This window comes from Scyliorhinus torazame, chromosome 14, assembly GCF_047496885.1.
Source record: "Scyliorhinus torazame isolate Kashiwa2021f chromosome 14, sScyTor2.1, whole genome shotgun sequence".
Lineage (NCBI taxonomy): Eukaryota > Metazoa > Chordata > Chondrichthyes > Carcharhiniformes > Scyliorhinidae > Scyliorhinus > Scyliorhinus torazame.
The window spans coordinates 181677463-181965820 of NC_092720.1; the positions used below are offsets into that span (position 1 = coordinate 181677463).

At 43.9% G+C, this 288358-nt stretch overlaps 3 protein-coding genes and 55 non-coding genes across 58 annotated transcripts; 1 reads left to right on the top strand and 57 right to left on the bottom strand.

The window, feature by feature from the left end:
• Window positions 1–10587: 10587 nt before the first annotated feature.
• On the bottom strand, window positions 10588–10661 carry trnaq-uug (transfer RNA glutamine (anticodon UUG)). The gene has a single exon. It is a non-coding gene; the product is annotated as a tRNA-Gln (tRNA).
• A 1800-nt stretch (window positions 10662–12461) lies between these two features.
• trnah-gug (transfer RNA histidin (anticodon GUG)) lies at window positions 12462–12533 on the bottom strand. The gene has a single exon. It is a non-coding gene; the product is annotated as a tRNA-His (tRNA).
• A 1426-nt stretch (window positions 12534–13959) lies between these two features.
• trnah-aug (transfer RNA histidin (anticodon AUG)) lies at window positions 13960–14033 on the bottom strand. Its single transcript has one exon. It is a non-coding gene; the product is annotated as a tRNA-His (tRNA).
• Window positions 14034–15834: 1801 nt separating this feature from the next.
• On the bottom strand, window positions 15835–15906 carry trnah-gug (transfer RNA histidin (anticodon GUG)). The gene has a single exon. It is a non-coding gene; the product is annotated as a tRNA-His (tRNA).
• An 880-nt stretch (window positions 15907–16786) lies between these two features.
• Window positions 16787–16860, bottom strand: trnah-aug (transfer RNA histidin (anticodon AUG)). The gene has a single exon. It is a non-coding gene; the product is annotated as a tRNA-His (tRNA).
• Window positions 16861–18660: 1800 nt separating this feature from the next.
• trnah-gug (transfer RNA histidin (anticodon GUG)) lies at window positions 18661–18732 on the bottom strand. Its single transcript has one exon. It is a non-coding gene; the product is annotated as a tRNA-His (tRNA).
• An 880-nt stretch (window positions 18733–19612) lies between these two features.
• Window positions 19613–19686, bottom strand: trnah-aug (transfer RNA histidin (anticodon AUG)). The gene has a single exon. It is a non-coding gene; the product is annotated as a tRNA-His (tRNA).
• Window positions 19687–21486: 1800 nt separating this feature from the next.
• On the bottom strand, window positions 21487–21558 carry trnah-gug (transfer RNA histidin (anticodon GUG)). The gene has a single exon. It is a non-coding gene; the product is annotated as a tRNA-His (tRNA).
• A 6680-nt stretch (window positions 21559–28238) lies between these two features.
• trnah-gug (transfer RNA histidin (anticodon GUG)) lies at window positions 28239–28310 on the bottom strand. The gene has a single exon. It is a non-coding gene; the product is annotated as a tRNA-His (tRNA).
• Window positions 28311–30692: 2382 nt separating this feature from the next.
• trnah-aug (transfer RNA histidin (anticodon AUG)) lies at window positions 30693–30766 on the bottom strand. The gene has a single exon. It is a non-coding gene; the product is annotated as a tRNA-His (tRNA).
• Window positions 30767–36492: 5726 nt separating this feature from the next.
• On the bottom strand, window positions 36493–36564 carry trnah-gug (transfer RNA histidin (anticodon GUG)). The gene has a single exon. It is a non-coding gene; the product is annotated as a tRNA-His (tRNA).
• Window positions 36565–38945: 2381 nt separating this feature from the next.
• On the bottom strand, window positions 38946–39019 carry trnah-aug (transfer RNA histidin (anticodon AUG)). The gene has a single exon. It is a non-coding gene; the product is annotated as a tRNA-His (tRNA).
• Window positions 39020–44746: 5727 nt separating this feature from the next.
• trnah-gug (transfer RNA histidin (anticodon GUG)) lies at window positions 44747–44818 on the bottom strand. Its single transcript has one exon. It is a non-coding gene; the product is annotated as a tRNA-His (tRNA).
• Window positions 44819–47200: 2382 nt separating this feature from the next.
• Window positions 47201–47274, bottom strand: trnah-aug (transfer RNA histidin (anticodon AUG)). The gene has a single exon. It is a non-coding gene; the product is annotated as a tRNA-His (tRNA).
• A 5726-nt stretch (window positions 47275–53000) lies between these two features.
• On the bottom strand, window positions 53001–53072 carry trnah-gug (transfer RNA histidin (anticodon GUG)). The gene has a single exon. It is a non-coding gene; the product is annotated as a tRNA-His (tRNA).
• Window positions 53073–55455: 2383 nt separating this feature from the next.
• Window positions 55456–55529, bottom strand: trnah-aug (transfer RNA histidin (anticodon AUG)). Its single transcript has one exon. It is a non-coding gene; the product is annotated as a tRNA-His (tRNA).
• Window positions 55530–61233: 5704 nt separating this feature from the next.
• Window positions 61234–61305, bottom strand: trnah-gug (transfer RNA histidin (anticodon GUG)). The gene has a single exon. It is a non-coding gene; the product is annotated as a tRNA-His (tRNA).
• A 2382-nt stretch (window positions 61306–63687) lies between these two features.
• Window positions 63688–63761, bottom strand: trnah-aug (transfer RNA histidin (anticodon AUG)). Its single transcript has one exon. It is a non-coding gene; the product is annotated as a tRNA-His (tRNA).
• Window positions 63762–65561: 1800 nt separating this feature from the next.
• Window positions 65562–65633, bottom strand: trnah-gug (transfer RNA histidin (anticodon GUG)). The gene has a single exon. It is a non-coding gene; the product is annotated as a tRNA-His (tRNA).
• Window positions 65634–69488: 3855 nt separating this feature from the next.
• On the bottom strand, window positions 69489–69560 carry trnah-gug (transfer RNA histidin (anticodon GUG)). Its single transcript has one exon. It is a non-coding gene; the product is annotated as a tRNA-His (tRNA).
• Window positions 69561–77628: 8068 nt separating this feature from the next.
• On the bottom strand, window positions 77629–77700 carry trnah-gug (transfer RNA histidin (anticodon GUG)). The gene has a single exon. It is a non-coding gene; the product is annotated as a tRNA-His (tRNA).
• A 1422-nt stretch (window positions 77701–79122) lies between these two features.
• Window positions 79123–79196, bottom strand: trnah-aug (transfer RNA histidin (anticodon AUG)). The gene has a single exon. It is a non-coding gene; the product is annotated as a tRNA-His (tRNA).
• Window positions 79197–80998: 1802 nt separating this feature from the next.
• Window positions 80999–81070, bottom strand: trnah-gug (transfer RNA histidin (anticodon GUG)). The gene has a single exon. It is a non-coding gene; the product is annotated as a tRNA-His (tRNA).
• Window positions 81071–81950: 880 nt separating this feature from the next.
• On the bottom strand, window positions 81951–82024 carry trnah-aug (transfer RNA histidin (anticodon AUG)). Its single transcript has one exon. It is a non-coding gene; the product is annotated as a tRNA-His (tRNA).
• A 1791-nt stretch (window positions 82025–83815) lies between these two features.
• Window positions 83816–83887, bottom strand: trnah-gug (transfer RNA histidin (anticodon GUG)). Its single transcript has one exon. It is a non-coding gene; the product is annotated as a tRNA-His (tRNA).
• An 880-nt stretch (window positions 83888–84767) lies between these two features.
• On the bottom strand, window positions 84768–84841 carry trnah-aug (transfer RNA histidin (anticodon AUG)). The gene has a single exon. It is a non-coding gene; the product is annotated as a tRNA-His (tRNA).
• A 1800-nt stretch (window positions 84842–86641) lies between these two features.
• Window positions 86642–86713, bottom strand: trnah-gug (transfer RNA histidin (anticodon GUG)). The gene has a single exon. It is a non-coding gene; the product is annotated as a tRNA-His (tRNA).
• Window positions 86714–87593: 880 nt separating this feature from the next.
• trnaq-uug (transfer RNA glutamine (anticodon UUG)) lies at window positions 87594–87667 on the bottom strand. Its single transcript has one exon. It is a non-coding gene; the product is annotated as a tRNA-Gln (tRNA).
• Window positions 87668–89467: 1800 nt separating this feature from the next.
• Window positions 89468–89539, bottom strand: trnah-gug (transfer RNA histidin (anticodon GUG)). Its single transcript has one exon. It is a non-coding gene; the product is annotated as a tRNA-His (tRNA).
• A 3855-nt stretch (window positions 89540–93394) lies between these two features.
• Window positions 93395–93466, bottom strand: trnah-gug (transfer RNA histidin (anticodon GUG)). The gene has a single exon. It is a non-coding gene; the product is annotated as a tRNA-His (tRNA).
• Window positions 93467–95848: 2382 nt separating this feature from the next.
• Window positions 95849–95922, bottom strand: trnah-aug (transfer RNA histidin (anticodon AUG)). Its single transcript has one exon. It is a non-coding gene; the product is annotated as a tRNA-His (tRNA).
• A 5726-nt stretch (window positions 95923–101648) lies between these two features.
• trnah-gug (transfer RNA histidin (anticodon GUG)) lies at window positions 101649–101720 on the bottom strand. Its single transcript has one exon. It is a non-coding gene; the product is annotated as a tRNA-His (tRNA).
• A 2485-nt stretch (window positions 101721–104205) lies between these two features.
• Window positions 104206–104279, bottom strand: trnah-aug (transfer RNA histidin (anticodon AUG)). The gene has a single exon. It is a non-coding gene; the product is annotated as a tRNA-His (tRNA).
• An 8182-nt stretch (window positions 104280–112461) lies between these two features.
• On the bottom strand, window positions 112462–112535 carry trnah-aug (transfer RNA histidin (anticodon AUG)). The gene has a single exon. It is a non-coding gene; the product is annotated as a tRNA-His (tRNA).
• A 2752-nt stretch (window positions 112536–115287) lies between these two features.
• trnah-aug (transfer RNA histidin (anticodon AUG)) lies at window positions 115288–115361 on the bottom strand. The gene has a single exon. It is a non-coding gene; the product is annotated as a tRNA-His (tRNA).
• A 1789-nt stretch (window positions 115362–117150) lies between these two features.
• On the bottom strand, window positions 117151–117222 carry trnah-gug (transfer RNA histidin (anticodon GUG)). The gene has a single exon. It is a non-coding gene; the product is annotated as a tRNA-His (tRNA).
• Window positions 117223–119978: 2756 nt separating this feature from the next.
• trnah-gug (transfer RNA histidin (anticodon GUG)) lies at window positions 119979–120050 on the bottom strand. The gene has a single exon. It is a non-coding gene; the product is annotated as a tRNA-His (tRNA).
• Window positions 120051–123896: 3846 nt separating this feature from the next.
• trnah-gug (transfer RNA histidin (anticodon GUG)) lies at window positions 123897–123968 on the bottom strand. Its single transcript has one exon. It is a non-coding gene; the product is annotated as a tRNA-His (tRNA).
• Window positions 123969–126348: 2380 nt separating this feature from the next.
• Window positions 126349–126422, bottom strand: trnah-aug (transfer RNA histidin (anticodon AUG)). Its single transcript has one exon. It is a non-coding gene; the product is annotated as a tRNA-His (tRNA).
• Window positions 126423–128221: 1799 nt separating this feature from the next.
• Window positions 128222–128293, bottom strand: trnah-gug (transfer RNA histidin (anticodon GUG)). The gene has a single exon. It is a non-coding gene; the product is annotated as a tRNA-His (tRNA).
• Window positions 128294–132148: 3855 nt separating this feature from the next.
• On the bottom strand, window positions 132149–132220 carry trnah-gug (transfer RNA histidin (anticodon GUG)). Its single transcript has one exon. It is a non-coding gene; the product is annotated as a tRNA-His (tRNA).
• A 2382-nt stretch (window positions 132221–134602) lies between these two features.
• On the bottom strand, window positions 134603–134676 carry trnah-aug (transfer RNA histidin (anticodon AUG)). Its single transcript has one exon. It is a non-coding gene; the product is annotated as a tRNA-His (tRNA).
• A 1800-nt stretch (window positions 134677–136476) lies between these two features.
• Window positions 136477–136548, bottom strand: trnan-guu (transfer RNA asparagine (anticodon GUU)). Its single transcript has one exon. It is a non-coding gene; the product is annotated as a tRNA-Asn (tRNA).
• Window positions 136549–138409: 1861 nt separating this feature from the next.
• trnah-gug (transfer RNA histidin (anticodon GUG)) lies at window positions 138410–138481 on the bottom strand. The gene has a single exon. It is a non-coding gene; the product is annotated as a tRNA-His (tRNA).
• A 2485-nt stretch (window positions 138482–140966) lies between these two features.
• Window positions 140967–141040, bottom strand: trnah-aug (transfer RNA histidin (anticodon AUG)). The gene has a single exon. It is a non-coding gene; the product is annotated as a tRNA-His (tRNA).
• A 5722-nt stretch (window positions 141041–146762) lies between these two features.
• Window positions 146763–146834, bottom strand: trnah-gug (transfer RNA histidin (anticodon GUG)). Its single transcript has one exon. It is a non-coding gene; the product is annotated as a tRNA-His (tRNA).
• A 2485-nt stretch (window positions 146835–149319) lies between these two features.
• Window positions 149320–149393, bottom strand: trnah-aug (transfer RNA histidin (anticodon AUG)). The gene has a single exon. It is a non-coding gene; the product is annotated as a tRNA-His (tRNA).
• A 1799-nt stretch (window positions 149394–151192) lies between these two features.
• Window positions 151193–151264, bottom strand: trnah-gug (transfer RNA histidin (anticodon GUG)). The gene has a single exon. It is a non-coding gene; the product is annotated as a tRNA-His (tRNA).
• A 3855-nt stretch (window positions 151265–155119) lies between these two features.
• On the bottom strand, window positions 155120–155191 carry trnah-gug (transfer RNA histidin (anticodon GUG)). Its single transcript has one exon. It is a non-coding gene; the product is annotated as a tRNA-His (tRNA).
• A 2381-nt stretch (window positions 155192–157572) lies between these two features.
• Window positions 157573–157646, bottom strand: trnah-aug (transfer RNA histidin (anticodon AUG)). The gene has a single exon. It is a non-coding gene; the product is annotated as a tRNA-His (tRNA).
• A 1799-nt stretch (window positions 157647–159445) lies between these two features.
• trnah-gug (transfer RNA histidin (anticodon GUG)) lies at window positions 159446–159517 on the bottom strand. The gene has a single exon. It is a non-coding gene; the product is annotated as a tRNA-His (tRNA).
• Window positions 159518–163372: 3855 nt separating this feature from the next.
• trnah-gug (transfer RNA histidin (anticodon GUG)) lies at window positions 163373–163444 on the bottom strand. Its single transcript has one exon. It is a non-coding gene; the product is annotated as a tRNA-His (tRNA).
• A 2381-nt stretch (window positions 163445–165825) lies between these two features.
• Window positions 165826–165899, bottom strand: trnah-aug (transfer RNA histidin (anticodon AUG)). The gene has a single exon. It is a non-coding gene; the product is annotated as a tRNA-His (tRNA).
• Window positions 165900–171621: 5722 nt separating this feature from the next.
• Window positions 171622–171693, bottom strand: trnah-gug (transfer RNA histidin (anticodon GUG)). The gene has a single exon. It is a non-coding gene; the product is annotated as a tRNA-His (tRNA).
• Window positions 171694–174075: 2382 nt separating this feature from the next.
• trnah-aug (transfer RNA histidin (anticodon AUG)) lies at window positions 174076–174149 on the bottom strand. The gene has a single exon. It is a non-coding gene; the product is annotated as a tRNA-His (tRNA).
• A 15264-nt stretch (window positions 174150–189413) lies between these two features.
• Window positions 189414–190808, bottom strand: LOC140389087 (muscarinic acetylcholine receptor M2-like). Its single transcript, XM_072473245.1, has one exon. It carries the CDS (start codon window positions 190806–190808, stop codon window positions 189414–189416), a length of 1395 nt encoding a protein of 464 aa, XP_072329346.1.
• A 21172-nt stretch (window positions 190809–211980) lies between these two features.
• LOC140389088 (muscarinic acetylcholine receptor M2-like) lies at window positions 211981–213333 on the bottom strand. Its single transcript, XM_072473247.1, has one exon. It carries the CDS (start codon window positions 213331–213333, stop codon window positions 211981–211983), a length of 1353 nt encoding a protein of 450 aa, XP_072329348.1.
• Window positions 213334–251102: 37769 nt separating this feature from the next.
• On the top strand, window positions 251103–252527 carry LOC140389089 (muscarinic acetylcholine receptor M2-like). The gene has a single exon (XM_072473248.1). The coding sequence runs from the start codon at window positions 251103–251105 to the stop codon at window positions 252525–252527; it is 1425 nt and encodes a 474-aa protein (XP_072329349.1).
• Window positions 252528–288358: the final 35831 nt, after the last annotated feature.

Sequence of the window (288358 nt, forward strand, 5' to 3'; positions counted from 1 at the left end):
GATCCACCAATCTGGAACAAAAATTACAAAACGCAGGGCAATCTGAGCAGGCCTGACAGCATCTGTGGCGAGAGAACGAAGTCTGTGTGTCAACCCAGGGTTACGTTGTGTCACAGAACAAAGACTACACCATTATCCGGCGCCCTGTCAATAACGCGCCTCTATCTTTCAACATTCGAGCATTGTTGTATTTTCTGCCTCCCGATATTCGCAATAAAACTAAAATTAACTGGATTTTCTGGTGTGCAGTAAGGACAGTTTTCTTAGTTTCTAAATGTCACTTAATTTCTCGAATCATTCTAAACAAGGGAAATGTGTCTTGACTGTCGCTGATCAGTCGGGCAGAGCCCTTCGTTCTCCACGGATACTGTTTGTCGAAATGTTACCCAACATTCACAAAATAGTGCTTGATTTTCGTGTGTCGCTTCATTTCAGTTTTCTACACTGCCAACTGGCACTATTTCCCAAAATTCGGCCCAGTCCTTCTCATTGCATCATGACCAGATGTTGGGAAATTCATTTATATGGAGAGATATCGAGACCAAGATTATTCTCCGCGTTCCAGACTATTCCGTTGGTATTTAATTGACACACTTGAAAATTTTGGGTGAATCACCGAAGAAGCTGATGCAGCAAATTGAGAGAGACTGTTTTCACTTCGAAAAAGACAAGAACCGGAGGAGTATGCTTGATGATAATATTTAAAATATAAAACCGGGAACTGAGGTGATTCTCCAATTCACAACCGTTTGAATTCTGGAGCATCAAACAGGAGCAGAAGCATGTACTCAGCGATTAACCTGTTGTAAAGAGTCCTGTGCACAGAGAATTCCTCATCCGTTCATTTGGGAAAACATAGCAGTTTATAGCTGCCGTGACACAGATCCGAACCGTGGTTGCTGCGGCCACAACGCAGAGCACTAACCACTATACGATCACGGTGTTACGGCCGACGTAACCTGTAACTGCTGATGTACTTGCTCATCAACAGTTTGGAATCTATCATGGCCCACACTTTATGACTCTCTAATTACAACTTTAGTAGATACACATTTTGGATGCCTTAACGTTTATTCCATAATAATGTTCCTGCAAAAAGATATATACGCGTTAACCCAGGCTCTTAAAAATAACTATGCACCCGCTATAATATATAATACATAACAATTTCGATAATCGTCCCAAACATATGGTATTTGGACGTTCTCCCGGTGTCTGCATCAGATTTCTGCGCCTACTCGAGGTCCCTCCCACAGTCCAAAGATGTGAAGGTTCGGTGGATTGGCCACGATCAAATGTGCCAGATTGTCAATAGATTAACAGCTTCGCTGGATCGCCCATGATCAACGTGCCGGCTGACTGGTATTCTACTGAAGACATTGGTCACGTCGTCCCCTGCTGATTATTTGAAACCATTTCACCCTGTATCCCTTTCCTCTCATTACTGAATATTGTCAGTGCAAACAATGTCTCTCTCTTTTTCCAGGATGGAACTTCTCCGCCCACATAACAGTTGCACTTTGGAGCGCCTCTCATTGGCCGTCTCATCCTCTTTCATCCGAAGAGAAAAATCTAGACCCCTTTCGTCCCACTGTTGCTTTTGGGGTGAATGTCTCTCTCTGGTAGTTCAAATTAATATTCGTTATCTCATTGGGTGTCAACTGACTGTTTAAACTCCGGATGTCAGCATTTGGCGTGCTTAATGTTGGAGCCGGGAGAAAGAAATCAAATCAATGCGGCATGAAATATAAAAAGCACCAAGTTGGGTGATTCGATCCCACAGAGGAACGAAGTACAAAAAACACCATTATCCCTCGGCCTGTCAATCATGCGCCTCCAGCCTGATACATTCGAGCCATTTTTATTTCTGCTTCCAGATATTCGCAATTAAACTAAAATGAAACTGTATTTTCTGATGTGCAGTAAGGACAGTTTTCTTGGGTACTAAACATCCGTTAATGTATCGAATTATCCTAACCAAATGAAATGTTTCTTGACTGTCGCTAATCAGTCGGACAGCGCTCTTCGTTCTCCCCGGATTCTGTTTCTCGGTGTTTCCCAACATTCACAAAACAGGTCCTTGAGTTTCGTGTGTCGCTTCCATTCCATTTTCTCCACTGCCAACTGGCTCCATTTCCCAAAATTCTATCCCCTTCTCCTCATTGCATCATGATGAGATGTCCGGAAATTCATTCATATCGAGAGACTATCGAGACGAAGCTTATTGCCCGCGTCTACAGAATGGTCTGTGGGTATTTGGTTGAGACACTTGAACATTTTGGGTGAATGACCGAAAAAGCTGATGCAGCAAATTGAGTGAGACGGTTTTCACTTCCAAAAAGATAAGAACCGGAGGAGTATGCTTGATGATAATAGTTAAAATATAAAACCGGGAGCTGAGGAGTTTCTACTATTCACAACCATTTGAATTCTGTGGCATCAAACAGGAGCAGACGCATGCACTCAGCTATTAACCCGTTGTAAAGAGTCCTTTACACAGATAATTCCTCATCCGTTCATTTGGGAAAACATATCAATTTATCGCTGCCGTGACTCGGATTCGAATCGTGGTTGTTGCGGCCACAAAGCAGAGTACTAACCACTATACGATCACGGCACCACAGATTACCGCCGACGCAACCTGTAACTGCTGATGTACTTGGTCATCAACTGTTTGGAATCTATCAGAGCTCACACTTTATGACTCTCTAATTACAACTTTAGTAAATACACAATTTGGATACCATAACCTTGGTTCCGTAATAATGTTCCTGCAACAAGGATATATACACTTTATCCCCACGCTTATAGAAACAACAATGCAACCGCTATAACATATAATACATAACAATTTCTTGATTCATCGCAAACATATGGTATTTGGACGTTGTCCCGGTGTCTGCATCGCTTTTCCCCGCCTGATTGAGGTCCCTCCCACAGTCCAAATATGTGACGGTTCGGTGGATTGGTCATGCTAACGTGTGCCAGATTGACAATAGATTACCAGTTTCGCTGGATTGGCCATGATAAACGTGTCGCGTTACTGGTATTCTACGGAGGAACTTGATTGCCTCGTCCCTTGCTGTTTTTTTGAAACCATTTCACCCTGTGTCCCTTTCCTCTCATTCCTGAATATTGTCAGTGCAAACAAACTCTCTTTTTCCACGATTGAACTTCTTCTCCCACGTACAAGTTGCACTTTGGAGCGCCTCTCTTTCGCCGTCTCACACTCTTCGTTCCAAAGAGGAAAATCTAGTCCTCTTTCGTCCCACTGTTGCTATTGGGGTGATTCTCTCTCTATGGAACTTCAAATTAATATTGATTAACTCTTTGGATGTCAATTGGCGGTTTAAAATCAGAAATACAACATTTGGCGTGTTTAATATTGCAACCGGAGGAAAGAAATCAAGTCAATGTGGCACGAAATATAAAAAACACCATGGTGGGTGATTCGATCCCACAGAGGGATGAGATATTGAAAACACGATCCGAAGGTGGGATAATATTTAGTCTCTGGGTGGGATCGAAACACCAACTTTTCAGCTCATAGCCGAGAGCGCTAACCGATGGCGCCACAAAAACGACACATGCTGCTTTTGCTTGACTAAACATGACAAATTATCATGGAAACAGTCTCATCTTGTCCACATCGGAGCAGCAAATGATTGCCGATCCACCAATCTGGAACAAAAATAACAAAACGCAGGGCAATCTCAGCAGGTCTGACAGCATCTGTGGAGAGAGAACGGAGTCTGCTTTTCAAGCCAGGGTGACTTTGTATCACAGAGCAAAGACTACACCATTAACCGTAGCCCTGTCAATAAAGCGCCTCTATCCTTTTACATTCGAGCGTTGTTGTATTTTCTCCCTCCCGATAATCGCAATAAAACTAAAATTAAACTGGATTTTCTGGTGTGCAGTAAGGACAGTTTTCTTAGTTTCAAAATGACAGTTAATTTCTCGAATTATTCTAAACAAGGGAAATGTGTATTGACTGTCGCTGGTCAGTCGGGCAGAGCCCTTCGTTCTCCCCGGATACTGTTTGTCGAAGTGTTACCCAACATTCACAAAATAGGGCTTGATTTTCGTGTGTCGCTTCATTTCACTTTTCTCCACTGCCGACTTGCTCTATTTTCGAAAATTCGACCCAGACCTTCTCATTGCATCATGACCAGATGTTGGGAAATTCATTTATATGGAGAAATATCGAGACCAAGATTATTCTCCGCGTTACAGACTATTCCATCGGTATTTAGTTGACAGACTTATCGCTGCCGTGACTCGGATTCGAACAGAGGTTGCTGCGGCCACAACGCAGAAAACTAACCACTACACAATCACGGTGCTACGGCCGATGCAATCTGAAACTGATGAGGTACTTGCTCATCAATTGTTTGGAATCTACCATGGCCCACACTTTATGAATCTCTAATTACAACTTTAGCAGATACACATCTTGGTTGCCTTAACGTTTATTCCATAATAATGTTCCTGCAACAAGGATATAAACACGTTAACCCAGGCTCTTAAACATAACTATGCACCCGCTATAATATATAATACATAACAATTTCGATATTCGTCCCAAACATATGGTGTTTGGTCTTCTCCCGGTGTCTGCATCAGTTTTCAGCGCCTGCTCGAGGTCCCTCCCACAGTCCAAAGATGTGAAGGTTCTGTGGATTGGCCATGATCAAGTGTGCCAGATTGTCCGTAGATTAACAGTTTGGCTGGATCAGCCATGATCAACGTGCCGGCTGACGGGTATTCTCCGGAAGACATTGGTCACGCCGTCCCCTGCTGATTTTTTGAAACCATTTCACCCTGTATCCCTTTCCGTTCGTTCCTGAATATTGTCAGAGCAAACAAACTCTCTCCCTATTTGCACGATTGAACTTCTCCGCCCACATACCAGTTGCACTTTGGAGCGCCTCTCATTGGCCGTCTCATCCTCTTTCATCCAAAGAGAAAAATCGAGACGCCTTTCGTCCCACTGTTGCTTTTGAGGTGAATGTCTCTCTCTGGTAGTACAAAATTAATATTCATTATCTCTTTGGGTGTGATCTGACTGTTTAAAATCCGAATGTCAGCATTTGGCGTGCTTAATGTTGGAGCCGGGAGAAAGAAATCAAATCAACGCGGCATGAAATATAAAACGCACCAAGGAGGGTGATTCCATCCCACAGAGGGACAAAGTACAAAAAACACCATTATCCGCAGGCCTGCCTATAATGCTCCTCCAGCCTAATACATTGGAGCCATTGTTTTATTTTCTGCTTCCAGATATTCGCAATTAAACTAATATGAAACTGTATTTTCTGATGTGCAGTCAGGAGAGTTTTCTTGGGTACTGATATATCCGTTAATGTATCGAATAATCCAATCCAAAGGAAAGGTGTCTTGACTGTCGCTAATCAGTCGAGCAGCGGTCTTCGTTCTCCAGGGATTCTGTTTCTCGAAGTGTTTCCCAACATTCACAAAACAGGTGCTTGATTTTTGTGTGTCGCTTCCTTTCCATTTTCTCCACTGCCAACTGGCTCTATTTCCCAAAATTCTGCCCACTTCTCCTGATTGCATCATGACCAGATGTCCGGACATTCATTTACATCGAGAGACTATCGAGACGAAAATTATTGTCCGCGTCTACAGAATGGTCCGTTGGTATTTGGTTGAGACACTTGAACATTTTGGGTGAATGCCCGAAGAAGCTGATGCAGCAAATTGAGTGAGACGGTTTTCACTTCCAAAAAGACAAGAACCGGAGGAGTATGCTTGATGATAATAGGTAAAATATAAAACCGGGAGCTGAGGAGATTCTACTCTTCACAACCATTTGAATTCTGGGGCATCAAACAGGAGCAGAAGCATGCACTCAGCTATTAACCCGTTGTCAAGAGTCCTTTCCACAGATTATTCCTCATCCGTTCATTTGGGAAAACATATCAATTTATCGGTGCCATGACTCGGATTCGAACCGAAGTTGCTGCGGCCACAACGCAGAGTATTAACAGCTACACGATCACGGCGCTACATGTTACGGCAGACGCTGATGCACTTGGTCACCAACTGTTTGGAATATATCATGGCCCACACTTTCTGACTCTCTAATTACAACTTTAGTAGATACACATTTTGGATGCCTTAACGTTTATTCCATAATAATGTTCCTGCAACAAGGATATATACACGTTAACCCAGGCTCTTAAAAATAACTATGCACTCGCTATGATATATAATAGATAACAATTTCGATAATCGTCCCAAACATATGGTATTTGGACGATCTCCCAGTGTCTGCATCAGTTTTCTGCGCCTGCTCGAGGTCGCTCCCACAGTCCAAAGATGTGAAGGCTCGGTGGATTGGCCATGATCAAGTGTGCCAGATTGTCCATAGATTAACAGTTTCGCTGGATCGCCCATGATCAACGTGCCGGCTGACGGGTATTCTACGGAAGACATTGGTCACGTCGTCCCCTGCTGATTATTTGAAACCATTTCACCCTGTATCCCTTTCCTGTCATTCGTGAATATTGTCAGCGCAAACAAAGTCTCTCTCTATTTCCATGATGGAACTTCTCCGCACACATACCAGTTGCACTTTGGAGCGCCTCTCATTGGACGTCTCATCCTCTTTCATCCAAAGAGAAAAATCTAGACGCCTTTCGTCCCACTGTTGCTTTTGGGGTGAATGTCTCTCTCTGGTAGTTCAAATTAATATTCGTTATCTCATTGGGTGTGAACTGACTGTTTAAAATCCGGATGTCAGCATTCGGCATGCTTAATGTTGGAGCCGTGAGAAATGATTTAAATCAATGCGGCATGAAATATAAAAAGCACCAAGGTGGATGATTCGATCCCACGGAGGGACGTCGTACAAAATACACCATTATCCCTAGGCCTGTCTGTCGTGCGCCTCCAGCCTGATACATTCGAGCCATTTTTATTTCTGCTTCCAGATATTCGCAATTAAACTAAAATGAAACTGTATTTTCTGATGTGCAGTAAGGAGAGTTTGCTTGGGTACTAAATATCCGTTAATGTATCGAATTATCCTAACCAAAGGCATTGTTTTTTTACTGTCGCTAATCAGTCGGACAGCGCTCTTCGTTCTCCCCGGATTCTGTTTCTCGAACTGTTTCCCAACATTCACAAAACAGGTCCATGGGTTTCTTGTGTCGCTTCCATTCCATTTTCTCCACTGCCAACTGGCTCTATTTCCCACAATTCTGCCCACTTCTCCTCATTGCATCATGACCAGATGTCCGGAAATTCATTTATATCGAGAGACTATCGAGACGAAGCTTATTGTCCGCGTCTCCAGAATGGTCTGTGGGTATTTGGTTGAGACAGTTGAACATTTTGGGTGAATGACCGAAGAAGCTGATGCAGCAAATTGAGTTAGACGGTTTTCACTTCCAAAAAGACAAGAACCGGAGGAGTATGCTTGATGATAATAGTTAAAATATAAAACCGGGAGCTGAGGAGTTTCTACTCTTCACAACCACTTGAATTCTGTAGCATCAAACAGGAGCAGACGCATGCACTCAGCTATTAACCCGTTGTAAAGAGTCCTTTACACAGATAATTCCTCATCCGTTCATTTGGGAAAACGTATCAATTTATCGCTGCCGTGGCTCGGATTCGAACCGAGGTTGCTGCGGCCACAACGCCAAGTACTAACCACTATACGATTATGGCGCCACATGTTATGGCGACGCAACCCGTAACTGCTGATGTACTTGGTCATCAACTGTTTGGAATCTATCATAGCTCACACTTTATGACTCTCTAATTACAACTTTAGTAAATACACAATTTGGATACCTTAACCTTGGTTCCGTAATAATGCTCCTGCAACAAGGATATATACACTTTATCCCCAGGCTTATAGAAACAACAATGCAACCGCTATAATATATAATACATAACAATTTCTTGATTCATCGCAAACATACGGTATTTGGACGTTGTCCCGGTGTCTGCATCGGTTTTCTCCGCCTGATCGAGGTCCCTCCCACAGTCCAAATATGTGAAGGTTCGGTGGATTGGCCATGCTAACGTGTGCTAGATTGACCATCGATTACCAATTTCGCTGGATTGGCCATGATCAACGTGCCGCGTTACGGGTATTCTACGGAGGAACTTGGTTGCATCGTCCCTTGCTGGGTTTTTTAAACCATTTCACCCTGTGTCCCTTTCCTCTCATTCCTGAATATTGTCAGTGCAAACAAACTCTCTCTCTATTTCCACGATTGAACTTCTCCGTCCATGTACCAGTTGCACTTTGGAGCGCCTCTCATTCGCCGTCTCACACTCTTTGTTCCAAAGAGGAAAATCCAATCCTCTTTCGTTCCACTGTTGCTATTGGGGTGATTCTCTCTCTTAGGAACTTCAAATTAATATAGATTAACTCTTTGGATGTCAACTGACGGTTTAAAATCAGAAATACAACATTTGGCGTGTTTAATATTGGAACCGGAGGAAAGAAATCAAGTCAATGTGGCACGAAATATAAAAAGCAACATGGTGGGTGATTCGATCCCACAGGGGGATGAGATATAGAAAACACGATCCGAGGGTGGGATAATACTTAATCTGTAGGTGGGATCGAACCACCAACTTTTCAGTTCATAGCCGAGAGCGCTAACGGATTGCGCCAGAGAAACGACAAACGCTGCTTTTGCTTGACGAAACATGCCAAATTATCATGGAAACAGTCTCATCTTGTCCACATCGGAGCAGCAAATGATTGCCGATGCACCAATCTGGAACAAAAATAACAAAACGCAGGGCAATCTCAGCAGGTCTGACAGCATCTGTGGAGAGAGAACGGAGTCTGTGTTTCAAGCCTTTGTGCCACTGAACAATGACTACACCATTAACCGTAGCCCTGTCAATAACGCGCCTCTATCCTTTTACATTCGAGCATTGTTGTATTTTCTCCCTCCCGATAATCGCAATGAGACTAACATTATACTGGATTTTCTGGTGTGCAGTAAGGACAGATTTCTTAGTTTCTAAATTTCAGTTGCTTTCTCGAATCATTCTAACCAAAAAAAATGTGTCGTCAATATCGCTGATCATTCGGGCGGCCCCCTTCGTTCTCCCAGATTCTGTTTCTCGAAGTATTTCCCAACATTCACACAACTGGTGCTTGATGTTCGTCTGTCACTTCGTTTCCGATTTGTCCAATGCCAACTGGCATTATTTCCCAAAATTCTGCCCTCTCGTCCTCATTGCATCATGACCAGATGTCAGGAAATTCATTTATATGGAGGAACTATCGAGACCAAGATTATTCTCCGAGTATACAGAAGGTTCAGTGGGTATTTGGTTGGGGCACTTGAAAATTTGGGGTGAATGGCCAAAGAAGCTGATGCAGCAAATTGAGAGCGACTGTTTTCACTTCCAAACAGACAATAACCTGAGGAGTGTTTTTGATGATAATAGTTAAAATAAAAGACCGGGAGCTGAAGAGATTATCGTATTCGCAACCGTTTGAATTCCGGAGCATCAAACAGGAGCAGAAGCATGCATTCAGCTGTGAACCCGTTTTAAAGAGTCCTTTGCACAGAGATTCCTCATCAGTTCATTTGAGAAAAACCCATCAACTTATCGCTGCCGTGACTCGGATTCGAAACGAGGTTGCTGCGGCCACAACGCAGAATACGAAACAGTAGACGATCACGGCGCAACACGTTACCGCCTAGGAGTTTTCCCAACTGTCGATGTACGTGGTCATCAACTGTTTGGAATCTTTCATGACCCACAGTTTATTACTCTCTAATTACATCTTTAGTAGATACACAAGTTTGGATGACTTAACCTTGGTTCCATAATAATGTTCCTGCAACAAGGATAGATACACTTTAACGGAGGCTCATAAAAATAACAATGCAATGGCTATAATATATGATAGAAAACAATTTCGATATTCATCCCAAACATATGGTATTTGGACGTTCTCCCGGTGTCTGCATCGGTTTTCTCCGCCTGCACGAGGTCCCTCACACTGTCTAAAGATGTGAAGGTTCGGTGGATTGGCCATGCTAAAGTGTGCCAGATTGTCCATAGATCAGCAATTTCGCAGGATTGGCCATGACCAACGTGCCGGTTACGGGTATTCTACTGAGGAACTTGGTCACTTTGTCTCATGCTGATTTTTTGAAATCATTTCTCCCTGTATTCCTTTCCTCTCATTCCTGAATATTATCAGTGCAAACAAACTCTCTCTATATTTCCACGATTGCACTTCTCCGCCCACATACAAGTTGCACTTTGGAGCGCCTCTCATCTGCCGTCTCATCCTCTTTCATCCAAAGAGAAAAATCGAGACCCCTTTCGTCCCACTGTTGCTTTTGGGGTGAATGTCTCTCTCTGGCAGTTCAAATTCATATTGATTATGTCTTTGGATGTGAACTGACGGTTTAAAATCAGAATGTCAACATTTGGCGTGTTTAATATTGGAACCGGAGGAAGGAAATCAAGTCAAATGTGGAATGAAATATAAAAAGCACCATGGTGGGTGATTCGATCCCACAGAGCGATGAGATATAAAAAACACCATCCGAGGGTGGGATAATATTTAATCTCTGGGTGGGATCGAACCACCAACTTTTCAGTTCAAAGCCGAGCGCGCTAACCGATTGCGCCACAGAGACGGCAAACGCTGCTTTTGCTTGAATAAACATTGCAAATTATCATGGAAACAGTCTCATCTTCTCCGCATCGGAGCCGCAAATTATTGCCGATGCACCAATCTGGAACAAAAATAACAAAACTCAGGGCAATCTCAGCAGGCCTGACAGCATCTGTGGAGAGAAAACGGAGTCTGTGTTTCAACCCAGCGTTACGTTGTGTCACAGAACAGAGACTCCACCATTATCCGTAGCCCTGTCAATAACGCGCCTCTATCCTTCTACATTCCAGCATTGTTGTATTTTCTGCCTCCCGATAATCGCAATGAAACTAAAATGAAACTGTATTTTCCGGAGTCCAGTAAGGACAGTTTTCTTAGTTTCTAAATGTCAGTTAATTTCTCGAATCATTTTAAACAAGGGAAATGTGTCTTGACTGTCGCTGATCAGTCAGGCAGAGCCCTTCGTTCTCCCCGGATACTGTTTGTCGAAGTGTTACCCAACATTCACAAAATAGTGCTTGATTTTCGTGTGTCGCTTCATTTCACTTTTCTCCACTGCCAACTGGCTCTATTTCCCAAAATTCGGCCCAGTCCTTCTCATTTGACACTTGAACATTTTGTGTGAATGACCGAAGGAGCTGATGCAGCAAATTGAGTGAGACGGTTTTTACTTCCAAAAAGGCAAGAACCGGAGGAGTATGTTTGATGATAATAGTTCAAATATAAAACGGGGAGCTGAGCAGATTCTCCTATTCACAACCGTTTGAATTCTGGAGCATCAAACAGGAGCAGCAGCATGCACTCAGCCATTAACCCGTTGTAAAGAGTCCTTACATACCAGTTGCTCTATGGAGCGCTTCTCATTGGCGGTCTCATCCTCTTTGATCCAAAGAGAAACATCTAGACGCCTTTCGTCCCACTGTTGCTATTCGGTTGTATGTCTCTCTATGGTAGTCCAAATTAATATTCATTATCTCTGTGGCTGTGAGCTGACTGTTTGAAATCTGGATGTCTGCATTTGGCTGACACCAAGGTGTGTGATTCGATCCCACAGAGGGACGTAGTACAAAAAACACCATTATCCCTAGGCCTGTCTATCATGCGCCTCCAGCCTGATACATTCGAGTCATTGTTTTATTTTCTGCTTCCAGATATTCGCAATTAAACTAAAATGAAACTGTATTTTCTGATGTGCAGTGAGGAGAGTTTTCGTGGGTACTAATATATCCGTTAATGTATCGAATAATCCTATCCAAAGGAAATGTGTCTTGACTGTCGCTGATCAGTCGGGCAGCGCACTTCGTTCTCCCCGGATTCTGTTTCTCGGAGTATTTCCCAACATTCACAAAACAGGTGCTCGATTTTCGTGTGTCGCTTCCTTTCCATGTTCTCCACTGCCAACAGGCTCTATTTCCCAAAATTCTACCCACTTCTCCTCATTGCTCCATGACCAGATGTCCGGATATTCATTGATATGGAGAGACAATCGAGACCAAGATTATTGTCCTCGTCTACAGAATGGTCGGTGGGTATTTGGTTGAGACACTTGAAAATTTTGGGTGAATTACCGAAGATGCTGATGCAGCAAATTGAGTGAGACGTGTTTCACTTCCAAAAAGACAAGAACCGGAGGAGTATTCTTGATGATAATCGTTAAAATATAAAACTGGGAGCTGAGGAGGTTTTCCTATTCACAACCGTTTGAATTCTGGAGCATCAAACAGGAGCAGAAGCATGCACTCAATTATTAACCCGTTTTAAAGAGTCCTTTACACAGAGACTTCCTCACCCGTTCATTTGGGAAAACTTATCAATTTATCGATGCCGTGACTCGGATTCGAACCGAGGTTGCTGCGGCCACAACGCAAAGTACTAACCACTATACGATCACGGCGCCATATGTTGCCGGCGCTTCAACGTGTAACTGCTGATGTACTTGGTCATCAACTGTTTGGAATCTCGCATAGCTGACACTTTATAACTCTCTAATTACAACTTTAGTAAATACACAATTCGGATACCTTAACCTTGGTTCTGTAATAATGTTCCTGCAACAAGGATATATACACTTTATCCCCAGGCTTATAAAAAAACAGTGCAATCGCTATAATATATAATACATAACAATGTCTTGATTCATCGCAAACATATGGTATTTGGACGTTGTCCCGGTGTCTGCATCGGTTTTCTCCGTGTGATCGAGGTCAATCCCTCAGTCCAAAGATGTGAAGGTTCGTTGGATTGGTCATGCTAACGTGTGCCAGATTGACCATCATGTTGCAGCTGTACAGAACTCTGGTACGGCCGCATTTGGAGTATTGCGTACAGTTCTGGTCACCGCATTATAGGAAGGACGTGGAGGCTTTGGAGCGGGTGCAGAGGAGATTTACCAGGATGTTGCCTGGTATGGAGGGAAAATCTTATGAGGAAAGGCTGATGGACGTGAGGTTGTTTTCGTTGGAGAGAAGAAGGTTAAGAGGAGACTTAATAGAGGCATACAAAATGATCAGGGTGTTGGATAGGGTGGACAGTGGGAGCCTTCTCCCGTGGATGGAAATGGCTGGCACGAGGGGACATAGCTTTAAACTGAGGGGTACTAGATATAGGACAGAGGTCAGAGGTAGGTTCTTTACTCAAAGAGTAGTGAGGCCGTGGAATGCCCTAACTGCTACAGTAGTGAACTCGCCAACATTGAGGGCATTTAAAAGTTTATTTGATAAACATATGGTTGATAATGGCATAGTGTAGGTTAGATGGCATTTGTTTCGGTGCAACATCGTGGGCCGAAGGGCCTGTACTGCGCTGTATTGTTCTATGTTCTATGACCATCGATTACCATTTTAGCTGGATACGTGTATTCTACGGAGCACCTTGGTTGCATCGTCCCTTGCTGATCTTTTTGAAACCATTTCACCCTGTATCCCTTTCCTCTCATTCCTGAATATTGTCAGTGCTAACAAACTCTCTCTTTTTCCGCGATTGAACTTCTCCGCACACAGACCAGTTGCACTTTGGAGAGCCTCTCAGTCGCCGTCTCACACTCTTTGTTCCAATGTGGAAAACCAAAGCCCCTTTCGTCCCACTGTTGCTATTGGGGTGATTGTCTCTCTCTGGAACTTCGAATTAATATTGATTATGTCTTTGGATGTGAACTGACGGTTTAAAATCAGAATGTCAACATTTGGCGTGTTTAATATTGGAACCGGAGGAAAGAAATCAAGTCAAATGTGGCATGAAATATAAAAAGCACCATGGTGGGTGATTCGATCCCACAGAGCGATGAGATATAAAAAACACCATCCGAGGGTGGGATAATATTTAATCTCTGGGTGGGATCGAACCACCAAATTTTCAGTTCATAGCCGAGCGCGCTAACCGATTGCGCCACAGAGACGACAAACGCTGCTTTTGCTTGAATAAACATGCCAAATTATCATGGAAACAGTCTCATCTTGTCCACATCGGAGCCGCAAATTATTGCCGATGCACCAATCTGGAACAAAAATAACAACACTCAGGGCAATATCAGCAGGCCTGACAGCATCTGTGGAGAGAGAACGGAGTCTGTGTTTCAACCCAGCGTTACGTTGTGTCACAGAACAGAGACTACACCATTATCCGTAGCCCTGTCAATAACGCGCCTCTATCCTTCTACATTCGAGCATTGTTGTATTTTCTGCCTCCCGATAATCGCAATGAAACTAAAATGAAACTGTATTTTCCGGAGTCCAGTAAGGACAGTTTTCTTAGTTTCTAAATGTCAGTTAATTTCTCGAATCATTTTAAACAAGGGAAATGTGTCTTGACTGTCGCTGATCAGTCGGGCAGAGCCCTTCGTTCTCCCCGGATACTGTTTGTCGAAGTGTTACCCAACATTCACAAAATAGTGCTTGATTTTCGTGTGTCGCTTCATTTCACTTTTCTCCACTGCCAACTGGCTCTATTTCCCAAAATTCGGCCCAGTCCTTCTCATTTGACACTTGAACATTTTGTGTGAATGACCGAAGGAGCTGATGCAGCAAATTGAGTGAGACGGTTTTTACTTCCAAAAAGGCAAGAACCGGAGGAGTATGTTTGATGATAATAGTTCAAATATAAAACGGGGAGCTGAGGAGATTCTCCTATTCACAACCGTTTGAATTCTGGAGCATCAAACAGGAGCAGAAGCATGCACTCAGCCATTAACCCGTTGTAAAGAGTCCTTACATACCAGTTGCTCTATGGAGCGCTTCTCATTGGCGGTCTCATCCTCTTTGATCCAAAGAGAAACATCTAGACGCCTTTCGTCCCACTGTTGCTATTCGGTTGTATGTCTCTCTATGGTAGTCCAAATTAATATTCATTATCTCTGTGGATGTGAGCTGACTGTTTGAAATCTGGATGTCTGCATTTGGCAGACACCAAGGTGCGTGATTCGATCCCACAGAGGGACGTAGTACAAAAAACACCATTATCCCTAGGCCTGTCTATCATGCGCCTCCAGCCTGATACATTCGAGTCATTGTTTTATTTTCTGCTTCCAGATATTCGCAATTAAACTAAAATGAAACTGTATTTTCTGATGTGCAGTAAGGAGAGTTTTCGTGGGTACTAATATATCCGTTAATGTATCGAATAATCCTATCCAAAGGAAATGTGTCTTGACTGTCGCTAATCAGTCGGGCAGCGGTCTTCGTTCTCCCCGGATTCTGTTTCTCGAAGAGTTTCCCAACATTCACAAAACAGGTGCTTGATTTTCTGGTGTGCCTTCCTTTCCATTTACTCCGCTGCCAGCTGGCTCTATTTCCCAAAATTCTGCCCACTTCTCCTCATTGCATCATGACCAGATGTCCGGAAATTCATTTACATCGAGAGACTATCGAGACGAAAATTATTGTCCGCGTCTACAGAATGGTCCGTGGGTATTTGATTGAGACGCTTGAACATTTTGGGTGAATTACCGAATAAGCTGATGCAGCAAATTGAGTGAGACGGTTTTCACTTCCAAAAAGACAAGAATCGGAGGAGTATGCTTGATGATAATAGTTTAAATATAAAACCGGGAGCTGAGGAGTTTCTACTCTTCACAACCATTTGAATTCTGGGGCATCAAACAGGAGCAGAAGCATGCACTCAGCTATTAACCCGTTGTAAAGAGTCCTTTACACAGAGAATTCCTCATCCGTTCATTTTGGTAAAACATACCAGTTTATCGATGCCGTGACTCGGATTCGAACCGAGGTTGCTGCGGCCACAACGCAGAGTACTAACCACTATACGATCACGGCGCCACATGTTACGGCCGACGCTGATTTATTTGGTCATTACCTGTTTGGAATCTATCATGGCCCACACTTTCTGACTCTCTAATTACAACTTTAGTAGATACACATTTTGGATGCCTTAACGTTTATTCCATAATAATGTTCCTGCATCAAGGATATATACACGTTAACCCAGGCTCCTAAAAATAACTTTGCACCCGCTATAATATATAATAGATAACAATTTCGATAATCGTCCACAACATATGGTATTTGGACGTTCTCCCGGTGTCTGCATCAGTTTTCTGCGCCTGCTCAAGGTTCCTCCCACAGTCCAAAGATGTGAAGGTTCGGTGGATTGGCCATTATCAAGTGTGCCAGATTGTCCATAGATTAACAGTTTCGCTGGATCGCTGATGATCAACGTGCCGGCTGACGGGTATTCTACGGAAGACATTGGTCACGTCGTGCCCTGCTGATTATTTGAAACCGTTTCACCCTGTATCCCTTTCTTCTCATTCCTGAATATTGTCAGTGCAAACAAACTCTCTCTCTATTTCCACGATGGAACTTCTCCGCCCACATACAAGTTGCACTTTGGAGCGCCTCTCATTTGCCGTCTCATCCTCTTTCATCCAAAGATAAAAATAGAGACCCCTTTCGTCCCACTGTTGCTTTTGGGGTGAATGTCTCTCTGGTAGTTCAAATTAATATTGATTATGTCTTTGGATGTGAACTGACGGTTTAAAATCAGAATGTCAACATTTGGCGTGTTTAATATTGGAAACGGAGGAAAGAAATCAAGTCAAATGTGGCATGAAATATAAAAAGCACCATGGTGGGTGATTCGATCCCACAGAGCGATGAGATATAAAAAACACCATCCGAGGGTGGGATAATATTTAATCTCTGGGTGGGATCGAACCACCAAATTTTCAGTTCATAGCCGAGCGCGCTAACCGATTGCGCCACAGAGACGACAAACGCTGCTTTTGCTTGAATAAACATGCCAAATTATCATGGAAACAGTCTCATCTTGTCCACATCGGAGCCGCAAATTATTGCCGATGCACCAATCTGGAACAAAAATAACAAAACTCAGGGCAATCTCAGCAGGCCTGACAGCATCCGTGGAGAGAGAACGGAGTCTGTGTTTCAACCCAGCGTTACGTTGTGTCACAGAACAGAGACTACACCATTATCCGTAGCCCTGTCAATAACGCGCCTCTATCCTTCTACATTCGAGCATTGTTGTATTTTCTGCCTCCCGATAATCGCAATGAAACTAAAATGAAACTGTATTTTCCGGAGTCCAGTAAGGACAGTTTTCTTAGTTTCTAAATGTCAGTTAATTTCTCGAATCATTTTAAACTAGGGAAATGTGTCTTGACTGTCGCTGATCAGTCAGGCAGAGCCCTTCGTTCTCCCCGGATACTGTTTGTCGAAGTGTTACCCAACATTCACAAAATAGTGCTTGATTTTCGTGTGTCGCTTCATTTCACTTTTCTCCACTGCCAACTGGCTCTATTTCCCAAAATTCGGCCCAGTCCTTCTCATTTGACACTTGAACATTTTGTGTGAATGACCGAAGGAGCTGATGCAGCAAATTGAGTGAGACGGTTTTTACTTCCAAAAAGGCAAGAACCGGAGGAGTATGTTTGATGATAATAGTTCAAATATAAAACGGGGAGCTGAGGAGATTCTCCTATTCACAACCGTTTGAATTCTGGAGCATCAAACAGGAGCAGAAGCATGCACTCAGCCATTAACCCGTTGTAAAGAGTCCTTACATACCAGTTGCTCTATGGAGCGCTTCTCATTGGCGGTCTCATCCTCTTTGATCCAAAGAGAAACATCTAGACGCCTTTCGTCCCACTGTTGCTATTCGGTTGTATGTCTCTCTATGGTAGTCCAAATTAATATTCATTATCTCTGTGGCTGTGAGCTGACTGTTTGAAATCTGGATGTCTGCATTTGGCAGACACCAAGGTGCGTGATTCGATCCCACAGAGGGACGTAGTACAAAAAACACCATTATCCCTAGGCCTGTCTATCATGCGCCTCCAGCCTGATACATTCGAGTCATTGTTTTATTTTCTGCTTCCAGATATTCGCAATTAAACTAAAATGAAACTGTATTTTCTGATGTGCAGTAAGGAGAGTTTTCGTGGGTACTAATATATCCGTTAATGTATCGAATAATCCTATCCAAAGGAAATGTGTCTTGACTGTCGCTAATCAGTCGGGCAGCGGTCTTCGTTCTCCCCGGATTCTGTTTCTCGAAGAGTTTCCCAACATTCACAAAACAGGTGCTTGATTTTCTGGTGTGCCTTCCTTTCCATTTTCTCCACTGCCAGCTGGCTCTATTTCCCAAAATTCTGCCCACTTCTCCTCATTGCATCATGACCAGATGTCCGGAAATTCATTTACATCGAGAGACTATCGAGACGAAAATTATTGTCCGCGTCTACAGAATGGTCCGTGGGTATTTGATTGAGACGCTTGAACATTTTGGGTGAATTACCGAATAAGCTGATGCAGCAAATTGAGTGAGACGGTTTTCACTTCCAAAAAGACAAGAATCGGAGGAGTATGCTTGATGATAATAGTTTAAATATAAAACCGGGAGCTGAGGAGTTTCTACTCTTCACAACCATTTGAATTCTGGGGCATCAAACAGGAGCAGAAGCATGCACTCAGCTATTAACCCGTTGTAAAGAGTCCTTTACACAGAGAATTCCTCATCCGTTCATTTTGGAAAACATACCAGTTTATCGATGCCGTGACTCGGATTCGAACCGAGGTTGCTGCGGCCACAACGCAGAGTACTAACCACTATACGATCACGGCGCCACATGTTACGGCCGACGCTGATTTACTTGGTCATTACCTGTTTGGAATATATCATGGCCCACACTTTCTGACTCTCTAATTACAACTTTAGTAGATACACATTTTGGATGCCTTAACGTTTATTCCATAATAATGTTCCTGCAACAAGGATATATACACGTTAACCCAGGCTCCTAAAAATAACTTTGCACCCGCTATAATATATAATAGATAACAATTTCGATAATCGTCCACAACATATGGTATTTGGACGTTCTCCCGGTGTCTGCATCAGTTTTCTGCGCCTGCTCAAGGTTCCTCCCACAGTCCAAAGATGTGAAGGTTCGTTGGATTGGCCATGATCAAGTGTGCCAGATTGTCCATAGATTAACAGTTTCGCTGGATCGCTGATGATCAACGTGCCGGCTGACGGGTATTCTACGGAAGACATTGGTCACGTCGTGCCCTGCTGATTATTTGAAACCGTTTCACCCTGTATCCCTTTCTTCTCATTCCTGAATATTGTCAGTGCAAACAAACTCTCTCTCTATTTCCACGATGGAACTTCTCCGCCCACATACAAGTTGCACTTTGGAGCGCCTCTCATTTGCCGTCTCATCCTCTTTCATCCAAAGATAAAAATAGAGACCCCTTTCGTCCCACTGTTGCTTTTGGGGTGAATGTCTCTCTGGTAGTTCAAATTAATATTGATTATGTCTTTGGATGTGAACTGACGGTTTAAAATCAGAATGTCAACATTTGGCGTGTTTAATATTGGAAACGGAGGAAAGAAATCAAGTCAAATGTGGCATGAAATATAAAAAGCACCATGGTGGGTGATTCGATCCCACAGAGCGATGAGATATAAAAAACACCATCCGAGGGTGGGATAATATTTAATCTCTGGGTGGGATCGAACCACCAAATTTTCAGTTCATAGCCGAGCGCGCTAACCAATTGCGCCACAGAGACGACAAACGCTGCTTTTGCTTGAATAAACATGCCAAATTATCATGGAAACAGTCTCATCTTGTCCACATCGGAGCCGCAAATTATTGCCGATGCACCAATCTGGAACAAAAATAACAAAACTCAGGGCAATCTCAGCAGGCCTGACAGCATCTGTGGAGAGAGAACGGAGTCTGTGTTTCAACCCAGCGTTACGTTGTGTCACACAACAGAGACTACACCATTATCCGTAGCCCTGTCAATAACGCGCCTCTCTCCTTCTACATTCGAGCATTGTTGTATTTTCTGCCTCCCGATAATCGCAATGAAACTAAAATGAAACTGTATTTTCCGGAGTCCAGTCAGGACAGTTTTCTTAGTTTCTAAATGTCAGTTAATTTCTCGAATCATTTTAAACAAGGGAAATGTGTCTTGACTGTCGCTGATCAGTCAGGCAGAGCCCTTCGTTCTCCCCGGATACTGTTTGTCGAAGTGTTACCCAACATTCACAAAATAGTGCTTGATTTTCGTGTGTCGCTTCATTTCACTTTTCTCCACTGCCAACTGGCTCTATTTCCCAAAATTCGGCCCAGTCCTTCTCATTTGACACTTGAACATTTTGTGTGAATGACCGAAGGAGCTGATGCAGCAAATTGAGTGAGACGGTTTTTACTTCCAAAAAGGCAAGAACCGGAGGAGTATGTTTGATGATAATAGTTCAAATATAAAACGGGGAGCTGAGGAGATTCTCCTATTCACAACCGTTTGAATTCTGGAGCATCAAACAGGAGCAGAAGCATGCACTCAGCCATTAACCCGTTGTAAAGAGTCCTTACATACCAGTTGCTCTATGGAGCGCTTCTCATTGGCGGTCTCATCCTCTTTGATCCAAAGAGAAACATCTAGACGCCTTTCGTCCCACTGTTGCTATTCGGTTGTATGTCTCTCTATGGTAGTCCAAATTAATATTCATTATCTCTGTGGCTGTGAGCTGACTGTTTGAAATCTGGATGTCTGCATTTGGCAGACACCAAGGTGCGTGATTCGATCCCACAGAGGGACGTAGTACAAAAAACACCATTATCCCTAGGCCTGTCTATCATGCGCCTCCAGCCTGATACATTCGAGTCATTGTTTTATTTTCTGCTTCCAGATATTCGCAATTAAACTAAAATGAAACTGTATTTTCTGATGTGCAGTAAGGAGAGTTTTCGTGGGTACTAATATATCCGTTAATGTATCGAATAATCCTATCCAAAGGAAATGTGTCTTGACTGTCGCTAATCAGTCGGGCAGCGGTCTTCGTTCTCCCCGGATTCTGTTTCTCGAAGAGTTTCCCAACATTCACAAAACAGGTGCTTGATTTTCTGGTGTGCCTTCCTTTCCATTTCCTCCACTGCCAGCTGGCTCCATTTCCCAAAATTCTGCCCACTTCTCCTCATTGCATCATGACCAGATGTCCGGAAATTCATTTACATCGAGAGACTATCGAGACGAAAATTATTGTCCGCGTCTACAGAATGGTCCGTGGGTATTTGATTGAGACGCTTGAACATTTTGGGTGAATTACCGAATAAGCTGATGCAGCAAATTGAGTGAGACGGTTTTCACTTCCAAAAAGACAAGAATCGGAGGAGTATGCTTGATGATAATAGTTTAAATATAAAACCGGGAGCTGAGGAGTTTCTACTCTTCACAACCATTTGAATTCTGGGGCATCAAACAGGAGCAGAAGCATGCACTCAGCTATTAACCCGTTGTAAAGAGTCTTTTACACAGAGAATTCCTCATCCGTTCATTTTGGAAAACATACCAGTTTATCGATGCCGTGACTCGGATTCGAACCGAGGTTGCTGCGGCCACAACGCAGAGTACTAACCACTATACGATCACGGCGCCACATGTTACGGCCGACGCTGATTTACTTCGTCATTACCTGTTTGGAATCTATCATCGCCCACACTTTCTGACTCTCTAATTACAACTTTAGTAGATACACATTTTGGATGCCTCAACGTTTATTCCATAATAATGTTCCTGCAACAAGGATATATACACGTTAACCCAGGCTCCTAAAAATAACTTTGCCCCCGCTATAATATATAATAGATAACAATTTCGATAATCGTCCACAACATATGGTATTTGGACGTTCTCCCGTTGTCTGCATCAGTTTTCTGCGCCTGCTCAAGGTTCCTCCCACAGTCCAAAGATGTGAAGGTTGGTGGATTGGCCATGATCAAGTGTGCCAGATTGTCCATAGATTAACAGTTTCGCTGGATCGCTGATGATCAACGTGCCGGCTGACGGGTATTCTACGGAAGACATTGGTCACGTCGTGCCCTGCTGATTATTTGAAACCGTTTCACCCTGTATCCCTTTCTTCTCATTCCTGAATATTGTCAGTGCAAACAAACTCTCTCTCTATTTCCACGATGGAACTTCTCCGCCCACATACAAGTTGCACTTTGGAGCGCCTCTCATTTGCCGTCTCATCCTCTTTCATCCAAAGTGAAAAATCGAGACCCCTTTCGTCCCACTGTTGCTTTTGGGGTGAATGCCTCTCTGGTAGTTCAAATTAATATTGATTATGTCTTTGGATGTGAACTGACGGTTTAAAATCAGAATGTCAACATTTGGCGTGTTTAATATTGGAACCGGAGGAAAGAAATCAAGTCAAATGTGGCATGAAATATAAAAAGCACCATGGTGGGTGATTCGATCCCACAGAGCGATGAGATATAAAAAACACCATCCGAGGGTGGGATAATATTTAATCTCTGGGTGGGATCGAACCACCAAATTTTCAGTTCATAGCCGAGCGCGCTAACCGATGGCGCCACAGAGACGACAAACGCTGCTTTTGCTTGAATAAACATGCCAAATTATCATGGAAACAGTCTCAGCTTGTCCACATCGGAGCCGCAAATTATTGCCGATGCACCAATCTGGAACAAAAATAACAAAACTCAGGGCAATCTCAGCAGGCCTGACAGCATCTGTGGAGAGAAAACGGAGTCTGTGTTTCAGCCCAGCGTTACGTTGTGTCACAGAACAGAGACTACACCATTATCCGTAGCCCTGTCAATAACGCGCCTCTATCCTTCTACATTCGAGCATTGTTGTATTTTCTGCCTCCCGATAATCGCAATGAAACTAAAATGAAACTGTATTTTCCGGAGTCCAGTAAGGACAGTTTTCTTAGTTTCTAAATGTCAGTTAATTTCTCGAATCATTTTAAACAAGGGAAATGTGTCTTGACTGTCGCTGATCAGTCAGGCAGAGCCCTTCGTTCTCCCTGGATACTGTTTGTCGAAGTGTTACCCAACATTCACAAAATAGTGCTTGATTTTCGTGTGTCGCTTCATTTCACTTTTCTCCACTGCCAACTGGCTCTATTTCCCAAAATTCGGCCCAGTCCTTCTCATTTGACACTTGAACATTTTGTGTGAATGACCGAAGGAGCTGATGCAGCAAATTGAGTGAGACGGTTTTTACTTCCAAAAAGGCAAGAACCGGAGGAGTATGTTTGATGATAATAGTTCAAATATAAAACGGGGAGCTGAGGAGATTCTCCTATTCACAACCGTTTGAATTCTGGAGCATCAAACAGGAGCAGAAGCATGCACTCAGCCATTAACCCGTTGTAAAGAATCCTTACATACCAGTTGCTCTATGGAGCGCCTCTCATTGGCGGTCTCATCCTCTTTGATCCAAAGAGAAACATCTAGACACCTTTCGTCCCACTGTTGCTTTTCGGTTGTATGTCTCTCTATGGTAGTCCAAAATAATATTCATTATCTCTGTGGCTGTGAGCTGACTGTTTGAAATCTGGATGTCTGCATTTGGCTGACACCAAGGTGCGTGATTCGATCCCACAGAGGGACGTAGTACAAAAAACACCATTATCCCTAGGCCTGTCTATCATGCGCCTCCAGCCTGATACATTCGAGTCATTGTTTTATTTTCTGCTTGCAGATATTCGCAATTAAACTAAAATGAAACTGTATTTTCTGATGTGCAGTAAGGAGAGTTTTAGTGGGTACTAATATATCCGTTAATGTATCGAATAATCCTATCCAAAGGAAATGTGTCTTGACTGTCGCTAATCAGTCGGACAGCGGTCTTCGTTCTCCCCGGATTCTGTTTCTCGAAGAGTTTCCCAACATTCACAAAACAGGTGCTTGATTTTCTGGTGTGCCTTCCTTTCCATTTTCTCCACTGCCAGCTGGCTCTATTTCCCAAAATTCTGCCCACTTCTCCTCATTGCATCATGACCAGATGTCCGGAAATTCATTTACATCGAGAGACTATCGAGACGAAAATTATTGTCCGCGTCTACAGAATGGTCCGTGGGTATTTGATTGAGACGCTTGAACATTTTGGGTGAATTGCCGAATAAACTGATGCAGCAAATTGAGTGAGACGGTTTTCACTTCCAAAAAGACAAGAATCGGAGGAGTATGCTTGATGATAATAGTTTAAATATAAAACCGGGAGCTGAGGAGTTTCTACTCTTCACAACCATTTGAATTCTGGGGCATCAAACAGGAGCAGAAGCATGCACTCAGCTATTAACCCGTTGTAAAAAATCCTTTATACAGAGAATTCCTTATCCGTTCATTTTGGAAAACATACCAGTTTATCGATGCCGCGACTCGGATTCGAACCGAGGTTGCTGCGGCCACAACGCAGAGTACTAAGCACTATACGATCACGGCGCCACATGTTACGGCCGACGCTGGTTTACTTGGTCATTACCTGTTTGGAATCTATCATGGCCCACACTTTCTGACTCTCTAATTACAACTTTAGTAGATACACATTTTGGATGCCTTAACGTTGATTCCATAATAATGTTCCTGCAACAAGGATATATACACGTTGACCCAGACTCCTAAAAATAACTTTGCACCCGCTATAATATATAATAGATAACAATTTCGAGAATCGTCCCAAACATATGGTATTTGGACGTTCTCCCAGTGTCTGTAACTGCTGATGTACTTGGTCATCAACTGTTTGGAATCTATCATAGCTCACACTTTATGACTCTCTAATTACAACTTTAGTAAATACACAATTTGGATACCTTAACCTTGGTTCCGTAATAATGTTCCTGCAACAAGGATATATACACTTTATCCCCAGGCTTATAGAAACAACAATGCAACCGCTATAATATATAATACATAACAATTTATTGATTCATCGCAAACATACGGTATTTGGACGTTGTCCCGGTGTCTGCATCGGTTTTCTCCGCCTGATCGAGGTCCCTCCCACAGTCCAAATATGTGAAGGTTCGGTGGATTGGCCATGCTAACGTGTGCTAGATTGACCATCGATTACCAGTTTCGCTGGAATGGCCATGATCAACGTGCCGCGTTACGGGTATTCTACGGAGGAACTTGGTTGCATCGTCCCTTGCTGGGTTTTTGAAACCATTTCACCCTGTGTCCCTTTCCTCTCATTCCTGAATATTGTCAGTGCAAACAAACTCTCGCTCTATTTCCACGATTGAACTTCTCCGTTCATGTACCAGTTGCACTTTGGAGCGCCTCTCATTCGCCGTCTCACACTCTTTGTTCCAAAGAGGAAAATCCAATCCTCTTTCGTTCCACTGTTGCTGTTGGGGTGATTCTCTCTCTCTGGAACTTCAAATTAATATTGATTAACTCTTTGGATGTCAACTGACGGTTTAAAATCAGAAATACAACATTTGGCGTGTTTAATATTGGAACCGGAGGAAAGAAATCTAGTCAATGTGGCACGAAATATAAAAATCAACATGGTGGGTGATTCGATCCCACAGAGGGATGAGATACAGAAAACACTATCCGAGGGTGGGATAATACTTAATCTCTAGGTGGGATCGCACCACCAACTTTTCAGTTCCTAGCCGAGAGCGCTAACCGATTGCGCCACAGAGACGACAAATGCTGCTTTTGCTTGACTAAACATGCCAAATTATCATGGAAACAGTCTCATCTTGTCCACATCGGAGCAGCAAATGATTGCCGATGCACCAATCTGGAACAAAAATAACAAAACGCAGGGCAATCTCAGCAGGTCTGACAGCATCTGTGGCGAGAGAACGGAGTCTGTGTTTCAAGCCTTTGTGCCACTGAACAATGACTACACCATTAACCGTAGCCCTTTCAATAACGCGCCTCTAACCTTTTACATTCGAGCATTGTTGTATTTTCTCCCTCCCGATAATCGCAATGAGACTAACATTATACTGGATTTTCTGGTGTGCAGTAAGGACAGATTTCTTAGTTTCTAAATTTCAGTTGCTTTCTCGAATCATTCTAACCAAAAAAAATGTGTCGTCACTATCGCTGATCATTCGGGCGGCCCCCTTCGTTCTCCCAGATTCTGTTTCTCGAAGTATTTCCCAACATTCACAAAACTGGTGCTTGATGTTCGTCTGTCACTTCGTTTCCGATTTGTCCATTGCCAACTGGCATTATTTCCCAAAATTCTGCCCTCTCGTCCTCATTGCATCATGACCAGATGTCAGGAAATTCATTTATATGGAGGAACTATCGAGACCAAGATTATTCTCCGAGTATACAGAAGGTTCAGTGGGTATTTGGTTGGGGCACTTGAAAATTTGGGGTGAATGGCCAAAGAAGCTGATGCAGCAAATTGAGAGCGACTGTTTTCACTTCCAAACAGACAAGAACCTGAGGAGTGTTTTTGATGATAATAGTTAAAATAAAAGACCGGGAGCTTTAGAGACTATCGTATTCGCAACCGTTTGAATTCCGGAGCATCAAACAGGAGCAGAAGCATGCATTCATCTGTGAACCCGTTTTAAAGAGTCCTTTGCACAGAGATTCCTCATCAGTTCATTTGAGAACAACCCATCAACTTATCGCTGCCGTGACTCGGATTCGAAACGAAGTTGCTGCGGCCACAACGCAGAATACGAAACAGTAGACGATCACGGCGCAACACGTTAGCGCCTAGGAGCTTTTCCAACTGTCGATGTACGTGGTCATCAACTGTTTGGAATCTTTCATGACCCACAGTTTATTACTCTCTAATTACATCTTTAGTAGATACACAAGTTTGGATGACTTAACCTTGGTTCCATAATAATGTTCCTGCAACAAGGATAGATACACTTTAACGGAGGCTCATAAAAATAACAATGCAATGGCTATAACATATAATAGAAAACAATTTCGATATTCATCCCAAACATATGGTATTTGGACGTTCTCCCGGTGTCTGCATCGGTTTTCTCCGCCTGCACGAGGTCCCTCACACTGTCTAAAGATGTGAAGGTTCGGTGGATTGGCCATGCTAAAGTGTGCCAGATTGTCCATAGATCAGCAATTTCGCAGGATTGGCCATGCCCAACGTGCCGGTTACGTGTATTCTACTGAGGAACTTGGTCACTTTGTCTCATGCTGATTTTTTGAAATCATTTCTCCCTGTATTCCTTTCCTCTCATTCCTGAATATTATCAGTGCAAACAAACTCTCTCTATATTTCCACGATTGAACTTCTCCGCCCACATACCAGTTGCACGATGGAGCTCCCTCTCATTGGCGGTCTCATCCTCTTTGATCCAAAGAGAAAAATCTAGACATCTTTCGTCCCACTGTTGCTTTTGGGATGTATGTCTCTCTATGGTAGCTCAAAATAATATTCATTATCTCTTTGGGTGTGAACTGACTGTTTAAAATCCGGATGTCAGCATTTGACGTGCTTAATGTTGGAGCCGGGAGAAAGAAATCAAATCACGGTAGCATGAACTACAAAAACACCAAGGTGCGTGATTCGATCCCACAGAGGGACGAGGTACAAAAAACACCATTATCCGTAGGTCTGTCGAGAATGCGCCTCCAGCCTTATACATACGAGCCATTGATTTATTTTCTGCTTCCAGATATTCGCAGATAAACTAAAATGAAACTGTATTTTCTGATGTGCAGCAAGAACAGTTTTCTTGGGTTCTAAATATCCGTAAATGTATCGAAGAATCCTAACCGAAGGAAATGTGTATTGACTGTCGCTGATCAGTCGGGCAGCGCTCTTCGTTCTCCCCGGATTCTGTTTCTCGAAGTGTTTCCCAACATTCACAAAACAGGGGCTTGATTTTCGTGCGTCGCTTCCTTTCCATTTTCTCCACTGCCAACTGGCTCTATTTCCCACAATTCTGCCCACTTCTCCTCATTGCTCCATGACCAGATGTCCGGAAATTCATTGATATGGAGAGACTATCGAGACCAAGATTATTGTCCTCGTCTACAGAATGGTCGGTGGGTATTTGGTTGAGACACTTGAACATTTTGGGTGAATTACCGAAGAAGCTGATGCAGCAAATTGACTGAGACGGGTTTCACTTCCAAAAAGTCAAGAACCGGTGGAGTATTCTTGATGATAATCGTTAAAATATAAAACTCGGAGCTCAGGATATTCTCCTATTCACAACCGTTTGAATTCTGGAGCATCAAACAGGAGCAGAAGCATGCACTCAATTATTAACCCGTTGTAAAGAGTCCTTTACACAGAGAATTCCTCATCTGTTCATTTGGGAAAACATATCAATGTATCGCTGCCGTGACTCGGATTCGAACCAAGGTTGCTGCGGCCACAACGCAGAGTACTAACCACTATACGATCACGGCGCTTATGTTACCGCCGACGCAACCTGTAGCTGCTGATGTATTTGATCACCAACTGTTTGGAATCTATCATAGCTCACAGTTTATGACTCTCTAAGTACAACTTTAGTAAATACACAATTTGGATACCTTAACCTTGGTTCCGTAATAACGTTCCTGCAACAAGGATATATACACTTTATCCCCATGCTTATAAAAATAATAATGCAACCGCTATAATATATAATACATAACAATTTCTTGATTCATCTCAAACATACGGTATTTGGACGTTGTCCCGGTGTCTGCATCGGTTTTCTCCGCCTGATTGAGGTCCCTTCCACAGTCCAAATATGTGAAGGTTCGGTGGATTGGTTATGCTGACGTGTGCCAGATTGAACATCGATTACCAGTTTCGCTGGGTTGGCCATGATAAACGTGCCGCGTTACGGGTATTCTACGGAGGAACTTGGTTGCATCGTCCCTTGTTGGTTTTTCTGAAACCATTTCACCCTGTATCCCTTTCCTCTCATTCCTGAATATTGTCAGTGCAAACAAACTCTCTCTCTATTTCCACGATTGAACTTCTCCGCCCACATACCAGTTGCACGTTGGAGCGCCTCTCATTCGCCGTCTCACACTCTATGTTCCAAAGAGGAAAATCTAGGCCCCTTTCGTCCCACTGTTGCTATTGGGGTGAATATCTCTCTCTAGAACATCAAATTCATACTGATTAACTCTTTGGATGTGAACTGACGGTTTAAAATCAGAATGACAACATTTGGCGTGTTTAATAGTGGAACCGGAGGAAATAAATCATGTCAATGTGGCATGAAATATAAAAAGCACCATGGTGGGTACTTCTATCCCACAGAGGGATGAGATATAAAAGACATCATCCGAGGGCGGGATAATACTTGATCTCTGGGTGGGATGGAGTCACCAACTTTTCGGTTCACAGCCGAGCGCGATAACCGATTGCGCCACAGAGACGGCTAATCAACGTGTAACTGCTGATGTACTTGGTCATCAACTGTTTGGAATCTCGCATAGCTGACACTTTATAACTCTCTAATTACAACTTTAGTAAATACACAATTCGGATACCTTAACCTTGGTTCTGTAATAATGTTCCTGCAACAAGGATATATACACTTTATCCCCAGGCTTATAAAAAAACAGTGCAATCGCTATAATATATAATACATAACAATTTCTTGATTCATCGCAAACATATGGTATTTGGACGTTGTCCCGGTGTCTGCATCGGTTTTCTCCGTCTGATCGAGGTCAATCCCTCAGTCCAAAGATGTGAAGGTTCGTTGGATTGGTCATGCTAACGTGTGCCAGATTGACCATCATGTTGCAGCTGTACAGAACTCTGGTACGGCCGCATTTGGAGTATTGCGCACAGTTCTGGTCACCGCATTATAGGAAGGACGTGGAGGCTTTGGAGCGGGTGCAGAGGAGATTTACCAGGATGTTGCCTGGTATGGAGGGAAAATCTTATGAGGAAAGGCTGATGGACTTGAGGTTGTTTTCGTTGGAGAGAAGAAGGTTAAGAGGAGACTTAATAGAGGCATACAAAATGATCAGGGTGTTGGATAGGGTGGACAGTGGGAGCCTTCTCCCGTGGATGGAAATGGCTGGCACGAGGGGACATAGCTTTAAACTGAGGGGTACTAGATATAGGACAGAGGTCAGAGGTATGTTCTTTACTCAAAGAGTAGTGAGGCCGTGGAATGCCCAACCTGCTACAGTAGTGAACTCGCCAACATTGAGGGCATTTAAAAGTTTATTTGATAAACATATGGATGATAATGGCATAGTGTAGGTTAGATGGCATTTGTTTCGGTGCAACATCGTGGGCCGAAGGGCCTGTACTGCGCTGTATTGTTCTATGTTCTATGACCATCGATTACCATTTTAGCTGGATACGTGTATTCTACGGAGCACCTTGGTTGCATCGTCCCTTGCTGATCTTTTTGAAACCATTTCACCCTGTATCCCTTTCCTCTCATTCCTGAATATTGTCAGTGCTAACAAAGTCTCTCTTTTTCCACGATTGAACTTCTCCGCACACAGACCAGTTGCACTTTGGAGAGCCTCTCAGTCGCCGTCTCACACTCTTTGTTCCAATGTGGAAAACCAAAGCCCCTTTCGTCCCACTGTTGCTATTGGGGTGATTGTCTCTCTCTGGAACTTCGAATTAATATTGATTATGTCTTTGGATGTGAACTGACGGTTTAAAATCAGAATATCAACATTTGGCGTGTTTAATATTGGAACCGGAGGAAAGAAATCAAGTCAAATGTGGCATGAAATATAAAAAGCACCATGGTGGGTGATTCGATCCCACAGAGCGATGAGATATAAAAAACACCATCCGAGGGTGGGATAATATTTAATCTCTGGGTGGGATCGAACCACCAAATTTTCAGTTCATAGCCGAGCGCGCTAACCGATTGCGCCACAGAGACGACAAACGCTGCTTTTGCTTGAATAAACATGCCAAATTATCATGGAAACAGTCTCATCTTGTCCACATCGGAGCCGCAAATTATTGCCGATGCACCAATCTGGAACAAAAATAACAAAACTCAGGGCAATCTCAGCAGGCCTGACAGCATCTGTGGAGAGAGAACGGAGTCTGTGTTTCAACCCAGCGTTACGTTGTGTCACAGAACAGAGACTACACCATTATCCGTAGCCCTGTCAATAACGCGCCTCTATCCTTCTACATTCGAGCATTGTTGTATTTTCTGCCTCCCGATAATCGCAATGAAACTAAAATGAAACTGTATTTTCCGGAGTCCAGTAAGGACAGTTTTCTTAGTTTTTAAATGTCAGTTAATTTCTCGAATCATTTTAAACAAGGGAAATGTGTCTTGACTGTCGCTGATCAGTCAGGCAGAGCCCTTCGTTCTCCCCGGATACTGTTTGTCGAAGTGTTACCCAACATTCACAAAATAGTGCTTGATTTTCGTGTGTCGCTTCATTTCACTTTTCTCCACTGCCAACTGGCTCTATTTCCCAAAATTCGGCCCAGTCCTTCTCATTTGACACTTGAACATTTTGTGTGAATGACCGAAGGAGCTGATGCAGCAAATTGAGTGAGACGGTTTTTACTTCCAAAAAGGCAAGAACCGGAGGAGTATGTTTGATGATAATAGTTCAAATATAAAACGGGGAGCTGAGGAGATTCTCCTATTCACAACCGTTTGAATTCTGGAGCATCAAACAGGAGCAGAAGCATGCACTCAGCCATTAACCCGTTGTAAAGAGTCCTTACATACCAGTTGCTCTATGGAGCGCTTCTCATTGGCGGTCTCATCCTCTTTGATCCAAAGAGAAACATCTAGACGCCTTTCGTCCCACTGTTGCTATTCGGTTGTATGTCTCTCTATGGTAGTCCAAATTAATATTCATTATCTCTGTGGCTGTGAGCTGACTGTTTGAAATCTGGATGTCTGCATTTGGCAGACACCAAGGTGCGTGATTCGATCCCACAGAGGGACGTAGTACAAAAAACACCATTATCCCTAGGCCTGTCTATCATGCGCCTCCAGCCTGATACATTCGAGTCATTGTTTTATTTTCTGCTTCCAGATATTCGCAATTAAACTAAAATGAAACTGTATTTTCTGATGTGCAGTAAGGAGAGTTTTCGTGGGTACTAATATATCCGTTAATGTATCGAATAATCCTATCCAAAGGAAATGTGTCTTCACTGTCGCTAATCAGTCGGGCAGCGGTCTTCGTTCTCCCCGGATTCTGTTTCTCGAAGAGTTTCCCAACATTCACAAAACAGGTGCTTGATTTTCTGGTGTGCCTTCCTTTCCATTTTCTCCACTGCCAGCTGGCTCTATTTCCCAAAATTCTGCCCACTTCTCCTCATTGCATCATGACCAGATGTCCGGAAATTCATTTACATCGAGAGACTATCGAGACGAAAATTATTGTCCGCGTCTACAGAATGGTCCGTGGGTATTTGATTGAGACGCTTGAACATTTTGGGTGAATTACCGAATAAGCTGATGCAGCAAATTGAGTGAGACGGTTTTCACTTCCAAAAAGACAAGAATCGGAGGAGTATGCTTGATGATAATAGTTTAAATATAAAACGGGGAGCTGAGGAGTTTCTACTCTTCACAACCATTTGAATTCTGGGGCATCAAACAGGAGCAGAAGCATGCACTCAGCTATTAGCCCGTTGGAAAGAGTCCTTTACACAGAGAATTCCTCATCCGTTCATTTTGGAAAACATACCAGTTTATCGATGCCGTGACTCGGATTCGAATCGAGGTTGCTGCGGCCATAACGCAGAGTACTAACCACTATACGATCACGGCGCCACATGTTACGGTCGACGCTGGTTTACTTGGTCATTACCTGATTGGAATCTATCATGGCCCACACTTTCTGACTCTCTAATTACAACTTTAGTAGATACACATTTTGGATGCCTTAACGTTTATTCCATAATAATGTTCCTGCAACAAGGATATATACACGTTGACCCAGGCTCCTAAAAATAACTTTGCACCGCTATAATATATAATAGATAACAATTTCGAGAATCGTCCCAAACATATGGTATTTGGACGTTCTCCCGGTGTCTGTAACTGCTGATGTACTTGGTCATCAACTGTTTGGAATCTATCATAGCTCACACTTTATGACTCTCTAATTACAACTTTAGTAAATACACAATTTGGATACCTTAACCTTGGTTCCGTAATAATGTTCCTGCAACAAGGATATATACACTTTATCCCCAGGCTTATAGAAACAACAATGCAACCGCTATAATATATTATACATAACAATTTATTGATTCATCGCAAACATACGGTATTTGGACGTTGTCCCGGTGTCTGCATCGGTTTTCTCCGCCTGATCGAGGTCCCGCCCACAGTCCAAATATGTGAAGGTTCGGTGGATTGGCCATGCTAACGTGTGCTAGATTGACCATCGATTACCAGTTTCGCTGGAATGGCCATGATCAACGTGCCGCGTTACGGGTATTCTACGGAGGAACTTGGTTGCATCGTCCCTTGCTGGGTTTTTGAAACCATTTCACCCTGTGTCCCTTTCCTCTCATTCCTGAATATTGTCAGTGCAAACAAACTCTCTCTCTATTTCCACGATTGAACTTCTCCGTCCATGTACCAGTTGCACTTTGGAGCGCCTCTCATTCGCCGTCTCACACTCTTTGTTCCAAAGAGGAAAATCCAATCCTCTTTCGTTCCACTGTTGCTATTGGGGTGATTCTCTCTCTCTGGAACTTCAAATTAATATTGATTAACTCTTTGGATGTCAACTGACGGTTTAAAATCAGAAATACAACATTTGGCGTGTTTAATATTGGAACCGGAGGAAAGAAATCTAGTCAATGTGGCACGAAATATAAAAATCAACATGGTGGGTGATTCGATCCCACAGAGGGATGAGATATAGAAAACACTATCCGAGGGTGGGATAATACTTAATCTCTAGGTGGGATCGCACCACCAACTTTTCAGTTCCTAGCCGAGAGCGCTAACCGATTGCGCCACAGAGACGACAAATGCTGCTTTTGCTTGACTAAACATGCCAAATTATCATGGAAACAGTCTCATCTTGTCCACATCGGAGCAGCAAATGATTGCCGATGCACCAATCTGGAACAAAAATAACAAAACGGAGGGCAATCTCAGCAGGTCTGACAGCATCTGTGGCGAGAGAACGGAGTCTGTGTTTCAAGCCTTTGTGCCACTGAACAATGACTACACCATTAACCGTAGCCCTGTCAATAACGCGCCTCTATCCTTTTACATTCGAGCATTGTTGTATTTTCTCCCTCCCGATAATCGCAATGAGACTAACATTATACTGGATTTTCTGGTGTGCAGTAAGGACAGATTTCTTAGTTTCTAAATTTCAGTTGCTTTCTCGAATCATTCTAACCAAAAAAAATGTGTCGTCACTATCGCTGATCATTCGGGCGGCCCCCTTCGTTCTCCCAGATTCTGTTTCTCGAAGTATTTCCCAACATTCACAAAACTGGTGCTTGATGTTCGTCTGTCACTTCGTTTCCGATTTGTCCATTGCCAACTGGCATTATTTCCCCAAATTCTGCCCTCTCGTCCTCATTGCATCATGACCAGATGTCAGGAAATTCATTTATATGGAGGAACTATCGAGACCAAGATTATTCTCCGAGTATACAGAAGGTTCAGTGGGTATTTGGTTGGGGCACTTGAAAATTTGGGGTGAATGGCCAAAGAAGCTGATGCAGCAAATTGAGAGCGACTGTTTTCACTTCCAAACAGACAAGAACCTGAGGAGTGTTTTTGATGATAATAGTTAAAATAAAAGACCGGGAGCTTAAGAGATTATCGTATTCGCAACCGTTTGAATTCCGGAGCATCAAACAGGAGCAGAAGCATGCATTCATCTGTGAACCCGTTTTAAAGAGTCCTTTGCACAGAGATTCCTCATCAGTTCATTTGAGAAAAACCCATCAACTTACTGCTGCCGTGACTCGGATTCGAAACGAGGTTGCTGCGGCCACAACGCAGAATACGAAACAGCAGACGATCACGGCGCAACACGTTACCGCCTAGGAGCTTTTCCAACTGTCGATGTACGTGGTCATCAACTGTTTGGAATCTTTCATGACCCACAGTTTATTACTCTCTAATTACATCTTTAGTAGATACACAAGTTTGGATGACATAACCTTGGTTCCATAATAATGTTCCTGCAACAAGGATAGATACACTTTAACGGAGGCTCATAAAAATAACAATGCAATGGCTATAATATATAATAGAAAACAATTTCGATATTCATCCCAAACATATGGTATTTGGACGTTCTCCCGGTGTCTGCATCGGTTTTCTCCGCCTGCACGAGGTCCCTCACACTGTCTAAAGATGTGAAGGTTCGGTGGATTGGCCATGCTAAAGTGTGCCAGATTGTCCATAGATCAGCAATTTCGCAGGATTGGCCATGCCCAACGTGCCGGTTACGGGTATTCTACTGAGGAACTTGGTCACTTTGTCTCATGCTGATTTTTTGAAATCATTTCTCCCTGTATTCCTTTTCTCTCATTCCTGAATATTATCAGTGCAAACAAACTCTCTCTATATTTCCACGATTGAACTTCTCCGCCCACATACCAGTTGCACGATGGAGCTCCCTCTCATTGGCGGTCTCATCCTCTTTGATCCAAAGAGAAAAATCTAGACATCTTTCGTCCCACTGTTGCTTTTGGGATGTATGTCTCTCTATGGTAGCTCAAAATAATATTCATTATCTCTTTGGGTGTGAACTGACTGTTTAAAATCCGGATGTCAGCATTTGACGTGCTTAATGTTGGAGCCGGGAGAAAGAAATCAAATCACGGTAGCATGAACTACAAAAACACCAAGGTGCGTGATTCGATCCCACAGAGGGACGAGGTACAAAAAACACCATTATCCGTAGGTCTGTCGAGAATGCGCCTCCAGCCTTATACATACGAGCCATTGATTTATTTTCTGCTTCCAGATATTCGCAGATAAACTAAAATGAAACTGTATTTTCTGATGTGCAGCAAGAACAGTTTTCTTGGGTTCTAAATATCCGTAAATGTATCGAAGAATCCTAACCGAAGGAAATGTGTATTGACTGTCGCTGATCAGTCGGGCAGCGCTCTTCGTTCTCCCCGGATTCTGTTTATCGAAGTGTTTCCCAACATTCACAAAACAGGGGCTTGATTTTCGTGCGTCGCTTCCTTTCCATTTTCTTCACTGCCAACTGGCTCTATTTCCCACAATTCTGCCCACTTCTCCTCATTGCTCCATGACCAGATGTCCGGAAATTCATTGATATGGAGAGACTATCGAGACCAAGATTATTGTCCTCGTCTACAGAATGGTCGGTGGGTATTTGGTTGAGACACTTGAACATTTTGGGTGAATTACCGAAGAAGCTGATGCAGCAAATTGACTGAGACGGGTTTCACTTCCAAAAAGACAAGAACCGGTGGAGTATTCTTGATGATAATCGTTAAAATATAAAACTCGGAGCTCAGGATATTCTCCTATTCACAACCGTTTGAATTCTGGAGCATCAAACAGGAGCAGAAGCATGCACTCAATTATTAACCCGTTGTAAAGAGTCCTTTACACAGAGAATTCCTCATCTGTTCATTTGGGAAAACATATCAATATATCGCTGCCGTGACTCGGATTCGAACCAAGGTTGCTGCGGCCACAACGCAGAGTACTAACCACTATACGATCACGGCGCTTATGTTACTGCCGACGCAACCTGTAGCTGCTGATGTATTTGATCATCAACTGTTTGGAATCTATCATAGCTCACAGTTTATGATTCTCTAAGTACAACTTTAGTAAATACACAATTTGGATACCTTAACCTTGGTTCCGTAATAACGTTCCTGCAACAAGGATATGTACACTTTATCCCCATGCTTATAAAAATAATAATGCAATAGCTATAATATATAATACATAACAATTTCTTGATTCATCTCAAACATACGGTATTTGGACGTTGTCCCGGTGTCTGCATCGGTTTTCTCCGCCTGATTGAGGTCCCTTCCACAGTCCAAATATGTGAAGGTTCGGTGGATTGGTTATGCTGACGTGTGCCAGATTGAACATCGATTACCAGTTTCGCTGGGTTGGCCATGATAAACGTGCCGCGTTACGGGTATTCTACGGAGGAACTTGGTTGCATCGTCCCTTGTTGGTTTTTCCGAAACCATTTCACCCTGTATCCCTTTCCTCTCATTCCTGAATATTGTCAGTGCAAACAAACTCTCTCTCTATTTCCACGATTGAACTTCTCCGCCCACATACCAGTTGCACGTTGGAGCGCCTCTCATTCGCCGTCTCACACTCTATGTTCCAAAGAGGAAAATCTAGGCCCCTTTCGTCCCACTGTTGCTATTGGGGTGAATATCTCTCTCTAGAACATCAAATTCATACTGATTAACTCTTTGGATGTGAACTGACGGTTTAAAATCAGAATGACAACATTTGGCGTGTTTAATAGTGGAACCGGAGGAAAGAAATCATGTCAATGTGGCATGAAATATAAAAAGCACCATGGTGGGTGCTTCTATCCCACAGAGGGATGAGATATAAAAGACATCATCCGAGGGTGGGATAATACTTGATCTCTGGGTGGGATGGAACCACCATCTTTTCGGTTCACAGCCGAGCGCGATAACCGATTGCGCCACAGAGACGGCAAATCAACGTGTAACTGCTGATGTACTTGGTCATCAACTGTTTGGAATCTCGCATAGCTGACACTTTATAACTCTCTAATTACAACTTTAGTAAATACACAATTCGGATACCTTAACCTTGGTTCTGTAATAATGTTCCTGTAACAAGGATATATACACTTTATCCCCAGGCTTATAAAAAAACAGTGCAATCGCTATAATATATAATACATAACAATTTCTTGATTCATCGCAAACATATGGTATTTGGACGTTGTCCCGGTGTCTGCATCGGTTTTCTCCGTCTGATCGAGGTCAATCCCTCAGTCCAAAGATGTGAAGGTTCGTTGGATTGGTCATGCTAACGTGTGCCAGATTGACCATCATGTTGCAGCTGTACAGAACTCTGGTACGGCCGCATTTGGAGTATTGCGTACAGTTCTGGTCACCGCATTATAGGAAGGACGTGGAGGCTTTGGAGCGGGTGCAGAGGAGATTTACCAGGATGTTGCCTGGTATGGAGGGAAAATCTTATGAGGAAAGGCTGATGGACTTGAGGTTGTTTTCGTTGGAGAGAAGAAGGTTAAGAGGAGACTTAATAGAGGCATACAAAATGATCAGGGTGTTGGATAGGGTGGACAGTGGGAGCCTTCTCCCGTGGATGGAAATGGCTGGCACGAGGGGACATAGCTTTAAACTGAGGGGTACTAGATATAGGACAGAGGTCAGAGGTAGGTTCTTTACTCAAAGAGTAGTGAGGCCGTGGAATGCCCTACCTGCTACAGTAGTGAACTCGCCAACATTGAGGGCATTTAAAAGTTTATTTGATAAACATATGGATGATAATGGCATAGTGTAGGTTAGATGGCATTTGTTTCGGTGCAACATCGTGGGCCGAAGGGCCTGTACTGCGCTGTATGTTCTATGTTCTATGACCATCGATTACCATTTTAGCTGGATACGTGTATTCTACGGAGCACCTTGGTTGCATCGTCCCTTGCTGATCTTTTTGAAACCATTTCACCCTGTATCCCTTTCCTCTCATTCCTGAATATTGTCAGTGCTAACAAACTCTCTCTTTTTCCACGATTGAACTTCTCCGCACACAGACCAGTTGCACTTTGGAGAGCCTCTCAGTCGCCGTCTCACACTCTTTGTTCCAATGTGGAAAACCAAAGCCCCTTTCGTCCCACTGTTGCTATTGGGGTGATTGTCTCTCTCTGGAACTTCGAATTAATATTGATTATGTCTTTGGATGTGAACTGACGGTTTAAAATCAGAATGTCAACATTTGGCGTGTTTAATATTGGAAACGGAGGAAAGAAATCAAGTCAAATGTGGCATGAAATATAAAAAGCACCATGGTGGGTGATTCGATCCCACAGAGCGATGAGATATAAAAAACACCATCCGAGGGTGGGATAATATTTAATCTCTGGGTGGGATCGAACCACCAAATTTTCAGTTCATAGCCGAGCGCGCTAACCGATTGCGCCACAGAGACGACAAACGCTGCTTTTGCTTGAATAAACATGCCAAATTATCATGGAAACAGTCTCATCTTGTCCACATCGGAGCCGCAAATTATTGCCGATGCACCAATCTGGAACAAAAATAACAAAACTCAGGGCAATCTCAGCAGGCCTGACAGCATCTGTGGAGAGAGAACGGAGTCTGTGTTTCAACCCAGCGTTACGTTGTGTCACAGAACAGAGACTACACCATTATCCGTAGCCCTGTCAATAACGCGCCTCTATCCTTCTACATTCGAGCATTGTTGTATTTTCTGCCTCCCGATAATCGCAATGAAACTAAAATGAAACTGTATTTTCCGGAGTCCAGTAAGGACAGTTTTCTTAGTTTCTAAATGTCAGTTAATTTCTCGAATCATTTTAAACAAGGGAAATGTGTCTTGACTGTCGCTGATCAGTCAGGCAGAGCCCTTCGTTCTCCCCGGATACTGTTTGTCGAAGTGTTACCCAACATTCACAAAATAGTGCTTGATTTTCGTGTGTCGCTTCATTTCACTTTTCTCCACTGCCAACTGGCTCTATTTCCCAAAATTCGGCCCAGTCCTTCTCATTTGACACTTGAACATTTTGTGTGAATGACCGAAGGAGCTGATGCAGCAAATTGAGTGAGACGGTTTTTACTTCCAAAAAGGCAAGAACCGGAGGAGTATGTTTGATGATAATAGTTCAAATATAAAACGGGGAGCTGAGGAGATTCTCCTATTCACAACCGTTTGAATTCTGGAGCATCAAACAGGAGCAGAAGCATGCACTCAGCCATTAACCCGTTGTAAAGAGTCCTTACATACCAGTTGCTCTATGGAGCGCTTCTCATTGGCGGTCTCATCCTCTTTGATCCAAAGAGAAACATCTAGACGCCTTTCGTCCCACTGTTGCTATTCGGTTGTATGTCTCTCTATGGTAGTCCAAATTAATATTCATTATCTCTGTGGCTGTGAGCTGACTGTTTGAAATCTGGATGTCTGCATTTGGCAGACACCAAGGTGCGTGATTCGATCCCACAGAGGGACGTAGTACAAAAAACACCATTATCCCTAGGCCTGTCTATCATGCGCCTCCAGCCTGATACATTCGAGTCATTGTTTTATTTTCTGCTTCCAGATATTCGCAATTAAACTAAAATGAAACTGTATTTTCTGATGTGCAGTAAGGAGAGTTTTCGTGGGTACTAATATATCCGTTAATGTATCGAATAATCCTATCCAAAGGAAATGTGTCTTGACTGTCGCTAATCAGTCGGGCAGCGGTCTTCGTTCTCCCCGGATTCTGTTTCTCGAAGAGTTTCCCAACATTCACAAAACAGGTGCTTGATTTTCTGGTGTGCCTTCCTTTCCATTTTCTCCACTGCCAGCTGGCTCTATTTCCCAAAATTCTGCCCACTTCTCCTCATTGCATCATGACCAGATGTCCGGAAATTCATTTACATCGAGAGACTATCGAGACGAAAATTATTGTCCGCGTCTACAGAATGGTCCGTGGGTATTTGATTGAGACGCTTGAACATTTTGGGTGAATTACCGAATAAGCTGATGCAGGAAATTGAGTGAGACGGTTTTCACTTCCAAAAAGACAAGAATCGGAGCAGTATGCTTGATGATAATAGTTTAAATATAAAACCGGGAGCTGAGGAGTTTCTACTCTTCACAACCATTTGAATTCTGGGGCATCAAACAGGAGCAGAAGCATGCACTCAGCTATTAGCCCGTTGGAAAGAGTCCTTTACACAGAGAATTCCTCATCCGTTCATTTTGGAAAACATACCAGTTTATCGATGCCGTGATTCGGATTCGAATCGAGGTTGCTGCGGCCACAACGCAGAGTACTAACCACTATACGATCACGGCGCCACATGTTACGGTCGACGCTGGTTTACTTGGTCATTACCTGTTTGGAATCTATCATGGCCCACACTTTCTGACTCTCTAATTACAACTTTAGTAGATACACATTTTGGATGCCTTAACGTTTATTCCATAATAATGTTCCTGCAACAAGGATATATACACGTTGACCCAGGCTCCTAAAAATAACTTTGCACCCGCTATAATATATAATAGATAACAATTTCGAGAATCGTCCCAAACATATGGTATTTGGACGTTCTCCCGGTGTCTGTAACTGCTGATGTACTTGGTCATCAACTGTTTGGAATCTATCATAGCTCACACTTTATGACTCTCTAATTACAACTTTAGTAAATACACAATTTGGATACCTTAACCTTGGTTCCGTAATAATGTTCCTGCAACAAGGATATATACACTTTATCCCCAGGCTTATAGAAACAACAATGCAACCGCTATAATATATTATACATAACAATTTATTGATTCATCGCAAACATACGGTATTTGGACGTTGTCCCGTTGTCTGCATCGGTTTTCTCCGCCTGATCGAGGTCCCTCCCACAGTCCAAATATGTGAAGGTTCGGTGGATTGGCCATGCTAACGTGTGCTAGATTGACCATCGATTACCAGTTTCGCTGGAATGGCCATGATCAACGTGCCGCGTTACGGGTATTCTACGGAGGAACTTGGTTGCATCGTCCCTTGCTGGGTTTTTGAAACCATTTCACCCTGTGTCCCTTTCCTCTCATTCCTGAATATTGTCAGTGCAAACAAACTCTCTCTCTATTTCCACGATTGAACTTCTCCGTCCATGTACCAGTTGCACTTTGGAGCGCCTCTCATTCGCCGTCTCACACTCTTTGTTCCAAAGAGGAAAATCCAATCCTCTTTCGTTCCACTGTTGCTATTGGGGTGATTCTCTCTCTCTGGAACTTCAAATTAATATTGATTAACTCTTTGGATGTCAACTGACGGTTTAAAATCAGAAATACAACATTTGGCGTGTTTAATATTGGAACCGGAGGAAAGAAATCTAGTCACTGTGGCACGAAATATAAAAATCAACATGGTGGGTGATTCGATCCCACAGAGGGATGAGATATAGAAAACACTATCCGAGGGTGGGATAATACTTAATCTCTAGGTAGGATCGCACCACCAACTTTTCAGTTCCTAGCCGAGAGCGCTAACCGATTGCGCCACAGAGACGACAAATGCTGCTTTTGCTTGACTAAACATGCCAAATTATCATGGAAACAGTCTCATCTTGTCCACATCGGAGCAGCAAATGATTGCCGATGCACCAATCTGGAACAAAAATAACAAAACGCAGGGCAATCTCAGCAGGTCTGACAGCATCTGTGGCGAGAGAACGGAGTCTGTGTTTCAAGCCTTTGTGCCACTGAACAATGACTACACCATTAACCGTAGCCCGGTCAATAACGCGCCTCTATCCTTTTACATTCGAGCATTGTTGTATTTTCTCCCTCCCGATAATCGCAATGAGACTAACATTATACTGGATTTTCTGGTGTGCAGTAAGGACAGATTTCTTAGTTTCTAAATTTCAGTTGCTTTCTCGAATCATTCTAACCAAAAAAAATGTGTCGTCACTATCGCTGATCATTCGGGCGGCCCCCTTCGTTCTCCCAGATTCTGTTTCTCGAAGTATTTCCCAACATTCACAAAACTGGTGCTTGATGTTCGTCTGTCACTTCGTTTCCGATTTGTCCATTGCCAACTGGCATTATTTCCCCAAATTCTGCCCTCTCGTCCTCATTGCATCATGACCAGATGTCAGGAAATTCATTTATATGGAGGAACTATCGAGACCAAGATTATTCTCCGAGTATACAGAAGGTTCAGTGGGTATTTGGTTGGGGCACTTGAAAATTTGGGGTGAATGGCCAAAGAAGCTGATGCAGCAAATTGAGAGCGACTGTTTTCACTTCCAAACAGACAAGAACCTGAGGAGTGTTTTTGATGATAATAGTTAAAATAAAAGACCGGGAGCTTAAGAGATTATCGTATTCGCAACCGTTTGAATTCCGGAGCATCAAACAGGAGCAGAAGCATGCATTCATCTGTGAACCCGTTTTAAAGAGTCCTTTGCACAGAGATTCCTCATCAGTTCATTTGAGAAAAACCCATCAACTTATCGCTGCCGTGACTCGGATTCGAAACGAGGTTGCTGCGGCCACAACGCAGAATGCGAAACAGTAGACGATCACGGCGCAACACGTTACCGCCTAGGAGCTTTTCCAACTGACGATGTACGTGGTCATCAACTGTTTGGAATCTTTCATGACCCACAGTTTATTACTCTCTAATTACATCTTTAGTAGATACACAAGTTTGGATGACTTAACCTTGGTTCCATAATAATGTTCCTGCAACAAGGATAGATACACTTTAACGGAGGCTCATAAAAATAACAATGCAATGGCTATAATATATAATAGAAAACAATTTCGATATTCATCCCAAACATATGGTATTTGGACGTTCTCCCGGTGTCTGCATCGGTTTTCTCCGCCTGCACGAGGTCCCTCACACTGTCTAAAGATGTGAAGGTTCGGTGGATTGGCCATGCTAAAGTGTGCCAGATTGTCCATAGATCAGCAATTTCGCAGGATTGGCCATGCCCAACGTGCCGGTTACGGGTATTCTACTGAGGAACTTGGTCACTTTGTCTCATGCTGATTTTTTGAAATCATTTCTCCCTGTATTCCTTTCCTCTCATTCCTGAATATTATCAGTGCAAACAAACTCTCTCTATATTTCCACGATTGAACTTCTCCGCCCACATACCAGTTGCACGATGGAGCTCCCTCTCATTGGCGGTCTCATCCTCTTTGATCCAAAGAGAAAAATCTAGACATCTTTCGTCCCACTGTTGCTTTTGGGATGTATGTCTCTCTATGGTAGCTCAAAATAATATTCATTATCTCTTTGGGTGTGAACTGACTGTTTAAAATCCGGATGTCAGCATTTGACGTGCTTAATGTTGGAGCCGGGAGAAATAAATCAAATCACGGTAGCATGAACTACAAAAACACCAAGGTGCGTGATTCGATCCCACAGAGGGACGAGGTACAAAAAACACGATTATCCGTAGGTCTGTCGAGAATGCGCCTCCAGCCTTATACATACGAGCCATTGATTTATTTTCTGCTTCCAGATATTCGCAGATAAACTAAAATGAAACTGTATTTTCTGATGTGCAGCAAGAACAGTTTTCTTGGGTTCTAAATATCCGTAAATGTATCGAAGAATCCTAACCGAAGGAAATGTGTATTGACTGTCGCTGATCAGTCGGGCAGCGCTCTTCGTTCTCCCCGGATTCTGTTTCTCGAAGTGTTTCCCAACATTCACAAAACAGGGGCTTGATTTTCGTGCGTCGCTTCCTTTCCATTTTCTCCACTGCCAACTGGCTCTATTTCCCACAATTCTGCCCACTTCTCCTCATTGCTCCATGACCAGATGTCCGGAAATTCATTGATATGGAGAGACTATCGAGACCAAGATTATTGTCCTCGTCTACAGAATGGTCGGTGGGTATTTGGTTGAGACACTTGAACATTTTGGGTGAATTACCGAAGAAGCTGATGCAGCAAATTGACTGAGACGGGTTTCACTTCCAAAAAGACAAGAACCGGTGGAGTATTCTTGATGATAATCGTTAAAATATAAAACTCGGAGCTCAGGATATTCTCCTATTCACAACCGTTTGAATTCTGGAGCATCAAACAGGAGCAGAAGCATGCACTCAATTATTAACCCGTTGTAAAGAGTCCTTTACACAGAGAATTCCTCATCTGTTCATTTGGGAAAACATATCAACGTATCGCTGCCGTGACTCGGATTCGAACCAAGGTTGCTGCGGCCACAACGCAGAGTACTAACCACTATACGATCACGGCGCTTATGTTACCGCCGACGCAACCTGTAGCTGCTGATGTATTTGATCATCAACTGTTCGGAATCTATCATAGCTCACAGTTTATGACTCTCTAAGTACAACTTTAGTAAATACACAATTTGGATACCTTAACCTTGGTTCCGTAATAACGTTCCTGCAACAAGGATATATACACTTTATCCCCATGCTTATAAAAATAATAATGCAACCGCTATAATATATAATACATAACAATTTCTTGATTCATCTCAAACATACGGTATTTGGACGTTGTCCCGGTGTCTGCATCGGTTTTCTCCGCCTGATTGAGGTCCCTTCCACAGTCCAAATATGTGAAGGTTCGGTGGATTGGTTATGCTGACGTGTGCCAGATTGAACATCGATTACCAGTTTCGCTGGGTTGGCCATGATAAACGTGCCGCGTTACAGGTATTCTACGGAGGAACTTGGTTGCATCGTCCCTTGTTGGTTTTTCTGAAACCATTTCACCCTGTATCCCTTTCCTCTCATTCCTGAATATTGTCAGTGCAAACAAACTCTCTCTCTATTTCCACGATTGAACTTCTCCGCCCACATACCAGTTGCACGTTGGAGCGCCTCTCATTCGCCGTCTCACACTCTATGTTCCAAAGAGGAAAATCTAGGCCCCTTTCGTCCCACTGTTGCTATTGGGGTGAATATCTCTCTCTAGAACATCAAATTCATACTGATTAACTCTTTGGATGTGAACTGACGGTTTAAAATCAGAATGACAACATTTGGCGTGTTTAATAGTGGAACCGGAGGAAAGAAATCATGTCAATGTGGCATGAAATATAAAAAGCACCATGGTGGGTGCTTCTATCCCACAGAGGGATGAGATATAAAAGACATCATCCGAGGGTGGGATTATACTTGATCTCTGGGTGGGATGGAACCACCAACTGTTCGGTTTGTAGCCGAGCGCGATAACCGATTGCGCCACAGAGACGGCAAATCAACGTGTAACTGCTGATGTACTTGGTCATCAACTGTTTGGAATCTCGCACAGCTGACACTTTATAACTCTCTAATTACAACTTTAGTAAATACACAATTCGGATACCTTAACCTTGGTTCTGTAATAATGTTCCTGCAACAAGGATATATACACTTTATCCCCAGGCTTATAAAAAAACAGTGCAATCGCTATAATATATAATACATAACAATTTCTTGATTCATCGCAAACATATGGTATTTGGACGTTGTCCCGGTGTCTGCATCGGTTTTCTCCGTCTGATCGAGGTCAATCCCTCAGTCCAAAGATGTGAAGGTTCGTTGGATTGGTCATGCTAACGTGTGCCAGATTGACCATCATGTTGCAGCTGTACAGAACTCTGGTACGGCCGCATTTGGAGTATTGCGTACAGTTCTGGTCACCGCATTATAGGAAGGACGTGGAGGCTTTGGAGCGGGTGCAGAGGAGATTAACCAGGATGTTGCCTGGTATGGAGGGAAAATCTTATGAGGAAAGGCTGATGGACTTGAGGTTGTTTTCGTTGGAGAGAAGAAGGTTAAGAGGAGACTTAATAGAGGCATACAAAATGATCAGGGTGTTGGATAGGGTGGACAGTGGGAGCCTTCTCCCGTGGATGGAAATGGCTGGCACGAGGGGACATAGCTTTAAACTGAGGGGTACTAGATATAGGACAGAGTTCAGAGGTAGGTTCTTTACTCAAAGAGTAGTGAGGCCGTGGAATGCCCTACCTGCTACAGTAGTGAACTCGCCAACATTGAGGGCATTTAAAAGTTTATTTGATAAACATATGGATGATAATGGCATAGTGTAGGTTAGATGGCATTTGTTTCGGTGCAACATCGTGGGCCGAAGGGCCTGTACTGCGCTGTATTGTTCTATGTTCTATGACCATCGATTACCATTTTAGCTGGATACGTGTATTCTACGGAGCACCTTGGTTGCATCGTCCCTTGCTGATCTTTTTGAAACCATTTCACCCTGTATCCCTTTCCTCTCATTCCTGAATATTGTCAGTGCTAACAAACTCTCTCTTTTTCCACGATTGAACTTCTCCGCACACAGACCAGTTGCACTTTGGAGAGCCTCTCAGTCGCCGTCTCACACTCTTTGTTCCAATGTGGAAAACCAAAGCCCCTTTCGTCCCACTGTTGCTATTGGGGTGATTGTCTCTCTCTGGAACTTCGAATTAATATTGATTATGTCTTTGGATGTGAACTGACGGTTTAAAATCAGAATGTCAACATTTGGCGTGTTTAATATTGGAACCGGAGGAAAGAAATCAAGTCAAATGTGGCATGAAATATAAAAAGCACCATGGTGGGTGATTCGATCCCACAGAGCGATGAGATATAAAAAACACCATCCGAGGGTGGGATAATATTTAATCTCTGGGTGGGATCGAACCACCAAATTTTCAGTTCATAGCCGAGCGCGCTAACCGATTGCGCCACAGAGACGACAAACGGTGCTTTTGCTTGAATAAACATGCCAAATTATCATGGAAACAGTCTCATCTTGTCCACATCGGAGCCGCAAATTATTGCCGATGCACCAATCTGGAACAAAAATAACAAAACTCAGGGCAATCTCAGCAGGCCTGACAGCATCTGTGGAGAGAGAACGGAGTCTGTGTTTCAACCCAGCGTTACGTTGTGTCACAGAACAGAGACTACACCATTATCCGTAGCCCTGTCAATAACGCGCCTCTATCCTTCTACATTCGAGCATTGTTGTATTTTCTGCCTCCCGATAATCGCAATGAAACTAAAATGAAACTGTATTTTCCGGAGTCCAGTAAGGACAGTTTTCTTAGTTTCTAAATGTCAGTTAATTTCTCGAATCATTTTAAACAAGGGAAATGTGTCTTGACTGTCGCTGATCAGTCAGGCAGAGCCCTTCGTTCTCCCCGGATACTGTTTGTCGAAGTGTTACCCAACATTCACAAAATAGTGCTTGATTTTCGTGTGTCGCTTCATTTCACTTTTCTCCACTGCCAACTGGCTCTATTTCCCAAAATTCGGCCCAGTCCTTCTCATTTGACACTTGAACATTTTGTGTGAATGACCGAAGGAGCTGATGCAGCAAATTGAGTGAGACGGTTTTTACTTCCAAAAAGGCAAGAACCGGAGGAGTATGTTTGATGATAATAGTTCAAATATAAAACGGGGAGCTGAGGAGATTCTCCTATTCACAACCGTTTGAATTCTGGAGCATCAAACAGGAGCAGAAGCATGCACTCAGCCATTAACCCGTTGTAAAGAGTCCTTACATACCAGTTGCTCTATGGAGCGCTTCTCATTGGCGGTCTCATCCTCTTTGATCCAAAGAGAAACATCTAGACGCCTTTCGTCCCACTGTTGCTATTCGGTTGTATGTCTCTCTATGGTAGTCCAAATTAATATTCATTATCTCTGTGGCTGTGAGCTGACTGTTTGAAATCTGGATGTCTGCATTTGGAAGACACCAAGGTGCGTGATTCGATCCCACAGAGGGACGTAGTACAAAAAACACCATTATCCCTAGGCCTGTCTATCATGCGCCTCCAGCCTGATACATTCGAGTCATTGTTTTATTTTCTGCTTCCAGATATTCGCAATTAAACTAAAATGAAACTGTATTTTCTGATGTGCAGTAAGGAGAGTTTTCGTGGGTACTAATATATCCGTTAATGTATCGAATAATCCTATCCAAAGGAAATGTGTCTTGACTGTCGCTAATCAGTCGGGCAGCGGTCTTCGTTCTCCCCGGATTCTGTTTCTCGAAGAGTTTCCCAACATTCACAAAACAGGTGCTTGATTTTCTGGTGTGCCTTCCTTTCCATTTTCTCCACTGCCAGCTGGCTCTATTTCCCAAAATTCTGCCCACTTCTCCTCATTGCATCATGACCAGATGTCCGGAAATTCATTTACATCGAGAGACTATCGAGACGAAAATTATTGTCCGCGTCTACAGAATGGTCCGTGGGTATTTGATTGAGACGCTTGAACATTTTGGGTGAATTACCGAATAAGCTGATGCAGCAAATTGAGTGAGACGGTTTTCACTTCCAAAAAGACAAGAATCGGAGGAGTATGCTTGATGATAATAGTTTAAATATAAAACCGGGAGCTGAGGAGTTTCTACTCTTCACAACCATTTGAATTCTGGGGCATCAAACAGGAGCAGAAGCATGCACTCAGCTATTAGCCCGTTGGAAAGAGTCCTTTACACAGAGAATTCCTCATCCGTTCATTTTGGAAAACATACCAGTTTATCGATGCCGTGACTCAGATTCGAACCGAGGTTGCTGCGGCCACAACGCAGAGTACTAACCACTATACGATCACGGCGCCACATGTTACGGTCGACGCTGGTTTACTTGGTCATTACCTGTTTGGAATCTATCATGGCCCACACTTTCTGACTCTCTAATTACAACTTTAGTAGATACACATTTTGGATGCCTTAACGTTTATTCCATAATAATGTTCCTGCAACAAGGATATATACACGTTGACCCAGGCTCCTAAAAATAACTTTGCACCCGCTATAATATATAATAGATAACAATTTCGAGAATCGTCCCAAACATATGGTATTTGGACGTTCTCCCGGTGTCTGTAACTGCTGATGTACTTGGTCATCAACTGTTTGGAATCTATCATAGCTCACACTTTATGACTCTCTAATTACAACTTTAGTAAATACACAATTTGGATACCTTAACCTTGGTTCCGTATTAATGTTCCTGCAACAAGGATATATACACTTTATCCCCAGGCTTATAGAAACAACAATGCAACCGCTATAATATATAATACATAACAATTTATTGATTCATCGCAAACATACGGTATTTGGACGTTGTCCCGGTGTCTGCATCGGTTTTCTCCGCCTGATCGAGGTCCCTCCCACAGTCCAAATATGTGAAGGTTCGGTGGATTGGCCATGCTAACGTGTGCTAGATTGACCATCGATTACCAGTTTCGCTGGAATGGCCATGATCAACGTGCCGCGTTACGGGTATTCTACGGAGGAACTTGGTTGCATCGTCCCTTGCTGGGTTTTTGAAACCATTTCACCCTGTGTCCCTTTCCTCTCATTCCTGAATATTGTCAGTGCAAACAAACTCTCTCTCTATTTACACGATTGAACTTCTCCGTCCATGTACCAGTTGCACTTTGGAGCGCCTCTCATTCGCCGTCTCACACTCTTTGTTCCAAAGAGGAAAATCCAATCCTATTTCGTTCCACTGTTGCTATTGGGGTGATTCTCTCTCTCTGGAACTTCAAATTAATATTGATTAACTCTTTGGATGTCAACTGACGGTTTAAAATCAGAAATACAACATTTGGCGTGTTTAGTATTGGAACCGGAGGAAAGAAATCTAGTCAATGTGGCACGAAATATAAAAATCAACATGGTGGGTGATTCGATCCCACAGAGGGATGAGATATAGAAAACACTATCCGAGGGTGGGATAATACTTAATCTCTAGGTGGGATCGCACCACCAACTTTTCAGTTCCTAGCCGAGAGCGCTAACCGATTGCGCCACAGAGACGACAAATGCTGCTTTTGCTTGACTAAACATGCCAAATTATCATGGAAACAGTCTCATCTTGTCCACATCGGAGCAGCAAATGATTGCCGATGCACCAATCTGGAACAAAAATAACAAAACGCAGGGCAATCTCAGCAGGTCTGACAGCATCTGTGGCGAGAGAACGGAGTCTGTGTTTCAAGCCTTTGTGCCACTGAACAATGACTACACCATTAACCGTAGCCCTGTCAATAACGCGCCTCTATCCTTTTACATTCGAGCATGGTTGTATTTTCTCCCTCCCGATAATCGCAATGAGACTAACATTATACTGGATTTTCTGGTGTGCAGTAAGGACAGATTTCTTAGTTTCTAAATTTCAGTTGCTTTCTCGAATCATTCTAACCAAAAAAAATGTGTCGTCACTATCGCTGATCATTACAGGCGGCCCCCTTCGTTCTCCCAGATTCTGTTTCTCGAAGTATTTCCCAACATTCACAAAACTGGTGCTTGATGTTCGTCTCACTTCGTTTCCGATTTGTCCATTGCCAACTGGCATTATTTCCCCAAATTCTGCCCTCTCGTCCTCATTGCATCATGACCAGATGTCAGGAAATTAATTTATATGGAGGAACTATCGAGACCAAGATTATTCTCCGAGTATACAGAAGGTTCAGTGGGTATTTGGTTGGGGCACTTGAAAATTTGGGGTGAATGGCCAAAGAAGCTGATGCAGCAAATTGAGAGCGACTGTTTTCACTTCCAAACAGACAAGAACCTGAGGAGTGTTTTTGATGATAATAGTTAAAATAAAAGACCGGGAGCTTAAGAGATTATCGTATTCGCAACCGTTTGAATTCCGGAGCATCAAACAGGAGCAGAAGCATGCATTCATCTGTGAACCCGTTTTAAAGAGTCCTTTGCACAGAGATTCCTCATCAGTTCATTTGAGAAAAACCCATCAACTTATCGCTGCCGTGACTCGGATTCGAAACGAGGTTGCTGCGGCCACAACGCAGAATACGAAACAGTAGACGATCACGGCGCAACACGTTACCGCCTAGGAGCTTTCCCAACTGTCGATGTACGTGGTCATCAACTGTTTGGAATCTTTCATGACCCACAGTTTATTACTCTCTAATTACATCTTTAGTAGATACACAAGTTTGGATGACTTAACCTTGGTTCCATAATAATGTTCCTGCAACAAGGATAGATACACTTTAACGGAGGCTCATAAAAATAACAATGCAATGGCTATAATATATAATAGAAAACAATTTCGATATTCATCCCAAACATATGGTATTTGGACGTTCTCCCGGTGTCTGCATCGGTTTTCTCCGCCTGCACGAGGTCCCTCACACTGTCTAAAGATGTGAAGGTTCGGTGGATTGGCCATGCTAAAGTGTGCCAGATTGTCCATAGATCAGCAATTTCGCAGGATTGGCCATGCCCAACGTGCCGGTTACGGGTATTCTACTGAGGAACTTGGTCACTTTGTCTCATGCTGATTTTTTGAAATCATTTCTCCCTGTATTCCTTTCCTCTCATTCCTGAATATTATCAGTGCAAACAAACTCTCTCTATATTTCCACGATTGAACTTCTCCGCCCACATACCAGTTGCACGATGGAGCTCCCTCTCATTGGCGGTCTCATCCTCTTTGATCCAAAGAGAAAAATCTAGACATCTTTCGTCCCACTGTTGCTTTTGGGATGTATGTCTCTCTATGGTAGCTCAAAATAATATTCATTATCTCTTTGGGTGTGAACTGACTGTTTAAAATCCGGATGTCAGCATTTGACGTGCTTAATGTTGGAGCCGGGAGAAAGAAATCAAATCACGGTAGCATGAACTACAAAAACACCAAGGTGCGTGATTCGATCCCACAGAGGGACGAGGTACAAAAAACACGATTATCCGTAGGTCTGTCGAGAATGCGCCTCCAGCCTTATACATACGAGCCATTGATTTATTTTCTGCTTCCAGATATTCGCAGATAAACTAAAATGAAACTGTATTTTCTGATGTGCAGCAAGAACAGTTTTCTTGGGTTCTAAATATCCGTAAATGTATCGAAGAATCGTAACCGAAGGAAATGTGTATCGACTGTCGCTGATCAGTCGGGCAGCGCTCTTCGTTCTCCCCGGATTCTGTTTCTCGAAGTGTTTCCCAACATTCACAAAACAGGGGCTTGATTTTCGTGCGTCGCTTCCTTTCCATTTTCTCCACTGCCAACTGGCTCTATTTCCCACAATTCTGCCCACTTCTCCTCATTGCTCCATGACCAGATGTCCGGAAATTCATTGATATGGAGAGACTATCGAGACCAAGATTATTGTCCTCGTCTACAGAATGGTCGGTGGGTATTTGGTTGAGACACTTGAACATTTTGGGTGAATTACCGAAGAAGCTGATGCAGCAAATTGACTGAGACGGGTTTCACTTCCAAAAAGACAAGAACCGGTGGAGTATTCTTGATGATAATCGTTAAAATATAAAACTCGGAGCTCAGGATATTCTCCTATTCACAACCGTTTGAATTCTGGAGCATCAAACAGGAGCAGAAGCATGCACTCAATTATTAACCCGTTGTAAAGAGTCCTTTACACAGAGAATTCCTCATCTGTTCATTTGGGAAAACATATCAATGTATCGCTGCCGTGACTCGGATTCGAACCAAGGTTGCTGCGGCCACAACGCAGAGTACTAACCACTATACGATCACGGCGCTTATGTTACCGCCGACGCAACCTGTAGCTGCTGATGTATTTGATCATCAACTGTTTGGAATCTATCATAGCTCACAGTTTATGACTCTCTAAGTACAACTTTAGTAAATACACAATTTGGATACCTTAACCTTGGTTCCGTAATAACGTTCCTGCAACAAGGATATATACACTTTATCCCCATGCTTATAAAAATAATAATGCAACCGCTATAATATATAATACATAACAATTTCTTGATTCATCTCAAACATACGGTATTTGGACGTTGTCCCGGTGTCTGCATCGGTTTTCTCCGCCTGATTGAGGTCCCTTCCACAGTCCAAATATGTGAAGGTTCGGTGGATTGGTTATGCTGACGTGTGCCAGATTGAACATCGATTACCAGTTTCGCTGGGTTGGCCATGATAAACGTGCCGCGTTACGGGTATTCTACGGAGGAACTTGGTTGCATCGTCCCTTGTTGGTTTTTCTGAAACCATTTCACCCTGTCTCCCTTTCCTCTCATTCCTGAATATTGTCAGTGCAAACAAACTCTCTCTCTATTTCCACGATTGAACTTCTCCGCCCACATACCAGTTGCACGTTGGAGCGCCTCTCATTCGCCGTCTCACACTCTATGTTCCAAAGAGGAAAATCTAGGCCCCTTTCGTACCACTGTTGCTATTGGGGTGAATATCTCTCTCTAGAACATCAAATTCATACTGATTAACTCTTTGGATGTGAACTGACGGTTTAAAATCAGAATGACAACATTTGGCGTGTTTAATAGTGGAACCGGAGGAAAGAAATCATGTCAATGTGGCATGAAATATAAAAAGCACCATGGTGGGTGCTTCTATCCCACAGAGGGATGAGATATAAAAGATATCATCCGAGGGTGGGATAATACTTGATCTCAGAGTGGGATGGAACGACCAACTTTTCAGTTCACAGCCGAGCGCGATAACCGATTGCGCCACAGAGACGGCAAATCAACGTGTAACTGCTGATGTACTTGGTCATCAACTGTTTGGAATCTCGCATAGCTGACACTTTATAACTCTCTAATTACAACTTTAGTAAATACACAATTCGGATACCTTAACCTTGGTTCTGTAATAATGTTCCTGCAACAAGGATATATACACTTTATCCCCAGGCTTATAAAAAAAACAGTGCAATCGCTATAATATATAATACATAACAATTTCTTGATTCATCGCAAACATATGGTATTTGGACGTTGTCCCGGTGTCTGCATCGGTTTTCTCCGTCTGATCGAGGTCAATCCCTCAGTCCAAAGATGTGAAGGTTCGTTGGATTGGTCATGCTAACGTGTGCCAGATTGACCATCATGTTGCAGCTGTACAGAACTCTGGTACGGCCGCATTTGGAGTATTGCGTACAGTTCTGGTCACCGCATTATAGGAAGGACGTGGAGGCTTTGGAGCGGGTGCAGAGGAGATTTACCAGGATGTTGCCTGGTATGGAGGGAAAATCTTATGAGGAAAGGCTGATGGACTTGAGGTTGTTTTCGTTGGAGAGAAGAAGGTTAAGAGGAGACTTAATAGAGGCATACAAAATGATCAGGGTGTTGGATAGGGTGGACAGTGGGAGCCTTCTCCCGTGGATGGAAATGGCTGGCACGAGGGGACATAGCTTTAAACTGAGGGGTACTAGATATAGGACAGAGGTCAGAGGTAGGTTCTTTACTCAAAGAGTAGTGAGGCCGTGGAATGCCCTACCTGCTACAGTAGTGAACTCGCCAACATTGACGGCATTTAAAAGTTTATTTGATAAACATATGGATGATAATGGCATAGTGTAGGTTAGATGGCATTTGTTTCGGTGCAACATCGTGGGCCGAAGGGCCTGTACTGCGCTGTATTGTTCTATGTTCTATGACCATCGATTACCATTTTAGCTGGATACGTGTATTCTACGGAGCACCTTGGTTGCATCGTCCCTTGCTGATCTTTTTGAAACCATTTCACCCTGTATCCCTTTCCTCTCATTCCTGAATATTGTCAGTGCTAACAAACTCTCTCTTTTTCCACGATTGAACTTCTCCGCACACAGACCAGTTGCACTTTGGAGAGCCTCTCAGTCGCCGTCTCACACTCTTTGTTCCAATGTGGAAAACCAAAGCCCCTTTCGTCCCACTGTTGCTATTGGGGTGATTGTCTCTCTCTGGAACTTCGAATTAATATTGATTATGTCTTTGGATGTGAACTGACGGTTTAAAATCGGAATGTCAACATTTGGCGTGTTTAATATTGGAACCGGAGGAAAGAAATCAAGTCAAATGTGGCATGAAATATAAAAAGCACCATGGTGGGTGATTCGATCCCACAGAGCGATGAGATATAAAAAACACCATCCGAGGGTGGGATAATATTTAATCTCTGGGTGGGATCGAACCACCAAATTTTCAGTTCATAGCCGAGCGCGCTAACCGATTGCGCCACAGAGACGACAAACGCTGCTTTTGCTTGAATAAACATGCCAAATTATCATGGAAACAGTCTCATCTTGTCCACATCGGAGCCGCAAATTATTGCCGATGCACCAATCTGGAACAAAAATAACAAAACTCAGGGCAATCTCAGCAGGCCTGACAGCATCTGTGGAGAGAGAACGGAGTCTGTGTTTCAACCCAGCGTTACGTTGTGTCACAGAACAGAGACTACACCATTATCCGTAGCCCTGTCAATAACGCGCCTCTATCCTTCTACATTCGAGCATTGTTGTATTTTCTGGCTCCCGATAATCGCAATGAAACTAAAATGAAACTGTATTTTCCGGAGTCCAGTAAGGACAGTTTTCTTAGTTTCTAAATGTCAGTTAATTTCTCGAATCATTTTAAACAAGGGAAATGTGTCTTGACTGTCGCTGATCAGTCAGGCAGAGCCCTTCGTTCTCCCCGGATACTGTTTGTCGAAGTGTTACCCAACATTCACAAAATAGTGCTTGATTTTCGTGTGTCGCTTCATTTCACTTTTCTCCACTGCCAACTGGCTCTATTTCCCAAAATTCGGCCCAGTCCTTCTCATTTGACACTTGAACATTTTGTGTGAATGACCGAAGGAGCTGATGCAGCAAATTGAGTGAGACGGTTTTTACTTCCAAAAAGGCAAGAACCGGAGGAGTATGTTTGATGATAATAGTTCAAATATAAAACGGGGAGCTGAGGAGATTCTCCTATTCACAACCGTTTGAATTCTGGAGCATCAAACAGGAGCAGAAGCATGCACTCAGCCATTAACCCGTTGTAAAGAGTCCTTACATACCAGTTGCTCTATGGAGCGCTTCTCATTGGCGGTCTCATCCTCTTTGATCCAAAGAGAAACATCTAGACGCCTTTCGTCCCACTGTTGCTATTCGGTTGTATGTCTCTCTATGGTAGTCCAAATTAATATTCATTATCTCTGTGGCTGTGAGCTGACTGTTTGAAATCTGGATGTCTGCATTTGGCAGACACCAAGGTGCGTGATTCGATCCCACAGAGGGACGTAGTACAAAAAACACCATTATCCCTAGGCCTGTCTATCATGCGCCTCCAGCCTGATACATTCGAGTCATTGTTTTATTTTCTGCTTCCAGATATTCGCAATTAAACTAAAATGAAACTGTATTTTCTGATGTGCAGTAAGGAGAGTTTTCGTGGGTACTAATATATCCGTTAATGTATCGAATAATCCTATCCAAAGGAAATGTGTCTTGACTGTCGCTAATCAGTCGGGCAGCGGTCTTCGTTCTCCCCGGATTCTGTTTCTCGAAGAGTTTCCCAACATTCACAAAACAGGTGCTTGATTTTCTGGTGTGCCTTCCTTTCCATTTTCTCCACTGCCAGCTGGCTCTATTTCCCAAAATTCTGCCCACTTCTCCTCATTGCATCATGACCAGATGTCCGGAAATTCATTTACATCGAGAGACTATCGAGACGAAAATTATTGTCCGCGTCTACAGAATGGTCCGTGGGTATTTGATTGAGACGTTTGAACATTTTGGGTGAATTACCGAATAAGCTGATGCAGCAAATTGAGTGAGACGGTTTTCACTTCCAAAAAGACAAGAATCGGAGGAGTGTGCTTGATGATAATAGTTTAAATATAAAACCGGGAGCTGAGGAGTTTCTACTCTTCACAACCATTTGAATTCTGGGGCATCAAACAGGAGCAGAAGCATGCACTCAGCTATTAGCCCGTTGGAAAGAGTCCTTTACACAGAGAATTCCTCATCCGTTCATTTTGGAAAACATACCAGTTTATCGATGCCGTGACTCGGATTCGAATCGAGGTTGCTGCGGCCACAACGCAGAGTACTAACCACTATACGATCACGGCGCCACATGTTACGGTCGACGCTGGTTTACTTGGTCATTACCTGTTTGGAATCTATCATGGCCCACACTTTCTGACTCTCTAATTACAACTTTAGTAGATACACATTTTGGATGCCTTAACGTTTATTCCATAATAATGTTCCTGCAACAAGGATATATACACGTTGACCCAGGCTCCTAAAAATAACTTTGCACCCGCTATAATATATAATAGATAACAATTTCGAGAATCGTCCCAAACATATGGTATTTGGACGTTCTCCCGGTGTCTGTAACTGCTGATGTACTTGGTCATCAACTGTTTGGAATCTATCATAGCTCACACTTTATGACTCTCTAATTACAACTTTAGTAAATACACAATTTGGATACCTTAACCTTGGTTCCGTAATAATGTTCCTGCAACAAGGATATATACACTTTATCCCCAGGCTTATAGAAACAACAATGCAACCGCTATAATATATAATACATAACAATTTATTGATTCATCGCAAACATACGGTATTTGGACGTTGTCCCGGTGTCTGCATCGGTTTTCTCCGCCTGATCGAGGTCCCTCCCACAGTCCAAATATGTGAAGGTTCGGTGGATTGGCCATGCTAACGTGTGCTAGATTGACCATCGATTACCAGTTTCGCTGGAATGGCCATGATCAACGTGCCGCGTTACGGGTATTCTACGGAGGAACTTGGTTGCATCGTCCCTTGCTGGGTTTTTGAAACCATTTCACCCTGTGTCCCTTTCCTCTCATTCCTGAATATTGTCAGTGCAAACAAACTCTCTCTCTATTTCCACGATTGAACTTCTCCGTCCATGTACCAGTTGCACTTTGGAGCGCCTCTCATTCGCCGTCTCACACTCTTTGTTCCAAAGAGGAAAATCCAATCCTCTTTCGTTCCACTGTTGCTATTGGGGTGATTCTCTCTCTCTGGAACTTCAAATTAATATTGATTAACTCTTTGGATGTCAACTGACGGTTTAAAATCAGAAATACAACATTTGGCGTGTTTAATATTGGAACCGGAGGAAAGAAATCTAGTCAATGTGGCACGAAATATAAAAATCAACATGGTGGGTGATTCGATCCCACAGAGGGATGAGATATAGAAAACACTATCCGAGGGTGGGATAATACTTAATCTCTAGGTGGGATCGCACCACCAACTTTTCAGTTCCTAGCCGAGAGCGCTAACAGAGACGACAAATGCTGCTTTTGCTTGAATAAACATGCCAAATTATCATGGAAACAGTCTCATCTTGTCCACATCGGAGCAGCAAATGATTGCCGATGCACCAATCTGGAACAAAAATATCAAAACGCAGGGCAATCTCAGCAGGTCTGACAGCATCTGTGGCGAGAGAACGGAGTCTGTGTTTCAAGCCTTTGTGCCACTGAACAATGACTACACCATTAACCGTAGCCCTGTCAATAACGCGCCTCTATCCTTTTACATTCGAGCATTGTTGTATTTTCTCCCTCCCGATAATCGCAATGAGACTAACATTATACTGGATTTTCTGGTGTGCAGTAAGGACAGATTTCTTAGTTTCTAAATTTCAGTTGCTTTCTCGAATCATTCTAACCAAAAAAAATGTGTCGTCACTATCGCTGATCATTCGGGCGGCCCCCTTCGTTCTCCCAGATTCTGTTTCTCGAAGTATTTCCCAACATTCACAAAACTGGTGCTTGATGTTCGTCTGTCACTTCGTTTCCGATTTGTCCATTGCCAACTGGCATTATTTCCCCCAATTCTGCCCTCTCGTCCTCATTGCATCATGACCAGATGTCAGGAAATTAATTTATATGGAGGAACTATCGAGACCAAGATTATTCTCCGAGTATACAGAAGGTTCAGTGGGTATTTGGTTGGGGCACTTGAAAATTTGGGGTGAATGGCCAAAGAAGCTGATGCAGCAAATTGAGAGCGACTGTTTTCACTTCCAAACAGACAAGAACCTGAGGAGTGTTTTTGATGATAATAGTTAAAATAAAAGACAGGGAGCTTAAGAGATTATCGTATTCGCAACCGTTTGAATTCCGGAGCATCAAACAGGAGCAGAAGCATGCATTCATCTGTGAACCCGTTTTAAAGAGTCCTTTGCACAGAGATTCCTCATCAGTTCATTTGAGAAAAACCCATCAACTTATCGCTGCCGTGACTCGGATTCGAAACGAGGTTGCTGCGGCCACAACGCAGAATACGAAACAGTAGACGATCACGGCGCAACACGTTACCGCCTAGGAGCTTTTCCAACTGTCGATGTACGTGGTCATCAACTGTTTGTAATCTTTCATGACCCACAGTTTATTACTCTCTAATTACATCTTTAGTAGATACACAAGTTTGGATGACTTAACCTTGGTTCCATAATAATGTTCCTGCAACAAGGATAGATACACTTTAACGGAGGCTCATAAAAATAACAATGCAATGGCTATAATATATAATAGAAAACAATTTCGATATTCATCCCAAACATATGGTATTTGGACGTTCTCCCGGTGTCTGCATCGGTTTTCTCCGCCTGCACGAGGTCCCTCACACTGTCTAAAGATGTGAAGGTTCGGTGGATTGGCCATGCTAAAGTGTGCCAGATTGTCCATAGATCAGCAATTTCGCAAGATTGGCCATGCCCAACGTGCCGGTTACGGGTATTCTACTGAGGAACTTGGTCACTTTGTCTCACGCTGATTTTTTGAAATCATTTCTCCCTGTATTCCTTTCCTCTCATTCCTGAATATTATCAGTGCAAACAAACTCTCTCTATATTTCCACGATTGAACTTCTCCGCCCACATACCAGTTGCACGATGGAGCTCCCTCTCATTGGCGGTCTCATCCTCTTTGATCCAAAGAGAAAAATCTAGACATCTTTCGTCCCACTGTTGCTTTTGGGATGTATGTCTCTCTATGGTAGCTCAAAATAATATTCATTATCTCTTTGGGTGTGAACTGACTGTTTAAAATCCGGATGTCAGCATTTGACGTGCTTAATGTTGGAGCCGGGAGAAAGAAATCAAATCACGGTAGCATGAACTACAAAAACACCAAGGTGCGTGATTCGATCCCACAGAGGGACGAGGTACAAAAAACACGATTATCCGTAGGTCTGTCGAGAATGCGCCTCCAGCCTTATACATACGAGCCATTGATTTATTTTCTGCTGCCAGATATTCGCAGATAAACTAAAATGAAACTGTATTTTCTGATGTGCAGCAAGAACAGTTTTCTTGGGTTCTAAATATCCGTAAATGTATCGAAGAATCCTAACCGAAGGAAATGTGTATCGACTGTCGCTGATCAGTCGGGCAGCGCTCTTCGTTCTCCCCGGATTCTGTTTCTCGAAGTGTTTCCCAACATTCACAAAACAGGGGCTTGATTTTCGTGCGTCGCTTCCTTTCCATTTTCTCCACTGCCAACTGGCTCTATTTCCCACAATTCTGCCCACTTCTCCTCATTGCTCCATGACCAGATGTCCGGAAATTCATTGATATGGAGAGACTATCGAGACCAAGATTATTGTCCTCGTCTACAGAATGGTCGGTTGAGACACTTGAACATTTTGGGTGAATTACCGAAGAAGCTGATGCAGCAAATTGACTGAGACGGGTTTCACTTCCAAAAAGACAAGAACCGGTGGAGTATTCTTGATGATAATCGTTAAAATATAAAACTCGGAGCTCAGGATATTCTCCTATTCACAACCGTTTGAATTCTGGAGCATCAAACAGGAGCAGAAGCATGCACTCAATTATTAACCCGTTGTAAAGAGTCCTTTACACAGAGAATTCCTCATCTGTTCATTTGGGAAAACATATCAATGTATCGCTGCCGTGACTCGGATTCGAACCAAGGTTGCTGCGGCCACAACGCAGAGTACTAACCACTACACGATCACGGCGCTTATGTTACCGCCGACGCAACCTGCAGCTGCTGATGTATTTGATCATCAACTGTTTGGAATCTATCATAGCTCACAGTTTATGACTCTCTAAGTACAACTTTAGTAAATACACAATTTGGATACCTTAACCTTGGTTCCGTAATAACGTTCCTGCAACAAGGATATATACACTTTATCCCCATGCTTATAAAAATAATAATGCAACCGCTATAATATATAATACATAACAATTTCTTGATTCATCTCAAACATACGGTATTTGGACGTTGTCCCGGTGTCTGCATCGGTTTTCTCCGCCTGATTGAGGTCCCTTCCACAGTCCAAATATGTGAAGGTTCGGTGGATTGGTTATGCTGACGTGTGCCAGATTGAACATCGATTACCAGTTTCGCTGGGTTGGCCATGATAAACGTGCCGCGTTACGGGTATTCTACGGAGGAACTTGGTTGCATCGTCCCTTGTTGGTTTTTCTGAAACCATTTCACCCTGTATCCCTTTCCTCTCATTCCTGAATATTGTCAGTGCAAACAAACTCTCTCTCTATTTCCACGATTGAACTTCTCCGCCCGCATACCAGTTGCACGTTGGAGCGCCTCTCATTCGCCGTCTCACACTCTATGTTCCAAAGAGGAAAATCTAGGCCCCTTTCGTCCCACTGTTGCTATTGGGGTGAATATCTCTCTCTAGAACATCAAATTCATACTGATTAACTCTTTGGATGTGAACTGACGGTTTAAAATCAGAATGACAACATTTGGCGTGTTTAATAGTGGAACCGGAGGAAAGAAATCATGTCAATGTGGCATGAAATATAAAAAGCACCATGGTGGGTGCTTCTATCCCACAGAGGGATGAGATATAAAAGACATCATCCGAGGGTGGGATAATACTTGATCTCTGGGTGGGATGGAACCACCAACTTTTCGGTTTACAGCCGAGCGCGATAACCGATTGCGCCACAGAGACGGCAAATCAACGTGTAACTGCTGATGTACTTGGTCATCAACTGTTTGGAATCTCGCACAGCTGACACTTTATAACTCTCTAATTACAACTTTAGTAAATACACAATTCGGATACCTTAACCTTGGTTCTGTAATAATGTTCCTGCAACAAGGATATATACACTTTATCCCCAGGCTTATAAAAAAACAGTGCAATCGCTATAATATATAATACATAACAATTTCTTGATTCATCGCAAACATATGGTATTTGGACGTTGTCCCGGTGTCTGCATCGGTTTTCACCGTCTGATCGAGGTCAATCCCTCAGTCCAAAGATGTGAAGGTTCGTTGGATTGGTCATGCTAACGTGTGCCAGATTGACCATCATGTTGCAGCTGTACAGAACTCTGGTACGGCCGCATTTGGAGTATTGCGTACAGTTCTGGTCACCGCATTATAGGAAGGACGTGGAGGCTTTGGAGCGGGTGCAGAGGAGATTTACCAGGATGTTGCCTGGTATGGAGGGAAAATCTTATGAGGAAAGGCTGATGGACTTGAGGTTGTTTTCGTTGGAGAGAAGAAGGTTAAGAGGAGACTTAATAGAGGCATACAAAATGATCAGGGTGTTGGATAGGGTGGACAGTGGGAGCCTTCTCCCGTGGATGGAAATGGCTGGCACGAGGGGACATAGCTTTAAACTGAGGGGTACTAGATATAGGACAGAGGTCAGAGGTAGGTTCTTTACTCAAAGAGTAGTGAGGCCGTGGAATGCCCTACCTGCTACAGTAGTGAATTCGCCAACATTGAGGGCATTTAAAAGTTTATTTGATAAACATATGGATGATAATGGCATAGTGTAGGTTAGATGGCATTTGTTTCGGTGCAACATCGTGGGCCGAAGGGCCTGTACTGCGCTGTATTGTTCTATGTTCTATGACCATCGATTACCATTTTAGCTGGATACGTGTATTCTACGGAGCACCTTGGTTGCATCGTCCCTTGCTGATCTTTTTGAAACCATTTCACCCTGTATCCCTTTCCTCTCATTCCTGAATATTGTCAGTGCTAACAAACTCTCTCTTTTTCCACGATTGAACTTCTCCGCACACAGACCAGTTGCACTTTGGAGAGCCTCTCAGTCGCCGTCTCACACTCTTTGTTCCAATGTGGAAAACCAAAGCCCCTTTCGTCCCACTGTTGCTATTGGGGTGATTGTCTCTCTCTGGAACTTCGAATTAATATTGATTATGTCTTTGGATGTGAACTGACGGTTTAAAATCAGAATGTCAACATTTGGCGTGTTTAATATTGGAACCGGAGGAAAGAAATCAAGTCAAATGTGGCATGAAATATAAAAAGCACCATGGTGGGTGATTCGATCCCACAGAGCGATGAGATATAAAAAACACCATCCGAGGGTGGGATAATATTTAATCTCTGGGTGGGATCGAACCACCAAATTTTCAGTTCATAGCCGAGCGCGCTAACCGATTGCGCCACAGAGACGACAAACGCTGCTTTTGCTTGAATAAACATGCCAAATTATCATGGAAACAGTCTCATCTTGTCCACATCGGAGCCGCAAATTATTGCCGATGCACCAATCTGGAACAAAAATAACAAAACTCAGGGCAATCTCAGCAGGCCTGACAGCATCTGTGGAGAGAGAACGGAGTCTGTGTTTCAACCCAGCGTTACGTTGTGTCACAGAACAGAGACTACACCATTATCCGTAGCCCTGTCAATAACGCGCCTCTATCCTTCTACATTCGAGCATTGTTGTATTTTCTGCCTCCCGATAATCGCAATGAAACTAAAATGAAACTGTATTTTCCGGAGTCCAGTAAGGACAGTTTTCTTAGTTTCTAAATGTCAGTTAATTTCTCGAATCATTTTAAACAAGGGAAATGTGTCTTGACTGTCGCTGATCAGTCAGGCAGAGCCCTTCGTTCTCCCCGGATACTGTTTGTCGAAGTGTTACCCAACATTCACAAAATAGTGCTTGATTTTCGTGTGTCGCTTCATTTCACTTTTCTCCACTGCCAACTGGCTCTATTTCCCAAAATTCGGCCCAGTCCTTCTCATTTGACACTTGAACATTTTGTGTGAATGACCGAAGGAGCTGATGCAGCAAATTGAGTGAGACGGTTTTTACTTCCAAAAAGGCAAGAACCGGAGGAGTATGTTTGATGATAATAGTTCAAATATAAAACGGGGAGCTGAGGAGATTCTCCTATTCACAACCGTTTGAATTCTGGAGCATCAAACAGGAGCAGAAGCATGCACTCAGCCATTAACCCGTTGTAAAGAGTCCTTACATACCAGTTGCTCTATGGAGCGCTTCTCATTGGCGGTCTCATCCACTTTGATCCAAAGAGAAACATCTAGACGCCTTTCGTCCCACTGTTGCTATTCGGTTGTATGTCTCTCTATGGTAGTCCAAATTAATATTCATTAGCTCTGTGGCTGTGAGCTGACTGTTTGAAATCTGGATGTCTGCATTTGGCAGACACCAAGGTGCGTGATTCGATCCCACAGAGGGACGTAGTACAAAAAACACCATTATCCCGAGGCCTGTCTATCATGCGCCTCCAGCCTGATACATTCGAGTCATTGTTTTATTTTCTGCTTCCAGATATTCGCAATTAAACTAAAATGAAACTGTATTTTCTGATGTGCAGTAAGGAGAGTTTTCGTGGGTACTAATATATCCGTTAATGTATCGAATAATCCTATCCAAAGGAAATGTGTCTTGACTGTCGCTAATCAGTCGGGCAGCGGTCTTCGTTCTCCCCGGATTCTGTTTCTCGAAGAGTTTCCCAACATTCACAAAACAGGTGCTTGATTTTCTGGTGTGCCTTCCTTTCCATTTTCTCCACTGCCAGCTGGCTCTATTTCCCAAAATGCTGCCCACTTCTCCTCATTGCATCATGACCAGATGTCCGGAAATTCATTTACATCGAGAGACTATCGAGACGAAAATTATTGTCCGCGTCTACAGAATGGTCCGTGGGTATTTGATTGAGACGCTTGAACATTTTGGGTGAATTACCGAATAAGCTGATGCAGCAAATTGAGTGAGACGGTTTTCACTTCCAAAAAGACAAGAATCGGAGGAGTATGCTTGATGATAATAGTTTAAATATAAAACCGGGAGCTGAGGAGTTTCTACTTTTCACAACCATTTGAATTCTGGGGCATCAAACAGGAGCAGAAGCATGCACTCAGCTATTAGCCCGTTGGAAAGAGTCCTTTACACAGAGAATTCCTCATCCGTTCATTTTGGAAAACATACCAGTTTATCGATGCCGTGACTCGGATTCGAACCGAGGTTGCTGCGGCCACAACGCAGAGTACTAACCACTATACGATCACGGCGCCACATGTTAAGGTCGACGCTGGTTTACTTGGTCATTACCTGTTTGGAATCTATCATGGCCCACACTTTCTGACTCTCTAATTACAACTTTAGTAGATACACATTTTGGATGCCTTAACGTTTATTCCATAATAATGTTCCTGCAACAAGGATATATACACGTTGACCCAGGCTCCTAAAAATAACTTTGCACCCGCTATAATATATAATAGATAACAATTTCGAGAATCGTCCCAAACATATGGTATTTGGACGTTCTCCCGGTGTCTGTAACTGCTGATGTACTTGGTCATCAACTGTTTGGAATCTATCATAGCTCACACTTTATGACTCTCTAATTACAACTTTAGTAAATACACAATTTGGATACCTTAACCTTGGTTCCGTAATAATGTTCCTGCAACAAGGATATATACACTTTATCCCCAGGCTTATAGAAACAACAATGCAACCGCTATAATATATAATACATAACAATTTATTGATTCATCGCAAACATACGGTATTTGGACGTTGTCCCGGTGTCTGCATCGGTTTTCTCCGCCTGATCGAGGTCCGTCCCACAGTCCAAATATGTGAAGGTTCGGTGGATTGGCCATGCTAACGTGTGCTAGATTGACCATCGATTACCAGTTTCGCTGGAATGGCCATGATCAACGTGCCGCGTTACGGGTATTCTACGGAGGAACTTGGTTGCATCGTCCCTTGCTGGGTTTTTGAAACCATTTCACCCTGTGTCCCTTTCCTCTCATTCCTGAATATTGTCAGTGCAAACAAACTCTCTCTCTATTTCCACGATTGAACTTCTCCGTCCATGTACCAGTTGCACTTTGGAGCGCCTCTCATTCGCCGTCTCACACTCTTTGTTCCAAAGAGGAAAATCCAATCCTCTTTCGTTCCACTGTTGCTATTGGGGTGATTCTCTCTCTCTGGAACTTCAAATTAATATTGATTAACTCTTTGGATGTCAACTGACGGTTTAAAATCAGAAATACAACATTTGGCGTGTTTAATATTGGAACCGGAGGAAAGAAATCTAGTCAATGTGGCACGAAATATAAAAATCAACATGGTGGGTGATTCGATCCCACAGAGGGATGAGATATAGAAAACACTATCCGAGGGTGGGATAATACTTAATCTCTAGGTGGGATCGCACCACCAACTTTTCAGTTCCTAGCCGAGAGCGCTAACCGATTGCGCCACAGAGACGACAAATGCTGCTTTTGCTTGACTAAACATGCCAAATTATCATGGAAACAGTCTCATCTTGTCCACATCGGAGCAGCAAATGATTGCCGATGCACCAATCTGGAACAAAAATAACAAAACGCAGGGCAATCTCAGCAGGTCTGACAGCATCTGTGGCGAGAGAACGGAGTCTGTGTTTCAAGCCTTTGTGCCACTGAACAATGACTACACCATTAACCGTAGCCCTGTCAATAACGCGCCTCTATCCTTTTACATTCGAGCATTGTTGTATTTTCTCCCTCCCGATAATCGCAATGAGACTAACATTATACTGGATTTTCTGGTGTGCAGGAAGGACAGATTTCTTAGTTTCTAAATTTCAGTTGCTTTCTCGAATCATTCTAACCAAAAAAAATGTGTCGTCACTATCGCTGATCATTCGGGCGGCCCCCTTCGTTCTCCCAGATTCTGTTTCTCGAAGTATTTCCCAACATTCACAAAACTGGTGCTTGATGTTCGTCTGTCACTTCGTTTCCGATTTGTCCATTGCCAACTGGCATTATTTCCCCAAATTCTGCCCTCTCGTCCTCATTGCATCATGACCAGATGTCAGGAAATTCATTTATATGGAGGAACTATCGAGACCAAGATTATTCTCCGAGTATACAGAAGGTTCAGTGGGTATTTGGTTGGGGCACTTGAAAATTTGGGGTGAATGGCCAAAGAAGCTGATGCAGCAAATTGAGAGCGACTGTTTTCACTTCCAAACAGACAAGAACCTGAGGAGTGTTTTTGATGATAATAGTTAAAATAAAAGACCGGGAGCTTAAGAGATTATCGTATTCGCAACCGTTTGAATTCCGGAGCATCAAACAGGAGCAGAAGCATGCATTCATCTGTGAACCCGTTTTAAAGAGTCCTTTGCACAGAGATTCCTCATCAGTTCATTTGAGAAAAACCCATCAACTTATCGCTGCCGTGACTCGGATTCGAAACGAGGTTGCTGTGGCCACAACGCAGAATACGAAACAGTAGACGATCACGGCGCAACACGTTACCGCCTAGGAGCTTTTCTAACTGTCGATGTACGTGGTCATCAACTGTTTGGAATCTTTCATGACCCACAGTTTATTACTCTCTAATTACATCTTTAGTAGATACACAAGTTTGGATGACTTAACCTTGGTTCCATAATAATGTTCCTGCAACAAGGATAGATACACTTTAACGGAGGCTCATAAAAATAACAATGCAATGGCTATAATATATAATAGAAAACAATTTCGATATTCATCCCAAACATATGGTATTTGGACGTTCTCCCGGTGTCTGCATCGGTTTTCTCCGCCTGCACGAGGTCCCTCACACTGTCTAAAGATGTGAAGGTTCGGTGGATTGGCCATGCTAAAGTGTGCCAGATTGTCCATAGATCAGCAATTTCGCAGGATTGGCCATGCCCAACGTGCCGGTTACGGGTATTCTACTGAGGAACTTGGTCACATTGTCTCACGCTGATTTTTTGAAATCATTTCTCCCTGTATTCCTTTCCTCTCATTCCTGAATATTATCAGTGCAAACAAACTCTCTCTATATTTCCACGATTGAACTTCTCCGCCCACATACCAGTTGCACGATGGAGCTCCCTCTCATTGGCGGTCTCATCCTCTTTGATCCAAAGAGAAAAATCTAGACATCTTTCGTCCCACTGTTGCTTTTGGGATGTATGTCTCTCTATGGTAGCTCAAAATAATATTCATTATCTCTTTGGGTGTGAACTGACTGTTTAAAATCCGGATGTCAGCATTTGACGTGCTTAATGTTGGAGCCGGGAGAAAGAAATCAAATCACGGTAGCATGAACTACAAAAACACCAAGGTGCGTGATTCGATCCCACAGAGGGACGAGGTACAAAAAACACGATTATCCGTAGGTCTGTCGAGAATGCGCCTCCAGCCTTATACATACGAGCCATTGATTTATTTTCTGCTTCCAGATATTCGCAGATAAACTAAAATGAAACTGTATTTTCTGATGTGCAGCAAGAACAGTTTTCTTGGGTTCTAAATATCCGTAAATGTATCGAAGAATCCTAACCGAAGGAAATGTGTATTGACTGTCGCTGATCAGTCGGGCAGCGCTCTTCGTTCTCCCCGGATTCTGTTTCTCGAAGTGTTTCCCAACATTCACAAAACAGGGGCTTGATTTTCGTGCGTCGCTTCCTTTCCATTTTCTCCACTGCCAACTGGCTCTATTTCCCACAATTCTGCCCACTTCTCCTCATTGCTCCATGACCAGATGTCCGGAAATTCATTGATATGGAGAGACTATCGAGACCAAGATTATTGTCCTCGTCTACAGAATGGTCGGTGGGTATTTGCTTGAGACACTTGAACATTTTGGGTGAATTACCGAAGAAGCTGATGCAGCAAATTGACTGAGACGGGTTTCACTTCCAAAAAGACAAGAACCGGTGGAGTATTCTTGATGATAATCGTTAAAATATAAAACTCGGAGCTCAGGATATTCTCCTATTCACAACCGTTTGAATTCTGGAGCATCAAACAGGAGCAGAAGCATGCACTCAATTATTAACCCGTTGTAAAGAGTCCTTTACACAGAGAATTCCTCATCTGTTCATTTGGGAAAACATATCAATGTATCGCTGCCGTGACTCGGATTCGAACCAAGGTTGCTGCGGCCACAACGCAGAGTACTAACCACTATACGATCACGGCGCTTATGTTACCGCCGACGCAACCTGTAGCTGCTGATGTATTTGATCATCAACTGTTTGGAATCTATCATAGCTCACAGTTTATGACTCTCTAAATACAACTTTTGTAAATACACAATTTGGATACCTTAACCTTGGTTCCGTAATAACGTTCCTGCAACAAGGATATATACACTTTATCCCCATGCTTATAAAAATAATAATGCAACCGCTATAATATATAATACATAACAATTTCTTGATTCATCTCAAACATACGGTATTTGGACGTTGTCCCGGTGTCTGCATCGGTTTTCTCCGCCTGATTGAGGTCCCTTCCACAGTCCAAATATGTGAAGGTTCGGTGGATTGGTTATGCTGACGTGTGCCAGATTGAACATCGATTACCAGTTTCGCTGGGTTGGCCATGATAAACGTGCCGCGTTACGGGTATTCTACGGAGGAACTTGGTTGCATCGTCCCTTGTTGGTTTTTCTGAAACCATTTCACCCTGTATCCCTTTCCTCTCATTCCTGAATATTGTCAGTCCAAACAAACTCTCTCTCTATTTCCACGATTGAACTTCTCCGCCCACATACCAGTTGCACGTTGGAGCGCCTCTCATTCGCCGTCTCACACTCTATGTTCCAAAGAGGAAAATCTAGGCCCCTTTCGTCCCACTGTTGCTATTGGGGTGAATATCTCTCTCTAGAACATCAAATTCATATTGATTAACTCTTTGGATGTGAACTGACGGTTTAAAATCAGAATGACGACATTTGGCGTGTTTAATAGTGGAACCGGAGGAAAGAAATCATGTCAATGTGGCATGAAATATAAAAAGCACCATGGTGGGTGCTTCTATCCCACAGAGGGATGAGATATAAAAGACATCATCCGAGGGTGGGATAATACTTGATCTCTGGGTGGGATGGAACCACCAACTTTTCGGTTCACAGCCGAGCGCGATAACCGATTGCGCCACAGAGACGGCAAATGCGGCTCTTGCTTGAATAAACATGCCACATTATCATGGAAACAGTCTCATCTTGTCCATATCGGAACAACAAATTATTGCCGATGCACCAATCTGGAACAAAAATAACAAAACTCTGGGCAATCTCAGCAGGTCTGACAGCATCTGTGGAGAGAGAACCCTGTGTTTCAAGCCAGGGTGACTTTGTGTCACAGAACAAAGACTACACCATTAACCGTAGCCCTGTCAATAACGCGCCTCTATCCTTTTACATTCGAGCATTGTTGTATTTACTCCCTCCCGATAATCGCAATGAAACTAACATTATACTGGATTTTCTGGTGTGCAGTAAGGACAGTTTTCTTATTTTCTAAATTTCAGTTGATTTCTCGAATCATTCTAACCAAAAAAAATGTGTCGTCACTATCGCTGATCATTCGGGCGGCCCCCTTCGTTCTCCCAGATTCTGTTTCTCGAAGTGTTTCCCAACATTCACAAAACTTGTGCTTGATGTTCGTCTGTCGCTTCGTTTCCGATTTCTCCATTGCCAACTGGCATTATTTCCCAGAATTCTGCCCTCTCCTCCTCATTGCATCATGACCAGATGTCAGGAAATTCATTTATATCGAGGAACTAACGAGACCAAGATTATTCTCTAGTACACAGAAGGTTTACATAGATTACATAGAACATACAGTGCAGAAGGAGGCCATTCGGCCCATCGAGTCTGCACCGACCACTTAAGCCCTCACTTCCACCCTATCCCCGTAACCCAATAACTCCTCCTAACCTTTATGGACACTACGGGTAATTTAGCATGGCCAATCCACCTAACCTGCACGTCTTTGGACTGTGGGAGGAAACCGGAGCACCCGGAGGAAACCCACGCGGACACGGGGAGAACGTGCAAACTCCGCACAGACAGTGACCCAGCGGGGAATCGAACCTGGGACCCTGGCGCTGTGAAGCCACAGTGATAATCACTTGTGCTACCGTGCTGCCCATGTTCAGTGTGTATTTTGTTGAAGCACTTGAAAATTTGGGGTGAATGGCCAAAGAAGCTGATGCAGCAAATTGAGAGCGACTGTTTTCACTTCCAAACAGACAAGAACCTGAGGAGTATTTTTGATGATAATAGTTGAAATAGCTGAAGAGATTATCGTATTCGCAACCGCTGGAATTCCGGAGCATCAAACAGGAGCAGAAGCATACACTCAGCTGTGTTCCCGTTTTAAAGAGTCCTTTGCACAGAGGTTCCTCATCAGTTCATTTGAGAAAAACGAACCAACTTTTCGCCGCCGTGACTCGGATTCGAACGACTGTTGCTGCGGCCACAATCCAGAGTACGAACCGCGGGACGACCACGGCGCCACAGGTTACCGCCGAGGCACATACGTAACTGTCGATGTACGTGGTCATCAACTGTTTGGAATCTTTCGTGACCCACAGTTTATTACTCTCTAATTACATCTTTAGTAGATACACAAGTTTGGATGACTTAACCTTGGTTCCATAATAATGTTCCTGCAACAAGGATATATACACTTTAACGAAGGCTCATAAAAATAACAATGCAACGGCTATAATATATAATACATAACTATTTCGATATTCATCCCAAACAAATGGTACCTGGACGTTCTCCCGGTGTCTGCATCGGTTTTCTCCCCCTGCACGAGGTCCCTCACACTGTCCAAAGATGTGAAGGTTCGGTGGATTGGCCATGCTAAAGTGTGTCAAATTGTCCATAGATTGGCAGCTTCGCTGGATTGGCCATGATCAACGTGCCGGATTACGGCTATTCTACGGAGGAACCTGGTCACTTTGTCTCCTGCTGATTTTTTGAAACCATTTCTCCCTGTATCCCTTTCCTCTCATTCCTGAATATTATCAGTGCAAACAAACTCTCTCTCTTTTTCCACGATTGAACTTCTCCGCCCACATACCAGTTGCTCTATGGAGCGCCTCTCATTGGCGGTCTCATCCTCTTTGATCCAAAGACAAACATCTAGATACCTTTCGTCCCACTGTTGCTTTTGGGATGTATGTCTCTCTATGGTAGTTCAAATTAATATTCATTACCTCTGTGGGTGTGAACTGATTGTTTAAAATCTGGATGTCAGCATTTGGTTTGCTTAATGTTGGAGCCGGGAGAAATAAATCAAATCAAGGTGGCATGAACTACAAAAACACCAAGGTGCGTGATTCGATCCCACAGAGGGACGCAGTACAAAAAACACCATTATCCGTAGGCCTGTCTATAATGCGCCTCCAGCCTTATACATTCGAGCCATTGATTTATTTTCTGCTTCCTAGATATTCGCAGTTAAACTAAAATGAATTTGTATTTTCTGATGTGCAGCAAGGACAGTTTACTTGGGTTCTAAATATCCGTTAATGTATCGAAGAATACTAACCAAAGGAAATGTGTCTTGACTGTCGCTGATCAGTCGGGCAGCGCACTTCGTTCTCCCCGGATTCTGTTTCTCGGAGTATTTCCCAACATTCACAAAACAGGTGCTCGATTTTCGTGCGTCGCTTCCTTTCCATTTTCTCCACTGCCAACTGGCTCTATTTCCCACAATTCTGCCCACTTCTCCTCATTGCTCCATGACCAGATGTCCGGATATTCATTGATATGGAGTGACTATCGAGACCAAGATTGTTGTCCTCGTCTACAGAATGGTCGGTGGGTATTTGGTTGAGACACTTGAACATTTTGGGTGAATTACCGAAGAAGCTGATGCAGCAAATTGAGCGGGACGGGTTTCACTTCCAAAAAGACAAGAACCGGAGGAGTATTCTTGATGATAATCGTTAGAATATAAAAGTGGGAGCTGAGGAGATTTTCTTATTCACAACCGTTTGAATTCTGGAGCATCAAACAGGAGCAGAAGCATGCACTCAGTTATTAACCCGTTGTCAAGAGTCCTTTACACACAGACTTCCTCACCCGTTCATTTGGGAAAACAGATCAATTGATCACTGCCGTGACTCGGATTCGAAACGAGATTACTGCGGCCACAACGCTGAGTATTAACCACGATACGATCACGGCGCCATTTGGTATCGGCGCCGCAACGTGTAACTACTGATGTACTTGGTCATCAACTGCTTGGAATCTATCATAGCTGACACTTTATAACTCTCTAATTACAACTTTAGTAAATACACAATTCGGATACCTTAACCTTGGTTCTGTAATAATGTTCCTGCAACAAGGATATATGCACTTTATCCCCAGGCTTACAAAAAAACAGTGCAATCGCTATAATATTTAATACATAACAATTTCTTGATTCATCGCAAACATATGGTATTTGGACGTTGTCCCGGTGTCTGCATCGGTTTTCTCCGTCTGATCGAGGTCAATCCCTCAGTCCAAAGATGTGAATGTTCGGTGGATTGGTCATGCTAACGTGTGCCAGATTGACCATCATGTTGCAGCTGTACAGAACTCTGGTACGGCCGCATTTGGAGTATTGCGTACAGTTCTGGTCACCGCTTTATAGGAAGGACGTGGAGGCTTTGGAGCGGGTGCAGAGGAGATTTACCAGGATGTTGCCTGGTATGGAGGGAAAATCTTATGAGGAAAGGCTGATGGACTTGAGGTTGTTTTCGGTGGAGAGAAGAAGGTTAAGAGGAGACTTAATAGAGGCATACAAAATGATCAGGGTGTTGGATAGGGTGGACAGTGGGAGCCTTCTCCCGTGGATGGAAATGGCTGGCACGAGGGGACATCACTTTTAACTGAGGGGTAATAGATATAGGACAGAGGTCAGAGGTAGGTTCATTACTCAAAGAGTAGTGAGGCCGTGGAATGCCCTACCTGCTACAGTAGTGAACTCGCCAACATTGAGGGCATTTAAAAGTTTATTGGATAAACATATGGATGATAATGGCATAGTGTAGGTTAGATGGCTTTTGTTTCGGTGCAACATCGTGGGCCGAAAGGCCTGTACTGCGCTGTATTGTTCTATGTTCTATGACCATCGATTACCATTTTAGCTGGATACGTGTATTCTACGGAGGACCTTGGTTGCATCGTCCCTTGCTGATCTTTTTGAAACCATTTCACCCTGTATCTCTTTCCTCTCATTCCTGAATATTGTCAGTGCTAACAAACTCTCTATCTCTTTTTCGACGATTGAACTTCTCCGCACACATACCAGTTGCACTTTGGAGAGCCTCTCAGTCGCCGTCTCACACTCTTTGTTCCAATGTGGAAAACCAAAGCCCCTTTCGTCCCACTGTTGCTATTGGGGTGATTGTCTCTCTCTGGAACTTCAAATTAATATTGATTATCTCTTTGGATGTGAACTGACGGTTTAAAATCAGGGATGTCAACATTTGGCGTGTTTAATATCGGAACCGGAGGAAAGAAATCAAGTCAAATGTGGCATGAAATATAAAAAGCACCATGGTGGGTGATTCGATCCCACAGAGCGATGAGATATAAAAAACATCATCCGAGGGTGGGATAATATTTAATCTCTGGGTGGGATCGAACCACCAACTTTTCAAGTTCATAGCCGAGCGCGCTAACCGATTGCGCCACAGAGACGACAAACGCTGCTTTTGCTTGAATAAACATGCCAAATTATCATGGAAACAGTCTCATCTTGTCCACATCTGAGCCGCAAATTATTGCCGATGCACCAATCTGGAACAAAAATAACAAAACTCAGGGCAATCTCAGCAGGCCTGACAGCATCTGTGGAGAGAGAACGGAGTCTGTGTTTCAACCCAGCGTTACGTTGTGTCACAGAACAGAGACTACACCATTATCCGTAGCCCTGTCAATAACGCGCCTCTATCCTTCTACATTCGAGCATTGTTGTATTTTCTGCCTCCCGATAATCGCAATGAAACTAAAATGAAACTGTATTTTCCGGTGTCCAGTAAGGACAGTTTTCTTAGTTTCTAAATCTCAGTTAATTTCTCGAATCATTCTAAACAAGGGAAATGTGTCTTGACTGTCGCTGATCAGTCAGGCAGAGCCCTTCGTTCTCCCCGGATACTGTTTGTCGAAGTGTTACCCAACATTCACAAAATAGTGCTTGATTTTCGTGTGTCGCTTCATTTCACTTTTCTCCACTGCCAACTGGCTCTATTTCCCAAAATTCGGCCCAGTCCTTCTCATTTGACACTTGAACATTTTGTGTGAATGACCGAAGGAGCTGATGCAGCAAATTGAGTGAGACGGTTTTTACTTCCAAAAAGGCAAGAACCGGAGGAGTATCTTTGATGATAATAGTTAAAATAAAAGACGGGGAGCTGAAGAGATTTTCGAATTCGCAACCGTTTGAATTCCGGAGCATCAAACAGGAGCAGCAGCATGCTCTCAGCTGTGATTCCGTTTTAAAAAGTCCTTTGCACAGAGATTCCTCATCAGTTCATTTGAGAAAAACCCATCAACTTTTCGCCGCCGTGACTCGGATTCGAACCGATGTTGCTGCGGCCAGAACCCAGAGTACGAACCACGGGACGATCACGGCGCCACAGGTTACCGCCGAGGCGCATACGTAACTGTCAATGTACGTGGTCATCGACTGTTTGGAATCTTTCATGACCCACAGTTTATTACTCTCTAATTACATCTTTAGTAGATACACAAGTTTGGATGACTTAACCTTGGTTCCATAATAATGTTCCTGCAACAAGGATATATACACTTTAACGAAGGCTCATAAAAATAACAATGCAACGGCTATAATATATAATACATAACTATTTCGATATTCATCCCAAACAAATGGCACTTGGACGTTCTCCCGGTGTCTGCATCGGTTTTCTCCGCCTGCACGAGGTCCCTCACAGTGTCCAAAGATGTGAAGGTTCGGTGGATTGGCCTTGCCAAAGTGTGTCAGATTGTCCATAGATTAGCAGTTTCGCTGGATTGACGATGATCAACGTGCCGGATTACAGGTATTCTACGGAGGAACTTGGTCACTTTGTCTACTGCTGATTTTTTGAAGCCATTTCTCCCTGTATCCCTTTCCTCTCATTCCTGAATATTATCAGTGCAAACAAACTCTCTCTCTATTTCCACGATTGAACTTCTTCGCCCACATACCAGTTGTCTATGGAGCGCCTCTTATAGGCGGTCTCATCCTCTTTGATCCAAAGAGAAACATCTAGACACCTTTCGTCCCACTGTTGCTTTTGGGATGTATGTCTCTCTATGGTAGTTCAAATTAATATTCATTATCTCTGCGGCTGTGAGCTGACTGTTTGAAATCTGGATGTCAGCATTTGGCATGCTTAATGTTGGAGCCGGGAGAAATAAATCAAATCAAGGTAGCATGAACTACAAAAACACCAAGGTGCGTGATTCGATCCCACAGAGGGACGAAGTACAAAAAACACCATTATCAGTAGGCCTGTCTATAATGCGCCTCCAGCCTTATACATTCGAGCCATTGATTTATTTTCTGCTTCCAGATATTCGCAGTTAAACTAAAATGAATTTGTATTTTCTGATGTGCAGCAAGGACAGTTTTCTTGGGTTCTAAATATCCGTTAATGTATCGAAGAATCCTAACCAAAGGAAATGTGTCTTGACTGTCGCTGATCAGTCGGGCAGCGCACTTCGTTCTCCCCGGATTCTGTTTCTCGGAGTATTTCCCAACATTCACAAAACAGGTGCTCGATTTTCGTGTGTCGCTTCCTTTCCATGTTCTCCACTGCCAACAGGCTCTATTTCCCAAAATTCTACCCACTTCTCCTCATTGCTCCATGACCAGATGTCCGGATATTCATTGATATGGAGAGACAATCGAGACCAAGATTATTGTCCTCGTCTACAGAATGGTCGGTGGGTATTTGGTTGAGACACTTGAACATTTTGGGTGAATTACCGAAGAAGCTGATGCAGCAAATTGAGTGAGACGTGTTTCACTTCCAAAAAGACAAGAACCGGAGGAGTATTCTTGATGATAATCGTTAAAATATAAAAGTGGGAGCTGAGGAGGTTTTCCTATTCACAACCGTTTGAATTCTGGAGCATCAAACAGGAGCAGAAGCATGCACTCAATTATTAACCCGTTTTAAAGAGTCCTTTACACAGAGACTTCCTCACCCGTTCATTTGGGAAAACTTATCAATTTATCGATGCCGTGACTCGGATTCGAACCGAGATTGCTGCGGCCACAACGCAAAGTACTAACCACTATACGATCACGGCGCCATATGTTGCCGGCGCTTCAACGTGTAACTGCTGATGTACTTGGTCATCAACTGTTTGGACTCTCGCATAGCTGACACTTTATAACTCTCTAATTACAACTTTAGTAAATACACAATTCGGATACCTTAACCTTGGTTCTGTAATAATGTTCCTGCAACAAGGATATATACACTTTATCCCCAGGCTTATAAAAAAAACAGTGCAATCGCTATAATATATAATACATAACAATTTCTTGATTCATCGCAAACATATGGTATTTGGACGTTGTCCCGGTGTCTGCATCGGTTTTCTCCGTCTGATCGAGGTCAATCCCTCAGTCCAAAGATGTGAAGGTTCGTTGGATTGGTCATGCTAACGTGTGCCAGATTGACCATCATGTTGCAGCTGTACAGAACTCTGGTACGGCCGCATTTGGAGTATTGCGTACAGTTCTGGTCACCGCATTATAGGAAGGACGTGGAGGCTTTGGAGCGGGTGCAGAGGAGATTTACCAGGATGTTGCCTGGTATGGAGGGAAAATCTTATGAGGAAAGGCTGATGGACTTGAGGTTGTTTTCGTTGGAGAGAAGAAGGTTAAGAGGAGACTTAATAGAGGCATACAAAATGATCAGGGTGTTGGATAGGGTGGACAGTGGGAGCCTTCTCCCGTGGATGGAAATGGCTGGCACGAGGGGACATAGCTTTAAACTGAGGGGTACTAGATATAGGACAGAGGTCAGAGGTAGGTTCTTTACTCAAAGAGTAGTGAGGCCGTGGAATGCCCTACCTGCTACAGTAGTGAACTCGCCAACATTGAGGGCATTTAAAAGTTTATTTGATAAACATATGGATGATAATGGCATAGGTTAGATGGCATTTGTTTCGGTGCAACATCGTGGGCCGAAGGGCCTGTACTGCGCTGTATTGTTCTATGTTCTATGACCATCGATTACCATTTTAGCTGGATACGTGTATTCTACGGAGCACCTTGGTTGCATCGTCCCTTGCTGATCTTTTTGAAACCATTTCACCCTGTATCCCTTTCCTCTCATTCCTGAATATTGTCAGTGCTAACAAACTCTCTCTTTTTCCACGATTGAACTTCTCCGCACACAGACCAGTTGCACTTTGGAGAGCCTCTCAGTCGCCGTCTCACACTCTTTGTTCCAATGTGGAAAACCAAAGCCCCTTTCGTCCCACTGTTGCTATTGGGGTGATTGTCTCTCTCTGGAACTTCGAATTAATATTGATTATGTCTTTGGATGTGAACTGACGGTTTAAAATCAGAATGTCAACATTTGGCGTGTTTAATATTGGAACCGGAGGAAAGAAATCAAGTCAAATGTGGCATGAAATATAAAAAGCACCATGGTGGGTGATTCGATCCCACAGAGCGATGAGATATAAAAAACACCATCCGAGGGTGGGATAATATTTAATCTCTGGGTGGGATCGAACCACCAAATTTTCAGTTCATAGCCGAGCGCGCTAACCGATTGCGCCACAGAGACGACAAACGCTGCTTTTGCTTGAATAAACATGCCAAATTATCATGGAAACAGTCTCATCTTGTCCACATCGGAGCCGCAAATTATTGCCGATGCACCAATCTGGAACAAAAATAACAAAACTCAGGGCAATCTCAGCAGGCCTGACAGCATCTGTGGAGAGAGAACGGAGTCTGTGTTTCAACCCAGCGTTACGTTGTGTCACAGAACAGAGACTACACCATTATCCGTAGCCCTGTCAATAACGCGCCTCTATCCTTCTACATTCGAGCATTGTTGTATTTTCTGCCTCCCGATAATCGCAATGAAACTAAAATGAAACTGTATTTTCCGGAGTCCAGTAAGGACAGTTTTCTTAGTTTCTAAATGTCAGTTAATTTCTCGAATCATTTTAAACAAGGGAAATGTGTCTTGACTGTCGCTGATCAGTCAGGCAGAGCCCTTCGTTCTCCCCGGATACTGTTTGTCGAAGTGTTACCCAACATTCACAAAATAGTGCTTGATTTTCGTGTGTCGCTTCATTTCACTTTTCTGCACTGCCAACTTGGCTCTATTTCCCAAAATTCGGCCCAGTCCTTCTCATTTGACACTTGAACATTTTGTGTGAATGACCGAAGGAGCTGATGCAGCAAATTGAGTGAGACGGTTTTTACTTCCAAAAAGGCAAGAACCGGAGGAGTATGTTTGATGATAATAGTTCAAATATAAAACGGGGAGCTGAGGAGATTCTCCTATTCACAACCGTTTGAATTCTGGAGCATCAAACAGGAGCAGAAGCATGCACTCAGCCATTAACCCGTTGTAAAGAGTCCTTACATACCAGTTGCTCTATGGAGCGCTTCTCATTGGCGGTCTCATCCTCTTTGATCCAAAGAGAAACATCGAGACGCCTTTCGTCCCACTGTTGCTATTCGGTTGTATGTCTCTCTATGGTAGTCCAAATTAATATTCATTATCTCTGTGGCTGTGAGCTGACTGTTTGAAATCTGGATGTCTGCATTTGGCAGACACCAAGGTGCGTGATTCGATCCCACAGAGGGACGTAGTACAAAAAACACCATTATCCCTAGGCCTGTCTATCATGCGCCTCCAGCCTGATACATTCGAGTCATTGTTTTATTTTCTGCTTCCAGATATTCGCAATTAAACTAAAATGAAACTGTATTTTCTGATGTGCAGTAAGGAGAGTTTTCGTGGGTACTAATATATCCGTTAATGTATCGAATAATCCTATCCAAAGGAAATGTGTCTTGACTGTCGCTAATCAGTCGGGCAGCGGTCTTCGTTCTCCCCGGATTCTGTTTCTCGAAGAGTTTCCCAACATTCACAAAACAGGTGCTTGATTTTCTGGTGTGCCTTCCTTTCCATTTACTCCACTGCCAGCTGGCTCTATTTCCCAAAATTCTGCCCACTTCTCCTCATTGCATCATGACCAGATGTCCGGAAATTCATTTACATCGAGAGACTATCGAGACGAAAATTATTGTCCGCGTCTACAGAATGGTCCGTGGGTATTTGATTGAGACGCTTGAACATTTTGGGTGAATTACCGAATAAGCTGATGCAGCAAATTGAGTGAGACGGTTTTCACTTCCAAAAAGACAAGAATCGGAGGAGTATGCTTGATGATAATAGTTTAAATATAAAACCGGGAGCTGAGGATTTTCTACTCTTCACAACCATTTGAATTCTGAGGCATCAAACAGGAGCAGAAGCATGCACTCAGCTATTAACCCGTTGTAAAGAGTCCTTTACACAGAGAATTCCTCATCCGTTCATTTTGGTAAAACATACCAGTTTATCGATGCCGTGACTCGGATTCGAACCGAGGTTGCTGCGGCCACAACGCAGAGTACTAACCACTATACGATCACGGCGCCACATGTTACGGCCGACGCTGATTTACTTGGTCATTACCTGTTTGGAATCTATCATGGCCCACACTTTCTGACTCTCTAATTACAACTTTAGTAGATACACATTTTGGATGTCTTAACGTTTATTCCATAATAATGTTCCTGCATCAAGGATATATACACGTTAACCCAGGCTCCTAAAAATAACTTTGCACCCGCTATAATATATAATAGATAACAATTTCGATAATCGTCCACAACATATGGTATTTGGACGTTCTCCCGGTGTCTGCATCAGTTTTCTGCGCCTGCTCAAGGTTCCTCCCACAGTCCAAAGATGTGAAGGTTCGGTGGATTGGCCATGATCAAGTGTGCCAGATTGTCCATAGATTAACAGTTTCGCTGGATCGCTGATGATCAATGTGCCGGCTGACGGGTATTCTACGGAAGACATTGGTCACGTCGTGCCCTGCTGATTATTTGAAACCGTTTCACCCTGTATCCCTTTCTTCTCATTCCTGAATATTGTCAGTGCAAACAAACTCTCTCTCTATTTCCACGATGGAACTTCTCCGCCCACATACAAGTTGCACTTTGGAGCGCCTCTCATTTGCCGTCTCATCCTCTTTCATGCAAAGAGAAAAATCGAGACCCCTTTCGTCCCACTGTTGCTTTTGGGGTGAATGTCTCTCTGGTAGTTCAAATTAATATTGATTATGTCTTTGGATGTGAACTGACGGTTTAAAATCAGAATGTCAACATTTGGCGTGTTTAATATTGGAATCGGAGGAAAGAAATCAAGTCAAATGTGGCATGAAATATAAAAAGCACCATGGTGGGTGATTCGATCCCACAGAGCGATGAGATATAAAAAACACCATCCGAGGGTGGGATAATATTTAATCTCTGGGTGGGATCGAACCACCAAATATTCAGTTCATAGCCGAGCGCGCTAACCGATTGCGCCACAGAGACGACAAACGCTGCTTTTGCTTGAATAAACATGCCAAATTATCATGGAAACAGTCTCATCTTGTCCACATCGGAGCCGCAAATTATTGCCGATGCACCAATCTGGAACAAAAATAACAAAACTCAGGGCAATCTCAGCAGGCCTGACAGCATCTGTGGAGAGAGAACGGAGTCTGTGTTTCAACCCAGCGTTACGTTGTGTCACACAACAGAGACTACACCATTATCCGTAGCCCTGTCAATAACGCGCCTCTCTCCTTCTACATTCGAGCATTGTTGTATTTTCTGCCTCCCGATAATCGCAATGAAACTAAAATGAAACTGTATTTTCCGGAGTCCAGTCAGGACAGTTTTCTTAGTTTCTAAATGTCAGTTAATTTCTCGAATCATTTTAAACAAGGGAAATGTGTCTTGACTGTCGCTGATCAGTCAGGCAGAGCCCTTCGTTCTCTCCGGATACTGTTTGTCGAAGTGTTACCCAACATTCACAAAATAGTGCTTGATTTTCGTGTGTCGCTTCATTTCACTTTTCTGCACTGCCAACTGGCTCTATTTCCCAAAATTCGGCCCAGTCCTTCTCATTTGACACTTGAACATTTTGTGTGAATGACCGAAGGAGCTGATGCAGCAAATTGAGTGAGACGGTTTTTACTTCCAAAAAGGCAAGAACCGGAGGAGTATGTTTGATGATAATAGTTCAAATATAAAACGGGGAGCTGAGGAGATTCTCCTATTCACAACCGTTTGAATTCTGGAGCATCAAACAGGAGCAGAAGCATGCACTCAGCCATTAACCCGTTGTAAAGAGTCCTTACATACCAGTTGCTCTATGGAGCGCTTCTCATTGGCGGTCTCATCCTCTTTGATCCAAAGAGAAACATCTAGACGCCTTTCGTCCCACTGTTGCTATTCGGTTGTATGTCTCTCTATGGTAGTCCAAATTAATATTCATTATCTCTGTGGCTGTGAGCTGACTGTTTGAAATCTGGATGTCTGCATTTGGCAGACACCAAGGTGCGTGATTCGATCCCACAGAGGGACGTAGTACAAAAAACACCATTATCCCTAGGCCTGTCTATCATGCGCCTCCAGCCTGATACATTCGAGTCATTGTTTTATTTTCTGCTTCCAGATATTCGCAATTAAACTAAAATGAAACTGTATTTTCTGATGTGCAGTAAGGAGAGTTTTCGTGGGTACTAATATATCCGTTAATGTATCGAATAATCCTATCCAAAGGAAATGTGTCTTGACTGTCGCTAATCAGTCGGGCAGCGGTCTTCGTTCTCCCCGGATTCTGTTTCTCGAAGAGTTTCCCAACATTCACAAAACAGGTGCTTGATTTTCTGGTGTGCCTTCCTTTCCATTTTCTCCACTGCCAGCTGGCTCTATTTCCCAAAATTCTGCCCACTTCTCCTCATTGCATCATGACCAGATGTCCGGAAATTCATTTACATCGAGAGACTATCGAGACGAAAATTATTGTCCGCGTCTACAGAATGGTCCGTGGGTATTTGATTGAGACTTCTGGGTGAATTACCGAATAAGCTGATGCAGCAAATTGAGTGAGACGGTTTTCACTTCCAAAAAGACAAGAATCGGAGGAGTATGCTTGATGATAATAGTTTAAATATAAAACCGGGAGCTGAGGAGTTTCTACTCTTCACAACCATTTGAATTCTGGGGCATCAAACAGGAGCAGAAGCATGCACTCAGCAATTAACCCGTTGTAAAGAGTCCTTTACACAGTGAATTCCTCATCCGTTCATTTTGGAAACCACACCAGTTTACTGATGCCGTGACTCGGATTCGAACCGAGGTTGCTGCGGCCACAACGCAGAGTACTAACCACTATACGATCACGGCGCCACATGTTACGGCCGACGCTGATTTACTTGGTCATTACCTGTTTGGAATCTATCATGGCCCACACTTTCTGACTCTCTAATTACAACTTTAGTAGATACACATTTTGGATGTCTCAACGTTTATTCCATAATAATGTTCCTGCAACAAGGATATATACACGTTAACCCAGGCTCCTAAAAATAACTTTGCACCCGCTATAATATATAATAGATAACAATTTCGATAATCGTCCACAACATATGGTATTTGGACGTTCTCCCGGTGTCTGCATCAGTTTTCTGCGCCTGCTCAAGGTTCCTCCCACAGTCCAAAGATGTGAAGGTTCGGTGGATTGGCCATGATCAAGTGTGCCAGATTGTCCATAGATTAACAGTTTCGCTGGATCGCTGATGATCAACGTGCCGGCTGACGGGTAATCTACGGAAGACATTGGTCACGTCGTGCCCTGCTGATTATTTGAAACCGTTTCACCCTGTATCCATTTCTTCTCATTCCTGAATATTGTCAGTGCAAACAAACTCTCTCCCTATTTCCACGATGGAACTTCTCCGCCCACATACAAGTTGCACTTTGGAGCGCCTCTCATTTGCCGTCTCATCCTCTTTCATCCAAAGAGAAAAATCGAGACCCCTTTCGTCCCACTGTTGCTTTTGGGGTGAATGCCTCTCTGGTAGTTCAAATTAATATTGATTATGTCTTTGGATGTGAACTGACGGTTTAAAATCAGAATGTCAACATTTGGCGTGTTTAATATTGGAACCGGAGGAAAGAAATCAAGTCAAATGTGGCATGAAATATAAAAAGCACCATGGTGGGTGATTCGATCCCACAGAGCGATGAGATATAAAAAACACCATCCGAGGGTGGGATAATATTTAATCTCTGGGTGGGATCGAACCACCAAATATTCAGTTCATAGCCGAGCGCGCTAACCGATTGCGCCACAGAGACGACAAACGCTGCTTTTGCTTGAATAAACATGCCAAATTATCATGGAAACAGTCTCATCTTGTCCACATCGGAGCCGCAAATTATTGCCGATGCACCAATCTGGAACAAAAATAACAAAACTCAGGGCAATCTCAGCAGGCATGACAGCATCTGTGGAGAGAGAACGGAGTCTGTGTTTCAACCCAGCGTTACGTTGTGTCACACAACAGAGACTACACCATTATCCGTAGCCCTGTCAATAACGCGCCTCTCTCCTTCTACATTCGAGCATTGTTGTATTTTCTGCCTCCCGATAATCGCAATGAAACTAAAATGAAACTGTATTTTCCGGAGTCCAGTAAGGACAGTTTTCTTAGTTTCTAAATGTCAGTTAATTTCTCGAATCATTTTAAACAAGGGAAATGTGTCTTGACTGTCGCTGATCAGTCAGGCAGAGCCCTTCGTTCTCCCCGGATACTGTTTGTCGAAGTGTTACCCAACATTCACAAAATAGTGCTTGATTTTCGTGTGTCGCTTCATTTCACTTTTCTCCACTGCCAACTGGCTCTATTTCCCAAAATTCGGCCCAGTCCTTCTCATTTGACACTTGAACATTTTGTGTGAATGACCGAAGGAGCTGATGCAGCAAATTGAGTGAGACGGTTTTTACTTCCAAAAAGGCAAGAACCGGAGGAGTATGTTTGATGATAATAGTTCAAATATAAAACGGGGAGCTGAGGAGATTCTCCTATTCACAACCGTTTGAATTCTGGAGCATCAAACAGGAGCAGAAGCATGCACTCAGCCATTAACCCGTTGTAAAGAGTCCTTACATACCAGTTGCTCTATGGAGCGCTTCTCATTGGCGGTCTCATCCTCTTTGATCCAAAGAGAAACATCTAGACGCCTTTCGTCCCACTGTTGCTATTCGGTTGTATGTCTCTCTATGGTAGTCCAAATTAATATTCATTATCTCTGTGGCTGTGAGCTGACTGTTTGAAATCTGGATGTCTGCATTTGGCAGACACCAAGGTGCGTGATTCGATCCCACAGAGGGACGTAGTACAAAAAACACCATTATCCCTAGGCCTGTCTATCATGCGCCTCCAGCCTGATACATTCGAGTCATTGTTTTATTTTCTGCTTCCAGATATTCGCAATTAAACTAAAATGAAACTGTATTTTCTGATGTGCAGTAAGGAGAGTTTTCGTGGGTACTAATATATCCGTTAATGTATCGAATAATCCTATCCAAAGGAAATGTGTCTTGACTGTCGCTAATCAGTCGGGCAGCGGTCTTCGTTCTCCCCGGATTCTGTTTCTCGAAGAGTTTCCCAACATTCACAAAACAGGTGCTTGATTTTCTGGTGTGCCTTCCTTTCCATTTTCTCCACTGCCAGCTGGCTCTATTTCCCAAAATTCTGCCCACTTCTCCTCATTGCATCATGACCAGATGTCCGGAAATTCATTTACATCGAGAGACTATCGAGACGAAAATTATTGTCCGCGTCTACAGAATGGTCCGTGGGTATTTGATTGAGACGCTTGAACATTTTGGGTGAATTACCGAATAAGCTGATGCAGCAAATTGAGTGAGACGGTTTTCACTTCCAAAAAGACAAGAATCGGAGGAGTATGCTTGATGATAATAGTTTAAATTTAAAACCGGGAGCTGAGGAGTTTCTACTCTTCACAACCATTTGAATTCTGGGGCATCAAACAGGAGCAGAAGCATGCACTCAGCTATTAACCCGTTGTAAAGAGTCCTTTACACAGAGAATTCCTCATCCGTTCATTTTGGAAAACATACCAGTTTATCGATGCCGTGACTCGGATTCGAACCGAGGTTGCTGCGGTCACAACGCAGAGTACTAACCACTATACGATCACGGCGCCACATGTTACGGCCGACGCTGATTTACTTGGTCATTACCTGTTTGGAATCTATCATGGCCCACACTTTCTGACTCTCTAATTACAACTTTAGTAGATACACATTTTGGATGCCTCAACGTTTATTCCATAATAATGTTCCTGCAACAAGGATATATACACGTTAACCCAGGCTCCTAAAAATAACTTTGCACCCGCTATAATATATAATAGATAACAATTTCGATAATCGTCCACAACATATGGTATTTGGACGTTCTCCCGGTGTCTGCATCAGTTTTCTGCGCCTGCTCAAGGTTCCTCCCACAGTCCAAAGATGTGAAGGTTCGGTGGATTGGCCATGATCAAGTGTGCCAGATTGTCCATAGATTAACAGTTTCGCTGGATCGCTGATGATCAACGTGCCGGCTGACGGGTATTCTACGGAAGACATTGGTCACGTCGTGCCCTGCTGATTATTTGAAACCGTTTCACCCTGTATCCCTTTCTTCTCATTCCTGAATATTGTCAGTGCAAACAAACTCTCTCTCTATTTCCACGATGGAACTTCTCCGCCCACATACAAGTTGCACTTTGGAGCGCCTCTCATTTGCCGTCTCATCCTCTTTCATCCAAAGAGAAAAATCGAGACCCCTTTCGTCCCACTGTTGCTTTTGGGGTGAATGCCTCTCTGGTAGTTCAAATTAATATTGATTATGTCTTTGGATGTGAACTGACGGTTTAAAATCAGAATGTCAACATTTGGCGTGTTTAATATTGGAACCGGAGGAAAGAAATCAAGTCAAATGTGGCATGAAATATAAAAAGCACCATGGTGGGTGATTCGATCCCACAGAGCGATGAGATATAAAAAACACCATCCGAGGGTGGGATAATATTTAATCTCTGGGTGGGATCGAACCACCAAATATTCAGTTCAAAGCCGAGCGCGCTAACCGATTGCGCCACAGAGACGACAAACGCTGCTTTTGCTTGAATAAACATGCCAAATTATCATGGAAACAGTCTCATCTTGTCCACATCGGAGCCGCAAATTATTGCCGATGCACCAATCTGGAACAAAAATAACAAAACTCAGGGCAATCTCAGCAGGCCTGACAGCATCTGTGGAGAGAGAACGGAGTCTGTGTTTCAACCCAGCGTTACGTTGTGTCACACAACAGAGACTACACCATTATCCGTTGCCCTGTCAATAACGCGCCTCTCTCCTTCTACATTCGAGCATTGTTGTATTTTCTGCCTCCCGATAATCGCAATGAAACTAAAATGAAACTGTATTTTCCGGAGTCCAGTAAGGACAGTTTTCTTAGTTTCTAAATGTCAGTTAATTTCTCGAATCATTTTAAACAAGGGAAATGTGTCTTGACTGTCGCTGATCAGTCAGGCAGAGCCCTTCGTTCTCCCCGGATACTGTTTGTCGAAGTGTTACCCAACATTCACAAAATAGTGCTTGATTTTCGTGTGTCGCTTCATTTCACTTTTCTCCACTGCCAACTGGCTCTATTTCCCAAAATTCGGCCCAGTCCTTCTCATTTGACACTTGAACATTTTGTGTGAATGACCGAAGGAGCTGATGCAGCAAATTGAGTGAGACGGTTTTTACTTCCAAAAAGGCAAGAACCGGAGGAGTATGTTTGATGATAATAGCTCAAATATAAAACGGGGAGCTGAGGAGATTCTCCTATTCACAACCGTTTGAATTCTGGAGCATCAAACAGGAGCAGAAGCATGCACTCAGCCATTAACCCGTTGTAAAGAGTCCTTACATACCAGTTGCTCTATGGAGCGCTTCTCATTGGCGGTCTCATCCTCTTTGATCCAAAGAGAAACATCTAGACGCCTTTCGTCCCACTGTTGCTATTCGGTTGTATGTCTCTCTATGGTAGTCCAAATTAATATTCATTATCTCTGTGGCTGTGAGCTGACTGTTTGAAATCTGGATGTCTGCATTTGGCAGACACCAAGGTGCGTGATTCGATCCCACAGAGGGACGTAGTACAAAAAACACCATTATCCCTAGGCCTGTCTATCATGCGCCTCCAGCCTGATACATTCGAGTCATTGTTTTATTTTCTGCTTCCAGATATTCGCAATTAAACTAAAATGAAACTGTATTTTCTGATGTGCAGTAAGGAGAGTTTTCGTGGGTACTAATATATCCGTTAATGTATCGAATAATCCTATCCAAAGGAAATGTGTCTTGACTGTCGCTAATCAGTCGGGCAGCGGTCTTCGTTCTCCCCGGATTCTGTTTCTCGAAGAGTTTCCCAACATTCACAAAACAGGTGCTTGATTTTCTGGTGTGCCTTCCTTTCCATTTTCTCCACTGCCAGCTGGCTCTATTTCCCAAAATTCTGCCCACTTCTCCTCATTGCATCATGACCAGATGTCCGGAAATTCATTTACATCGAGAGACTATCGAGACGAAAATTATTGTCCGCTTCTACAGAATGGTCCGTGGGTATTTGATTGAGACGCTTGAACATTTTGGGTGAATTACCGAATAAGCTGATGCAGCAAATTGAGTGAGACGGTTTTCACTTCCAAAAAGACAAGAATCGGAGGAGTATGCTTGATGATAATAGTTTAAATATAAAACCGGGAGCTGAGGAGTTTCTACTCTTCACAACCATTTGAATTCTGGGCCATCAAACAGGAGCAGAAGCATGCACTCAGCTATTAGCCCGTTGGAAAGAGTCCTTTACACAGAGAATTCCTCATCCGTTCATTTTGGAAAACATACCAGTTTATCGATGCCGTGACTCGGATTCGAACCGAGGTTGCTGCGGCCACAACGCAGAGTACTAACCACTATACGATCACGGCGCCACATGTTACGGTCGACGCTGATTTACTTGGTCATTACGTGTTTGGAATCTATCATGGCCCACACTTTCTGACTCTCTAATTACAACTTTAGTAGATACACATTTTGGATGCCTTAAAGTTTATTCCATAATAATGTTCCTGCAACAAGGATATATACACGTTGACCCAGGCTCCTAAAAATAACTTTGCACCCGCTATAATATATAATAGATAACAATTTCGAGAATCGTCCCAAACATATGGTATTTGGACGTTCTCCCGGTGTCTGTAACTGCTGATGTACTTGGTCATCAACTGTTTGGAATCTATCATAGCTCACACTTTATGACTCTCTAATTACAACTTTAGTAAATACACAATTTGGATACCTTAACCTTGGTTCCGTAATAATGTTCCTGCAACAAGGATATATACACTTTATCCCCAGGCTTATAGAAACAACAATGCAACCGCTATAATATGTAATACATAACAATTTATTGATTCATCGCAAACATACGGTATTTGGACGTTGTCCCGGTGTCTGCATCGGTTTTCTCCGCCTGATCGAGGTCCCTCCCACAGTCCAAATATGTGAAGGTTCGGTGGATTGGCCATGCTAACGTGTGCTAGATTGACCATCGATGACCAGTTTCGCTGGAATGGCCATGATCAACGTGCCGCGTTACGGGTATTCTACGGAGGAACTTGGTTGCATCGTCCCTTGCTGGGTTTTTGAAACCATTTCACCCTGTGTCCCTTTCCTCTCATTCCTGAATATTGTCAGTGCAAACAAACTCTCTCTCTATTTCCACGATTGAACTTCTCCGTCCATGTACCAGTTGCACTTTGGAGCGCCTCTCATTCGCCGTCTCACACTCTTTGTTCCAAAGAGGAAAATCCAATCCTCTTTCGTTCCACTGTTGCTATTGGGGTGATTCTCTCTCTCTGGAACTTCAAATTAATATTGATTAACTCTTTGGATGTCAACTGACGGTTTAAAATCAGAAATACAACATTTGGCGTGTTTAATATTGGAACCGGAGGAAAGAAATCTAGTCAATGTGGCACGAAATATAAAAATCAACATGGTGGGTGATTCGATCCCACAGAGGGATGAGATATAGAAAACACTATCCGAGGGTGGGATAATACTTAATCTCTAGGTGGGATCGCACCACCAACTTTTCAGTTCCTAGCCGAGAGCGCTAACCGATTGCGCCACAGAGACGACAAATGCTGCTTTTGCTTGACTAAACATGCCAAATTATCATGGAAACAGTCTCATCTTGTCCACATCGGAGCAGCAAATGATTGCCGATGCACCAATCTGGAACAAAAATAACAAAACGCAGGGCAATCTCAGCAGGTCTGACAGCATCTGTGGCGAGAGAACGGAGTCTGTGTTTCAAGCCTTTGTGCCACTGAACAATGACTACACCATTAACCGTAGCCCTGTCAATAACGCGCCTCTATCCTTTTACATTCGAGCATTGTTGTATTTTCTCCCTCCCGATAATCGCAATGAGACTAACATTATACTGGATTTTCTGGTGTGCAGTAAGGACAGATTTCTTAGTTTCTAAATTTCAGTTGCTTTCTCGAATCATTCTAACCAAAAAAAATGTGTCGTCACTATCGCTGATCATTCGGGCGGCCCCCTTCGTTCTCCCAGATTCTGTTTCTCGAAGTATTTCCCAACATTCACAAAACTGGTGCTTGATGTTCGTCTGTCACTTCGTTTCCGATTTGTCCATTGCCAACTGGCATTATTTCCCCAAATTCTGCCCTCTCGTCCTCATTGCATCATGACCAGATGTCAGGAAATTCATTTATATGGAGGAACTATCGAGACCAAGATTATTCTCCGAGTATACAGAAGGTTCAGTGGGTATTTGGTTGGGGCACTTGAAAATTTGGGGTGAATGGCCAAAGAAGCTGATGCAGCAAATTGAGAGCGACTGTTTTCACTTCCAAACAGACAAGAACCTGAGGAGTGTTTTTGATGATAATAGTTAAAATAAAAGACCGGGAGCTTAAGAGATTATCGTATTCGCAACCGTTTGAATTCCGGAGCATCAAACAGGAGCAGAAGCATGCATTCATCTGTGAACCCGTTTTAAAGAGTCCTTTGCACAGAGATTCCTCATCAGTTCATTTGAGAAAAACCCATCAACTTATCGCTGCCGTGACTCGGATTCGAAACGAGGTTGCTGCGGCCACAACGCAGAATACGAAACAGTAGACGATCACGGCGCAACACGTTACCGCCTAGGAGCTTTTCCAACTGTCGATGTACGTGGTCATCAACTGTTTGGAATCTTTCATGACCCACAGTTTATTACTCTCTAATTACATCTTTAGTAGATACACAAGTTTGGATGACTTAACCTTGGTTCCATAATAATGTTCCTGCAACAAGGATAGATACACTTTAACGGAGGCTCATAAAAATAACAATGCAATGGCTATAATATATAATAGAAAACAATTTCGATATTCATCCCAAACATATGGTATTTGGACGTTCTCCCGGTGTCTGCATCGGTTTTCTCCGCCTGCACGAGGTCCCTCACACTGTCTAAAGATGTGAAGGTTCGGTGGATTGGCCATGCTAAAGTGTGCCAGATTGTCCATAGATCAGCAATTTCGCAGGATTGGCCATGCCCAACGTGCCGGTTACGGGTATTCTACTGAGGAACTTGGTCACTTTGTCTCATGCTGATTTTTTGAAATCATTTCTCCCTGTATTCCTTTCCTCTCATTCCTGAATATTATCAGTGCAAACAAACTCTCTCTATATTTCCACGATTGAACTTCTCCGCCCACATACCAGTTGCACGATGGAGCTCCCTCTCATTGGCGGTCTCATCCTCTTTGATCCAAAGAGAAAAATCTAGACATCTTTCGTCCCACTGTTGCTTTTGGGATGTATGTCTCTCTATGGTAGCTCAAAATAATATTCATTATCTCTTTGGGTGTGAACTGACTGTTTAAAATCCGGATGTCAGCATTTGACGTGCTTAATGTTGGAGCCGGGAGAAAGAAATCAAATCACGGTAGCATGAACTACAAAAACACCAAGGTGCGTGATTCGATCCCACAGAGGGACGAGGTACAAAAAACACGATTATCCGTAGGTCTGTCGAGAATGCGCCTCCAGCCTTATACATACGAGCCATTGATTTATTTTCTGCTTCCAGATATTCGCAGATAAACTAAAATGAAACTGTATTTTCTGATGTGCAGCAAGAACAGTTTTCTTGGGTTCTAAATATCCGTAAATGTATCGAAGAATCCTAACCGAAGGAAATGTGTATTGACTGTCGCTGATCAGTCGGGCAGCGCTCTTCGTTCTCCCCGGATTCTGTTTCTCGAAGTGTTTCCCAACATTCACAAAACAGGGGCTTGATTTTCGTGCGTCGCTTCCTTTCCATTTTCTCCACTGCCAACTGGCTCTATTTCCCACAATTCTGCCCACTTCTCCTCATTGCTCCATGACCAGATGTCCGGAAATTCATTGATATGGAGAGACTATCGAGACCAAGATTATTGTCCTCGTCTACAGAATGGTCGGTGGGTATTTGGTTGAGACACTTGAACATTTTGGGTGAATTACCGAAGAAGCTGATGCAGCAAATTGACTGAGACGGGTTTCACTTCCAAAAAGACAAGAACCGGAGGAGTATTCTTGATGATAATCGTTAAAATATAAAACTCGGAGCTCAGGATATTCTCCTATTCACAACCGTTTGAATTCTGGAGCATCAAACAGGAGCAGAAGCATGCACTCAATTATTAACCCGTTGTAAAGAGTCCTTTACACAGAGAATTCCTCATCTGTTCATTTGGGAAAACATATCAATGTATCGCTGCCGTGACTCGGATTCGAACCAAGGTTGCTGCGGCCACAACGCAGAGTACTAACCACTATACGATCACGGCGCTTATGTTACCGCCGACGCAACCTGTAGCTGCTGATGTATTTGATCATCAACTGTTTGGAATCTATCATAGCTCACAGTTTATGACTCTCTAAGTACAACTTTAGTAAATACACAATTTGGATACCTTAACCTTGGTTCCGTAATAACGTTCCTGCAACAAGGATATATACACTTTATCCCCATGCTTATAAAAATAATAATGCAACCGCTATAATATATAATACATAACAATTTCTTGATTCATCTCAAACATACGGTATTTGGACGTTGTCCCGGTGTCTGCATCGGTTTTCTCCGCCTGATTGAGGTCCCTTCCACAGTCCAAATATGTGAAGGTTCGGTGGATTGGTTATGCTGACGTGTGCCAGATTGAACATCGATTACCAGTTTCGCTGGGTTGGCCATGATAAACGTGCCGCGTTACGGGTATTCTACGGAGGAACTTGGTTGCATCGTCCCTTGTTGGTTTTTCTGAAACCATTTCACCCTGTATCCCTTTCCTCTCATTCCTGAATATTGTCAGTGCAAACAAACTCTCTCTCTATTTCCACGATTGAACTTCTCCGCCCACATACCAGTTGCACGTTGGAGCGCCTCTCATTCGCCGTCTCACACTCTATGTTCCAAAGAGGAAAATCTAGGCCCCTTTCGTCCCACTGTTGCTATTGGGGTGAATATCTCTCTCTAGAACATCAAATTCATACTGATTAACTCTTTGGATGTGAACTGAGGGTTTAAAATCAGAATGACAACATTTGGCGTGTTTAATAGTGGAACCGGAGGAAAGAAATCATGTCAATGTGGCATGAAATATAAAAAGCACCATGGTGGGTGCTTCTATCCCACAGACGGATGAGATATAAAAGACATCATCCGAGGGCGGGATAATACTTGATCGCTGGGTGGGATGGAACCACCAACTTTTCGGTTCACAGCCGAGCGCGATAACCGATTGCGCCACAGAGACGGCAAATCAACGTGTAATTGCTGATGTACTTGGTCATCAACTGTTTGGAATCTCGCATAGCTGACACTTTATAACTCTCTAATTACAACTTTAGTAAATACACAATTCGGATACCTTAACCTTGGTTCTGTAATAATGTTCCTGCAACAAGGATATATACACTTTATCCCCAGGCTTATAAAAAAACAGTGCAATCGCTATAATATATAATACATAACAATTTCTTGATTCATCGCAAACATATGGTATTTGGACGTTGTCCCGGTGTCTGCATCGGTTTTCTCCGTCTGATCGAGGTCAATCCCTCAGTCCAAAGATGTGAAGGTTCGTTGGATTGGTCATGCTACCGTGTGCCAGATTGACCATCATGTTGCAGCTGTACAGAACTCTGGTACGGCCGCATTTGGAGTATTGCGTACAGTTCTGGTCACCGCATTATAGGAAGGACGTGGAGGCTTTGGAGCGGGTGCAGAGGAGATTTACCAGGATGTTGCCTGGTATGGAGGGAAAAACTTATGAGGAAAGGCTGATGGACTTGAGGTTGTTTTCGTTGGAGAGAAGAAGGTTAAGAGGAGACTTAATAGAGGCATACAAAATGATCAGGGTGTTGGATATGGTGGACAGTGGGAGCCTTCTCCCGTGGATGGAAATGGCTGGCACGAGGGGACATAGCTTTAAACTGAGGGGTACTAGATATAGGACAGAGGTCAGAGGTAGGTTCTTTACTCAAAGAGTAGTGAGGCCGTGGAATGCCCTACCTGCTACAGTAGTGAACTCGCCAACATTGAGGGCATTTAAAAGTTTATTTGATAAACATATGGATGATAATGGCATAGTGTAGGTTAGATGGCATTTGTTTCGGTGCAACATCGTGGGCCGAAGGGCCTGTACTGCGCTGTATTGTTCTATGTTCTATGACCATCGATTACCATTTTAGCTGGATACGTGTATTCTACGGAGCACCTTGGTTGCATCGTCCCTTGCTGATCTTTTTGAAACCATTTCACCCTGTATCCCTTTCCTCTCATTCCTGAATATTGTCAGTGCTAACAAACTCTCTCTTTTTCCACGATTGAACTTCTCCGCAATCAGACCAGTTGCACTTTGGAGAGCCTCTCAGTCGCCGTCTCACACTCTTTGTTCCAATGTGGAAAACCAAAGCCCCTTTCGTCCCACTGTTGCTATTGGGGTGGTTGTCTCTCTCTGGAACTTCGAATTAATATTTATTATGTCTTTGGATGTGAACTGACGGTTTAAAATCAGAATGTCAACATTTGGCGTGTTTAATATTGGAACCGGAGGAAAGAAATCAAGTCAAATGTGGCATGAAATATAAAAAGCACCATGGTGGGTGATTCGATCCCACAGAGCGATGAGATATAAAAAACACCATCCGAGGGTGGGATAATATTTAATCTCTGGGTGGGATCGAACCACCAAATTTTCAGTTCATAGCCGAGCGCGCTAACCGATTGCGCCACAGAGACGACAAACGCTGCTTTTGCTTGAATAAACATGCCAAATTATCATGGAAACAGTCTCATCTTGTCCACATCGGAGCCGCAAATTATTGCCGATGCACCAATCTGGAACAAAAATAACAAAACTCAGGGCAATCTCAGCAGGCCTGACAGCATCTGTGGAGAGAGAACGGAGTCTGTGTTTCAACCCAGCGTTACGTTGTGTCACAGAACAGAGACTACACCATTATCCGTAGCCCTGTCAATAACGCGCCTCTATCCTTCTACATTCGAGCATTGTTGTATTTTCTGCCTCCCGATAATCGCAATGAAACTAAAATGAAACTGTATTTTCCGGAGTCCAGTAAGGACAGTTTTCTTAGTTTCTAAATGTCAGTTAATTTCTCGAATCATTTTAAACAAGGGAAATGTGTCTTGACTGTCGCTGATCAGTCAGGCAGAGCCCTTCGTTCTCCCCGGATACTGTTTGTCGAAGTGTTACCCAACATTCACAAAATAGTGCTTGATTTTCGTGTGTCGCTTCATTTCACTTTTCTCCACTGCCAACTGGCTCTATTTCCCAAAATTCGGCCCAGTCCTTCTCATTTGACACTTGAACATTTTGTGTGAATGACCGAAGGAGCTGATGCAGCAAATTGAGTGAGACGGTTTTTACTTCCAAAAAGGCAAGAACCGGAGGAGTATGTTTGATGATAATAGTTCAAATATAAAACGGGGAGCTGAGGAGATTCTCCTATTCACAACCGTTTGAATTCTGGAGCATCAAACAGGAGCAGAAGCATGCACTCAGCCATTAACCCGTTGTAAAGAGTCCTTACATACCAGTTGCTCTATGGAGCGCTTCTCATTGGCGGTCTCATCCTCTTTGATCCAAAGAGAAACATCTAGACGCCTTTCGTCCCACTGTTGCTATTCGGTTGTATGTCTCTCTATGGTAGTCCAAATTAATATTCATTATCTCTGTGGCTGTGAGCTGACTGTTTGAAATCTGGATGTCTGCATTTGGCAGACACCAAGGTGCGTGATTCGATCCCACAGAGGGACGTAGTACAAAAAACACCATTATCCCTAGGCCTGTCTATCATGCGCCTCCAGCCTGATACATTCGAGTCATTGTTTTATTTTCTGCTTCCAGATATTCGCAATTAAACTAAAATGAAACTGTATTTTCTGATGTGCAGTAAGGAGAGTTTTCGTGGGTACTAATATATCCGTTAATGTATCGAATAATCCTATCCAAAGGAAATGTGTCTTGACTGTCGCTAATCAGTCGGGCAGCGGTCTTCGTTCTCCCCGGATTCTGTTTCTCGAAGAGTTTCCCAACATTCACAAAACAGGTGCTTGATTTTCTGGTGTGCCTTCCTTTCCATTTTCTCCACTGCCAGCTGGCTCTATTTCCCAAAATTCTGCCCACTTCTCCTCATTGCATCATGACCAGATGTCCGGAAATTCATTTACATCGAGAGACTATCGAGACGAAAATTATTGTCCGCGTCTACAGAATGGTCCGTGGGTATTTGATTGAGACGCTTGAACATTTTGGGTGAATTACCGAATAAGCTGATGCAGCAAATTGAGTGAGACGGTTTTCACTTCCAAAAAGACAAGAATCGGAGGAGTATGCTTGATGATAATAGTTTAAATATAAAACCGGGAGCTGAGGAGTTTCTACTCTTCACAACCATTTGAATTCTGGGGCATCAAACAGGAGCAGAAGCATGCACTCAGCTATTAGCCCGTTGGAAAGAGTCCTTTACACAGAGAATTCCTTATCCGTTCATTTTGGAAAACATACCAGTTTATCGATGCCGCGACTTGGATTCGAACCGAGGTTGCTGCGGCCACAACGCAGAGTACTAACCACTATACGATCACGGCGCCACATGTTACGGCCGAAGCTGGTTTACTTGGTCATTACCTGTTTGGAATCTATCATGGCCCACACTTTCTGACTCTCTAATTACAACTTTAGTAGATACACATTTTGGATGCCTTAACGTTGATTCCATAATAATGTTCCTGCAACAAGGATATATACACGTTGACCCAGGCTCCTAAAAATAACTTTGCACCCGCTATAATATATAATAGATAACAATTTCGAGAATCGTCCCAAACATATGGTATTTGGACGTTCTCCCGGTGTCTGTAACTGCTGATGTACTTGGTCATCAACTGTTTGGAATCTATCATAGCTCACACTTTATGACTCTCTAATTACAACTTTAGTAAATACACAATTTGGATACCTTAACCTTGGTTCCGTAATAATGTTCCTGCAACAAGGATATATACACTTTATCCCCAGGCTTATAGAAACAACAATGCAACCGCTATAATATATAATACATAACAATTTATTGATTCATCGCAAACATACGGTATTTGGACGTTGTCCCGGTGTCTGCATCGGTTTTCTCCGCCTGATCGAGGTCCCTCCCACAGTCCAAATATGTGAAGGTTCGGTGGATTGGCCATGCTAACGTGTGCTAGATTGACCATCGATTACCAGTTTCGCTGGAATGGCCATGATCAACGTGCCGCGTTACGGGTATTCTACGGAGGAACTTGGTTGCATCGTCCCTTGCTGGGTTTTTGAAACCATTTCACCCTGTGTCCCTTTCCTCTCATTCCTGAATATTGTCAGTGCAAACAAACTCTCTCTCTATTTCCACGATTGAACTTCTCCGTCCATGTACCAGTTGCACTTTGGAGCGCCTCTCATTCGCCGTCTCACACTCTTTGTTCCAAAGAGGAAAATCCAATCCTCTTTCGTTCCACTGTTGCTATTGGGGTGATTCTCTCTCTCTGGAACTTCAAATTAATATTGATTAACTCTTTGGATGTCAACTGACGGTTTAAAATCAGAAATACAACATTTGGCGTGTTTAATATTGGAACCGGAGGAAAGAAATCTAGTCAATGTGGCACGAAATATAAAAATCAACATGGTGGGTGATTCGATCCCACAGAGGGATGAGATATAGAAAACACTATCCGAGGGTGGGATAATACTTAATCTCTAGGTGGGATCGCACCACCAACTTTTCAGTTCCTAGCCGAGAGCGCTAACCGATTGCGCCACAGAGACGTCAAATGCTGCTTTTGCTTGACTAAACATGCCAAATTATCATGGAAACAGTCTCATCTTGTCCACATCGGAGCAGCAAATGATTGCCGATGCACCAATCTGGAACAAAAATAACAAAACGCAGGGCAATCTCAGCAGGTCTGACAGCATCTGTGGCGAGAGAACGGAGTCTGTGTTTCAAGCCTTTGTGCCACTGAACAATGACTACACCATTAACCGTAGCCCTGTCAATAACGCGCCTCTATCCTTTTACATTCGATCATTGTTGTAGTTTCTCCCTCCCGATAATCGCAATGAGAGTAACATTATACTGGATTTTCTGGTGTGCAGTAAGGACAGATTTCTTAGTTTCTAAATTTCAGTTGCTTTCTCGAATCATTCTAACCAAAAAAAATGTGTCGTCACTATCGCTGATCATTCGGGCGGCCCCCTTCGTTCTCCCAGATTCTGTTTCTCGAAGTATTTCCCAACATTCACAAAACTGGTGCTTGATGTTCAGCTGTCACTTCGTTTCCGATTTGTCCATTGCCAACTGGCATTATTTCCCCAAATTCTGCCCTCTCGTCCTCATTGCATCATGACCAGATGTCAGGAAATTAATTTATATGGAGGAACTATCGAGACCAAGATTATTCTCCGAGTATACAGAAGGTTCAGTGGGTATTTGGTTGGGGCACTTGAAAATTTGGGGTGAATGGCCAAAGAAGCTGATGCAGCAAATTGAGAGCGACTGTTTTCACTTCCAAACAGACAAGAACCTGAGGAGTGTTTTTGATGATAATAGTTAAAATAAAAGACCGGGAGCTTAAGAGATTATCGTATTCGCAACCGTTTGAATTCCGGAGCATCAAACAGGAGCAGAAGCATGCATTCATCTGTGAACCCGTTTTAAAGAGTCCTTTGCACAGAGATTCCTCATCAGTTCATTTGAGAAAAACCCATCAACTTATCGCTGCCGTGACTCGGATTCGAAACGAGGTTGCTGCGGCCACAACGCAGAATACGAAACAGTAGACGATCACGGCGCAACACGTTACCGCCTAGGAGCTTTCCCAACTGTCGATGTACGTGGTCATCAACTGTTTGGAATCTTTCATGACCCACAGTTTATTACTCTCTAATTACATCTTTAGTAGATACACAAGTTTGGATGACTTAACCTTGGTTCCATAATAATGTTCCTGCAACAAGGATAGATACACTTTAACGGAGGCTCATAAAAATAACAATGCAATGGCTGTAATATATAATAGAAAACAATTTCGATATTCATCCCAAACATATGGTATTTGGACGTTCTCCCGGTGTCTGCATCGGTTTTCTCCGCCTGCACGAGGTCCCTCACACTGTCTAAAGATGTGAAGGTTCGGTGGATTGGCCATGCTAAAGTGTGCCAGATTGTCCATAATCAGCAATTTCGCAGGATTGGCCATGCCCAACGTGCCGGTTACGGGTATTCTACTGAGGAACTTGGTCACTTTGTCTCACGCTGATTTTTTGAAATCATTTCTCCCTGTATTCCTTTCCTCTCATTCCTGAATATTATCAGTGCAAACAAACTCTCTCTATATTTCCACGATTGAACTTCTCCGCCCACATACCAGTTGCACGATGGAGCTCCCTCTCATTGGCGGTCTCATCCTCTTTGATCCAAAGAGAAAAATCTAGACATCTTTCGTCCCACTGTTGCTTTTGGGATGTATGTCTCTCTATGGTAGCTCAAAATAATATTCATTATCTCTTTGGGTGTGAACTGACTGTTTAAAATCCGGATGTCAGCATTTGACGTGCTTAATGTTGGAGCCGGGAGAAAGAAATCAAATCACGGTAGCATGAACTACAAAAACACCAAGGTGCGTGATTCGATCCCACAGAGGGACGAGGTACAAAAAACACGATTATCCGTAGGTCTGTCGAGAATGCGCCTCCAGCCTTATACATACGAGCCATTGATTTATTTTCTGCTTCCAGATATTCGCAGATAAACTAAAATGAAACTGTATTTTCTGATGTGCAGCAAGAACAGTTTTCTTGGGTTCTAAATATCCGTAAATGTATCGAAGAATCCTAACCGAAGGAAATGTGTATCGACTGTCGCTGATCAGTCGGGCAGCGCTCTTCGTTCTCCCCGGATTCTGTTTCTCGAAGTGTTTCCCAACATTCACAAAACAGGGGCTTGATTTTCGTGCGTCGCTTCCTTTCCATTTTCTCCACTGCCAACTGGCTCTATTTCCCACAATTCTGCCCACTTCTCCTCATTGCTCCATGACCAGATGTCCGGAAATTCATTGATATGGAGAGACTATCGAGACCAAGATTATTGTCCTCGTCTACAGAATGGTCGGTGGGTATTTGGTTGAGACACTTGAACATTTTGGGTGAATTACCGAAGAAGCTGATGCAGCAAATTGACTGAGACGGGTTTCACTTCCAAAAAGACAAGAACCGGTGGAGTATTCTTGATGATAATCGTTAAAATATAAAACTCGGAGCTCAGGATATTCTCCTATTCACAACCGTTTGAATTCTGGAGCATCAAACAGGAGCAGAAGCATGCACTCAATTATTAACCCGTTTTAAAGAGTCCTTTACACAGAGAATTCCTCATCTGTTCATTTGGGAAAACATATCAATGTATCGCTGCCGTGACTCGGATTCGAACCAAGGTTGCTGCGGCCACAACGCAGAGTACTAACCACTATACGATCACGGCGCTTATGTTACCGCCGACGCAACCTGTAGCTGCTGATGTATTTGATCATCAACTGTTTGGAATCTATCATAGCTCACAGTTTATGACTCTCTAAGTACAACTTTAGTAAATACACAATTTGGATACCTTAACCTTGGTTCCGTAATAACGTTCCTGCAACAAGGATATGTACAGTTTATCCCCATGCTTATAAAAATAATAATGCAACCGCTATAATATATAATACATAACAATTTCTTGATTCATCTCAAACATACGGTATTTGGACGTTGTCCCGGTGTCTGCATCGGTTTTCTCCGCCTGATTGAGGTCCCTTCCACAGTCCAAATATGTGAAGGTTCGGTGGATTGGTTATGCTGACGTGTGCCAGATTGAACATCGATTACCAGTTTCGCTGGGTTGGCAATGATAAACGTGCCGCGTTACGGGTATTCTACGGAGGAACTTGGTTGCATCGTCCCTTGTTGGTTTTTCTGAAACCATTTCACCCTGTATCCCTTTCCTCTCATTCCTGAATATTGTCAGTGCAAACAAACTCTCTCTCTATTTCCACGATTGAACTTCTCCGCCCACATACCAGTTGCACGTTGGAGCGCCTCTCATTCGCCGTCTCACACTCTATGTTCCAAAGAGGAAAATCTAGGCCCCTTTCGTCCCACTGTTGCTATTGGGGTGAATATCTCTCTCTAGAACATCAAATTCATACTGATTAACTCTTTGGATGTGAACTGACGGTTTAAAATCAGAATGACAACATTTGGCGTGTTTAATAGTGGAACCGGAGGAAAGAAATCATGTCAATGTGGCATGAAATATAAAAAGCACCATGGTGGGTGCTTCTATCCCACAGAGGGATGAGATATAAAAGACATCATCCGAGGGTGAGATAATACTTGATCTCTGGGTGGGATGGAAATATAAAAAGCACCATGGTGGGTGCTTCTATCCCACAGAGGGATGAGATATAAAAGACATCATCCGAGGGTGAGATAATACTCGATCTCTGGGTGGGATGGAACCACCAACTTTTCGGTTCACAGCCGAGCGCGATAACCGATTGCGCCACAGAGACGGCAAATCAACGTGTAACTGCTGATGTACTTGGTCATCAACTGTTTGGAATCTCGCACAGCTGACACTTTATAACTCTCTAATTACAACTTTAGTAAATACACAATTCGGATACCTTAACCTTGGTTCTGTAATAATGTTCCTGCAACAAGGATATATACACTTTATCCCCACGCTTATAAAAAAACAGTGCAATCGCTATAATATATAATACATAACAATTTCTTGATTCATCGCAAACATATGGTATTTGGACGTTGTCCCGGTGTCTGCATCGGTTTTCTCCGTCTGATCGAGGTCAATCCCTCAGTCCAAAGATGTGAAGGTTCGTTGGATTGGTCATGCTAACGTGTGCCAGATTGACCATCATGTTGCAGCTGTACAGAACTCTGGTACGGCCGCATTTGGAGTATTGCGTACAGTTCTGGTCACCGCATTATAGGAAGGACGTGGAGGCTTTGGAGCGGGTGAAGAGGAGATTTACCAGGATGTTGCCTGGTATGGAGGGAAAATCTTATGAGGAAAGGCTGATGGACTTGAGGTTGTTTTCGTTGGAGAGAAGAAGGTTAAGAGGAGACTTAATAGAGGCATACAAAATGATCAGGGTGTTGGATAGGGTGGACAGTGGGAGCCTTCTCCCGTGGATGGAAATGGCTGGCACGAGGGGACATAGCTTTAAACTGAGGGGTACTAGATATAGGACAGAGGTCAGAGGTAGGTTCTTTACTCAAAGAGTAGTGAGGCCGTGGAATGCCCTACCTGCTACAGTAGTGAACTCGCCAACATTGAGGGCATTTAAAAGTTTATTTGATAAACATATGGATGATAATGGCATAGTGTAGGTTAGATGGCATTTGTTTCGGTGCAACATCGTGGGCCGAAGGGCCTGTACTGCGCTGTATTGTTCTATGTTCTATGACCATCGATTACCATTTTAGCTGGATACGTGTATTCTACGGAGCACCTTGGTTGCATCGTCCCTTGCTGATCTTTTTGAAACCATTTCACCCTGTATCCCTTTCCTCTCATTCCTGAATATTGTCAGTGCTAACAAACTCTCTCTTTTTCCACGATTGAACTTCTCCGCACACAGACCAGTTGCACTTTGGAGAGCCTCTCAGTCGCCGTCTCACACTCTTTGTTCCAATGTGGAAAACCAAAGCCCCTTTCGTCCCACTGTTGCTATTGGGGTGATTGTCTCTCTCTGGAACTTCGAATTAATATTGATTATGTCTTTGGATGTGAACTGACGGTTTAAAATCAGAATGTCAACATTTGGCGTGTTTAATATTGGAACCGGAGGAAAGAAATCAAGTCAAATGTGGCATGAAATATAAAAAGCACCATGGTGGGTGATTCGATCCCACAGAGCGATGAGATATAAAAAACACCATCCGAGGGTGGAATAATATTTAATCTCTGGGTGGGATCGAACCACCAAATTTTCAGTTCATAGCCGAGCGCGCTAACCGATTGCGCCACAGAGACGACAAACGCTGCTTTTGCTTGAATAAACATGCCAAATTATCATGGAAACAGTCTCATCTTGTCCACATCGGAGCCGCAAATTATTGCCGATGCACCAATCTGGAACAAAAATAACAAAACTCAGGGCAATCTCAGCAGGCCTGACAGCATCTGTGGAGAGAGAACGGAGTCTGTGTTTCAACCCAGCGTTACGTTGTGTCACAGAACAGAGACTACACCATTATCCGTAGCCCTGTCAATAACGCGCCTCTATCCTTCTACATTCGAGCATTGTTGTATTTTCTGCCTCCCGATAATCGCAATGAAACTAAAATGAAACTGTATTTTCCGGAGTCCAGTAAGGACAGTTTTCTTAGTTTCTAAATGTCAGTTAATTTCTCGAATCATTTTAAACAAGGGAAATGTGTCTTGACTATCGCTGATCAGTCGGGCAGAGCCCTTCGTTCTCCCCGGATACTGTTTGTCGAAGTGTTACCCAACATTCACAAAATAGTGCTTGATTTTCGTGTGTCGCTTCATTTCACTTTTCTCCACTGCCAACTGGCTCTATTTCCCAAAATTCGGCCCAGTCCTTCTCATTTGACACTTGAACATTTTGTGTGAATGACCGAAGGAGCTGATGCAGCAAATTGAGTGAGACGGTTTTTACTTCCAAAAAGGCAAGAACCGGAGGAGTATGTTTGATGATAATAGTTCAAATATAAAACGGGGAGCTGAGGAGATTCTCCTATTCACAACCGTTTGAATTCTGGAGCATCAATCAGGAGCAGAAGCATGCACTCAGCCATTAACCCGTTGTAAAGAGTCCTTACATACCAGTTGCTCTATGGAGCGCTTCTCATTGGCGGTCTCATCCTCTTTGATCCAAAGAGAAACATCTAGACGCCTTTCGTCCCACTGTTGCTATTCGGTTGTATGTCTCTCTATGGTAGTCCAAATTAATATTCATTATCTCTGTGGCTGTGAGCTGACTGTTTGAAATCTGGATGTCTGCATTTGGCAGACACCAAGGTGCGTGATTCGATCCCACAGAGGGACGTAGTACAAAAAACACCATTATCCCTAGGCCTGTCTATCATGCGCCTCCAGCCTGATACATTCGAGTCATTGTTTTATTTTCTGCTTCCAGATATTCGCAATTAAACTAAAATGAAACTGTATTTTCTGATGTGCAGTAAGGAGAGTTTTCGTGGGTACTAATATATCCGTTAATGTATCGAATAATCCTATCCAAAGGAAATGTGTCTTGACTGTCGCTAATCAGTCGGGCAGCGGTCTTCGTTCTCCCCGGATTCTGTTTCTCGAAGAGTTTCCCAACATTCACAAAACAGGTGCTTGATTTTCTGGTGTGCCTTCCTTTCCATTTTCTCCACTGCCAGCTGGCTCTATTTCCCAAAATTCTGCCCACTTCTCCTCATTGCATCATGACCAGATGTCCGGAAATTCATTTACATCGAGAGACTATCGAGACGAAAATTATTGTCCGCGTCTACAGAATGGTCCGTGGGTATTTGATTGAGACGCTTGAACATTTTGGGTGAATTACCGAATAAGCTGATGCAGCAAATTGAGTGAGACGGTTTTCACTTCCAAAAAGACAAGAATCGGAGGAGTATGCTTGATGATAATAGTTCAAATATAAAACCGGGAGCTGAGGAGTTTCTACTCTTCACAACCATTTGAATTCTGGGGCATCAAACAGGAGCAGAAGCATGCACTCAGCTATCAGCCCGTTGGAAAGAGTCCTTTACACAGAGAATTCCTCATCCGTTCATTTTGGAAAACATACCAGTTTATCGATGCCGTGACTCGGATTCGAACCGAAGTTGCTGCGGCCACAACGCAGAGTACTAACCACTATACGATCACGGCGCCACATGTTACGGTCGACGCTGGTTTACTTGGTCATTACCTGTTTGGAATCTATCATGGCCCACACTTTCTGACTCTCTAATTACAACTTTAGTAGATACACATTTTGGATGCCTTAACGTTTATTCCATAATAATGTTCCTGCAACAAGGATATATACACGTTGACCCAGGCTCCTAAAAATAACTTTGCACCCGCTATAATATATAATAGATAACAATTTCGAGAATCGTCCCAAACATATGGTATTTGGACGTTCTCCCGGTGTCTGTAACTGCTGATGTACTTGGTCATCAACTGTTTGGAATCTATCATAGCTCACACTTTATGACTCTCTAATTACAACTTTAGTAAATACACAATTTGGATACCTTAACCTTGGTTCCGTAATAATGTTCCTGCAACAAGGATATATACACTTTATCCCCAGGCTTATAGAAACAACAATGCAACCGCTATAATATATAATACATAACAATTTATTGATTCATCGCAAACATACGGTATTTGGACGTTGTCCCGGTGTCTGCATCGGTTTTCTCCGCCTGATCGAGGTCCCTCCCACAGTCCAAATATGTGAAGGTTCGGTGGATTGGCCATGCTAACGTGTGCTAGATTGACCATCGATTACCAGTTTCGCTGGAATGGCCATGATCAACGTGCCGCGTTACGGGTATTCTACGGAGGAACTTGGTTGCATCGTCCCTTGCTGGGTTTTTGAAACCATTTCACCCTGTGTCCCTTTCCTCTCATTCCTGAATATTGTCAGTGCAAACAAACTCTCTCTCTATTTCCACGATTGAACTTCTCCGTCCATGTACCAGTTGCACTTTGGAGCGCCTCTCATTCGCCGTCTCACACTCTTTGTTCCAAAGAGGAAAATCCAATCCTCTTTCGTTCCACTGTTGCTATTGGGGTGATTCTCTCTCTCTGGAACTTCAAATTAATATTGATTAACTCTTTGGATGTCAACTGACGGTTTAAAATCAGAAATACAACATTTGGCGTGTTTAATATTGGAGCCGGAGGAAAGAAATCTAGTCAATGTGGCACGAAATATAAAAATCAACATGGTGGGTGATTCGATCCCACAGAGGGATGAGATATAGAAAACACTATCCGAGGGTGGGATATTACTTAATCTCTAGGTGGGATCGCACCACCAACTTTTCAGTTCCTAGCCGAGAGCGCTAACCGATTGCGCCACAGAGACGACAAATGCTGCTTTTGCTTGACTAAACATGCCAAATTATCATGGAAACAGTCTCATCTTGTCCACATCGGAGCAGCAAATGATTGCCGATGCACCAATCTGGAACAAAAATAACAAAACGCAGGGCAATCTCAGCAGGTCTGACAGCATCTGTGGCGAGAGAACGGAGTCTGTGTTTCAAGCCTTTGTGCCACTGAACAATGACTACACCATTAACCGTAGCCCTGTCAATAACGCGCCTCTATCCTTTTACATTCGAGCATTGTTGTATTTTCTCCCTCCCGATAATCGCAATGAGACTAACATTATACTGGATTTTCTGGTGTGCAGTAAGGACAGATTTCTTAGTTTCTAAATTTCAGTTGCTTTCTCGAATCATTCTAACCAAAAAAAATGTGTCGTCACTATCGCTGATCATTCGGGCGGCCCCCTTCGTTCTCCCAGATTCTGTTTCTCGAAGTATTTCCCAACATTCACAAAACTGGTGCTTGATGTTCGTCTGTCACTTCGTTTCCGATTTGTCCATTGCCAACTGGCATTATTTCCCCCAATTCTGCCCTCTCGTCCTCATTGCATCATGACCAGATGTCAGGAAATTAATTTATATGGAGGAACTATCGAGACCAAGATTATTCTCCGAGTATACAGAAGGTTCAGTGGGTATTTGGTTGGGGCACTTGAAAATTTGGGGTGAATGGCCAAAGAAGCTGATGCAGCAAATTGAGAGCGACTGTTTTCACTTCCAAACAGACAAGAACCTGAGGAGTGGTTTTGATGATAATAGTTAAAATAAAAGACCGGGAGCTTAAGAGATTATCGTATTCGCAACCGTTTGAATTCCGGAGCATCAAAAAGGAGCAGAAGCATGCATTCATCTGTGAACCCGTTTTAAAGAGTCCTTTGCACAGAGATTCCTCATCAGTTGATTTGAGAAAAACCCATCAACTTATCGCTGCCGTGACTCGGATTCGAAACGAGGTTGCTGCGGCCACAACGCAGAATACGAAACAGTAGACGATCACGGCGCAACACGTTACCGCCTAGGAGCTTTTCCAACTGTCGATGTACGTGGTCATCAACTGTTTGGAATCTTTCATGACCCACAGTTTATTACTCTCTAATTACATCTTTAGTAGATACACAAGTTTGGATGACTTAACCTTGGTTCCATAATAATGTTCCTGCAACAAGGATAGATACACTTTAACGGAGGCTCATAAAAATAACAATGCAATGGCTATAATATATAATAGAAAACAATTTCGATATTCATCCCAAACATATGGTATTTGGACGTTCTCCCGGTGTCTGCATCGGTTTTCTCCGCCTGCACGAGGTCCCTCACACTGTCTAAAGATGTGAAGGTTCGGTGGATTGGCCATGCTAAAGTGTGCCAGATTGTCCATAGATCAGCAATTTCGCAGGATTGGCCATGCCCAACGTGCCGGTTACGGGTATTCTACTGAGGAACTTGGTCACTTTGTCTCATGCTGATTTTTTGAAATCATTTCTCCCTGTATTCCTTTCCTCTCATTCCTGAATATTATCAGTGCAAACAAACGCTCTCTATATTTCCACGATTGAACTTCTCCGCCCACATACCAGTTGCACGATGGAGCTCCCTCTCATTGGCGGTCTCGTCCTCTTTGATCCAAAGAGAAAAATCTAGACATCTTTCGTCCCACTGTTGCTTTTGGGATGTATGTCTCTCTATGGTAGCTCAAAATAATATTCATTATCTCTTTGGGTGTGAACTGACTGTTTAAAATCCGGATGTCAGCATTTGACGTGCTTAATGTTGGAGCCGGGAGAAAGAAATCAAATCACGGTAGCATGAACTACAAAAACACCAAGGTGCGTGATTCGATCCCACAGAGGGACGAGGTACAAAAAACACGATTATCCGTAGGTCTGTCGAGAATGCGCCTCCAGCCTTATACATACGAGCCATTGATTTATTTTCTGCTTCCAGATATTCGCAGATAAACTAAAATGAAACTGTATTTTCTGATGTGCAGCAAGAACAGTTTTCTTGGGTTCTAAATATCCGTAAATGTATCGAAGAATCCTAACCGAAGGAAATGTGTATTGACTGTCGCTGATCAGTCGGGCAGCGCTCTTCGTTCTCCCCGGATTCTGTTTCTCGAAGTGTTTCCCAACATTCACAAAACAGGGGCTTGATTTTCGTGCGTCGCTTCCTTTCCATTTTCTCCACTGCCAACTGGCTCTATTTCCCACAATTCTGCCCACTTCTCCTCATTGCTCCATGACCAGATGTCCGGAAATTCATTGATATGGAGAGACTATCGAGACCAAGATTATTGTCCTCGTCTACAGAATGGTCGGTGGGTATTTGGTTGAGACACTTGAATATTTTGGGTGAATTACCGAAGAAGCTGATGCAGCAAATTGACTGAGACGGGTTTCACTTCCAAAAAGACAAGAACCGGTGGAGTATTCTTGATGATAATCGTTAAAATATAAAACTCGGAGCTCAGGATATTCTCCTATTCACAACCGTTTGAATTCTGGAGCATCAAACAGGAGCAGAAGCATGCACTCAATTATTAACCCGTTGTAAAGAGTCCTTTACACAGAGAATTCCTCATCTGTTCATTTGGGAAAACATATCAATGTATCGCTGCCGTGACTCGGATTCGAACCACGGTTGCTGCGGCCACAACGCAGAGTACTAACCACTATACGATCACGGCGCTTATGTTACCGCCGACGCAACCTGCAGCTGCTGATGTGTTTGATCATCAACTGTTTGGAATCTATCATAGCTCACAGTTTATGACTCTCTAAGTACAACTTTAGTAAATACACAATTTGGATACCTTAACCTTGGTTCCGTAATAACGTTCCTGCAACAAGGATATATACACTTTATCCCCATGCTTATAAAAATAATAATGCAACCGCTATAATATATAATACATAACAATTTCTTGATTCATCTCAAACATACGGTATTTGGACGTTGTCCCGGTGTCTGCATCGGTTTTCTCCGCCTGATTGAGGTCCCTTCCACAGTCCAAATATGTGAAGGTTCGGTGGATTGGTTATGCTGACGTGTGCCAGATTGAACATCGATTACCAGTTTCGCTGGGTTGGCAATGATAAACGTGCCGCGTTACGGGTATTCTACGGAGGAACTTGGTTGCATCGTCCCTTATTGGTTTTTTTGAAACCATTTCACCCTGTATCCCTTTCCTCTCATTCCTGAATATTGTCAGTGCAAACAAACTCTCTCTCTATTTCCACGATTGAACTTCTCCGCCCACATACCAGTTGCACGTTGGAGCGCTTCTCATTCGCCGTCTCACACTCTATGTTCCAAAGAGGAAAATCTAGGCCCCTTTCGTCCCACTGTTGCTATTGGGGTGAATATCTCTCTCTAGAACATCAAATTCATACTGATTAACTCTTTGGATCTGAACTGACGGTTTAAAATCAGAATGACAACATTTGGCGTGTTTAATAGTGGAACCGGAGGAAAGAAATCATGTCAATGTGGCATGCAATATAAAAAGCACCATGGTGGGTGCTTCTATCCCACAGAGGGATGAGATATAAAAGACATCATCCGAGGGTGGGATAATACTTGATTTCTGGGTGGGATGGAACCACCAACTTTTCGGTTTACAGCCGAGCGCGATAACCGATTGCGCCACAGAGACGGCAAATCAACTTGTAACTGCTGATGTACTTGGTCATCAACTGTTTGGAATCTCGCATAGCTGACACTTTATAACTCTCTAATTACAACTTTAGTAAATACACAATTCGGATACCTTAACCTTGGTTCTGTAATAATGTTCCTGCAACAAGGATATATACACTTTATCCCCAGGCTTATAGAAAAAACAGTGCAATCGCTATAATATATAATACATAACAATTTCTTGATTCATCGCAAACATATGGTATTTGGACGTTGTCCCGGTGTCTGCATCGGTTTTCTCCGTCTGATCGAGGTCAATCCCTCAGTCCAAAGATGTGAGGGTTCGTTGGATTGGTCATGCTAACGTGTGCCAGATTGACCATCATGTTGCAGCTGTACAGAACTCTGGTACGGCCGCATTTGGAGTATTGCGTACAGTTCTGGTCACCGCATTATAGGAAGGACGTGGAGGCTTTGGAGCGGGTGCAGAGGAGATTTACCAGGATGTTGCCTGGTATGGAGGGAAAATCTTATGAGGAAAGGCTGATGGACTTGAGGTTGTTTTCGTTGGAGAGAAGAAGGTTAAGAGGAGACTTAATAGAGGCATACAAAATGATCAGGGTGTTGGATAGGGTGGACAGTGGGAGCCTTCTCCCGTGGATGGAAATGGCTGGCACGAGGGGACATAGCTTTAAACTGAGGGGTACTAGATATAGGACAGAGGTCAGAGGTAGGTTCTTTACTCAAAGAGTAGTGAGGCCGTGGAATGCCCTACCTGCTACAGTAGTGAACTCGCCAACATTGAGGGCATTTAAAAGTTTATTTGATAAACATATGGATGATAATGGCATAGTGTAGGTTAGATGGCATTTGTTTCGGTGCAACATCGTGGGCCGAAGGGCCTGTACTGCGCTGTATTGTTCTATGTTCTATGACCATCGATTACCATTTTAGCTGGATACGTGTATTCTACGGAGCACCTTGGTTGCATCGTCCCTTGCTGATCTTTTTGAAACCATTTCACCCTGTATCCCTTTCCTCTCATTCCTGAATATTGTCAGTGCTAACAAACTCTCTCTTTTTCCACGATTGAACTTCTCCGCACACAGACCAGTTGCACTTTGGAGAGCCTCTCAGTCGCCGTCTCACACTCTTTGTTCCAATGTGGAAAACCAAAGCCCCTTTCGTCCCACTGTTGCTATTGGGGTGATTGTCTCTCTCTGGAACTTCGAATTAATATTGATTATGTCTTTGGATGTGAACTGACGGTTTAAAATCAGAATGTCAACATTTGGCGTGTTTAATATTGGAACCGGAGGAAAGAAATCAAGTCAAATGTGGCATGAAATATAAAAAGCACCATGGTGGGTGATTCGATCCCACAGAGCGATGAGATATAAAAAACACCATCCGAGGGTGGGATAATATTTAATCTCTGGGTGGGATCGAACCACCAAATTTTCAGTTCATAGCCGAGCGCGCTAACCGATTGCGCCACAGAGACGACAAATGCTGCTTTTGCTTGAATAAACATGCCAAATTATCATGGAAACAGTCTCATCTTGTCCACATCGCAGCCGCAAATTATTGCCGATGCACCAATCTGGAACAAAAATAACAAAACTCAGGGCAATCTCAGCAGGCCTGACAGCATCTGTGGAGAGAGAACGGAGTCTGTGTTTCAACCCAGCGTTACGTTGTGTCACAGAACAGAGACTACACCATTATCAGTAGCCCTGTCAATAACGCGCCTCTATCCTTCTACATTCGAGCATTGTTGTATTTTCTGCCTCCCGATAATCGCAATGAAACTAAAATGAAACTGTATTTTCCGGAGTCCAGTAAGGACAGTTTTCTTAGTTTCTAAATGTCAGTTAATTTCTCGAATCATTTTAAACAAGGGAAATGTGTCTTGACTGTCGCTGATCAGTCAGGCAGAGCCCTTCGTTCTCCCCGGATACTGTTTGTCGAAGTGTTACCCAACATTCACAAAATAGTGCTTGATTTTCGTGTGTCGCTTCATTTCACTTTTCTCCACTGCCAACTGGCTCTATTTCCCAAAATTCGGCCCAGTCCTTCTCATTTGACACTTGAACATTTTGTGTGAATGACCGAAGGAGCTGATGCAGCAAATTGAGTGAGACGGTTTTTACTTCCAAAAAGGCAAGAACCGGAGGAGTATGTTTGATGATAATAGTTCAAATATAAAACGGGGAGCTGAGGAGATTCTCCTATTCACAACCGTTTGAATTCTGGAGCATCAAACAGGAGCAGAAGCATGCACTCAGCCATTAACCCGTTGTAAAGAGTCCTTACATACCAGTTGCTCTATGGAGCGCTTCTCATTGGCGGTCTCATCCTCTTTGATCCAAAGAGAAACATCTAGACGCCTTTCGTCCCACTGTTGCTATTCGGTTGTATGTCTCTCTATGGTAGTCCAAATTAATATTCATTATCTCTGTGGCTGTGAGCTGACTGTTTGAAATCTGGATGTCTGCATTTGGCAGACACCAAGGTGCGTGATTCGATCCCACAGAGGGACGTAGTACAAAAAACACCATTATCCCTAGGCCTGTCTATCATGCGCCTCCAGCCTGATACATTCGAGTCATTGTTTTATTTTCTGCTTCCAGATATTCGCAATTAAACTAAAATGAAACTGTATTTTCTGATGTGCAGTAAGGAGAGTTTTCGTGGGTACTAATATATCCGTTAATGTATCGAATAATCCTATCCAAAGGAAATGTGTCTTGACTGTCGCTAATCAGTCGGGCAGCGGTCTTCGTTCTCCCCGGATTCTGTTTCTCGAAGAGTTTCCCAACATTCACAAAACAGGGGCTTGATTTTCTGGTGTGCCTTCCTTTCCATTTTCTCCACTGCCAGCTGGCTCTATTTCCCAAAATTCTGCCCACTTCTCCTCATTGCATCATGACCAGATGTCCGGAAATTCATTTACATCGAGAGACTATCGAGACGAAAATTATTGTCCGCGTCTACAGAATGGTCCGTGGGTATTTGATTGAGACGCTTGAACATTTTGGGTGAATTACCGAATAAGCTGATGCAGCAAATTGAGTGAGACGGTTTTCACTTCCAAAAAGACAAGAATCGGAGGAGTATGCTTGATGATAATAGTTTAAATATAAAACCGGGAGCTGAGGAGTTTCTACTCTTCACAACCATTTGAATTCTGGGGCATCAAACAGGAGCAGAAGCATGCACTCAGCTATTAACCCGTTGTAAAGAGTCCGTTACACACAGAATTCCTCATCCGTTCATTTTGGAAAACATACCAGTTTATTGATGCCGTGATTCGGATTCGAACCGAGGTTGCTGCGGCCACAACGCAGAGTACTAACCACTATACGATCACGGCGCCACATGTTACGGCCGACGCTGATTTACTTGGTCATTACCTGTTTGGAATCTATCATGGCCCACACTTTCTGACTCTCTAATTACAACTTTAGTAGATACACATTTTGGATGCCTCAACGTTTATTCCATAATAATGTTCCTGCAACAAGGATATATACACGTTAACCCAGGCTCCTAAAAATAACTTTGCACCCGCTATAATATATAATAGATAACAATTTCGATAATCGTCCACAACATATGGTATTTGGACGTTCTCCCGGTGTCTGCATCAGTTTTCTGCGCCTGCTCAAGGTTCCTCCCACAGTCCAAAGATGTGAAGGTTCGGTGGATTGGCCATGATCAAGTGTGCCAGATTGTCCATAGATTAACAGTTTCGCTGGATTGCTGATGATCAACGTGCCGGCTGACGGGTAATCTACGGAAGACATTGGTCACGTCGTGCCCTGCTGATTATTTGAAACCGTTTCACCCTGTATCCCTTTCTTCTCATTCCTGAATATTGTCAGTGCAAACAAACTCTCTCTCTATTTCCACGATGGAACTTCTCCGCCCACATACAAGTTGCACTTTGGAGCGCCTCTCATTTGCCGTCTCATCCTCTTTCATCCAAAGAGAAAAATCGAGACCCCTTTCGTCCCACTGTTGCTTTTGGGGTGAATGCCTCTCTGGTAGTTCAAATTAATATTGATTATGTCTTTGGATGTGAAGTAACGGTTTAAAATCAGAATGTCAACATTTGGCGTGTTTAATATTGGAACCGGAGGAAAGAAATCAAGTCAAACGTGGCATGAAATATAAAAAGCACCATGGTGGGTGATTCGATCCCACGGAGCGATGAGATATAAAAAACACCATCCGAGGGTGGGATAATATTTAATCTCTGGGTGGGATCGAACCACCAAATTTTCAGTTCATAGCCGAGCGCGCTAACCGATTGCGCCACAGAGACGACAAACGCTGCTTTTGCTTGAACAAGCATGCCAAATTATCATGGAAACAGTCTAATCTTGTCCACATCGGAGCCGCAAATTATTGCCGATGCACCAATCTGGAACAAAAATAACAAAACTCAGGGCAATCTCAGCAGGCCTGACAGCATCTGTGGAGAGAGAACGGAGTCTGTGTTTCAACCCAGCGTTACGTTGTGTCACAGAACAGAGACTACACCATTATCCGTAGCCCTGTCAATAACGCGCCTCTATCCTTCTACATTCGAGCATTGTTGTATTTTCTGCCTCCCGATAATCGCAATGAAACTAAAATGAAACTGTATTTTCCGGAGTCCAGTAAGGACAGTTTTCTTAGTTTCTAAATGTCAGTTAATTTCTCGAATCATTTTAAACAAGGGAAATGTGTCTTGACTGTCGCTGATCAGTCAGGCAGAGCCCTTCGTTCTCCCCGGATACTGTTTGTCGAAGTGTTACCCAACATTCACAAAATAGTGCTTGAGTTTCGTGTGTCGCTTCATTTCACTTTTCTCCACTGCCAACTGGCTCTATTTCCCAAAATTCGGCCCAGTCCTTCTCATTTGACACTTGAACATTTTGTGTGAATGACCGAAGGAGCTGATGCAGCAAATTGAGTGAGACGCTTTTTACTTCCAAAAAGGCAAGAACCGGAGGAGTATGTTTGATGATAATAGTTCAAATATAAAACGGGGAGCTGAGGAGATTCTCCTATTCACAACCGTTTGAATTCTGGAGCATCAAACAGGAGCAGAAGCATGCACTCAGCCATTAATCCGTTGTAAAGAGTCCTTACATACCAGTTGCTCTATGGAGCGCTTCTCATTGGCGGTCTCATCCTCTTTGATCCAAAGAGAAACATCTAGACGCCTTTCGTCCCACTGTTGCTATTCGGTTGTATGTCTCTCTATGGTAGTCCAAATTAATATTCATTATCTCTGTGGCTGTGAGCTGACTGTTTGAAATCTGGATGTCTGCATTTGGCTGACACCAAGGTGCGAGATTCGATCCCACAGAGGGACGTAGTACAAAAAACACCATTATCCCTAGGCCTGTCTATCATGCGCCTCCAGCCTGATACATTCGAGTCATTGTTTTATTTTCTGCTTCCAGATATTCGCAATTAAACTAAAATGAAACTGTATTTTCTGATGTGCAGTAAGGAGAGTTTTCGTGGGTACTAATATATCCGTTAATGTATCGAATAATCCTATCCAAAGGAAATGTGTCTTGACTGTCGCTAATCAGTCGGGCAGCGGTCTTCGTTCTCCCCGGATTCTGTTTCTCGAAGAGTTTCCCAACATTCACAAAACAGGTGCTTGATTTTCTGGTGTGCCTTCCTTTCCATTTTCTCCACTGCCAGCTGGCTCTATTTCCCAAAATTCTGCCCACTTCTCCTCATTGCATCATGACCAGATGTCCGGAAATTCATTTACATCGAGACGAAAATTATTGTCCGCGTCTACAGAATGGTCCGTGGGTATTTAATTGAGACGCTTGAACATTTTGGGTGAATTACCGAATAAGCTGATGCAGCAAATTGAGTGAGACGGTTTTCACGTCCAAAAAGACAAGAATCGGAGGAATATGCTTGATGATAATAGTTTAAATATAAAACCGGGAGCTGAGGAGTTTCTACTCTTCACAACCATTTGAATTCTGGGGCATCAAACAGGAGCAGAAGCATGCACTCAGCTATTAACCCGTTGTAAAGAGTCCTTTACACAGAGAATTCCTCATCCGTTCATGTTGGAAAACATACCAGTTTATCGATGCCGTGACTCGGATTCGAACCGAGGTTGCTGCGGCCACAACGCAGAGTACTAACCACTATACGATCACGGCGCCACATGTTACGGCCGACGCTGATTTACTTGGTCATTACCTGTTTGGAATCTATCATGGCCCACACTTTCTGACTCTCTAATTACAACTTTAGTAGATACACATTTTGGATGACTTAACGTTTATTCCATAATAATGTTCCTGCAACAAGGATCTATACACGTTAACCCAGGCTCCTAAAAATAACTTTGCACCCGCTATAATATATAATAGATAACAATTTCGATAATCGTCCACAACATATGGTATTTGGACGTTCTCCCGGTGTCTGCATCGCTTTCTGCGCCTGCTCAAGGTTCCTCCCACAGTCCAAAGATGTGAAGGTTCGGTGGATTGGCCATGATCAAGTGTGCCAGATTGTCCATAGATTAACAGTTTCGCTGGATCGCTGATGATCAACGTGCCGGCTGACGGGTATTCTACGGAAGACATTGGTCAAGTCGTGCCCTGCTGATTATTTGAAACCGTTTCACCCTGTATCCCTTTCTTCTCATTCCTGAATATTGTCAGTGCAAACAAACTCTCTCTCTATTTCCACGATGGAACTTCTCCGCCCACATACAAGTTGCACTTTGGAGCGCCTCTCCTTTGCCGTCTCATCCTCTTTCATCCAAAGAGAAAAATCGAGACCCCTTTTGTCCCAATGTTGCTTTTGGGGTGAATGTCTCTCTCTGGTAGTTCAAATTAATATTGATTATGTCTTTGGATGTGAACTGACGGTTTAAAATCAGAATGTCAACATTTGGCGTGTTTAATATTGGAACCGGAGGAAAGAAATCAAGTCAAATGTGGCATGAAATATAAAAAGCACCATGGTGGGTGATTCGATCCCACAGAGCGATGAGATATAAAAAACACCATCCGAGGGTGGGATAATATTTAATCTCTGGGTGGGATCGAACCACCAAATTTTCAAGTTCATAGCCGAGCGCGCTAACCGATTGCGCCACAGAGACGACAAACGTTGCTTTTGCTTGAATGAACATGCCAAATTATCATGGAAACAGTCTCATCTTGTCCGCATCGGAGCCGCAAATTATTGCCGATGTACCAATCTGGAACAAAAATAACAAAACTCAGGGCAATCTCAGCAGGCCTGACAGCATCTGTGGAGAGAAAACGGAGTCTGTGTTTCAACCCAGCGTTACGTTGTGTCACAGAACAGAGACTACACCATTATCCGTAGCCCTGTCAATAACGCGCCTCTATCCTTCTACATTCGAGCATTGTTGTATTTTCTGCCTCCCGATAATCGCAATGAAACTAAAATGAAACTGTATTTTCCGGAGTCCAGTAAGGACAGTTTTCTTAGTTTCTAAATGTCAGTTAATTTCTCGAATCATTTTAAACAAGGGAAATGTGTCTTGACTGTCGCTGATCAGTCAGGCAGAGCCCTTCGTTCTCCCCGGATACTCTTTGTCGAAGTGTTACCCAACATTTACAAAATAGTGCTTGATTTTCGTGTGTCGCTTCATTTCACTTTTCTCCACTGCCAACTGGCTCTATTTCCCAAAATTCGGCCCAGTCCTTCTCATTTGACACTTGAACATTTTGTGTGAATGACCGAAGGAGCTGATGCAGCAAATTGAGTGAAACGGTTTTTACTTCCAAAAAGGCAAGAACCGGAGGAGTATGTTTGATGATAATAGTTCAAATATAAAACGGGGAGCTGAGGAGATTCTCCTATTCACAACCGTTTGAATTCTGGAGCATCAAACAGGAGCAGAAACATGCACTCAGCCATTAACCCGTTGTAAAGAATCCTTACATACCAGTTGCTCTATGGAGCGCCTCTCATTGGCGGTCTCATCCTCTTTGATCCAAAGAGAAACATCTAGACACCTTTCGTCCCACTGTTGCTTTTCGGTTGTATGTCTCTCTATGGTAGTCCAAATTAATATTCATTATCTCTGTGGCTGTGAGCTGACTGTTTGAAATCTGGATGTCTGCAGTTGGCTGACACCAAGGTGCGTGATTCGATCCCACAGAGGGACGTAGTACAAAAAACACCATTATCCCTAGGCCTGTCTATCATGCGCCTCCAGCCTGATACATTCGAGTCATTGTTTTATTTTCTGCTTCCAGATATTCGCAATTAAACTAAAATGAAACTGTATTTTCTGATGTGCAGTAAGGAGAGTTTACGTGGGTACTAATATATCCGTTAATGTATCGAATAATCCTATCCAAAGGAAATGTGTCTTGACTGTCGCTAATCAGTCGGACAGCGGTCTTCGTTCTCCCCGGATTCTGTTTCTCGAAGAGTTTCCCAACATTCACAAAACAGGTGCTTGATTTTCTGGTGTGCCTTCTTTTCCATTTTCTCCACTGCCAGCTGGCTCTATTTCCCAAAATTCTGCCCACTTCTCCTCATTGCATCATGACCAGATGTCCGGAAATTCATTTACATCGAGAGACTATCGAGACGAAAATTATTGTCCGCGTCTACAGAATGGTCCGTGGGTATTTGATTGAGACGCTTGAACATTTTGGGTGAATTACCGAATAAGCTGATGCAGCAAATTGAGTGAGACGGTTTTCACTTCCAAAAAGACAAGAATCGGAGGAGTATGCTTGATGATAATAGTTAAAATATAAAACCGGGAGCTGAGGAGTTTCTACTCTTCACAACCATTTGAATTCTGGGGCATCAAACAGGAGCAGAAGCATGCACTCAGCTATTAACCCGTTGTAAAGAGTCCTTTACACAGAGAATTCCTTATCCGTTCATTTTGGAAAACATAACAGATTGTCGATGCCGTGACTCGGATTCGAACCGAGGTTGCTGCGGCCACAACGCAGAGTACTAACCACTATACGATCACGGCGCCACATGTTACGGCCGACGCTGGTTTACTTGGTCATTACCTGTTTGGAATCTATCATGGCCCACACTTTCTGACTCGCTAATTACAACTTTAGTAGATACACATTTTGGATGCCTTAACGTTTATTCCATAATAATGTTCCTGCAACAAGGATATATACACGTTAACCCAGGCTCCTAAAAATAACTTTGCATCCGCTATAACATATAATAGATAACAATTTCGAGAATCGTCCCAAACATATGGTATTTGGACGTTCTCCCGGTGTCTGTAACTGCTGATGTACTTGGTCATCAACTGTTTGGAATCTATCATAGCTCACACTTTATGACTCTCTAATTACAACTTTAGTAAATACACAATTTGGATACCTTAACCTTGGTTCCTTTCCTGCAACAAGTATATATACACTTTATCCCCAGGCTTATAGAAACAACAATGCAACCGCTACAATATATAATACATAACAATTTATTGATTCATCGCAAACATACGGTATTTGGACGTTGTCCCGGTGTCTGCATCGGTTTTCTCCGCCTCATCGAGGTCCCTCCCACAGTCCAAATATGTGAAGGTTCGGTGGATTGGCCATGCTAACGTGTGCTAGATTGACCATCGATTACCAGTTTCGCTGGAATGGCCATGATCAACGTGCCGCGTTATGGGTATTCTACGGAGGAACTTGGTTGCATCGTCCCTTGCTGGGTTTTTGAAACCATTTCACCCTGTGTCCCTTTCCTCTCATTCCTGAACATTGTCAGTGCAAACAAACTCTCTCTCTATTTCCACGATTGAACTTCTCCGTCCATGTACCAGTTGCACTTTGGAGCGCCTCTCGTTCGCCGTCTCACATTTTTGTTCCAAAGAGGAAAATCCAATCCTCTTTCGTTCCACTGTTGCTATTGGGGTGATTCTCTCTCTCTGGAACTTCAAATTAATATTGATTAACTCTTTGGATGTCAACTGACGGTTTAAAATCAGAAATACAACATTTGGCGTGTTTAATATTGGAACCGGAGGAAAGAAATCTAGTCAATGTGGCACGAAATATAAAAATCAACATGGTGGGTGATTCGATCCCACAGAGGGATGAGATATAGAAAACACTATCCGAGGGTGGGATAATACTTAATCTCTAGGTGGGATCGCACCACCAACTTTTCAGTTCCTCGCCGAGAGCGCTAACCGATTGCGCCACAGAGACGACAAATGCTGCTTTTGCTTGACTAAACATGCCAAATTATCATGGAAACAGTCTCATCTTGTCCACATCGGAGCAGCAAATGATTGCCGATGCACCAATCTGGAACAAAAATAACAAAACGCAGGGCAATCTCAGCAGGTCTGACAGCATCTGTGGAGAGAGAACGGAGTCTGTGTTTCAAGCCTTTGTGCCACTGAACAATGACTACACCATTATCCGTAGCCCTGTCAATAACGCGCCTCTATCCTTTTACATTCGAGCATTGTTGTATTTTCTCCCTCCCGATAATCGCAATGAGACTAACATTATACTGGATTTTCTGGTGTGCAGTAAGGACAGATTTCTTAGTTTCTAAATTTCAGTTGCTTTCTCGAATCATTCTAACCAAAAAAAATGTGTCGTCACTATCGCTGATCATTCGGGCGGCCCCCTTCGTTCTCCCAGATTCTGTTTCTCGAAGTATTTCCCAACATTCACAAAACTGGTGCTTGATGTTCGTCTGTCACTTCGTTTCCGATTTGTCCATTGCCAACTGGCATTATTTCCCAAAATTCTGCCCTCTCGTCCTCATTGCATCATGACCAGATGTCAGGAAATTCATTTATATGGAGGAACTATCGAGACCAAGATTATTCTCCGAGTATACAGAAGGTTCAGTGGGTATTTGGTTGGGGCACTTGAAAATTTGGGGTGAATGGCCAAAGAAGCTGATGCAGCAAATTGAGAGCGACTGTTTTCACTTCCAAACAGACAAGAACCTGAGGAGTGTTTTTGATGATAATAGTTAAAATAAAAGACCGGGAGCTTAAGAGATTATCGTATTCGCAACCGTTTGAATTCCGGAGCATCAAACAGGAGCAGAAGCATGCATTCAGCTGTGAACCCGTTTTAAAGAGTCCTTTGCACAGAGATTCCTCATCAGTTCATTTGAGAAAACCCCATCAACTTATCGCTGCCGTGACTCGGATTCGAAACGAGGTTGCTGCGGCCACAACGCAGAATACGAAACAGTAGACGATCACGGCGCAACACGTTACCGCCTCGGAGCTTTTCCAACTGTCGATGTACGTGGTCATCAACTGTTTGGAATCTTTCATGACCCACAGTTTATTACTCTCTAATTACATCTTTAGTAGATACACAAGTTTGGATGACTTAACCTTGGTTCCATAATAATGTTCCTGCAACAAGGATAGATACACTTTAACGGAGGCTCATAAAAATAACAATGCAATGGCTATAATATATAATAGAAAACAATTTCGATATTCATCCCAAACATATGGTATTTGGACGTTCTCCCGGTGTCTGCATCGGTTTTCTCCGCCTGCACGAGGTCCCTCACACTGTCTAAAGATGTGAAGGTTCGGTGGATTGGCCATACTAAAGTGTGCCAGATTGTCCATAGATCAGCAATTTCGCAGGATTGGCCATGACCAACGTGCCGGTTACGGGTATTCTACTGAGGAACTTGGTCACTTTGTCTCATGCTGATTTTTTGAAATCATTTCTCCCTGTATTCCTTTCCTCTCATTCCTGAATATTATCAGTGCAAACAAACTCTCTCTATATTTCCACGATTGAACTTCTCCGCCCACATATCAGTTGCACGATGGAGCTCCCTCTCATTGGCGGTCTCATCCTCTTTGATCCAAAGATAAAAATCTAGACATCTTTCGTCCCACTGTTGCTTTTGGGATGTATGTCTCTCTATGGTAGCTCAAAATAATATTCATTATCTCTTTGGGTGTGAACTGACTGTTTAAAATCCGGATGTCAGCATTTGACGTGCTTAATGTTGGAACCGGGAGAAAGAAATCAAATCACGGTAGCATGAACTACAAAAACACCAAGGTGCGTGATTCGATCCCACAGAGGGACGAGGTACAAAAAACACCATTATCCGTAGGTCTGTCGAGAATGCGCCTCCAGCCTTATACATACGAGCCATTGATTTATTTTCTGCTTCCAGATATTCGCAGATAAACTAAAATGAAACTGTATTTTCTGATGTGCAGCAAGAACAGTTTTCTTGGGTTCTAAATATCCGTAAATGTATCGAAGAATCCTAACCGAAGGAAATGTGTATTGACTGTCGCTGATCAGTCGGGCAGCGCTCTTCGTTCTCCCCGGATTCTGTTTCTCGAAGTGTTTCCCAACATTCACAAAACAGGGGCTTGATTTTCGTGCGTCGCTTCCTTTCCATTTTCTCCACTGCCAACTGGCTCTATTTCCCACAATTCTGCCCACTTCTCCTCATTGCTCCATGACCAGATGTCCGGAAATTCATTGATATGGAGAGACTATCGAGACCAAGATTATTGTCCTCGTCTACAGAATGGTCGGTGGGTATTTGGTTGAGACACTTGAACATTTTGGGTGAATTACCGAAGAAGCTGATGCAGCAAATTGACTGAGACGGGTTTCACTTCCAAAAAGACAAGAACCGGTGGAGTATTCTTGATGATAATCGTTAAAATATAAAACTCGGAGCTCAGGATATTCTCCTATTCACAATCGTTTGAATTCTGGAGCATCAAACAGGAGCAGCAGCATGCACTCAATTATTAACCCTTTGTAAAGAGTCCTTTACACAGAGAATTCCTCATCTGTTCATTTGGGAAAACATATCAATGTATCGCTGCCGTGACTCGGATTCGAACCAAGGTTGCTGCGGCCACAACGCAGAGTACTAACCACTATACGATCACGGCGCTTATGTTACCGCCGACGCAACCTGTAGCTGCTGATGTATTTGATCATCAACTGTTTGGAATCTATCATAGCTCACAGTTTATGACTCTCTAAGTACAACTTTAGTAAATACACAATTTGGATACCTTAACCTTGGTTCCGTAATAACGTTCCTGCAACAAGGATATATACACTTTATCCCCATGCTTATAAAAATAATAATGCAACCGCTATAATATATAATACATAACAATTTCTTGATTCATCTCAAACATACGGTATTTGGACGTTGTCCCGGTGTCTGCATCGGTTTTCTCCGCCTGATTGAGGTCCCTTCCACAGTCCAAATATGTGAAGGTTCGGTGGATTGGTTATGCTGACGTGTGCCAGATTGAACATCGATTACCAGTTTCGCTGGGTTGGCCATGATAAACGTGTCGCGTTACGGGTATTCTACGGAGGAACTTGGTTGCATCGTCCCTTGTTGGTTTTTCTGAAACCATTTCACCCTGTATCCCTTTCCTCTCATTCCTGAATATTGTCAGTGCAAACAAACTCTCTCTCTATTTCCACGATTGAACTTCTCCGCCCAAATACCAGTTGCACGTTGGAGCGCCTCTCATTCGCCGTCTCACACTCTATGTTCCAAAGAGGAAAATCTAGGCCCCTTTCGTCCCACTGTTGCTATTGGGGTGAATATCTCTCTCTAGAACATCAAATTCATACTGATTAACTCTTTGGATGTGAACTGACGGTTTAAAATCAGAATGACAACATTTGGCGTGTTTAATAGTGGAACCGGAGGAAAGAAATCATGTCAATGTGGCATGAAATATAAAAAGCACCATGGTGGGTGCTTCTATCCCACAGAGGGATGAGATATAAAAGACATCATCAGAGGGTGGGATAATACTTGATCTCTGGGTGGGATGGAACCACCAACTTTTCGGTTTACAGCCGAGCGCGATAACCGATTGCGCCACAGAGACGGCAAATCAACGTGTAACTGCTGATGTACTTGGTCATCAACTGTTTGGAATCTCGCATAGCTGACACTTTATAACTCTCTAATTACAACTTGAGCATATACACAATTCGGATACCTTAACCTTGGTTCTGTAATAATGTTCCTGCAACAAGGATATATACACTTTATCCCCAGGCTTATAAAAAACAGTGCAATCGCTATAATATATAATACATAACAATTTCTTGATTCATCGCAAACATATGGTATTTGGACGTTGTCCCGGTGTCTGCATCGGTTTTCTCCGTCTGATCGAGGTCAATCCCTCAGTCCAAAGATGTGAAGGTTCGTTGGATTGGTCATGCTAACGTGTGCCAGATTGACCATCATGTTGCAGCTGTACAGAACTCTGGTACGGCCGCATTTGGAGTATTGCGTACAGTTCTGGTCACCGCATTATAGGAAGGACGTGGAGGCTTTGGAGCGGGTGCAGAGGAGATTTACCAGGATGTTGCCTGGTATGGAGGGAAAATCTTATGAGGAAAGGCTGATGGACTTGTGGTTGTTTTCGTTGGAGAGAAGAAGGTTAAGAGGAGACTTAATAGAGGCATACAAAATGATCAGGGTGTTGGATAGGGTGGACAGTGGGAGCCTTCTCCCGGGGATGGAAATGGCTGGCACGAGGGGACATAGCTTTAAACTGAGGGGTACTAGATATAGGACAGAGGTCAGAGGTAGGTTCTTTACTCAAAGAGTAGTGAGGCCGTGGAATGCCCTACCTGCTACAGTAGTGAACTCGCCAACATCGAGGGCATTTAAAAGTTTATTTGATAAACATATGGATGATAATGGCATAGTGTAGGTTAGATGGCATTTGTTTCGGTGCAACATCGTGGGCCGAAGGGCCTGTACTGCGCTGTATTGTTCTATGTTCTATGACCATCGATTACCATTTTAGCTGGATACGTGTATTCTACGGAGCACCTTGGTTGCATCGTCCCTTGCTGATCTTTTTGAAACCATTTCACCCTGTATCCCTTTCCTCTCATTCCTGAGTATTGTCAGTGCTAACAAACTCTCTCTTTTTCCACGATTGAACTTCTCCGCACACAGACCAGTTGCACTTTGGAGAGCCTCTCAGTCGCCGTCTCACACTCTTTGTTCCAATGTGGAAAACCAAAGCCCCTTTCGTCCCACTGTTGCTATTGGGGTGATTGTCTCTCTCTGGAACTTCGAATTAATATTGATTATGTCTTTGGATGTGAACTGACGGTTTAAAATCAGAATGTCAACATTTGGCGTGTTTAATATTGGAACCGGAGGAAAGAAATCAAGTCAAATGTGGCATGAAATATAAAAACACCATGGTGGGTGATTCGATCCCACAGAGCGATGAGATATAAAAAACACCATCCGAGGGTGGGATAATATTTAATCTCTGGGTGGGATCGAACCACCAAATTTTCAGTTCATAGCCGAGCGCGCTAACCGATTGCGCCACAGAGACGACAAACGCTGCTTTTGCTTGAATAAACATGCCAAATTATCATGGAAACAGTCTCATCTTGTCCACATCGGAGCCGCAAATTATTGCCGATGCACCAATCTGGAACAAAAATAACAAAACTCAGGGCAATCTCAGCAGGCCTGACAGCATCTGTGGAGAGAGAACGGAGTCTGTGTTTCAACCCAGCGTTACGTTGTGTCACAGAACAGAGACTACACCATTATCCGTAGCCCTGTCAATAACGCGCCTCTATCCTTCTACATTCGAGCATTGTTGTATTTTCTGCCTCCCGATAATCGCAATGAAACTAAAATGAAACTGTATTTTCCGGAGTCCAGTAAGGACAGTTTTCTTAGTTTCTAAATGTCAGTTAATTTCTCGAATCATTTTAAACAAGGGAAATGTGTCTTGACTGTCGCTGATCAGTCAGGCAGAGCCCTTCGTTCTCCCCGGATACTGTTTGTCGAAGTGTTACCCAACATTCACAAAATAGTGCTTGATTTTCGTGTGTCGCTTCATTTCACTTTTCTCCACTGCCAACTGGCTCTATTTCCCAAAATTCGGCCCAGTCCTTCTCATTTGACACTTGAACATTTTGTGTGAATGACCGAAGGAGCTGATGCAGCAAATTGAGTGAGACGGTTTTTACTTCCAAAAAGGCAAGAACCGGAGGAGTATGTTTGATGATAATAGTTCAAATATAAAACGGGGAGCTGAGGAGATTCTCCTATTCACAACCGTTTGAATTCTGGAGCATCAAACAGGAGCAGAAGCATGCACTCAGCCATTAACCCGTTGTAAAGAGTCCTGACATACCAGTTGCTCTATGGAGCGCTTCTCATTGGCGGTCTCATCCTCTTTGATCCAAAGAGAAACATCTAGACGCCTTTCGTCCCACTGTTGCTATTCGGTTGTATGTCTCTCTATGGTAGTCCAAATTAATATTCATTATCTCTGTGGCTGTGAGCTGACTGTTTGAAATCTGGATGTCTGCATTTGGCAGACACCAAGGTGCGTGATTCGATCCCACAGAGGGACGTAGTACAAAAAACACCATTATCCCTAGGCCTGTCTATCATGCGCCTCCAGCCTGATACATTCGAGTCATTGTTTTATTTTCTGCTTCCAGATATTCGCAATTAAACTAAAATGAAACTGTATTTTCTGATGTGCAGTAAGGAGAGTTTTCGTGGGTACTAATATATCCGTTAATGTATCGAATAATCCTATCCAAAGGAAATGTGTCTTGACTGTCGCTAATCAGTCGGGCAGCGGTCTTCGTTCTCCCCGGATTCTGTTTCTCGAAGAGTTTCCCAACATTCACAAAACAGGTGCTTGATTTTCTGGTGTGCCTCCTTTCCATTTTCTCCACTGCCAGCTGGCTCTATTTCCCAAAATTCTGCCCACTTCTCCTCATTGCATCATGACCAGATGTCCGGAAATTCATTTACATCGAGAGACTATCGAGACGAAAATTATTGTCCGCGTCTACAGAATGGTCCGTGGGTATTTGATTGAGACGCTTGAACATTTTGGGTGAATTACCGAATAAGCTGATGCAGCAAATTGAGTGAGACGGTTTTCACTTCCAAAAAGACAAGAATCGGAGGAGTATGCTTGATGATAATAGTTTAAATATAAAACCGGGAGCTGAGGAGTTTCTACTCTTCACAACCATTTGAATTCTGGGGCATCAAACAGGAGCAGAAGCATGCACTCAGCTATTAGCCCGTTGGAAAGAGTCCTTTACACAGAGAATTCCTCATCCGTTCATTTTGGAAAACATACCAGTTTATCGATGCCGTGACTCGGATTCGAACCGAGGTTGCTGCGGCCACAACGCAGAGTACTAACCACTATACGATCACGGCGCCACATGTTACGGTCGACGCTGGTTTACTTGGTCATTACCTGTTTGGAATCTATCATGGCCCACACTTTCTGACTCTCTAATTACAACTTTAGTAGATACACATTTTGGATGCCTTAACGTTTATTCCATAATAATGTTCCTGCAACAAGGATATATACACGTTGACCCAGGCTCCTAAAAATAACTTTGCACCCGCTATAATATATAATAGATAACAATTTCGAGAATCGTCCCAAACATATGGTATTTGGACGTTCTCCCGGTGTCTGTAACTGCTGATGTACTTGGTCATCAACTGTTTGGAATCTATCATCGCTCACACTTTATGACTCTCTAATTACAACTTTAGTAAATACACAATTTGGATACCTTAACCTTGGTTCCGTAATAATGTTCCTGCAACAAGGATATATACACTTTATCCCCAGGCTTATAGAAACAACAATGCAACCGCTATAATATATTATACATAACAATCTATTGATTCATCGCAAACATACGGTATTTGGACGTTGTCCCGGTGTCTGCATCGGTTTTCTCCGCCTGATCGAGGTCCCTCCCACAGTCCAAATATGTGAAGGTTCGGTGGATTGGCCATGCTAACGTGTGCTAGATTGACCATCGATTACCAGTTTCGCTGGAATGGCCATGATCAACGTGCCGCGTTACGGGTATTCTACGGAGGAACTTGGTTGCATCGTCCCTTGCTGGGTTTTTGAAACCATTTCACCCTGTGTCCCTTTCCTCTCATTCCTGAATATTGTCAGTGCAAACAAACTCTCTCTCTATTTCCACGATTGAACTTCTCCGTCCATGTACCAGTTGCACTTTGGAGCGCCTCTCATTCGCCGTCTCACACTCTTTGTTCCAAAGAGGAAAATCCAATCCTCTTTCGTTCCACTGTTGCTATTGGGGTGATTCTCTCTCTCTGGAACTTCAAATTAATATTGATTAACTCTTTGGATGTCAACTGACGGTTTAAAATCAGAAATACAACATTTGGCGTGTTTAATATTGGAACCGGAGGAAAGAAATCTAGTCACTGTGGCACGAAATATAAAAATCAACATGGTGGGTGATTCGATCCCACAGAGGGATGAGATATAGAAAACACTATCCGAGGGTGGGATAATACTTAATCTCTAGGTGGGATCGCACCACCAACTTTTCAGTTCCTAGCCGAGAGCGCTAACCGATTGCGCCACAGAGACGACAAATGCTGCTTTTGCTTGACTAAACATGCCAAATTATCATGGAAACAGTCTCATCTTGTCCACATCGGAGCAGCAAATGATTGCCGATGCACCAATCTGGAACAAAAATAACAAAACGCAGGGCAATCTCAGCAGGTCTGACAGCATCTGTGGCGAGAGAACGGAGTCTGTGTTTCAAGCCTTTGTGCCACTGAACAATGACTACACCATTAACCGTAGCCCTGTCAATAACGCGCCTCTATCCTTTTACATTCGAGCATTGTTGTATTTTCTCCCTCCCGATAATCGCAATGAGACTAACATTATACTGGATTTTCTGGTGTGCAGTAAGGACAGATTTCTTAGTTTCTAAATTTCAGTTGCTTTCTCGAATCATTCTAACCAAAAAAAATGTGTCGTCACTATCGCTGATCATTCGGGCGGCCCCCTTCGTTCTCCCAGATTCTGTTTCTCGAAGTATTTCCCAACATTCACAAAACTGGTGCTTGATGTTCGTCTGTCACTTCGTTTCCGATTTGTCCATTGCCAACTGGCATTATTTCCCCAAATTCTGCCCTCTCGTCCTCATTGCATCATGACCAGATGTCAGGAAATTAATTTATATGGAGGAACTATCGAGACCAAGATTATTCTCCGAGTATACAGAAGGTTCAGTGGGTATTTGGTTGGGGCACTTGAAAATTTGGGGTGAATGGCCAAAGAAGCTGATGCAGCAAATTGAGAGCGACTGTTTTCACTTCCAAACAGACAAGAACCTGAGGAGTGTTTTTGATGATAATAGTTAAAATAAAAGACCGGGAGCTTAAGAGATTATCGTATTCGCAACCGTTTGAATTCCGGAGCATCAAACAGGAGCAGAAGCATGCATTCATCTGTGAACCCGTTTTAAAGAGTCCTTTGCACAGAGATTCCTCATCAGTTCATTTGAGAAAAATCCATCAACTTATCGCTGCCGTGACTCGGATTCGAAACGAGGTTGCTGCGGCCACAACGCAGAATACGAAACAGTAGACGATCACGGCGCAACACGTTACCGCCTAGGAGCTTTTCCAACTGTCGATGTACGTGGTCATCAACTGTTTAGAATCTTTCATGACCCACAGTTTATTACTCTCTAATTACATCTTTAGTAGATACACAAGTTTGGATGACTTAACCTTGGTTCCATAATAATGTTCCTGCAACAAGGATAGATACACTTTAACGGAGGCTCATAAAAATAACAATGCAATGGCTATAATATATAATAGAAAACAATTTCGATATTCATCCCAAACATATGGTATTTGGACGTTCTCCCGGTGTCTGCATCGGTTTTCTCCGCCTGCACGAGGTCCCTCACACTGTCTAAAGATGTGAAGGTTCGGTGGATTGGCCATGCTAAAGTGTGCCAGATTGTCCATAGATCAGCAATTTCGCAGGATTGGCCATGCCCAACGTGCCGGTTACGGGTATTCTACTGAGGAACTTGGTCACTTTGTCTCATGCTGATTTTTTGAAATCATTTCTCCCTGTATTCCTTTCCTCTCATTCCTGAATATTATCAGTGCAAACAAACTCTCTCTATATTTCCACGATTGAACTTCTCCGCCCACATACCAGTTGCACGATGGAGCTCCCTCTCATTGGCGGTCTCATCCTCTTTGATCCAAAGAGAAAAATCTAGACATCTTTCGTCCCACTGTTGCTTTTGGGATGTATGTCTCTCTATGGTAGCTCAAAATAATATTCATTATCTCTTTGGGTGTGAACTGACTATTTAAAATCCGGATGTCAGCATTTGACGTGCTTAATGTTGGAGCCGGGAGAAAGAAATCAAATCACGGTAGCATGAACTACAAAAACACCAAGGTGCGTGATTCGATCCCACAGAGGGACGAGGTACAAAAAACACGATTATCCGTAGGTCTGTCGAGAATGCGCCTCCAGCCTTATACATACGAGCCATTGATTTATTTTCTGCTTCCAGATATTCGCAGATAAACTAAAATGAAACTGTATTTTCTGATGTGCAGCAAGAACAGATTTCTTGGGTTCTATATATCCGTAAATGTATCGAAGAATCCTAACCGAAGGAAATGTGTATTGACTGTCGCTGATCAGTCGGGCAGCGCTCTTCGTTCTCCCCGGATTCTGTTTCTCGAAGTGTTTCCCAACATTCACAAAACAGGGGCTTGATTTTCGTGCGTCGCTTCCTTTTCATTTTCTCCACTGCCAACTGGCTCTATTTCCCACAATTCTGCCCACTTCTCCTCATTGCTCCATGACCAGATGTCCGGAAATTCATTGATATGGAGAGACTATCGAGACCAAGATTATTGTCCTCGTCTACAGAATGGTCGGTGGGTATTTGGTTGAGACACTTGAACATTTTGGGTGAATTACCGAAGAAGCTGATGCCGCAAATTGACTGAGACGGGTTTCACTTCCAAAAAGACAAGAACCGGTGGAGTATTCTTGATGATAATCGTTAAAATATAAAACTCGGAGCTCAGGATATTCTCCTTTTCACAACCGTTTGAATTCTGGAGCATCAAACAGGAGCAGAAGCATGCACTCAATTATTAACCCGTTGTAAAGAGTCCTTTACACAGAGAATTCCTCATCTGTTCATTTGGGAAAACATATCAATGTATCGCTGCCGTGACTCGGATTCGAACCAAGGTTGCTGCGGCCACAACGCAGAGTACTAACCACTATACGATCACGGCGCTTATGTTACCGCCGACGCAACCTGTAGCTGCTGATGTATTTGATCATCAACTGTTTGGAATCTATCATAGCTCACAGTTTATGACTCTCTAAGTACAACTTTAGTAAATACACAATTTGGATACCTTAACCTTGGTTCCGTAATAACGTTCCTGCAACAAGGATATATACACTTTATCCCCATGCTTATAAAAATAATAATGCAACCGCTATAATATATAATACATAACAATTTCTTGATTCATCTCAAACATACATTATTTGGACGTTGTCCCGGTGTCTGCATCGGTTTTCTCCGCCTGATTGAGGTCCCTTCCACAGTCCAAATATGTGAAGGTTCGGTGGATTGGTTATGCTGACGTGTGCCAGATTGAACATCGATTACCAGTTTCGCTGGGTTGGCCATGATAAACGTGCCGCGTTACGGGTATTCTACGGAGGAACTTGGTTGCATCGTCCCTTGTTGGTTTTTCTGAAACCATTTCACCCTGTATCCCTTTCCTCTCATTCCTGAATATTGTCAGTGCAAACAAACTCTCTCTCTATTTCCACGATTGAACTTCTCCGCCCACATACCAGTTGCACGTTGGAGCGCCTCTCATTCGCCGTCTCACACTCTATGTTCCAAAGAGGAAAATCTAGGCCCCTTTCGTCCCACTGTTGCTATTGGGGTGAATATCTCTCTCTAGAACATCAAATTCATACTGATTAACTCTTTGGATGTGAACTGAGGGTTTAAATTCAGAATGACAACATTTGGCGTGTTTAATAGTGGAACCGGAGGAAAGAAATCATGTCAATGTGGCATGAAATATAAAAAGCACCATGGTGGGTGCTTCTATCCCACAGACGGATGAGATATAAAAGACATCATCCGAGGGTGGGATAAAACTTGATCTCTGGGTGGGATGGAACCACCAACTTTTCGGTTTACAGCCGAGCGCGATAACCGATTGCGCCACAGAGACGGCAAATCAACGTGTAACTGCTGATGTACTTGGTCATCAACTGTTTGGAATCTCGCATAGCTGACACTTTATAACTCTCTAATTACAACTTTAGTAAATACACAATTCGGATACCTTAACCTTGGTTCTGTAATAATGTTCCTGCAACAAGGATATATACACTTTATCCCCAGGCTTATAAAAAAACAGTGCAATCGCTATAATATATAATACATAACAATTTCTTGATTCATCGCAAACATATGGTATTTGGACGTTGTCCCGGTGTCTGCATCGGTTTTCTCCGTCTGATCGAGGTCAATCCCTCAGTCCAAAGATGTGAAGGTTCGTTGGATTGGTCATGCTAACGTGTGCCAGATTGACCATCATGTTGCAGCTGTACAGAACTCTGGTACGGCCGCATTTGGAGTATTGCGTACAGTTCTGGTCACCGCATTATAGGAAGGACGTGGAGGCTTTGGAGCGGGTGCAGAGGAGATTTACCAGGATGTTGCCTGGTATGGAGGGAAAATCTTATGAGGAAAGGCTGATGGACTTGAGGTTGTTTTCGTTGGAGAGAAGAAGGTTAAGAGGAGACTTAATAGAGGCATACAAAATGATCAGGGTGTTGGATATGGTGGACAGTGGGAGCCTTCTCCCGTGGATGGAAATGGCTGGCACGAGGGGACATAGCTTTAAACTGAGGGGTACTAGATATAGGACAGATGTCAGAGGTAGGTTCTTTACGCAAAGAGTAGTGAGGCCGTGGAATGCCCTACCTGCTACAGTAGTGAACTCGCCAACATTGAGGGCATTTAAAAGTTTATTTGATAAACATATGGATGATAATGGCATAGTGTAGGTTAGATGGCATTTGTTTCGGTGCAACATCGTGGGCCGAAGGGCCTGTACTGCGCTGTATTGTTCTATGTTCTATGACCATCGATTACCATTTTAGCTGGATACGTGTATTCTACGGAGCACCTTGGTTGCATCGTCCCTTGCTGATCTTTTTGAAACCATTTCACCCTGTATCCCTTTCCTCTCATTCCTGAATATTGTCAGTGCTAACAAACTCTCTCTTTTTCCACGATTGAACTTCTCCGCACACAGACCAGTTGCACTTTGGAGAGCCTCTCAGTCGCCGTCTCACACTCTTTGTTCCAATGTGGAAAACCAAAGCCCCTTTCGTCCCACTGTTGCTATTGGGGTGATTGTCTCTCTCTGGAACTTCGAATTAATATTGATTATGTCTTTGGATGTGAACTGACGGTTTAAAATCAGAATGTCAACATTTGGCGTGTTTAATATTGGAACCGGAGGAAAGAAATCAAGTCAAATGTGGCATGAAATATAAAAAGCACCATGGTGGGTGATTCGATCCCACAGAGCGATGAGATATAAAAAACACCATCCGAGGGTGGGATAATATTTAATCTCTGGGTGGGATCGAACCACCAAATTTTCAGTTCATAGCCGAGCGCGCTAACCGATTGCGCCACAGAGACGACAAACGCTGCTTTTGCTTGAATAAACATGCCAAATTATCATGGAAACAGTCTCATCTTGTCCACATCGGAGCCGCAAATTATTGCCGATGCACCAATCTGGAACAAAAATAACAAAACTCAGGGCAATCTCAGCAGGCCTGACAGCATCTGTGGAGAGAGAACGGAGTCTGTGTTTCAACCCAGCGTTACGTTGTGTCACAGAATAGAGACTACACCATTATCCGTAGCCCTGTCAATAACGCGCCTCTATCCTTCTACATTCGAGCATTGTTGTATTTTCTGCCTCCCGATAATCGCAATGAAACTAAAATGAAACTGTATTTTCCGGAGTCCAGTAAGGACAGTTTTCTTAGTTTCTAAATGTCAGTTAATTTCTCGAATCATTTTAAACAAGGGAAATGTGTCTTGACTGTCGCTGATCAGTCAGGCAGAGCCCTTCGTTCTCCCCGGATACTGTTTGTCGAAGTGTTACCCAACATTCACAAAATAGTGCTTGATTTTCGTGTGTCGCTTCATTTCACTTTTCTCCACTGCCAACTGGCTCTATTTCCCAAAATTCGGCCCAGTCCTTCTCATTTGACACTTGAACATTTTGTGTGAATGACCGAAGGAGCTGATGCAGCAAATTGAGTGAGACGGTTTTTACTTCCAAAAAGGCAAGAACCGGAGGAGTATGTTTGATGATAATAGTTCAAATATAAAACGGGGAGCTGAGGAGATTCTCCTATTCACAACCGTTTGAATTCTGGAGCATCAAACAGGAGCAGAAGCATGCACTCAGCCATTAACCCGTTGTAAAGAGTCCTTACATACCAGTTGCTCTATGGAGCGCTTCTCATTGGCGGTCTCATCCTCTTTGATCCAAAGAGAAACATCTAGACGCCTTTCGTCCCACTGTTGCTATTCGGTTGTATGTCTCTCTATGGTAGTCCAAATTAATATTCATTATCTCTGTGGCTGTGAGCTGACTGTTTGAAATCTGGATGTCTGCATTTGGCAGACACCAAGGTGCGTGATTCGATCCCACAGAGGGACGTAGTACAAAAAACACCATTATCCCTAGGCCTGTCTATCATGCGCCTCCAGCCTGATACATTCGAGTCATTGTTTTATTTTCTGCTTCCAGATATTCGCAATTAAACTAAAATGAAACTGTATTTTCTGATGTGCAGTAAGGAGAATTTTCGTGGGTACTAATATATCCGTTAATGTATCGAATAATCCTATCCAAATGAAATGTGTCTTGACTGTCGCTAATCAGTCGGGCAGCGGTCTTCGTTCTCCCCGGATTCTGTTTCTCGAAGAGTTTCCCAACATTCACAAAACAGGTGCTTGATTTTCTGGTGTGCCTTCCTTTCCATTTTCTCCACTGCCAGCTGGCTCTATTTCCCAAAATTCTGCCCACTTCTCCTCATTGCATCATGACCAGATGTCCGGAAATTCATTTACATCGAGAGACTATCGAGACGAAAATTATTGTCCGCGTCTACAGAATGGTCCGTGGGTATTTGATTGAGACGCTTGAACATTTTGGGTGAATTACCGAATAAGCTGATGCAGCAAATTGAGTGAGACGGTTTTCACTTCCAAAAAGACAAGAATCGGAGGAGGATGCTTGATGATAATAGTTTAAATATAAAACCGGGAGCTGAGGAGTTTCTACTCTTCACAACCATTTGAATTCTGGGGCATCAAACAGGAGCAGAAGCATGCACTCAGCTATTAGCCCGTTGGAAAGAGTCCTTTACACAGAGAATTCCTTATCCGTTCATTTTGGAAAACATACCAGTTTATCGATGCCGCGACTCGGATTCGAACCGAGGTTGCTGCGGCAACAACGCAGAGTACTAACCACTATACGATCACGGCGCCACATGTTACGGCCGACGCTGGTTTACTTGGTCATTACCTGTTTTGAATCTATCTTGGCCCACACTTTCTGACTCTCTAATTACAACTTTAGTAGATACACATTTTGGATGCCTTAACGTTGATTCCATAATAATGTTCCTGCAACAAGGATATATACACGTTGACCCAGGCTCCTAAAAATAACTTTGCACCCGCTATAATATATAATAGATAACAATTTCGAGAATCGTCCCAAACATATGGTATTTGGACGTTCTCCCGGTGTCTGTAACTGCTGATGTACTTGGTCATCAACTGTTTGGAATCTATCATAGCTCACACTTTATGACTCTCTAATTACAACTTTAGTAGATACACAAGTTTGGATGACTTAACCTTGGTTCCATAATAATGTTCCTGCAACAAGGATAGATACACTTTAACGGAGGCTCATAAAAATAACAATGCAATGGCTATAATATATAATAGAAAACAATTTCGATATTCATCCCAAACATATGGTATTTGGACGTTCTCCCGGTGTCTGCATCGGTTTTCTCCGCCTGCACGAGGTCCCTCACACTGTCTAAAGATGTGAAGGTTCGGTGGATTGGCCATGCTAACGTGTGCTAGATTGACCATCGATTACCAGTTTCGCTGGAATGGCCATGATCAACGTGCCGCGTTACGGGTATTCTACGGAGGAACTTGGTTGCATCGTCCCTTGCCGGGTTTTTGAAACCATTTCACCCTGTGTCCCTTTCCTCTCATTCCTGAATATTGTCAGTGCAAACAAACTCTCTCTCTATTTCCACGATTGAACTTCTCCGCCCACATACCAGTTGCACGATGGAGCTCCCTCTCATTGGCGGTCTCATCCTCTTTGATCCAAAGAGAAAAATCTAGACATCTTTCGTCCCACTGTTGCTTTTGGGATGTATGTCTCTCTATGGTAGCTCAAAATAATATTCATTATCTCGTTGGCTGTGAACTGACTGTTTAAAATCCGGATGTCAGCATTTGACGTGCTTAATGTTGGAGCCGGGAGAAAGAAATCAAATCACGGTAGCATGAACTACAAAAACACCAAGGTGCGTGATTCGATCCCACAGAGGGACGAGGTACAAAAAACACGATTATCCGTAGGTCTGTCGAGAATGCGCCTCCAGCCTTATACATACGAGCCATTGATTTATTTTCTGCTTCCAGATATTCGCAGATAAACTAAAATGAAACTGTATTTTCTGATGTGCAGCAAGAACAGTTTTCTTGGGTTCTAAATATCCGTAAATGTATCGAAGAATCCTAACCGAAGGAAATGTGTATTGACTGTCGCTGATCAGTCGGGCAGCGCTCTTCGTTCTCCCCGGATTCTGTTTCTCGAAGTGTTTCCCAACATTCACAAAACAGGGGCTTGATTTTCGTGCGTCGCTTCCTTTCCATTTTCTCCACTGCCAACTGGCTCTATTTCCCACAATTCTGCCCACTTCTCCTCATTGCTCCATGACCAGATGTCCGGAAATTCATTGATATGGAGAGACTATCGAGACCAAGATTATTGTCCTCGTCTACAGAATGGTCGGTGGGTATTTGGTTGAGACACTTGAACATTTTGGGTGAATTACCGAAGAAGCTGATGCAGCAAATTGACTGAGACGGGTTTCACTTCCAAAAAGACAAGAACCGGTGGAGTATTCTTGATGATAATCGTTAAAATATAAAACTCGGAGCTCAGGATATTCTCCTATTCACAACCGTTTGAATTCTGGAGCATCAAACAGGAGCAGAAGCATGCACTCAATTATTAACCCGTTGTAAAGAGTCCTTTACACAGAGAATTCCTCATCTGTTCATTTGGGAAAACATATCAATGTATCGCTGCCGTGACTCGGATTCGAACCAAGGTTGCTGCGGCCACAACGCAGAGTACTAACCACTACACGATCACGGCGCTTATGTTACCGCCGACGCTACCTGTAGCTGCTGATGTATTTGATCATCAACTGTTTGGAATCTATCATAGCTCACAGTTTATGACTCTCTAAGTACAACTTTAGTAAATACACAATTTGGATACCTTAACCTTGGTTCCGTAATAACGTTCCTGCAACAAGGATATGTACACTTTATCCCCATGCTTATAAAAATAATAATGCAACCGCTATAATATATAATGCATAACAATTTCTTGATTCATCTCAAACATACGGTATTTGGACGTTGTCCCGGTGTCTGCATCGGTGTTCTCCGCCTGATTGAGGTCCCTTCCACAGTCCAAATATGTGAAGGTTCGGTGGATTGGTTATGCTGACGTGTGCCAGATTGAACATCGATTACCAGTTTCGCTGGGTTGGCCATGATAAACGTGCCGCGTTACGGGTATTCTACGGAGGAACTTGGTTGCATCGTCCCTTGTTGGTTTTTCTGAAACCATTTCACCCTGTATCCCTTTCCTCTCATTCCTGAATATTGTCAGTGCAAACAAACTCTCTCTCTATTTCCACGATTGAACTTCTCCGCCTACATACCAGTTGCACGTTGGAGCGCCTCTCATTCGCCGTCTCACACTCTATGTTCCAAAGAGGAAAATCTAGGCCCCTTTCGTCCCACTGTTGCTATTGGGGTGAATATCTCTCTCTAGAACATCAAATTCATACTGATTAACTCTTTGGATGTGAACTGAGGGTTTAAAATCAGAATGACAACATTTGGCGTGTTTAATAGTGGAACCGGAGGAAAGAAATCATGTCAATGTGGTATGAAATATAAAAAGCACCATGGTGGGTGCTTCTATCCCACAGAGGGATGAGATATAAAAGACATCATCCGAGGGTGAGATAATACTTGATCTCTGGGTGGGATGGAAATATAAAAAGCACCATGGTGGGTGCTTCTATCCCACAGACGGATGAGATATAAAAGACATCATCCGAGGGCGGGATAATACTTGATCGCTCAGTGGGATGGAACCACCAACTTTTCGGTTCACAGCCGAGCGCGATAACCGATTGCGCCACAGAGACGGCAAATCAACGTGTAACTGCTGATGTACTTGGTCATCAACTGTTTGGAATCTCGCATAGCTGACACTTTATAACTCTCTAATTACAACTTTAGTAAATACACAATTCGGATACCTTAACCTTGGTTCTGTAATAATGTTCCTGCAACAAGGATATATACACTTTATCCCCAGGCTTATAAAAAAACAGTGCAATCGCTATAATATATAATACATAACAATTTCTTGATTCATCGCAAACATATGGTATTTGGACGTTGTCCCGGTGTCTGCATCGGTTTTCTCCGTCTGATCGAGGTCAATCCCTCAGTCCAAAGATGTGAAGGTTCGTTGGATTGGTCATGCTAACGTGTGCCAGATTGACCATCATGTTGCAGCTGTACAGAACTCTGGTACGGCCGCATTTGGAGTATTGCGTACAGTTCTGGTCACCGCATTATAGGAAGGACGTGGAGGCTTTGGAGCGGGTGCAGAGGAGATTTACCAGGATGTTGCCTGGTATGGAGGGAAAATCTTATGAGGAAAGGCTGATGGACTTGAGGTTGTTTTCGTTGGAGAGAAGAAGGTTAAGAGGAGACTTAATAGAGGCATACAAAATGATCAGGGTGTTGGATATGGTGGACAGTGGGAGCCTTCAACCGTGGATGGAAATGGCTGGCACGAGGGGACATAGCTTTAAACTGAGGGGTACTAGATATAGGACAGAGGTCAGAGGTAGGTTCTTTACTCAAAGAGTAGTGAGGCCGTGGAATGCCCTACCTGCTACAGTAGTGAACTCGCCAACATTGAGGGCATTTAAAAGTTTATTTGATAAACATATGGATGATAATGGCATAGTGTAGGTTAGATGGCATTTGTTTCGGTGCAACATCGTGGGCCGAAGGGCCTGTACTGCGCTGTATTGTTCTATGTTCTATGACCATCGATTACCATTTTAGCTGGATACGTGTATTCTACGGAGCACCTTGGTTGCATCGTCCCTTGCTGATCTTTTTGAAACCATTTCACCCTGTATCCCTTTCCTCTCATTCCTGAATATTGTCAGTGCTAACAAACTCTCTCTTTTTCCACGATTGAACTTCTCCGCACACAGACCAGTTGCACTTTGGAGAGCCTCTCAGTCGCCGTCTCACACTCTTTGTTCCAATGTGGAAAACCAAAGCCCCTTTCGTCCCACTGTTGCTATTGGGGTGATTGTCTCTCTCTGGAACTTCGAATTACTATTGATTATGTCTTTGGATGTGAACTGACGGTTTAAAATCAGAATGTCAACATTTGGCGTGTTTAATATTGGAACCGGAGGAAAGAAATCAAGTCAAATGTGGCATGAAATATAAAAAGCACCATGGTGGGTGATTCGATCCCACAGAGCGATGAGATATAAAAAACACCATCCGAGGGTGGGATAATATTTAATCTCTGGGTGGGATCGAACCACCAAATTTTCAGTTCATAGCCGAGCGCGCTAACCGATTGCGCCACAGAGACGACAAACGCTGCTTTTGCTTGAATAAACATGCCAAATTATCATGGAAACAGTCTCATCTTGTCCACATCGGAGCCGCAAATTATTGCCGATGCACCAATCTGGAACAAAAATAACAAAACTCAGGGCAATCTCAGCAGGCCTGACAGCATCTGTGGAGAGAGAACGGAGTCTGTGTTTCAACCCAGCGTTACGTTGTGTCACAGAACAGAGACTCCACCATTATCCGTAGCCCTGTCAATAACGCGCCTCTATCCTTCTACATTCCAGCATTGTTGTATTTTCTGCCTCCCGATAATCGCAATGAAACTAAAATGAAACTGTATTTTCCGGAGTCCAGTAAGGACAGTTTTCTTAGTTTCTAAATGTCAGTTAATTTCTCGAATCATTTTAAACAAGGGAAATGTGTCTTGACTGTCGCTGATCAGTCAGGCAGAGCCCTTCGTTCTCCCCGGATACTGTTTGTCGAAGTGTTACCCAACATTCACAAAATAGTGCTTGATTTTCGTGTGTCGCTTCATTTCACTTTTCTCCACTGCCAACTGGCTCTATTTCCCAAAATTCGGCCCAGTCCTTCTCATTTGACACTTGAACATTTTGTGTGAATGACCGAAGGAGCTGATGCAGCAAATTGAGTGAGACGGTTTTTACTTCCAAAAAGGCAAGAACCGGAGGAGTATGTTTGATGATAATAGTTCAAATATAAAACGGGGAGCTGAGGAGATTCTCCTATTCACAACCGTTTGAATTCTGGAGCATCAAACAGGAGCAGAAGCATGCACTCAGCCATTAACCCGTTGTAAAGAGTCCTTACATACCAGTTGCTCTATGGAGCGCTTCTCATTGGCGGTCTCATCCTCTTTGATCCAAAGAGAAACATCTAGACGCCTTTCGTCCCACTGTTGCTATTCGGTTGTATGTCTCTCTATGGTAGTCCAAATTAATATTCATTATCTCTGTGGCTGTGAGCTGACTGTTTGAAATCTGGATGTCTGCATTTGGCAGACACCAAGGTGCGTGATTTGATCCCACAGAGGGATGTAGTACAAAAAACACCATTATCCCTAGGCCTGTCTATCATGCGCCTCCAGCCTGATACATTCGAGTCATTGTTTTATTTTCTGCTTCCAGATATTCGCAATTAAACTAAAATGAAACTGTATTTTCTGATGTGCAGTAAGGAGAGTTTTCGTGGGTACTAATATATCCGTTAATGTATCGAATAATCCTATCCAAAGGAAATGTGTCTTGACTGTCGCTAATCAGTCGGGCAGCGGTCTTCGTTCTCCCCGGATTCTGTTTCTCGAAGAGTTTCCCAACATTCACAAAACAGGTGCTTGATTTTCTGGTGTGCCTTCCTTTCCATTTTCTCCACTGCCAGCTGGCTCTATTTCCCAAAATTCTGCCCACTTCTCCTCATTGCATCATGACCAGATGTCCGGAAATTCATTTACATCGAGAGACTATCGAGACGAAAATTATTGTCCGCGTCTACAGAATGGTCCGTGGGTATTTGATTGAGACGCTTGAACATTTTGGGTGAATTACCGAATAAGCTGATGCAGCAAATTGAGTGAGACGGTTTTCACTTCCAAAAAGACAAGAATCGGAGGAGTATGCTTGATGATAATAGTTTAAATATAAAACCGGGAGCTGAGGAGTTTCTACTCTTCACAACCATTTGAATTCTGGGGCATCAAACAGGAGCAGAAGCATGCACTCAGCTATTAGCCCGTTGGAAAGAGTCCTTTACACAGAGAATTCCTTATCCGTTCATTTTGGAAAACATACCAGTTTATCGATGCCGCGACTTGGGTTCGAACCGAGGCGGCCACAACGCAGAGTACTAACCACTATACGATCACGGCGCCACATGTTACGGCCGACGCTGGTTTACTTGGTCATTACCTGTTTGGAATCTATCATGGCCCACACTTTCTGACTCTCTAATTACAACTTTAGTAGATACACATTTTGGATGCCTTAACGTTGATTCCATAATAATGTTCCTGCAACAAGGATATATACACGTTGACCCAGGCTCCTAAAAATAACTTTGCACCCGCTATAATATATAATAGATAACAATTTCGAGAATCGTCCCAAACATATGGTATTTGGACGTTCTCCCGGTGTCTGTAACTGCTGATGTACTTGGTCATCAACTGTTTGGAATCTATCATAGCTCACACTTTATGACTCTCTAATTACAAATTTAGTAAATACACAATTTGGATACCTTAACCTTGGTTCCGTAATAATGTTCCTGCAACAAGGATATATACACTTTATCCCCAGGCTTATAGAAACAACAATGCAACCGCTATAATATATAATACATAACAATTTATTGATTCATCGCAAACATACGGTATTTGGACGTTGTCCCGGTGTCTGCATCGGTTTTCTCCGCCTGATCGAGGTCCCTCCCACAGTCCAAATATGTGAAGGTTCGGTGGATTGGCCATGCTAACGTGTGCTAGATTGACCATCGATTACCAGTTTCGCTGGAATGGCCATGATCAACGTGCCGCGTTACGGGTATTCTACGGAGGAACTTGGTTGCATCGTCCCTTGCTGGGTTTTTGAAACCATTTCACCCTGTGTCCCTTTCCTCTCATTCCTGAATATTGTCAGTGCAAACAAACTCTCTCTCTATTTCCACGATTGAACTTCTCCGTCCATGTACCAGTTGCACTTTGGAGCGCCTCTCATTCGCCGTCTCACACTCTTTGTTCCAAAGAGGAAAATCCAATCCTCTTTCGTTCCACTGTTGCTATTGGGGTGATTCTCTCTCTCTGGAACTTCAAATTAATATTGATTAACTCTTTGGATGTCAACTGACGGTTTAAAATCAGAAATACAACATTTGGCGTGTTTAATATTGGAACCGGAGGAAAGAAATCTAGTCAATGTGGCACGAAATATAAAAATCAACATGGTGGGTGATTCGATCCCACAGAGGGATGAGATATAGAAAACACTATCCGAGGGTGGGATAATACTTAATCTCTAGGTGGGATCGCACCACCAACTTTTCAGTTCCTAGCCGAGAGCGCTAACCGATTGCGCCACAGAGACGTCAAATGCTGCTTTTGCTTGACTAAACATGCCAAATTATCATGGAAACAGTCTCATCTTGTCCACATCGGAGCAGCAAATGATTGCCGATGCACCAATCTGGAACAAAAATAACAAAACGCAGGGCAATCTCAGCAGGTCTGACAGCATCTGTGGCGAGAGAACGGAGTCTGTGTTTCAAGCCTTTGTGCCACTGAACAATGACTACACCATTAACCGTAGCCCTGTCAATAACGCGCCTCTATCCTTTTACATTCGAGCATTGTTGTAGTTTCTCCCTCCCGATAATCGCAATGAGAGTAACATTATACTGGATTTTCTGGTGTGCAGTAAGGACAGATTTCTTAGTTTCTAAATTTCAGTTGCTTTCTCGAATCATTCTAACCAAAAAAAATGTGTCGTCACTATCGCTGATCATTCGGGCGGCCCCCTTCGTTCTCCCAGATTCTGTTTCTCGAAGTATTTCCCAACATTCACAAAACTGGTGCTTGATGTTCGTCTGTCACTTCGTTTCCGATTTGTCCATTGCCAACTGGCATTATTTCCCCAAATTCTGCCCTCTCGTCCTCATTGCATCATGACCAGATGTCAGGAAATTAATTTATATGGAGGAACTATCGAGACCAAGATTATTCTCCGAGTATACAGAAGGTTCAGTGGGTATTTGGTTGGGGCACTTGAAAATTTGGGGTGAATGGCCAAAGAAGCTGATGCAGCAAATTGAGAGCGACTGTTTTCACTTCCAAACAGACAAGAACCTGAGGAGTGTTTTTGATGATAATACTTAAAATAAAAGACCGGGAGCTTAAGAGATTATCGTATTCGCAACCGTTTGAATTCCGGAGCATCAAACAGGAGCAGAAGCATGCATTCATCTGTGAACCCGTTTTAAAGAGTCCTTTGCACAGAGATTCCTCATCAGTTCATTTGAGAAAAACCCATCAACTTATCGCTGCCGTGACTCGGATTCGAAACGAGGTTGCTGCGGCCACAACGCAGAATACGAAACAGTAGACGATCACGGCGCAACACGTTACCGCCTAGGAGCTTTCCCAACTGTCGATGTACGTGGTCATCAACTGTTTGGAATCTTTCATGACCCACAGTTTATTACTCTCTAATTACATCTTTAGTAGATACACAAGTTTGGATGACTTAACCTTGGTTCCATAATAATGTTCCTGCAACAAGGATAGATACACTTTAACGGAGGCTCATAAAAATAATAATGCAATGGCTATAATATATAATAGAAAACAATTTCGATATTCATCCCAAACATATGGTATTTGGACGTTCTCCCGGTGTCTGCATCGGTTTTCTCCGCCTGCACGAGGTCCCTCACACTGTCTAAAGATGTGAAGGTTCGGTGGATTGGCCATGCTAAAGTGTGCCAGATTGTCCATAGATCAGCAATTTCGCAGGATTGGCCATGCCCAACGTGCCGGTTACGGGTATTCTACTGAGGGACTTGGTCACTTTGTCTCATGCTGATTTTTTGAAATCATTTCTCCCTGTATTCCTTTCCTCTCATTCCTGAATATTATCAGTGCAAACAAACTCTCTCTATATTTCCACGATTGAACTTCTCCGCCCACATACCAGTTGCACGATGGAGCTCCCTCTCATTGGCGGTCTCATCCTCTTTGATCCAAAGAGAAAAATCTAGACATCTTTCGTCCCACTGTTGCTTTTGGGATGTATGTCTCTCTATGGTAGCTCAAAATAATATTCATTATCTCTTTGGGTGTGAACTGACTGTTTAAAATCCGGATGTCAGCATTTGACGTGCTTAATGTTGGAGCCGGGAGAAAGAAATCAAATCACGGTAGCATGAACTACAAAAACACCAAGGTGCGTGATTCGATCCCACAGAGGGACGAGGTACAAAAAAACACGATTATCCGTAGGTCTGTCGAGAATGCGCCTCCAGCCTTATACATACGAGCCATTGATTTATTTTCTGCTTCCAGATATTCGCAGATAAACTAAAATGAAACTGTATTTTCTGATGTGCAGCAAGAACAGTTTTCTTGGGTTCTAAATATCCGTAAATGTATCGAAGAATCCTAACCGAAGGAAATGTGTATTGACTGTCGCTGATCAGTCGGGCAGCGCTCTTCGTTCTCCCCGGATTCTGTTTCTCGAAGTGTTTCCCAACATTCACAAAACAGGGGCTTGATTTTCGTGCGTCGCTTCCTTTCCATTTTCTCCACTGCCAACTGGCTCTATTTCCCACAATTCTGCCCACTTCTCCTCATTGCTCCATGACCAGATGTCCGGAAATTCATTGATATGGAGAGACTATCGAGACCAAGATTATTGTCCTCGTCTACAGAATGGTCGGTGGGTATTTGGTTGAGACACTTGAACATTTTGGGTGAATTACCGAAGAAGCTGATGCAGCAAATTGACTGAGACGGGTTTCACTTCCAAAAAGACAAGAACCGGTGGAGTATTCTTGATGATAATCGTTAAAATATAAAACTCGGAGCTCAGGATATTCTCCTATTCACAACCGTTAGAATTCTGGAGCATCAAACAGGAGCAGAAGCATGCACTCAATTATTAACCCGTTGTAAAGAGTCCTTTACACAGAGAATTCCTCATCTGTTCATTTGGGAAAACATATCAATGTATCGCTGCCGTGACTCGGATTCGAACCAAGGTTGCTGCGGCCACAACGCAGAGTACTAACCACTATACGATCATGGCGGTTATGTTACCGCCGACGCAACCTGTAGCTGCTGATGTATTTGATCATCAACTGTTTGGAATCTATCATAGCTCACAGTTTATGACTCTCTAAGTACAACTTTAGTAAATACACAATTTGGATACCTTAACCTTGGTTCCGTAATAACGTTCCTGCAACAAGGATATGTACACTTTATCCCCATGCTTATAAAAATAATAATGCAACCGCTATAATATATAATACATAACAATTTCTTGATTCATCTCAAACATACGGTATTTGGACGTTGTCCCGGTGTCTGCATCGGTTTTCTCCGCCTGATTGAGGTCCCTTCCACAGTCAAAATATGTGAAGGTTCGGTGGATTGGTTATGCTGACGTGTGCCAGATTGAACATCGATTACCAGTTTCGCTGGATTGGCCATGATAAACGTGCCGCGTTACGGGTATTCTACGGAGGAACTTGGTTGCATCGTCCCTTGTTGGTTTTTCTGAAACCATTTCACCCTGTATCCCTTTCCTCTCATTCCTGAATATTGTCAGTGCAAACAAACTCTCTCTCTATTTCCACGATTGAACTTCTCCGCCCACATACCAGTTGCACGTTGGAGCGCGTCTCATTCGCCGTCTCACACTCTATGTTCCAAAGAGGAAAATCTAGGCCCCTTTCGTCACACTGTTGCTATTGGGGTGAATATCTCTCTCTAGAACATCAAATTCATACTGATTAACTCTTTGGATGTGAACTGACGGTTTAAAATCAGAATGACAACATTTGGCGTGTTTAATAGTGGAACCGGAGGAAAGAAATCATGTCAATGTGGCATGAAATATAAAAAGCACCATGGTGGGTGCTTCTATCCCACAGAGGGATGAGATATAAAAGACATCATCCGAGGGTGAGATAATACTTGATCTCTGGGTGGGATGGAAATATAAAAAGCACCATGGTGGGTGCTTCTATCCCACAGAGGGATGAGATATAAAAGACATCATCCGAGGGTGAGATAATACTTGATCTCTGGGTGGGATGGAACCACCAACTTTTCGGTTTACAGCCGAGCGCGATAACCGATTGCGCCACAGAGACGGCAAATCAACGTGTAACTGCTGATGTACTTGGTCATCAACTGTTTGGAATCTCGCATAGCTGACACTTTATAACTCTCTAATTACAACTTTAGTAAATACACAATTCGGATACCTTAACCTTGGTTCTGTAATAATGTTCCTGCAACAAGGATATATACACTTTATCCCCAGGCTTATAAAAAAACAGTGCAATCGCTATAATATATAATACATAACAATTTCTTGATTCATCGCAAACATATGGTATTTGGACGTTGTCCCGGTGTCTGCATCGGTTTTCTCCGTCTGATCGAGGTCAATCCCTCAGTCCAAAGATGTGAAGGTTCGTTGGATTGGTCATGCTAACGTGTGCCAGATTGACCATCATGTTGCAGCTGTACAGAACTCTGGTACGGCCGCATTTGGAGTATTGCGTACAGTTCTGGTCACCGCATTATAGGAAGGACGTGGAGGCTTTGGAGCGGGTGCAGAGGAGATTTACCAGGATGTTGCCTGGTATGGAGGGAAAATCTTATGAGGAAAGGCTGACGGACTTGAGGTTGTTTTCGTTGGAGAGAAGAAGGTTAAGAGGAGACTTAATAGAGGCATACAAAATGATCAGGGTGTTGGATATGGTGGACAGTGGGAGCCTTCTCCCGTGGATGGAAATGGCTGGCACGAGGGGACATAGCTTTAAACTGAGGGGTACTAGATATAGGACAGAGGTCAGAGGTAGGTTCTTTACTCAAAGAGTAGTGAGGCCGTGGAATGCCCTACCTGCTACAGTAGTGAACTCGCCAACATTGAGGGCATTTAAAAGTTTATTTGATAAACATATGGATGATAATGGCATAGTGTAGGTTAGATGGCATTTGTTTCGGTGCAACATCGTGGGCCGAAGGGCCTGTACTGCGCTGTATTGTTCTATGTTCTATGACCATCGATTACCATTTTAGCTGGATACGTGTATTCTACGGAGCACCTTGGTTGCATCGTCCCTTGCTGATCTTTTTGAAACCATTTCACCCTGTATCCCTTTCCTCTCATTCCTGAATATTGTCAGTGCTAACAAACTCTCTCTTTTTCCACGATTGAACTTCTCCGCACACAGACCAGTTGCACTTTGGAGAGCCTCTCAGTCGCCGTCTCACACTCTTTGTTCCAATGTGGAAAACCAAAGCCCCTTTCGTCCCACTGTTGCTATTGGGGTGATTGTCTCTCTCTGGAACTTCGAATTACTATTGATTATGTCTTTGGATGTGAACTGACGGTTTAAAATCAGAATGTCAACATTTGGCGTGTTTAATATTGGAACCGGAGGAAAGAAATCAAGTCAAATGTGGCATGAAATATAAAAAGCACCATGGTGGGTGATTCGATCCCACAGAGCGATAAGATATAAAAAACACCATCCGAGGGTGGGATAATATTTAATCTCTGGGTGGGATCGAACCACCAAATTTTCAGTTCATAGCCGAGCGCGCTAACCGATTGCGCCACAGAGACGACAAACGCTGCTTTTGCTTGAATAAACATGCCAAATTATCATGGAAACAGTCTCATCTTGTCCACATCGGAGCCGCAAATTATTGCCGATGCACCAATCTGGAACAAAAATAACAAAACTCAGGGCAATCTCAGCAGGCCTGACAGCATCTGTGGAGAGAGAACGGAGTCTGTGTTTCAACCCAGCGTTACGTTGTGTCACAGAACAGAGACTACACCATTATCCGTAGCCCTGTCAATAACGCGCCTCTATCCTTCTACATTCGAGCATTGTTGTATTTTCTGCCTCCCGATAATCGCAATGAAACTAAAATGAAACTGTATTTTCCGGAGTCCAGTAAGGACAGTTTTCTTAGTTTCTAAATGTCAGTTAATTTCTCGAATCATTTTAAACAAGGGAAATGTGTCTTGACTGTCGCTGATCAGTCAGGCAGAGCCCTTCGTTCTCCCCGGATACTGTTTGTCGAAGTGTTACCCAACATTCACAAAATAGTGCTTGATTTTCGTGTGTCGCTTCATTTCACTTTTCTCCACTGCCAACTGGCTCTATTTCCCAAAATTCGGCCCAGTCCTTCTCATTTGACACTTGAACATTTTGTGTGAATGACCGAAGGAGCTGATGCAGCAAATTGAGTGAGACGGTTTTTACTTCCAAAAAGGCAAGAACCGGAGGAGTATGTTTGATGATAATAGTTCAAATATAAAACGGGGAGCTGAGGAGATTCTCCTATTCACAACCGTTTGAATTCTGGAGCATCAAACAGGAGCAGAAGCATGCACTCAGCCATTAACCCGTTGTAAAGAGTCCTTACATACCAGTTGCTCTATGGAGCGCTTCTCATTGGCGGTCTCATCCTCTTTGATCCAAAGAGAAACATCTAGACGCCTTTCGTCCCACTGTTGCTATTCGGTTGTATGTCTCTCTATGGTAGTCCAAATTAATATTCATTATCTCTGTGGCTGTGAGCTGACTGTTTGAAATCTGGATGTCTGCATTTGGCAGACACCAAGGTGCGTGATTCGATCCCACAGAGGGATGTAGTACAAAAAACACCATTATCCCTAGGCCTGTCTATCATGCGCCTCCAGCCTGATACATTCGAGTCATTGTTTTATTTTCTGCTTCCAGATATTCGCAATTAAACTAAAATGAAACTGTATTTTCTGATGTGCAGTAAGGAGAGTTTTCGTGGGTACTAATATATCCGTTAATGTATCGAATAATCCTATCCAAAGGAAATGTCTCTTGACTGTCGCTAATCAGTCGGGCAGCGGTCTTCGTTCTCCCCGGATTCTGTTTCTCGAAGAGTTTCCCAACATTCACAAAACAGGTGCTTGATTTTCTGGTGTGCCTCCTTTCCATTTTCTCCACTGCCAGCTGGCTCTATTTCCCAAAATTCTGCCCACTTCTCCTCATTGCATCATGACCAGATGTCCGGAAATTCATTTACATCGAGAGACTATCGAGACGAAAATTATTGTCCGCTTCTACAGAATGGTCCGTGGGTATTTGATTGAGACGCTTGAACATTTTGGGTGAATTACCGAATAAGCTGATGCAGCAAATTGAGTGAGACGGTTTTCACTTCCAAAAAGACAAGAATCGGAGGAGTATGCTTGATGATAATAGTTTAAATATAAAACCGGGAGCTGAGGAGTTTCTACTCTTCACAACCATTTGAATTCTGGGGCATCAAACAGGAGCAGAAGCATGCACTCAGCTATTAGCCCGTTGGAAAGAGTCCTTTACACAGAGAATTCCTCATCCGTTCATTTTGGAAAACATACCAGTTTATCGATGCCGTGACTCGGATTCGAACCGAGGTTGCTGCGGCCACAACGCAGAGTACTAACCACTATACGATCACGGCGCCACATGTTACGGTCGACGCTGGTTTACTTGGTCATTACCTGTTTGGAATCTATCATGGCCCACACTTTCTGACTCTCTAATTACAACTTTAGTAGATACACATTTTGGATGCCTTAACGTTTATTCCAAAATAATCTTCCTGCAACAAGGATATATACACGTTGACCCAGGCTCCTAAAAATAACTTTGCACCCGCTATAATATATAATAGATAACAATTTCGAGAATCGTCCCAAACATATGGTATTTGGACGTTCTCCCGGTGTCTGTAACTGCTGATGTACTTGGTCATCAACTGTTTGGAATCTATCATAGCTCACACTTTATGACTCTCTAATTACAACTTTAGTAAATACACAATTTGGATACCTTAACCTTGGTTCCGTAATAATGTTCCTGCAACAAGGATATATACACTTTATCCCCAGGCTTATAGAAACAACAATGCAACCGCTATAATATATAATACATAACAATTTATTGATTCATCGCAAACATACGGTATTTGGACGTTGTCCCGGTGTCTGCATCGGTTTTCTCCGCCTGATCGAGGTCCCTCCCACAGTCCAAATATGTGAAGGTTCGGTGGATTGGCCATGCTAACGTGTGCTAGATTGACCATCGATTACCAGTTTCGCTGGAATGGCCATGATCAACGTGCCGCGTTACGGGTATTCTACGGAGGAACTTGGTTGCATCGTCCCTTGCTGGGTTTTTGAAACCATTTCACCCTGTGTCCCTTTCCTCTCATTCCTGAATATTGTCAGTGCAAACAAACTCTCTCTCTATTTCCACGATTGAACTTCTCCGTCCATGTACCAGTTGCACTTTGGAGCGCCTCTCATTCGCCGTCTCACACTCTTTGTTCCAAAGAGGAAAATCCAATCCTCTTTCGTTCCACTGTTGCTATTGGGGTGATTCTCTCTCTCTGGAACTTCAAATTAATATTGATTAACTCTTTGGATGTCAACTGACGGTTTAAAATCAGAAATACAACATTTGGCGTGTTTAATATTGGAACCGGAGGAAAGAAATCTAGTCAATGTGGCACGAAATATAAAAATCAACATGGTGGGTGATTCGATCCCACAGAGGGATGAGATATAGAAAACACTATCCGAGGGTGGGATAATACTTAATCTCTAGGTGGGATCGCACCACCAACTTTTCAGTTCCTAGCCGAGAGCGCTAACCGATTGCGCCACAGAGACGACAAATGCTGCTTTTGCTTGACTAAACATGCCAAATTATCATGGAAACAGTCTCATCTTGTCCACATCGGAGCAGCAAATGATTGCCGATGCACCAATCTGGAACAAAAATAACAAAACGCAGGGCAATCTCAGCAGGTCTGACAGCATCTGTGGCGAGAGAACGGAGTCTGTGTTTCAAGCCTTTGTGCCACTGAACAATGACTACACCATTAACCGTAGCCCTGTCAATAACGCGCCTCTATCCTTTTACATTCGAGCATTGTTGTATTTTCTCCCTCCCGATAATCGCAATGAGACTAACATTATACTGGATTTTCTGGTGTGCAGTAAGGACAGATTTCTTAGTTTCTAAATTTCAGTTGCTTTCTCGAATCATTCTAACCAAAAAAAATGTGTCGTCACTATCGCTGATCATTTGGGCGGCCCCCTTCGTTCTCCCAGATTCTGTTTCTCGAAGTATTTCCCAACATTCACAAAACTGGTGCTTGATGTTCGTCTGTCACTTCGTTTCCGATTTGTCCATTGCCAACTGGCATTATTTCCCCAAATTCTGCCCTCTCGTCCTCATTGCATCATGACCAGATGTCAGGAAATTAATTTATATGGAGGAACTATCGAGACCAAGATTATTCTCCGAGTATACAGAAGGTTCAGTGGGTATTTGGTTGGGGCACTTGAAAATTTGGGGTGAATGGCCAAAGAAGCTGATGCAGCAAATTGAGAGCGACTGTTTTCACTTCCAAACAGACAAGAACCTGAGGAGTGTTTTTGATGATAATAGTTAAAATAAAAGACCGGGAGCTTAAGAGATTATCGTATTCGCAACCGTTTGAATTCCGGAGCATCAAACAGGAGCAGAAGCATGCATTCATCTGTGAACCCGTTTTAAAGAGTCCTTTGCACAGAGATTCCTCATCAGTTCATTTGAGAAAAACCCATCAACTTATCGCTGCCGTGACTCGGATTCGAAACGAGGTTGCTGCGGCCACAACGCAGAATACGAAACAGTAGACGATCACGGCGCAACACGTTACCGCCTAGGAGCTTGTCCAACTGTCGATGTACGTGGTCATCAACTGTTTAGAATCTTTCATGACCCACAGTTTATTACTCTCTAATTACATCTTTAGTAGATACACAAGTTTGGATGACTTAACCTTGGTTCCATAATAATGTTCCTGCAACAAGGATAGATACACTTTAACGGAGGCTCATAAAAATAACAATGCAATGGCTATAATATATAATAGAAAACAATTTCGATATTCATCCCAAACATATGGTATTTGGACGTTCTCCCGGTGTCTGCATCGGTTTTCTCCGCCTGCACGAGGTCCCTCACACTGTCTAAAGATGTGAAGGTTCGGTGGATTGGCCATGCTAAAGTGTGCCAGATTGTCCATAGATCAGCAATTTCGCAGGATTGGCCATGCCCAACGTGCCGGTTACGGGTATTCTACTGAGGAACTTGGTCACTTTGTCTCATGCTGATTTTTTGAAATCATTTCTCCCTGTATTCCTTTCCTCTCATTCCTGAATATTATCAGTGCAAACAAACTCTCTCTATATTTCCACGATTGAACTTCTCCGCCCACATACCAGTTGCACGATGGAGCTCCCTCTCATTGGCGGTCTCATCCTCTTTGATCCAAAGAGAAAAATCTAGACATCTTTCGTCCCACTGTTGCTTTTGGGATGTATGTCTCTCTATGGTAGCTCAAAATAATATTCATTATCTCTTTGGGTGTGAACTGACTGTTTAAAATCCGGATGTCAGCATTTGACGTGCTTAATGTTGGAGCCGGGAGAAAGAAATCAAATCACGGTAGCATGAACTACAAAAACACCAAGGTGCGTGATTCGATCCCACAGAGGGACGAGGTACAAAAAACACGATTATCCGTAGGTCTGTCGAGAATGCGCCTCCAGCCTTATACATACGAGCCATTGATTTATTTTCTGCTTCCAGATATTCGCAGATAAACTAAAATGAAACTGTATTTTCTGATGTGCAGCAAGAACAGTTTTCTTGGGTTCTAAATATCCGTAAATGTATCGAAGAATCCTAACCGAAGGAAATGTGTATTGACTGTCGCTGATCAGTCGGGCAGCGCTCTTCGTTCTCCCCGGATTCTGTTTCTCGAAGTGTTTCCCAACATTCACAAAACAGGGGCTTGATTTTCGTGCGTCGCTTCCTTTCCATTTTCTCCACTGCCAACTGGCTCTATTTCCCACAATTCTGCCCACTTCTCCTCATTGCTCCATGACCAGATGTCCGGAAATTCATTGATATGGAGAGACTATCGAGACCAAGATTATTGTCCTCGTCTACAGAATGGTCGGTGGGTATTTGGTTGAGACACTTGAACATTTTGGGTGAATTACCGAAGAAGCTGATGCAGCAAATTGACTGAGACGGGTTTCACTTCCAAAAAGACAAGAACCGGTGGAGTATTCTTGATGATAATCGTTAAAATATAAAACTCGGCGCTCAGGATATTCTCCTATTCACAACCGTTTGAATTCTGGAGCATCAAACAGGAGCAGAAGCATGCACTCAATTATTAACCCGTTGTAAAGAGTCCTTTACACAGAGAATTCCTCATATGTTCATTTGGGAAAACATATCAATGTATCGCTGCCGTGACTCGGATTCGAACCAAGGTTGCTGCGGCCACAACGCAGAGTACTAACCACTATACGATCACGGCGCTTATGTTACCGCTGACGCAACCTGTAGCTGCTGATGTATTTGATCATCAACTGTTTGGAATCTATCATAGCTCACAGTTTATGACTCTCTAAGTACAACTTTAGTAAATACACAATTTGGATACCTTAACCTTGGTTCCGTAATAACGTTCCTGCAACAAGGATATATACACTTTATCCCCATGCTTATAAAAATAATAATGCAACCGCTATAATATATAATACATAACAATTTCTTGATTCATCTCAAACATACGGTATTTGGACGTTGTCCCGGTGTCTGCATCGGTTTTCTCCGCCTGATTGAGGTCCCTTCCACAGTCCAAATATGTGAAGGTTCGGTGGATTGGTTATGCTGACGTGTGCCAGATTGAACATCGATTACCAGTTTCGCTGGGTTGGCCATGATAAACGTGCCGCGTTACGGGTATTCTACGGAGGAACTTGGTTGCATCGTCCCTTGTTGGTTTTTCTGAAACCATTTCACCCTGTATCCCTTTCCTCTCATTCCTGAATATTGTCAGTGCAAACAAACTCTCTCTCTATTTCCACGATTGAACTTCTCCGCCCACATACCAGTTGCACGTTGGAGCGCCTCTCATTCGCCGTCTCACACTCTATGTACAAAGAGGACAATCTAGGCCCCTTTCGTCCCACTGTTGCTATTGGGGTGAATATCTCTCTCTAGAACATCAAATTCATACTGATTAACTCTTTGGATGTGAACTGAGGGTTTAAAATCAGAATGACAACATTTGGCGTGTTTAATAGTGGAACCGGAGGAAAGAAATCATGTCAATGTGGCATGAAATATAAAAAGCACCATGGTGGGTGCTTCTATCCCACAGACGGATGAGATATAAAAGACATCATCCAAGGGCGGGATAATACTTGATAGCTGGGTGGGATGGAACCACCAACTTTTCGGTTTACAGCCGAGCGCGATAACCGATTGCGCCACAGAGACGGCAAATCAACGCGTAACTGCTGATGTACTTGGTCATCAACTGTTTGGAATCTCGCATAGCTGACACTTTATAACTCTCTAATTACAACTTTAGTAAATACACAATTCGGATACCTTAACCTTGGTTCTGTAATAATGTTCCTGCAACAAGGATATATACACTTTATCCCCAGGCTTATAAAAAAACAGTGCAATCGCTATAATATATAATACATAACAATTTCTTGATTCATCGCAAACATATGGTATTTGGACGTTGTCCCGGTGTCTGCATCGGTTTTCTCCGTCTGATCGAGGTCAATCCCTCAGTCCAAAGATGTGAAGGTTCGTTGGATTGGTCATGCTAACGTGTGCCAGATTGACCATCATGTTGCAGCTGTACAGAACTCTGGTACGGCCGCATTTGGAGTATTGCGTACAGTTCTGGTCACCGCATTATAGGAAGGACGTGGAGGCTTTGGAGCGGGTGCAGAGGAGATTTGCCAGGATGTTGCCTGGTATGGAGGGAAAATCTTATGAGGAAAGGCTGATGGACTTGAGGTTGTTTTCGTTGGAGAGAAGAAGGTTAAGAGGAGACTTAATAGAGGCATACAAAATGATCAGGGTGTTGGATAGGGTGGACAGTGGGAGCCTTCTCCCGTGGATGGAAATGGCTGGCACGAGGGGACATAGCTTTAAACTGAGGGGTACTAGATATAGGACAGAGGTCAGAGGTAGGTTCTTTACTCAAAGAGTAGTGAGGCCGTGGAATGCCCTACCTGCTACAGTAGTGAACTCGCCAACATTGAGGGCATTTAAAAGTTTATTTGATAAACATATGGATGATAATGGCATAGTGTAGGTTAGATGGCATTTGTTTCGGTGCAACATCGTGGGCCGAAGGGCCTGTACTGCGCTGTATTGTTCTATGTTCTATGACCATCGATTACCATTTTAGCTGGATACGTGTATTCTACGGAGCACCTTGGTTGCATCGTCCCTTGCTGATCTTTTTGAAACCATTTCACCCTGTATCCCTTTCCTCTCATTCCTGAATATTGTCAGTGCTAACAAACTCTCTCTTTTTCCACGATTGAACTTCTCCGCACACAGACCAGTTGCACTTTGGAGAGCCTCTCAGTCGCCGTCTCACACTCTTTGTTCCAATGTGGAAAACCAAAGCCCCTTTCGTCCCACTGTTGCTATTGGGGTGATTGTCTCTCTCTGGAACTTCGAATTAATATTGATTCTGTCTTTGGATGTGAACTGACGGTTTAAAATCAGAATGTCAACATTTGGCGTGTTTAATATTGGAACCGGAGGAAAGAAATCAAGTCAAATGTGGCATGAAATATAAAAAGCACCATGGTGGGTGATTCGATCCCACAGAGCGATGAGATATAAAAAACACCATCCGAGGGTGGGATAATATTTAATCTCTGGGTGGGATCGAACCACCAAATTTTCAGTTCATAGCCGAGCGCGCTAACCGATTGCGCCACAGAGACGACAAACGCTGCTTTTGCTTGAATAAACATGCCAAATTATCATGGAAACAGTCTCATCTTGTCCACATCGGAGCCGCAAATTATTGCCGATGCACCAATCTGGAACAAAAATAACAAAACTCAGGGCAATCTCAGCAGGCCTGACAGCATCTGTGGAGAGAGAACGGAGTCTGTGTTTCAACCCAGCGTTACGTTGTGTCACAGAACAGAGACTACACCATTATCCGTAGCCCTGTCAATAACGCGCCTCTATCCTTCTACATTCGAGCATTGTTGTATTTTCTGCCTCCCGATAATCGCAATGAAACTAAAATGAAACTGTATTTTCCGGAGTCCAGTAAGGACAGTTTTCTTAGTTTCTAAATGTCAGTTAATTTCTCGAATCATTTTAAACAAGGGAAATGTGTCTTGACTGTCGCTGATCAGTCAGGCAGAGCCCTTCGTTCTCCCCGGATACTGTTTGTCGAAGTGTTACCCAACATTCACAAAATAGTGCTTGATTTTCGTGTGTCGCTTCATTTCACTTTTCTCCACTGCCAACTGGCTCTATTTCCCAAAATTCGGCCCAGTCCTTCTCATTTGACACTTGAACATTTTGTGTGAATGACCGAAGGAGCTGATGCAGCAAATTGAGTGAGACGGTTTTTACTTCCAAAAAGGCAAGAACCGGAGGAGTATGTTTGATGATAATAGTTCAAATATAAAACGGGGAGCTGAGGAGATTCTCCTATTCACAACCGTTTGAATTCTGGAGCATCAAACAGGAGCAGAAGCATGCACTCAGCCATTAACCCGTTGTAAAGAGTCCTTACATACCAGTTGCTCTATGGAGCGCTTCTCATTGGCGGTCTCATCCTCTTTGATCCAAAGAGAAACATCTAGACGCCTTTCGTCCCACTGTTGCTATTCGGTTGTATGTCTCTCGATGGTAGTCCAAATTAATATTCATTATCTCTGTGGCTGTGAGCTGACTGTTTGAAATCTGGATGTCTGCATTTGGCAGACACCAAGGTGCGTGATTCGATCCCACAGAGGGATGTAGTACAAAAAACACCATTATCCCTAGGCCTGTCTATCATGCGCCTCCAGCCTGATACATTCGAGTCATTGTTTTATTTTCTGCTTCCAGATATTCGCAATTAAACTAAAATGAAACTGTATTTTCTGATGTGCAGTAAGGAGAGTTTTCGTGGGTACTAATATATCCGTTAATGTATCGAATAATCCTATCCAAAGGAAATGTGTCTTGACTGTCGCTAATCAGTCGGGCAGCGGTCTTCGTTCTCCCCGGATTCTGTTTCTCGAAGAGTTTCCCAACATTCACAAAACAGGTGCTTGATTTTCTGGTGTGCCTCCTTTCCATTTTCTCCACTGCCAGCTGGCTCTATTTCCCAAAATTCTGCCCACTTCTCCTCATTGCATCATGACCAGATGTCCGGAAATTCATTTACATCGAGAGACTATCGAGACGAAAATTATTGTCCGCTTCTACAGAATGGTCCGTGGGTATTTGATTGAGACGCTTGAACATTTTGGGTGAATTACCGAATAAGCTGATGCAGCAAATTGAGTGAGACGGTTTTCACTTCCAAAAAGACAAGAATCGGAGGAGTATGCTTGATGATAATAGTTTAAATATAAAACCGGGAGCTGAGGAGTTTCTACTCTTCACAACCATTTGAATTCTGGGGCATCAAACAGGAGCAGAAGCATGCACTCAGCTATTAGCCCGTTGGAAAGAGTCCTTTACACAGAGAATTCCTCATCCGTTCATTTTGGAAAACATACCAGTTTATCGATGCCGTGACTCGGATTCGAACCGAGGTTGCTGCGGCCACAACGCAGAGTACTAACCACTATACGATCACGGCGCCACATGTTACGGTCGACGCTGGTTTACTTGGTCATTACCTGTTTGGAATCTATCATGGCCCACACTTTCTGACTCTCTAATTACAACTTTAGTAGATACACATTTTGGATGCCTTAACGTTTATTCCAAAATAATCTTCCTGCAACAAGGATATATACACGTTGACCCAGGCTCCTAAAAATAACTTTGCACCCGCTATAATATATAATAGATAACAATTTCGAGAATCGTCCCAAACATATGGTATTTGGACGTTCTCCCGGTGTCTGTAACTGCTGATGTACTTGGTCATCAACTGTTTGGAATCTATCATAGCTCACACTTTATGACTCTCTAATTACAACTTTAGTAAATACACAATTTGGATACCTTAACCTTGGTTCCGTAATAATGTTCCTGCAACAAGGATATATACACTTTATCCCCAGGCTTATAGAAACAACAATGCAACCGCTATAATATATAATACATAACAATTTATTGATTCATCGCAAACATACGGTATTTGGACGTTGTCCCGGTGTCTGCATCGGTTTTCTCCGCCTGATCGAGGTCCCTCCCACAGTCCAAATATGTGAAGGTTCGGTGGATTGGCCATGCTAACGTGTGCTAGATTGACCATCGATTACCAGTTTCGCTGGAATGGCCATGATCAACGTGCCGCGTTACGGGTATTCTACGGAGGAACTTGGTTGCATCGTCCCTTGCTGGGTTTTTGAAACCATTTCACCCTGTGTCCCTTTCCTCTCATTCCTGAATATTGTCAGTGCAAACAAACTCTCTCTCTATTTCCACGATTGAACTTCTCCGTCCATGTACCAGTTGCACTTTGGAGCGCCTCTCATTCGCCGTCTCACACTCTTTGTTCCAAAGAGGAAAATCCAATCCTCTTTCGTTCCACTGTTGCTATTGGGGTGATTCTCTCTCTCTGGAACTTCAAATTAATATTGATTAACTCTTTGGATGTCAACTGACGGTTTAAAATCAGAAATACAACATTTGGCGTGTTTAATATTGGAACCGGAGGAAAGAAATCTAGTCAATGTGGCACGAAATATAAAAATCAACATGGTGGGTGATTCGATCCCACAGAGGGATGAGATATAGAAAACACTATCCGAGGGTGGGATAATACTTAATCTCTAGGTGGGATCGCACCACCAACTTTTCAGTTCCTAGCCGAGAGCGCTAACCGATTGCGCCACAGAGACGACAAATGCTGCTTTTGCTTGACTAAACATGCCAAATTATCATGGAAACAGTCTCATCTTGTCCACATCGGAGCAGCAAATGATTGCCGATGCACCAATCTGGAACAAAAATAACAAAACGCAGGGCAATCTCAGCAGGTCTGACAGCATCTGTGGCGAGAGAACGGAGTCTGTGTTTCAAGCCTTTGTGCCACTGAACAATGACTACACCATTAACCGTAGCCCTGTCAATAACGCGCCTCTATCCTTTTACATTCGAGCATTGTTGTATTTTCTCCCTCCCGATAATCGCAATGAGACTAACATTATACTGGATTTTCTGGTGTGCAGTAAGGACAGATTTCTTAGTTTCTAAATTTCAGTTGCTTTCTCGAATCATTCTAACCAAAAAAAATGTGTCGTCACTATCGCTGATCATTTGGGCGGCCCCCTTCGTTCTCCCAGATTCTGTTTCTCGAAGTATTTCCCAACATTCACAAAACTGGTGCTTGATGTTCGTCTGTCACTTCGTTTCCGATTTGTCCATTGCCAACTGGCATTATTTCCCCAAATTCTGCCCTCTCGTCCTCATTGCATCATGACCAGATGTCAGGAAATTAATTTATATGGAGGAACTATCGAGACCAAGATTATTCTCCGAGTATACAGAAGGTTCAGTGGGTATTTGGTTGGGGCACTTGAAAATTTGGGGTGAATGGCCAAAGAAGCTGATGCAGCAAATTGAGAGCGACTGTTTTCACTTCCAAACAGACAAGAACCTGAGGAGTGTTTTTGATGATAATAGTTAAAATAAAAGACCGGGAGCTTAAGAGATTATCGTATTCGCAACCGTTTGAATTCCGGAGCATCAAACAGGAGCAGAAGCATGCATTCATCTGTGAACCCGTTTTAAAGAGTCCTTTGCACAGAGATTCCTCATCAGTTCATTTGAGAAAAACCCATCAACTTATCGCTGCCGTGACTCGGATTCGAAACGAGGTTGCTGCGGCCACAACGCAGAATACGAAACAGTAGACGATCACGGCGCAACACGTTACCGCCTAGGAGCTTGTCCAACTGTCGATGTACGTGGTCATCAACTGTTTAGAATCTTTCATGACCCACAGTTTATTACTCTCTAATTACATCTTTAGTAGATACACAAGTTTGGATGACTTAACCTTGGTTCCATAATAATGTTCCTGCAACAAGGATAGATACACTTTAACGGAGGCTCATAAAAATAACAATGCAATGGCTATAATATATAATAGAAAACAATTTCGATATTCATCCCAAACATATGGTATTTGGACGTTCTCCCGGTGTCTGCATCGGTTTTCTCCGCCTGCACGAGGTCCCTCACACTGTCTAAAGATGTGAAGGTTCGGTGGATTGGCCATGCTAAAGTGTGCCAGATTGTCCATAGATCAGCAATTTCGCAGGATTGGCCATGCCCAACGTGCCGGTTACGGGTATTCTACTGAGGAACTTGGTCACTTTGTCTCATGCTGATTTTTTGAAATCATTTCTCCCTGTATTCCTTTCCTCTCATTCCTGAATATTATCAGTGCAAACAAACTCTCTCTATATTTCCACGATTGAACTTCTCCGCCCACATACCAGTTGCACGATGGAGCTCCCTCTCATTGGCGGTCTCATCCTCTTTGATCCAAAGAGAAAAATCTAGACATCTTTCGTCCCACTGTTGCTTTTGGGATGTATGTCTCTCTATGGTAGCTCAAAATAATATTCATTATCTCTTTGGGTGTGAACTGACTGTTTAAAATCCGGATGTCAGCATTTGACGTGCTTAATGTTGGAGCCGGGAGAAAGAAATCAAATCACGGTAGCATGAACTACAAAAACACCAAGGTGCGTGATTCGATCCCACAGAGGGACGAGGTCCAAAAAACACGATTATCCGTAGGTCTGTCGAGAATGCGCCTCCAGCCTTATACATACGAGCCATTGATTTATTTTCTGCTTCCAGATATTCGCAGATAAACTAAAATGAAACTGTATTTTCTGATGTGCAGCAAGAACAGTTTTCTTGGGTTCTAAATATCCGTAAATGTATCGAAGAATCCTAACCGAAGGAAATGTGTATTGACTGTCGCTGATCAGTCGGGCAGCGCTCTTCGTTCTCCCCGGATTCTGTTTCTCGAAGTGTTTCCCAACATTCACAAAACAGGGGCTTGATTTTCGTGCGTCGCTTCCTTTCCATTTTCTCCACTGCCAACTGGCTCTATTTCCCACAATTCTGCCCACTTCTCCTCATTGCTCCATGACCAGATGTCCGGAAATTCATTGATATGGAGAGACTATCGAGACCAAGATTATTGTCCTCGTCTACAGAATGGTCGGTGGGTATTTGGTTGAGACACTTGAACATTTTGGGTGAATTACCGAAGAAGCTGATGCAGCAAATTGACTGAGACGGGTTTCACTTCCAAAAAGACAAGAACCGGTGGAGTATTCTTGATGATAATCGTTAAAATATAAAACTCGGCGCTCAGGATATTCTCCTATTCACAACCGTTTGAATTCTGGAGCATCAAACAGGAGCAGAAGCATGCACTCAATTATTAACCCGTTGTAAAGAGTCCTTTACACAGAGAATTCCTCATATGTTCATTTGGGAAAACATATCAATGTATCGCTGCCGTGACTCGGATTCGAACCAAGGTTGCTGCGGCCACAACGCAGAGTACTAACCACTATACGATCACGGCGCTTATGTTACCGCTGACGCAACCTGTAGCTGCTGATGTATTTGATCATCAACTGTTTGGAATCTATCATAGCTCACAGTTTATGACTCTCTAAGTACAACTTTAGTAAATACACAATTTGGATACCTTAACCTTGGTTCCGTAATAACGTTCCTGCAACAAGGATATATACACTTTATCCCCATGCTTATAAAAATAATAATGCAACCGCTATAATATATAATACATAACAATTTCTTGATTCATCTCAAACATACGGTATTTGGACGTTGTCCCGGTGTCTGCATCGGTTTTCTCCGCCTGATTGAGGTCCCTTCCACAGTCCAAATATGTGAAGGTTCGGTGGATTGGTTATGCTGACGTGTGCCAGATTGAACATCGATTACCAGTTTCGCTGGGTTGGCCATGATAAACGTGCCGCGTTACGGGTATTCTACGGAGGAACTTGGTTGCATCGTCCCTTGTTGGTTTTTCTGAAACCATTTCACCCTGTATCCCTTTCCTCTCATTCCTGAATATTGTCAGTGCAAACAAACTCTCTCTCTATTTCCACGATTGAACTTCTCCGCCCACATACCAGTTGCACGTTGGAGCGCCTCTCATTCGCCGTCTCACACTCTATGTACAAAGAGGACAATCTAGGCCCCTTTCGTCCCACTGTTGCTATTGGGGTGAATATCTCTCTCTAGAACATCAAATTCATACTGATTAACTCTTTGGATGTGAACTGAGGGTTTAAAATCAGAATGACAACATTTGGCGTGTTTAATAGTGGAACCGGAGGAAAGAAATCATGTCAATGTGGCATGAAATATAAAAAGCACCATGGTGGGTGCTTCTATCCCACAGACGGATGAGATATAAAAGACATCATCCAAGGGCGGGATAATACTTGATAGCTGGGTGGGATGGAACCACCAACTTTTCGGTTTACAGCCGAGCGCGATAACCGATTGCGCCACAGAGACGGCAAATCAACGCGTAACTGCTGATGTACTTGGTCATCAACTGTTTGGAATCTCGCATAGCTGACACTTTATAACTCTCTAATTACAACTTTAGTAAATACACAATTCGGATACCTTAACCTTGGTTCTGTAATAATGTTCCTGCAACAAGGATATATACACTTTATCCCCAGGCTTATAAAAAAACAGTGCAATCGCTATAATATATAATACATAACAATTTCTTGATTCATCGCAAACATATGGTATTTGGACGTTGTCCCGGTGTCTGCATCGGTTTTCTCCGTCTGATCGAGGTCAATCCCTCAGTCCAAAGATGTGAAGGTTCGTTGGATTGGTCATGCTAACGTGTGCCAGATTGACCATCATGTTGCAGCTGTACAGAACTCTGGTACGGCCGCATTTGGAGTATTGCGTACAGTTCTGGTCACCGCATTATAGGAAGGACGTGGAGGCTTTGGAGCGGGTGCAGAGGAGATTTGCCAGGATGTTGCCTGGTATGGAGGGAAAATCTTATGAGGAAAGGCTGATGGACTTGAGGTTGTTTTCGTTGGAGAGAAGAAGGTTAAGAGGAGACTTAATAGAGGCATACAAAATGATCAGGGTGTTGGATAGGGTGGACAGTGGGAGCCTTCTCCCGTGGATGGAAATGGCTGGCACGAGGGGACATAGCTTTAAACTGAGGGGTACTAGATATAGGACAGAGGTCAGAGGTAGGTTCTTTACTCAAAGAGTAGTGAGGCCGTGGAATGCCCTACCTGCTACAGTAGTGAACTCGCCAACATTGAGGGCATTTAAAAGTTTATTTGATAAACATATGGATGATAATGGCATAGTGTAGGTTAGATGGCATTTGTTTCGGTGCAACATCGTGGGCCGAAGGGCCTGTACTGCGCTGTATTGTTCTATGTTCTATGACCATCGATTACCATTTTAGCTGGATACGTGTATTCTACGGAGCACCTTGGTTGCATCGTCCCTTGCTGATCTTTTTGAAACCATTTCACCCTGTATCCCTTTCCTCTCATTCCTGAATATTGTCAGTGCTAACAAACTCTCTCTTTTTCCACGATTGAACTTCTCCGCACACAGACCAGTTGCACTTTGGAGAGCCTCTCAGTCGCCGTCTCACACTCTTTGTTCCAATGTGGAAAACCAAAGCCCCTTTCGTCCCACTGTTGCTATTGGGGTGATTGTCTCTCTCTGGAACTTCGAATTAATATTGATTATGTCTTTGGATGTGAACTGACGGTTTAAAATCAGAATGTCAACATTTGGCGTGTTTAATATTGGAACCGGAGGAAAGAAATCAAGTCAAATGTGGCATGAAATATAAAAAGCACCATGGTGGGTGATTCGATCCCACAGAGCGATGAGATATAAAAAACACCATCCGAGGGTGGGATAATATTTAATCTCTGGGTGGGATCGAACCACCAAATTTTCAGTTCATAGCCGAGCGCGCTAACCGATTGCGCCACAGAGACGACAAACGCTGCTTTTGCTTGAATAAACATGCCAAATTATCATGGAAACAGTCTCATCTTGTCCACATCGGAGCCGCAAATTATTGCCGATGCACCAATCTGGAACAAAAATAACAAAACTCAGGGCAATCTCAGCAGGCCTGACAGCATCTGTGGAGAGAGAACGGAGTCTGTGTTTCAACCCAGCGTTACGTTGTGTCACAGAACAGAGACTACACCATTATCCGTAGCCCTGTCAATAACGCGCCTCTATCCTTCTACATTCGAGCATTGTTGTATTTTCTGCCTCCCGATAATCGGAATGAAACTAAAATGAAACTGTATTTTCCGGAGTCCAGTAAGGACAGTTTTCTTAGTTTCTAAATGTCAGTTAATTTCTCGAATCATTTTAAACAAGGGAAATGTGTCTTGACTGTCGCTGATCAGTCAGGCAGAGCCCTTCGTTCTCCCCGGATACTGTTTGTCGAAGTGTTACCCAACATTCACAAAATAGTGCTTGATTTTCGTGTGTCGCTTCATTTCACTTTTCTCCACTGCCAACTGGCTCTATTTCCCAAAATTCGGCCCAGTCCTTCTCATTTGACACTTGAACATTTTGTGTGAATGACCGAAGGAGCTGATGCAGCAAATTGAGTGAGACGGTTTTTACTTCCAAAAAGGCAAGAACCGGAGGAGTATGTTTGATGATAATAGTTCAAATATAAAACGGGGAGCTGAGGAGATTCTCCTATTCACAACCGTTTGAATTCTGGAGCATCAAACAGGAGCAGAAGCATGCACTCAGCCATTAACCCGTTGTAAAGAGTCCTTACATACCAGTTGCTCTATGGAGCGCTTCTCATTGGCGGTCTCATCCTCTTTGATCCAAAGAGAAACATCTAGACGCCTTTCGTCCCACTGTTGCTATTCGGTTGTATGTCTCTCTATGGTAGTCCAAATTAATATTCATTATCTCTGTGGCTGTGAGCTGACTGTTTGAAATCTGGATGTCTGCATTTGGCAGACACCAAGGTGCGTGATTCGATCCCACAGAGGGACGTAGTACAAAAAACACCATTATCCCTAGGCCTGTCTATCATGCGCCTCCAGCCTGATACATTCGAGTCATTGTTTTATTTTCTGCTTCCAGATATTCGCAATTAAACTAAAATGAAACTGTATTTTCTGATGTGCAGTAAGGAGAGTTTTCGTGGGTACTAATATATCCGTTAATGTATCGAATAATCCTATCCAAAGGAAATGTGTCTTGACTGTCGCTAATCAGTCGGGCAGCGGTCTTCGTTCTCCCCGGATTCTGTTTCTCGAAGAGTTTCCCAACATTCACAAAACAGGTGCTTGATTTTCTGGTGTGCCTTCCTTTCCATTTTCTCCACTGCCAGCTGGCTCTATTTCCCAAAATTCTGCCCACTTCTCCTCATTGCATCATGACCAGATGTCCGGAAATTCATTTACATCGAGAGACTATCGAGACGAAAATTATTGTCCGCGTCTACAGAATGGTCCGTGGGTATTTGATTGAGACGCTTGAACATTTTGGGTGAATTACCGAATAAGCTGATGCAGCAAATTGAGTGAGACGGTTTTCACTTCCAAAAAGACAAGAATCGGAGGAGTATGCTTGATGATAATAGTTTAAATATAAAACCGGGAGCTGAGGAGTTTCTACTCTTCACAACCATTTGAATTCTGGGGCATCAAACAGGAGCAGAAGCATGCACTCAGCTATTAGCCCGTTGGAAAGAGTCCTTTACACAGAGAATTCCTTATCCGTTCATTTTGGAAAACATACCAGTTTATCGATGCCGCGACTTGGATTCGAACCGAGGCGGCCACAACGCAGAGTACTAACCACTATACGATCACGGCGCCACATGTTACGGTCGACGCTGGTTTACTTGGTCATTACCTGTTTGGAATCTATCATGGCCCACACTTTCTGACTCTCTAATTACAACTTTAGTAGATACACATTTTGGATGCCTTAACGTTTATTCCATAATAATGTTCCTGCAACAAGGATATATACACGTTGACCCAGGCTCCTAAAAATGACTTTGCACCCGCTATAATATATTATAGATAACAATTTCGAGGAATCGTCCCAAACATATGGTATTTGGACGTTCTCCCGGTGTCTGTAACTGCTGATGTACTTGGTCATCAACTGTTTGGAATCTATCATAGCTCACACTTTATGACTCTCTAATTACAACTTTAGTAAATACACAATTTGGATACCTTAACCTTGGTTCCGTAATAATGTTCCTGCAACAAGGATATATACACTTTATCCCCAGGCTTATAGAAACAACAATGCAACCGCTATAATATATAATACATAACAATTTATTGATTCATCGCAAACATACGGTATTTGGACGTTGTCCCGGTGTCTGCATCGGTTTTCTCCGCCTGATCGAGGTCCCTCCCACAGTCCAAATATGTGAAGGTTCGGTGGATTGGCCATGCTAACGTGTGCTAGATTGACCATCGATTACCAGTTTCGCTGGAATGGCCATGATCAACGTGCCGCGTTACGGGTATTCTACGGAGGAACTTGGTTGCATCGTCCCTTGCTGGGTTTTTGAAACCATTTCACCCTGTGTCCCTTTCCTCTCATTCCTGAATATTGTCAGTGCAAACAAACTCTCTCTCTATTTCCACGATTGAACTTCTCCGTCCATGTACCAGTTGCACTTTGGAGCGCCTCTCATTCGCCGTCTCACACTCTTTGTTCCAAAGAGGAAAATCCAATCCTCTTTCGTTCCACTGTTGCTATTGGGGTGATTCTCTCTCTCTGGAACTTCAAATTAATATTGATTAACTCTTTGGATGTCAACTGACGGTTTAAAATCAGAAATACAACATTTGGCGTGTTTAATATTGGAACCGGAGGAAAGAAATCTAGTCAATGTGGCACGAAATATAAAAATCAACATGGTGGGTGATTCGATCCCACAGAGGGATGAGATATAGAAAACACTATCCGAGGGTGGGATAATACTTAATCTCTAGGTGGGATCGCACCACCAACTTTTCAGTTCCTAGCCGAGAGCGCTAACCGATTGCGCCACAGAGACGACAAATGCTGCTTTTGCTTGACTAAACATGCCAAATTATCATGGAAACAGTCTCATCTTGTCCACATCGGAGCAGCAAATGATTGCCGATGCACCAATCTGGAACAAAAATAACAAAACGCAGGGCAATCTCACCAGGTCTGACAGCATCTGTGGCGAGAGAACGGAGTCTGTGTTTCAAGCCTTTGTGCCACTGAACAATGACTACACCATTAACCGTAGCCCTGTCAATAACGCGCCTCTATCCTTTTACATTCGAGCATTGTTGTATTTTCTCCCTCCCGATAATCGCAATGAGACTAACATTATACTGGATTTTCTGGTGTGCAGTAAGGACAGATTTCTTAGTTTCTAAATTTCAGTTGCTTTCTCGAATCATTCTAACCAAAAAAAATGTGTCGTCACTATCGCTGATCATTCGGGCGGCCCCCTTCGTTCTCCCAGATTCTGTTTCTCGAAGTATTTCCCAACATTCACAAAACTGGTGCTTGATGTTCGTCTGTCACTTCGTTTCCGATTTGTCCATTGCCAACTGGCATTATTTCCCCAAATTCTGCCCTCTCGTCCTCATTGCATCATGACCAGATGTCAGGAAATTAATTTATATGGAGGAACTATCGAGACCAAGATTATTCTCCGAGTATACAGAAGGTTCAGTGGGTATTTGGTTGGGGCACTTGAAAATTTGGGGTGAATGGCCAAAGAAGCTGATGCAGCAAATTGAGAGCGACTGTTTTCACTTCCAAACAGACAAGAACCTGAGGAGTGTTTTTGATGATAATAGTTAAAATAAAAGACCGGGAGCTTAAGAGATTATCGTATTCGCAACCGTTTGAATTCCGGAGCATCAAACAGGAGCAGAAGCATGCATTCATCTGTGAACCCGTTTTAAAGAGTCCTTTGCACAGAGATTCCTCATCAGTTCATTTGAGAAAAACCCATCAACTTATCGCTGCCGTGACTCGGATTCGAAACGAGGTTGCTGCGGCCACAACGCAGAATACGAAACAATAGACGATCACGGCGCAACACGTTACCGCCTAGGAGCTTGTCCAACTGTCGATGTACGTGGTCATCAACTGTTTAGAATCTTTCATGACCCACAGTTTATTACTCTCTAATTACATCTTTAGTAGATACACAAGTTTGGATGACTTAACCTTGGTTCCATAATAATGTTCCTGCAACAAGGATAGATACACTTTAACGGAGGCTCATAAAAATAACAATGCAATGGCTATAATATATAATAGAAAACAATTTCGATATTCATCCCAAACATATGGTATTTGGACGTTCTCCCGGTGTCTGCATCGGTTTTCTACGCCTGCACGAGGTCCCTCACACTGTCTAAAGATGTGAAGGTTCGGTGGATTGGCCATGCTAAAGTCTGCCAGATTGTCCATAGATCAGCAATTTCGCAGGATTGGCCATGACCAACGTGCCGGTTACGGGTATTCTACTGAGGAACTTGGTCACTTTGTCTCATGCTGATTTTTTGAAATCATTTCTCCCTGTATTCCTTTCCTCTCATTCCTGAATATTATCAGTGCAAACAAACTCTCTCTATATTTCCACGATTGAACTTCTCCGCCCACATACCAGTTGCACGATGGAGCTCCCTCTCATTGGCGGTCTCATCCTCTTTGATCCAAAGAGAAAAATCTAGACATCTTTCGTCCCACTGTTGCTTTTGGGATGTATGTCTCTCTATGGTAGCTCAAAATAATATTCATTATCTCTTTGGGTGTGAACTGACTGTTTAAAATCCGGATGTCAGCATTTGACGTGCTTAATGTTGGAGCCGGGAGAAAGAAATCAAATCACGGTAGCATGAACTACAAAAACACCAAGGTGCGTGATTCGATCCCACAGAGGGACGAGGTACAAAAAACACGATTATCCGTAGGTCTGTCGAGAATGCGCCTCCAGCCTTATACATACGAGCCATTGATTTATTTTCTGCTTCCAGATATTCGCAGATAAACTAAAATGAAACTGTATTTTCTGATGTGCAGCAAGAACAGTTTTCTTGGGTTCTAAATATCCGTAAATGTATCGAAGAATCCTAACCGAAGGAAATGTGTATTGACTGTCGCTGATCAGTCGGGCAGCGCTCTTCGTTCTCCCCGGATTCTGTTTCTCGAAGTGTTTCCCAACATTCACAAAACAGGGGCTTGATTTTCGTGCGTCGCTTCCTTTCCATTTTCTCCACTGCCAACTGGCTCTATTTCCCACAATTCTGCCCACTTCTCCTCATTGCTCCATGACCAGATGTCCGGAAATTCATTGATATGGAGAGACTATCGAGACCAAGATTATTGTCCTCGTCTACAGAATGGTCGGTGGGTATTTGGTTGAGACACTTGAACATTTTGGGTGAATTACCGAAGAAGCTGATGCAGCAAATTGACTGAGACGGGTTTCACTTCCAAAAAGACAAGAACCGGTGGAGTATTCTTGATGATAATCGTTAAAATATAAAACTCGGAGCTCAGGATATTCTCCTATTCACAACCGTTAGAATTCTGGAGCATCAAACAGGAGCAGAAGCATGCACTCAATTATTAACCCGTTGTAAAGAGTCCTTTACACAGAGAATTCCTCATCTGTTCATTTGGGAAAACATATCAATGTATCGCTGCCGTGACTCGGATTCGAACCAAGGTTGCTGCGGCCACAACGCAGAGTACTAACCACTATACGATCATGGCGCTTATGTTACCGCCGACGCAACCTGTAGCTGCTGATGTATTTGATCATCAACTGTTTGGAATCTATCATAGCTCACAGTTTATGACTCTCTAAGTACAACTTTAGTAAATACACAATTTGGATACCTTAACCTTGGTTCCGTAATAACGTTCCTGCAACAAGGATATATACACTTTATCCCCATGCTTATAAAAATAATAATGCAACCGCTATAATATATAATACATAACAATTTCTTGATTCATCTCAAACATACGGTATTTGGACGTTGTCCCGGTGTCTGCATCGGTTTTCTCCGCCTGATTGAGGTCCCTTCCACAGTCCAAATATGTGAAGGTTCGGTGGATTGGTTATGCTGACGTGTGCCAGATTGAACATCGATTACCAGTTTCGCTGGGTTGGCCATGATAAACGTGCCGCGTTACGGGTATTCTACGGAGGAACTTGGTTGCATCGTCCCTTGTTGGTTTTTCTGAAACCATTTCACCCTGTATCCCTTTCCTCTCATTCCTGAATATTGTCAGTGCAAACAAACTCTCTCTCTATTTCCACGATTGAACTTCTCCGCCCACATACCAGTTGCACGTTGGAGCGCCTCTCATTCGCCGTCTCACACTCTATGTTCCAAAGAGGAAAATCTAGGCCCCTTTCGTCCCACTGTTGCTATTGGGGTGAATATCTCTCTCTAGAACATCAAATTCATACTGATTAACTCTTTGGATGTGAACTGAGGGTTTAAAATCAGAATGACAACATTTGGCGTGTTTAATAGTGGAACCGGAGGAAAGAAATCATGTCAATGTGGCATGAAATATAAAAAGCACCATGGTGGGTGCTTCTATCCCACAGAGGGATGAGATATAAAAGACATCATCCGAGGGCGGGATAATACTTGATCTCTGGGTGGGATGGAACCACCAACTTTTCGGTTTACAGCCGAGCGCGATAACCGATTGCGCCACAGAGACGGCAAATCAACGTGTAACTGCTGATGTACTTGGTCATCAACTGTTTGGAATCTCGCATAGCTGACACTTTATAACTCTCTAATTACAACTTTAGTGAATACACAATTCGGATACCTTAACCTTGGTTCTGTAATAATGTTCCTGCAACAAGGATATATACACTTTATCCCCAGGCTTATAAAAAAACAGTGCAATCGCTATAATATATAATACATAACAATTTCTTGATTCATCGCAAACATATGGTATTTGGACGTTGTCCCGGTGTCTGCATCGGTTTTCTCCGTCTGATCGAGGTCAATCCCTCAGTCGAAAGATGTGAAGGTTCGTTGGATTGGTCATGCTAACGTGTGCCAGATTGACCATCATGTTGCAGCTGTACAGAACTCTGGTACGGCCGCATTTGGAGTATTGCGTACAGTTCTGGTCACCGCATTATAGGAAGGACGTGGAGGCTTTGGAGCGGGTGCAGAGGAGATTTACCAGGATGTTGCCTGGTATGGAGGGAAAATCTTATGAGGAAAGGCTGATGGACTTGAGGTTGTTTTCGTTGGAGAGAAGAAGGTTAAGAGGAGACTTAATAGAGGCATACAAAATGATCAGGGTGTTGGATAGGGTGGACAGTGGGAGCCTTCTCCCGTGGATGGAAATGGTTGGCACGAGGGGACATAGCTTTAAACTGAGGGGTACTAGATATAGGACAGAGGTCAGAGGTAGGTTCTTTACTCAAAGAGAAGTGAGGCCGTGGAATGCCCTACCTGCTACAGTAGTGAACTCGCCAACATTGAGGGCATTTAAAAGTTTATTTGATAAACATATGGATGATAATGGCATAGTGTAGGTTAGATGGCATTTGTTTCGGTGCAACATCGTGGGCCGAAGGGCCTGTACTGCGCTGTATTGTTCTATGTTCTATGACCATCGATTACCATTTTAGCTGGATACGTGTATTCTACGGAGCACCTTGGTTGCATCGTCCCTTGCTGATCTTTTTGAAACCATTTCACCCTGTATCCCTTTCCTCTCATTCCTGAATATTGTCAGTGCTAACAAACTCTCTCTTTTTCCACGATTGAACTTCTCCGCACACAGACCAGTTGCACTTTGGAGAGCCTCTCAGTCGCCGTCTCACACTCTTTGTTCCAATGTGGAAAACCAAAGCCCCTTTCGTCCCACTGTTGCTATTGGGGTGATTGTCTCTCTCTGGAACTTCGAATTAATATTGATTATGTCTTTGGATGTGAACTGACGGTTTAAAATCAGAATGTCAACATTTGGCGTGTTTAATATTGGAACCGGAGGAAATAAATCAAGTCAAATGTGGCATGAAATATAAAAAGCACCATGGTGGGTGATTCGATCCCACAGAGCGATGAGATATAAAAAACACCATCCGAGGGTGGGATAATATTTAATCTCTGGGTGGGATCGAACCACCAAATTTTCAGTTCATAGCCGAGCGCGCTAACCGATTGCGCCACAGAGACGACAAATGCGGTGCTTGCTTGAATAAACATGCCAAATTATGATGGAAACAGTCTCATCTTGTGCACATCGGAACAGCAAATTATTTCTGATGCACCAATCTGGAACAAAAACAGAAAACGCCGGGCAATCTCAGCAGGCCTGACAGCATCTGTGGAGAGAGAACGGAGTCCGTGTTTCAAGCCATGGTGACTGTGTCACAGAACAAAGACTACACCATTATCCGTCGTTCACTCAATAACGTGCCTCCAGGCTTCTACATTCGAGCCATTGTATTTTCTGCTTCCAGGTATTAGCAATGAAACTAATATTAAACTGTATTTTCCGGAGTGCATATCCACTGTCATCCAATTAAGTAACTTTTTCCAATCTATCATACCATCCTACTTTCCTTTCTTAAAATCCAGACTCTTGTCTCAGACTCAGCTACTCACTCTCCAGTTTGATGACAAATTCTATCATATGTTGGCCGCTCACACCCAGGGGGCTCGCACAACTAGATTGCCAATGATTCTGTTCTCATTTCACAGTGCCCAGTCCAGGATGACCGACCGTCCAGTTGGCTCCTCAATGTTTTGGTCCTGAAAACCATCCCGTATACACTCCAGTAATTACTCCAGTACGGTATTGTGTCTAATTTGATTTGCCCAATCTATATGCAGATTACAATCATCCACAATAACAGACGTTCCTTTATCGCATGCATCTCTAATTTCCTTTAACGACCTTCCAAACATCACCACTGCAGTTTGGGGGTCTATATACGATGCTCATTAATTTTCTTTGCTCTTCGTATTTCTCAGCTTTACCCATACAGATTCTACATTGACAGAGCTAATATCCTTCCTCACTGCTGCGTCACTTTCCTGTGCAACCAGCACTGCCACTCCAATACCTGTTCCTTTCTTTTCTAAATACTGAATATCCCTGGTCATTCGGATCCCAACCCTGGTCCCCTGCCTCCATAATCCGGATTAGATCATGCCTGCTTACATCTATTTGCGCGATTAGTTAATCCGCTTTATTGTGAATGTTTCCTTGTGTTAAGGCATAATGCTTTTAAGCTTGTCTTTTTCAAATTATTTGTTTCACTCCCAATATTGTTCGCTGCGTAAATCTGGCCATTAGTTTCACTGCCAAGCAATTTTCTTATTCCCCTTTCTGTCTTTGTTTTTGTCCTTGTTTCTAACATCCACTGACTCCTTGCGTAGGTTTCCATCTCCTGCCATTTTATGTTAAACCCCCACCAAGCACTCGAGAAATGACTCCCTCCAGGACATCTGTCGCGGTCCCTCCCTGGGATAATTGGTCCTGTTTGTACCGGTCCCCACACTCTGAGTACTGCTCCCAATGGGAAATCCCGTTGACAAGTGGCGGGAAGAGAGAATCCCACTGCCAGCGAACAGCGTGCCAAGCGGTTGGTGAACCCGATCATCCAGCCCATTGCCGTGCTTCCTTTTCAGGTGTATCTTTGCTGAGTTGGCTGCATCCAGCAATCAGAGAGAGATGGGCCTGAAGTCCTCATTGTGAGTCCGCTATGCTACTGCTGCTGGCGTCATTGGAGAATTCTCTGGCCATCCGCTGAGGCCGGAATCTCAACGCCCGCTATATTGTCAATGGAATTTCTCATTGAACGCACTCCCACACCGCCAGGACATCTATGGGACGGGGTGCGCTGCCGGCCAGGCCAGACAATGCTTCTGCCAGCAAACTCCCACCCATGTATTTTGCCGAAAATACCCGGGTTGACTGCTGCCTTCTTTCCTTGCTTCTGTGTCACACTCAGCAAAGTCCAGTTTCGTCAGTTTTTGCATCTTGTTTGTAGTTGAAATGAAATGAATTGAAAGTCGCTTCTTGTCACAAGTAGGCTTCAAATGAAGTTACTGTGAAAACCCCCTAGTCGCCACATTCCGGCGCCTGTTCGGGGAGGCTGGTACGGTAATTCAACCCGCGCTGCTGGCCTTGCTCTGCTTTACAAGCCAGCTATTTAGCCCACTGTGCTAAACGAGCCCCTGGTTGCAACCTCATTTGAATTATTGGAAAGGGCGAATAGCCACAAAGGTTTTGGCGACTGAATTACAGGATGTGCTTTCTGCTGGACTGATAATTAGTTTACATTAACGCCACAGGAGTTGACAGTCAGATGTTGTTCACTTTTGATGTAGCGCTATCTGGAAAGAAAAGGATGCGATAACGGTATATCTCATAGAACACATTAGCATTCATAGAGAAAATTCTCAGTCACTGATTTAGATTTTGCAGCACTTGGATGCCAAGCTATATTTGTCTTCGACCTTTCTGTATTTTAAATAAGCTTGACTTGCTTAAAAATGTTCAACGTGTCAGTCAGTCCTCATTTTGGCTTTGCCCCATCAACGTGATAGAAGTGCGAGTTAATGGATTTTGGGAGAGGCACGAAGCAAGATCATATATAACAACCGGTGATATTTTCAGAAACATGGACGTACACAGGAATATTACTGCTATACTCCTGAATTGTTGAAGATAGCAGAACAGGTAGATCAAGGGCCAAGAAGGCATACAATATGTTATCCAATGAGATCTAAAGTCCAGTGCAGGGGAGCGACGTTAGTATTGTTCAATGGATGCACTAGGACACGGCTGTAGTACTGAGCACTACTCTGGTTACATGATCGCAATGGTGCTATCATACTTGAGGGTGTATTGGGGATCTGGAAAAATTGAAGAAAGATCCTAATTCCGGCGTGATTGAATCTGCTTCTGGTAATATCACTGGAACAGAGGAGACTCGAGTGGAAATATAATTGAGTTATTTAGAACATATTGTGGACTCAGCTAAATGGGATTGGAAGTATCAACATTACTGCGCGGAGAGATCAATAATAGGAGCATGAATTTAAGTAATTTGTCGACTGATTAGAACGGATTTTCTGAGCATTTCTTTGCCTTCAGCATGTAGTGGGGGGTTTAGAGTTCATTGTCTGATACGTTGCTAGAGGTAGAAACTCTCATTCCGTTCTCAAATACTTAGAAAAACACTTGAGGAGTGATAACCTGTAGGGATGTGGATTCTCCTTTGAGCGCCTCTCTGTTCAGCATTCCCGATGGGTGGAGAATGGAGAATGAAGGACAAAACGAGTTTGGCACCCTTACTTCAAACATTCAATCCTTGCATCACAGTGGCAGAAGTGTTTACTATCAACTGGAAGCAGCGCCAGATCTTACCAAGATTCCTCAGGGAAACCGTACGTGGTGTCGCGGCATTCTCCTCCTCTCCACCCCTCACTGACAAGGTGGGGCATCCTCCCACCCACCACTGGAATAACGGGACAAAGCACGCAATCGTGAGGTTACTTTTTCACTTACCCTTCCCTCACATTTACTGCCTCAGACAAATGTGTTTAAACCAGCAGCCCATACAAGTGTCAGGGGCTTCAACAAAAGACAAATCCGGCAGATGTCTTCAAACCCCTTGATAGGATTTGAGATGTAAATCTTCCATTCAATTTCACAGAACAGTACATTTCAGCAATCAGAGGTTGCCAGTGTTATTGGTCCGGACAAGCCACTTCGGGGCTTTATTTGCGGCTTGAATTATTCAGTCCTTCGGATTCTCTTTTCCCTCTGGCTGCAGGTTTCACGGCTGTGGGGTGGCATCAATGGGAACTCTTAATGGCAATTGGCAGGAGGAGAGACTCGCATCAGCAGCGATCCGTGGGCCGCAGAGAAGCACACGGCTGGGGGACTGGAGGATCCTGCCTTATTTGTCTTCCCTTTGACACTGCAATTACCTTGCATTGATGGTAATTACAATGTATATAGACAATGTTACTGCGATTGACATCGAAAATAACTCAGTATGACTGCTTAGAAAAATAGGAAGTTGAAGGGAGTGGAAGCTTTTGTGGTTAATAAACTGTGTCCTGGGTGGCGTTCGTGAGCGGAGCGGTCACAGTAAAAATGCTCCCGCAGGTCCAAGAAGTCGGGGCTTTTTCAGGGGGTCCCCGTGGAAAACAAAATTAAAGATCCGCGAAATCTGGAGATGGGGAACTGGGCCCTCGGGAGTGGCGGCGGCAACCCCCCCTCGGGAGCGGCGGCGGCAACGCCCCCCCCCCCCCCCCCGGCGCCACAGGTATGGCAGCAGAGCGCAGGGCAGGACAATTGGCGGCCCGGATCGAAGCGTGGGCCCGGAGAAGCGGGGGCCGAACCTGCAGGGAAGATGGAACGGAGGAGCGACCGACGACCCCCCGCCCTCCCCCAGCAGGAGAGAGCAGGGTGGACGAGCGGCGGGCCGGACCAAGCAGCGGGGACAGCAGGGGGGACCGAAGGGGGGACCGACCGCCCCCCCCCCGCGCGACCACCACGAGGCAGGAACAAAGAGGGACTCCCCACCAGAAGCCTCTCTCCCTCTCGCTCGACCTTGGGTGTGTGAGGGAAAAGGAAGGAAAAGAGAACTTTTGCAAAAACAAAACTCTGAAATGAAAACTCTTAAAGAGAGGGGCGGGGGGGGGGAATCTTTTTGCACTTTTTTCTCTCACCCAAAACAAGTTTACCTGAGAAGAATTTTATAAAAGAGGAAAAATAAAGTGGTAAATGAGAGAAGGGAGGGAAGAAGAAAAAGGGAAGAAACAAAAAAAAGGGGGGGAAAGGGAGAAAAAAGGCAGGGAAAAGAAAAGAAAGGGAAGGGGGGGAAAGAAAAATGCCACAAGGGAGCCAAAGCAGGTGGAACAGGGGGCACCAAAGGCAGACGGGGCAATGGGCGAGCCAGTTCAGACGAGCTAATCAGCGCACAAAGCGGCAGAACGGAAGTATCGCCGCATCAAAAACAGCTGGGCAGACAGGTGCATTCTCCCCCGGGACCAGGGGGGGAGCTGGAATTGGAAGTCAGCATTTGCCGATGCACTGAGGGAACATCAGCAGGTAAACAAGGCAGAGGCTAGGGCAGACATAGAGGCCGCAGTGCAGGCAATAATGGCCAAGGCCCTGACGGAGGTGCAGCATGCCCTGGACAGAGCAGAGGAGAAATAGGACGCCCAAGGGGAGAAACCGAAGCCCAAGAGGCGACCATTAAGGAGCTGGAGAAAGCAGCGACTGACAGGAGCGACCGGATCACGGCCTGGAGAGGCAGGTGGCGAGACTGGGCACAACACAGGGGAGCCTGAAGGGCAGAGTGGACGACCAGGAAAACCACCCGAGAAGGAAAGATGTCAGGATAGTGGGCCTACCAGAGGGGATCGAGGGTAGAAACCCTGCGACATACGTGGCCGAGATGCTGGGCAACTTAGTGGGGAGGAAAACCTTTCCCAATCCACCAGAAATGGACAGAGCACACCGGTCGCTGCGCCCGAAGCCCAAGGCAGGGGACCACCCGAGAGCAGTTGTAGCTAAACTGCACCGGTGCTAAGATATGGAAACAATCCTGCGCTGGGCCAGGAAAAACAGAACCTGAAAATGGGAAGGACACGCCATCAGAATTTATGAGGTAATTGGGGCAGACCTAGCCAGGAGTCGGGCAGAGTTCAATAGAGCGAAAGTAGCTCTTCACAAGAGCAACATGCGTTTTGGTATGCTGTACCCAGCGAAACTCTGGGTCACATACTAAGAAAGAGAATACTTCTTTACAGCCCCCGCCGAAGCAAACAAGTTTGTTGAGGAACACAGTCTGGAAAACCACCAGCGAGGGGAGAAATCAGGTGCTCCTGGCAAGCAGCAACAACACGCCGATGGGGAGGGGGGGGGGTGGAGGAGGGAGGCAACGTCAGCCCTCCCGCTCACGTCATGGTGAGCGCACCCTGAACAAAGAGCAAACCACAGCCGATGGACTGCTTCAGGTGGGAGGCCAGGCCCCAGCACGAGGGGGCAGAAGGGAGAGCAAGCAAGAGGAGTGCAGGGTAGGACAGGGGGAGAGCAGGCAGAAAACCGCAGAGGTCGGGCAGGGTAGAAGCGAGAGAGTAACCCCCGAGAGGGGGGCCACCGTACTAGCAGGAAAGCTAGCGTTGGGGGCATGCAACAAAGCAGGGCCGCAGCGCACCCCCAACAGGGGGGAAAGCACCAGGCAGGGGGTGGGTGTGACCACACAACAGAGACGTGCGAGCAAACGGGGATAGGAACAGGGGAAAGCGGGACAAAGGAGGGGTATACGGGAGAGGGGGGAAAGGGAGAGACCAGGGGGGAGGAGGGGCACAGGGATGAAGAGCCCGGGGAGGATGGGCACAGGGAAGGAGGGACAATCAAGGCTAGAAAAGGAATAGGGCTACAAAGTGCCACAACAAAGGGCTCGAAAAAAGGAATCACTGCAAGCACCCACACAGTACGGTCTCAGGCAAAGGGAGACGCGAGAGTGCATGGACTATCCGTGTGGCGGACGCACAGTGGGCGGCCATGTTTTGTCCTGCCGGGACAATGAGAAACCCCGGAGTGCAGGGTACCAATCACATGGAGAGAGCAGTGACAGCGGCCACCCTGGCGGCCACCTAACAAAGGGAAACCGCGGAGGGCAGGGGCCCGTCCACCAGGTAAGTATGATTAATCCCAGAGGAGCGAGGGGGCAGAAGCCCCCCACCAGGATAGTCACCTGGAACGGAAAGGGACTCAACGGCCCAATGAAGAGATCCAGAGTCCTCACCCACCTAAGAAATATGACAGCTGACGTAGTCTTCCTCCAAGAGACACACCTGAGAGAGCAGGACCGACTGCGGGTAAGAAAGGGCTGGGCTGGACAAACCTATCATTCCTGCTATGGGACAAGGGCCAGGGGGTTGGCGATATTGATTGGCAAGAGGACGATGTTTAGGACGACAAAGACGGTTATGGACCCGGGGAGGGTACGGTACGTCATGGTCAGTTGGCTCTGGAGGAAACACCGGTAGTACGAGTTAACGTGTACACACCCAACTGGGACGACACGAGCTTCATCAAGAAGACCATGGCAGAAATACCTGACTTAGCAATGCATATGGGGTGGAGGGGGGGGGCGGTGGGGTGGGGGGGGGGTGGTGGGCTTCAACTGTGTCCAGGATCCAAAGACAGGCAGGTCAAACCCCAAAACGGGGAAAACCTCAAGCATGGCAAGGGAACTCAGTCACTTTATGGAGCAGGTGGAAGCGGTGGACCCCTGGAGATTCGCACACCGGGGGAGAAGGAATTCTCCTTATTCTCCCCAGTACACAATGTATATACCAGAATTGACTTCTTTGTGGTGGGAAAAACGGTGCTTCTGGGGATAGACAAAGTGGAATACTCCGCAATTGTGATGTCAGACCACGCTCCACAAACATGGACATGCGGCTGGAGATGGGCAGGGCCCAACGCCCCACATGGAGGTTGGACGGTGCCCTACCAGCTGACAAGGCCTTCAACGAAAGTATATCGTGGGCCATAGCAGATTACACAGAAAACAACCAGAATGGGGAGGTCTCACACTCCACGTTCTGGGAAGCGCTAAAGGCCGTAATAAGAAGGGAAATCATTGCTTTCAAAGTGCGAAGAGATAGAGAGGAAAGGCCGGCTGGGCAGCAGCTGGTCGACTCCATACTGGTGATAGACCGTAAATACTCTGAGGCACCGATCGTGGAGCTCCCGGCGGAGAGGAAAGAGCTACAAAGGAACTTTGACCTGCTCTCCACCAGGAAAGCAGTGCACCAACTCCGCCAGGCACGTGGGACCCTATACGAACACGGAGACAAAGCCAGCTGCCTGTTGGCACACCAGCTGAGAAAGCAGGCAGCCGCCAAAGAAATTGCACAAATCAGGGATACCAGAGGCACGTTAGAAACTGAACCAGAAAAGATCAACAAAACCTTCAAGGCCTTCTACCAAGGGCTGTACACCTCAAAGTCCCCAATGGGGGAATCCGGGATGAAACGGTTCCTTGATGGACTGGACATTCCAGTCGTGGGGGAGGGCAGAAAACGGGACTTGGAAGCACCACTAGCACTGGGAGAGATCATGGACAACATTAGCTCCATGCAGGCGGGTAAGGCGCCAGGACTAGACGGGTTCCTGGCAGACTTCTACAAAAAATGTGCGACATCACTGGCCGCACACCTGCGGGAGATTTTCACAGACTCACTAGCTAGGGGCACACTGCCACCCACGCAAGCACAGGCCTCAATCTCGCTGATACCTTAGAAACACAAAGACCCAACGGAATGTGGGTCATATAGACCCTTCTCACTGTTGAATGCAGATGCCAAAATACTGGCCAAAATCCTAGCCAAAAGGCTAGAAGACTGTGTACCTGAGGTGGTCGCAGAGGACCAGACGGTTGTCAAAGGTAGACAGCTTACCTCGAACATCAGGCGCCTGCTGAGCGTGATAATGACACTCTCCGGGAGAGAACACCAGAGGTGATTGTCTCCCCAGATGCAGAAAAGCCCTTCGACAGAGTCGAATGGAAATAGCGCATCGAGGTACTGGAACAGTTTGGGCTTGGAACAGGGTTCACCTCCTGGATAAAGCTCCTATACAACGTTCCCATGGCGAGCATATGGACCAACAATGCCAACTCCCGATGCTTCCAGCTGCACAGGGGCACCAGACAAGGATGCCCACTGTCCCCGCTGCTGTTCGCTATAGCCATCGAACCACTAGCAATCGCGCTCAGAGCATCAAAAAGCTGGAGCGGGATCCGAAGAGGAAGCACAGGGCACAGAGTCTCACTCCATGCAGATGACCTGCTCCTCTGCATTTCGGACCCACAGAGCAGCATGGACGGAATCATCGCGCTCCTGAAAGAGTTTGGCGTCTTCTTGGGCTACAAACACAACATGAGCAAAAGCGAGATCTTCCCAGTACACCCAGAAGTAGTGGGGTTGGGGGAGGGGGGGGGGCAGCACTAACAGGACTGCCGTTTAAACAAGCCCGACACAAATTCCGCTAACTGGGGGTCCAAATACCCTATGACAGGAAAGAGATCTACAAATGGAACCACACCAGTCTGACGGAGGAAGTAACAAAGGACCTGCAAAGATGGAACACATTCCCACTCTCACTCACGGGGAGAGTCCAGATGATCAAAATAAACGTACTGCCCAGGTACCTCTTCCTACTTAGATCCATTCCGATCTACATCCGAATGCCTTTTTCAAAGCGCTGGGCAAACTAATCATGGCGTTTGAATGGGGGGGGGGGGGGTGGAAGAATGGTAGGATCCCAAAGAACGTCCTACAAAACTCAAAATCCAGGGGTGAGGGGGGGGGGGCTTGCCCTCCAAAACCTACAATTCTACCACTGGGCGGCGTTGGCCGAGCGAATAAGGGGATGGATCAAGGAACCAGAAGCCGAGTGGGTGCGCACTGTAGAGGCTTCCTGCATGGGGACCTCCCTCCGTGCCCTCACCACGGAAGCTCTCCCATCGCACCCAATAAACCCTCCAGCAGCCCGGTGGTGATAGCCACCCTCCAATCCTGGAACCAACTACGGCAGCAATTTGGCCTGCCCAAAATGTCGGACAAAGCTCCCATCTGCAACAACCATCAGTTCACACCAGCACTGACCGACGCCACCTTCAAAAGCTGTGGGCACCTCGGAGTGACACTGACAGTCATTGACCTATACACGGACGGCAGGATCGCAACATTGGATGAACTGATAGAGAAATTCCAGCCACGAGGTGGAACGAGCTAAGGTATTTAAAGCTCAAAAACCTCCTACAAAAGGAGACAAGGACGTACCCACAACCGCCATGACAGACACTACTGGAAGAACTACTGGACGCACGCATACGAGACAAAGGAAACTGTAGTGACATGTATGACCGACTGGTAGAGAGGGCCGACACCGTACTGGACGCAACAAGAAAGAAATGGGAGAACCTGGGGATTGAGATAGGGTGTGGACTCTGGAGCGAAGCACTGCATAGGGCCAACTCCACCTCCATGTGTGCAAGGCTCAGCCTGACGGAACTAAATGTAATACATTGAGCCCACTTAACAAGAACCCGTATGAGTAGGTTCTTCCCAGAGGTGGAGGATAGATGTGAACGGTGCCAAGGAGGCCCGGCCAACCACGCCCACATGTTCTGGTCTTGCCCCAGATTTGCAGGGTACTGGACAGCCTTCTTCGAGGCAATGTCCAAAGTGGTGGGGATGAGGGTGGAGCCATGCCCGAAAGTGACGGCCTTCGGGGTTTTGGACCAGCCAGATCTATTCCTGGGGAGGAGGGTGGACGCCCTTGCCTTTGCCCACCTGATCGTCCACCGTAGAATGCTGTTTGGCTGGCAGTCAGCAGCACCACCCAAAGGTGCAGACTGGTCGTCCGGCCGCTTGGAATCTCTCCAAATGGAGAAAATCAAATTCGTCATTCGAGGGTCAGATGACAGCTTCCAGAATGTGGGAGCCATTCACGCAATTGTTCCGGGACCTGTTTGTGACCAACGAACAAGGGGAAGAATAGCCAGGTAGCCATGAACCAGGGGAAAGTAGCCAAAGCATGAAAGGGAGAGATAGACTGGGAGGGAGGGAAGGGGTGGGGGTGGGGGGGGGGGGGGTGGATAGCCAAACCTAAGAGGAAAGAAAGGCAAACCACAGGAGGGGGAGGGCAAAGAGACAGGGAACAAGAGAGGAGAACAAGAGAGGTGGGGGAGCAGGGAAATGAGAGCCAGAAGGAAGGCACGGGATACAATAACCAACATGGCATCGCCAGGAGCAGGGAACGAGGAGAATAAAGACGAAAGATGGGAGGAACAGCTGAAGCAGAGGTGAGCGCGAGATGGCAGCGACATCCGTCCGGGAGAAGCAAGCGACAACAACACCAAACCCATTCGAATATTGCCCACTATAATTGTTTTTCCGGCACTCGAATGTTTATTTACCTCCCCAGTCTCCACCGCACCCCTACCTCCCTCCCCCCCCACCCCCGCAAACAGTGGCCTACTTATGTGTTGTAAATAATTTTGCCAGGTGTACAGAGTTGTGCTGTTGAGCTGGTGCACAATACCCTACCAGTTATTCTATTTTATTTTTTATTGTATTCTTTTTTTACTATTTACTATATTCTTTTCTTTGGTATGTTTCGGTGTGCCCTTCTCTTCTATATATGTGTGTACATATGTATATATATATGTTTCTTGTCCTGTGTATAACAGTAAATATACTTTGTTCAAAAACTCAATAAAAAACATTTATTAAAAAAAGAAAAAGAGGAAGTTAATCTACTTAGGTGGGGCCTAAGTCCAATCTCTGTTACTGTACTAAGTGGAACACTAAGAAAAGTTCAGCAGCATTTTGCTTTTGATGCTGCCTATTCAATTGAACCTAGGACATATAAGGAGGCACGGGCCACTCGGCCCCCCTCGCCTTCCCCTGCATTCAATTTGATTTTGGCTAACCTTCTGCATCAATGTTCTTTTCTTGCACAATCCCTATACCCCTTGGTACATTTTATATCTAGAATTCGTTGTCTGTCTTTAATACAATCCACGACAGTACCTCCAATGCACTTGCTCTTAGTGAAGAACGTCCTCCCTATTGAGTCCTACATGGCCTCCCACTGATTATGAGACTGTTCCTCTGGTGCCGACCACCAGCCGTCAGAAATATCCTTCATGTATCTACCTTGTCGAGCACGGTGAGAATGTTTCTGCAAATCTAAATCGCATTTTGCTCTTCTAAACTCTCGAGATTTTTGGCATATTGTCCTCAAATCCTCCAGATTGACCAATCCCACTGTCTCTGGAATCATTCTGGCGAACCTCCGTTACATTCTTCTATGGCATGTTGATCCTTCGGTAAGGAGAATTAATGTTGTAAGTACTAAATGTGGACACATTGGTGATTGTCTTCCAACATAACTTACATTGTGGAAAGGTGCCTGTTGACAGGAACTTAGCCAATGCAACGTCAATATTTAAGAATGGAGGAAGGGGAGTAATGGAGAACTGGGGTCCTGTTAGGTTGACTTCAGTAGTTGCGAAGCACGTGAGGACATTTTATGAATGATTTGGTAACTGCCTACCTTAAAGGGGAATCACGTTTGACAAACTAGTTAGATTTGTTTTGGGGAGAGGAGTGCTATTGTATTTTAGATAAAGGAGAATCGGTGGCTGTGGTGCAATTGGATTTGCAGAACGCTTTTGATGTAGTCCCATACAGGAGCCAGTAAATACAAATGGACCATATCGAATTGTACTATTATGGATTTGGAAGAGGTAAACAGGCAGAAAGCAGAGTTTAAAAATACATTTATCTTTCACAGAATGGAAGACTGTTCCTAGTGGGGTTACGACCAGGATCAGTGCTCGGTCCACAACTGTTCACAATGTACACAAATTATTAGGATTAGGGGACGAATTGTATTTCTTCCACCTTTCCTGAGGACAGCAAACTTCGTGGATGCAAGGAAGCTTCAGGACACCATAGGCGGTCGAAGTAAATGGGCGAGAAAATGCCACGAAATGATATCCCGATTACTACCATGTTTGGTAGAATAATCAAAGTGGTGGGAAATGATTGGAATTCTGAGAGATTCTGCAAATTGTCATTTAGAGAAGGCCAGATTGATCATGGGCAGTCGGAGAAATTTCACAACAAACATTGTGCCGAGGAAATGGAGTAGACCTTTTAGCCTCCTGCATTACTAATGCGACTGAAAAATTGAGGGGATAATAAAAAATGTAGAACATTCGATGCCATCCAACTTGTTTGTAGCTCCGCTTTTGACAAATATCCGAGGGTACACTAATCACGGTATCACGCACGGTCGCATAGTGGTTGGCAGAGTTGCTTCACAGCTCCAGGGACCCAGGTTCAATTCCCGGCTTGGGTCCCTGGCTGTGCGGTGTCTCCAGGTTCTCCCCGTGTTTGCGCAGGTTTCCTCCGGGTCCTCCGGTTTCCTCCTACAGTCCAAAGATGTGCTGGTTAGGTGGATTGGCGATGCTAAATTGCCCTTCGTGTCGAAAAACAGTTAGATGGGGTTAAGGGGATAGGGTGGAGGTGTGGGGATAGGGTGGAGGTATGGGCTTTGGTAGGGTGCATTTTCCAAGGGCCAGTGCAGAATCGATGGGCCGAATGGCCTCTTCTGCAGTATAAATTCTATGATTCTATGTATAACAGCATCTGGGATTCGAGGGAAAGTTGTAAGTTGGATTTTTAAGGCTCACATGCCGAAAACAAGGATGGATATTCTTTTTGTAGGAATTATGTTAAATCATTCAAAGGAAGTGTGCGTGGTTGGTTCGTCCAGCATTTGTTGCCCATCGCTAATTTCTCCTGAGAAGCTGGTGGCGAGACCCGTTCTTGAACCGGTGAACTCCACAGGTGTAAGTACAACCACAACGCTGTTAGGGAGAGAGTTGCAAGATGTTCACTCATCAACAGTGAAGCATCAGCGAAATATTTCCATGTCAGGATGGTGAGTGGCTGGAACGGGAACCAGCAGCCGGTGGTGTTACCATGCACCTGCCTTTGTCCATGTATATGGTAGTAGTTCAGTGTTTGGAGCCTTGTTGATTTTGCGCAGTTCATCTTGCAGATGGCACACTGCTGCTACTGTGCCTCAGTGGAGGGAGTGAATGTTTGTGGAAGAGGTGTCAATTAAGCGGGCTGCTTTGCCCTGGTTGCTGTCGATATTCCACAGTATTGGAGCTGTAATCACCTCGGAAATGTTTTCAATCATACTCCTGAGTTGTACCTTGCAATGTGTAGGCAGGTCTTTTAGAGTCAGGAGGTGAATTACTTGTGGCAGTATTAATAAACGTTGACTTTCTATTGCAGCCACATTATTGGCTGGTACATTTAAGTGCCTGCTTGTAGAATCATAGAATTTACAGTGTCGATGGAGGCCATTCGTCTCATCGAGTCTGTACCGGTCCTTGGAAAACGCACCCTACCCAAGCCCACACCTCCACCCTATCACTGTAACTCAGTAGCCCCACCCAAACGTTTTGGACACCCAAACATTTTGGACACTAAGGGCTATTTAGTTTGACCAATCCACCTAACCTGCGCATCTTCGGACTATGGGAGGAAACCGGAGCACCTGGAGGAAACCCACGCAGACACAGGGAGAACGTCGAATGAACACCCCTAAAATACTGACAGTAGGGACTCTGCTATGTGAATGAAATGTGAAGGGCAAATGGTTAGATTCTCACTTGTTGGAGGTGGTAATTGCAGTTCTGTTGCATGAAGGTTCCCTGCCCCTCTGCCGAAGTCTGGATATTGTTCACGACTTGCTGCATTTTGACACGGACTGCTTCAGTATTTCAGAAGCAACGAATGGTTCCATCATTAGCGGACATTACCAATGCTGACACTGAGATGGAAAGAAGGTAATTAAGAAAGGAGGTACTGAGCTTCGCGCACGAGCAGTAGGGGAGGCCACATCCAGAGGGAGGCAAAGACAATGGAATCCTTAAACGAGAATTTGAAACAGAGTGGGGATTCGGTGCAGAGCGGGAAGAGATGCGTTTTGGGTTTTTTCCTTGCTTTGTAACTTCGAAACCACCAGAGAGGGGTCGTAGGATGAAAAGCTAGAACCCGAGGCCACAGCCTCAGACTGAAAGGGCTATCCTTTAAGACGGAGATGAGGAGGACTTTCTTCAGCCAGAGGGTGGTGAACCTGTGGAACTCTTGGCAGTAGAAGTCTGTGGAGATCAAATCTCTGAGTTTCTTTAAGACAGAGATAGACAGTTATTGATTAATAAGCGGATCAGGGGCTATGGGGAGAAGGCAGGCTAATGGGGATGATAAACATATTAGCCATGATTGAATGGCGGAGTAGGATGGCGGAGTTCACTTGACGTGCCGAATGGCCTAACATCTGATCCTATGTTTTATGGCGTTATAAATGAAGCAGCTGATGATGGTTGTATCGGCCATTCACCTGGGGGAATCCTGCAGTGATCTCCTGAGATGATTGACTCGCAACAACTAGAGCCAACGTCCTTTGCACTCTGTATGACTCCAAACAACGAATACTTACCCCTCATGCTATCCATAGTCGCCAATTTTGCTATGGCTCTTTGCTGCCACATTCGGTCAAATGCGACCTTGGAGTTAAGGGCAGACACTGACACATTTCCTTGTGAATTCAACCGTTTTGTCCATGTGTGAACGAGGGCTATAATGAGTTCAGGAACTGAGTGGCACTCCCGGGGTCCACACATTACACATCCATTGAATAGAACACATGTGCGTCCAATATTACGTTTAATAGACGTCAATTAGACCAACAATGTTCACAACGACAATATTATTTCCATACGTTTTTGGATGCACATTATGAAAGTCGCCACTATCAATGTGTACAAATTGTTCACAATATTTTTCTTGTCATTGTTTCTATCATGATCTACCGATGTTCTTGTACTGACACAAGATAAGATTCTTGAAGGTTTTCTTGAAGGTGGGATTACACAATGCGTAGCAGGCTGGATTGACGGTACTGTTGATGTAAACGAGCCAGTATCCAATAGTCCAGGCTGTGTAGGGGACACATGTTGAACAAATGGTGCTAATGAGTACCATGACAAAGTATGGGCTCAAGGTGAGGATAAAGGCGAGGAGAATAGCCAAGATGGTTCGGGTAACCTTCTCCCCTCGGGATATAGCACCCTTCATTTTCATCACTGTGGCTGCTTGGATCTCTCTAGCATTCCCATTCTTGTCATTGATGTCTGATGCTATTTTTGCCGTACCGGCACAGTGGTCGATTTTCTGGCATTTGTCAACTATCTTTAGGATAGAGAGTTCGAATTTGTTCGTCCTGAAACGGCTTTCATCATTAGAAACACTTATTATTCTCCCTTGTATTGTCCCTCTCTCCGTCTGGTTCAATTGGACCATATTTCCGGAGGTTGATTTATTGGGGAGATCCTTATCAGCTGCTTGGCCGCAAGTACTAATTGTCATTTCCCCAGTTATTTTGTCATTTTGCTTTTTGACCTGTGCCAACCCATTGGTACCATTTGGTATGTTGTACTTATTCTGTTTCATTATTTTGCTCGGCCCGAGACTGTGAGCAACTGTCAGCTTACTTGATTCAGTCTCCTTTATATCCTCCTTCAAACGACTCCTGCTGGCCCGAGATATTTGCACATACAAAATCACCATGATAATAACAGGAAGATAGAAGGCAGCAATAGCAGTGACAAAAATGACAGCTGGATTTGAGAGGAACTGCACATAACATTCGCCGTCACCAACAGTTCGCTTTCCGACGATGAACTGCCAGAAGAGAATGGCAGGTACCCAAAGGAAAAATGCCAGCACCCAAGCGGCTGCGATCATCATCCCTGCCACTTTCGTTGTTCTTTTCACGGGATAGCTGAGGGGCTTTGTCACACAGAAGTAGCGGTCAAAGCTGATAATCAGCAGGTTCAGGCCAGAAGCACTACTGGCAACATAATCTACAGCAAGCCAGAAATCGCATAACACGGTGCCTATCGGCCAGTAGCCAGTAACAGTGTAAATAGTATACAGATTCATAGAGAACAAACCAATAATTAAATCAGCACAGGCCAAGCTGAAAATAAAGTAGTTGTTAATAGTTTGCAATTGTCTGTTTAGTTTGATAGAAGCAATGACTAGAATGTTTCCAATAATTGTCATCAGGCTTAAAGCTCCTGTCACAATTACAACGAAGACGACTTCGACCGTGGTATAAGGATACCCTCCTTCGGTGTCAAACCCGCCTGTAAGATTGTTGAGAGATTCATTTACCTCTGTTGAGTTTGCCATCACTCCCTTCTGGTGTTCAGTTATCACTGGCACGACCTAAATGTAGAACATTAAATAAGATTTCAAATGAATTGAAGTTAAAACACTACTGGTAACTCATTGAAGTTCTATCAGCAAGGACATAAAACACTACCGACTTCTTTTTGAGAATGACTCGGTTTTAATTCGAAAACACCCCATAGGCCACATACTATACAAATTATTATGAATTAATTGTTAATTACTTGTGTCGAACTCAAAGCAGATGCGAATGAGCGGTATTACAAACATATCTCGCAGGCTTTTAGGCACAACAATCCAATACTTCCCGGTGAAACATCTTTTTGCTTCGAAATACTAACCTGTTAAGGGAAGAATACTTTCACTCCTCTGAATTATTTGAGTTCATGTAGCCAGATCACAAACTTATCTTATGCTGAAAATCCATATCACCGAGAGACGTGATGAAAGAAGAAGGGATGCTCCAGTGTTATTCTTCCCTCACAGAAAGAACAACGTAAAAGGCTAATTAATAATCTAGCTGTTCAATCATATAATTTACAGGACAGCAGGAGGCCATTCGGCCAATCAAGTCTGCACCGGCCCTTGGGAAGAGCACCTAACTCAAGCCCACATGTCCACCCTGTCCATGTAACCCAGTAACCCATCGCATTAAGTCCAAAATAACCTTTCGTGATGAGTGACCATAATGTGGTCGAATATTACAATGTATTTGAAAGTGCGCAAGTTCATTCTGAATCGAGGGTGTTAAAATTACATGAAGGAAGTTATGAATGCATGAGGGACAAAATTGGTGAGGTCGATTGGAAAAAGGCGTTATAAGTCATGACAGTTCACAGGCAATGATACTTCTTCAAAAAATTATAACGTAGCTGTCCACACCTATATATTCCTTCAAGGTGGAAAACCAAAAGTAAAGTCAACCATTGATGGATGATGAAGGGTGTTAAGAATGAAGGCCATTAACTGATGAATAAAGGGAGAACAGAATTGGAATGCCATCTCACAAAACACATAAAAATGGACTGCAATAACTTCTATAGGTCTGTGAAACTTATTGACAGACTTATCAACGCAGTTTTTACAGCCCTCTGGAGGAAATCATCCCACGAATCACTGCTCGCTCGAAAGGACAATAATGAACCACGCGTTGGACCTCTAATCTCAGATTTCTAATTTAATTTATATTTCATTGTCTGCTCTGAGATACGTACTGCAGGCTGAGTACATTCCCTTGAGTTTCTGGATAATCAGCCGAAGGAACAATATCACTACGCCACGACCTGGCTGCGCCTCTAATGCACTGCAAAATCACGGCAGAGGGAAGACAATTCCTCGGAAAAAATAGCAGTGAAATGAAGGGTAAACAATATAATAACGGCAAATTGAGAAGGTAACACAGGATGGGAAAAAACAGAAGAGAATGAGAGGTAAATAAAGATGGACAAGCTAGGGTGCCAATAGTACCATGAAAATAAAATGAAAACTAAGAGTGAAAACCAGAGAGTAAAAGACAAAGGGAGCAAATGCTTATGCAATATGTGGTTGAACCATTATTGTTAATATGCACAACATAGTAGACAATGCAAGAGCAGCAAATAATGTAATTGATTCACACCAGTTTATGTATGTTTGGATTGAAGTGCAAAAAGCGAAATACAATTTAAAACGAAGTGAAGAAAGATATTGAGAAACAATCTACTTATTGTATTGTAGAACGGGTGCATCAAAATAAAGAGCAAACTTCAAGAATGCATGAATTTTCCACTAGTCTTCAGAAGGTCCTCCAAGAACTCTTACACCTGCATGAAGTGATGTAAAACCAGAACTTCATCAACAATCATTACGGGTCGTGCAGTGGCACACTTTACACTATGTGATGGTTATTATGCATTGTTCAGCATTTCGGCATTTGTTTCTTTATTCGTGGTATGTGAGTATCGGAGATTTGACCATCCCCAATTGCTCTTGATCTAGGAGCATTTAACAACACATTGATGTGGGTTTAGAGCCACATGTAGTTCAGAACAATTGTCCTGAAATCCATCAAATTGAAACAGTGTATATTTTAAGTGAGGACACTGACTCGAAAATTAAAGAATGGGATGCATTGCTTTCAAGCTGGCAGTTGCGGCTCAAAGTATCAAAGACCAGAAAGCCAATAGAATTCAACATACACCGTACCCATATATAACAGGGATGATCGGGGGTTGATTGGTGCATAGACGCACAGCTGGCAAGCTGCAGAGTCCACTGATTAAGTGACAACGCCCTTAAGTGCAAAGCCAACGCGCAAAATAACAAAAATGGAGACTTCATGCGGTTGTTCTGGAGTGGCAATCCGTACGATGTAGATGCTGAGGTCTGAAGTCAGTATGTCAAGAAGTTCTGATTCTATTTCATGGCGAATAGATTTACTGACAAAGGTTATGCATAGGGATATCCTGCTGTACGTGGATGCAAGTAACATGTATAATCTTATCGGGAAATTACTGTCCTGGATGCAGTCACATTTATTTGTACAACCAGTTAATGCAACCTGTGAAGTCCTAATTTCTGTCAAAAACCGTCTGCCATTTTTCAGTGCTTCATGTTCAACACGAGAGCTTTTGCTCCATGGGAATCTATGGCGTCCTTTGCGGTGAATCTGAAACATGATAGCGACTATGGGGACTTCGGGATGTCTTGAATGATATGTTGTGGCACAGATTGGCATGTAGCGTGACTGACAACACCACACAGCGCCATTTGCTTGCTGGACCAGACATCGATTTCACATGTGCACGAGAAATGTCTCCTGCCATGGAGAGTGTTGAAAAAGATTCCCACGTCTTACAGAATGTGCACAATGTTCACCATGTTAGTCAGAAGCCTTTCGCTGAGCATAGCACTGATTGTCACACGACAGGTCACAAGCACAATTTCCTGTCTACGGAATAGTATGTCAGGAAGCCTACTTGCATCACTTGATAAGGTATTTGTTCTTGGTGTGGAGGATGCATGCAAATTTAGAGAGATAGACTGCTACTGGTGCCAGAAGAGAGGAAACCTGACTAGGCAATATACAACAACAAAAGATTAGCATCAGTGCAGAGTGCAAATCTGATCAAGTCGACTGGCTCTGTAGTTACTACTGCATAAACCATGTGTGAGGTGCGCATTTAAGTGTATAAATTTAAAGTCGCCATAATTCCAGATAACCATAGGGTGCCTTTCCGACAGTGAGGGGGAGAGCTAATTAGTGGTGATTTAACCAAAGGGTAACTACACCTCAGGCGAGGGTCAATTTTGAGAAGGCGGGTATTCATGAATAACCTCAACCAGTATGGGAGTTGAATGTACACAGCTGGCTTCGCTCTGCATCACGCATCACGAACCAGCTGTCTAGCCAACTTAGCTAAACCGGCCCCCATGAGATTACCGCCGTTAACCGACGCCGATTGCAGAGAAGGTGCAGTTAAATGGCAATCAGCTGCAAATAGACACAGGTGTTGCGTCTGAGGTTAGGGACTCCATGTACTTCAGCGAAGGGCCAATCGTTGACTTTGGAGCAAACGTCCACCGAGCTGATGACATACACCGGATCTCACATTTTGACAAGGGTATTTTTGCTGTTTCATTCGGCTACCATCATCAGGTAGTCCACCTTCCTTCGATGGTCAGAGACGGGGATTGGCCCAGAACTTTAGACAGAGATTGGCAACAAAAAAGCAGACTGGTCAGAAATATTATACTTGAGGCCCAATAGAATTCTAGATCTTTTGAAGAAATACACCATTGTTTTTCAAGATGAATGTGGAAAACGGAAAGGCATGCACATTGAACTTCACCGATGTCCCCTGGAAGCATCACACTTTTTCAAGGTCTGGCGGGTGACTTATTAGCTAAGAGAATATGCGGAAACAATGTTATGTAGTTTGGAAAACCTGTGAATAATTCTACTTGTCCTGTTTTCTGAATGTGCTTCACCTCACGTCCCAGTCCTTAAGCAAGACCAAATCGTCCCTCTGTCCGTTTACTAACAAAGAACAAAGAAAAGTACAGCACAGGAACAGGCCCTTCGGCCCTCCAAGCCTGTGCCGATCATGCTGCCCGTCTAAACTAAAATCTTCTACACTTCTGGGGTCCATATCCCTCTATTCCCACCTATTCATGTATTTGTCAAGATGCCTCTTAAACGTCACTATCGTCCCTGCTTCCACCACCTCCTCCGGCAGCGAGTTCCAGGCACCCACTACCCCCTGCGTAAAAAAACTTGCCTCGTTCATCTCTTCTAAACCTTGCCCCTCACACCTTAAACCTATGCCCCCTAGTAATTGATCCCTCTACCCTGGGAAAATATCTCTGACTGTCCACACTGTCTGTGCCACTCATAATTTTCTACACATCTATCAGGTCGCCCCTCAACCTCCCTCGTACCAGTGAGGATAAAACTAGTTTATCCAACCTCTCCTCATAGCTAATGCCCCTCATACCAGGCAACATCCTGGTAAATCTCGTCTGCACCCTCTCTAAAGCCTCCACATCCTTCTGGTAGTGTGGCGGCCAGGATTGAACAATATACTCCGTGTGCCCTAACTAAAGTTCTATACAGCTGCAAAATGACTTGCCAATGTTTATACTCAATGTCCCAGCCAATGAAGGCAAGCATGTCGTATGCGTTCTTGACAACCTTCTCCGGCTGTGATGCCCCTTTCAGTGAGCTGTGGACCTGTCCACCTAGATCTCTCTGACTGTCAATACACTTGAGGGTTCTACCATTCACTGTACAAACATAGCAGCAAAATTAAACAAACACACCATTCCCGTAATCGATTATGTGTATGTCAAGTTAGCAGCAGGCAAGCACTTACTTGATCTAAGTATGAGTCATGTCTATCACCACTTGCAACTGCACAGTACGTAAAGGGAGTATGCGCCAGAGGCCTCAACCAGTACAACCAGATGCCTTTTGGAGTTTCATCCATGCGTGTATTTTGCAGCAAACTATGGAAAATCTCCTGCAGGGACGTCCATTTGTGATCGTGCAAGATGATGGCTTAATTGTCACTGGATTGACATGAGGCTGAACATTTAGCCAATCTCCAAAAAAGTTTTGAAACACCTTATGGAACCAGGTGTGTTTTAAGCGAGATAAATGCCCATCCCAAACATCTGAGGGAACCTACCTTGGCCACAGCGTGGATGCCTTCGGGGATCCTACGATTTAAGAAAAGATTCAATCGATTAAAAGTTATAAAACTAAGAATTCTTCGGGAGATAAATTACCACAGACATGTTATATCTAATCTGTTCACTGCGCTTGCTCCACTTCAGCTGTTGCGGAGGAAAGACCATCCTTGGTTATGGGGCCACGGTCATTGCAAGAACAACCGTTTGCATTAACGAAGAAACTCATCCGTTATCGTGCACTGGTAGCACATTATGACCCTACTAAAGTGCTAGTGTTGATCTGGGACGCTTCTCCCGCTGGCATAGGGGCCATACTGTCCCTTTGAATTGAGGATGGCACGGGCTTCACAGCGCCAAGGTCCCAGGTTCTATTCCCGGCTTGGGTCACTGTCTGTGCGGAGTCTGCACTTTCTCCCTGTGGCTGCGTGGGTTTCCTCCGGATGCTCCGGTTTCCTCCCATAAGTCCCGAAATATGCGCTGTTAGGTAATTTGGACATTCTGAATTCCCCGTCATATACCCGAAAGGGGGGCGGAAAGTGGCGCAAGCGGTTTTTCACGGTCAATTAATTGCAGTGTTAATGTGACAATGAGGATTATTATATTATTATAAGTATTAGTACAATGAATAGCTGTGCTTCTAGAACACTCGTCAAGGCTGAAAAGATTTATTGCCAGTTGGAGTAAGAAACGCTGCCTGTTGTATTTGGTGTGAGAAATGTCACCAATACCTGCATGGGAGACAGTTTACACTCGTGTCCAACAGTAAGTCACTGACCTGTTTCTCCAACGAAGGCGGAGGACAGAATTATCCAGCCCCCGGCTGCGTTTTTCTCGGCACCTCCCCTTTCAATGGCAGCGAAACTATTTCTTCCCACTGCTGATTTCCCATTGAAGCAATCCCACGCCCCTGAGAAACCCGCGGACGGGGGGTGAGGGGGGGGGGGCACTACCGGCAGGAACCGACAATTCGGACAGCCAGAGATTTCTAACCAATATATTTTTCAGAGAGGATAATGAGTTACTGAGAGGGGACCTCGTAGGCGGTGGTGCTCGCATAACGCTGCTGCTCGTGTCCTTCTCAGTCAAAAAGGTGATTCTCCGCTCTCCGCAATTTCCATTGCGCCGGCAGTGTACCCACGCCCGGGCATTTCTCGACCATTGTGGGGCTGCGGCATTGGCCCGCTGGTGGGACGGTTCCTCCAGTACAATTTGTGGATGCTACATCTATATTAGTCACTTCAATTCGTAGCAACGAATCCCACATTATCATCGCTCTTTGGATCTTGACTCTTACGTTGATGCTCTGAAAATATGACGCTCCCGACGTAATTAAGAATGATCTGCGTGAGGGATCTACTGAATCAAAACATTGCAGCATTTGTGATGTTTCTCCTAGGCCGCAATGCGACGTTTTGCTCGTCAGGAAAAAAATACGATTTTAGTTAATCCATTCGTTCCATGCACAACCACACATATCTGGTAATATCAACGTCAATGGCAGTGACTCTCCAATGCCACTATCTCCTCTTTTTTATATGACAGCGAGAATTGGAAGTTGTGCTCTATTGGAATCTAACAAACTTTCTGTACAGGTTTAAAATAACCTCTCTCATTTTCGATTCACGTCCCAAGAAATGAAGCCCAGTGCGTGATTTGCTTTTTTATGGACTTGCTAAACAATCGGGCAACAGTTCTTGATGTATCTCTTTGCATCACGAGGACCCTTTCATATCTGAATAACTGAAGAATAAAACTGACAAGTTTCCTCCCAGCCTGCGATATAATTTCCCTCTTTGTATCTTATTCTCAAAAGTAATGTGATCATAATTGTGATACTGTCTCAACGTCCTTTGCGTTCCTCTCTTCCACCTGGACTGGTTACTTTCAAGCAACTGGTGAGGTATCCTTCCAATTTGTACCATGTCCCATTTAACTGTTCTGTTTGGCAATAATTTGTCTACACTGCAAGATTTTAACTGTCCTCTTGTAATTCTTTGCTGCCCAGTGTTGATTATTTCCAATTATTCCTTCAAATGGATTGCACACGTTGGGGGTTGGCGGGGAGGAGGGGTGTGGGGCGACAAACCCGCACCACACAAACGCACGCACACGTACACAGATCTCCGAAGTGGGGCAGAGTTACTTGTTAAAAAATTAGACTAGAATTCATGAAAATACGCTAAAATCCTCTGTTTCGATCAATTATTTAATGTGTTTCAAAATTTGAGTGAACAAGGTTTTAATTGCATCCTTCAACTGCTGTCTGAACATATTCTGAGCCACGGCATGAATACAAATATGCATGCAACAACTCAGGAGCTGCAACATGAAACCAATTTCCTGCACAACGTAAAGCATCAATACAGACACATAGCCTAAGAACCAAATTCGAACCCATATGGAATAGACCATATATATTGACCATAAGAAGATAAAACTCGGAGACACAAGAAACAATAAAATGAGGAATTTCGTTCGACTCTTCATCTCTGGATCTCTAGGACTGTCCCCATTGCTGCAAAAATGGAATCTCCTGAGCGGTCTGCTAGACAATAATATATGCCTAACTGTGCAAACATTGATCAGCAGAAGCAGTACAAATGGGACTCCCGAACGGATAATGTAGTGTAGCCACTCGACGACTGACCAGAATCGTGTTTCTATTAGATTGCTTGGTACAGAACAAAGCCAGGGCGCGTTCCACAGCCAAAATCGATCGTTTTGCATAAAGAACCACGTGATATATTTTAAACAGCTCAGGACTGTCACTGTTCCAAGAGCCACTATTGCAGTTTTCTCAGTGCAATATCTAATTTTCAGCTTCTTACAACAAATTGCCACAAATCGATCAAAGGTGAAAGTGACGGTAAACCAGACAGAACAGTCACTGGCTATGTACAGCAGAACCTCTTGAATATTCGTAGTGATGACGTGCACAATTTTTTTCTTCTGATCAGCAATCGTGTTGTGTCTTATTATCATGTCTATAATAATAAACAATAGATCCACCGCTGCCATGGCCACCAGATAATGTGTAACGCATTTGGAAATACTACACTTTCCCAGAAACAGGATCACAATTGTCACTCTGTTAACTATGAGAAAGAGATACAAAGAAGGAAATTACAAATCAGGTTTGACGCAATGTTAACAATTTCATTCTACACTGTTTGAGATATGAACATATTTGCAAACATCCGGTAATATATTGAACTGTTTCTACCTGGGTTTTCCTCTCTGCCCGTCAGACCTATATTTTGCTGCTTCACAAGGTTTGAATCCACAAATGATTGGTTCTGAAATTAGGATTGAAAGACCTGGCAATACTGTGGCTATTCTGATGTGTGACATTCTGTATGCTGGTGATGTTGCATTAGATGTGCAAACAGAAGACCGGTTCAAAGGTTCATTATTCCTCAGTGCTGTGCTTTCACATGTTCTTTCTCAGGCAAAACACAAGAAAACATTTGGTGATATATTGTATTAATTGTGCTCTGGTGATTTCTTACCGTCCCACACATCCTTTGCCTTTTCTGCCGACATAGAAATATACCTCCATATAAGATCATACGGGAATCTCCTAAACCTATCAAGTCTGAAGTTCAACACAAAAACGCGGCATGTCCTGATCAAATAATTTATGCATGCTGAACAGGCTGCACTGGTAACATGGACAAGCAATCAGCTTCAAAGATTTATGCATCATCCATACCATGTTCGTGCCCTATATACACTCAGTGTGACAATATCTGTCGCTATGGGACAAAGTGTTTTGTCTTTAATTCACAACTCACAAACTCAAATCCCAACTCTTCAAATCAGCAGCAAGCTCAGCTTTATTCGATGAATGGTGACAGCAAACACGCTTCTTGCCACTGAGTTTGGCAGAAGCATTGAAAAAGAAAGAAAAATAACTTTTGGCGACTAACAAAACAGTCATGAAACAAACTAACAAACAGGACCAAAATGGTTCGCTCACACGGCTTTGATCTGTGTTTCATTACCGTATCGCCGTGAACCATGACAAAGGCTCAATATCTCTATGTCGCAGGTCTACGCCACATTCTTGGCATCACATCAGGAAACAACATTAATAAAGCACTTCCTGGGTCAGACATCAGACGCATGCTAGAACTAATCACACAACGAACGATACACAGGGGCTTTTGCATGTGCACATATCAGAAGAACGCCACATCCACATGGGTGTCCTATATGGAAATGAAGCGGATGCCAAGATGGCAGAGGCCACATGTATTTCCGTTAGAAGGAAACTGTCAAAAGAGACATGGTAGCCCTCAACATCCAAGACAGAAAGAGGAAATCTCTGGCCGAGCATTAGTGCAAATGGTGACACTGGCTGTGGTCAGGACATTGCCATCAAGTCATAAACATTTTCTTGACGCACGAAAATGGGTGCCAGCCGTGCAAAACTTGACATCAGCAGTGGAAAAAGCGCAACAATCGCAATAGAGAAGCTCGTGAGTGGTACTTGAGGCAAACATTGACTTTTCAGAATCTGCTTCTTTTGTCAATTAAAAACGTGTTGAAGCTGCAGACCTGGTGGCTTATGGTATTGTCATTGGATTAACAACACAGAGACTCAGCACAAATGTCCTCGAATGCTACCACAGCAGAAAGTGTATTTTAAATTCACTAAATACCTGGCAATAAACGTCTAATGATCACCATGAACCCATTGTGGATTGTTTCTATAACCCATCTGGTTTACTAATGTCCGATAATGGAAGTAAATATTCTGGCCTTAGCTGGCCTGTTCGATATGTGACTGCAGTCCAAAAACATTTTTCTTAGTACTTGAACACACTCTGAATAGTCTAGGGAGCCGTTTACGTGAAGACAAATTAGAATAATAGAACCACTACAGTGCAGAAGGAGGTCATTTGGTCCATCGAGTCTGCATTGATCGTTTGAAAGACCACGCTACCTGCAACACCAACGTAAGGCGCAATTTGGCATGACCAATCCACCTAACCTGCATATCGTTCGACTGTGGGAGGAAGCATCCGGAGGGAACCCATTCTTTCACAGAGAGAACGTGTAAACTCCACACAGGCAGTCATCAAACTCGGGTCCCTGGCGCAGTGAGGCAGCAGTGCTAACTAATATGCCACGGTGCCGCCCAGGAAATGAACAATACATGTCGGACAACGCATTAGTGCTCACGTCCCATTGATAAATTTAAAAATATAATCTATTTACTGTTGTGCAGTTGATATCATCTGAAAGGACAAGTAGAGCAAATGCATGGGAATAATGAATGGTAGTCACTGGCCCAGGCATAAAGCACAGCCATTAAGACATCATTGAGCCTGTACCTACAGAACATGCACTGTGGCGGTTCAAGAATTTAGTAAACATCCAGCTTCACAATTACTATTTGTAATGGGTATTAAGTGCTGGCCTAGCCAGCAAAGTGCATACCCGCTGAATGAATAGAAAAAACAACATGTGTTCTAACCTCAACAACTGTATTCCCATCATCCTTGACTGATGCAGGGCTGCACATTTGACACTAACATTGAACTGTACCTGTGGCTGTGCTTTATGCTGGGGCCAGTGATTATCATTCAATAATCACAATCATTAACTAGAGATTAGTATTAAGGATGAAGTATCAAATGCGGAAGAGCACTTTAAATAAGTATCGATGAAGCCTGTTGGAAATAAAAGTTATGTTCCAATAAAAGGGGTTGAGGGTTATAACAAACATTTTAGACAACAATAAATATGCACAGTTAAATATACAGGGATTTATATCCAATAGAATGGTATCCACGGGTCTGACGCAGTCCCATCGCTGTAATCAGCAACATAAATTGGTGAATTTCATCAGTGGTAGAGTTATCTACAGGAGACAGTAACTAATATTCAATAAAAGCAAACATCACATGAAAAATAACGTTGGGGTGAAGTAACACATAAAGGGTAGCAGTTTTATAAGAAATCAATGAAGGCAAAAAATGAAGTAGATGACTTAAGCTTGACCATGAGTCATTGGGACACAAAGATATTCAACGTTTCTCTATTTTCTACATGTACAGATGCGTTCTATAACTGCATTTTTGAATTTGTCTATAAGAATCGGATTTCTCATTCCTAAACAATGTTGGAAACTCTGCAGTAAATTCAATCCCGAAAAATACGTCTGGTGGCAGAAATGATAACAGTGAAGATGTGTGATTCATTGAGACAAAATGAATGGACTGCTGTATAATAATCAAATCAACTGAAATTAAAACCTTAACGAAATAGCTTCACTATAATAGCTAGATCCATTGCCTTAAAATGACGAAGAAGCAAGGCAGTTGGAAACAGTTATACAATTAATGCCTGTATTTAGAGACTTACGTGGAATGCCAATCGCAGCAAGAAGAGGATTGTAAATACTCACTAAGTCAATGACAACGTGAGTTATCTTCCATTGGTCCATTCTTGTGGAGCCACTTATCAATTTTCATGCCAAATCCGATGCTCCCGCAGACTCTAAGAGATATAACACATGGAAAGGTCTCTTCCATTAATAGTAGAGGGGATCCTCCAGTGAGGCAGTTCAGTTCCATGGAGACTAATATCAGTTACGATCACTGAACAAACAGTTTAATTTAACCCGTTTTAACCCAATGCCTTTATCGTCACAATATATACTTAATCATGTCTCAAATGTGGGTCATGTGTATGCTATCATGTCCACTCCTCTCCCGCGTCAAGCACACCCGACACCTAAATCAAGCCCCTTTCACAATCATCTGTCTTGTGAGTTTTTGGCGGGCCCCTCATACAATAGAATCCCTACAGAGCAGAAGGAGACCATTCGGCCCATCGAGTATGCAGCGACCCTCTGAAAGAGCACCTTGCCTAGGCCCAACCCTCCATCCGATCCCCGTAACACCACCTCAGGGCAATTTAGCAAAGTTAATCCACTTGGTGCTCAACACCGTTAAACATCGATTGGTTTCTTTCATGACCTGCATTCTGCCACGTTTGGTGCTAAGGAATACAGGTTGAGAAAGTACATAATTTTATGGCCCCCATTTCTCTTGGCCCTCTTCTCAGCCAACTGATTTGTCCAATTCAGATCACGTATTGTAGCCACCTGGGTTGGCCACTTCTCGATTTAAAATGGAGATCCGCAAAGAATGCAGGGAAATTCAGTCAAGCCATGAAAAACTAGCAGGTGCAAAGTTTCCTGTGTATTAGAATTTGCAGAAACCCAGACAGCATTGAAACTAAAAACCATCTGCATGTTAATGAGCGATCCCCGGGAACAATTGGAAACATTTAAGGTAAATAAGGCCAAGCCAGACTCCTCGGCGCCAGCAGGAGCCAAGACAAAGGAAAGCCAATGGACACTCAGGGACCGCCCAGCGATCAGGGAACAGCTCCAGTATTGGATAAATCGATCCAAGTGATCTGAACGTAGTCCAATCACTTGGTACCAGATACGGAGTCCGCCCCGAATGGTGCAAAGCCCCTGGGGACTATAATGTAGAGTCCCCAAGTCAATTCGTCCTTCTTGGCAGGGTCTCTCAGCAGCTCGAAACAACCCTTGACAGTGACCTGCCTAGCTGCCGCATCGACCAAGTAAGTCTCCAAACAACGCACGCTACGAGGTAGGCGCTCCTAGCCACCAGTCCATACCACCTTTGAATCCTGCAGACTCAGAATCGAACGAAAGGCCATTTGTTCCCCTGACCTGGTGGGCCAGTACCAAAGCTAAGTATAGGCCTTTTAGTGTTAGAGATAGCCTAGTAAGTAGAGTTTTATGCATGAGTAGTGATTGACTGTGTATAATAAATGTGTTTTGAGTTGAAACTTACTAACTGGTGTAGTGAGTTATTGATCAGTACTTGAACTTGAACCTCGTGGTGGTATCATAAAGATACCTGGCGACTCTAGAGCAAAGGTTATAGAAACAGAGCAAATTAAGTAAAGACACAACGGGCAACATTTAAGAGCCAATCAAAAGTTAGCAACATTTACTGGCGACTCCGTCGGGACCCGACTTAGAAGTGGCCTAACCACTCCGGGAGAAACCAAAATTTGAATTGAGAATCCAATTGAGAACAGAAAAACCACAAGTGTTCAAGCAGTTCTGATCAATCCTCATAATTCGGAAGCGTGTTAATGCATGCGTAACTAACAGGGCTATAAGGTAAAACTGATAGAAGTTTGTTGCAAAAAAACTGTCGGGTGTTTGTATTCCGGAAACTAGCGAATGCCATACCCGTGTTTACAGCACCGCCTTAGTACCCCTCGTTCCAAATTTCAAAAGAGAGCATTCATATAGGAAAAATGGAAATGAAGGCAATGGAACGCCTCATGAACCCTCAAGAATTCGTGGTCGCAGCGACCAGCAGCAGCGTAGGACAGTGTCCCGTTTGGGAAGAAGAGATCAGGAAATATATCAAAGAGAAAGGATGGCCCCTTTGGAGTGAATTCTGTAATAATGAGGAAACTGGACCAGGGATTATAGGACATACTTGGTGGGAGAACCTGTCAGAGATCCATAAGAAGAGCTTGGGAAAAGCTCGCAAGCCGATGGCAATCGTGCCCTGTCTGGCACAATTGCGAGGCACAGAGGAGGTCGTTCGGAAGCTCCACAAAGAGATAGAAGAGAGACATCGAATGAGCAAGATTGATGTTAGTGAGATCGAGAGACAGAATATAGATTTGAGAAAGAAGTTGGCAGCAAAGGACGGAGAGGTGGATGGTGCCAAGTGGGCACAACAGTCTTGTCTCGTGCATCTGAGCTGCGTCCAAGCTCAATACGATAAGGCCTATCAGGACACGCAACGTGCAGTCCTGGTAAGAGAAGAGACAGAGAAACAGGTAGAGGCATTGCAAAGGCAGTGCAGCGATCTAAAAGCAGCGTTAAGAGCACTCCATGCTGCTACCAGGGAGCACAGACAAAGCTCAGTGGATCATGCAAAATGCTGGAAGCAGATTGCGGAACTGCAGTCTTTGCTTTCAGTGCAAAATGGGTTTCAAAGCACCTTTGGATGCCAATTAGATGAGGAAGACGGCCCTGATTGGCAAGAACTAACGAAACCGCGCATAGATATGTACAGGGAACATGTGCGCAAGGAAAGCCCCAAAGGAGAAAAACAACCAAACGCCCCACAGAGCAGATAGATCAGGCACCCATGAATCCAGTAACTACCCACCGCACAGTCACATCAGAAGGAGATGCGGAATTCCTTTACACCAGCCCCTCAACCGTGACCCACTTACGGGTCGTGGGCAAAAAGATCACACCGTTCCTCTCCACCTCAGACCCCCACCACGTCTTTGCCAGAGTGAAGCAGCAGGCGACCAAGTACAGCCTGGATGAACATGAGCAAGTGAAGCTCACAGTTTTAAGCTTAGGCGCTTCTGTTGTCACACAGCCCTTCCCGACCCGCAGAATGTAGGAGGAGGCACCCTTGCAGAGATGCACACGGCAATCCTAGACACGATCGGTTATAACAGAGGTGACCCAGTAGAAGGCCTGAATAAGTGCAGGCAGAAGAAAACAGAACACCCCACAGCGTTTGCTGGTCGCCTGTGGATCCATTTTACAGCCGTTTTCGGAAACTTAGACCGCGCGCATTTGTCCCCAGACATCATGGCCAACTGGACCCGCACCCTTATCTCCCATGCCACAGAGGCAGGACAAAACGTCTGTACCAATTATGACCCCTCGGAAGGAGCGCACAATGAAAAGTGGGTTTTAAAAAGGTTGTCGCCTGAGATCAATCTGTCCACAACAAACCCGCGATTAGAAAGCCCGAAGAACAGCAGGCAGAGGCAGATATCCAAGCAGTTAAAGCCCTGCTTTAGAACCAGAACCCCGCATGTGTGAACAAATGCATGAACAACCCCCCCACAGAAACCACAGGAATGTTACAACTGTGGACAATTAGGCCACTTTGCACGAGAGTGCAATGCCCCCCGAAAGCCACAGAGAGCCCAGCAGGCAGGCACTCTGAATAGTAACAGGACAAAGCCCATACATAGTGTAAGCACCCGTTCAGACCAGACAGACATGAACGGAACTGACTGACGGTTTTCGGGCTTCCCCACTTGGGTCTGCGACACCCTTTGGGACAGGTCCGGCCGACCTGTCATTGCAGCAAAAGTACGGGGACAGACAGCCCATCGAATTTCTCTGGGACACAGGAGGGACCCGCACCACAATTAATTCCTCCACCATGTTCAAAAAGACACGTGGCCCACTACAGCCACAATCACCCTCAGCGACTTCACAGGCCACTCACAACAGGGACACATAACAGCCCCTGTACACATTCAAATTGGCAACAATACAACAAAACACCCCATAGTTTTGGTCGATCTGGACCACACAGCAGAACACATTTTGGGCATCGATTACATGAACTCCCACAACCTATCCTTTGACCCAGTAAATCAATGTGTCTGGAAAATGACAAAGTCAGCAAGAGCCCCCGCAATGCTCACAGTAGGTGAGTATGCTAATAAGATGAGCACAGTCGGCGATTTTTGTTTTGACCCGACCACGATTAATGCAGGCAAACAGGTTAGGGCAGTTCTCCAGAAGAACAGGACCGCATTTGCAAGTCATAAGCATGGCTGTGGCAGGATGGGTGGTTCGGTTCAAGTAACAGGACCTGACCCTAGACCGCAGAAGCAATATGGTTTTCCCCAAGAGGCAGAGGGAGAAATCTCAAAGGTTACTGATAGCTTATTAGAACAAGGCGTACTTTGATCAGTAGCCTCTACTAATAATGCCCCGATTTGGTCAGTGAGAAAGCCCAATGGATCATGGCGACTGAGCATTGATTACCGGGAACTCAACAAATGCCCCACAGTAGCCACAACTCCCAAGACCATTCTCAAACAGGGACTCAACTCACGATATTTTACGGTTTTGGACATCAGTAACGGATTCTGCTCCATTCCATTGGCAAAGGCGTGCCAATACAAATTTGCCTTCACTTTTATAGGTCAGCAGTACACGTGGACATGCCTTCCACAAAGATTCCACAACACCCTCTCCATTTTTCACCGACAACTGCCCAATGGTTTATCCAAATATTCTCGCCCCGAATGTCTGGTCCAGTATGTAGACGACCTATTACTGCAGACAGACACCAAGACAGAGCACATCGCACTTCTGTCTGAACTCCTGGAACTCCTACAGCGAATTGGATGTAAAGTGAATCCCAAGAAGGCCCAAATTTTGGAAAACAAAGTGGTATATTTGGGAACGATTATCACGCATGTTAAATGCGAGATGGAGCATAAAAGAATTGACTCGATTGTCAAATTGCCCTTTCGCTTCCGCCTATCTAAACGCGATCGACAAAGCCTCACTCCCTCCCCTGTCCCACAATAGCCACTTCCTCACAATTGCACCTCTCAACTCCACGTATATGAAGTGCTTCGACCTTTGGCAGTATCAGCGATGCCTACTCCACTTCCCTCAGTGAATTCAATGGACCATTGTGCAAACTTCACGGGGAACATAGATGATGTCCGCGCCATCAGTGTAAGTGGGGGAGTGGGGGTGGGGTGGGGGTGGTGGGGGGGGGGGGGGTTGGTGGTGATGAGACGCTTTGCCATAACTCCTTGCACTATGGGTCACATATGCGCCAAGCCTCTGTTTTAGTGTCTGTAGGCTCATGCGGCTGGAAAATACCCTCTCTTCTTTTCCCACACTCTGCCCATGTAGCCTGTACTCTCATGGGATCCCACCCGAAAAGCTCACAGGTTCTCCCATTACTGAGCTTATGGATCCACCTGCTTCTACCTCCGTTCCAGCTGCCACTCGGGGAGGGTGATCCCTCAAGCCTAATAGGTAAGACACGGGAAGCGCTACCTGCACACTGGCTGGTAGAAACCGTTACACCGAGAAGCTCGCAAATATTATGGGCTGTTAAGGCCTCCAAGCGACCCCATCCCCCAGGCGGAGACTCAAAAACTCCGGCCCTGGTTTGAACCTTTCCCGGACACCCACAACCTCTCCATTGCCTCCTCTGTGACCCGCACTCTGGATAGAAATGGCGTCGTGATGGCCACTTCGGACGTCAGGTTTCCAGGTACTCGTTTTGATATAACTGTTTTAAATCGTCCTGGCATGAGTACATGTTGATAAAAGATGAATATTCAATGAGTGGAGATTCCGGAGGAAGGACTCTCCAATGATGTTATAATGTATTGAAATATGGGGCTGGATTCTTTCGACCTTCAGCCATGTGCTTCTCGGCAATGTGCCGTTTGCTGGTGGGGGGGGGGGGGGGGGGGGGATTCTAATTTCCTGTCGCTTGTCAATGGGATTTCCCATTGAAGCCACCCAATGAAAAGAGAAACTTGAAAGTGGGGCTGCGCTGCAAGGTGGACAAGTGAATTTCAATGAAAAGATAATTCTACCCATGGTTCCCGGCCTTTCACGGCGGATTCCTGATTTCACAGCTGTAAAATCAAGACTGAATTGTCTGCTCCCCCAACCGTATGTTTCTCAGCAGGGCACCATTCGCTGATGGCGGGAGTTGTCTAGTCCCGCTGCTTGTCAATGAAATTTCCCAATGAAGCCACCCCACGCGATTGACACACTTGCCAGCGGGGGTCCAATGCCAGCAGGAACCCCAACGCCTGACAATTTGGGCCCAGTTGCAGGATTCTCCAGTTTGCCAGTTATGTCTTTCTCAGCCGTGCACGTTTCGCTGGCGGTGTGATTGCACCTTACCACCAAATTTAAATGGAATGCTCCATTGTAATTACCCGATTGAAACCGGGTGGCGAATTGAGAAAATCGAATTGCAGCAACCGGAGAATCCGGCACAGAAATCATGATCTCAAAGAGAGAATCGTGTTTCCCCATTCTCGCCTAGTTTTCTTGCCAATATTCGATTCTCACTGCCGGCAAACGTGGGTTCACAGTCACCCTTTTTTCCCAGTCTAAATGGCTAAAATGATATCTGGAACAAGCGCCACCGCCATCGGTGGGCTGCCGTCAGTTTTCCTCCCACATTCACATTTTGCCAAAGTATCAGCAAACTCAGCCCGAAGATTGTGCCTCTCTATAAGAACGAGGTCGATCGTGATGATTGCAACAACAATCAATGCATATCGTTCCTGAATACGGTGGTAAAGTTATTTGGCTATGTTACACTCGTCAGATTGCAGGAATTAGCTCCCCACATCGATACAGAATCTCGGGGAATTTTCCGAAATGGAAGATCATTCAGTTGAACTGCCCAGTATGGCAACTGCTGCAATATTGCAATCAACAAAAGATGTGACAAGACATCCAATATACTTTCAGAACTATGAATTCTTCCCTAACTTACGACCTGTAAAATATCCCAACCTCCGTTAGAGTGGCATCTGCACTTGGAACATGACGAATGTTGGCTGGTTTAACACAGGGCTAAATCGCTGGCTTTGAAAGCAGACCAAGGCAGGCCAGCAGCACGGTTTAATTCACATACCAGCCTTCCCGAACAAGCGCCGGAATGTGGCGACTAGGGGCTTTACACAGTAACTTCATTTGAAGCCTACTTGTGACAAGAAGCGATTTTCATTTTCATTTCAGACAACTGGGACGCAGTTGTTGACGTTCATGACTTCTGGAGGCTAACGTTTTGAAGGAACATTGTGATACTGTTGCTAACTTTTGGTTGGCTCTTAAATTGATAGATCGCTGCTCGCAGGCAACGGGTAACCCTGAAACGGTGACTGCTGACTCCAGTATGGAGTTGAAAAATATTCATAGGTACATGTTATAATGAAACTAATTTGCCAATGCGTATGATGGTCGAGGAAGTGAATGGACTGCTCCAGATGCGGTTGTGACACCTGGACCGGTCGGACGGTGCTCTACAAAACAGTACCCGGCCGTCCTGCATCATCGTGGTCTGCTGCAGGCAGGTGATGAGTTGCAAGCAACTTCGCTGAACGCCAGGAAATGCATGGACCCCAACACAGTATCTTTGTTTCTGGACGACCAGGATTAGGGATTAAGAACTATCCCACAATGGAATTTGACATCAATTCATTAATGTGGTGCCGGTGTGAGGTCCTTGTGATGGTACGAGGTGAGCAGGTTCTCCACACTTTGTCAGCTCTTTGTATCCTCATCACCATAGATGAGTGAAAGGCATGAGGCATGAGTGTTAATGTTGTGGGGGTAAACATTGCATTCATACAAAATATGAGCGAAATTGCATGTCGTTGGACTATCAATAGGCATTCCAGAAATTAAAACGCAATCCCCCCAAAATAGTAAATTACTATCCACATATATTAATATGTTATCTCTGCGGTTAGAAAAGGCATTTGTTTTATGATGCTTATTAAGAATCAGACCTTGACTTTTTTGCTTCTAGGTACTCGTCTTTGATGTCTTGCTATATTCCTCATACTGAGTAACTGTTCTTTGATCTTTTAAACTTTATTAAGTAACAGGCACATTGCCAATTCTAACATTAGAAAGAATTCCTAATGTAAAATGGTAAGGTTCCATCTTATCCATTGACTCAATCAACGAAGGGGTTTGAGAAAAGCATTGCTAGTTTGACAAACGGACAAGCACTCATATACATGCATTTCAGATTTTGTGACAGATTTTAACTAATTATTTACTTTCCATTACAAGAGGCTCTGCGCCACACGGGAGTACTGCCATGCTTTTACGTATTCTAATTCAGCTCAAATTACGAAAAAGCAGTGGGTTTCTATTGTTCCCTGGGCACTCAACTCAATCAAGGCCGTTATGTTCTTCTGCATTTGTTGGCAGAAATGTTTTAGACGTCCATGTAAAATGGGCGCCGCTGGGTAGGCCAGCATGTTTTGCCCAGCTCTAATTGCCCATTAAGAAGGCTGTGGGCAGACGCATTCTTAAGCCTCAGCATCCATGTGGTACAGGTACACTCACTGTTGGAAAGGTAGTTTCAGGATTCTGAGCGAAAATAAATTATTTACAATATTCAGTTCACTGCTTTTCTTTGAGCCATATGATTGAATTATTAGACGATAAGATTCAAAATCATTCATTCCTTTTTCCATAATTTTATTTTTACTCCAAACAATGAACCATCTGGCATCTAATCAACTCAAAAAGAGGATTTAAAATGACATGTAGGGTATCCACTGAAGGAGCATCTTGGCCATTGAAGCAGAAAGATGACATTATATGACACCTTTTCAGTTATCTACCTGAAGAGATGTCCTTGGCTATAACTTGGCGGTTCGTGATTGTTTTACGACCGGTTTGGAGCAAAGATCTGCTGTTTCTCCCGCTCCACAGTCTGCATCAGTTGAAACAGAGAAATTAAGATTACTAGCCGCCTAAGGTGAATACTGGGGCTCAATAACACTAGACTGGGCAGCATGGTAGCACAGTGGTTATCACAGTTGCTTCACTGCTCCAAGATCTCAGGTTCGATTCCCGACTTGGATCGCTGTCTGTGCGGAATCTGCACGTTCTCCCCGTGTCTGCTTGGGTTTCCTGCGGATGGTCCGGTTTCCTCCTGCAGTCCAAAGATGTGCAGGTTAGGTGGACTGGCCATGCTAAATTGTCATTAGTGTCCAAAATGGTGTTACAGGGAGAGGCTGGAGGTATGGGCTTGGGTAGGGTGCTCTTTCCAAGGGCCGGTGCAGACTCGAGTGGCCGAATAGCCTCCTCCTGTATTGTAATTTCTACGATATATAGTATTTTGTGTAATGTTGTAAAATATGAAAATTCGTCACTCAACATGCTTATGCTTTATTTTAGGGTGATTAAACCTCAGATAATAGCAACACCCAATTCATGCATAAATGTAGTATAATAAACAGCACACCCTTTATTTATAACAGTCGTTACATATGCATAATAATGGGATATATAAAGATGTGACTTCAATAACGCAGATGTCAATATATTCATGGCCCGTTTGCGGGCAGAATGTACATGCATTTAAGGAGTTAATACAATTAATATACATTAAGTTTCCATAATTAGTCCTTGTGGTTGTTATGATCTTGTTGCACCAATTTTCTTATACTGACACAAGAGAAGATGCTTGAAAGTTTTCTTAAATGTAGCATTACAGAGTGCATAGCAGGCTGGGTTGACGGTACTGTTGAGGTAACAGAGCCAGTATGCAATAGTCCAGACCGTGTTGGGGACACAGATTGAGCAGAACGTGTCAATGAGCACCATGACATTGTAAGGGGTCCAGGTAATGATAAATGCCAGAAGAATAGCCAGGATGGTCTTTGTCACCTTCTTCTCTCGGGACACAGCCCCCGTCCTCTTCTTCACAGGCGTATTGTTCAGTGTAATGATCTTATTTTCTGCTATGATCTCGCTATCTTTAACTATCTTTATGCAGGAGAGTTTGGAGCTGCACATCAAGGAGCAGGGTTGCGTCATATAAAACGCTGTGCTCTCATGTGTCGTCCCATTCGGCTTTGGGTTTGATGGAAGTACACTTGAGAAACTTGACGCATTGGGGAGTTCCTTATCCTCTTGGTCACAATTACTAAGTATTACTTCCCCTGCTACTATGTCATTCTGTAGTTTGCCTTGTGAAAAACCATCAGGAACACCTGGTATGATGTTGTTGTTCAGCTTCGTTCTCTTGTCCTGCACTAGACTGGGTGAAATGCTGTCATTGCTTGATTCACGCTCCTCTTTATTGTCTTTCATTCGACATTTGCTGGCACGAGCTATTTGCACATACAAAGTCATCATTATGGACACAGGGAGATAAAAGGCAGCTACAGCCGTGCCAAACGTGATGGCGGGATTTGAGAAGAACTGTACATAACATTCACCTTCACTGACTGTACGCTCCCCTACAATGAACTGCCAGAAGAGAATTGCAGGAGCCCACAAGATAAACGAAAGCACCCAAGCAGCTGCGATCATCATCCCTGCCATCTTTGCTGTTCTCCTCACGGGGTAGCTGAGGGGCTTTGTCACGCAGAAGTAACGGTCAAAGCTGATGACCAGGAGGTTCATGGCAGATGCATTACTGACGACATAATCTAGAGCAAGCCACAAATCACAAACCACTGGGCCCAATGGCCAGGAGCCAATGACGATGTAAGTGGTGTACAGATTCATGGAGAATACACCAATAATCAAATCAGCACAGGCCAAGCTGAAAATAAAATAGTTGTTCATAGTTTGCAAATGTCTGTTTACTTTGATAGAAACTATGACCAGAATATTTCCAATGATTGTCAACAAGCTTAAAGCAACTGTCACAATTACAATGAAAACCGCTTCGACCATTTTGTAAGAACTCACTCTTTCAGTATCAAAGAAGCCTGTGAGGTTGTTACGAGATTCGTTTAGCTCTGTGGAGTTTGCCATCATTTCCCGCTGATGTGTAGTGAGCACTGACGAGGCACAAATGCGAAACAGGAAAGAAAAGAGATCAGGAAACACAGATGTTTTATTTAAAATACAATTTGTTGCAAATTGAAGATCTATCAATAAGAACATTAAACGCTCTTAAAAACCTCAGTATCTTTGTCAGGAAGAATTTTGTTCTAACCAGGATTCAACTGGCATGATAATTTATTTACCAATCGTTAGGAATTCATAGTTAATTACTTGATGTGAATGGTTATCGTTCCCTCCATGTCTCAGATTAATTGATAATGAACTGTGTTAATGAAAAAAAAATTTTTACAGTACCAAATTCTTTTTTTTTACCATTGACGAGTAATTTGGCGTGGTTAACTCACCGATCTGCACATATTTTTGTGTTGTGGAGGTGACACCCCAAGCAGCTACGGGAAGAATGTGCAAACACCACATGGACAGTGACCTGGGGCCGGGGTCGAGCCGGGGTCCTCAGCGCCGTGAGGCAACAGTACAAACCACTGCGCCACCGTACTGCCCCTTAGTTCTGAGTTTGCTCTGTTGTTTCTAGATATTTATATGTTTAAGGTAAAATAAAACTTTCGTCCTTTGATTAATTTAAAGTTGTGTATCCAGACCACAAACTCACGGAAAGACTGAAAATCCCTATCATCTGGGAAGTTTTGCAAGGAGAGCAGACGGTCCAGTGTTATCCCTCCCTCACAAAGAAGAACCATTTTGTCCAACATGATCTCCGTCAGAATCAGAAACAGATAGTTATGGGGTTAGAGGTTAGACTAGTTTTAATTCGTTCATTTCTATCAATATATAGCTCGCATGTTTTATGAGAATGTGCTAATTAGAAAAGCAGGTGTATTTTGTCTTAGGCTGGTATTTTAAGTTCAAAGTCGAAATTAATGCAACACGAGAGAAGTCAATTACAATATTCTTCAATGCTCCATGTCATGTACTTTTTAAAAGTTATATAGCATATTTTTTACCTGTTAACTTTCTTGGCACGAACGCCCAATACTGATCAAACATACTATCGGAAATTTGGTCCAGCAAAGGCATTTAGATCGTACTAACGCAGAAATAAAAAAGGTACGGAAGATGATAGAGAGCAACAGTTGAAAAGGGAAGAGAAAACAAATTTAAAAAACAAGGAGAGAAAAAGTGCAAGAAGAAGGGACAGCGAGGAAAGAGATAGCGACACGTAGAAAAAGATAACGTTTGAGAAAGAGGTGCATTTATAGGGTAAAATACCAAGCAATGAAGCATTAATTGTGTAATATAAAGTTTAACCAGTGTTTCCAACATGCATACCAGAGTACGGTGCAGTAGAACGAGAAGATAATGCGATTGATTCTATATGTATTAAGTGTATTTGCAATTAATTGGATACCGGAAAATAAATTGAAAAATAAAATGGCCAAAGCGTTTAGAAAAAATCTTTTTTCGTGGATTAGATTGGATTTGATTTGTTTATTTTCACGTGTACCGAGGTACAATGAAACGTATTTTTCTGCGAGCAGCTCAACAGATAATCAAGTACATGGGAAGAAAAGGGAAGAAAAGAAAATACATAATAGGGCAACATAAGGTATACAATGTAACTACATAAGCACCGGCATCGGATGAAGCATACAGGGTGTAGTGTTAATGAGGTCAGTCCATAACAGGGTCGTTTAGGAGTCTAGTAACAGCGGGGAAGAAGCTGCTTTGTTTGTTCGTGCGTGTTCTCAGGCTTCTGTATCTCCTGCCCGGTGGAAGAACTTGGAAGAGTCAGTACGCCGGGTGGGAGGGGTCTTTGATTATGCTGCCCACTTTCCCCAGGCAGCGGGAGGTGTAGATGGAGTCAATGGATGGGAGGCAGGTTCGTGCGATGGACTGGGCGGTGTTCACGACTCTGAAGTTTCTTGCGGTCCTGGGCCGAGCAGTTGCCATACCAGGCTGTGATGCAGCCAGATAGGATGCTTTGTATGGTGCATATGTATAAGTTGGTAAGGGTTAATGTGGACAGGCCAAATTGCCTTAGTTTCCTGAGGACGTATAGGCGCTGGGGTCGTACTTTCTTGGTAGTAGCGTCGACGTGGGTAGACCAGGACAGATCTTTGGAGATTTGCACCCCTAGGAATTTACAACTGATAACCCTCTCCACCTCGACCCCGTTGATGCTGACAGCGGGTGTGTACAGTACTTTGCTTCCTGAAGTCAATGACCAGCTCTTTAGTTTTGCTGGCATTCAGGGAGAGATTGTTGTCGCTGCACCACTCCACTAGGCTCTCAATCTCCCTCCTGTATTCTGACTCGTCGTTATCGAGATCCGGCCCACTATGGTCGTATCGTCAGCAAAATTGAGGAACAAGTGCATCAGAAAGAGGATACAATATCAATACCGCATGATTTTTTTCACTGATCTGCCGAAGGATAATGCTAACCCATAGTTTCGCCAGCAACCTCAACGGCTTGCCTAATTGATGAGTAGGAAGAGTGATCTTGACACCATGTCAACGAGAGACAGAGGAGTGGAAATTGGCTATCGCCCTTCAATTTGGATGACCTCACAACGTCGCGTACAATCGGGAGTCTTCAGGATAGGCTGGGAGCTATTATACTTGCAAAGGCAGCCCATGCATCTTATTTCGAAGAAGACATGTCTCGCTGGCCTTCCATTACGGTACGTCCTGCGAGGGCGCAGGATCATTTGGCTTTCTGGAGCCAGGGAAGCTATTTCAACATAAATCAGATAAGCGGCACAGAGATTATGTAATTATATCTTCCCACTGTGCTGCTGTCAATTGAAGTTCGCTATTAAGAGTGCAGCTTTTCTCAATTTACCCGCTTTCATCTATCTATACTATTTTGCTGAACACTATCACTTATGTGAAAAGTTACCATGGCATCACCAACTCATATATTCGGAATTCAGAATATCAGGAGTGAATCTCTTGTATTTTTTTATGCGTGTCCCCTCTCCATACCTCCCTCTGCTACAGGTAGTTGGCCATTATTTCCACCAGTTGACATAATGACTAGGTTTAGGACATGACGAGAATATTAGGATATTGCAGAAAAAGACATGGGGTATCATGGTAATGGTTAGAGACTTCTGTATGAAATGTCGACATCAAGTTATTGTTCATTTGGAGGTCGCTGTTCGGCGCTGCATTTCCAGTGCTTTTTGCATATTTTTCTCCAGTTTCTAATCGTGCTGGAGATTAGGTTCCATCGGTTTTAATGAAAGTTTGCCTGGATTCATCATTTGAAATAAATCTTTTGACAACTGAGCAAAACATGGCCACCGTCAACATTGCGGAATGGCAAATAACTCATCAGTGCAAATAGCATGTCAGCATACACTGCCAATCGCCAATGAATCTTGGATTTACTTGGCACTTCCGTGTCAACATTCCGTACTCTCCATATGAGTTTCTATTTCTTTCTGCTCATTGTAACAAACACAATTTTCGTTTACCCATAATTTGTTTGGATTATTTGCAGATGTCTAATTCATTATTTCTTCTCACTGTCAACTTCCCTTCACTGACACTGCTCCTCTTTCATTCCCTGTTGCAACTCTGTTCCCTGACTGAACACAAATACAGGTCCATTAATTCGTCATTTAATCTTTCGACCTTACCCAAACCCTTCGATTACAGGATGCCTGATTTGGGCCGCAGCGCCATTTACATGTTTTTTGCTTCATACTTTGCTGCCAAAAATAAGATCGATGTCAGTCTTGAAAAATCTAATCCATTCCGCACCCATTGTATTTTCAGGGAAAGACACAAATAGCGTAATTCGTTTTTCCAATTCAGGATGAATTTAACGCGGCCAATCCACCTACTCTGCACATATTTTGGGTTGTGGGAGTGAGACCCAGGCAGACACGGAGAGAATGTGCAAACCACACGGACACTAACTCGTGGAAGGGATCGAACCTGGGTCCTCTGTGCCGTGAGGCAGCAGTGTTACCCACTGCGCCACCATGCCGCCCAAATGGCATCATCCTAAGCAATTTAATTCTATGGTTCCATTACCCTTGAAAATTTATGATGTCAGTACTAATTGGCGCCATTATAAGTTCAATATTATGCCCCATGTTCACGATCCCATACAGGAGAACAAAGTTGCGCTGTACCTGACATTTTTCTTTTTATTCGGCTGAGGAATTGGGAATGGACCGTACGCCGTGCAACTGGTTAGTAACCAAATGGTTGTGGTGCATTTAACGTGTTAATTTGACAGACTACTTCGTTTCAACAAGCAATGTTCTGCAACGTTTGAAATAAACTAGCAAGCAGTGTCCGAGAGTAGTCTGTTGTCAGCTATATTACTATCGATCTGTTCATCAATGTAGCTATCCATCTATCTATCTATCTACCTATATACATGCACAGAGAAGGAAACCTGCGTACCAATCAGGAAGGCGCTCGCTAACGAGATTACATGCCCTCAACACGAGGCTTCAGATTTCATTAGATGAGCTAACTTGACCATTTTCCATTAAGTAAAATCGATTCCTCTGCTGAAAACATCGTCCATCTTAAACATACCTTCCCATAAATGATTTTTGAGCCAGATTTTGCAGCAATGCACTTGAAAAGTATAGACATTGTTCAACGACGTATATCTGGGTGGATTAATATAGTATCAAAATAATAAGTGCACATAAAAAAGCCTAGATGGCCCGGAAAAATTCTTAAATTCTTGAGGAAATGTACATTTCTTCATAATGATTTCAAATCTCAGTACAGATGTGAATTTATATTTTGCTTGCTCTGACATTTTAGAACCAGTTCTTTGGGTAGCTCTCAGTGTCCTACTTTTATGTTTGTATAGTTTAAATTAAAAATGAAGATATTTGGTGCGTTTTACATCCTGACTTTCTCTCTTGAGAGCTCGAGATTATATTGACTTAGTGACAACTTTAAACTGGAAACCGGAAAGCGGAAATCCAGGCCACAATAGTCACTGGATGTTTGTCAGCTAATATATTCGATATCATCACTTCCCTAGGGCCGAAATAAAGCACACCAGTTCTTTAAATATGGAGCTATCATGTGTGTTTGGGTATGGATATTCCGGATAATATGTCATTCCATAGGATAGGACTTTGACAGTTTACAAAGTTAACTTTAGTTTCTAGCTTCTGCTTTGGTCACAGCAGTTCGAATTTTCTTGCCTGAGTCGTATCCTTAATTAGGAAATTTGCCAAATGCCTGGTGGTTAAAGTAGATTTTGGACGTGGAGAGTTGGTCCCTGAAATTAGGCCTCAGTTGCGTCAAGGTAGAAATTCCACTTCAAAATATTTTGTCGCAATTTGCTTTTTTACTGCGCCTTTTTAAAACTCACATTCATCCTGCCTTTCCAAAGCCTCACTACCTGAACTCAATCTAAATTCCTGTTTCTCCCAACTTTATTTATCCTGCTAACCATTCCTTCGTCCTCCTCACCATTTTCCTCCTGTGCCGGCCGCAATACTGAGATAAGTGTAGTGAAAACTGTTGGAAAGGCAAGAAAAACAATAAAACAAGATAGCAAAGCGACACAATTCAGGCCAGACAGGGGAGACCAGAATCGAGAGAATCAGATGTAAAGCAGAATGGTAAAAGGTGAATTGAAGCAGAGTCAAGTAGCAAGCAGGAAAGAGAGGGCCTTGTGCCTTGTGATTGTTTTTAAGACGTCACTGTTAAAACATGTATTTAGGTCTTGTGCCTTCTGGTTCTTATTTGCTCTGAAACGGTCGTATTGTATCGAGGCCTTGTGCCTTGCGCCTGTTTGTGTTATGTGTTTAGGGGATTGTTACTCCAAAATATATTTAGGCCCTGTGCCTCGTGATTTTTCTTCAGTCTGAAACTGTCGTATTGTATCGAGGCCTTGTGCCTCGCAGTTGTTTGTGTTAGGTGTGTGGGCGATTGTTACTTTGAAATGTATTTAGGCCCTGTGCCTTGAAACTGTTTTTTTCTAACTGTTGTCGAATAGTGATTACAATAAAATATTGGCAGGAAAGAGAGTAACAGAGCAGAGATTGATAAAAGTAGAGGGGTTTTGTAGCGGGACCGGCGTGATGGAGCCATAAGGCACAGAAGAGGCAAATTGGTCCATCTAATCGGTACCGACAAAACCGAAAAATTATACTCAATCTACACTGATCCTACTTTCCAGCACTGAGTCCATAGTCTTCAATGTGACGACATTTCGTGCTCATCTACATACCTTTTAAAGGTTGTATGGTCCCGCGGTCCCGCTCCCTCCCCACCCCCTTCTACTGCTACCTCAGACAATGTATTCTTGTTAACTGCTTTTGGAAACCTATACGTAGTTCAGAAAGCAAGCCTGACCCGCAGCTTTCCACGGTCCGATATTTTATTTCTCCACTTTACTCTCATGCTGAATTTATCACGCTTCTTCAAGTCCCCATCCAAACCTCTTGCATCTCATCTTAAAATTTTGCCCCTCGTTATTGATCCTTCAACTAAAGGGAACAGCTGCGCTCTATCCATCCTGGCCATCACTCTAACAATGTTATATACCTCAGTCAGGTCCCCAATCTGCCTTTTCTTCTCTAAGACAAAAAAGCCGAGCCAGTACAATCTCGCTTTATAGCGAAAATGCTCCATTCTACGCAAAATCCAGGGGAATCTCCTCTCCACCTCTCCAGTGAAATCACATCCTTGCTATAGTGAGACGACTAGAACTGCACATAATACTCCATATGTGGCCCAACCAAAGTTTTACACTGTCCAATGCGGCTTTCCTCCTCTTATACTCTATGCCACGACTGAAAAAGGCAAGTGTCACCTATGTATTCTTAACGACCCTATTCACCTGTCTTGCTGCCGTCAGGAATCATTTTTTAAAAATTAAGCTTCATGGGATGCGAGCTTCACTTGCAAAGCCAGCATTGGTTTGGCCGGCACTAGCTGTCCGTCGATTTTTACCTTGAGAAGATAGCGCATTCGTGAACCAGTGCAGTCCATGTTGTGTTGGTACACCCACTGTGCTGTTAGGGAGGGGGTTCCAGGATTTTGACCCAGCGGCAGGGAAGAAAGGACAATATCTTTGCAAGTCAGGACGGTAAGTGACTTGAGGGAAATGTCCAGTTGGTGGTGTTCCCAAATAACTGCTTTCTTTCTCCTGCTATATGGTGGTTGCCCTGGGTTTTGGAGCTTTTGTCAAAGGAGCTTTAGTGATGCATGAGTGCATGTTGTAGACGGTACACACTGTTGCCATTTTGCATCGATGGTTGAGGGAGTGAATGTCTTTGGAAGAGGGTCAAACAAAGCGGCTGCTTCGTCCTGGATTGTGCCAAACGATTTGAGTGTTGTTGGAGCTGTACTCATCCAGGCAAGTGGAAAGTAATCCATTACACTCCAGACTTGTGCCTTGTAGGCTTTGGGGAGTCGGGAGGACAGTTAACTGCCGCAGAATTTCTGGCCTCTGAACACATCGTGCAGCCATCGTACTTGTATGGCACGTCCAGTTCAACTTCTGCACAATGATAATTCAAGGATGTTGATAGTGGGGGATACAGTAATAAGAATGCCATTGAATGACAGGGGCGATCATTTCACCCTCTCATATTGGACATGGTCATTACTGGCACTTGTGTGGCTCAAATGTTATTTGCCACTTGTCAGCCTAATTTGTTTATTGTCTCGGGTTTTTTACATTTACACATGCATGAAGAGTCGGGAATTACGTAGAATATTGTGCAATCATAAGTGAACACCCACAGATCTGACATTATGTTGGAAGGAAGGAAACACCCTCTGCACAAGCGCCTCATGATCCCTCTATTCTTTTGAGCTTCGTAGTGTCCTGCCATTGATTGAGTGCTCCATTGTTTTGTTACTCCTGCCAAAATGAAATACCTAGCGCTGTTCGGGTTAAATTCCACCTGTCACTCATCTGCCCATCTGACCAACCCGTCTATATCTTCCTGCAGCCTAAGTTCGTCTTCCTCACTATTATCTAACTTATCAATCTTCGTGTCATCCATAATCTTGCTTGGCCGTCCCCGGCCGCCAACCTCCGCCGCCTCCCCCACCAGCATTGTAGTCTATATACTTTTAAATATATCACGAACAATAAGGGCCGGAGCATTAATCCATGTGACACTCTACTGGACACCGGTCTCCAGTTACACACGCAGCCTTCTCCAACCACTTTGTCCCGTACAACTAAGTTATTTTTAGATATATCTTGGCAAGTAACTGTAGATCCCTTGTGGTTATACGTTCTTTTCAGTCTCCCACATTGAAACTTTTCGAAGTCTTTGCTGAAATCGATATCAATTATATCACCTGCATTACCCTCATCTGCGCACCTGATAACGTCCTTAAACATTTCAAAGAACAATGAACAAAGAACAAAGAAAAGTACAGCACAGGAACAGGTCCATCGGCCCTCCAAGCCTGCGTCGACCATGCTGCCGGTCTAAACTAAAATCCTCTACACCTCCTCGGTCCGTATCCCCCTATTCCCATCCTATTCATGTATTTGTCAAGATGCCCCTTAAATGTCACTATCGTCCCTGCTTCCACCACCTCCTCCGGCAGCGAGTTCCAGGCACCCACTCCACTCTGTGCAAAAAAACTTGCCTCGTACATCTCCTCCAAACCTTGCCCGTCGCACCTTAAACTTATGCCCCCTAGTAGTTTACGCCTCTACCCTGGGAAAATCCTTCTGACTATCCACTCTGTCTATGCCTGTCATAATGTTGTAGACCTCTATCAGGCCGCCCCTCAACCTCCATCGTTCCACTGAGAACAAACCGAGTTTATTCAACCACTCCTCATTGCTACTGCCTCCGTACCAAGCAACATCCTGGTAAATCTCTTCTGCACCTTCTGTAAAGCCTCCACTTCCTTCTGCTCGTGTGGCGACCAGAGTTTAACACTATACTCCAAGTGTGGCCGAACTAAGGTAATATAGCTGCAACATGTCTTGCAAATGTTTATACTCAATGCCCCAACCAATGAAGGCAAGCATGCTGTATAACTTCTTGACGATCTGTGTTGTCCCTTTCAGTGACCTGTGGACCTGTACACCTAGATCTCTCTGACTGTCAATACTCTTGAGAGTTCTATCATTCACTGTATATTCCCTACCTGCATTACTCCTTCCAAAATGCATTACCTCATTTTGTCCGGATTAAACTCTCCCTGCCATATCTCTTCCCAAGTCTCCAAACAATCTAAATCTGTTGTATCCTCTGACAGTCCTCATCGCAATCCGCAATTCTACCAAACTTTGTGTCGCCTACAAACTTACTAATCAGACCAGTTACATTTTCCTCCAAATCATTTATATATACTGCGAACAGCAAAGGTGCCAGCACTGATCCCTGCAGAACACCACTCATCACAGCCCTCCAATCAGAAAAGCACCCTTCCATTGCTACTCTCTGCCTTCTATGACCTAGCCAGTTCTGTATCCATCTTGCCAGCTCAACCCTGATCCCGTGTGACTTCACCTTTTGTACCAGTCTGCCATGAGGGACCTTGTCAAAGGACGTAGTGAAGTCCATATTGACTTGTCAAGTTGGTAGGCTGCAGGAAGATATAGACGGGTTGGTCAGATGGGTAGATTAATCAATTTGTTTGCACGACTTTCCTCTGACAAAGCCGTACTGCCTATCCCTGACCAAACATTGTCTTTCCAAGTGGAGATTAATTTCCTCCTTCAGAGCTTTTGCGAATATTTACAAACTACTGATGTGAGACTCACCGATCTGTCATTCCCAGGTTTATCTCCAACAATCTTCTTGAAAGCTGGCACCACTTTAGCTGTCTTGCAATCTCCTGGCCAAAGATGAATTATAAATTTCGATCCGAGTTCCTGCGATTTCTTCCCTTCCCTCCCACATCATCCTGGGATAACATCTGGAGGTGCGATGTATCCATTTTTAGGACCATCAATATCACCAATATGACCTCACACGCCCCTCGCCTCCCCACCCAATGTAAATCTGTTCAAGAACGTAACAATCCCTCTCGATGAATTTTGTAACTATTTGCTTCGGCTCCAAGTAAAGCCAGATGCTACGTACTCGTTTAGCACCCTGAAAATGTCATCAGGCTCTCTGCACAGGTTTCCACCTGGTCCCTAATAGGGACACCCTCTCTGTTTATCCGAATCCGTTTAATTTACTTGCAGAATATCTTGGCATTCTACCTAATCTTACCGGCAACTGCTTTTCATGTCCCCTCTCTGCTCGCCTAATTGCTTTCTGAACCCCCCCCACCCCCTGCACTTTATATATTCTACTCAGCCCTCTGCTGCTTTGCTCTTTTTATCCCTGCTAAAAACACTTTTTTCTGTCTTACCTGTCCTAAGCATTCATACACATCCAGGGTTGCCCAGACATGTCTTTCCTACATTTAACACGACGGGGAACTCTTTCGGCCTTTTGTCTACCCACTTTCTTTTCAAAGCATGCGGGGCACAAAGGCCCTTGCTATTAGTGGATGGGTTGGTTACGATAGTCCAAACCTTTGCAGATTCTGGACCGCTCCCAATAGATTAGATGAGGCAACATGTAAGTCCGTTGTTTTTAAAACAAATAGTAAGGAGAAAACATGGAATTACAGAGCCCGTAGCCTACCAATTACAGTAAGGAATGTCAATAATATATTATAAACGAGATAGTAACAGGACACTTCGAAAATATCAACGGTATTAGACATTAAAAAATGATTTATGAAAGAGAAAATGACAAATCTATTGGAGGTTTCCGAGGACATAACTAGTAGAATAAACAAAAAGCCTTAAAGTAGTGGATGAGTTGTATGTGGACTTTCAGACAGCCCCAAGTAAGAGGTCTGTTTATAAGTTAAAGCACATGGGTTTGGGTTCAGACATTGACATTGAGATCTGGTCAGCAGGCAGGAAAATAAGAGTCGGAACATAGGGTTTTCCTTGGTAATTGCAGGCGATGACCAGTCGGATCCAGCAAGGAACAATATTTGGGGACCCAACGATTGACACTCTACATCAATGATTTGAAGCAGGGACCCCCAAGTACAGATTTGGTGATGACATAAAATCCGGTGGTAAGGAGGTAGTCAAGGCAATTTAGAAACGTGAATAAGTGGATGAATACTTAGAAAGTGCAATAGAACATAGATACATGTGAAGTTATCCACGTCGGTAGGAAAAACAAAATGGCAGAGTACGATTTACTTATGAGAGACTGGGAAATGCGGATGCATAGGGCTTGGGATGAAGTAGCCCATGAGGAAAAACAATTCGCAAAACATCAGGGGAACATTGCTGCGGGTCAGACAGTCTCGTTCCTATTGCAGTGAAAGGAACTGAACGTTGCAGCGAACAGTGAAGGCGACAAGAAACATTCATGGAAAATGTAGAAGTAGCTGACAGAAAGCTACCTTTTGGACTGAGTGCGAGATTCGCCCACCTATCATAGGCAGAATTGAATTAATTGGTTTCTACAGGATGATTGGGATGGATTCCACTGAATGTCAATGACAACGGAGAATCAATGTATATTTTGGAAGAACAAACACTTTTTTTCTGATCGCAAACCATCTATAAAATGGTGGGAAGTCAGAGACGGCAGAAAGTGAGAACAACGTGAATTCCGAGACATTAAAATGCTTAAAATTCTATCTACCATCTAACTTTACGACCAGGATTTCTAATAGTCGGCATCCTTGCCTGTACCAAGAATCAAACTTTTGATGTCTAATCTATGTTTGAAGCTCGAGGCCACTTTAAATGAAAGAAGAACACATCTGCTGGTAGAAATGGTGAAAGTGGGAGTACGTCATTCGTTGACATCAGAATCGGTGGGCTACCGTGTTCCAATCAAATTGAAAGGAAATCGCCACCAGAATTAATGCTTTCTCTGAATAGCAGGACATACCGATTTAGAATGTTGCCGTTCAATATATTTCACTGCATTAATAACGGGATTTCGATACTCACCAGGGACAGCAATAACCGAAGCTAAAGGAGAGTAAATCCTTTCTAAGTCAATGACAAAATCAAATATTTTCCAGTGAGCCATTCCTCCGAAGCCGGCGGCCCCTCTTAAAGCCAGAAATGAAGTTCCGTGTGACACTAAACGCATTGAAGTGACTCACTTATTAATAGAACAGGGCAAATCTCCAGTGATTGCATCCAGTGGAGATAGATATTAATTGCAGTCGCTGAACAAACAATTTCAGTTAACCCTTTTTATTATGACACATTTATGGTCACAGCATACATTTGACCATGTGTGAAATGCCCGCATGGGTATCATTAACATCTGTCATATTCTTGGGATAAGCTTCCGAAAACGACCAACCGTGGTCCTTTTGTTGTCAGCCATCTGACTTGTGAGGTGTTGGTTTACATTTGGGTGTCCAGCACTGAGTTGCAAAATCCCTAACACTCTTGTTCTCCACCGCGCTGGAGAGCGTGATACTGGCAGTGAATGGGCCAGGCCGGTGACATTCCATATCACGTGGGGAATGTTAGCGATGCAATAGGCATCGAGCAAGAGTAAGGGGAGACGGTAGAATATGAAATAAAACGGAAGCTGTGTAATGGGATGGAGGGCAGGCGATGTTAAATAACAAAAAGCTAGAATATTTTAAGGTTAAAAAATGTAGTCACGAGACAAGAACAAAATGTGTCTGCAGGCAGGAGGGCAACTGCTAAGCCATGAACAACTGCCGTCCAAAAGCAAAATAAAAGAACGATATAACTACGAGAGGAAAGATAAAATCACCCAAGGTGCAGGAAACTAAATATGGCAGCGATACTGATTAGGAATTGAATTCAGGCTGATTCCAGATGCTGAAAATCTTCCGACCAACATATGAGGTATTAGCCACACCAGCTTACGTTGTGCTCCTTGCAATGACTATGGTGGGTCGCGGATAAAGAGTTCAGCATGAGAGTAAAGTGGAGAAATAAAATATCGGACCGTGGAAAGCTGAGGGTCACGCTTGCTTTTTGAACCACGTATATGTTTCCAAAAGCGGTCAAACAATCTCAGAAATTCGACAACACACAAACACGGTAAAGGTAAACTCGCCATAGTCCCAGATGGCCTTAAGTGGCTTTGCCCTTTGAGGATGAGAGCTGACTGGTGATGCTTTAACCTGAGGATCACACACCTCAGGCGAGGGCCATGCTTGATAAAGCGGGCGTTTATGAATAACCTCAGCCAGCAGTGGAATTATCATAGAATTTACAGTGCAGAAGGAGGCCATTTGGCCCGTCGAGTCTGCACCGGCTCTTGGAAAGAGCACCCTACCCAAGGTCAACACCTCCACCCTATCCCCATAACCCAGTAACCCCACCCAACACTAAGGGCAATTTTGGACACAAAGGGCAATTTATCATGGCCAATCCACCTAACCTGCACATCTTTGGTCTGTGGGAGGAAACCGAAGCACCCGGAAGAAACCCACGCACACACGGGGAAGATGTGCAGACTCCGCACAGACAGTGACCCAAGCTGGAATCGAACCTGGGACCCTGGAGCTGTGAAGCAATTGTGCTATCCACAATGCTACCGTGCTGCCCCTAATTGAAAGCGCGCTGTTGGCCTCCGGGGTTAGGTAAAGCTTTTGGGGCTAAAATGATCGTAGAATATCTGGGGAATGTGGGAACAGGTTACTGAATTGGATGATCAGCCATGATTACAATGTATGGCGGAACAGGTTCGAAGGGCCGAATTGTCTACACCTGCTCGAAATTTTTTTGTTAAGCAAAGGACTGAAATGTGGGTGTTGCATGCTTAGAAGCATAACAGCAAAATGTGTGGCACAGATAGCAGCCATTTTGCCCATTATGTCAGCGCTGACCAAATCAAAGGAGCTACCAAGCGAAATCCCCATTTTGGAACCAACCAGTCACATTTAACTTGCACGAATAATTACAAATAAATATTGTACTCGAGAGATAGATACGAACGGTGTAGATTAGGGAAGACACGCTTAGTTGGATTTTGGGGGTCACGTGTTGGAAACGCGGGAACCACTGTGTTTTCACGGGCCTTGGCTCCACGAGGCTTTAATCCTTTACTTTATCCCGAGGAACCTCCCATAATCATATGTTGTGGAGGGTTTCTATCCTGTGCTATTTCCTGGATGATCCTCAGCGGAGTTTTGAGGTGAAGAGCCTAATGAATCAGAGAGTAGCCTTATTTGATTGGGTCATTCAGGATGGCTGGAGGGTGGGGAAGGCAACTTGTAGTGGTAGTATTTCTGGTGAGCGGGCCCATGCCTCGGTGGTGCTGTGCGCATCGGGATGATTTCCGCCATTGGGGCTCATTGTCTGGATGATGATCTCTGCTCTGTGGTGCAGCTTTGCGGTGATTACTTTGCTGAATACATTGATGATCTGTGAAATACATTTGAGAGGAATTCGACTGGATGTATTGTATTTCGTTTTCGCGACCTGTGTGACGTCGAGTAGAGGTCCTGTTGACTAATCTTACGTTGTCCTGTTCGCAATGCTCGCCATGAGGGGTTGCAGGTGGCTGACCAGGTTGAATCATCACCTACCTCCCCCCCCCCACCCCCCCCCCCCCCCCCCGCAACACACGCACACACCGCCACCTTCCCTCCGCAAAACCGCGGCAGGAGCCTGGGTTGGCAGAATGGCGTTCGGATAGTACTTCAATTGAACGTTTGAGAGATCTGAAGCGTTATTAAATGATTTCATCGTTGCCTTTCCCTTTCCAATAAGATAAGTAATGATGGTGTTATTATCCTGCAGTTCATCAATCAAACTGGACTTTATTTCCTTGTGACTATGCTTTTGATTTTATGTCGCTACCTAACCTCCTGACAAGGATGCATGACGTTTGAGCTTCACGGCGAGAGTCGTTTGAAATCCTGTTTTTTTTTTCGCAAGTGCCATATTTAGTGAGTGTAGTGACATGTGATTTGTGCAGTCTTCTCTTTCTCATGTGCTATAATCCTTATATCCATAAGAAAGGACTGCGTTTTAGCACCCCCCCCCCCTTGTCTCGTTTGTAGGAACGATGACTGTTCCCCAGCGGGGTGATAGGTGAACGGCAGGTGTGGTAGGGTTAGGTATGTCTCCAATAGGATTGAATATAGATCCCAATAAGAAATGATTGTGTCGAGTTTTAATGTTGCTGTTCTTTTGTTCTTGCTCTGAATTTTCAGAATAAGTGCTTGTCTCCTTCGCTGACCAATGTAGATTCTGGAGAAGACTCGGGTACCTCTGATTTGTCTTTATGGAAAGTGTTTTTAAGACGAATGGAGTGGAGGGAAATGAATGGTGGTGCATTCCTGAGTGTAGCCGATTCATCCCTTTTCAATTTGTTGAAGTGAGAGTCTGTATGCTCTGTATATGCATTGTCGGAACCTTTTGTTGGTTCGGCGGTCGGCTGAATGGGGGCGTTAGGAGCCCTTCTACAGCATATCGTTATGGGCCAGGGTTTAGAGAACCCCAAAGTGTATCATGGAGTTCACCTGACCCTGTTTAATAGATTGTGGTATGGGAAGCACACGGCCCACTCTACAGATGTGATACAGCAGAATAGAAAAGTTTTTTTTTTAAAGCAAAACAATGTTTATTCTATGAACTCAAGTTAACCTTTTTAGAACATACAGTGAACATCTTAGCAACCATCAATTCAAATACAACCTCCAAATAATACAACACTAAGTAATCCTTCATAAATTCCCAAAAACATTCAGAAGACAAAAGATCCTATTAACACAAAGGTCAGGTTTAAGTTCACTATTGAGAACAGTTTCCACTTTCAAAATCCCAAATGAACATCCATAAGCTTGCAGAGATTCATATACATCCTGCTGTGATTTCAGCTTCTCGAAAACTAAATCGAAACCAAACCCACCCTGAGGCAAAAAGCCTAAAGCGAAAGTCAAAAGCTGACAGACAGCCCAGCTCAACCCACTCTCTGACATCACTGCAGTAATACACACCCATTTCTTAAAGACCTCTCACTACAGATATTTATCTGCACACCCATTTATGAACACTCATTTCTCAAAGGTACTCTCACATGACAAGATCTTAAACATTGAATATCCTCCTTGTTGCGGTTTCATAGATTATCATAGAATTTACAATGCAGAAGGAGGCCATTCGGCCCATCGAGGCTGCACCGGCTCTTGGAAAGAGCACCCTTCCCAAGGTCCATAGCACCAGACTATCCCCATAACCCAGGAACCCCAACCAACACTAAGGGGAATTTTGGACACTAAGGGCAATTTATCACGGCCAATCCACCTAACGCGCACATCTTTGGACTGTGGGAGGAAACCGGAGCACCCGGAGGAAACCCACGCACACACGGGGAGGACGTGCAGACTAAGCACAGACAGCGACCCAAGCCGGAACCGAATCTGGGACCTTGGAGCTGTGAAGCAATTGTGCTATCCACAATGCTACCGTGCTGCCCCTAATAGATTGGGTCTTCCAAAGCAAGGCAGTGTTTTTGTCTTTGTTTTGGTAGTGCCACTCTGTGTCCTAATATCCTTCTTTAAAAAATATGCAGAGCTAGTCTGTGTCCAATATCCTTGCTTTTACTCGTGATTCCTCCCTTGAAGGGGAAGGGGGCAGCATTCTTCTATTCTTCCTGATGATCAACCTACTGTTCTGAACACTGCTTCGGTTGGTGGGTTAGTGCTCTGCCCTGGGTGTCGTTTGCGAGGTGCAGGTGCTAATAAGCATGACATTCCCCTGTTTGGCCAGGTTCTATGACAATTCATGGGATTAGAATTCAAGTTGTGCAGTCCCATCGTAACTGCCTCCTGACTGGTATCACTGATCCACCATCTGTGGTAGGTCTGCCTTCCCCGTAGGACAAGAATTACACAGGAATGATTATTGTGGCATACGGGCATCGTCTGTACATTATAATTCCGTCACATGACTATGTAAGGTTGTGGCTTAACTCGTCTGTGAGAAGCTCTCCCAATTTCGACTAGGCCCCAGATGTTTGTGGAAGAAAGACCTTGGCGGGGCTATATTTTTAGCTGCTGTTTCGGGTTCTAAGTTAATGTCATGTGGCGCCATTTCATTCGTATTTTATACAACTGAGCGACAATGAAGAGTCAGCCACCTTATTGGAGGAACATTCTGCTCTAAAGGGCACAAGTGAAAGAGATGTTTTGTTTCTTTAACAAATATCTGCACCACTAATATAAGTGAGAATATTGAGAAAACACAAATCCAAATTGATTCATGAAACTGAAATTTCCCAGCTGCAGTCAATTCAAACCTTTGCCCTGAGAGCATTAACCTCTGGATTACTATTCCAGTGACTTTAACATTACACCACAGCCTCTCCCCCCCCCCCCCCACCCCCCCACCCCAATAACTCTTGACTATTGTCCAAACTACTTGAATATTGGCGCAGGAGGAATCAGGTGAGGAAACCTAACATGTGGCCAAACGGCTGGCGTGGGAGAGAACGGTTCCTTCTCATGGGACATTGGCCTAGGTTCCTGGCAAAGGCATTTACCGACCAGGGTGGGTTTCAGCTGAACCGGGATGAGATCCATATCCTTTTCAAAAGATTAGTTAGTTCGACGACAAAGGAACTTCACTGGAAAGAATTTGAGAGGGGAGGGGTGATCAAGAAACAAAAGCAGTCTCAATGCAAATAGAACAGGGGCAGGAGATAATAGGAAAGAATAAAGCAAAAGAGGATTGGATTAGAATTGCAGAAAAGAAAACCTAACACGATGACTAAAATATGAAGTGAGACGAAATCCAGTTGAAAATAGTTAAAATACCTCCACAGCAATGCACACAGTGTCCGTGCTAGATACGGTGTACATAATAATACATAACAGCTCAAAATAATCGTGGATTGAATTGACCCGATATCATAAGGATGACAGAGAATTAAACATAGAATTAAGGGTAACACACAATTAGAAAGGTGAGAGAGACAAATTGAAGGTGGAACATCTGAATTTATTCGGGAAAACGGTAGAAGTAGGAAAAGGGCATGGAGATATCTGCAACACAGTAATGAAATATACATAGAAGTCAACACAGCATAGTAAAGGATACGTGGCAATAATAGGGGTCGTCGAACGTCCAAACGAGGTGGAGGAAAAAACCTGCAGACAAATTGGAGAACAATAGGAAAAATAGATTAATTATCTTAATGATATCAAACACTGATATGAATTGAGCAGAAGAGGTAGGTGAAGGAGTTAAGGGAATATAGTTCATATCATGTGCAGAGGGCATCTTCTGACACAATATGCAAACAAAAGCAAAAGAACAACTTAAAAAGATTCACCAACGGGACTAATACGCAGCAGTGAATCAGAGCAAGTAGAAAAGTAAAATTGGCGAAAGAGATAGTTAATGGTGACCTCTATATTGTATACTTTAGGACCATCATATAGAAGGACAGCAGTATGATTATAATAAAGTTGATACATCACAGATAAGCTGATTCTGAGAAGCTGTGAATAGAACTTGGGAAAATGAAACAGTCGGCTGGGTTAGTAATTAACGATTGAGAATAACAATTGGAAACGTTTTAAAGAATGATCAATTGATTGTGGACACAGGGAACTAACAAGACTGAGCTGTAAAACTATTAAAGGCCCAGATAGGGTAGACATAAAATGCCTTTTTACCCTAGCGTGGAGGCAAAACAGAATGGGAGAAAGATTTAAAGTGCTGGGTAGAAAGGTTCGAGGGGTATTAGGAATATCTTTTTCACCCAGAGGATGGTGGGCATCTGGAATTCACAGCCCACATTGATGGCTGAGGCTGGAATACTCAACTCCTTTAAAAGGCACACGGATCTGTATGTGAAATGCGCTAACCTGCAAGGTTACGGACCAGATTTTGGAAGTGTGATTGAAATAAACGACGAGCTTATTTTTCTCTTTTTAAAACTGTACGGATGGCCTGAAGGACCTCTTTCAATTCCATAACATTTCTATGGTTCTATGGTTATAACTGGTAGTGAGACTGCAGCGAAGAATAAAACTAAAGAAAGACAATGAAGATAATCCCTGTACTTCCAGCTTCACAGGCGCACCAGGTAAGGATGCCCACTGTCCCCACTGCTGTGTGCCGTAGCGATCAAACCACTAGTGATTGCTCTCAGTACATCAAAGAACTGGAGGGGGATCCAAAGGGGAGGCAGAGAGCACAGAGTCTCGCTCTATGCAGGTGACCTGCTCCTCTACATCTCGGACATACATGGAAGGGATTATCGCGCTCCTGAAAGACTGTGTTTCCTTCTCGGGCTGCAAACTCAATTTGAGCAAAAGCGAGATCTTGCCAGTGAACTCACGAGGGGGAGGGGCAGCACTAATGGGACTGCGTTTAAACAAGCCCGACACAAGTTCTGCTACCTGGATATCCAAATCGCTCATGGGGATGAGAATCCACAAATGGAACCTGACCAGTCTGACAGAGGAAGTAAAAAAGGACTTGCAAAGAATGAACACACTCTCACTCTCCCTCGCGGGGAGAGTGCAGATGATCAAAATGAGGGTATTGCCAGGGACCTCTTCGTACTTAGATCTATCCCGATCTATATTCCCAAGACCTTTTTTTAAATCACTGGAAAACTAATCATGGCGTTTGTATAGAGGTGTGGCGGGGGGGGGGGGGGGGGGGGGAGAATGCTAGTATCCCAAAAATGGTCCGACAGGAAACATAGTCCAGGGGAGGGCAAGCCCTCCAAGACCTACAATATTACCGCTGCCCAGCAACAATAGAATGAGTCAGCGGATGGATTAAGGAGCCAAAAGCTGAGTGGGTGTGTACGGAGGGAACTTCCTGTAGGGGGACCTCGCTTCATGCTCTCGCCACGGCAGCAGTCCCATCCCCACCCAAAAATCACTCCAGCCGCCCAGTGGAGGTAGCCACCCTCCAGGCCTGGAACCAACGAAGCCCCCATCTGCAACAACCATTGGTTCGCGCCAGCACTCACTGACATCAAGTTTAAAAGGTGGAGACAGGACAGGGGGACACTGAAAGTCAGGGATCTCTACACCGACTGCAGGGTCATAACACTGGACGAACTCACGGAGAGCTTTCAACTTTCTAGGGGCAACGAACTATGGTACCTGCAGCTCGAAAGCTTCCTACGGAAGGAAACAAGAACGTACCCACGAGCACCACGACAGACACAACTAGAGGAGTTACTTGACGCACACATACTGGGTAAAGGAAATTATAGCGATATGTACGACAGACTGGTAGATAGCGCCGGCACTGTATTGAACGCAACGAGGAAGAAATAGGAGGAAGACCTGGGGCTCGAAATAGGGTGGGAACTCTGCAGCGAAGCACGGCATACTGTCAACTCCGCATCCACGTGTGCAACACTCAACCTAACGCAACTAGAAGTGGTACATAGAACCCATTTAACAGGAACCCAAATTAGTAGGTTCTCAGAGGTGGAGGACAGATGGGAACGGCCAAGGAGGCCCTGTCAACTACGCGACATGTCCTGGTCTTGCCCCAGGCTTGCTGGGTATGGACAGTCTTCTTCGAGACAATGTCCAAAATGGTAGGGGCGAGGGTGGAGCCGTGTCCAAAAGTGGCGGTCTTCTGGGTAGCAGACCAGCCAGATCACTTCATGGGAAGCAGGGCGGATGCCCTTTCCTTTGCCTCCCTGCTCTCCCGCCGTAGAATCCAGCTTGGCTGGCGATCAGCAGCACCACCCAAAGCTGCAGGCCAGCTGTCCGACCTATCAGAATTTCTCCAAATGGAGAAAATCAAATTCGTCATCCCAGGGCCGGATGATGGCTTCTTCAGAACATGGGAGCCATTCATCCAGCTGTTCCGGGACGTGTTTGCGGCCAATAAACAAGCTGACAAATAATCAAGTAGCCAAGAGGCGGGGTAAATAGCTAGAACATGAGAAAAGAGAAGGACGGAGGGAAAGACCCGGGGCGGGCGGGGTTGGGGAACAGTGCAAGAGGGGGTAGCTAAACACAATAGAAAAGAAAGGAGAGCTGCAGAGCGGGAGACGGAGGGGGAGAGGTTGGGAAAGGGGTGCAGAGAGAAAAGGGGGGAAGGGAGGGTGAAGAATGAAGAACAGGGGGCAAAGAACAACAAAGGGGAACCAGAGGGGGGAAGGAAAGAGGAGGGAGCACAAACTGGAAATGACAAGGACCATGACCAACACAGCAACAGAGAGTAAGAATGTACAAGAGGAAGAAACGACGAACGGCCGAAGCAGAGGCAAACACAAAACAACAACAGCGAAAACTGAATGGGAGAAACATCAGGGGCGCTTTGGACACGGCTCCATCCTCGCCCCTACCACTTTGGACACTGTCTCGAAGAAGACTGTCCAGTACCCAGCAAGCCTGGGGCAAGACCAGGACATGTGGTGATAGTTGACAGGGCCTCCTTGGCCGTCTCCACCTGTCCTTTTTTTCCCTTCCGTTTATGTTTTGCCAAGCAGACTACATACAACACCAGCAATACAAATATATCCGGATTGTGGGGGATGCCTGGGCACCACCCAGGCGACCTCCCCCCCACCCGGATCTATTTTGTATTGCTGGTGTTATATGTACTCTGCTTGGTAAAACATAAACGGAAGAAAAAGAAAGGGGGGTCGGCACCCCCCCCCCTAAAACATGCATACATGTATACTGCAATTGTCTCTCCCGTATCTCCAGTATCTCGATGTGTATACACGTCCCCAGTTTATACTTCCCCACACCTTGGTTGTTTACTTTCTATTTACGTGATTTTGCTAATTATATAGCGTTGTCTTTATCTTGTTTGTATTTTCTTCTCTATTTTTCTCTTCTTTATGTACACCTGTAAATATACTATGTTCGACAAACCCAATAAAAATCATTTATAAAAAGAGAAAAACAATGAAGGCGAGCAATGCGGCATCCATTAAGTCCATAATAGCAGAGGGGTGCATGGTAAGATGGATCCCAAATACATTAGGAGCGTGAGTTGGCTTTGATGGAATGGGGAATGTTACTTAAAGGGATGGCAGTGGTTAGGCAATGGCAATCATTCAAGGACCGCATGGGGAACTGCAGCAAGTGTTCATTCTTGTCTGGCACAAAAGCAAAATGGGTAAGAGGGTCAATCCATGGCTTACAAAGAAAATTAGATATAGTATCCGATACAAGCAAGAAGCATATAGATTGGCCAAGGATCAACATAGGTATCAGTATTGGGAGCAGTTTAGAATTCAGCAAAGAAGGACCAAGAGATTGATTAAGAAGTGTAAAATGCAGTACGAAAGTAAGTTTGCAGTTTGCAGGGAACATAAAGACTGACACTAAGACATTTTGTAGATATATGAAGTGAAAGAGATTGTGAAAGGCAAATGTAGGCCCCCTCCAGACAGGAAAAGGGAGATGAATAATAAGGGATAAAGAAATGGCTGAGCAATTGCATACATACTTAGTTCTGTCTTCACAAAAGAGGACACAAATCAGGTACCATAAATGTTGGATAATGAAAGGTATATTGCGAGGGAAGGACTAAGAGAAATCAATATTAGTAGAGAAATGGTACTGAGTAAATTGATGGGATTGAAGGCGGATAAATCCCCACGGCCTGATAATCTGCATCCCAGCGTGCTTAAGGAGGTGGCTTTGGAAATTGTGGATGCATTGGTGGTCACCTTCCTGAATTCTCTAGACTCTGGAACAGTCCCTGCAGAATGGAGGGTGGCAAATCTCACTCCAACATTCAAAAAGGGAGGTAGCGAGAAAGCACAGAATTAGAGACAGTAAGCCGAACATCGGTCATGACAGCAATTCTTGAACCCATTATCAAGGAATTTATTTTTTCTTTTCTTTATTTATTCAAATTTAGAGTACCCAATACATTTTTGCTAATTAAGGGGCAATTTAGCGTGGCCAATCCAACTACCTTGCACGTCTTTGTGCGTTGTGGGGGCGAAACCAACACAGATACGGGGAGAACATGCACACTCCACACAGACAGTGACCCAGAGCCGAGATCGAGCCTGCGACCTCGGCGCCGTGAGGCAGCAGTGCTACTCACTGCGCCACCGTGCTGCCCATCAAAGAATTGACAGCGGAACATTTCGAAAGCAGTGGCAGTATAAGTCAGAGTCAGCATGGATTTATGAACCGGAAAATATGCTTGAGAAAGCTTTTGGAATTCTTTGAAGATGTAACCAGTATAGTTGACAAGGGGAGCCAGTCGATGTGGTATATTTGGACTTCAGAATCCGTTTGACAAAGTCCCGCATAAGAGATTATTGTGCAAGATTAAAGTACATGGGATTGGGAGAAACGTATTGCGGTGGATAGAAAACTGGTTGGCAGAGAGGAAACAAAGAATAGGAATTAATGGGTCCTGTTCAAATTGGCAGGAAGTAACTAGTGGCGTGCCACAGGGATGGGTGCTGGGATGCCAGCTACTCACAATATATAAGACCATAAGACATAGGAGCGGAAGTAAGGCCATTCGGCCCATCGAGTCCACTCCACCATTCAATCATGGCTGCTGTTTTAATGATTTGAATGAGGGAACAAAATGTAATATCTCAAAGTTTGCTGATGATACCAAGTTGGGTGGGAGGGTGAACTGTGACAAGGACGCAGAGATCATACAGCATGATCTGTAGAGGTTGCGCCAGTGGGCAACTCAATGGCAGATGCAGTACAGTTTGAATAAGTCTCAGGTTACTAAATTTGGAAGCAAAAGCAGGAAAGTTGATTACTCCCTGATTGTTTGTAAATTGGGAGTGTGCAGTTGGACCTGGGTGTCCTTGTGCAACAGTCGCTGAAGGCAAGCATGCAGGTGAAGTAGGCGCTAAAGAAGACTCATGGTATGTTGGCCTTCATTGCGAGAGGTTTCGAGTACAGAAGTAGGGATGTGTTGCTGCAATTACACAGGGCCTTAGTGAGGCCTCACCCAGAATATTGTGTGCAGCTTTGGTTTCCTTTTCTCGAAGGAATGCATTGAAAGTATACCAGATTGATTCCAGGGATTGCGGGACTGTCATATCAGGAGAGATTGAATGGTTAGGATTGTACTCGCAGGAATTCAGATGTATCAGGGGGGGGATCTCATAGAGAATTATAAAATTCTAACAGGACTAGCAGGGTAGATGCAGGGAAGATGTCCCCAATGGTCGGCGAGTCCAGAACCAGAGGGCGCAGTCTGAGGATTCAGGGTAAACCATTTCGGACAGAGATGAGGAGACATTTCTTCACCGAAAGAGTGGTGAGCCTGTGGAATTCATTACCACACGAAGTAGTTGCTTCTAAAACGTTGAATATATTCAAGAGGCGGCTCGATATAGCAACGGGGCGAATGGGATTAAAGGCTATGGGGAGAAAGCAGGATTAGGCTAGTGAGTTGGATGATCAGCCACGACCGTGACAAATGGCTGTACAGGCTCCAAGGGCCAAAAGGCCTCGTCCTGCTCCTCTCTTCTATGTATATATGTATTTGTTCAGTCGAAAACAATTCTCTAGGTAAAGCTGAAAAAATAAGTTTAAGTTGTCAAGTTACATTAATGAATCTGGTAAAATATTTTGGAGACAGGTGAATGTAGAGGAACACAGTGATGAGGACAGAACCATTATGGATAGGCGAGATAATAATGCAGATATGCTTACGGAGATGGTGGAGATATGACATAAGTATTTTTATTTCGTATTTAAAAGGGAAAAGGAACAGATAGACATGCTAGAGTATTCTGAGATGAATTTTGAGATAGGTGTTTTGAAAATTAAGAAGGAGAACGTGTAGGGTGGCACGATGGTGCAGTGGTTAGCACTGCAGCTTCAAGGCACCAAGGACGGCAGGTTTGATCCAGGCCCCGGGTAACTGCTCGGGTGGAGTTTTCACATTCTCCCCGTGTCTGCGTCGGTCTCTCCCCCACAACCCAAAGATGTGCAGAGTAGTTGCATTGCCTGTGCTAAATCGCCCGTTAATTGAAAAAATAAAAAAAGGAGAATATATTAAATGGACTAAACAAACTGAAGCCCTTGGACCAGATGCATTGCGTCCATGTATTTTAAAATAATAATAGGGGGAAGAGATAGCTGAGGAATTATTACTCATACTTAATAATTTATGAAAAATGTTCGTGTAATAGAGGTTAGTTCAAGGAATTCTTTTATTTTAAGAATGAGGATAGCTAATGGAGTTAGAACTTCACATCAATGGTAGGAAAAATGAATTAACGAATAATGTTAGAATCTATTGTTTAATATGTTGCAGCAGGCAAATGGAGAAAATCACGGCAAACAGGTAGAGTGAACATGCTGTCGTGAAAGGGAAATGATGTTACACCAACTTACTGGATATTTATGAAGGAGGCACATGCGATATGGTCAAAGAGGATGTATTGCACTGAGGTTTGAATATTGTGTCATCAACAGTAAATCAGGCCGCACTTGCGTGGCAATAACGCGCTCACTTTCACCAGTTTATGTTCCACCAGTTCAACTCAGTTCATGACCTAATTACAACGTGAATAGGAGAACGGATTTCCAGAAATGAGCTGAGAGTGACTGCCCTTGATATGAAGGCCATATTTGAGACTGTGGATTCAAGAAGCCCGAGAAGAAATTGAGTTAATGGGTATATGGGGAAATATTCTCCGCTATTTGGACTCATATGTAACTCAACTCATGGTGGCTGTGTTTGTTGGAGTTCAGTCATCTAAGCTCCAGGACAGCAAAGCATCAGGGGACTGTCGTAGGCCCAAACATCTGATGCTGATTCATCACTACCTTCACACAACATCATGTCCGACGTGTGGACCATTTCTTGATGATGACGTAATGTTCAGCATCATGCCTGACTTCCCAAGTACTGAAGGAGTCCATCTCCAAATGCAAAAAGACTTCTATAATGTCCAGCTATTTCCAGGCTGGAGTTGGAAAGCGGAAAGTCACATTACTGTAACAAATTCCAGGCATATCCAACAAAAGAAAATCTAATCATCTCTCTTTACATTCAATGGAATTACCGTCACTGAACCCCCACTACCTACATCGTGGGTGTAATCTTGACAAGAAACGGAGTTCGACCAGCCATATACATCCAGTGGTTGCAAGCGCAGGACAGCAGCAAGGAATCCTGTGGCGAGTACGTCACATCCTGACTCTCCAAAGCCTGCCCATTATCTGCGTTGCACACGCGAGGAGGATGATAAAAATGCTCCCTCATACATTGATGAGTGCAGCTCCAAGAACACCCAAGAAGCTCGACACCACGAGGACAAAGCAACTAGCATAATTGGGGCACCCCCTCAACAAATATTCCTTTACTCCAGTAATTGCACAGTGGCAGCAGTGTGTATCGTGTACAGAATGGACTGCAGGAACTCACCAGGGCTTCTCAGAAAGAAACTTAACCGGAACCCACAACTAGTACCATCGAGAAGGGTAAGGACAACAGATGCATGAGGATACAACAACCTGCATGTTTCCCTCAAGCCACTCACAAAACTGCTTCGGAATGATACCATCGTTCTTTCACCGTCACTGTATTAGATCCATGGAACTCTCTCCTTCATAGCACTGTGGGTGTTCCTATACCAGACGAACTGCAGCGGTTCAAGGAGGCAGCTCGCTGCCACCTTGTAAACACAACTAGGGATGGGCAATAAATGACGTCCTTGCCAGCGAAATTCCTAACCGTTAAATGCATAAGGAAATATCACTGACCACAATGCCCACTGTTTGGTGGGTCATTCGGGAATGCTTTCCTAAATGGAAGGCTCAGCCAGCTACAAATTGGTCAAGAGAAAATAGAGGTCAGAAAATCCTACATTTCCTCAACGACTTCTTCCCCTGCATCAAATGCAGAGACGAGAGTGCGGTCCCTGAGTCATTCCAGGCAACGTTGTAGAGAACGTTGAGCACCAAGATGCAAACCACCAACTGACGAGACAGACAGCTGAAGGAAATGATTGATTTGGGTATGAGGTGTGCTTCACTTACACGTGTGGTGTACATTTATAAGATCCAAGGCACACATTTGATCGATGATCAAATATATACTGTGATAATAAATATATCAGAATCACCGGGGTTGACTGAAACTTTTGTTCCTTGACTGTAATTAATAACAGTCTCCATGGAACTGAATTGTGTCACTAGGGGATTTCCCTCTTCTATTTAAAAGACACCATTCAATGTGCTATAGCTCTTCGTGTCCGCGGCAATATCACCTCTGACACGAACAAGGATGAGTGGCTCTATCGGAACAGACAAATGGAAGAGAAGTTATTTCATCGTTGACTTACAGAAGGTTTTCTACCCTCTCCTTGCTGCAATTGGAGTTCCTCGTAAGTCGCATTATCCAGTTAATTTAGTTGGCTGTCTAAAACTGCATCACGATATTCATCATTTCATGGCCAATCGAAGCGCCTGTGGTAAAATAATTAACAATGTTGCCTCACAAGGCCAGAGGCCCGGGTACAATTCTGGCTTTGGGTGACTGCCTGTGTGGAGTTTATCAATTCTCCTCATGACTACGTGGGGTTCCTCCAGATGTTCCGATTTCCTCCCACAGTCCAACGATGTGTGGTTTAGGTGGATTGGCCACACGATATTGCCCCGGGATTTGCAGGTGGGTTTACAGGGGTGGAAAGGGGTGTGTACAAATGCAGAACGCTAATTCAAAGGGGCAGTGCAGACTCGACAGTGCGAATAGCCTGTTTCTGCACTGTAGTGATTCTGTGAGTAGACTGAGATACTACACTGGGTCAATGAAATCCTTTCGTTCTGTGGAGTTACTTCAACTTCACTGGATTTGATTACTGTCTGAAATGGGTGCGTTGTCTTACGAGGAATCATGGACAGGGTAGTCTTGTGTCCTCCTAAGTCTTGAAGAGTCAGAGACTTGACTAATACATATAAGATTTTGAAGGGTGTTGATGGGGCTGATATGGAAATTGTGCTTCCTCTCGCGGGAGAATCTGGATGTCGGGGGTTATTGTTCAAAAATCAGGCGTCGACCATTGCAGACAGAGATGGGGAAAAGCTTTCTGAAGGCCTGGACGCGCCCCAACAACAGGCAGGGTGAGACCTTTGGACTCACTTCCTCAAAAGTTGGTTGAGGCAGAGTTTTTGAATATTTTATGGCAGAAATAAATAAATTCTTCATGAGAAAAGGGGTTACTGATAATCGGGTTGGCAGGAACGTTGAACTAATGTTAAAAGAGGATTATTCATGATATTACTGAATGGCCAAGCAGGCTTGAAGGGCCGAGTGCCCTACTCCTGCTTCTAATTTGCATGTCTATAGGATTATACAGTAGCTCATTGATTGTGAGTTCAACAAATGGAACATCCTCAATTTTACATTTTCTACCACCTGACCTATTTGTCTTAAAATTAAAATTGATCGTTTGAGTCTCCAACGCAGATCTGAAATCAGAACTCTGGGTTTGATAGATATTAATGCCAATATGCCAGGTTTTAAAAAAGAGTCTCTGCAGACTGATCACAGATAGATGTTTAAAGTGTTTGCGCTATTGAGTCATGGTGCCTTTTCTGCGCCTTGTTCATTTTCTGTCAGATTTTATTTCACATAGAACATAGAACAATACAGCGCAGTACAGGCCCTTCGGCCCACGATGTTGCACCGAAACAAACGCCATCTAACCTACACTATACCATTATCATCCATATGTTTATCCAATAAACTTTTAAATGCCCTCAATGTTGGCGAGTTTACTACTGTAGCAGGTAGGGCATTCCACGGCCTCACTACTCTTTGCGTAAAGAACCTACCTCTGACCTCTGTCCTATATCTATTACCCCTCAGTTTAAAGTTATGTCCCCTCGTGCCAGCCATTTCCATCCGCGGGAGAAGGCTCTCACTGTCCACCCTATCCAACCCCCTAATCATTTTGTATGCCTCTATTAAGTCTCCTCTTAACCTTCTTCTCTCCAACGAAAACAACCTCAAGTCCATCAGCCTTTCCTCATAAGATTTTCCCTCCATACCAGGCAACATCCTGGTAAATCTCCTCTGCACCCACTCCAAAGCCTCCACGTCCTTCCTATAATGCGGTGACCAGAACTGAACGCAATACTCCAAATGTGGCCGTATTCAGAGTTCTGTACAGCTGCAACATGACCTCCTGACTCCGGAACTCAATCCCTCTACCAATAAAGGCCAACACTCCATCGGTCTTCTTCACAACCCTATCAACCTGGGTGGCAACTTTCAGGGATCTATGTACATGGACACCTAGATCCCTCTGCTCATCCACACTTTCAAGAACTTTTCCATTAGCCAAATATTCCACATTCCTGTTATTCCTTCCAAAGTGAATCACCTCACACTTCTCTACATTAAACTCCATTTGCCACCTCTCAGCCCAGCTCTGCAGCTTATCTATATCCCTCTGTAACCTGCTACTTCCTTCCACACTATCGACAACACCACCGACTTTAGTATCGTCTGCAAATTTACTCACCCACCCTTCTGCGCCTTCCTCTAGGTCATTGATAAAAATGACAAACAGCAACGGCCCCAGAACAGATCCTTGTGGTACTCCACTTGTGACTGAACTCCATTCTGAACATTTCCCATCAACCACCACCCTCTGTCTTCTTTCAGCTAGCCAATTTCTGATCCACATCTCTAAATCACACTCAATCCCCAGCCTCCGTATTTTCTGCAATAGCGTACCATGGGGAACCTTATCAAACGCTTTGCTGAAATCCATATACACCACATCAACTGCTCTACCCTCGTCTACTTGTTCAGTCACCTTCTCAAAGAACTCGATAAGGTTTGTGAGGCATGACCTACCCTTCACAAAGCAATGCTGACTATCCCTGATCATATTATTCCTATCTAGATGATTATAAATCTTGTCTCTTATAATCCCCTCCAAGACTTTACCCACTACAGACGTGAGGCTCACCGGTCTATAGTTGCCGGGGTTGTCTCTGCTACCCTTTTTGAACAAAGGGATCGCATTTGCTATCCTCCAGTCCTCTGGCACTATTCCTGTAGCCAATGATGACATAAAAATCAAAGCCAATGGTCCAGCAATCTCTTCCCATGACACAGATATTTCTATTGCAATAATTCATACAACAATATTTTGCATCTAATGGTTGGTTTTGTTGAAGTTTCTTCAGCAGAAAACATTTCCAAATGTACAAATAAATATTGATTTCACTTTGACATCCTTTCATCTGTGTTTAACGATGAGAATACAGCTTCAGAACATTGGTGAAGCGAAATCAGATCATGTGCTCTAATTCTTTTGATGGCTGAACATGTCGACTCTGCAAGACAAAGTCTGCCAGCTGTAAGGCTGCGCAGGCCATTCACGTGGCATGACATAGTCGTACGCATAGTCTATAGGGTACGCATTTGTTTAGGAGTTTCTGATACCTGTAATCTTGGCGGGTAAACCCCTTGCCATCGCAGTTGTCGCATTATGCATTGATCACTGGCTAGAGATTCTCTCTCGTCATGAATCATGTTGAAGATTTTCATGACTCTTTTGAAAATGAAATTGAATCGGAGCTGTGTCGGCTTGCCACTGTTTAGCTCTCGTACAGCATATTCTTGAGAATCCAGCCACCTTCTATTCTAGGCACATGCCCATGCCAACGCAGCCTTCTTTGCTTGCTTGGCACTCGCAACGTCTGGATATTTAAACTAGAATGTTTCTTGATGATTTTGTCTTCTCATGTGATGCCAAGAATGTGTCGTAGACTTGGGAGGTGGAAATTATTGAGAATGTGTTCGTGGAAAGTGGAAGGTGGAAGTTTTCTAGCTTCCATTACTATACAGAAAGGTTCTGAGAATACACTTTTTGAATGTAAGATCCTGTGGGTCAGTTTGTTGTTTTCCCATATCCATTCCTTTATTGGCCAGTTTTTCAGGATGCCTCTTTCGTGCATGTGATTATCTTCACACCAAGAGACAAGTTGTCGCTTACCATATGACCAAGTTAGTAGAATTTGTTGAAAGCTTCTAATGCTTTGCGGCTGAATCTGATCACCAAAAGAGACATCTCATCTGACCCATAACTACAATTTCTTGAAATTGATGGTGAATGAGATGATGAGATAAGCATGAGGCAGACAATTCATGAGTTTTTGGATCTGGTCTTCTGTGCAACCTTTCTGATTCTTCTTCATAGACAGTTTCTCAGAGTCGAGGATGACTTGCTTGTAAACATAAATTGAGCTCTCAGCTGACCGAGGAGTCCAATGCGTGACCTGTTGGCACTGTCACAGGTGGGATTGACGTGGCTGGAGGAACAGGTGGGACGGGTGTCCGGATTGCCATGTACTCCCTTCCCTGCAGTCACTTGGTTTCACCTTGCTCTCTCAATGAAACTCGAAGTGTTCAGTTCCTTCCCGGATGCTTTTTCTCCACTTTGTGTATTCTTGGGCCATGGATTCCTAGGTGTCAGTGGGGTACGCTTATTCAAGGAGGGTGCATTTCACTCTCATCCTGCGGCTCGCTTGCCGCATCGAAGCTCAGAGTAGAGCACTTGTTTAGAACTCTCGTTCCAGACATGAAGAAAATATAGCACACCTGCGGAGCTGATCGAACATGTGCAATGCTTCGATGCTCATAATATTGGCCTGAGTGGAAACACGGTCATAGCCCCCCGCCTATTCGGCCAACGGATTTGCAAGATGTTGCGGAGGCACGCTGCTGGTACTAGTCCAGGTTCTTTTTCGCTAACTTCTGTACATAGTCCATGTCTCTGAAACATAGATGAGGGCGGGGAACACTACTGCCTTGTAAGCTATGAGCGAGGTGTCGGGTCTGAGTTCCTCGTGTTCAAGCACTCTGTTCCTCAGGTGGCTGAAAGCTGCAGTGCCAAACTTAAGGCGGTGTTGAACCTTATCGTAGATGACTTCCCTTGTTGACAGTAGGCTCCCAAGGTACAGAAGTGATCTATATTGTCCTGTGTCTCATCGTGCATTTAGATAACTGGGGGCAGTGCTGTTTGGCGGAGGTCGGTTGGTTCAGGACGTTTGTTTCAGTGATGTAGTGTAACACCCATTCTCCCAGAGGTCTCGTAAAAGTTGTTTGTGGTGACTTTGAGCTCAGCCTCCGAGCATGCAATGGCAAACATCTGCAGCTAGTGCAGAATCACCAGCATGCAGAAAATCTGGGATGAGGATATGCTATAACTTTGTTCTTAGCTTTGAATATTGATAGGTTGATCTGTTTCCAGTCCGGTAATTTGTGGAATTTCACTCTTTCTATGTCAAGAAGCAAAGAGTAGGTCAGTCGGGCCACGAAGCAAAAATAGAAACAAATTAATATATTACTAGATAATGGAAAATATTTCACATCGCAATAGGCATTCCGTGAGATTTTTTACATTGCTTACAGCCTGATATATATTTTTTCTTTTTCTATCTCCTCATTGTTAATGTAGTGACAATTTTAATCGTTACTCGGGGAAAGTGAAATCTCTTCAAATGTGTTAGACATGTGCAGCACACTTGGTGGCTGTTACTATTGACCTTCTTGCTTATTATATTAAAATAATTTTACTCAAATCAGAATATATAGAACAACGTACAAACAATCATTCAATAACAAAACAGACAAAATATAATTATCCTAATTTGAGACTTTTTCCCTGATTTCCAGGAGACAGTTCCTGTTTTCCATCCCGCTTCATTCCACGCCCCCCCCCCTCCCGCCAACCCCCTCCCCCCCCCCCCCCCTTCCCCTCCCCCACCTCCTCCCTTTGCCCCCTGACAATAAGCATCTGTCTAAATAGAGACAGAACAGCTTTCATCTCGTCCGGCGCTGCGCGTCTGGACCATGACAGACAACCTTAATGTTGTCAGGTTTAAGGAATTTTGCAAAATACCGGAACAATATCGATACTTTAGCCACATCTTCTGACTTCCATCCGAATACAATTCGGCTCCGGGCAATCAATGTGCCAAAGGCGACCACAGCGGCTCATTTCACGTATGTTAATTCTGGAACTTCTGAAACTCTAAAAATTGCCTCAACAGGTCCCTGTAATATTTCCACCTCCAGAATTTCTGATAATGTTCTGATAAAACCCTATTACTCGTGCACAAATCAGAATATGTGGATATGGTCAGCTGGCCCTCATTTACGCCTCTCACATTTATCTTCTCCCTCTGTGAAAATTCTGCTCCTTCTTTCCTTTGTCATATGGGGCCTATGTACAACATTGAACTGCATCAAGCTCAATCTAGCACATGGAGATGTAGTATTGACCCTGTGTATAATTTCACTCTGTGCTCCCCATTCCAACTCTTCCGCCCACTTTTGTTTTACCTCCACAATCGGTGCTTTTGTGTCCATCAGCATCTATAAATGTTAGTAATTTCCCGAACTGCCAACTCGTCTGACAAAAGCATTTATGAAGCTGGTTGTCGAGGGAAAGAGGATAACTCATTCTTAACCAAATTTCGTAATTGAATATATTAAAACTTCTCCTCACTCTGCATTTTCTGTTACTCCATCAATTCATCAAAGTTCTCAAACCTCCGTTCTGAAAAATGTATCTGTTTCGAGGCCCCTATTATGCCACTGCTTAAATGTTGTACCCAATCTTGCTTTGAAAAATGCATGGTTCCCATAAATAGAGCTAGCAACGACATGGTTCCCAAACCAAGATGTCGTCACAATATCGTCCAAATTCGAAATGAAATATTTCCAATAAGTACCCTAGGTACAGAAACAGATTTAAAAAGCCTTCCATTCAGGTGCTGGTTTAGCACACTGGGCTAAATCGCTGGCTTTTAAAGCAGACCAAGGCAGGCCAGCAGCACGGATCAATTCCCGTACCAGCGTCCCCGAACAGGAGCTGGAATGTGGCGACTAGGGGCTTTTCACAGTAACTTCATCGTAAGCCTACTTGTGACAATAAGCGATTTTCATTTCAAAAGAAACAAAAGCAAATTCAGGTACTTAGGTATTCAGGTGGCTCGTGGCTGGGCTTAGATGTATAAATGGAATCTAGTAGACCTATTGGAGGGAGTGTAAGAAGATTTTAAAAAGTGGAATACCCTTCCACTTTCATTGGCTGGGCTGGTGCAAACGAACGAAATGAATGGCTTACCAAAAGTTTTATTTGTGTTTCAATCCCTCCCAATATTCCTACGTAAGGCATGTTTCTACCAAATGGATGGTATAATTTCGGATTCTATATGGGCGAACATAATTCCACGAATTCGACGGTTATTTTTGCAAAGGAATTGTCGGATGGGTCGGTTGTCGCTGCCCAATATTTTCTATTTTATTGGGCGGCATACATAGAGAAAATTCGGCAATGGCGGAGAGGAATAAGCGGAAAGTGTCCAGGCAGAGGAACCATCGTGTAAGGGAGCTAGCTTGAACGATTTAGTTGCAGCTCCACTCCCATTTACCCCGTTTCCGAAAACCCCGCTTTTGGCATTTCCTTAAATTTCTGCAGCCAGTTATTGCTGATCCCTTAAAGAGCCAATTCCAAGTGTTTTACAGGAACATTTTGTTGGTGTAGTCCATCCCTGTGTACAATGCCCATGTTATCCTGCTTTTTGCCACAACACACTGTTCTTTTTGATTCTCTGTCACGTAAGTGTTTGATCGATTTGTGGCCATTTATTGCAAGTAGCTGAAAATTATCTATTGCATCGAGCAAACAGCGGCTGTTGTTCCAGAACATTGGCTGTACCGAGCTGCTCAAAGAATATCACATGGTATTTTGCGTTAATGGATCAGTATCTGCTGTAGGACGCCCCAGTTTGGTTCAGTCCCAAATAATGCATGCACGTCACCGGCCTGGTTAACTGCTCTAATGCTTGAATATATTATCATCTCGGTTGTCCCATTTGTTCTAATTCTGTTGCTCAATGCTTTCAGTGTTGAGCATATTTTGATGTCCTGCAGAGCCCGCATGTGCTTAGAAGAAAAGGACAAAGTTAGAATAATTAATACGTACATTATGCTGGCGTTTACTGAGGAAACGGACTGAAACAAAACAGCTATAAAGCAGAAACGGTAAAAGCAGCTGAATTATTTGTTTCATTCTACGTCTGTAGAAGTTGCTGGCTGGGTATCATTTATTGTGCTTTATTAATTGCACTTGAGAAGGTGCGGGTAAGTTATCTTCTGGAATCTCTGCAGTCCATGTAAGTGCACCCTCAGTGCTGTTCGCGAGGGCATTCCAAGAAATTGACCAAGCGACAGTGCAGGAACGGTCAGCTTCGAGGGAATCTTGCAGATGGTGTTGTTCTCATGTATCTTCTGCACCTGTTATTCCAGGGTAGAGTTCATGAGGTTGGAAGGGACTGGTTAAGAACCTTTGCTGAGTTTCTGCAGTGCATCTTGTCGAACGTAAACAATGCTGCCACAGTGCATTGGTGGTGGATGGAGTGAACGTTTGAGAATGGAGTGTCAATCAAGTGGGAAACTTTACCCTGCAGCTTGCCGAATTATTTGAGTGCTGATGAAGATTCATCCATCCAGACCAGTGGAGTGTATTCCATCACTCGCCTGTCTCGCGGGCGGCACGGTAGGACAGTAGTTAGCACTGTTGCATCACAGCTCCAAGGTCCCAGGTTCGATTTCCGACTTGGGTCACGGTCTGGCGGAGACTGTACGTTATTCCTGTGTCTGAGTGGGTTTTCTCCGCGTGCTCCGGTTTCCTCCCGCAAGTCCCGACAGACGTGCTGTTAGGTAATCTGGACATTCTGAATTCTCCCTCTGTGTACCCGGCCAGGCTCCGGAATGTGGCAACTGGGGGCTTTTCGCAGTGACTTCATTGCAGTGTTACTGTAAGCCTACTTGTGACAATAAACATTACAAAAATATATGTCCCCATGGCAAATTTTCTACAAACAGTTGGGGAACGCTTCATGGTCTTCTGGCCAATAGTTATATCCCCATGATACAATAAACAGGTTACCTGCCCATTTGCACATTGTTGCCAGTCAACGGTTGCTGCGTTCAAACTGGCTGTTGCATTACCTATCTTCCAATGCGACGAATGCAGAAGTAAATATTTGGCTCAAAAACACCAATTAGCTATGAAGGGCACGATTTAAATTTAACAGTCATAGATTCAGCATTGAATTGTATTTAAATATAACTTGTTTCTGTGATCTTGCTCCTCGATCTGTGCGAGCTGATGCTCTTTTTTCTGATCCCACCTTTCCTGATCTTGCTTTATTCTTGTCCTCTGTCCTCATATACCTATGCCTTTCTCATGTGTACTTAGATCATTAAAAATTAAAGTGTTGTGGGCGTCTTTGGCTAAGCCAGATTATATTGCCCTTATGAAGCTAATACTGAACTGATTTCATGTGATATAGGTACATCTAGAGTGCTATTAGGGATATAGTTTCAGGTTTTTGACCCAGGAGTGGCAGCACGTCGACGTGAAATTTCCCATTCAGCATGGTGAGTAACTTGAAGGACAACTGCCAGCTGATCTTATATGCCTGCTTCCCAAGTCCTTCTAGAAGGTAATGGTCCTCAGTTTGGAAGGTGTTATCTAAGGAGTCTTGGCGAGTTGCTGCAGTGCAGATGGTATATATCCTATCTTTCTGCACCGATGGTAGTGGGAGTGATATTTGTTGTTGGGATGGCAACCAAACGCTTTATTTACCCTGAATGGTTTCATGTTACTTGAGTTCTGTTGGAGAACATTCCATCACATTCCTGGCTTGTGTCTTTTAGATGATGAGTACTTTCTGGGGAGTCAAGAGTTGAGTTGCTCCACACAGAAATCCCACCCTCTAACTTGATCATGCCGCCATAGTATTGATGTGGCGAGTGCAGTTCAGTTTCTGTTTAATGGCAACCCCAGGATTTTGAACGTGGGGGAATCAGCGATGGGGGAGTCAGAATCGTCATTCCATTGAATGTCAGGCTGATTGCTGGATGTCCCTTGTTTGATATGGTCATTGCCCTGAACATGTGTCGTGCTGCTGCAACTTGCTAATTGTTAGCCAAAGTCTGGACAATGTCCGGGTCTTGCTGCATTTGGACATGGAGTTCTTCGGTGTCTAATGAATCAACATCCCTGGGGTTACAATTGAATAGAAATTGAACTGGGCTAGTCATATTAATATTTTGGTTACCGGAGCAGGTCAACGATTAGGAATCCTATGGCAGGTAGCTCAACTGCTGACACCCCAGAGCCGGTCCACCATCTGCAAGGCACAAATCAGGACTGTAAAGGAATACTTCGGCATAAAATTACAACATCCCATATATTTCTGTCCCTCCTTGAGTTGAAGCTCACAGCCGGTGTTTACCATTTGGCTCTGACTGAGGGCTTATTAGATAGGGTGGTGATTTTTTTTCTCTGAGGGAGGGATACACTAATGATTCTGTTTGTCTTGGAACACTTCCCTCGGTAACTGGGATTTTTGGAGTTTACAAGAGTTTGTATTCTGGATCTATGAGCTTTAATGACTTAAGGAGGTGAAAGTATTCCTCCCTGAACAGGAGAATATTTGCAGAACACAAATCAGATGTGTTGGACCAAGGAATCTAAAACCCGTAAGGACATATTCAGCAATGTCACTGATCAGTATCTCCATTCAGTTCGACAGAAGTAATTAACTATTGATTGTACATTAAGTGACCTGCGAGATCATTCCTAATTATATCCAATTCCCTCCTGCCAAAGACTTTGAAGCCAACAAGATCAGATAGCTTCTTATGTTCCTGCTGGTAGAAGTTCAATTCGCGACCAGTTGTCTTTTAACTTCAACATATCTGAAGTCTCACTTTTGAAAAAAAATCATTAATTCATTTTCTACATTTAGGCCTCGTCTGTGCTAACGGCACATCCGAGAGGAATGATGGAAAACTTATCAGAGCCAAATGAATCTCTCAACAATCCCACAGGCTTGAATGATACTGAGAAGGGGAGTTCTTATAAAACGGTCGATGCGATCTTCATTGTGACTGTGACAGGATCTTTAAGCTTTGTGACTATTATTGGAAACATTCTGGTCATCGCTTCAATCAAAATAAACAGACATTTACAAACTATTAATAACTACTTCATTTTCAGCTTGGCCTGTGCTGATTTGATTATTGGTGTGTTCTCTATGAATCTATACACCACTTACATTGTATTTGGCTACTGGCCGTTGGGCCCAGTAGTTTGTGATTTATGGCTTGCTCTCGATTATGTTGTCTGTAACGCCTCTTCCATGAACCTCCTGGTCATCAGCTTTGACCGCTACTTCTGCGTGACAAAGCCCCTAAGCTATCCCGTGAAGAGAACAGCGAAGATGGCAGGAATGATGATCGCTGCTGCTTGGGTGCTTTCGTTTATCCTATTTGTCCCTGTCATTCTCTTCTGGCAGTTCATAGTAGGGTTTAGAGCAGTTGCTGAGGGTGAGTGTTATGCACCGTTCTTCTCAAATCCAGCAGTCACTTTTGCTACTGCTATAGCTGGCTTCTATCTCCCTGTTATTATCATGGTGATTTTGTATGTGCAAATATCCCGTGCCAGCAAGAGTCGTGTAAAGAAGGATAAAAAGGAAACCGAATTAAGCAAGTATACAGTTACATATAGTCTCGTAAAGGGCAAAATGATGAAACAGAATGCTAGCAACATAACAGATGGTCCTAATGGGTTCGCACATTACAGAATGCAAGATAACAACATAACTGGTTCAATAACAATTGATAATCGTGGCCAAGGAGTGGAGAAGGATCTATCCAATGAATCAGCTTCCCCCAGTGAGGGCCCAATAAATCAGAAGGATAAAGAGGTGATTCCAGAGAGCACAACCGCCTCTACCACACAAAACAGTTTCAGAATGGACAATTCGAAACTGTCTACCTTTAAGATAGTTAGCAAATCGCAAACAAGTGACGGCTGTGGCACCACTGCAGGATTGGTATCAGGTTTCAGCAGCAATAATGATAATGACAGAGCGATCAGAGTAGGCAAGGAGATTGTTACAATGCTCAGTGCCCCTGCGAAGAAGAAGAGATGCGATGTTTCCCGAGAAGACAAAGTGACGAGAACTGTCCTGGCTATTCTCCTTGCGGTTATCATCACCTGGAGCCCATACTTTATCATGGTGCTCATTAACACCTTCTGTTCAACCTGTGTCCCCAACACACTCTGGACGTTTGGATTCTGGCTCGCTTACATCAACAGCACCGTCAACCCAGCCTGCTACGCACTATGTAATCCTACGTTCAAAAAAACCTTCAAGCATCTTCTCCTGTGCCAGTGCAGGAACGGTGGTGTAACAGGATAAACCCAACTACAATCACCACTTCGTGCACACTTTGTACACAATGATGGTGACTTTCGTAATATGCATCAAAATGTGTATGCACGTAATGCCTTTGCTGTGCGTACTGTTGTTCAAACGGACATCTATTAAATGGAATATTAGAATCACATTTGAATTATATTCAAGAAATGGGTAATGCCTGTTATAAATTAAGGTCCTGCTTATTAATAGAACATATTTATCAGTGAACAGTCCAAAGATGTGCGGGTTAGGCGGATTGGACATGCTAAATTGCCCCTTCGTGTCATAATGTTAGGTGGTGTTACGGGTTAGGGAGGCGGAGTGGGCCTGAGTTAGTTGCTCCTTCGGAGGCTCGGTGCAGGCTCGATGGGCCGCATCATCTCCTTCTGCACGTCAGGGATTCTATGATTCTATGAATCAGAAAATGTATTTTCCGAAAGTCTTAGCACCCTAGAATTTATCATCGGCGGGTTTAGAAAGCAATGTTCACTTTCACAACAGAACTCAACATAAAACATTATTCATGTATCCCTAAAGTGAGATATATATATATCGTTTCTTTAAGTCATCAACTTGCACGTTGTGCTTCGAATGTATTTGGTGATGGTGATCATTTTGAAGAGTTATCTTTAAGTTATGTAGATGCTGTCTCATTCATTATTTTGAAAATAAAGAACAATTTCCATGTTAAACTGCAGGCCGTTCTCCTGATCATTTAATAATTCATAGCCACGTGGTTCAGACGGATGCCCGTGATTCCAGCACTGTTTTTTCCCTCCTTTAATCATTCATCGGATGCGAGCTTTGCTGGCTGGGCCTGTATGAATTGCCCATCCCTAACTGCCCTTGGGTGAAATTCAGAGGGCATTTCTAATAGTCAGTCGGAAGATGAACATAGAAGCAAAACCAGATAATGGACACAGTTTTCGTGCCTCAAGGACATTAGCGAATCTGATGGGTCTTTAATATAACCCACAATCTTAATTCCTGGTTTTGTGTAGGCTTCTATTTCAGATTTTTTTTTTAGTGAATTCTCATTTCACCATCATACACAGTGGGATACGAACCTGGGCCCCAGAACATTTCCCTGGGTCTTTGGTTTGCTGGTCGAGCGAAAATATCACTAGCCACTGCTTATCCTCACGAACTCTATCCGGAGTAAAATCTGACATCAAATAAATAAGTATATAATAAGATTTATAAAGGGTAAGCAGTGGCGATTGAGCATTGCATTTCTGGCATTATTCCTGGCAACTGCGCTACCACGGTCAGTGCCCTTGTTTCAGTTTAATACTATGGCGACTAGAATTACACACTATATTCTTTGTGTGGTCTAACTAAGGTTCGTTGCAGGTTTAGCAGAACTTCCATAACTTTTAATACTATCCCTCGAGAAATAAAGCCGAGTGCTTTGTTTGCTTTCACCTAATGGCCTTGCTAACCAGTGGTTGTATCTCCAGTCATTGGCTCATCTGTCCTCCGAGATTACTGCACCCCACGGAGACTTGCACATTCCAAATAATAAATGTTGTCCATTTCCGTTCGAACAAATTAAATCATTTCACATTTATCTGTGTTGGACTTCATTTATGAATTATTTACCCCTTCTGCCAGTTTATTAATGTTCTGCAGTAATTTGATGTAGCAGTCCTCAGTATAAAGCAACACTCAACCCCTCCTCACCCAACCCAATTTAATATCATCTGTAGATTTTCTTATGGGCCAGGGTTTAGAGAATCCCAAAGTGTATCATGGGAGTTCACCTGACCCACAACTTTTAATAGATTGTGGTATGGCTCACTCTACAGGTATGCCACAGCAGAAAATGGACCAGTGGTTTATAAAACAAAACAATGTTTATTCTATGAACTCAAGTTAACCTTTTTAAAACAAATAGTGAATATCTTAGCGACCAGTAAATCCCACAAAGAATACAACACTAAGCAATCTGTATGCTGTCCTTTTAACATCCAAAACACTTAACAAACCTTCAAACAGGAGCACATTAGGGTTTACATTCAAGACTGAAAACATTTATAATTCTTCTGAATTCACCAAATGATCCATAGATAGTCTTTTGATGGCAGAGATGAACAGCAGTGCAGCTCACTTTTAACTTCAGAGTCAGCTCTCTCAAACAGAATCTAAAGTAGAACTCAGCTCCACCCATACTCTGACATCACTCCAGTAACATGGGAAGTTCCATTTCTTAAAGGTACATTTCTTAAACATCCATTTCTTAAAGGGTACACTTACATGACAATTTGCAAATTGTACTTTCGGTTCCAAGGTCTTGGATGTAAATTGGGAGTAGTGATGATCCAAAACTGATACTCATGGAAATCCACTTCGCACCATCTATCGCTCTGAATAACTATCCTTAACTCCTGTTATCTTCTTTCTGTCTCGAAGTCAACTAACAATTCATTCAGCCATCTGTCCATCAATGCTACATTCTTTGTTGTTGTGGACGAGACTTCTATGGGACAGCTTACTGAAGGTCTTTCGCAACCCTTCATCACTTACTGCATTACCATTTACAATAATGTCGATCACCTCCCCAAAAAGTTATTAAATTTGGTCAAGCAAACTGCTCACTAATTTGGTCATATAGTTAATTAATATATTTCAAATTTTGAAATGCTTTTCGATTCTATCTATTAGTATGGGTTCAATTTTTATTCTTACGATTGATGCCAATCTAATCATTTTAAAATTAAAGGCCACAATGTGCCACACCCTACTGTGATATCCCATGATACACTGGGTTCTCTCATGCTGTAGAATCCCAAGATACATTTGGCAATGCCCTCCTACCATAGCCGAGGACACATAGTGTCATGAGAATGTCGCTTTAAGAAATGGTTACCTGCTCATGTTACTGCAGTGATGTCAGAGTGTGGGTGGAACTGAGCTCTGGTTATGCTTTTTAGTTTCACTTTGAGAAAACCTTGGGTGTGTCTGTCTTTTTGGTTTCGTTTTACAGTGGGTGTTACAGCTGAAGTCAGACAAAGCAGCTGTCCTGTTGATCTCGCTGCCATGAAGGACTATCTCTTAATCATTTGGTGAATTCAGAATTATAAATGTTTTCAGTATTGAACGTAAACCCTGATGTGCTTCTGTTTAGAGGTGTGTTAAGTATTCTGGGTGTTAAAAGGACAGGATACAGATTACTTTGTGTTGTATTCTTCGGGGGATATATTTGATTTACTGGTTGCTAAGACGTTCACTGTTTGTTTTAGAAAGGTTAACTTGAGTTCAGAGAATAAACATTGTTTTGCATTAAAAAAAGAAGTTTTCCATTTCTGAAGTACCACTTTGTAGAGTGGGCCGTGTGCTCCCCACTCCACAATCTATTAAAAGTTGGGGGTCAGGTGAACGACATGATACACTTTGGAATTCTCTAAACCCTGACCGATAACAATTGGGGGCTCGAGTGGGATAAAAGTCTATCTATTGGATTGGCTTAGTGAACTTAAAGACAGTGAGGGGTGAGCATATTGTGGTTGCTTTTCAGGTGTGGTGTTTTAGTTTAAGTGTGGAATGTGTGTGGACAATTGCTCTTTCAGAGACTCTGAAATGTTTGGGGGTGGAGACGGTCACACAGTACCTGACGGACAGAGACTAAAAGCAGACTGTTAGATTTGGCACCAACATTGCAGTTAACATTACCTGACAAAATGCGAAAAGATGAGGTAATTATGGTGGTGGCTAAGCATTTAAAGTTGTCTGAGATACAGTTTGACTCATTGGAAATGGCAAAAATGCAGTTACAACTTAAACAAATGGAACATGAGAAAGAATTAAAGCACCTTCAATACGAAAGAGATAGAGAGGAAAAAGAAAGAGAAAGGGAGATACAGATCAGGGGAAAAGATAAAGTGAGAGAGTTTGAACTTTAGAAAATAGCCATGAAACATGACAGTCAGTTAAAATTGGCAGGCATAAAGGGAAACGTACAGTTGGATGATATTGATGAAGATAGAGAGAAAGAGCGTCTAAGTCGAAGGCGTGGTGGGGATCTATTTAAATATGACCAAGCATTGCCAAGGTTTGACGAGAAGGAGGTAGAAGCCCTTTTCATTTCATTTGAAAAGGTAGCTAAACAAATGAAATGGCCACAGGACATGTGAGTATTACTGATTCAAACAAAGCTGGTAGGTAGGGCGAGTGAAGTGTTTGCATCACTACCAGAGGAGTTATCTGAATCGTATGAGCAGGTGAAAAAAATCCATCTTAGGTGCATATGCACTAGTGCCTGATGCTTACAGACAAAGGTTTACAAATTTAAGGAAAGAATTTGGACAAACATACATGGCGTTTGAAAGAATCAAACAGAGTAATTTTGATAGGTGGATAAGGGCGTTGAAAATAGACCAAACGTATGAAGCTCTCAAAGAAATTATAATTTTGGAGGAGTTTTAAAATTCAATTCCTGCTGTAGTGAGAACTCATGTGGAAGAACAGAGGGTTAAAACTGCAAGATTAGCAGCAGAAATGGCAGATGATTATGAATTAGTTCATAAATCAAGGCTCGGTTTCCAACATCAGTTTCAGTCTGTGAGGGATAGAAACTGGGGACATGAGAAATACTCAAATGGGAACGGTAAAGGTGATCTGATGGGAGATAATAAGGAGAGTGTACTTCAGACTAAAAAATAAATCCAGGAGGGTGGAAAAGACATGAAAAGTTTCAAATATTTTCACTGTAATAGACTAGGCCACGTAAAGTCACAGTGTTGGTGGTTGAAGAAAAGCACCGAGAAGGCTGATGTGATAAAACATGATAAGACAGTGGGGCTGGTTAAAGTGAAAAGGAAAGCCCATGTGAAGCGAAGGAAGCGCAAAAGATTGTACCGCCTGATCAAGAGGTGATTGATAAGAAGGTGCCAGATCTCTTTAAATAATTTACTTGTGTTGGTAAAGTTTACTCATGTGTGTCAGTAGGAGCAGGTGAAGAAGTCACAATTTTAAGAGATACGGGAGCTAGTCAATCTTTAATGGTAAGGGATGAGGAGTTATGCAGTTTGGGAAGAATGTTGCCAGGAAAGGTGGTAATATGTGGAACTCAGGGTGAGAGGAATAGTATTCAATTATATGAGGTAAGGTTGGAAAGTCCAGTGATGAGTGGTGAAGTGGTAGTAGGAGTAATAGAAAAACTATCTTGTCCAGGAATACAGTTTATCTTGGGTAATGACACAGCTGGATCGCAGGTGGGAGTGATGCTTACTGTGGGTGATAAGCCAGTGGAAAATCAGACAACTTTAGTGTTGAAGGTCGAATGTCCTGGGATCTTTCCGGATTGTGTAGTAACGAGGTTGTAAAGTCACAGGTTAAGACAAAAGGAGACATGAAAGAATGAAGATGAAATTGAAGTGCATTTATCAGAAACGATTTAGGATCAGATGGTTGAAAAAGAACAAGAAGGGGTGGAGGATGAGGCGGGTATTTGTAGTTCAGGAAAATTGGCGGAGTTGCAACAGAAAGATGTAGAAATAATACGGATGTATCAGAAAGCATACACGGAAGAGGAATCTGTGTGTGTACCAGAGTGTTAGTATCGTAAAAGTAATGTCTTGATGAGAAAATGGAGACCGTTACATATGCAGGCGGATGAAAAGTGGGCAGATGTTCATCAAGTAGTATTGCCGGTAGGGTATAGAAAGGAGGTGTTGCGAGTTACACATGAGGTACCAGTGGGAGGTCATTTGGGGATAAGGAAAACTCAAGCTAAAATCCAGAAACATTTTTATTGGCCTGGATTACATAAAGATGTATTTCAATTTTGTCAATCATGTCACACGTGTCAACATAAGAACATAAGAACTAGGAACAGGAGTAGGCCATCAGGCCCCTCGAGCCTGCTCCGCCATTTAATGGGATCATGGCTGATCTTTGTGGACTCAGCTCCACGCTCCGGCCCGTACACCATATCCCCGAATCCCTTTATTCTTTAGAAAGGCATCTATCTTTTTCTTAAAAACGTTTAAAGAAGGAGCCTCAACTGCTTCACTGGGCAAGGAATTCCAGAGATTCACAACCCTTTGGGTGAAGAAGTTCCTCCTACACTCCGTCCTTAATCTACCTCCCCTTATTTTGAGGCTATGCCCCCTAGTTCTGCTTTGCACGACCAGTGGAAACAACCTGCCCGCATCTATCCTATCTATTCCCTTCATAATTTTATATGTCTCAATAAGATCCCCCCCGCATCCTTCTAAACTCAAATGAGTACAGTCCCAGTCTACGCAACCTCTCGTCATAATCTAATCCCCTCAACTGTGGGATCAACCTAGTGAATCTCCTCTGCACTCCCTCCAGTGCCAGTATGTCCTTTCTCAGGTAAGGAGACCAAAACTGAACACAATACTCCAGATGCGGCCTCACCAACACCCTATACAACTGCAGCATAACCTCACTAGTCTTGAACTCCATCCCTCTAGCAATGAAAGACAAAACTCGATTAGCCTTCTTACTCACCTGTTGCACCTGCACACAAACGTTTTGCGACTCGTGCACCAGCACACCCAGGTCCCTCTGCACAGCAGCATGTTTTAACATCTTACCGTTTAAATAATAATCCATTCTGCTGTTATTCCTCCCAAAATAGAGAGCCTCACACTTGGCAACATTGAATTCCATCTGCCAGACCCTAGCCCATTCAACTAACCTATCCAAATCCTTCTGCATACTTCCGGTATCCTCTACACATTTTTCTTTACCACTCATTTTAGTGTCGTCTGCAAACTTTGACACATTGGACTTGGTCCCCAACTCCAAATCGTCGATGTAAATTGTGAACAACTGCGGGCCCAACACTGATCCTTGAGGGACCCCACTAGTTACAGGTTGCCAACCAGAGAAACACCCATTTATCCCCACTCTCTTCTTTCTGTTAGTTAACCAATCCTCTACCCATGCTACCACTTTACCCTCAATGCCATGCATCTTTAGTTTATGCAGCAACCTTTTGTGTGGCACCTTGTCAAAAGCTTTCTGGGAATCCAGATATACCACATCCATTGGCTCCCCGTTATCTACTGCACTGGTAACGTCCTCAAAAAATTCTACCAAATTAGTCAGATATGACCTACCCTTTGTGAACCCATGCTGCATCTGCCCAATGGGACAATTTCCCTCCAGGTGCCCCGCTATTTCCTCCTAAATGATAGATTCCAGCATTTTCCCTACAACCGAAGTTAAGCTTACCGGCCTATAATTACCCGCTTTCTGCCGACCTCCTTTTTTAAACTGTGGTGTCACGTTTGCTACTTTCCAATCCTCTGGGACCACCCCAGAGTCTAGTGAATTTTGATAAATTATCACTAGTGCGTTTACAATTTCCCTAGCCATCTCTTTTGACACTCTGGGATGCATTCCATCAGGGCCAGGAGACTTGTCTACCTTTAGCCCCATTAACTTGCCCAATACTGCCTCCTTAGTGATTGCAATCATCTCAAGCTCCTCGCCTATCATATCCTTATTTCCATCAGTCACTGGCATGTTATTTGTGTCCTCCACTGTGAAGACTGACCCAAAAAACCTGTTCAGCTCCTCAGCCATTTCCCCGTCTCCTATTATTAAATCTCCCTTCTCATCTTCCAAAGGACCAATATTTACATTAGCCACTCTTTTTTGTCTTATATATTTGTAGAAGCTTTTACTATCTGCTTTTATGTTCTGAGCCAGTTTACTTTCATAGTCTACCTTACTCTTCTTTGTGGCTTTTTTAGTAGCTTTCTGTTGTCCCCTAAAACTTCCCAGTCCTCTAGTCTCCCATTAATTTTTGCCACTTTGTATGTTTTTTCCTTCAATTTGATACTCTCCCTCAGCTCCTTCGATATCCACGGTCGATTTTTCCCCTTTCTACCGTCTTTCTTTTTTGTCGGTATGAACCTTTTCTGAACACTGTGAAAGATCGCTCGGAAGGTTCTCCACTGTTCCTCAACTGCTTCATCATGAAGTCTTTGCTCCCAGTCTACCTTAGCTAGTTCTTCTCTCATCCCATTGTAATCGCCTTTGTTTAAGCACAAAACACTAGTGTTTGATTTTACCTTGTCATCCTCCAACTGTATTTTAAATTCCACCATATTGTGGTCGCTCCTTCCAAGAGGATCCCGAACGATGAGATCATTAATCAATCCTGCCTCATTACACAGGACCAGATCTAGGACCGCTTGTTCCCTTGTAGTTTCCATTACATACTGTTCCAGGAAATTATCCCGGGCACATTCTATAAACTCCTCCTCAAGGCTGCCTTTACCAACCTGGTTAAACCAATCGATATGCAGATTAAAATCTCCCATGATAACCGCTGTACCATTTCTACATGCATCCGTTATTTCTTTGCTTATTGCCTGCCCTACCATCCTGTTACTATTTAGTGGCCTTTCGACTACTCCGATCAGTGACCTTTTCGCCTTACTATTCCTGATTTCCATCCAAATTGATTCAAGTGATAGGAAAACCACAAGCAGTGATAAAACCAGCGCCCTTAATACCCATTCTAGCATTTGAGGAACCTTTACAAGCGCCCTAATTGATTGCATAGGCCCGCTTCCTGAAACGAAAAGTGGGAATCAATATCTTTTGACTATAATGGATGTGTCTACTAGGTTTCCAGAGGCCATTCCAAAACGTAATATTACAGCTAAAAAGATTGTGGAGGAGTTACTTAAATTCTTTACTAGATATGGACAACCCACAGAATTACAATCGGGTCAAGGATCAAATTTTACGTCGTTTATTCAAAGAAGTTATTGATAGTTTAGGAATAAAACAATTTAAATCAACTGAGTACCGTCCAGAATCGCAGAGACCGTTAGAAAGGTGGCATCAGACATTAAAGACAATGGTGAGGGCTTATTGTCAAGATAATCCAGACGATTGGGATAAAGGAATTCCATTCGAACTGTTTGCAATTAGGAATGCACATAATGAGTCAACCAAATGTAGTCCTTTTGAACTAACTTTTGGTCATGAGGTAAGAGGACCACCTAAATTGATTAAGGAAAAATTGGTGAGTGCGAAATCGGAAATTACATTATTGGATTACGTGTCAAATTTTAGGGAACGATTAAATAGAGCAGGTGAATTTTCTAGACAACATTTGAAAGTTGCACAAAATGTGATGAAACGGGTTGCGGAAAATAAATGCAAAGTTCGTAGTTTTGCCAGTGGAGATAAAGTGTTAGTGTTGTTACCAGTGGTGAGCCTTTAAAAGCTACGTTTTGTGGACCTTATAAGATTGAAAGGAAATTAAGTGAGGTGAATTATGTGGTTAAAAACACCAAATAGAAGGAAGTATCACCGAGTGTGTCATGTGAATATGCTTAAAGGGTACTTTTAAAGGGAAGGAGAGAAAAATGAGGCGGTTTTAATGATTCTAACTCAACGTGACGAACCAAATGCAGATGACTGTGCGTTTGACATACCTCAAATTAAATAGGAAAACGAGGATGTTCTTAAACATTGGGATAAATTTTTGAGTTACCTTCCAGAGGAAGTACGGACTGACCTGAAAGCGTTATTGATGTCACGTTGGCAAGTTTGTAGAGATAAATTGGGAAGTACTAAAATGGCTATACATGATGTAGATGTGGGCAATGTTGTTACAATCAAACAACATTCATACAGACTTAACCCTTTAAAATTGGCACAGGTTAACAAAGAGATTGAGAGTATGTTGAAAAATGGCATAATTGAAGTGGGTTGCAGTCAATGGAGCTCACCCATAGTGATGGTACCAAATCCAGACGGTACCCAACGGTTGTGTGTGGACTATAGAAAGGTTAATGCAGTTACAAGAACGGACTCGTATCCTATCCCACGTTTGGAGGATTGCATTGAGAAAGTGGGACAATCAGCTTTTATTTCCAAATTGGATTGACTTAAAGATTACTGGCAGGTACCTTTATCCGAAAGGGCGAAGGAGATTTCAGCTTTTGTGTCTCCAGATGGTATATACCAATTCAAAGTTATGCCATTTGGCATGGAAAACGCACCAGCCACATTTCAACGATTACCAAAGTTGTTTCAGGATTACCCAATTGTGCGGCATACATCGATGATCTGGTAATTTTCAGCCAGACATGGACAGAACATTGAAAACATCTGATGGAGTTATTCGATTGACTTCAGGAGGCGGGTTTGGTGATAAACCGAGCCGAAATTAATTTGGAAAAGCCCAAATCACTTTCCTTGACGAGTTCCCGATATCCTCAAGCCGACGGGAAATAATGCGATTTCTTGGCATGAGTGGATTTGATCGAACATTTGTGCAAAGATTTTGTAGCGTGATTGCTCCACTGATGGACTTGCTTAAGAAACGTCGACAATTTCAATGGACAGCGGACTTTCGACAGGCATTTGACTGCCTGAAAGCTGTCATAACAAGAAGCATCAGGAATAAGGTGGGTGAACTTAAGGCATGGATCGGTACTTGGGACTACGATGTGGTGGCCATCACGAAAACTTGGATAGAAGAGGGGCAGAAATGGTTGTTGGAGGTCCCTGGTTATAGATGTTTCAATAAGATTAGGGAGGGTGGTAAAAGAGGTGGGGGGGTGGCATTATTAATTAGAGATAGTATAACAGCTGCAGAAAGGCAGTTCGAGGAGTATCACCCTATTGAGGTAGTATGGGTTGAAGTCAGAAATAGGAAAGGAGCAGTCACCTTGTTAGGAGTTTTCTATAGGCCCCCCCAATAGTAGCAGAGATGTGGAGGAACAGATTGGGAAACAGATTTTGGAAAGGTGCAGAAGTCATAGGGTAGTAGTCATGGGCGACTTTAACTTCCCAAATATTGAGTGGAAACTCTTTAGATCAAATAGTTTGGATGGGGTGGTGTTTGTGCAGTGTGTCCAGGAAGCTTTTCTAACACAGTATGTAGATTGTCCGACCAGAGGAGGGGCAATATTGGATTTAGTACTTTGTAATGAACCAGGGCAAGTGATAGATTTGTTAGTGGGGTAGCATTTTGGAGATAGTGACCACAATTCTGTGACTTTCACTTTAGTAATGGAGAGGGATAGGTACGTGCAACAGGGCAAGGTTTACAATTGGGGGAAGGGTAAATACGATGTTGTCAGACAAGAATTGAAGTGCATAAGTTGGGAACATAGGCTGTCAGGGAAGGACACAAGTGAAATGTGGAACTTGTTCAAGGAACAGGTGCTACGTGTCCTTGATATGTACGTCCCTGTCAGGCAGGGAAGAGATGGTCGAGTGAGGGAACCATGGTTGACAAGAGAGGTTGAATGTCTTGTTAAGAGGAAAAAGGAGACTTATGTAAGGCTGAGGAAACAAGGTTCAGACAGGGCATTGGAGGGATACAAGATAGCCAGGAGGGAACTGAAGAAAGGGATTAGGAGAGCTAAGAGAGGGCATGAACAATCTTTGGCGGGTAGGATCAAGGAAAACCCCAAGGCCTTTTACACAGATGTGAGAAATATGAGAATGACTAGAGCGAGGGTAGGTCCGATCAAGGACAGTAGCGAGAGATTGTGTATTGAGTCTGAAGAGATAGGAGAGGTCTGAACGAGTGCTTTTCTTCTGTATTTACAAATGAGAGGGGCGATATTGTTGGAGAGGACAGTGTGAAACAGATTGGTAAGCTCGAGGAAATACGTGTTAGGAAGGAAGATGTGTTGGGCATTTTGAAAAACTTGAGGATAGACAAGTCCCCCGGGCCTGACGGGATATATCCAAGGATTCTATGGGAAGCAAGAGATGAAATTGCAGAGCCGTTGGCAATGATCTTTTCATCCTCCCTGTCAACAGGGGTGGTACCAGGGGATTGGAGAGTGGCGAATGTCATGCCCCTGTTCAAAAAAGGGACTAGGGATAACCCTGGGAATTACAGGCCAGTTAGTCTTACTTCGGTGATAGGCAAAGTAATGGAAAGGGTACTGAAGGATAGGATTTCTGAGCATCTGGAAAGACACTGCTTGATTAGGGATAGTCAGCACGGATTTGTGAGGGGTAGGTCTTGCCTTACAAGTCTTATTGAATTCTTTGAGGAGGTGACCAAGCATGTGGATGAACGTAAAGCAGTGGATGTAGTGTACATGGTATTTTAGTAAGGCATTTGATAAGGTTCCCCATGGTAGGCTTATGCAGAAAGTAAGGAGGCATGGGATAGTGGGAAATTTGTCCAGTTGGATAACGAACTGGCTAACCGATAGAAGTCAGAGAGTGGTGGTGGATGGTAAATATTCAGCCTGGATCCCAGTTACCTGTGGCGTACCGCAGGGATCAGTTCTGGGTCCTCTGCTGTTTGTGATTTTCATTAATGACTTGGATGAGGGAGTTGAAGGGTGGGTCAGTAAATTTGCAGACGATACGAAGATTGGTGGAGTTATGGATAGTAAGGAGGGCTGTTGTCGGCTGCAAAGAGACATAGATAGGATGCAGAGCTGGGCTGAGAAGTGGCAGATGGAGTTTAACCCTGAAAAGTGTGAGGTTGTCTATTTTGGAAGGACAAATATGAATGCAGAATACAGGGTTAACGGTAGAGTTCTTGGCAATGTGGAGGAGCAGAGAGATCTTGGGGTCTATGTTCATACATCTTTGAAAGTTGCCACTCAAGTGGATAGAGCTGTGAAGAAGGCCGATGGTGTGCTCGCGTTCATTAACAGAGGGATTGAATTTAAGAGCCGTGAGTTGATGATGCAGCTGTACAAAACTTTGGTAAGGCTACATTTGGAGTACTGTGTACAGTTCTGGTCGCCTCATTTTAGGAAGGATGTGGAAGCTTTGGAAAAGGTGCAAAGAAGATTTACCAGGATGTTGCCTGGAATGGAGAGTAGGTCTTACGAGGAAAGGTTGAGGGTGCTAGGCCTTTTCTCATTAGAACGGAGAAGGATGAGGGGCGACTTGATAGAGGTTTATACGATGATATGGGGAATTGATAGAGTAGACAGTCAGAGACTTTTTCCTCGGGTGGAACAAACCATTACAAGGGGACATAAATTTAAGGTGAAAGGTGGAAGATATAGGAGGGATATCAGAGGTAGGTTCTTTACCCAGAGAGTAGTGGGGGCATGGAATGCACTGTCTGTGGAAGTAGTTGAGTCAGAAACATTAGGGACCTTCAAGCAGCTATTGGATAGGTACATGGATTACGGTAAAATGATATAGTGTAGATTTATTTGTTCTTAAGGGCAGCACGGTAGCATTGTGGATAGCACAATGCTTCACAGCTCCAGGGTCCCAGGTTCGATTCCGGCTTGGGTCACTGTCTGTGCCGAGTCTGCACGTCCTCCCCGTGTCTGCGTGGGCTTCCTCCGGGTGCTCCGGTTTCCTCCCACAGTCCAAAGATGTGCAGGTTAGGTGAATTGGCCAATGATAAATTACCCTTAATGTCCAAAATTGCCCTTGGTGTTGGGTGGAGGTGTTGAGTTTGGGTAGGGTGCTCTTTCCAGGAGCCGGTGCAGACAAAAAGGGCCGAATGGCCTCCTTCTGCACTGTAAATTCAATGATAATCTATGATTAATCTAGGACAAAGGTTCGGCACAACATCGTGGGCCGAAGGGCCTGTTCTGTGCTGTATTTTCTATGTTCTATGTTCTATAACCAATGCTCCTGTGTTGGAGAATTGCAAGGGACTCTGTGATCAGGTTGAACTAAAGTATCTGACTTTAAAGAGAAATTCTGAGGCGTAGAGAAATGGATGGATCGTGCAGAGACCTTCTTGTTCAAAGAGACTGTCAATCATGAAGGATTTCAGTTGGAGGAAGAAGAATGGAAAAAAATGGATATATTATTATACCTGTTTGCGTGTGTTGTTTTTTGAAACGATAAAGTATATTTACTGTGTGCATTTCTTAAAGGATGGTGAAAAGATGAAAAATGAAACCATCTTGAAGTTGATGGTTCTTTTTTTTTCTTGGGGGGAGGTGTCATGAGAATGTCGCTTTAAGAAATGGTTAGCTGCTCATGTTAGTGCAGTGATGTCAGAGTGTGGGTGGAGCTGAGCTCTGGTTCTGCTTTTTAGTTTCACTTTGAAAAAAGGTTGTGTGTCTCTCTCTTTTGGTTTCGTTTTTCAGTGGATGTTGCAGCTGAAGTCAGACAAGGCAGCCGTTGATCTCTCTGCCATGAAGGACTATCTCTTAATCATTTGGTGAATCCAGAATTATAAATATTTTCACTATTCAATTCAAACCCTGATGTGCTTCTGTTTAGAGGTTTGTTAAGTCTTCTGGGCGTGTAAAGGGCAGCATACAGATTACTTAGTGTTGTATTCTTTGGGGATGTATTTGATTTACTGGCTGCTAAGATGTTCACCGTTTGTTTTAGAAAGGTTAACTTGAGTTCATAGAATAAACATTGTTTTCCTTTAAAATAGAACTTTTCCATTTCTGAAGTACCACACTTGTAGAGTGGGCCGTGTGCTCCCCATACGACAATCTATAAAAATTGTGTGTCAGGTGAACTCCATGATACACTTTGGGATTCTCTAAATCCTGACACATAACAATAGATCGCTATCGTATTCTAATATCGCAGGATACACTGGGGCCTATCATCCCGTAATAACCCAGGCTGCATCAATATCTATTGTACTGTGAGATCCCAGGATACAGTGGGCTCTGTCATCCAATAATATCGTAGGATACACCGGATTCTGTCGTCCAGTAGTATCCCAGGATACACTGAGTCCTGTCCTTCTTCAACGTTCCATGATACACCAGGCATTATCACATTGTACTATCTCAGGGCACATGGGGCTGAATTCCTCGATTTTGGGGCTATGTCCGGAAGAGCTGTAGCGTTTTAAGTGGGAAAAAATTGGCGCAGACGGAGCACCGAAACTCCGACCGGTGAGGGGCTAGCAGTCTCACCGCGTAAAATGCACGGCCTTCCCGATATAAATGCCTGGAGAATTACCGGGTCTGTGGCTGCGCATGCGCATGCCACCTGACGTGAAGTGGTCACGCCGAACAAAATGGCATCGGCCATGCGTCGATGTGACCTGCCAGATAGTGCCCCCAGGACATCCACTCGCCACCCCCGGGTCACACCCTACCAGTCCCTCTAGCCCTCGCTGTAGCCCCCCGGCCAGCACCACGGCTCCTGCCCGGCTGTTGGCAGCTCTGGACACATTGCACAGCTGAAACTCCGGGTTCCCGACCCCTGCTGAGACCACACGTTCCCCGCGCGGTTGGGAACTCGCTCCATTGGGGGCGGAGCATAGGGGGAAGGCCTTCATGTAAATTCCTCAGGCTGTCCAACCGGCGTGCGGCGCGCCGCTCCGTTTCACCGTTTTTCTTTGGGGGGGGGGGGGGGCGTAACACCCGAACACAAGCACCGCCCCCGATTCGGTGGTAAAAAGGGATTCTTTGCCTGTTCGCCCATTACAAAATCAGCATCCGGAACGAAGAATCCAGCCCAAGGTCGAGAGTACTTCCAGAGATAAATGTTGTGATGACTCTGCCACATCGAAAGTTGTCATTTATTTCCTTCTCTCAATATCTTTAACCTCATCCTGTCCTGAGCTGTCAGCTGAGCGCTGGAATCCGCAGCTCTAACTTCATCCATTACCAGATCTGATAGTTTATATCATGATTCGGGAGAATCCAACTGGAAAGGATCTCATAAAACGAATACTTCGATTTTCCAGAGTCAACTCAATGCTTGCGGATCAAACCTGGTGACAACACAGGACAGTCGGTTAAAATTACCCAGATATGTAAAGGATACGGATGGGGCAACTAAGAACAATTAAGAGGTTCACTACAGAAACGTCGAGAAAGAGACAGTAAAACATTCATTGACGCTATGTCTGCCCCGTTCATTATCATACTTTCACTGACCTCTCATTCAACGGCTGAGAGTTCCCCCATTAGACCAGCACGTCTCAGTCCCCTCTCCCCAACCGACCCTCAGCCTCGTTCACACTTACCAACACTCAGTCCCGCTATCATTTACAAACTCTCCTGTCCCCCAACTCACTGACTCTGAGATCCCCTTCATCCACCGATTCTCAGTTCACATCAATCAGCGACTGTCAGATGTTTTACCCTCACTCATTTAATCTGAGACTCTCTCACTCACACACTTGTCGTCCCCGCCCCTTCGCTACAAGACTAAATATGTATTAATGGAGTGAATAATATACATAGAAACAGGTATAGAAAACAGAAGCAGGAGGGAATCATCGGGCCTCCGAGCCTGCTCTGCCATTCATTTTGATCATGGCCGATCATCAAGTTCAATACGCTAATCCCGCTTTTCCCCATATCCATTGATTGCTTAACCGCAAGAGCTATATCTACTTATTTCTTGAAATTACACAATATTTTCGACTCAACTACTTTTTCGGGTTGTTAATTCCACAGGTTCACCACTCTCTGGATGAAGAAATGTCTCCGCACCTCAATCCTAAAAGGTTACCCCTTATCGTGAAACTATAACCCTTAGTTCTGGACTTCCCCACAATTGGGAATATTGTTTCTGAGTCTCCCCTTTCTACTCCTGTTAGAATTTTGTAAGTTTCTATGAGATTGCCTCCGCACTATTCTAAACGCCAAAGACATAACCCAACTGAGTAATCCTCTCCTATATGACAGTCCCGCCAACCCAGGAATCAGCTTGGTAAACCTCCGCGGCACCCCGTTCATAGAAAGAACATCCTTCCTCAGATAAGCATAGTAAAACTTCACATAATACTCCTGGTGTGGCCTCACCAATGCTCTATATAATTGTAGTGGAACATCCATACTCCTATACTCTAATCCTCTCCCTATGAAGGTCAACATACCATTTGCCTTCTTTGCTCCCTGATGTACCTGCACGCTTGCTTTCAGCGACTGATGCAGAAGGCCACCTAGGTTTCACTGAGTATCCACCCCCCTAAATTTACACACATTCAAATAATAATCTTCCTTCCTATTTTTATTGCCACAGTGGAAAACCTCACATTCATCCCAATTATAGTGCATCGAACACGCAGAGACCCACTCATCAACCTCTCCAAATCCCGCTGAAGAATCTCTGTATTGTCCTCACAGTTCACTCTCCCACCCACCTTTGTATCATATGCAAATTTGGAAATAGTACATTTAGTTCCATCGTTCAAATCATTAATATATAATGTGGACAGTTGGTGTTCTCACACACATCCCTGTGGTACCCCACTAGTCACTGCCTGCCATTCCGAAAAAGACCCATTTATTCCAACTTTTTACTTCCTATCTGCTTACCAGCTATCTACCCATCTCCAGACATTACCTGCAATCCCATGTGCTTTAAGTTTACATAATAATCTGCGATGTGAAACCTTGTGGAAAGCAAATGTCTCAAAAAACTGCATCCACCGGTTATCCCTGGTCAGCTCTACAGGTTAGATTTTCACAGAATTTGAATAGATTTGTCAAGCATTATTTCCCTTTGATAAATCCATGGTTACTTTGTCAGAATATACCATTGCTGTCCAAATTCTGTGCTTTGAAATCCTTGGTAATGGACTCTAACAGCGTCCCTACTACCGACGTTAGGCTCACTGGTCTATAGTTCCCTGTTTTCCCTCTACCTCCCGTTTTGAATCGTGAGTTTATGTTAGCTACACTCCAATCTGTAGGAACCATTCCCGAATTTTAACAAAATAAAATATAATATAACGATATAATATAACTGTAGGGCTTTCTGTTTAAAGATCTTGCAATCATTTTTGTTGATCATAACTGTATAGGGATGCAAATACATTAGAGCATTTTATCCGTGGCTAAAGTCCCTTTAGTATTCAACAAAAATATTAGTCTACAAAGATCACCGTGTGGTTTAATTTTAACATTGAATAAATGTCCTGATATTTGCTTATCGTTTGGCGCACTCTTCGAGTTACCGCAGGTGCAAAACCAGCAAATGAATATCTAATCAGAGCAGATATCTCTGCCATGCTGTGTTTGGTCGATGTTAAATTATGCTTCAACATTTCGTCATTTGCTAGCATACAACTTGAGTAATACCGAAAAAGAGATATGCTGTCGATGTTTTTAGCTTCCATGCATTAGTCCAGAATTGTCCCTACTTCTCAGCAACATCCTCACGTAAATGCACGTCTAACTGACGTTTTGTTCCAAAAAGAAGTACGAAGAGAATTTACAAAGAGATGTCTCTCACCACACAAAATATCACAGTGGGGAACACATTTGGGCAATGTTATTTACACTATCGTGGCTGGTTGTGAAACACTCAATGAAAACGAAATCTTATTATATTCTGAAATTTTCTTTGCAAATGCAGAACAACCATGGATTCACTGTGATTTAGGAAAGAAATATCTAACGGCAAAGTACTATCAAACATGACTGCTATTTCTCAGATTAAGAGGTCCGTGACAAAGTCGATATGACCGGATATCCTAGAGCACTGCTCCACTCGCAGAAAAATAGTGTGGGAAAGAGAATGATCACGACAGTGCTCTGAGCATGGTAACATGTGCAACTCCGCTGGGAACCCGGAGATGACTACTCAGCGGATTCCCAAACGGGAAGCTGATAAAGAGGGATAGGAGAGGTCTCCCTCCACGAAAGACAGAGCCAGCAATTAACACACAGAGAGGAGTTGCCTGAATGAAGACCTAGGGCCGAACATGGGCAAATAGAGAGAGCTCACGGCGTGCATACGGCCCTCAGTGACGTTTTTTTTGGTGAAATGTTCAAGGTGAACGTTGTATTTTGTGTTTTGTTGCATAGCGACGGAGCTACCATTTGAACTTTTTACGATGCAATAACTAACAGTTTGGCATGGATTCGTCAAGGTAACACATAACCGTAATCTCAATCTATTTTTCACCGTTTGATGTTATTGGAAGTTGAACTATTGCGATTTATATTAAGTTGTGCTTTGTATGTCAAAAATAGAAGAGTAGATTTTGATGGAAGCCAGTCGATATTAGAATTGAAATAAGAAGAAGTCAACATATAAGGTAGCATCACTTGTTTTTGTACATGAATTATTTATTTTTTTCAGTGGCGTCACTAGCCGACCATTCTTCCATTTAATTTGGGGCGTTACTTGCTTTCAGGGGGCGACGGCACTTCCTGTGTTCTCCTTTCTTGGTTTGTGGCTAAATCACACCTGAGGGAATTCCCGTCATTACTGGGAGCTGGAAGGTGGGCGGGAGGACTTGTATGTTGAGCACTGGGGGAAACTGTGAGTTTCTGCGTGGGGTTCCATACTAGTCGAGCAGAATGGGATTCTCGGGAATGGGTTTCATCCCTTCCTCATGAGAAATGAAATCCCTCTCACTTGCAGAAGCACAACTGAACTACAAGGAGAACTCAACACTCAGGAAGCACCCAGAGGACCAAGGGATCAGCTCCATTGAATGTCAAATACTTTATCGGAAGTTGAACTCTCACGATTATGTGTATAGGGCTGGGAAATTGGCGAATGAGGGTGCCCTCTGCATGTATGCTTGTCATGCTAATTGCACGCTTCACTCTCATCAGCTGTGCCTCGTCTGTCACAAGAGGCATTCATTTGCTTGATATGCAACTGCACCCTTCACTGACAAGTCAATTGTGCCAAAGACAAATGCAGAGCTAATGTTCACTGCCACTGATTCGAGTTCCATACATTGGAGATCCATACATTCCATACATTGTAACTGCTCAGGGTTGGTAAGTAGGTGCATTTAGAGCCTGCGAGTGGCAGACTTACGAGGTTATGTTTCTTTCAGCGTCTCAAAATTCCCTGAGAAATTCTTTCGAGATTCCCAATGCTTTTCTCACCAGAACTGATAATCAGCCATTTTCTGGTAAGATTCCGCCCATTGTCTTGAAATTTGCCTACTTGTGTACAACAAAAGTGAGGTGTCACAAAGATTTAGCAGGGCGATCAAGAAATGTTCATATTTTCTGTTGGTTATGTTTTGCTTTTTAAACTGAGACGAACATAGTTAAATCAAGGGACACAATGGATCAGTGAATCTGAACTGTGCATTTGATATGTCAAGTAGGTTTGAAAAGCTGCCAGCGGATGTTTACCCGAGGCATTTTGGAAAGAATGGTTACAAAATAAAACCGGATCTGAATGGGCTGTTAGGAACAAAAAATGATAATATTACCAAGGTGTGAAAGAAAAGTCTCAAGTGAATCTACATTTCTTTTAGATTCACAGAATCTCAGAATGCTACAGTGCACAAGAGATCCTTCGCCCCATTGAGTCTGCACCGATGCATGAAAGGCCCTAAACAGCCCACCTAATCCCACTTGCCAGCACTTCGCACATTGCCTTGAAATTTATGACGTGCCAAATGCGCATCTAGGTGCTTTTAAAGGGTGTGAGACATCACGCCTCTAACCCTCCACGGCAGTGCATTCCAGACCGTCACCACTCTGCGGCTAAAACAGATTTTCCTCAAAGCCTTCCTAAAGCTCCCAACCCTCACTTTGAGATTCTGTCCCCTCGGAACTGACCCTTCAACATAAGGGGAACAGCTGGTTCATATCCACTCTGTCCATGCCCCTCAAAATATTTTGCACCTCAACCAGGTCACTCCTCAGTCTTCTCAGCTCCAGACAAAGCAACACAATCCCATCCATCCTCCGTTTGCAACTTAATGTTCCATCTCAAGCACAATTCTGGTAAATCTTCTCTGCACCCCGTCCAGTGCAATTACAAACTTTCCATAATGTGGCGATCAGAATTGCATATAGTACTCCAGCTGTGACATCAGGAAGGTTCTATACATGACCTCCCTTCTTCTTAAAATTGAATTTGGATTTGTTTAATGTCACATGTACCGAGGTACAGTGAAAAGAATTATTCTGCACAGTACAGACAGATCATTCCATACATGAGAAAATACATAGGGCAAACATAAATACACAATGTAAATACATAGACACAGGCATCTGGTGAAGCATACGGGAATGTAGTATTACTCAGTGGAGAAGATGAAGAAGGAGATCAGATCAGCCCATAAGGAGATCGTTTAGCTGTCTGGTAAAAGTGGAGATGGATCTGTTTTTGTATCTGTTAGTGCGTCTTCTTATACCTTTGTATCCCCTGCCCGATGGAAGAAGTTGGAAGAGGGAATACGCTTGGTGGGAGGGGTCTTTCATTATGCTGGCCGCTTTCCCAAGGCAGCGGGAGGTTTAGGCAGAGTCAATGGCTGGGAGGCGGGTTCGTGTGATGGACTGGGCTGTGTTCACGAATCTGTGTAGATTCTTACGGCCTTGGGCCAAGCAGTTGTCATACGAGACTGTGATGCAGCCAGATAGTGTGGTTTCTACGGGAACCTGTAAAAATTGATAGCAGTCAATGTGGAGGTGGCGAATTTCCTTAGTTTCCTGTGAAAGTGTAGGCGCTGCTGTGCTTCTTGGTCGTAGCGTCGACGTGGGGGGGGGGGGGGGGGCGGGGGGGGCCGGACCAGGGCAGATTGCTGCTGATGTGTACACCTCGGAATTTGAAGCTATCAACCATATCCACCTCGTCCCCATTGATGCAGATATGGTGTGTACGATACTTTACTTTCTGAAGTCACTTGCCAGCTCTTTAGTTCTGCTGAAATTGAGTGATCTATGCCCCGATTGATAGAGGCTAGTGTCACATATGCCTTTTTCACCACCCTGCCCTTCTGGCTTCAGAGGTCTATGGAAAAACACGCCAAGGTTTATTTGTTCTTCGGAACTTCCAGTGTCAGACCTTTCATAGTATACACCCTTGTTAAATTACTCAATCGAAAGTGTATAACCTCACACTTTTCAAGTTTAAATTCCATCTGCCCCTTCTCCGCCCAGTTGGCCATCCCATCTATATCTTCCTGTAATCCAAGACAGTCAAAATCACTGTTAAGCACTCAGTTAATCTTTGTGTCATCCACAAACTTACTGATCCTATCCCCCACATAGTCACATACGTCATTTATATAAATAACAAACAATAGGGGGCCCACCACAGATCCGTTTAGTATGCCACTGGCCCCTAGCTTCCAGGCACTAGTGCAACCATCTATCATCACCCTCTGCCTCCTACCGCGAAGCAAATTATTAATCCACGTTACCAAATTACACTGTATCCCATGTGTATTTTCCTTCTTAATACGTCTGCATGTGGGGCCTTGTCGAAGGCTTTGCTAAAATACATGTTAAACTACATCAACTGCACTACATTTATCTACACACTTGGTTATATGCTCAAAAAATTAAATCAAATTTGTTAAGCACGACCTCACTCTGACAAAGCCATGCTGATTCTCCCTGATTAAACCTTGCCTCTCCAAGTGAAGATCGATGCCGTCCATCAGAAAAATGTCCAATACTTTTCCAACCACTGACGTGGAACTCACTCCTCCCTGTAACCTCACCTAACCGTTGGACACTATTGGCAATTTAGCATAGCCAATCCACCCAGATTGCACATCTTTGGACTGTGGGAGGAAGCCGTAGCATACGGAAGAAACCCACGCAGACACAGGAAAAACATTCAAACTCCACACAGACTGGCACTTCTACTTCGCAAGTAATTACACATTAACCAGCGATTAATGCCCAGTACCCCATGTGCAACTGCCCCTCGAGGACGCTATTACCCACCTGCAGAGTCTACTCCGCACATAACACCAGCATCAGTCCGATTATTGTTGCTTCCCTCAAAGAGTTGGGAGGAGAGGCCTGTGTGAAATTCTTTAACATGCGAACATTTATTTTCGGTCTATGAGCTGCTGCCTGTACTGAAACTGTGGATTCTGCCCAGGGTGTGTCAGCTGCACACTGCCTTTTGAACTGATTTGTATTACAGCAGCAATTTTTCCTATTTGCTCAGGTACTTCCATTGTGATTGGATATATTTATGTAAAGATGAACCTCGTGCGGAGGGGATTGGGATGGGAGCGCTTCCTCCCCAGTCTGCTCCTGGACCTGTACAAGATGACCATAGACAGGTCCAGCCAATGGGCTGTAGAGGGGACCCGTTTGCCATCCAGTTTCCGTGCCTATCCTCACGGCCAGTTTCCCTTGAGTGAGCACACTTGAGGCCGGCACCAACTGGTGTGCATTACGTGGGCTGCTGCCCATCTTCACCACTTCCTGGAGATATCGTTACGACTTGATTTTCTAAGTTTCCTTTGACGATTTGTTTTAGGACTGTGTCCCACCAGCGCTGTCACTATTTTTCTTATGTTGTTTTACTCATCATGTATTTTTGTTAATTGTTCTTCAACAGAATGTACATAGAACATGGAACATAGAAAATACAGCACAGAACAGGCCCTTCGGCCCACAATGTTGTGCCGAACCTTTGTCCTAGATTAATCATAGATTATCATTGAATTTACAGTGCAGAAGGAGGCCATTCGGCCCTTTGAGTCTACACCGGCTCTTGGAAAGAGCACCCTACCCAAACTCAACACCTCCACCCAACACCAAGGGCAATTTGGACATTAAGGGCAATTTATCATTGGCCAATTCACCTAACCCGCACATCTTTGCATTGTGGGAGGAAACCGGAGCACCCGGAGGAAACCCACGCAGACACGGGGAGGACGTGCAGACTCCGCACAGACAGTGACCCAAGCCGGAATCGAACCTGGGACCCTGGAGCTGTGAAGCAAATGTGCTATCCACAATGCTACCGTGCTGCCCTTAAGAACAAATAAATCTACACTATATCATTTTACCATAATCCATGTACCTATCCAATAGCTGCTTGAAGGTCCCTAATGTTTCCGACTCAACTACTTCCACAGGCAGTGCATTCCATGCCCCCACTACTCTCTGGGTAAAGAACCTATCTCTGATATCCCTCCTATATCTTCCACCTTTCTCCTTAAATTTATGTCCCCTTGTAATGGTTTGTTCCACCCGGGGAAAAAGTCTCTGACTGTCTACTCTATCTATTCCCCTGATCATCTTATAAACCTCTATCAAGTCGCCCCTCATCCTTCTCTGTTCTAATGAGAAAAGGCCTAGCACCCTCAACCTTTCCTCGTAAGACCTACTCTCCATTCCAGGCAACATCCTGGTAAATCTTCTTTGCACCTTTTCCAAAGTTTCCACATCCTTCCTAAAATGAGGCGACCAGAACTGTACACAGTACTCCAAATGTGGCCTTACCAAAGTTTTGTACAGCTGCATCATCAACTCACGGCTCTTAAATTCAATCCCTCTGTTAATGAACGTGAGCACACCATAGGCCTTCTTCACAGTTCTATCCACTTGAGTGGCAACTTTCAAAGATGTATGAACATAGACCCCAAGATCTCTCTGCTCCTCCACATTGCCAAGAACTCTACCGTTAACCCTGTATTCCGCATTCATATTTGTCCTTCCAAAATAGACAACCTCACACTTTTCAGGGTTAAACTCCATCTGCCACTTCTCAGCCCAGCTCTGCATCCTATCTATATCTCTTTGCAGCCGACAACAGCCCTCCTTACTATCCACAACTCCACCAATCTTCGCATCGTCTGCAAATTTACTGACCCACCCTCCAACTCCCTCATCCAAGTCATTAATGAAAATCACAAACAGCAGAGGACCCAGAACTGATCCCTACGGTACGCCACTGGTAACTGGGATCCAGGCTGAATATTTGCCATCCACCACCACTCTCTGACTTCTATCGGTTAGCCAGTTCGTTATCCAACTGGCCAAATTTCCCATTATCCCATGCATCCTTACTTTCTGCATAAGCCTACCATGGGGAACTTTATCAAATGCCTTACTAAAATCCATGTACACTACATCCACTGCTTTACCTTCATCCACATGCTTGGTCACCTCCTCAAAGAATTCAATAAGATTTGTAAGGCAAGACCTACCCCTCACAAATCCGTGCTGACTATCCCTAATCACAGTACGAAGTCTTACAACACCAGGATAAAGTCCAACAGGTTTGTTTCGATGTCACTAGCTTTCGGAGTGCTGCTCCTTCCTCAGGTGAATGAAAAGGTCTGTTCCAGAAACACATATATAGACAAATTCAAAGATGCCAAACAATGCTTGGAATGCGACCATTAGCAGGTGATTAAATCTTTACAGATCCAGAGATGGGGTAACCCCAGGTTAAAGAGGTGTGAATTGTACCAAGCCAGGACAGTTGGTAGGATTTCGCAGGCCAGATGGTGGGGGATGAATGTAATGCAACATGAATCCCAGGTCCCGGTTGAGGCCGCACTTATGTGTGCGGAACTTGGCTATAAGTTTCTGCTCGGCGATTCTGCATTGTTGCGGGTCCTGAATACCGCCTTGGAGAAGGCTTACCCGGAGATCAGAGGCTGAATGCCCTTGACTGCTGAAGTGTTCCCCGACTGGAAGGGAACATTCCTGCCTGGTGATTGTTGCGCGATGTCCGTTCATTCGTTGTTGCAGCGTCTGCATGGTCTCGCCAATGTACCACGCTTCGGGACATCCTTTCCTGCAGTGTATGAGGTAGACAACGTTGGCCGAGTCGCACGAGTATGTACCGCGTACCTGGTGGGTGGTGTTCTCACGTGTAATAGTGGTATCCATGTTGATGATCTGGCACGTCTTGCAGAGATTGCCATGACAGGGTTGTGTGGTGTCGTGGTCGCTGTTTTGAAGACAAATGATCGAGCATGGACTGATGTAGCGGTTAATGGCCATGTTGCCTTTGTTTGTTTTTTTTGGACAGGACATACCTGGACAATTCTCCCCCTTTCCGGCTAGTTGTTAGTGTTGTAGGTGTGCTGGAACAGTGTGGGGAGGGGCGCAGCAAGCTCTGGAGCAAAAGTCGGAATATTGTCAGGGCCCATAGCCTTTGCAATATCCTGAGCCTCCAACTGTTTTTTTATAACAAATGGTGCGAATCAAGTTGGCTCAAGACTGGCAGCTGTGAAGTTGAATACCTCCGGTGGAGGGCGGGTTTATTATCAAATCGGTACTTCAAACTGGAAATTGTCGTGAATGCTTCAACCTTATGTTTTGCAAGGACATGTTTGGATCCCCCATCATTGAGGAGTCAACCGATGAAGCAGCATTGGCTCCATTATCTGATGAAGACGGATGTGCTGGTGTAATTTTGAATGAAATATCAGTGATCTGGAAAAACTTCAGTAGATGAAAGTAAATGTGAGCTTTTGCACTTAGGATCTAAGAAAGCTGAAACCGGATATTTGCTATCTGATGGGAAACTGACACCTGGGAAGACGAAACTGTGAAATAATCAAAGCTGATTGGAAATGTACAATAACGTATTGGAAAGCCTTGTGGAACGTTAGTCTTTATCCAGAATACTGGAGTATCATGTAGGGAAATGTATAAGAGTTCACTGTGTCAAGAAGAATAGAGGAGAAGCTAATCATCCAAAGGGCGAGGGACTGCAGAGCACTGATGTGCAGAGGGATCTGGATGTCCCAGTGTATGGATCACAATGGGCTAGGATCAGGTACAGCAGTTATTTAGGAAAGCTAATAGAATCTTATTATTTATTGCGAGGGGAATAAGTAGGGAAGTTCAGCTTCAGTTGAACCGAGAGCTAGTGAGACATTTTAGAGTAATGTGTATAGTATTATTCATCTTAGTTTAAGACGGATGTATGTGCGTTGGAAGTTCCATAAAGATTTATCGGACGAATAGCTGGGTTGGGTGCTTCTGTTTTTGAGGAATGGTTGGACAGACTGTAGTTGTGTCTCCTCGAGTTCAGAAGAATGAGAGGCGACTTGATTGAAACTATAAGATCCTGAAGAGTCTGGACAGGATCGATGTGGAAGCTTATTTCCCCTTGTGGAGGAATCTGGAATTAGGGGGTTCGCGGTTTAAATATATTGACGGCCATTTAATAAAACAGATATGAGGTAATTTTGTTGTTCCATTAGAAGGAAATAAATTATAGAACCATAGAATTTACAGGGCAGAAGGAGGCCAATCGGTCCTTTCGAGTCTGCACTGGCCCCTGGCAAGCGCACCCTATTTTACTCAACGCCTGCATCCTATCCCGTAACCCTGTAAACTCAGGAAATCCTTTGGATACTAAGGGACAAAGTACATGGCCAATCAACCTAACCTGCACTCTCTTTGGACTGTGGGAGGAAACCGGAGCACCAGGAGGAACCCACGTAGACACGGGAAGAAAGTGCAAACTCAACACAGTCACCCAAGGCCGTAATTGAACCCGAATCGCTGGAGCCGTGAGGCAGCAGTGGTAACGACTGAAATGAAATGAAATGAAAATCGCTTATTGTCACAAGTAGGCTTCAAATGAAGTTACTGTGAAAAGCCCCTAGTCGCCACATTCCAGCGCCAGTTTGGGAGGCTGTTACGGGCTGTGCCTCAAAGCCCGGCACAAGGCTTTGCAACTTTCTTCCTGGAAGTGGTGGAAGCAGAACCTGTGAATCTTTTTAACGTAGATGTGGATCGAGTATAAAAGGGGTGGTAGGTTACTGCACGTAAGCGGGATAAAGCTTTGATCTGTTGTCCGATCAGCTTTCATCTTATTGAATGGTAGCCATGGTGTGAAGATGCCAGCGTTGGACTGGGGTGGGCACAGTAAGAAGTCTGACAAGAGCAGGTTAAAATCCAACAGGTTTGTTTCGAATCACTAGCTTTCAGAGCACATTCACCCGAGGAAGGAGCAGCGCTCCGAAAGCTAGTGATTCGAAACACACCTATTGGACTTTAACCTGGTGTTGTAAGACTTCTGATTAAATGGTGAAGCGCATACACATGGCTGAATCGCCTCCTTAACTCTTGTTCAGGAATTCGTATAACTGCAATACATGTGGAAGTAATGTTACATTTTATTGAAATCTCTCGTTGGACCCGATCAGGAGTAATTGTATTCAGTTCAGGTTCCACACCTCAGGACAGATAGACTGGCCATGAGGCTAAAAAGGCTAATGTATGAGTAGAGTTTGCATCGACTAAACGTAAACTTCTTTGTCTATATAAGGTTAAAGTTTTAGAGTGTTACTAGGATTTTTTTTTAATGCAGCGGATACTATTATTGAAGAGCGAGATGACATAGTTAAAATAAAGCTGTTCAGAGATGTTGGGAAGCTTTATTCGCACAAGGGACACTGGAGATGGGGATACGCACTCTTGCTGAAAATGCTGGGCGTCAACTGGAGCTGTCATGTTTTTTGTTGTTGTTGAGAATAATATTGAGGAATCTGGAGTGCAGAGGTGGGAAAATGGGATTAAGATTCACAACCGTCATTATCTAATTTAATGGCAGGGAAGACATAAGGGGTCAAATATACCCTTTCTATTCTTATATGCCACTCCTTCCCCTTCTCCTTTCTTTAACTCAGTTACCCAATGTTTTATCTCCATCTTCGGCCCCGTTAGACAGCCAGTCACTGCACCTAAACAAACCCAATGATTTACCGTCCAAAGATCAATGCCTCATTAATCTGTTTGGCAATTCCCCCACAGTCACGAGCACGCACAGACCCAAAGTTCATTCCCCAGAATCCTACTGTGTCCTGCCCCTCTTCAGACACTTTTACCTACTGGCCGAGGGTTAATGCCCTAGTATGCCACCATGCACTGCCCCTGCTCAGGCCCCATTACAAACCTGCAGAGGGATAGAGTTCCAGTACCCCTCACAGCATTGTGCCTCTCATAATCCATTGCTGACCGACAGACTCCTCTCAACACTGAAGGGTCAGCACTATCATTCCAATCATTGTTCCTTCCCTCCACAGGAATAGGCGGCCATTTTAAGTGAAATTATTTCCGCAGAGTACCCCTTCTCAATCCATGAGGTGTGCTCTATCCTGTAATGATATTGATCCCTGTTTAAGGCTACTCAGGAAGCTTATTGTTAGTTCTGCTTGTGGACGAACATACATCCATACCAATCACAAGAAAACGAGTCTATGAATCATTAGGCTCTCGTCCCAGAGAGGTGGAGTAAGCATCAGGAAAATCTTCTCCAATTTGGTGAACTGTCCGATCAGAAAAATGCTGTTGTTTGTACCATCCATTGCCGCGGTAATGAACAGAGCTGAAAAGAGCTTTAAATTGGAAGTGCCAGAGGGAAGAACATGGAAAGCAGAAGCAGGTCATTCAGCACTTCAAGCCTGCTACACCACTGAATGATAAAACTTACTGATCTACAAGTGAACCCCAGTTTCTCACTTAACTCCATATCCTAAGACACTCTTAGCCAATAAATAATCTATCAAGCTTAGAATTAAAATTCCCAGCTGTCCAAACATTGGCAACATTTTGGGGGAGAAAGATTCAAATAATTATTACCCTTGGTGTGAAAATGCCCTTCTGACCTCTGCTCAAAACAGTCTCGCTCGAACTTTAAAATCAGTAGCTTTCGTAGCACTGCTCCTTCCTCAGGTGAATGAAGAGGTAGGGTCCAGAAACATATATGTAAACAAAGTCAAGTTCCACATCCATGAGTACGGCTTCAACCGGGACCGTGGATTCATGTTGCATTACATTCACTCCCCACCATTTGGCCTGGGCATGCAAAACCCTAGGAACTGTCCTGACTTGAGACAACTCACACCTCTTTAACCTGGGATTATCCCTCTCTCTGGATCTGTAAAGACATAATTACCTGCAAATGCTTGCATTCAAAATATCGCCTTGCATCTTTGACTTTGTCTATATATATGTTTCTGGAAGCTACCTCTTCATTCACCTGAGGAAGGAGCAGTGCTCCGAAAGCTAGTGATTTGAAGCAAACCTGTTGGACTTTAATCTGGTCTTTCACTCCAGTCCAACGCCGGCATCTTCACATCAGAAATTTGGGCAGCACGGTAGCATTGTGGATAGCACAATTGCACCAGTGTCCCCGGTTTGATTCTGGCTTCGGTCACTGTCTGTGCGGAGTCTGCACAACATCCTCCTCGTGTGTGCGTGAGTTTCCTCCGGGCGCTCCAGTTTCCTCCCACAGTCCAAAAATGTGCAGGGTAGGTGGATTGGCCATGGCAAATTGACTTTAGTGTCCAAAATTGCCCTTAGTGTTGGGTGGGGTTACTGGGTTATGGGGATAGGGTGGAGGCGTTGACATTGGGTAGGGTGCTCGTTCCAAGAGCCGGTGCAGACTCGATGGGCCGAATGGCCTCCTTCTGCACTGTAAATGCTTTGATAATCTCTGAAAATGGCATCTCCTCATTTCTGATTCAGCAGCCCTTTCGCCCCGCCTCCTCCCAAACTCACCCCGTGCACCCCCTCCCCCTGCCCTCCCGTCCCCCGCCCCCCCCCCCCCCGCCCACCCACCCCAGGCCCCCCGCCGCCGCCCCAGACCCAGACCCCCTTCACAACATCCACTTCGGAGATCACCAGGCTTCCCGGGCAGTGGGGTTCGCCACGATCAACGAGTCTCCCCGGATCCAGGGGGTGATCAACGGGCTGCATATGCGCCTACGAGCACCTGCAGCTGACAGGCCACCCGACACAACCTAAAAGGGGTTCCAGTCGAGAAACGTGCAGCTGATATGTAATCATCAGCTACGTATCATACACGTTTGCGCCCGATACCCGGCGGTGTGCATGACGCCGTCATCCTGGCACATGACAATTCCTGATATTTTTGAGACGATCCCTGGGTGGGGTGTTGCATCCTGGGTGACCGGGGTTATTTACTGCAGTCGTGGCTGACGACTCCTATCCCAACGCCACAGACCGACACAGAGACCCACTCCATTGACACCCAAGCAACAACTAGAGGAATGATCGAGTGGTGCTTTGGCCTCCTGATGATGTGGTTCAAATCGCTGGACCACTCCGGCAGGACGCTCCAGTATGATGCTGAGAGGGTTACCCGCATCGTGGCAGCAGGCTGCGACCTCCACAACGTGCAACAGAGGGGCGACGTACTGGATGAGGATGGTGAATGCCACACCTCGGCTGATGAGGAGGATGTGGGGAAGAGTGAGGGACAGTAGGACATGGGGCCCAGATCGGCACGGGAGGCTGCACGATGAGTGGGTCGGGGCAAAGCGCACGGGACACTCCGATCGCCACCTGGTTCACCAACCGGGGGGGGGGGGGGGTGTGGGGGGGGACTGGCCAGAGGTACGGACAATGCATCCAACACCCACCCCCAAACACCCTCACTCCCCCACCCCCACCCCCACCCCCCGCCACAAACCCGCCACACTCACCCCTGCCACCTGCGACCCCTTCCATGTCACATGCCTGCCGCACTATGGGGTGTGTGGCCTGCATTAACAGCAACAGCTGCTGTGGTCCATGCGATGGAGGATAATGACAACTCGGTCTGCGATGAGCTCTGGTGTTCTCCATCATATGACGATGTCTGATTCCTTCCCACACAGGCACTTTCTACAATCCACCTGGGTGATCTCTGCAAGCGAGATGGCCATTACATGGTGCCAAGGATGTCCGATGGTGGCAGAGGTGGGGATGGATGGGTGCGGGGGAGCCTATCTCACCCACAATATCCGCCCATTCAACCCCACCCCCCTCTCTGGCCATCCCTGAAAAGCCCACCCATCTGACGGAGCACCGAGGCAAGTCGTAACTGTGGTAACAGATGTTTACTGTGAACAACTATGTACAGTTTTGTGCCCTAGCACCGTGCCAATTTAACTGGTGTGTAATGTTCTGGATTGACAGTGCCTGGGCTATGCCGTTGAAGTGCTCCGAAGCACCACTGCGATGTCCGGATGGCTCTCACACATGGTCTACACAGAACGTTACAGGCCTTGGACATGCTGATCCATAGTCAGAAGCGTCACCCCTAATGCCTCCACTGCGGACGCCACCCGTGCGATGTTGGCACACATGGTCAGCACCACCTCCTGCTGCTGCATGCTCACCAACAACCCCTCATGTACTCCCTGGCTCTGTGTCTGCATCTCCATGACTAATGGGACTCTCTGTTCCAGAAGCCCTATATCCATCCGTACAGCAGCTAGACTCTGGGGTCGGACTGCTCTCCAACTGTCCGCGCCCACGGCGGGTACCCGTTTTCACCTGCTGTAACAGATCAGCTGTTTGATGCGCAACAGATAGTCCCAGGAGCCTCTTTACTCATGTGCCCCACCGAGGTGAAAGTCTCTGGGATGGCGGAGTGTGTTGGAGACAGATGGGATGGAAATTCAGTGTCATCCTCTGACACGAGCTCGGGAGTTTCCTGAGTTTTTTGGTGGCGGGCTGGCCTCCGAGCTGCTCTTGTCACTGATCGGCTCATGGGGGGCTCTAGCTGTGGCAGTAGCTCAGGACAGGTGATGCCAGAAGGATCCGCCCCTTTTACAGCATTATCTGCAAGACTCAAGATGATTGATTAGACCGCTTGCAGAATTTTCCTCTCTGTCTGAAGCTCTATGGTCAGGGCCTCGGAGTACCGTCAGTCAACCTCCAGAATGGTGTTGATCAATTGCTGCTGAGCCACCCTCTCTTCCCTACCTCTGCGGGCAATCAGGCAATAATTGCTCCTCTAATCACGGCCTTTAGTGCCTTCTTGAATGTGGAGGGTAAGGCCTGCCCTTTCTGGTTTTTCATAATATACTCGTATATGGCCTGTGATGTTTTCTGGTGGAAGATCTTGAAGGCCAAATTGGTCATGTCCAACTTCCATGTGGGGCATTCAGCACGGCCCATTTCCAACCTCACATCAATGTAATGTGGAGCATGGTGTGAGATTTAGAATTGTGGTGTATTCTGCTCTTACTATCCCTGAAAGCAATGATTTCCCCATTACAAATAAGTCGCTATGGGTGTCGACCGTATGTACTTGCGAGAAAAAAGAAAATTCCTTCTTACCTGGGTGAATGACCACCATGTGTCCACATCCCCCATCTGCTCCATAAATGTTCCCAGTACTCTTGCCATGCCTGCCGTTTTCCCCGTTCTGGGGTTAGACCTGTCTGTCAATGGGCCCTGTACAATGACCATCGTCCTCTTACTTATCAGTAGGGCTACCCCCCCCCCCCACCCAGCTCTCGTCCCATAGGAAGAGTAGCACGTCTAACCCACCCATCCCTTTCTTACCCCCAGTCTGTTCTTCTGCCTCGTGTGCATCTCTTGGAGGAACACTATGTCAGAGCTTTAATACTTTTCATGTGGAAGAAGACTGTGGATCCTTTCACTGGGCTGTTAAATGCCCTGACTTTGCAGATGACTATTGTGATGGGGGGTATTCCGCGCCCCCTCCGCTCTTGCGGGATCAACCATATTTACCTTATGGATGCACCCCGGCATTCCGGAGGTTCCATCTGTTAGGCTCCCATCCAAAATGGCCATGATCACCGTTCTCACCATGATGCCGGGCACCTGAGCTCTGGGGTTTCCCTTTGTCCAGGGATCACCCACCATAACCACCAACTCTGTGCATGCCACGTGGCTCAGCCCCAGCACTCTGGGCTTTTCTTCTTTCCAGGGACTATGCAGCGTGGCTACTTGTGGTGCCATCTTGTTACACGTCTCCCTGAGTGACCTGCTGAAGCCAGTCTAGAGCCATCCCCCCTCCTGTGTCGTTTTGTCCCCCCTGCGAATTTGTTTTCCGCCCTCTTGATGCCCCAGAATCCCCTGCGCCCCTCCTGCCCCCTCCCAGGTCCCCTTCTGTACACCACTCTGCTTTCCCGCCCTTGGTGTTGTCTCCCCCGCCCCCCCCCGCTCGCTGTGTCGCTGGTGGGAGATGCGCCACGCCCCACCCCTCAGGCATATCTCCTGGTGCTAGCTTTCCCACTCGTGCTTCTTGGGGTCGATCCGAACCCTCTCCTACGTCCGCTCTGTTGGTGTCCCGTCCATCTACTCCTCAGGCTCTCCTGTTTTCCGCTGTAGTCGCCCCTCCTTTCTACAGACTGGTCCCCCTGTTCGTAACGAAGTGCTGCAATCCTACACAAAATTGTTCATCGTTTCCTGTCTGCCTCTTGATTGTCTTCTTTATCATTGTCTCCCTTGCTATCTGCCTAGTCCGTTCTTTTTGACGAATTCGTCCGCTTCTCCCGGGGCAATAAATTAATGTTCCTATGTTACCCAGAGCCTCGCTGGGTACAGCATCCCGAATTTAATTTTGTTTTTTTACAGGGCAGATTTTCCCTTATGAAACTCTGCCTTGCGATTTGCCAAGTCCGCCTCAACGTCCTGGTAGTCTCTGAGTTTATGTCCATCCCAGTTGCGAGTCTTCATCTGTGTGGCCCAGCAAAGAATCCTGTCCCGGTCCTGGAACTTGTACAGCTTGGCTAGGACTGCTGTCGCCTGTTCCTCCGCCTTGGGATTTGGTGGAAGCGACCTATAAGCCCTGTCGATCTCCGGCGGTTTGGGGACACTGTCTCTGCCCACTAGCATTTGGGCCACGGAGTCGGTCGTATCCCTGCCCTCAATTCCCTCTGGCAGATCCAATATTCTGATGTCCTGCCACCTCGATCGATATTTTTGGTCCTCCACCTTTCCTTTCGGGTTCCCTGGGTCGCCACCAACCTCTTAATTAGAACAGAGATGAGGAGAAATTTCTTCAGCCAGAGAGTGGTGGGTCTGTGGAATTCATTGCCACAGAGGGCGGTGGAGGCCGGGTCGTTGAGTGTCTTTCAGACAGAAGTTGATCAATTCTTGAATTCTCGAGGAATTAAGGGCTATGGGGAGAGAGCGGGTAAATGGAGTTGAAGTCAGCCATGATTGAATGGTGGAGTGGACTCGATGGGCCGAATGGTCTTACTTCCGCTCCTGTGTCTTATGGTCTTATGGTCTTAATTTCGGCCTCTAGGTGACGATTCAGTCGCTCTGGTCCGTCGAGGCTTTCTCCAGCTGCTTCATCGTGCTCTCCTAGACTCCAATCTCTTTGTCATACTGCCGAGGGCCACCTGCATGGTGGCCAGCGACTCCGTCATTGCCAACTTGACTGCTGCCCTTATTTCGGCCTTGATATCGTCCTTCATCTCGTTCAGTTCCGTGGTGAGGAAAGTCCTCCATCCATCGCCTGGCGGGGAGGGGAGGGGGGGGGAGGGGTTGCGTGGAACTCGCTTTTCGAGTCAGTGGTCTGCTTCGCTCGGACGTGGCCATGGACCCCTCGCCTCGTGGGTCTGCTGATCCGCCTGCTCGCCGCTCTTGTAACTTGCTGCAGATTTCTGCTTTCTCTGCCGCCTCTTGAGCTGCTGTTTCCTGGCATTGTTGCTGGATTTCTTGTCGTTAAGGGTTAGGGGATGTTTTAGTCGGATTATGTGTGCTAAATTCTGCTAAAAGTGCCGTTGTTCTGTTTACAGAGGAGAGCCACATGATGTCCGACTGCTCAGCACATCCCCATCACAGGAAATTTTGAGTCACCATTCCTGTTCCTCCTTATCATAACGTTCCCTCGTGAGACAGTTGATAATTGCTTAAACTATCCATTAAACCAATTGTTCCTATGGTCGGCAAATGAAGCAGTTTACTGAAAGGGGGTCGAGGTAACATGGGCAGTATTTTGAGGGTTTTAATTACAATTTTTAAACAAAAACGTGATGTGTTGTTTGTCATTATGATTTACGACTATTATCAATAAGTCAATGACGTCCTGGCGCTGCAACGTCAGATCCTCCACTGTGGCTTCTGTTATAAAGCTGTGATGTAAACGTCTTACATTAGACGGAAGGCTAACTGCAGTCAACAAGGACAGAAGCTGGTCGACAGGGGAAGCAGTGGGTTGCAAGCATCAATAGCTGGCTAGCTCAGATTGATTTCATGCCCATTTACTGAGAGCATATTTGGGCAGTGTATGGCTAGAGCATCTTTACTACGAATAGCCGACTGGGAAGGGAATTGTTTTGGCAGCCAGAGTAATACGTGCATTAAATTTTAATTTAATCAATGAACCGGTATGATTTTTCTTTCACTGTCTTCCTGCAATAGGTAACCTTATCGAACTTACGGGCGTCTGGTTGATTCTTGAATTAATTTTCATGGACGTTGCGGTTCAAAATGAACTGGAAGCCGGAACAAAGCGTAGAGGGGCGG

What these genes read in the sequence shown, in the direction of transcription:
- LOC140389087 (XM_072473245.1), bottom strand. Translation starts at nt 190,808, where the DNA reads ATGGCAAACTCAACAGAGGTAAATGAATCTCTCAACAATCTTACAGGC.
- LOC140389088 (XM_072473247.1), bottom strand. Translation starts at nt 213,333, where the DNA reads ATGATGGCAAACTCCACAGAGCTAAACGAATCTCGTAACAACCTCACA.
- LOC140389089 (XM_072473248.1), top strand. Translation starts at nt 251,103, where the DNA reads ATGATGGAAAACTTATCAGAGCCAAATGAATCTCTCAACAATCCCACA.